The sequence below is a fragment of the Lampetra planeri genome, chromosome 2, assembly GCF_965212315.1.
Source record: "Lampetra planeri chromosome 2, kcLamPlan1.2.h2, whole genome shotgun sequence".
NCBI lineage: Eukaryota > Metazoa > Chordata > Hyperoartia > Petromyzontiformes > Petromyzontidae > Lampetra > Lampetra planeri.
In genome coordinates, this window is record NC_136108.1 from 22,947,865 (window position 1) to 23,198,247 (window position 250,383).

At 48.0% G+C, this 250,383-nt stretch overlaps 6 protein-coding genes across 14 annotated transcripts; 4 read left to right on the top strand and 2 right to left on the bottom strand.

Annotated features, from left to right (window-relative positions):
- The first annotated feature begins 2,284 nt into the window (after positions 1–2,284).
- Positions 2,285–21,007, top strand: LOC144730126 (toll-like receptor 2). 2 transcript variants are annotated; one of them, XM_078610716.1, is made up of 3 exons: positions 2,285–13,429; positions 13,813–13,910; positions 16,607–21,007. In XM_078610716.1, exon 3 carries the CDS (start codon positions 16,607–16,609, stop codon positions 19,049–19,051), a length of 2,445 nt encoding a protein of 814 aa, XP_078466842.1. In that variant the 5' UTR covers positions 2,285–13,429; positions 13,813–13,910; the 3' UTR covers positions 19,052–21,007. The 2 variants fall into 2 exon arrangements, with proteins under 2 accessions (XP_078466842.1, XP_078466834.1); XM_078610708.1 differs by having other exon boundaries at positions 2,285–13,910.
- A 12,253-nt stretch (positions 21,008–33,260) lies between these two features.
- On the bottom strand, positions 33,261–93,537 carry LOC144730113 (nucleolar pre-ribosomal-associated protein 1-like). Its single transcript, XM_078610683.1, has 42 exons — positions 93,270–93,537; positions 92,733–92,902; positions 92,071–92,210; positions 90,804–90,955; positions 89,795–89,927; positions 88,463–88,559; positions 87,249–87,334; positions 86,691–86,807; positions 85,862–85,989; positions 85,246–85,444; positions 84,123–84,260; positions 82,964–83,170; positions 82,159–82,273; positions 80,574–80,696; positions 79,545–79,642; positions 76,803–76,934; positions 74,999–75,115; positions 70,643–70,757; positions 67,783–67,938; positions 66,617–66,840; positions 65,573–65,794; positions 64,979–65,257; positions 63,478–64,269; positions 62,408–62,588; positions 60,551–60,791; positions 55,719–55,878; positions 54,483–54,541; positions 53,715–53,866; positions 53,293–53,403; positions 51,449–51,512; positions 49,904–50,072; positions 45,550–45,646; positions 44,893–45,053; positions 41,431–41,542; positions 40,159–40,265; positions 39,671–39,805; positions 39,165–39,274; positions 38,352–38,558; positions 37,161–37,366; positions 35,698–36,251; positions 35,234–35,327; positions 33,261–34,305 (listed from the first exon to the last, which is right to left on the bottom strand). The coding sequence occupies exons 1-42, from the start codon at positions 93,473–93,475 to the stop codon at positions 34,097–34,099; spliced, it is 7,275 nt and encodes a 2,424-aa protein (XP_078466809.1). The 5' UTR covers positions 93,476–93,537; the 3' UTR covers positions 33,261–34,096.
- Positions 93,538–95,784: 2,247 nt separating this feature from the next.
- C2H2orf49 (chromosome 2 C2orf49 homolog) lies at positions 95,785–104,860 on the top strand. Its single transcript, XM_078610749.1, has 5 exons — positions 95,785–95,912; positions 96,058–96,217; positions 97,034–97,212; positions 99,329–99,647; positions 103,639–104,860. The coding sequence occupies exons 2-5, from the start codon at positions 96,068–96,070 to the stop codon at positions 103,696–103,698; spliced, it is 708 nt and encodes a 235-aa protein (XP_078466875.1). The 5' UTR covers positions 95,785–95,912; positions 96,058–96,067; the 3' UTR covers positions 103,699–104,860.
- A 702-nt stretch (positions 104,861–105,562) lies between these two features.
- LOC144730142 (catenin beta-1-like) lies at positions 105,563–174,623 on the bottom strand. Of its 2 annotated transcripts, none has more exons than XM_078610728.1 (17): positions 174,404–174,623; positions 167,784–167,871; positions 155,468–155,689; positions 148,635–148,888; positions 147,987–148,225; positions 146,782–146,983; positions 137,362–137,506; positions 134,585–134,688; positions 131,564–131,698; positions 129,574–129,777; positions 127,650–127,808; positions 122,225–122,344; positions 121,021–121,171; positions 119,242–119,363; positions 114,008–114,125; positions 107,432–107,637; positions 105,563–106,393 (listed from the first exon to the last, which is right to left on the bottom strand). In XM_078610728.1, the coding sequence occupies exons 2-16, from the start codon at positions 167,794–167,796 to the stop codon at positions 107,447–107,449; spliced, it is 2,379 nt and encodes a 792-aa protein (XP_078466854.1). In that variant the 5' UTR covers positions 167,797–167,871; positions 174,404–174,623; the 3' UTR covers positions 105,563–106,393; positions 107,432–107,446. The 2 variants fall into 2 exon arrangements, with proteins under 2 accessions (XP_078466854.1, XP_078466861.1); XM_078610735.1 differs by lacking the exon at positions 174,404–174,623 and adding an exon at positions 172,843–172,861.
- A 43,072-nt stretch (positions 174,624–217,695) lies between these two features.
- Positions 217,696–222,847, top strand: YBEY (ybeY metalloendoribonuclease). Its single transcript, XM_078610819.1, has 4 exons — positions 217,696–218,493; positions 219,345–219,488; positions 220,552–220,620; positions 222,071–222,847. The coding sequence occupies exons 1-4, from the start codon at positions 217,981–217,983 to the stop codon at positions 222,155–222,157; spliced, it is 813 nt and encodes a 270-aa protein (XP_078466945.1). The 5' UTR covers positions 217,696–217,980; the 3' UTR covers positions 222,158–222,847.
- Positions 222,848–223,314: 467 nt separating this feature from the next.
- On the top strand, positions 223,315–237,965 carry LOC144730158 (uncharacterized). Of its 7 annotated transcripts, none has more exons than XM_078610799.1 (5): positions 223,315–224,179; positions 226,249–226,286; positions 228,409–228,525; positions 229,646–229,807; positions 232,219–235,933. In XM_078610799.1, exons 2-5 carry the CDS (start codon positions 226,259–226,261, stop codon positions 233,325–233,327), a joined length of 1,416 nt encoding a protein of 471 aa, XP_078466925.1. In that variant the 5' UTR covers positions 223,315–224,179; positions 226,249–226,258; the 3' UTR covers positions 233,328–235,933. The 7 variants fall into 7 exon arrangements, with proteins under 7 accessions (XP_078466925.1, XP_078466934.1, XP_078466887.1 ...); XM_078610808.1 differs by having other exon boundaries at positions 223,315–224,166; XM_078610761.1 differs by lacking the exon at positions 223,315–224,179 and adding an exon at positions 226,869–226,962 and having other exon boundaries at positions 224,189–226,286; positions 232,219–237,965.
- The last annotated feature ends 12,418 nt before the right edge of the window (positions 237,966–250,383 follow it).

Consider the following 250,383-nt stretch of genomic DNA (forward strand, 5'->3'; position numbering starts at 1 on the left):
GGTAGTCTGAGGTCAAGTAGTCTGAGGTCAATGAAGTCTCTGTCCTATTTCCACGATGCAGCCATGTTACTAAACATAACGGCATCTTGTGTTTAGTTGTGTCGTGTGGGAAAGACCAGCTCACGCACAGTAGCTGCACTTTGTGCTGGATGACAGCTGCGTATGTATTACTGGATGGCCAAAACCAAATTAAACAATCTGTATTCGCTTTCCAAAATCGCCAGGCCAGATATCTAGATGGCAGCCGTAAGTAAAACTCATGAATGACCAAGACAGGTGGAAGACATGATACATCTGCTACAGGGCCACACTGTGGCTGTAAGCCGCCTGAAATTTTGGAAAAGCTTCCTCGCTGCATTGTAGGTGTAGTGTGGGTTGTTTACGAGAGTGGAGACGAACGGTTGGAGGCAACACGTTTATTAACAATGGCTACGATACAGCACGTAGCGAACCCTTAATACTTGAAGGGGTTACGGCCCCTTCACCCGCTGCCTAAGGAGGTACCACCTCCGGATTGACGTGCCCTACTACTGGGGCTACAGTCTCTGGGTCCTCTGGCTAGGGGTGACCTAGAGGAGGCTGTTCTGACCTGACGCAGCCAAGGTACAGGTCCCGACCACTGGCCCGCTTGGTCCCAGCCCTTTCAAGGATGTCGGGCCCCGAGGGTTCTAGGGTCGCACCACTGGCCGACTCAGACCCGGCCCTTACAAGGATGGCGGGTCAGATGAGTCCCAGGGTCCTAGCTAGCTGCGCTTCAGTCTTCAACTGGCTAGCTGGTCTTCAGTCTTCCACTGGCTCCCGAGCCGTCCAGAGGTCCGGCTTTATACAGCTCTGAAGGCGTGCCCGCCCCCGGCCACGCCACCCTTCCAGAGAGTTCCGAGGGGGGTTCTGGCGGATCCCAGCAGACCCTGCAGTCCCCCTTTGTCTCGGAGCTGGGGAATATAGCGGCCCCTATGCCGGTCCAAGGATATACCCCTGGACGACCTCGTTCGCAACTGCAGGTAAGTAGCACGACCCATTAGTACACATGTAGCCCTATTTACAGCGCTACATATGCACACGACTCTGCTCACTGAGCAAGGATGTTAAAAACACATCAATGTTGACAAACATCTCACTGCAGACACAAACAAAACGACTGGTCGACCTGGAGGTGCGCCTCTAAATGGGTGTTGGCAGATTAAAGGTCAACACGTGGAAGTGGGACTACACGGTCAAACAAAGACCGTGCAACACTGATCACTCTGCAGGTTCCTAAGAGTCATGCATTCTGGAGAACCTCGTCAGGGTAACGTACCAGGCGACATCATGAGCCATGGTCTATTCGCCGTTCGAAACGTGGAAAAACCACATGGCTGTTGGCAGGACACGAGAAACATTCATATTAATTATTGTTCTTGGAAATGCAGACTTCCTCATTTCTAACACAGTGGTGGCAGATAAAATGTTGGGAACAGCAGCTGCTTCTAGGAGACAGTGACATCAAGACTGATTTCTGAGCCTATTTTAATTGTTTCTGCCCATCACAGGCTTCCACAACATAAAGGTTATTTACTTTATACATCGTATAAGTACGGGATGAATATAGCAAACGGATGATGTACTGTATGTACATTTCATCTGTTATCCCAATTGCCCGTTCCACAGCTTATAGAGAGAGTTGATGTCGTTGGCTGCTAGGTGGCTGTAATCACAGGAGCCGGATTAATGTCGACTCAAGTGCATTGCCATGAGTTATGTTGACTTGACTGCTTCGTCAAAATGTCCATCACCATTGCATGTCAAATTAAGCTTCCTCTCCTGAGACGTGGAGATTGTGTTTGTGAAGTCAAGTCAAATTAAAAAAGCACATGATGATGATTTCCTTTGTCTAAGTGAATTTAACATTTGATTGCTTTGTCTGAGAGTTGGTGAATTTCAGATATACTGCTTTCAAATTTATATTTGGGAAAGTGCGAAGTTACTTGCTCCATAGGGGTCGTCCATAAATGACGTCACGCGATTTTGGACGATTTTTGACCACCCCCCATCGTCACACGGTGTCACAAAAAGTCAGACCCCCCCCCCTCAAATATAACGTCACAAAGATCTTCCCCCCAAAAATAAAATTAAACATGCTTCAAATCGCTTTAATTTATTACCATTGAAGTGCGTATTTAATGTGGCGCTGCACTTTGATGTTGTAGGAGAAAACATTTATTAAAAGTCTATTTAATTAAGTAGAACGTGTTGTCTATATTTATTTAAAGTTGCGCATTTTGATGTGACGTCACATTTCTCAAACCCCCCCCCCTCATCACACATCGTCACAAATGTCTGACCCCTCCCCCCCCCCAGGTGCGTGGCGTCATTTATGGACGGCCCTTTAATACATAGGCTTTCGCGACCAATATCATCCATAATTGAGTTTTTTGGGGTTAGATCGCGTAAATATGCGTAAATTTGCGATCTAACCTAAAAAAACTATTATGGATGATTTATTTACCTTTCCTATACTTTGAACTAATATCGTGTTTTTGTATTTGTTGTTGTTCTGCCTTGCCCCGACTGGACGTCTGTGGAAAAGAGCTTTATAGCTCATCGGATCGGATTCCTCCCCCCCTAGGTGCGTGACGTCATTTATGGACGGCCCCATCGTTTGGTGTCCCTAGCTGCAGTCACAAACAGGTGAGTCCTTTATTCGCCACCTTTGCAATCGGTGTCCATATCTTCCGTGGTCTGTGTGGTTGGGGTTAAGCACTGCTCATTATTTGCGTGGAAGATGAAAGCCGGGCAGTCTGCTGGTTCACTGATCATTTGTATGGTGGGCACCTTGCTTGGTTGAAGGCGGGGACATAGACGTGATAGCATAGTACTGTACAACGGTTTTTCTGCACCGTATTCTGCAACCCATAATGTAGCCCTATATCAGCCGATAACACCTGTTTCATGCATGGTGGTTGTCAATTCAAGGACTATGCAGGCTCAAACCAGTTTTTATGAGTTATATCACGAACATTTTATATAGTGCAGTATTTTCATTTTTTCAGTTATTGTATGTAGTGTATAATGTGCTGTATATGTTTGACACTGAAATCAAGCATAGGTCCTTTTTTGGTGTGCTTTTTTCGGTTTCGCCGAATAGGCACGGGACCGCCGGATAATCGTGGAAGCCGGATAATCGATGATCAACTGTATTAAGTATTGTACTCACGAGGGCATTCTACTGCAACTCTTACGAAGCAGCAGTAGGAGACGAGTTTGGAGGGCTACGCTCCCAACCCGGGTCTTAGTGAGTCATATCTGTCTAGCGCACATTTTACACATGGCCAATCGTCATCAAGCCGGGTGGTATATGGCAACAGACTCTGAAGCTTCGTATTCAGCTGCTTATAACATTCATCTAACAACTGCTTTAACATCACAAGAACTGATTATGATGCACTCCGCAATAAAATAAATACAATTGCGATATATATTCTTTACTTTTACCGCGCACTGATGTCCTGCCAATACGTTTGTATTGAGGGTATCTCTATCCCCGGATCGCGTACGTATTAACACTACATCACCACCCCCCCCCCCCCCCAAAAAAAGGAAAAGTCGTCCTCGACTCAACACAACCCGTGAGAATCCAAAGGATGCAGTGTAACTCTGATGGCAGGGGAGTATGAAGGAGTGAAGGAAAAAATAAAAAAAAGCTTAACGAGAAATCCTAAAACGAGACAGTGCACAGAAGGCTCAACCGGACCTTCCAACCGCAACAAGCGAACAATCGACGACAACGTCTGGCACGTAGGAATGACAATGTAATTTTCCTCCGCGGTCCTGTGGTCTTGCATGCGGTGATTGTTCATCACTGTGGGATCATCGCCTGAGCCCGTGCCCGGGTAACCGGGCCATGTAGCTGCAGCTCGGTCGGGTGCTGCCGCGCCTCCTTGGTCACGGGCGGTCCTGGGGAAGGAAGGCAACCTTCTTGAGGATGGTTCGTCGCGGCAAGCAGCTTCCTCGACCTCGGCAGTTATGATGAAGGTAAGTGAACAGGTGAAGGTGTAGGTGTTCGCGATGACCCGGTTTTTGGTGAGTTTAATGAGTGATTCTCCGAGTCTAGCGGTACATCCGTGGTGGGCTTTGACTGGTCAGGCTTTAGACACGCGGGATGTACATACCATCGCTGACGTTCCAATTGGACACGTACACATTGAGGCCTAAGGATCTCTACAACTTTTATAGGGCCCTGCCACGAACGGTGCAGTTTGGGTGAGGTCCGTAAAGGTACCTGTGGGCAGTGTAGCCACACACTATGCGTTTTCATTCGGTAAACGCCTATCTGAATGCAGTCACACCCCCCCCCCCCCCCACACAGAAATCTGCTCTTATCAAGACACTCATTCATCGAGCTAAGAAAGTGTCAGATGGTGACAGTCTGAGAAGTTAAATTCAACATGTTAAAGAAGCTCTGCAAATTAACGGTTACAATGATGCATTGAATGCCAAAACCAAATCAAATAATATGAGCATTAAAACTGCCCAAGTAATTAAAATGATCAAAATACCGTACATTACGGGAGTAACTGATAAACTAGCCAGATGTTTGGAAAAAAAACCATCCGAGTCAGATTTGGAACGGTACATAAAATACAGAAATTAATATCTGGTACAAAAGATGTATTATCGAAGCTATCAATAGAAGGTGTGTACAGGATTAACTGCACTTGTGGCAAATGTTATGTTGGGCAAACACGACGAATGATCAGCATAAGACAAAAGAACATCAGATAAATATTAAATACTCCCAAATACAACTGTCAGCAGTAGCAGAACACGCATTCTAACAAGGACACTCATTGATTTTGATCATGTTGAAGTTCTGTGCCAAACTAGCTACTACTGGCCAAGACTAATTAGATAATCTGTCAAAATTGAAAGAACTAAAAATTATTTTAACCGTTTGGATAGCTACCGACTTAGTGCTGCGTGGAAGCGAATCATCAAATAATACATTGTTTAAATGCATGCCTTATACAGGGCACCATACTTCAATAGGGCTTACCATTGGTACGGCTATTTTAATACACACAATGGACAGAAACGACAAGCTCAAAGGGCTTGCATAATGCGCATGCATAATGTACGTTGGCTCATTACTCCCCCCCCCCCCCCACTTTGCACAAGAGCGCAGAGGTGTGGTCACCACATCTACGCCTCTATATAAGGAACAAAACAGGTGGACTTCTCCACAAATCTGGCTGTCGCCTGATGAAGCTAGTTCTAATTACTGGTGAAATGTCATACTCAGATTGTAAATGCTGTGGCTTGGCTCTCCAACACACTGGTGTGCTATACTAGTGACGAATTGGCATGTTCTGTTTACGTGACAACCCTTATTAGTTGGCTGTGTCGGGTGGTGGCGGGTTTAAACGACACATTTATATATTTACACAGATTTTATGTACTGTGTTGAATCGTATATAGTAGGGTGTAGACTCGTGTGATGTAAGAGAATAAAGTTTAGATGGAAGCATATTATATATATTTTTTACGACATAGAATTGTAATGTATTACTTACTGTTAGTAACTCAGCTTATTGTAGAGTATATTTAGTATACTGATGATAATATGTAGTTTATACTTTAGTTTTTTTTGGTAAAGTCACCCTCTTAAGCCTCACCTTACCATATTAATAAAAAGTGTGCTGTATTTGGCCCTTACCCCCCCCCCCTTCTCCAATCAGCTCCTGCAATCTCTCATTTACTTGATACAGCTGTCGTGGCTGTGACGGTTCCACCTGAAGACGGAAGCTTGTGTTGCCTCCGAAACGTCGTGATTTTTATTTTATTTTACTTTTATTCATTTTAATGTTTTACCTACGTGACTTTACCGAAAAAACCTAAGAATATGAATCCTTGCAGTCACGAAAGCTTAAAATCTAGAATTATACTTTAGTTGTTTACGTGGTGGTTTTAGTTACTGCAGCTACATACTATTAACACTCCTTCCCTTCATTAATGCTACCCTTATCCCCTCCCTTTGATGCTGCTAATCCTGCATAATGCACGGGCATAAATAGTACTATTCACATACCTGCATTTCCCATATCACATACCTGCATTTCCCATATCCCCTCCCTTTGATGCTGCTAATCCTGCATAATGCACGGGCATATGCAGTACTAATCACATACCTGCATTTCCCATAAATATGCTAAATTCCTCTTGATATGCATATTCTTTTGTCAAGGCTCCCCCTTTCTTCCCCCCTTCCAACCCAGCTTATATACATGCTCTAAGCATGTGTGTTGTTTCATTCAGACGCTGTCGCCTCGACAGACCTGGTTTTCACCTGAGGACGGCTACTTGCGTAGTGGCCGAAACGTCGTGAGAATTATTTTATTATGTTTTATTTGTATTATTTTATTACTTCCCTTCTACGTGACTTTACCGAAAGAACCAAGAAGAAGCTTGCCGCTAACACTGCCACTTGAACGTTAAAGATTTGCCATCTTGGTGGCTGTCTTAATATCCTCAATGACTGGACAGCTAGATGCATGCAGCAATGTGTGAACATTTGCATTGTGCTGTTGTGTCATTGTCCATAACGCTGAACCCTGCATGTTATTTACCGATGTGGGCAGGGCAGGAGCCCCAGGGGGGTGCAGCTGTAGCATATTAACATCAGTGCCTACCCATAGTTGCTATCGCTGCCATACAAATGGGTACACGAGAGCAACAGGGGGACAAAGGAACCTCAGCCGAGAATCACTTGTGTTGGCGATAGAGGGGTAAGCGTATTGTGGGAGACATGTTTGTGGGTCGCTCTCACTCTCTGTTAATGCTAGGAACGCCATTCCCCACACCTCGGATAAAGGTTTTTTGGAGGCCTATGTGTTTTCCCAATGTATGAGGTTCAATGTGATCAAATACGTGGCAGTCCCCAGCAGGAGTATGTAAATGGCTGCGCCCAAGACTGTGGGAATGACCACTTCTCGCTGGGAGTAATTCAAAAGTTGATTGACAAAGGGAGGTTGAGAGAGGTAGGGAGGGGTGGAATGGGAGAGCCGGGGTCACGCGATTAGCGCTGGCGAATCCTGTACGACACCTCCCCTATCGGTAGTGAATCAGGGAGCTAGGGCCCAAAGTGGACATAGACCAGGAAGGGCTAAGGACAGGGCATGTGCAGCACACTCTGGTGGAGCGCGCGCTGCGGAGTGGATGTGTGTGGACGAACGGGAAGGCGTAGAGTTCCGCGGGAACTCTTTCCTGGGTTCTCATGCCACTGCGCCGTGCACACTAGGTCGAGTCACCTCAGAAAGTTCCTCTATGCTAAGCCACATTCGAAGTGAGAGATTAAATGTTTGACAGTTTGTGTCATCTTGGTCTTTTTATTGTTGGTGGTGTGTTGTGAGTGTGCAAGTGACTGCTGTTGTCCGGCAACCTCCTCGTTGGTGCCGGAAGGCAACGCTTTGGTGGGCAGTGCCATGGGGGGAGGGCCTATTTAGATTGGCCATTCCCCTCATGGCGTCTGTAACCACCACAGCAGCCAAATGGGGGCTCTGGATGGGTGCCAGGGGCTGGTAACCCCTCCATCTTCAATTAATACCACAAAACCACGACTGAATTTTTTTATTAATAAGCTTGTGCCGGAGGCCCCGGGGGGAAAGGCGTTCATGACGTCTCCTGGCCAAACCCCATTTGGCGGAGCCAGGAGACTGAATCCTTACTCTCGGGGCTCATCCTGAAACAACAAAAAAACACTACGGGTGGCCACGTGGAATGTTCGAATGCTCAATGCAGAGGGGATGCTGCCACTCTTCTGTCGGGAGCTGGACCAGTACCGCCTGGATCTCTGTGGAATTCAGGAGCTCCAATGGACCGGCTCTGGCTCCTGCCGCCATGAGGGGTGGACAGTCCTCTACTTGGGGTAGGAGACTGCCAAACAACAGAGAGTGGCTCTTCTTCTGAACAAAAGAATGAAAGGGGCGTGGGAGCATGGCGGTGAGGTGTGGGAAGCTGTAAGCCCCAGGCTACTTTGGGCTCGCCTTCTCATCAACCAGAGGCGAGGAGTGGTGGTCGTGGTTACTTATGCCCCCACCGAAGACGAACATCCGTGGAGGGATGCGGCAAGACCAATGAGTCAGATGCCTTCTATGACATCCTGTCACAGGTGCTAGCTACAGTGGCCCCTCAGGATAGAGTCATCTTGTTGGGTGACTTCAATGCCCGAGTTAGTCAAGATGCTGGCACCATGGTCTGGAGTGATTGGAAGGCATGGACCAGATCAGCTCAATAACAATGGCAGGAGACTGCTAGATTTTTGTGCAGCCCATGGGCTTGTAATTACCAACACGCTGTTCCAGCATCGGCGCATCCACACAACATCATGGATGCATGCCAGGTCTAAGCAAGAACATCTGCTGGACTACATAGTGATGGAACAGTGGATGCGGGCCCATGTCCTTGATACTAGGACCTACCATGGAGCTGATCTGCCCACTTACCATCGACTTGTCATCTGTAAGATGCGCCTGCCATTCTTCCACTCTGGTGGTGGGTGTACACCCAGGACCCCATTCAAATCAATAGTGGCATGGTCTCAGCTAGCTGATGAAAGTTGCAAGCGAGAATTTCATTATCGCTTGCGGCTGGGGTTGGCATCGTCCCCCACTCCTGATCTTGAGGGGAAAAGGACGAGATTTAGGACTGTGGCTCATGCAGCTGCAATGGCTGCTTTGGGTATACGATCCAGACCTCCCCAGAGACCCTGACTGACAGAGGTGTTCAGGCTGGCTGAGAAAAAGCGACAGGCCCACTCTCATCGGCTACAGCATCCCACATCGGAGAATGAGGAGGCTTACCGCAGCCTTTGCTCGGAGGTTCGGAGAGCGATGAGGCGCTGCAAGGATAGGTGGTGGTCACGGGTTGCTGAGGAGATGGAGATTGCCTCAATGGCCTGCGATCAAAAATCACTCTTTAACTCCATCAAAAAAGTAACCTGCAGCGCCATACATATTACCATCATTAGGGAAAAGAACGGTGATCCAATCTCTGACCCCAAGGAACAGGTTTTCAGATGTGCTGAGCATTTCTGTGAGGTCCTGGGGGAGGGGAAATCCCTCAGCCTGGAAAACAACATGGGACAAAGTGGGGATGATCCTGCTGAGGTTGCGGTGCCTCAAATATTGGAAGAAGAAGTCACCCCATGTGAGTGGCTGGCTGAGGTGCCATCTGTTGAGGAAGTACTGAAGGTGATCCGGAGTCTGAGACCAGGAAAGGCACTGGGCAGAGATGATCTCCCAAGCGAAATGCTGAGGGAGGGTGGCGTTTGTGCACAGACTGCCCTACATGACATCATAACAGCAGTCTGGACCACTGGACAGGTTCCGCAGGATTGGAATGATGCCCTGGTGGTTCCCCTCTTTAAGAAGGGGGACCGCACAGACTGTAACAACTACAGGGGCATCTCACTCCTCAGTGTGCCGGGAAAGGTCCTGGCAAGGATTATTCAACATCGCCTTGCTAGGCACGCTGAGGTTGAGGATTTCAGAGCCCCAATGCGGTTTCAGCAAAGGGCGGTCCTGCACAGATGCCATATTTTTTGTCCGTCTGCTACAGCAGAGGTGTAGGGAATTCCAACAAGATGTACATCTCTGCTTTATTGACCTGGTCAAGGCCTATGATAGCATCAGTAGGTCTGGGCTCTGGGTTGTTCTTTGTGCTTTCGGAGTCCCTGACCCTCTGCTCATAATCATTAAGGGCCTTCATGATAGTCAGCGGGCCCAGGTAAAACTACGTGGCTGGGAGTGGGAGCCATTCTCTGTGTAGTGTCCAGCTCACAGACCTTCGGAGATAGCGTGGAGGCAACACGTTTATTACAACTTTCCCTAATACACACGAAAGGGTATAGCTGCCCCTTTGTCAGCTACCCAAGACCCTGGCTTGGGTCCGGGTCTCGTCTATCGGCAGGTCTTCTCCTGGCATGACGGCTTTCCGGCTTCTCCTCGTCGACAGCCCCCCCTAACCTGTTTGGTGGTCCAGTTTATATTCCAGGCCCAGGGAGCTCTGTCTGCCCCTTTCCACGCCTCCCTTCTCGGGCTTTTTAGAGGGGTCTCGTCTCAGCCCCAGGGCCCCCTACCCTTCAGAGGTTGGCACTGCACGCAGAGCGCAGTGCTCTCCATCATCTTCAGACGATCTCTTCCGGCCCTTGCTAGACCCGGTACTGCGCTCCTCCTGCACCGCTGTTGGCAGTGTGAGCGGCGCGTGTCTTGCCTCACACAGGCCTGCTTAACGTATCCTGCAGTGGTATCCACCGATGCTTTGGGGTACGACAGGGATGTCCTCTGGCTCCCACATTATTTTACATCTATTTCGACCACGTAGTTCGTGAAGCCTTCAATAGTTGTACCGGAGGAATTTCCATCTGGTACAGATACAATGGGAAGCTGATCGATGCCCGGGTGCGGTCAAGGGATGGCTCTCTATTGCTCAACCATGTTATGTATGTCGATGATCTGGTAATTGCTGCTCACTCAGAATATGAGTTGGAGGCGCTGCTACTGAACCTGGAGCTTGTCACTAAGAGGTGGGGCCTTACCATCAGCCCCACCAAAATTAAGCACCTGCTTGGGTATTTTGTACCATCGGACACTCCACCCCCACAACTCCCAATTGGTGATAGGGCAGTTGTGAAGAGAGTGGAGAGTTTCCCATACCTGGGCAGTGTGCTCATGACCGGCTCCGGTTTGACAGCAGAGGTCTCACTCCAAATCAGTCGAGCGGCATTATCTTTCATCGCTTGCGAAACGCTTTGTGGAAGCTACCTGGTCTGTCGCTCCACACAAAGCTTCAGATCTTCTCGGCCACAGTCATTCCCTCCCTTCTCTACACTTGCGAAACGTGGTCCCCCCTAATTGAACATCTTCGCCGGTTAGAAACATTTAGGCTGGCCTGCCTACAATCCATCCTGGGTTTAACCAGGCTGGATTGTGTGAGGAGCTCACAAATCCTTGAAGGATCTGGACAATGTCCCATCGGTGAGCTCCTACGGCAGGCAAGGCTGGGTCATGTAGCCCGCATGCCCAGCCACCGCATAACTTAACAGCTTTTGTTCAGTCGGATAGAGGGGGCTAAACCAGCGCGGCATGGGCTAGAGAATCGATGGAGTAATGTGGTACACGAGGATGTGGAGCTGAGTGGACTTGCCGATGACTGGTACCAGCAGTGTCAAGATTGGCCTCTGTGGAGGAAGCTCATGAAGGATGCTACTGGGCAGTTGGAGGCAGTCGCCCTCCAACAACAACAGAGGGCGGAGGAGCGATGCTCACAACAACGAGTAGAGCGCCGGGTGGCTAAAGCACAGCAAGTTGGCACAGTAGGGGGCACAGGAGGTGCATCAGCAAGCCATCCCAGTCAGTCGACCCTTGGCATCTGGGTCTGCCCCATGACCTCGTGCCAGCGGGTGTTCGACACTTCACGTGGCTTCAACGTGCACATAGCCTGGCACAAGCGTCGTGGTGACGTCACCGCCACTTAGTGGCGAATGGCGGTTGTTGTTGTTGTTCGGCAAGTAGCTAATTCTATAAGAGGGCTCGACCGGAACAGGACACCCATCATTTATAAAACCCTCCCTGCAACCGGCGAGGTGTGCACAGAGACTTCACCCCGAGGAACCGTCTCCGTGAGCCATGGGAAGGCCGCATAACCTCAGGGGGAAGGGGTATTGGGCGTGTGTGCATGGGGCAAGGGGACAATTTTAAGCCATGCTCACACTACGTGCAGAGGGGCCACCGACGAGTAATTTGCACCCTGAACAAAGCGGTTCCCCCTCTAATAGACCAGACCAGGCCATGCCCGTGCCGTCAGAGGTCGCAAATTCGTGGCGCACACCGGTGCACTCGGATGAGGGGGGGAAGTACCCTCCAGGAGGGCGTTGCTCGGAGGAAGTACTGTCCTATACTGGGGACGAGGACACTGAGGAAGAGATGGAAACCCACCAGAGGTGGGGCCATTGAGTTCCCCGCCAGGCCCAGCAGCATGGTAGAGTGTCACGCAATGTGCCCTCGAAAGAGTTGCTAGCAGAGACTAGAGATGATGGCGCACGAGGGCCTGGCAGAGGCAGGAGCTGCCCTGGGCAAGCACCCGCCGTGGCAGCAAGGCAAACCAATTTCCCCTCCCTGCTGATGTAGACTTCGTGTGGCAAATGCAGACACAAATAAAATGACTCAGAGACATGGAGATCTTTAAATCGCCTCTAAGTAGGAGTCGGCAGGTTAAAGGTCAACACGAGTGTGTATCTGGGGTTAAACAAAGACCGTGTAACACTGATCGGTCTGCAGGTTCCTAACGGAGTCATGCAGTCTGGAGAACCTCATCAGAGTTACGGACCAGGCCACATCATGAGCCATGGTCTATCCACCGTTTGAAATGGAGAAAAAAACCCATGGGCGGAGTTTTGGGAAGGGCATCTTTATTCATTTATTTTCAGTAATTACAATTAAGATTAAAAATGATGAAATTATATGCAACCACGATTTCTGATGTGAGGGACAAAGCGAACCAGAACCCAACTGCTCTTCCTTTCCGTGGTATTTGCATACAGTGATTCAAAATGTGCAACCACATTATTTTTCAAGTTTGACAACAGCCTACATGATGAGAGTGGACGCTAACGTGTAAGTGATAATCCACAATGAGCCGTGCGGTTGTAGGAAAATAAACCAAGACGGGAGGACATGATGCTGCTCGGTTTAGTTTACTTAAGAATTTGTTGTTTTGCGAATGTTGGTAAGTGGTAGCTGTTAAAAAAAGTCTAATAATTAGGTTAACACAAAAAACAATTAAGGGTGATGAAATAATAGGTCCTATTTGCAACGTGATTTTAGAACAGGAGTCTTAAAATCACCTTTTTAATAGGACCCGTTATATCATCACCCTGAGTTATTTTTTTTTTAACGTAAACTATATTTGTGATTTCAGATACACTCTAACAATGTAAGTGTAGCTAGTAACAAGTTGTAAATTCCGAAGATAGATCGACCCATTAATAAAAGTATTGAGTATTTCTCTATCATTCTCCTGGCCACGCAGTGCGCTGGGACAACTGAAAATAAAAATGAAAAGGTGCTTGTGTACGGTTTTAAAATTCTGTTTTATGATCGCAGAGACAATGAAGTGTTACACAATGCAGAAATTAACATGCTATGAAGTCCCCTGCCAATCCAAATATATAAGTCAAACTCCGCCTATGAAAAAACCACACGGCTGTTGGCAGGACACGAGAGTGATTAATATTAATTCTGGTTCTTGGAAATGCACAGACTTCCTCATTTCTAGCAACGTGGTTGCAGATAAAAGGTTGGGAGCAGTAGCTTCTTCCAGGAGACTGTGACATCAAGGCTATCTTCTAGCCCTATTTTCATTTTCTCTAACCATCACAAACTTCCTCAACATAAAGGTAATTTACTTTATGCATTGTATCATTTCGGGATGAATATAGCAAACGTACTGTACATGTACTGTACATTTAATCTGTTAACCCAAATGTCTGTTCCACAGCTAATAGAGTTGATGTAGTTGGCTGCTAGAAGGCTGCAATCACAGGAGCCAGATTCATGTCGACTCAAGTGCATTGCCATGAGTTGTTGACTTGAATTCAACGTGAAAATGTTCCATCACCATTGCATTTCAAATTAAGCTTACTCCCCTAAGTCGTGGAGATTGTGTTTGTTAAGTCAATTTAAATTTTAAAAAGCACATATTATTTCCTTTGGCCAACGAAAAAGTATCAGAGATTCAGTTGTCTAAGTGAATAAAAAATGTATTTGCTTTGTCTGAGAGTTGGTGAATTTCAGATATCCTGCCTTCAAATTTATATTTGGGGAAGTGCGAAGTTACTTGCTCTATAGTTTGGTGTCCCTAGCCGCTGTCACACAAAGGTGAGTCCTTTATTCGCCACGTGTGCATTCGGTTTCGGTATCTTCCGTGATCTGTGTGGTTGCGGTTATGTACTGCTCATTATTTGCATGGAAGATGAAAGCCGGGCAGTCTGCTCGTAGGTTCACATATCAGTTGTTTGGTAGGCACATTGCTTGGTTGAAGGTGGGGGACATAGACGTGATAGCATAGTACTGTACAACGGTGTTTTTCTGCGTTGCATTCTGCTGACCATAATGTAGCGCTACAGCAGCCTCTAATACTTGTTTCATGCATGGTGGCTGTCACTCCGAGGACTACGCAGGCTCAAATCTGTTTTATGAGGTACGAGCTGGAAGTACCCGGCGTTGCCCGGGCGAAAAAACTTCTCTTAAAAACATACACAGATAATAAGCAATTGTGAAAGCCCGGTGGGCCATTTGTCCATTTCTCCACCAACACAATTCTAAGAGGCTTGCATGAGTCCAAAAAGTTAAAGAAAGTGGGGGGTAAATGGTTCATCTAAAAGGTTAGCGAAAATAGTCGACCCCCCCCTCAAAATATATATATTTACCCCCACGTAGGTATATATACCTACATACCCTACCTACAATAGAGACTCTGTAGTTGTATCTATTGAATGCACAGCAGTATCTACTGAGCCAGTAGTAGCTACTGACTGTACAGTAGTATTTACTGATTGTAGCAGTATTTACTGACCGTAGTGGTATATACTGACTGTTTTAGTATCTACTAACTCTATATAGCAGTATCTACCAACTCGATAGCAGTATCTACTATCACTACAGCAGTGCATACCGATTGTGGTGGTACTTGCTATCACTACAGCAGTATATACCGACTGTGGTGGTACCTGCTATCACTACAGCAGTGCATACTGACTGTGGTGGTACCTGCTATCACTACAGCAGTGCATACCGACTGTGGTGGTACCTGCTATTACAGCAGTGCATACTGACTGTGGTGGTACCTGCTATGATTACAGCAGCACATACTGACTGTGGTGGTACCTGCTATGATTACAGCAGTGCATATCGACTTTGGTGGGACCAGCTTTCACTACAGCAGTGCATACTGACTGTGATGGTATCCTGATATTGCTACAGCAGTGCATACTGACTGTGGTGGTACCTGCTTTCACTATAGCATTGCATACTGACTATGGTGGTACCTGCTATGATTACAGCAGTGCATACTGTGGTGGTACCTGCTATGATTACAGCAGCGCAAACTGACTGTGGTAGTACCTGCTATTATTACAGCAGTGCATACTAACTGTGGTGTAACCTGCTGTAACTACAGCAGTGAATACTGACTGTGGTGGTACCTGCTATTATTACAGCAGTGCATACTGTGGGGGTACCTGCTTTAACTACAGCAGTGCATACTGACTGTGGTGGTACCTGCTATGACGACAGTAGTACATGCTGACTCTATAGCAGTATATATCGACTCTATAGCACAAACTACTAACCTGACAGAATGCCGTGGTGAGGCCTAGTCCCAGCTGGCTGAGGCTGCGGGCTGGGCCGCTAACCCCCCACCACCATCTCCCCACCCCGCACTACAATAATACTATCTAAGCGCTATAATATAAGTATCTACCGACCCTATAGTAGTAAGTGCACACATTGGGGCGCGGGGGGGGAGAAGAGGACATGACATTTTGATGAATTTACCTCAGCGTTTGCATTCTGAACGTGAATGAGAAATCTCCCAACCGTCCACCGATGACGTGTGTGCGTTGCCAGGGGCAACACCCGGGCAGCTTGAGGAGCACGTGGAAATAATTAAATAACGAAAAATCGCACAGAAAATGCTTTTTTAACTAATTGAAAGGTGACGGATGTGAAAAAAATATAGCGCTTGCCCACAACGGGGCTTAGGGCGTGCTGCTTTGCAATTTTTTTCTACATAAACCCCACGGTTTGAGGGCCAAATACTTCGCAAGCGCGCGTGCGCAGACAGACAGATGGACAGACGGACGGACAGACAAAAAATTACTTTTATAGGTTAGATTAGTTATGAAAAATGTATATAGTGCAGTATTTTCATTGTTTAAGTTGTTGCATGTAGTGTACAATGCACTGCATATGTTTGAGACAAATCAAGCATAGCTACTTCTTTTTTTGTTACGCACGTGGTGCCGATCACCGGACTCGTACAGCCTTTGGAGTGGTTTTGCCTGTTGCCTCGAATCAGGCCGGGGGCCGCTGGATAATGTTGGAAGCCGGATAATCGCATCCTGGATAATCGATGATCATCTGTATTATATACTGTACTCACGAGGGCATTCTACTGTAACTCTTACGAGGCAGCGGTGGGAGACGAGGTTGGAGCTGCTACGCTCCCAACCCGGGTCTTAGTGATGCCCCCATTATAAATGTCTGTGGTGAGGTTTCTTTTAGGTTGAGACTGATACTCTATCCTGGTCTCATGGGTGCTCATCTGCCTAAAAGCACTGTAATTTCATTGAAAAAAATCGATAATTTTCAAAAAAATGTATTCGTCATTATCGAATCATTGAAGGTGGAATCTGGTTGGCTCACAGCGTTCGTCACTCTTATTGGGTGAGCGAATGATGGAGGCGGGTACGTTTCCTCGGCCTGTGCTGTTGTGTCTTCTCACTTAGAAACGCTGTTTAGATGTATTTAGATTTAAAACCTAAGCAAGGTCTGCCTGCATTTTTCTCTTACAGATGGCTTTTAAAGTCAAGATAGCCAGAAGAATGCTGATGTGCACTCCTGTAATCCTCTGTGTAATGGGGTTTATAGAAGCGTCATTGAGAGAGATGAATGATCCTGATCCGCACTGCCACTTCCAAGACGAGGGTCGAATCGCAGACTGTTCAGACCGTAGGCTGACACACGTGCCTCGGGGTCTCTCAGCTGATATAACTCACCTCGGCCTGTCCTACAACAACATAGAGGCTCTTGAAGTCGGGGATTTCTCCAGTACTCCGAACCTGCAGGTTCTCTCCGTGTCCTATAACCACATTCAGAAGATACATCCCCAAGCAATGTCCACTTTGAAACGTTTATATTATCTGGATCTCTGCCAGAACAACCTCCCAAAGAAGCCTGGAGAGGCTCTTGCAAGCCTCCAAAACCTGCGAGTTCTCAATATCTCTATGAACAACTACACCTCATTTGCTTTGGGAGAGGACTTCTCCAGAATGTCGAACCTACGAGACCTCACCATCGGAACGTCAAAAACCACAGCACTAAATGCGTCTGACTTCCAAGCACTGGAAAGCGTCCCCCTAAAATACTTGACCTTGAACACTGGTTCACCTCTTTGGGTTTACGAGATTGGGGCTCTTGTCCACTTGGGTTCTCTGGAAAAACTGACCACGAACGTCTCTGTTGACAAGGACCCACTCGTTTTATCAAAAATTTTGACAGACCACAACAAAAACAAAATTAGTGAACTTGAAATACGCAACATGTTGATTTCCCCTCTTCAAAACAGCTCTATCGATTTATTCAGAGGCCTGGACCCCTGTAAATCACTAAAATATTTCAAGCTCCTCAGAACAAACTTTACAGATAAAGAAGTAAGCAATGTTGTTAAAAACCTCTACTTGTCCGAAGTAACCACTGCGGTGTTTCAAAACTGTACATACACTGAAACGGGAATGGTGCATTTTCTAGGAATTAAAAATGTAAGCAGGTTCGCGCCGATCAAGAGAATAGTGATAGACAAGGTATTTCACACAAAAATGGAATATCCAAAGATTGTTATTAATAACACATTGTTTCCAAACATTTCCCAATTAAAGATATCAAACACGGGCATGAACAAAGTACCCTGCTTTCTATTGAAGATCAAGGCTATTCAGCAGCTAGATTTCTCCAGAAACCTTCTCACTGAAAATGGCCTCTGGTGGGACCCTTGCAACTACACGGTGATCCTTCCGGAAGCCACTGAATTGATCATAAGTCATAATTATTTCAAAGATCTCAAAACAATAGCCCAAATGGTATCCCTGATGCCCCGCATCAATTCACTGGACGTGAGTTACAATGGCATTAATTACATCTATGAGTGCAAGTGGCCACCTTCTCTGGAGAGGTTGATCCTCCGTAACAATGAAATCAGTAAAGAGTCTGTAATCTGCACTTCTGCCAGCCTCAAGTTTTTGGACCTCTCCTACTCAAGATTGGAGACATTTCCCAATTACATCTTGACCGATGCAATATCTCTAGAGGAGCTCCATCTCACTGGGAATCTTATTCAGTATATTTCTTCTGATGTACAATCCCGATCTCTACAGGTTCTATATGTGGACTATAATGCTGTGGGCATCATTGGCGAAGGCACTTTCCAGGACCTCCAGCAAATTAAATCAATCACTCTGGGAAACAATCCGTTTTACTGCATATGTGACCTTTACTGGTTCCGACAACATTTTAATAAGACACTTCTAAATGGCTGGCCACACGATTACACATGCAGCTACCCAAAATATCTTGCTGGCAAGAAAATTGATTATTTCAACCCTAATATTTTCAACTGCGACAAAAGAATCGTAATTTCTTTCAGTGTTGTTGTTACAGTGGTCGTCATAGCCCTTGTCATCGGCATTGGTCATTATTTTGATGCCATATGGTACATACGCATGGGTTTCATTTGGGTGTCTGCAAAGAGAAGGAGATACACAATCATTTCAGGAGAAGAGGATCTTCCTTTCCAGTATCACGCATTCATCTCTTACAGCCACCTGGACTCCGAGTGGGTGCAGAACATGTTGGTGCCGACACTTGAGCATTCGAATCCTGACCTGCGGCTCTGCATCCACGAGCGAGACTTCACCCCTGGACATTGGATCGTAGACAACATCATTCAGTGCATCGAGAAGTCGTCCAAGACCCTGTTCGTCCTCTCCAAGAACTTTGTGAACAGTGAGTGGTGTCACTACGAGCTGTACTTTGCGCAGCACCACATGGTGGAGGAGAAGCAAGACTCGCTTGTTCTGCTGCTGCTCGAGCCGCTGCCCAAGAACTCGTTGCCAAGCAAATTCTGCAAACTCCGCCGCCTCCTCAACAACAAGACCTACCTAGAATGGCCGGCAGAGGAGAGCAAGCACACCGTATTCTGGGCCAGCCTCAATGCAGTGCTGCAGTCGAGCCCATACCTGTGACACAATGCAGTGTCATGGGTAACCAGTGGGGTTGATCAAGAGATGTCAAAACCAACAAAACGAAAGCTTATATTTACTGCACATAATAAATAACGTAAATAATAACATGCTTCGTGCGTATTTTCCAATTGCCGACGTTAACACGAGCTGCCACCAACTCCCTACCACCCCCAGCAGCATCACACCCCTTACGGACGACCTTTGTCCGGGAAGGGGCTACACCACCGAAGAGCGGCTCTACACCATTAGAGCGAGACCAGCTGCGCTTGGCCCGCGACTGGAAAATGCTAGCTGACATTGGCCGGAAACTTGTGTTTCCTCCGGAGATCGCAACCACCACCCTAAGACCTGACATGGTGCTCTGGTCCTGTTCGCTCAAGAAGGTCTTCATCATTGAGCTCACAGTACCCTGGGAGGACTCAGTAGATGAGGCTTATGAGCGAAAACATCTGCGCTATGCCGATCTAGCTGCCAAAGCACGGCATCATGGCTGGAACACAGAAGTCCGACCAGTGGAGGTGGGCTGCAGAGGTTTTGTGGCAACATCTACAACCAGACTGCTTAGAGACCTGGGAATTAAGGGCCAGAGCCAGCGTTCGGCAATCAGAGTTGTATCGGAGGCGGCAGAAGGCAGCAGTCAGTGGCTCTGGATGAAGAGGAAAGACCCCAGCTGGGCCCCGACGTGAGAGGGCCAGGAGGTATGCGGTCAACAATGCTTGACTCAGGGAGGAGGACGCCCCTGCCATGCATAGTCCCATGGGTTGTTGGCTATCAACAACAAGACAACTCCTATGACTATTTGGGAATGGGACGCAAGCGTAGGATTGATCACCCTGTCGCTGGCCGCCTTTGGGGAGGGTGTATAGTGTGAAAGGCCGAAACACCCTAGGAACCAAAGGTACACTACTGACGATGCGCTCCCCAAATTTCACCAGGCTCACTGTTCATGAACTCTTGGAAGTGCTTGCACAAAGGATAGTAACATCTCATCCTGTGTTCTTGGAATCTTATCACGTTTTATTGAAGGGCCTTAATAGCATCAGATCTCAATGAAATTATCAGCCTTGGTCAATACAAAGGCCTCCCCAAGCTTACGCCACTTCACACAGCCCTGCGATGTGACAATCCGCCCAGTGCCTGCGTGCTGATCTAATCGCTCCATGTAATCGGTGGTCATCCTTCCGGTGTGTTCCACATTCCTTGGCTACCACTCTGTTATTATTCTTGACGTGTCCTACAAAAGCCCACTTAATTTGTGTTAACATTTGGGATGTAATTAACCTGCATAGATGCTGTAATCCATGCGTTTACTCTCCATGTAATTCTAAGCACAATTATATCCACGCTTTTTTGCACAAATTTAATATTTCGTGAATGACTGTTTCAGAATCATATCATAGAAGGTAGCACACTCATTAAACATTGAATCTAGTACGTAAATTTGTTTAAGAGTTTCTAATCAATTTACTGCTGAGTTGAAACTAATATTTGGCGGATTAAACGTGTGGACCTTGCTCGTTGGATGTCCTCTATGTTATTCATGATTTTGTTTCTAATAATCTTTTTTTACAATTTATATCTGAGGCTAATATGTCTGTAGCTCTTCCAATCGGTTAATCAATCACGCTGAATAAGGGAAAGATTCAGTAATTATTTCTGATTGCAGTTGTGAATTTTGATAACTTTGTTTCAGAATTTGGTCCTGCTTTTCTGATGTTCACAGATAAACCATCTAGCCCAGAATCTTTCCCTTTTTCATCCTTGAAGGCCTGACTTGATTTCTTTAAAAAAAAGGTGTAACATTGGAACATCCTCCTCTTCTTCTGAGAACCGGTCTGATTTCTGGGATCTACTTTTTTAAAGCCAGGTTGATTGGATAACAAAATCTCAAGATAATGCATATAAGTTGCCGTGTAACGATTCACCAATTAATAAAATGTAATTCTCATATCACGATACATGCGTTGAATCATGCTTGTGTGAATCAATGATTTTCGATTCGTATATGCTGCATGTGTAGTGCCATGTCTCACCCACAATTTCTGCAGAAGTAACATGGCCTGGGGTATGTGACCATTCCCATGCCAAGATTGGAGCCTTGAATGATAGTGGAGATAGCTGGAACAAGGATGTGGGGACGAGCAAGCGAGGTGATGGGGACTCATAAGATGCTAGCATGCACGTCAACACAGTCACATTCCTCGACTTGGCTTGACCTTACGCTCTGCACCATTTCTGTGGTTTCTTCCCAGGCCAGACTTAGATACTATTAACCACAATCTCCTCACATGGTAATTTAGTTGGCATTAACATAGAATATGCAGAGAGACCTTCAGAAGTCTGTAAATAGGAGCCTGCAACTCTTCACTAGTTGAGCGCTTAGGGCTTGGAAATGCAAGTATCTCAAGAGGTACGAGAATTATGCCGTACCCTAATCGCTGTGGATCAGGTTGACCTTGTGAAAAGCAGCAGACATGTCAAGTAGACCAAGTAGTGTTATGTCTCCACGATCAGCTAAGAAAGCATCTGAAACGAACTTTAGTAATGTAGTATTTAAATATTGACTTAAAGCTTTCGTGACTGCAGGAATTCATATTATTTGGTTCTTTCGGTAAAATCACGTAGATAGAAAATAATAAAAAGGTAAAAAAACCACGACGTTTCGATCGCAACACAAGCGATCGTCCTCAGGTGAACAAATACAGCTGGCGGACCGTTGCAGAGCCACTGCAATCTTTGGATCAGCATTTGCCTTCTTTAATAAGGTATAACAATGGTGTGCCGCTGACTCAATTGAGAGAATCTGTGAAGAAGTGGCGCGTTACAAATGTTAGAATCTCGGGGAGAAACTTCACAAGTACGTTGGTTGGTAATAGATCGTGCACATTACTTCAAAGGGGCACCTATGATTACACCGATCATTTGTGATGACCTGCGCGCTGACGGATACGTGTCTGCCGGTACACCCACCCACACGTGTGTGCCGGTACACTCCATTGTCAATTGTCGCCATCTTGGTTCAGCAGCTCATGGTGACAATCATTCTGCGCACTCGAACAGCGATATTTGGACCGCGCAGCTTCATGCTCAGCGGTCGATAGGCCTGTTGCATGTTCGAGACTTTTTATAGACATTTAACCAGTTCAGTAGAAAATGCAAGTTAGAAATGTTCAATGAAGATACAAAGTATGGATATAAATATTACCACAGGAGGAATAAAATATTTGGGGTGTGCAACTTGGACACACCCGCAAAGCGAGCTTGGTAAAGGTTAAATGCAGCATAAGGATGCCATTTAGATTTTTTTGCAAAAAAACAAGAGCCCCTTATAAGGCGCATACCACAACAAGTGGGGGGGGGGGTGTTGGGTACAAATACTCCACGGACTAAGGCTCGATTCTCCATACTCCTGGGTCCATAGATTGGGATGAAATTGGGGTTACTGTCCCACACACGTGAGGACTACGAGCAGAAGCATCTGTTATCATATAGGGAGGGAGAAATAAGGTATGAGGGACAAAAGTAGGGGGAAGCCTACACGTACCAAGTAGACTTGCCCTCCTCAGAAGTCCCGCGGGGCGGTGACTGAATCCCGTCTATCCTCAGATGGGGGGAAGGAGGGCAATACCCCAAGAACTCGTCTCCTCCCCCCTCGACCTCCCTGGATCCACATCCCACAAACTCCGCGGGGGTGGAAACCATCCGGCTCCGAACTCTCATTCCTCACCCTCGAGCTTATGGCGAAATATTCCGATCAGCCGAGGGCTAAAAATATTATCATGCCAGACTTTCAATGAAGGCCCATGATCCCTCCAGTTTGCCCGAGTGGCCTACGCAGATATAATGTCAAGGGTTTACAGTAATGCAGGCTAGAATTTTTAAACACCGTGAAGTTTCAGGCCCCCCAGGGCTGTTTCAATTGAGGGGCTGGGCTCTATACCGCAGACATATTTAAGACGGTCCACTGTATCAGACCAAACCCTCCGGGAGGTTTGCTGCTATTCACGGAGGTCAGGTGAGTAGTCTCGAGCCCATCATATCAGGCATTCTTATCGGTGAAGGATAAAGGCATCTAGACATTTCTGCACTATCCCAACTGGGACGCAATGACCAAAGCACAACGGGACGGAAATGGGAAACCGCACAAAGCCAACCTTGGGCTCAACTACGAGCCCAGCGAGAAAAACAACCCTCCTTGGATTCATACTCTTAGGTCTTTTCGGTAAAGTCACGTAGGTAAAAAGGTAAATAATAATAAATTATATTATAATAAATAATAGAAATAAAATAATTGATATGAAATATATAAATGTTCCCCTATTATTTCTTATATAATTTTTATTATTAATTTTTTACCTACGTGACTTTACCAAAAAGACCTAAGAGTATGAATCCTTGCAGTCACGAAAGCTTCAAATCTAGAACCTCCTTGGATTCCCGGCGAGTCCAACAGCCCTCAAGGCCGCACCTGGTTCACTTTCCACAACAACCATCAAAAGGAGGGGGGGGGGCGTAAAACAGAACTGAATTACTGCCAGAACTAAATTACTACCATCCATGCTCAAACGACTGGACAGGCGTTAGACATCATAAAAAGAATGGGTGGTGGGGGGGGGGAAGGATGAAGAAAATAAGGGGAAAAAAGGGAGAGATGGAAAAGAGAAATGGAAAGATGCAGCAAAACAATAGCAAGGGAAGTCCATGGAACTCCTAGTTAAAAGGATACCATTTTTAAATGATGGGAGGAACTGTGGCATTGCTAGCCTTGTGTGATATTGCCAGGGTGGGAGATGTTTGCCTTCACGCAGACCACTTACTAAGTGTGTCATCGCACGACTAACGCTATTTCGGCCTTTTTGGAAATCTTTATAGATGTATATCCCGTTTATATTTTCGATTTCAAGCACGTAAACATCCCATCTGAAAAATGGTCTTTTAAGGGCTGCAAGACCAGTTCAAGAAGAGTGGAACATGCATTCCCGAGTGTATCAACTAAATGTGGAAGGCCTCATGTGCAAAGTGTGGTGTACTTGCCGAGCGTTTACATCAAAGAAACATCGCCATTGTTGCGCTCCAAGAAACCCATGCCGAAAACAACCGACTCGCAAACTATAAAATCAGACACTAAATTTCCACGATCAACCATGCGAAATACAGCCTTGCCACGGTCGATCCATAATGGTCCCCACATCAGCATTCCCTACCCCCTACACGCCGGCGTAAATCCCTGCACCTACTTGACTGGGAGTAACCCTGCGATAGCACGATCTGATTGGTGGCGGGAGATGAGACGTGTTCCCGAGATGTGACGATAGGGGATTGGTGGCTGGGAATGAGGTAACAGGAATGAGGGGATGGGAGAGGGGACCGTGGGGATAGGTGGGGACATCAGAGTGATATGATTGACAGGAGATAGCAGTATATGAAGGGAGCTGTGTGTGACCGAGGTGGATTAAACGAATTGGAACCCATACCTGTCTGTGTGTTGATGGGGAGTGTCTGCAATATCACTTACATCAAGCAAGGTGTTACAGACTACACAAGGTGACAGGAGTAATCACCAACAAAACATCGACCATCACCATCAGAATAGGCCAAGTGTCAGTTGCCAACTTGGAAAAAACACTGAAGAGTCCTTGACCAACTACAATGATCCCTAGTGCAGCCCAGCAATCGGAATGTGGGTGACTTTAACAACAGCTGTAAACCTGCTGTGAGGACATTTAAACAGTGGACCAGTGAGGCTATAGAGGATTTGCGGGCGTGCTTGGAATGTACTGACTGGGATATGTTCACGACTGCTACCAATAGTCTGGATGAACTCACAGAGGCTGTGACGTCGTACATCAGCTTCTGTGAGGACTGCTGTATTCCAACACGCACCAGGGTGAACTTCAACAACAACAAGCCCTGGTTCTCAGCAAAGCTCAGAAGGTTGAGGTTGGAGAAGGAGGAAACGTTTAGGAGTGGGGATCAGAGGCGGAGCTAGGATATTTTGCGCCCGGGGACGAACTATAAAATTGGCGCCCCCCCCCCGTTTAATCACATTTTCCTATTACATCGAATAAGGACTAACAATTTAAATTTTAATGAAACATTGTATTTAAAGAAGCAAATTTATAGAAATTATATTACATGGCCCACTCAGTCACTGTCGTAGACTGGTTGACAGTCTACAAAAGAATACATTTTTTGATTTCACTGTCGCAAACTGGTCAATCACGTAATCAACATCTGTTTTTTCCAATGTTTCTCTTTCAACGCTAAGAAGAGCAAGATCGCTGAGACGATCTTGTCCCATTGAAGCATGCAAATACGACTAAATAAGTTTCAATTTGCTGAACGACCGCTCACAGCTTGCAATTGAAACGGCTATTGTTAATAACATTTGCAGTGAAATTCGCAAATTCGGAAATATGTCGTCTACATGAAACACAATAAAACCAAGAAGATCCAAAGGAGCTTCTGGTAGAACTTCATTCCGGTTACTGAGCAACATTTTGCAATCTCCAATTTCTGTGAAAAGTTCGTGGCCATTGATGTCGGTGTCATAGAAATTTCCAAAATCTGTGCAATTTCGACGAATTGCATCGACATCTGTGTTGGATATAAGAGTTTTGACGTCCAGCAGAAATCAAAATTTAGTGTTCATGTCTTTTAGTCCTAAAAACCGTGTTGACATCTCCTGTTGAAGTCGATAAAATATGCTCTTCATAACGCGCACAATTTCTTCTTCTGCTGAAAGTCCTGCATCTCTTGCCAGTTCTCCTGGCATCTTCCGACGTCGCCTAATTCTTCTGTCCACATCGATCCGCCAGGCTGTGCATCTTGTTTTGGCGTTTTCTACGGCAACTTGGCTCAAATCATCACGAATCTTGACAAATTCATGCTCCAAAGATTCAAGATCAGTTGCTGCTTCCTTGAAATTCATAGTAGGATCCTGTAAGCGCTTCTGAACACGATACATTTTTCCAAGAATGACATTCCCGAAATGTAATAAAACTATGAAGTTAAAATGTAATACGCATGCCTGTAACTGTTCTGCATCACTTCTGGTTTCAGGCGTCATAGTTACGTCCTCCGATAATTTGTCGAGCAGCCCTACTAGTACATCCAGTCCTTCATAGATAGCTTTAACAGCTTCTGATCGTGTACTCCAGCGTGTTTCAGACTCCAGCTTTGCTGTGATGGGCACAGCTTTTTTTAACTCTTCCCAACTAATTGTTGAACGAGAGAAAAACAAATATATACTTTCAACTGTTCCAAAAAATGTGACGACAAGTGGATCCTGTTTAGCTGAGTGTACTCCTGCTAAGTTTAAGCTGTGGTTGTCACAGTTGACAAACAATGCTCTGTGATTTTTGTCACATATTCGTTGTTGAAGGCCGGATATATGCCCAATCATCACAGCAGCATTGTCATAACATTGTGCCCGACAGTCGGCTAGAGGTATGTTGTCAGATTTCAGTCTCTCGACGATGACTCTTTCTAGGCTTGCTGCATCTTTTGCATGTATCTCGATATAACCTAAAAATGATTATTTGATAGTTACTTTTTTAGTTTGAAAATCCACATCCACAAATCTTATGACCTGAGAAAGCTGTTCCCGATGTCCTAGATCAGGAGTTGAGTCAAGTAAGATACCGCAGTACTTGTTTTTCCTGATATCACTCAACAATTGGTTCTTTACAGTCGACGCAAGTATGTGGATAAATTCATTCTGGATTTCCGGTGACAAATAAGAAACTGATGCCAGATTTTCTTCTGCGTGCTGTACGTGTTTTGCTAACAATGGGTCATACTGCGCAACGAGTTTGATCAGTGCGAGAAAGTTTCCAACATTTTCTTTCATCCGCATTGAAATTTTCCTCATGGCCATGTCGTGCTAAATTTTGTGAAACCAGAAACTTAATACAGGTGAGTATTCTTTGCAATATATCTCGCCAACGTTGTTTTTCCAAATGAATCTGAGCTTGAACCACTGCGTCAATTCCAGTACCATCAATTATCCTTCGTTCGGCTTCCTTCCATGTAGTAAAAGCTGTGCGGTAGCTAGGATTGTTTTCATGAGAATTTAGTTTTTCTCGTTGTCTCCACTTGTTGAAATCGTTTGTTAACTCAAACGAAGCTCGTGAGTTTGAACTCGATGATGTAAATAATAGACAACAGAAACAGTAAACAGCTTTATTGATTGGTGAATATAATAGCCACGAACGAGTCACTTCCTCTCCGTTCGCTCGTCGGCGTTTAAACCATGATGATGTAATTGAACGTGCGTGGGCTGCTGCGGCTGCTGCAGCCGCCTGGAGCGTGGTGCCACTAATAAGAACTAAAAATAGGCCGTTGTAGTTTCCGCCACCAAAACACAGGCCAGTGACTAAGGCTGAAAGACTGCGCCTGTCTGTTGTTTGGGACGTTCTTCCATGTAAGTTCTTAATAGGCGCGCGTACCAAAATGTAATTACATGAAATGTAGGCTGTGTGTGGCGGGATATATCAACTTTTAGGTTGAGGTGTAGATTTGCGCAGTAGTTTCAGGCTGCCGCGTTGTAAGCCTCATTTTGGCGCCCCTTTACCTTGGCGCCCGGGGACATATGTACCCCCCTGCCCCCCCCTAGCTACGCCTCTGGTGGGATAGAGACAGATTCAAGGAGTCGAAGAACAGGTTTAGCAAGGCGGTGAGAGAGGCTAAACGACTGTACTCAGAGAGACTAAAACACCAGTTCTCTGTTAACGATTCTGCTTCTGTCTGGAGAGGGCTCAGGCAGATCACCAACTACAAGCCCAGAGCCCCCCACACCACTAACGACTCCCGCCTGGCCAACGACCTGAACGAGTTTTACTGCAGATTTGAAAGACAATTGGACTGTCCTGACTTATCCCTTCCCACCAAAGAGGCCCCCATCCCGCCCCCCACTACAGAGACGACCATCTCCATTCAGGAGGGAGAAGTTAACAGACTTTTCAAGAGGCAGAACCCACGGAAAGCAGCTGGGCCGGACTCTGTCTCTCCAGCCACCCTCAGGCACTGCGCGGACCAGCTGTCTCCGGTGTTCACCAACATCTTTAACACCTCCATGGAGACATGCCATGTACCAGCCTGTCTCAAGTCCTCCATCATCATCATCATCATCATCCCTGTGCCCAAAAAGCCAAGGCCAACAGGACTAAATGACTACAGACCCATCGCCCTTACCTCCGTGGTAATGAAGTCTTTTGAGCACCTGGTCCTGGCACACCTCATAGCCATCACAGTCCCTCACCTGGACCCCCTTCAGTTTGCCTACAGAGCCAACAGGTGTGTGGATGACGCAGTTAACATCGCCCTCCACTTCACCCTACAGCATCTGGACTCGACAGCATCCTACGCCAGGATCCTGTTTGTGGACTTCAGCTCGGCTTTTAGCACCATCATCCCTTCCCTGCTTCAGGACAAGCTCTCCCTGCTGAACGTGCCAGACTCCACCTGCAGGTGGATCACAGACTTCCTGTCTGACAGGAAGCAGTGCGTTAAGCTGGGAACACAAGTTTCTGCCTCCAGGTCCATCAGCACCAGATCTCCTCAGGGCTGCGTCCTTTCCCCTCTGCTCTTCTCCCTGTACACCAACAGCTGCACCTCCAGTCACCCGTCCGTCAAACTCTTGAAGTTTGCGGACGACACCACCCTCATTGGGCTCATCTCTGATGGGGATGAGTGACTATAGGTGGGAAGCTGACAACCTGGTGACCTGGTGTAGCCAGAACAACCTGGAGCTTAATGCTCTTAAGATCTTCCTTACCCCTTTTCTCTCTCTCTCTGGGTTTTTTGTTCTCTCTCTCTGCCTGTATATTTAGTGTAATTTTTTCTGTCTATACTCGTTTTTTGTCGTTCTTAGGTTCTGCTCTGTCTGTGTGTCTCCGTTCCTCTTGTTTTTATGTTTTGTCTTTCTTTGGAATTTTCACACTTAAATTCTAACTTAGCAATCTTTGAAATACGTAATCGACCAGGCTATGCGTTAATTGTGTGTTGACCGACTCTCTGTGTCGTTTTACATAACATTTCGATACTTTGCTAGGTTATTTAATTTTAGTGTTTCTTTCTCCCTCTAAGCCTGCGTACTTCTCTACGCATCTCGTACTCATTGACATGTAAATTTTGTCTCTAACCCCTCCCTCTCGCTGCCTCCGCCCCCCTCTGTCTATTTAAGGCAGGGGTCCTCAAACTACGGCCCGCGGGCCACATGCGGCCCACCGAGGGCATTTATCCGGCCCATGGTCACTAATTGGGCTGCGCTTGTGAGCACTAATTGGGCTGCGCTGGTGAGCACTAATTGGGCTGCGCTGGTGAGCACTCATTGGGCTGCGATCTGTGAACAAAACTGCAGGTGTAATTAACTTTTTAATGGCACCCGCACCAGTGTGAGCCTGGGGTAAAAGTGGAGTTCCCCCAATCAGACTGCATTGATGGGCAGTGCAGTCTGTATGTCTCTGTGTGGGCAAAGTTATTGCTGGTATATTGTTTTTGTAGCGCTGTATATATATTGGTATTTTACTAATATCAATTTTGACTCCCTAGGAAACAATGATGTCAAGAAAGAGAAAAATTTACTCGGAGTGTAGGATATTCAAAAAACAGTGGACTTATGATTACTTTTTCATGCAGTACAAGGAAAGAGATGTGTGTCTGATATGCCAGAATATAGTGTCTGTATTCAGAGAATACAATTTACGTCGACACTATGAAACTCAACATAAAGATAAATATGATTGTTTGGTCGGAGAAGTGAGAAAAGATAAAATATAAAAACTGAAAAATACATTAACAACTCAGCAAAATACTTTTGTGAAGCAGAAGTAGCTAAATATTTCATCACTGCGAGCAAGTTTTCAAGTTGCCAAGCTAATAGTGTGCACTGGCAGACCATTCGTTGAGGGAGAATTTGTTAAAGAATGCCTTCTTTCTGTTGCCAAAGAGATGTGTCCAGAGAAGGCCGATTTATTTAGTACAGTGAGTCTTTCAGGACCTACAATTACACGGAGGATTGAAGAAATGGGAGACAATTTCCATCAGCATTTGCAAAACTCCACAAAAAAACTTTCCTATTTTTCCTTGGCACTCGACGAAAGCAATGATGTTCGTGATTCTGCACAACTTCAAATTTTTATTCGTGGGATGAATGACTATTTCAAAGTCACAGAAGAGCTTGCTGCACTGCAAAGCATCAAAGGAACAACTACAGGAGAGGATATCTATGAAAAGGTTTGCCAAACTGTGAATGGTTTGGAGCTGAACTGGGCTAAACTAGCCAGTGTGACAACTGATGGTGCTCCTAGCATGGTGGGGTCTAAGAAAGGAGTAATTGCTCGCATTAACCAAGAGATGGACAAACATAACCATTCTCATCCAATAGCCATACACTGCCTCATCCACCAACAAGCGCTGTGTAGTAAATCACTGAAGTGGGACTCTGTTAACTTCATTAGAGCTCATGCACTAAACCACAGACAATTTCAGGAATTTCTGTCTGAGCTAAATGTTGACTATGAAGATGTTCTGTACCACACAGAAGTCCGTTGGCTGAGTCGAGGGAGAGTTTTGAAACGTTTCTATGACTTACTTCCACAGATTACAGCTTTTCTGTTTTCAAAAAACAAAGAAGTAACAGAGCTCAATGATGCAGAATGGAAATGGCACCTTGCCTTTCTGACAAATGTAACAGAGCTACTCAACAATTTCAATGTGCAACTTCAAGGAAAGGGGAAGCTCATCTGTGATGTGCAATCACATGTCAAAGCATTTGAAGTAAAATTAGGCCTCCTCATCAAACAAGTGAAGGAGGAAAACTTATGCCATCTCCCCACAACTCAAAATCTGTTAGCGGAAAAACCATTGGTTGCATTCCCAAACAAAACATGTGTGGATTCACTGGAAAAATTGCAAAAGGAGTTCCAATTTAGATTTAAAGAGCTTCATCTCCATGAACAGGACATACAGCTTTTCCGTAACCCATTTTCTATTGACATTGAAAATGTGGATACAATTTACCAAATGTAACTGGCTGAACTGCAGAATTGTGACTCTGAAAGACGCATTCAAGTCAAGCAGCCTTCATAATTTCTATGCATTTCTCCCCTCTGAGACATATCCTCATCTCAGGAACCATGCACTCAAAATGGCAACCATCTTTGGCAGCGCTTATGTCTGTGAACAAACTTTTTCCAGAATGAAACATTTGAAATCTCCAACCAGATCTAGACTAACGGATGCACACTTGCATCACTTGTTACGACTAGCAGTGACAAATATGGAACCGGACATTGACCATCTCATTAGCCAAAAGCAGGCCCATAGTTCCCATTGAAATACTGGCAAGTTTGTTGATTTAACTTTACTTGTTCTTCATTTTAAATATTGTATTTGTTCCCGTTTTGTTTCTTCACTTCAAAATAAGATATATGCAGTGTGCATAGGAATTTGTTCATAGTTTTTTTTAACTATAGTCCGGCCCTCCAACGGTCTGAGGGACAGTGAACTGGCCCCCTGTTTAAAAAGTTTGAGGACCCCTGATTTAAGGCCACCCCACAGAGACGATCACCCCTCTCTGTACCTGTGTTCCTCTCTCTCTATGTATCTTGGTGATATCTGTCTGCTTATATGTCTGTCTATAGTTTTCTGGTTAGATTTTGTCGCTATTTCATTATACCTGATGATTATTGCTTGTGTTGCAATCGAAACGTCGTATGCTATTATTAAATTTATTATTTTATCTTTATACGTGACTTTACCGAAAGAACCAAAGAATAATTCCTGCAGTCACGAAAGCTCCAAAATTAAGATTGAGCTCTTAAGACCGTGGAGATGGTTGTGGACTTACTTCAGGAAGAATACAGCTCCACTCACCCCCATCACCCTGTGCGACTCCCCAGTCAACACTGTGGAGTCCTTCCGCTTCCTGGGCACTATTCTTTCCCAGGACCTCAAGTGGGAACTGAACATCAGCTCCCTTCCCAAGAGAGCTCATCAGAGGATGTACTTCATACGGCAGCTGAAGAAATTTAACCTGCCAAAGACAATGATGGTGCGCTTCTATACAGCCATCATTGAGTCCATCCTCACCTCCTCCATCACCATCTGGTACGCTGCTGCCACTGCCAAGGACAAGAGCAGACTGCAGCATATCATCCGCACTGCTGAGAAGGTGATTGGCTGCAATCTGCCTACCCTCGAGGACCTGTACACCTCGAGGATCCTGAGGCGAGCGAGGAAGATTGTGGCTGATTCCTCTCACCCTGGACACTCTCTGTTCCAGCTACTCCCCTCCGGCAGAAGGCTGCGGTCCATCAGGACCAAAACCTCACGTCATAAAAACAGTTTTTTCCCATCCGCTGTTGGCCTCTTCAGCAAGGCCAAGGGCTTAAAATGACTTTTACACTTACTTTAACATTTTATCTACAAAATTGCACCTTGTCATATTTACAACATGTTACCCGATTTGTATTTTTGTATTTGAAGATTGTATATTACGGCTAATTTACATTTTATATTGTATACTTATTCAAAACTTTACATACTTTAGCCCCTTAGTATTAGTTAGACTTTGTAACTTTAGTATAGTTAGACTGTATACCACTTATTTAAGTTTTAAGATTCCTACATGTTGAATGTATGCACCTTCCTGCCATAGTAAATTCCTTGTCTGTGCGAACTTTCATGGCGAATAACCCCCCCCCCCCTTTTTTTTCTACACATAATGGCGCTACGCCACAAAGATGCAGGAGATCCACTCATGGACTTGTCATTGCTAAACGATCCGCATCTGCCTTTCAACCCTTGAGTGAAGGCGCTCTCCATAAATATAAAATAAGACCCTAAACAAGGAGGCAGTTTCCATTCCGCTCAATGGAAACAGGAGTACAACCCAGAGCTCTGCTTTGTGTCCAAAAATCACCATGGTCTCCTGCTCTGCGCAATGAGAAAAATGCAAGGACGATTCTACAGAAGCTAACACCAAAGAGCAGTCATCCACATTGAGATTCAAATTCGGATGATCACATCCAAGCCAAATGACCGCTGGAACTTGCGGTTGGCCTTCCAGGCCGAAACAGAAATTATCCTACAGCCAACTTTCACTTGCCTTTCAAGAGCTTCATCATCAGGCAAATATGAGAATGCTTTATAGCAGTTTTCCTTCATCCATCACTGAATAAGAATACTCATTGTGACTTGTAGGTGACATGTTTCTTGCTTTATTAAGACCTGACAGTGTTGTGCACAATGATGTTGCGCACAGTATAACGTTACAAGCACAAATAATAAAAAAGAGGCGAATTACAAGTCTGGTAACCGAAGACATGAATTAAAATGTAAAAACAGCACATTTAAGGCACATTGTAGGGGGTATTTTTTTAAATACCCATCGACATGCAAGCGAGCGTTGCTGTGTTGGAAAAAATCACTTAGGATACCCAACTAAGGCACTGAGTTGTCGGCGTTAACTTGCATTGCCATTTGCATGCCACATCTGCATGTCATTGTATGCGCCACTTGCCCGAATGTGAGTGGAGCAATGCCAGTAATCCAGCACCGTGGGTGCGGTGAGGGCCAGTGGATCTCAACCGTGAAACCTCAAACTCGCTGGGCTGCGAGGTCACCATCTCCTGGCTTGTCAGGGTGTGATTGCAGCAGGATAATCTCCATCTGTATTCCATATGTATGGGCATTGGGTGATACCCCCCCCACCACCACTCGCATGTGTGGGTTTTCTCCAGGTACTCCAGTCACCTCTCACGTGTATAAACAATCATGAATGGAGTTGGCTCAATATAGGACAGCAGACGTTGGGCAATTGTTGGCGCCGATTCTGGCTGCCTTCCTAATTGTCTGTGGCTTTCCAGTGCCTCTAAAACCAACGAAAACTGTGCAGCGTGTTACAAATTTGCGTCTTTATTTATGTTAATCTATTTTAAAAACCCAGTGCCTTTCAATGTGAGCCTGTCATCAAGTAATGATTTCCTCGCTCCTTAAAAAAATCTTTTAAAATAATAAAACACCGTAGGGCAGCGAAAGCTACTCTTGCTTCAGTGCCTCGCGCATCTCACTAAGCAGCAGCGACAGGGAGCGCGAATGCTTCTTCACGCTCGGCTCCTCGCTCGTGAAGGGAGGCGTGTTCCTCTCGAGCTGCAGGAAGCTGTCGATGTGCGATTGGAGGTGAGGGCTGCCGCCCATCCCAAGCCAGGACTCGCGCACACACAGGGAGATCAGGTACCACACCGCCTCTGAAGCAGAATGCGGAACCAATTAGCAAAATGTGACGCCCAAGATTCGTGAGTCGGACAACATTTAAAACACTCATAAGTAAAGAAAAATTAATTTCAAACATGTTCAGGCATTCACCCTCACAACCGCCATTCACACCTTCGCTCAAAATGCAGCGATTATTTTCAGTTACATATAAAGTGATAAAAAAACACTGTAAACATAACGTGACTCTCACCCACTCGCATGCACACGTGTCATCGCTTGTGAAGGTGCCAGATTTGCCATGGGCCGGTAGTGCGATGGCCCGACCGGCGGTGCATTTACCACTTGTTGCGGAAGTTTCCTAATTAAATCCGGCAGGCCGCCCCGGTTAATACTTGGGGCGAATAAACCACAAATAGGCACCTGTCTGCTTCCCAGTGGACGTTGAAGATCCCTTAATGCCATCGAAATTAAGTTGGCCATAGTGTGTGGTGGCATCGTGATCAATATTTTTAAAATAACTTGAAAATCACTCATTTAAACTATTCAAAACTAAGTTTTAGTTTACCAGCTAAGGCTCATTGAGCTATGTAGCTCTTTTTCAGAAGCGACCTGGCCACAAATGAAAGCGCAACGAAGTGGTTTATCATGTGGAACAGTTAAAGCAGCTAAATACTCTACTCAATTGCGAGATATATATATATAAATCATCGCCACAACCATCCCCCTCTCCTACTGCGAAAAACTTGGCAGGACCCTCCTAAAAAAGGAGTCCTGAGACTTGGTGAGGCTTTCCCGAGTGAACAAGCAGAAGAAATCAAATCTAATCGATCGATCTATGAAGGGTTCTTATCTACCCAAACCTTCCCCTCAGTGAAGGAGAACAATGTTTAGCCAGAGAGAAGTACCAGCAGCAGCGAGCTCTTCAGGAGTTGAACCGATGGAAAGGGTTGCACGGCTTACCTTTGTCCGCCACAGCGTTGGCAAGCTTGGACAGTGAGCGGGTGCACAGTGACGGAATGCTGCCCGCGGGGGATGGAGGCTTCTCTCTGCCAGTCTGCCAAGACAGTTATGGACTGAAATCAGCTGTGAATAATGAATGCATGAGTATACATGAGGGACTGTGTGATGTCTTGTTGTGGTCTGGGACTGTTGTTGTTGTTTAGCTGCATTGCCCCTGGATTGCATTTTGTTTTTACAAATCGGCAGGGATTTCTGTACTTGTGCAATTTGTAGAAATAAACTTTATTTATTTTTAGCATCTGCTTACCTTTTCTCTATTTTGCACTCCTATCGTGAATTTTTATTTTTTGTTGATGTAACTCACTGGACATCTGTGAAAAAGAGCTTCATAGCTCCTCCTCAGCCTAAAAAACAATTATTCTGATTCTGCCAGAATTCAAAACGAAATAGGCATTCCATTTTACCTCAACAGACCGATCCAAGAAGCTCAAGAACAGCTCCGCAAACGCTTGCATGATTTGCAGGCGACTTCCGCACATCTCTTGACAAAAGTGACCCTCAGCCAGACCGTGGTAGAGCTGCAACAATCTGCGCAAAACCAAACTCTCCGACAATACGGCGTCGAGCAAAGTCACTTGGGACGTGACGCCTCCCGTCAGCCATCTCATAATGCAGAGCGCCGACCCCGGCTTTTCGGAGATCATTGTGGACAGAAAGGTTTCGTCGGAAAACAGCCAGTACAGTGCGAGGCTCAGAGTCTCCGCGGTGCCACCCGGGGGTTTGCGCTCCGAGCCGAGGGGAGGCGACCCGGGACGTTCAGGCACAGGGCTCCAGAACGTGATGCAGCACGCCAGGGCCGGGCGGCTTGTCGACAGCAGCGCTGCGCAGGCGACGCTGTCTCGGCCTCCGCCCTCCGCCCCCTCTACCCCCTCCTCCTCCTCCCGCTGGAGCTGCTGCTCTGCTCCACGCAAGGCAGACTTTGGTGCTCGCTTCCTCATCCCCATTTCGAGGCCAACGTCTGTGGAGATAAAAACAGGTTACAGTTTTAAAATAGGCAACAACAACCAACAGGTGTCTATTTGGTGTTTGAACTTCTTAACACCTCCTGTATTAGTGCCTGAAAGAGTTATGCAATTTTTTATCTTGATATCGACAAAAAGGATCCCACCGATGTAATTGCTCAACATGAGCTATCAATGCTTTGATATTTGAATTGCCTTTGTGCTGTTCATCGTTGTTCCTTGGTCTAACACCAGTGACACAAGGCCATAATTATCACGATGATAATGGATCAAATGAACGCTACAATATCCATTTTTGTGCACACTTAAACGTTCATGTTCTTTGTTTTCTTCAGAGTACCACAAATTACTTATGTACCCAGGAAAGCCACACAGAGTCAGAATACTATTATTCAGGAGGGCACTGCATCGGGATGTTTGGCCAATACACCACTTATCGTGTGTTTTTTTTCACGCCTATGTTTTTTAATGTTTGTTATTGTAATCCGCCCCTACTGGACATCTGTGAAAAAGACCTTCATACCTCATCGGATTCCTCCTAGAGTCTAAAGAAAGATTCTGATTCTGGAATAACAGTTAACAACACACAAAGGTGTGCAGAACTGCACATACAAAAGCTTTCAGCCTTATCCAGACCAGCAGCTTAAAAGAGCAGAATTTATGGACATTTTATCGTTTAGAACTACCAATTCATCCAGTTCTTTGAGCTGCTGCATACCTACAAGTATATATTTTTAGCTATGGGAGAAAACAGGAGAATCCGGAGGAAACCCATGCAGAACAGGGGGAGAGAATACAAACTCCACGCAGAAAGACACCCGAGTCAGGAATCGAAGCCAGGCGCCTCTCGCTGAAAGGTGCAAGCATCACCACTGCTCCAACATTGGCAGGAGACCGCAACTGACCCCTGGCTGCCGCTTGCTCGAAGGCGATGGTGGGCAGGTGATGTGGAAGTTTTGCGCTGCTTGAAACTCGTGCCCACGCGAATAGCAGCAGCTGGATGTCACGCGAGGTCAAGGGTGAAGGGTCGTGGGTGAAGCGAGACCTGGCGACCAGCAGCGACTCCAGCGTGCATACGCAACGGGAGAACGCGAGGCAGTGGAGGTGCGAGCTGGCAGGGAGACACCAGAGGACTCACACTCAATATCGTGTTCTTTCATCAAGACAAAAACTACAAGGAATATAATTAATTCCTTCTTGTTAATCGACGCGTACTCCACGCTTTGGCACGCGCTTCACAAACACCGTAGTAATTAAACAAAATCTATGGAAAAAAAAGTGAACAGTGTGCAAAGAAGAATGGGGAGAATTACATTGAGAGACACTGAGAGACAGAAGGAGGAACACATGATTTAGAGAACACTCATGCAGGTTGATGACATCAGCCAAACTATTGAGAGAAGTGAGTGAACAAGGGTAGTACGCGTCGTAGTTAGAAGTGATCGAGGGAGATGGAGTGATGTGAGATCAGTTCATGGTGCTGGGTGGATCGTCGCATTACATGACTGTGAGTGGTGGTGGCTGCTTGGGGAGGGAGACCTTCATCCAGCAGTGGATTGATCAATGCTGACGACGATGATGTTGAAATGAGAATTGGTTCAAATATAGGGGCACAAATGACAAGAATGGCAACTCTCTACGGCGAGTCCTCGCTTTGCATGTAGCGTTCACACAACGCGTTTTCACTATAACGTGGCTCTTCCATGAGGGAACAATTTTCACACAACGCGAAACTCACCATTATAACGCAGAACGTGCACCATTATAATGTGGAATGCGCACTGTTATAATGTGGACGCACACCGTTATACCGCGGTTTCTGAGCGGTCGACGATGAACTACTTTCTTGAGCTGCGCAGCTGAGTGGTACAGTGATACAGTACGTGGAATGATACATTAACGTGGTGGCGTACCCTCAGTTATTTGTCCCGCCAACTCAGTGGTGTGTGTAGTGCATCGTATCTTACCAAACTTCATCATTACATAAATTTTTTTCGTTTTTGCTTAAATCAGTACTTTTGAGGATACGCGCGTCAACCAACGCCACGTTAAACGAGGACTCACTATTAAACACAGTGCCGCCTCTCCAGCTGTACCTGTTGTGTTGCAAAAGTGTCAGCAAGACGTGCAAGAACTCGTCGATGATTTCCAGTGAGATGGCGTGTTTGGTTTTGCCGGCGCCGCTTCGTCCCCCAGTCTCACTGCCGCCACCCTGCTGCTCCTCCTCTGCTGCTGCTCCGACGCTGAGCCACAGTTGGTGCAGCAGCTCCACCAGGGAACCCAACGTCCGGCTGCTCACGGCGCTGCCACGCCAGCGAGAACGCGTCGTTAGAGATACCGCCGGCATTCGACAATCAACTACCGAGGCGAGGTGGCCAGGTGGCAGTACAGCAAGTGGGTTCGTGAACCTATCTGTGTGGAGTGATATCCCTCCTCGTTTGTGTGGGGATTCTTTTCTCTTCGGGCATTTGGTTTCATCCAACACTGAACGTAAAATTCACTGATGAGAATGAGCCAAATATCCCCAATGCAGGAGCCTTTGAAAATTTGTTTTAAGACTCTGCGACGCTTTCCGAGGTAAATAAAATGCATTGTCACTGTTTTTTACATTTACCCATGAAAACCTCACCGAGTCTCAAGACTTTTTCAGGAGGGTCCTGCACGGTTTTCGCAGTTGGGAGAAATTTTGCTGCTGCGTGTGATCCCTTTTGAGTAATTTTCGGATAATTTTTCTACATCGGAATGTTTGGCCAATGCCAGTGACATTGTATGGGAGGAAATCGGAGAACCCAGAGCAAACCTGCATACAACAGGGGGGAAAAACATACAAACACCACTCTTAAAGGGGCCCGAGGGAGAGGATGGTAGAGGCTGTGCGGTGGAGAGGAGGTGCTGGGGGTGAGACTCACGGGCGTGACACAAGGACAGCGAGCCACGCCAGCAGGCCGCCCTCGTGGACGAGGCTGGACGCCGCTCGCGGGACAGCAGCCGCCCGGGACAGCACTCTCACCACGTGCTCCTGGGGTTGACACACACAAAGTTTACAAAACACAGTGCGGTCACAACTCCCACGTGTACACAACATACACACAGCATGTACAAAACACACATTATATTCACAACACACACACACTGTAGACACAACACACATATGCATTCACAACACATACGCAATACTACGCATTCACAACACGCATACGCGTTCATAACACACACGCGCGTTCATAACACACACGCGCGCGCGTTCATAACATACACACGGACGCGTTCATAACACACATGCGTTTATAACACACACGCAATACTACGCATTCAAAACACACACAAGCGTTCACAATGCACACACAATAGTATGCATTCACAACATACCCTGTGGGAGAGCAACTGGGAAGTGGGTGTTCTCGTGGGAGAGTACCTGGGTGGTGAGGGAGCTCAGGGGGCTGGAGTGATGAGCCATAAGAATGCTGAGTACTCGGTGCTGAGCACAGACCATGAGGCTGGCCCGGTCACGCAGCCCTTTGGCGAGCAGGCCCAATGACCACTCACGCTCCTGTGGGTTAAGCGGCAACACAGAACACAACACTTTGGGAGGAAAACGGAGAACCCGGAGGCAACCCGTGCAGAACAGGGGGAGAACGTACAGACTCTACACAGAAAGGCACCTGAGTTGGTAGTTGAATCCAGGCCCTGTTTGCTGCTGTGAGGAGCTAGCGTCACTACCGCCCCCACTTGAGCGAAGGCGCCGCGTGTTTGTGTAAACAACGGATGATGGGTATCAAGCGGCAGCAGCGACTGCGTTTTGGGCGGTTGCGATCCCACACCGCAAAATCTCCCGAGACAAGGCAACGCGGTGGTGGCGGCGGTTGTGTGCTGCAGGCCTGGCGGTCGCGTGCATTTACCTACCTCCACATCTTGGCTGAAGAAGAACTTGTAAAACGCTGGAATCTTCTTCGAGTCCAGATATTGATGCGAGAGCAAGAAAATGTTGATTCGCGAGTACATGTGGTGTTCTGGAAAAGCGAGAGCCGATATGGTGTCAGTCCTTGCTCACGTCACATCGACTCATGGCGAACAGCGCACACGGCCGTGCGGTGACCGCGATTAACGCGGGGGTTTTGCGTTCCTGAGAATTGCCGCGTGAAGTGATTCACGTTAAGCGAGGGGAGTGATTTTCCCGTAAGGAATAACGGTGAAGGTTTGGGTGTCGTTCCAGCACGTTGTTTTATTATACTACAGTACCGGTACTACAGTGCCAGAGTACAAGCACTACAGTGCAAGTACTACAGCACAAGTATCCCTGTACCACAGTACTACAGTGTCAGTACTAGAGTACTGCAGTGCTAGTGCCACAGTACCAGCACTGCAGCACCAGTACTACAGTACTATAGGACCAGTACTACAGTACCAGTATTACAGTACTAGAGTACCTGCTCCTAGCATCACCTCACAGCGCTGTCAACACCCACGGCGCGCTGAAGAGTAGTCCGTCATGCGCTAGACTCGTGTTATATCGAGTAATCCGTCACGCGCTAGACTCACGTTATAGTGAGTAGTCCGTCAAGCACTTGACTCACGTTATAGCAAGTAGTCCGTCAAGCGCTAGACTCACGTTATAGCGAGGTAGTCCACCACGCGCTGTGACTGCTGTCCATGCAATCCGGATAAGGTTGAGCCACGAGCATAGGAGCGGCCTCCGCTCTTGGATTTCACCAAACGTGGAGGAGATTTACTGTTCACATTTTCTCCCCCCACATTTCCGAGATATCTTTACTATCATGCTTCTTTACACCATTGAAAGTTTCACAGAGTCCCAAGATTATTTAATGGAGGGTCCTGCAAAGTTCTCACGGGAGGGGGTCATGTTGCTGCTGCTGTGTAATCCCAATTGAGTAACGTGGACGCAAACTTCTCAATATTGGGTTGTTTGGCCAATGCCAGTGACGGTGTGTGTTTTTTTAGCTATGGCAGAAAACTCGAGAACCTGGAGGAAACCCACGCAGAACAGGGGGAAAGCTTACAGGCTACTGCGCCAGGGCTGTTGAGCTTAGAAACAAGCACATAGGGCATTCTAAACAACACCACCAAAAGCGCTTTCAAAACGCAAACCCAAACCCGTTCGACTATCCATCTCCCGACTCCAAACGAATGAGAACCACCGTGCAGTGCGCGCTGTACCTGGCTTGAGCAACAGAGCGGCCGTGTCGGCCAGGAATGCAGTCGCGATGCAGCTCAGCCGCATGTTAGGCTGCGTCACGCCGTTCCGCACAAACTCAAGCAGATAGAGGAGCTGTGGGGGCAGACAAGGGGCAGAGAGGGGACACATTCACGGCTCACTCACGTCCGCGCGGCTCACTCATGTGTGCCTCACTCGCACTCACGCACTGTCCTCCACTCCAGGGCCCTCGCCACATTCAACACGAAACACGTGGAGCCCACGCCATGAGCCAAGGGTGCGATGCCAATGCGACTCGGTGATGCGGGATTGCGGGTGGAGTGACGCGCATCGTGTTAGATGCTGTACGTAATGCTTTCCACTCTCACCATTGGAACCTCATTTGCCAGAAGAAAAATATGACAATTGTTTTTTTACCCTTTTATCTGGCAACAAAACTGACACCTTTTTTACAAGGAGTCATGTTTGCATGGACCACAATACCTGCAGTCATAATGCAAACAAAAATATATCTCTGATAATGTATGCACTGTCCTTGAAGTTGATTGGTCCACATCCGAGACAGCTTTCCTTAGCGTCTAGTCTCACATGGTGTTGGACCAGATGACGCCAAAAGGCGCACAACTCAAAGACAATGCACCATCAGAGTATGAGAGCTCGGGGTAAGCATTTACACCATTGGAACCTCATTTGACAAAATAAAAAATATGATAATTGTTTTTTACCCTTTTATCTGGCAACAAAACTGACACCTTTTTTACAAGGAGTCATGTTTGAATAGACCACAATACCTGCAGTCATAATGCAAACAAAAAACATAACTCTGATAATGTATGCACTGTCCTTGAAGTTGATACTTTCCTTAGAGCCTAGTCTCACATGGTGCATTGTCTTTGAGTTGTGCGCCTTTTGGCGTCATCTGGTCCAACACCATGTGAGACTAGGCTCTAAGGAAAGCTGTCTCTTGTAAAAAAGGTGTCAGTTTTGTTGGCAGATAAAAGGGTAAAAAACCAATTAGCTTACCACTCTGTTATTATTATCATCAGTATTGTGCTTGTTTACTCACGAAAGTCTAAAGACTCGTTATGAGGAAGGTCCCGTCAAGTTTTCGCGGCAGTTATGGGAAGAAACTAGAGACCCCAGAGCAAATCCATGCAGAACAGGTAGAGAACATACAGACTCCACAAAGAACTGCGCCTGAGTTTGGAATCGAACCCAGGAATTTCTTGCTGTTAGGCGTATGCATCACCAATGTGCCACCGCCCTACTGTGTACGGATAATAATGCGTAAAGTTCAAAGAAATTTAATAACAATTTTGGTACCTCTGCTAACAAAATGGATTACACGTGAAGTTACAGGTGGCACTGGGGCTACAGAGCAAAGACCTGGTAAAAACAAGTCACGAAGCCTCGTGATTTCAGAGTGAGTCCGATCACTCAACTTGAAAAGGGGAAGAGGAACTGAGCACAGAGGGAGAAGGGCAGGCATGGGGCAATGGCGCACAGAGGGTTCGGGAACTACGCACTCCTGTGTGCCAGTGAGTTTGCTACAAAATAAGGACTTCCACACGGGTAAAATGTATGTATGTCTATTGAACTTATTTTGCACCGTACGCAGCCATCTGTGCTTAATCGGAGGAGAGGGGGTTCGGCAAAAAAATAAATGCAAAAAGCAGTATGAAAGAAATTAGTTGTCCAAGTAGATTATTTAAAAGTGCATAGCTCCAGTGGCTTCCTACCATCGGAAGTGCATTCCAGACGACTGGATAAGCGCAGATGAAAGCACGAAATGCGGTGACCGTTGATGTTCGATGGAAAGCCAAAAGCCACTGCGAGGATGACCGAAGTTTGCGTGATGGTTTATGCTCCTTGTTTGAGAGCAACAAGGTGTTGTGGTTCATAAACGGTCACACGACCTAAATCTCGTGACCAGATCACTCCGATTCTTTCCTCCCTGCACTGGCTCCCTGTAAAGTACAGAATCGACTTTAAAATTCGTATACTCCTCACGTTTAAGAACCTGAATGAGTTGGCTCCTAATTATTTCACCACCGATCTGCTTAGGTTTCATATTCTACTGCGAAAACTTCGATCTGCCGATCTGCAGCCAAGCTCTGCAACTGTGGAATTCCTGTTACACTTTTTAAAATCGCATATTCAAACTCACCTGTTTTTACTGCAAGCTTTCTCCAGAACTTAAGCTGCATGTAAAGCGTCTTGAGGCCTTGTGAGAATTGCGCTTTTAGAGAAAACCAAGGTTACTATTATTGTTGCACAATGGTTAGTGTTGCACTGTGGTTAAAACCGGGTGACCCGAGTTCGATTCAGGTTCATGTCTATTAAAGTGGCGAATATTTGAACCTGTCCTGGGCCTCCCCTAAGTCGACTCAGCCATCATGAGTACCTGGTGCTGTGTTTAAATATCAGCACTGGGGAGACAACGGTGGCTGGGATTGATGTTGGCCACTCACCCCTTTGTGTACCATGTCGGCCGTTGTATGCGCTCGCATGTAATTATAATTTATGCAGGAAAGCCCACAATGAGTCGTAGGACGATTTGCAGTAGGGTCCTGCATTGGACCTTATTTTAAGATGTCTTCAGCCGATTAATTATGAGTGCTTATACGTGTGGGATGAACTCAGAGCAACCGGAGAAAACCCACATGCGTGAGGGGGTAACACTCGATCCCTGTACAGATGGAAAGGGATGGCGATTAGTCAACTTTCTGTACCGCCTTCTCCTTTCGAACCAAGGTATGGCACATCCTCGATGCCCACCCACAAGAAAGGAGTTTCACAACAACCCTAGCTATGTGTGCGGTGATCCACCAAACATCGCTGCTTCCCCCAGTGCTGGATTACAGGCATGTGCAGAGCCACCACACCACCCAAATCGGACTTGCCCGAAGGCTACACGAGGGGACGCGTGCACATGTCTCGTGCTCAGTGCCGCTGTCTTTCTGTGTGCCTACGTGTGTGTCTCTCTCTGTTTGTCTCTGTGTGAGTCTCTCTCTGCTTGTGTGTCTGTCTGTGTGTCTCCGTGTCTATGTTTTGTCTCTCTCTCAAATGTAACAATCTTTGCAAGAACGTAATCAACCAGGTGGGGTGTTGACTGTTTTGTTGGCCGACTCTCTGTGTTGTATTGCATTATATTTCCAAGTTAACTATGTTTGTTTTCTCATTCATTTGTACCTGATGATGGTTGCTTGCGTTGCAATCGAAACGTCGTATTCTTTTATTATTTAATTTCTTTCTACGTGACTTTACCGAAAGAACCAAAGAGTAAATCCTGCAGTCACGAAAGCTTCGAATCTAGTTTTATCACTAGACCTCTCAGGCATGCAGCTCAAGACACTTGTTTGTCATCGACCGCTCAAAAGCTGCGTTATAACCGTGCACGTTCCGCGTTATAATGGTGCCCGGTCATTATAATGGTGCACGCACGGTCCACGTTGTAACAGCACCTGAGGCTTCTCAGGGAAGTGGGAGCCCTCCAGCTGGCTGTGGAAGAGTGTGAGGACGTGGTAGCAGGCGCCGCGCAGGGCGGGGTGCAGGCTCGCCAGCCCTGCAAACACGAGGCCGAGCCCGTGCACCTCCACGAAGCGCCGACAATCGACGGCGCACTCTGTGGGGGAGTGCGCGCACACAAACGCATGCGGCATAGACTTTGCAGGTCGGCTCGTTGCGGCGCAACGGTAAAGCTGGTGCGTTTAATCCGAAAGTGGAAATGACGCTCAAAAAATTCCATCGCGACAGCAAAGTTAACGCAGCTAGAAACAAATAACTTGCTTACTCGTCCCTACTGGAAAAAAGAGCTTTAGAGCTCATTGGATTGCTCCAGTCTAAATATAGATTCTGATTCTGGAATAAGAGTTAACACACACAGGTGTGCAGCACTTCACATACAAAAGCTTTCAGTCTTACCTAGACTACCAGTTCAAAAAAGATGAATGTGTGGGTATTTTATCGTTTAGAACCAACAATTCATTCAGTTATTTTGAGCTGCCGCACACTTGCATGCCTTGTTAAATCTACACAGCTAGGAACACCTACGTGTGACAGCGTGTCAGGCTACCCAGCCAGGAACACCTGCGCGTGACGGCGTGAGAGTGAGGCTGTACCGGGAACCAGGATAGCACTGAAGAGAGGCAGCAGGAACGCGGGGTCATACAGGTGGCTGCCTCCTGCCGCGCAGAACTCCTCTTCCTCCTGTAGGGTCTACGACGGCATGCAGCGTCTCTCATTCACCCTCCCGACCATATCCGTCCAGCACTCGCCGAGCTGCATTGGCTTCCGGTTACGGAACGAATACATTATAAGGTCACACTCATTGCACACAAGATACCTGCCACAAATTAACCACAATACCTTGCTGATCTCAAGGATCATACATCATCACGCGAACTCCGGTCATGCTCACAGGAGCGACTTTTGGCGAGTGATCGAACAAAGGCGGTCACCGCATCACGCACATTCAGATGCGCTTTTGCGGCTGTCTGGAACGCCCTTCCTTCTGAAATTAAGAAGCCACTAGAGCTTTGCACTTTTAAATCTACATCGAAAACCAATTTATTTAGAAATGCTTTCTGCGTTTATTTTTTTATCCTTCCCCGCACCTCCGAATAGCACGGTTAACTACGTACGGGGCGAAAGAAGTTCAAAATAGACAAATACATACACCCACCCAGCGGGGATGGACGATCTCGAAACTGTCAAAATCGCCATCAACACCTCCGAACCACCGCTCGACCGACTGCGAGGTGGCGTTACGGCCCAGCGGTAGCAACAAGCGAGTCGATAAGGGAGGTCACGTGCAGTGGGGTAAATTTAGTATGGTACTCCCATCTATTCCAACGATGTTTGCCCAGCATGGAGGAATAGACCAAAGACTCTATATAAGGGCTCTTTAGAGCTCCCTCTCATTGGGCGCCTTCTACCAGCAATGGCAGCGTGATCAAGAAATTTTAAAGGCCGCAACTTTACCTTCCAAACTGCAATGTTACACAACCGTTAAGCCACATCACAGTTGGATTACCCAGCAGTGATTGCCTCCGACTGGCAGACTAATGCCCATGGGGGCAGGCCAGGTGATGGGTCACCGCTTGCCTACAGGGATAGCTGCCAATTGGGGTGCCCCTTTTCAAATGTGTTGAGATGAGATGTGATGGAAGTAAAGGAGGGCGGCTCTCTTATCAAAAACAAATAATTATTATTGTAGTGACAATAGAGCCTGCATGCGGTGTGAGTGGACTAGTGGCCACGGGAGGTAATGACAGGGGAGTCAGCCTGCATGTGGTGTGAGTGGACTAGTGGCCACGGGAGGTAATGACAGGGGAGTCAGCCTACAGTGCGAATGCACTAGTGGCCACGGGAGGTAATGACAGGGGTATCAGTTGTCAGTGCGAAGGGACTGGTGGCTACGGGAATGAGCGAGAAGGGAGCGTGGTCAGGTGACAGAAGAGGACGGTCGAGTCTGCCGGTGGAGTGTCCAGAGTCAGCGAGAATGATCGAGAAAGGGGGCGTGGCCTCGGTTGGTACATAAGGGAGATGCGCGGGAGACTCGGGGCTGTTGCAGTGGGGTCTCTGCTTGATATCAATTGAACGTGTCTTCAATAACGTGCCATCTCAAGAGAAGTGTGTCAAGTCGTCATTACATTATTATTACGGTAAGTCTTCGCTACAACGCGGTTCTTCCATTCGGGAAATCTTTTCGCATAACGCGGAACGCGCACCTTTATAACGCGGTTTTTGAGCGGTCAAAGACGAACTACTTTCTTGAGCTGCATGGCTGAGAGGTACAATGAGACAGTACACGGAATGATACAGTAACACGGTGCTGTATCCTCAATTATTAGTCCCACTATCTCACCGCGTGTCCGTACATTGTTTCTCGACAAACATTATCATTACTAGATTACTTATGGGAAAATTGTTTTCGCTTAACACAGGAACGCATCGACCGAGTTAAACGAGGAGTTCCAGTACAGCCGATTGCTAAAAGCTCAACTACATGGTGCTGTTCATAATCAACGTTTTTGGGTTTAGATCGCGTTATTCATAAATGTGTCGTAACCCTCCACCACCCGACACGGCCAATCAGTAAAAAAGTGTCACGTTGACAAAAGACAAATTAGTTCACTGCTTTAGCCCACCGGTGTGTTGAAGCGCAAAACCACAACATTTACAATTTGAGTACGACGTTTCGCTGGTAATTGCATCCAGCATCATCGGGCAATTCGCCAGAATGGTGAGGCTCTGCTTTGTCTCCCGTTCTTATAGAGAGCAGCAGCAGGGTGACGTCATCATTAACTCATCAGGTGCAAAGATTTGAGGGGGGAGTTATTGTAATTATATACTAGATTAGTAATCAGGCTATTGTTACGATGCGAGTTGGAGATTAGTAATCATTTGGAATGTGTTTTATTGTGATTATGCTACATTAGTAATCAGTTAGTGTTTGTTTCCCTTATAAGGAATTGTAATGTATCTTATTTAATAATACGCTTCCAGGCCGCACTAAGCCTGTAGCTGTCTGAGCGATTAAAGTTATTTCTGTTTCTCTCAATTTCAATCGATTCTCTAATTAGTCTTTGCCAGTAGTAACTAGTTTTACACAAAGATATTAAACTTAACCCTAATGATATTTTGGTGAGTTTTGATGTGATTTCACTATTCACTAAGGTTCCAGTGAGCGAGTCGCTTAAATTACTTGATACACTGGTAAAGAATACAGGTTTACCAAAAGATATTTCGAAACTCGCAGACCATTGTTTAAATAACACTTACTTCTTATGGAGAGGCGAATTCTTTAAACAAAGGGAGGGAGCAGCAATGGGCTCTCCTTTATCTCCTGCTATAGCAAATTTGTACATGGAAAACTTTGAAACCAGAGTACTTGCCTCGAGCACATTAAAACCATCCTTTTGGTTTAGATATGTGGATGACACTTTGGTTGTCTGGCCACATGGTAAAGACACACTTAACGAATTTCTAAATCATCTCAATGCACAAAACCCGGCCATTCAGTTCACCATGGAAATGGAGGTGAATAACACACTCCCGTTCCTGGATATTTTACTTGGGCATGGCCTAAATGGTAACATAACACACAGCGTTTACAGAAAGCAAACGCACACTGATGCCTATCTGAATGCAGATTCGCATCATCACCCAGCTCAGAAATCCTCTCTTATCAAGACGCTCATACATCGGGCTAAAACAGTGTCAGATGGTGAAAGTCTAGTGAGAGAGATTAAACATGTTAAAGAAGCACTAAGACAGAATGGCTACAATAATGCTCAAATTAACAGAGCACTAAATGCCAAATCACGATCGCAAAGCAACACTGCTGAAAGCGATCAGATTATTAAAACAATAAAAATACCATTTACCTCAGGAGTAACTGACAAATTAGCCCGTGTTTTGCAAAAGCAAAACATTACAGTAAGATTTGGTACAGTACACAAAATTCAACAACTAGTAACGTGCACTAAAGACGAATTACCTAAATTATCAACAGAAGGTGTATATCGGATTAATTGTGTATGTGGCAGATGCTATATTGGACAGACAGGGCGTAACGTTAGTGTAAGACTAAAAGAACACCAGAGAAATATTAAATTATCACAAACACAACTGTCGGCAGTGGCAGAACATGCATGCCAACAGGGACACTCAATTGATTTTGACAACGTTGAAGTGCTGTGTATCAATTGGTTACTACTGGCAAAGACTAATTAGAGAATCGATTGAAATTGAGAGAAACAGAAATAACTTTAATCGCTCAGACAGCTACAGGCTTAGTGCGGCCTGGAAGCGTATTATTAAATAAGATACATTACAATTCCTTATAAGGGAAACAAACACTAACTGATTACTAATAAAGCATAATCACAATAAAACACATTCCAAATGATTACTAATCTACAACTCGCATCGTAACAATAGCCTGATTACTAATCTAGTATATAATTACAATAACTCCGCCCTCAAATCTTTGCACCTGATGAGTTAATGAGTTAATGATGACGTCACCCTGCTGCTGCTCTATATAAGAACGGGAGACACAGCAGAGCCTCACCATTCTGGCGAATTGCCCGATGATGCTGGATGCAATTACCAGCGAAACGTCGTACTCAAATTGTAAATGTTGTGGTTTTGCGCTTCAACACACCGGTGGGCTAAAGCAGTGAACTAATTTGTCTTTTGTCAACGTGACACTTTTTTACTGATTGGCCGTGTCGGGTGGTGGAGGGTTACGACACATTTATAAATAACGCGATCTAAACCCAAAAACGTTGATTATGAATAATATTGGTCGCGAAAGCTTACGTGTTAAACTACATGGTGCTGCACTCTCATCGTAAATGGAGAAAAGTCATTGAATAAAATGTTGCGTCAAAGCACCACCGTTCGCTTACTCGTCTAACTGCGGCGCGCTGGTGCAGGCGCGCTGGTGCAGGTGCAAGCACTTACGTCAGGCAGCAGAGTGCGGTGCAGTGGGAAGTTGACGGCCGTCTCGTACATGCGCCCTGCATCCAGTAAGCCCAGGATGCGGTCTGGGCTCGGCAGCTGCCACAGCGAGCGGCCGAGAGTGCGCCGCGTCGCGTGCAGGCTCACAGCCTCCGGGCCCCACATCAGCAGCCTTCGCACACGCACACACAAAGGTCCCCAGGAGTAGCACCTATGAAGGCCAGCACAGTACACGAGGGGGTGGGTGGCCAGCACCACACCCAGCTGCTTTGTATTCCCAGTGGCGATATTTACGCACTGCACCAGGTACTCATTTCAGGCTGAGTCGACCTAGGGGAGGCCCATGACCAGTTCAAACAATCGTCACTGGTATTGGCCGTGAGTAGGATTCGAACTCGGGTCGCCAGGTTTGTAGCGTAATGCACAAACCGCTGCAACACCAGCCACACACACAGCCACACACACAGTGAGGTATACAGAGAGATTATAGACATAGGTACAACAAATACAGACACATAACAGCCGCCCTTCACAACTAAGTGGTGATGACGTAAACAAGGCGCTTATGCCATGCTACGTGCACTTTAAGGCCACGTGAAGTGTAAAAAGTTCCCTAGCAGGAGGTCATGGGACAGACCCAGGTGCCATGGGTTAACTGACTCAGATGACTGGCAGATGCACCACCTGTGGCACCCTACTTTGCCAACTGGCTGTGTTTGAACTGCCTGGCACTCCGCTAAGTGGTGATGACATCACCCTCGAGCTACAGTGCTTGACGATTGAACGGGGCAGTTATTTTCATGTCCAAAGTCACTCTCACAAGTGTGACTATCCTCATCCCAAAAGGTGTTTTTATTAATTTATTATTACTACTACACCTGCTCGCTCAGAAAAGCCTCACAGAGTCTCTAGAATATGAATATATAGTCTCTAGACACTTTTCAGCAGGGTTCTGCAAAGTTTTTGCAGTACGAGGTGTTGTTGCTGCTGTGTAATTTTAAGGAAATATTCAGCATCTTGATGCATGGCCAATACCAGTTACATTTTATGGGGGGTGTTTTTTCAGCTATGGGAAGAAATCGGAGAACTCGGAGGAAACCCATGCCAAACAGGGGGAGAGAGCACACAAACTCTACACAGAAAGGCATACGAGAGTCAGGAATCGAACCCAGGGACTTCTTGCTGTGAGACACAACAAGTGTTACCACTGCCCCACCAGCCCTGCCTCCTAGGATCACAATTCAATTCGAAAACAGTGTTTTTTTACAATCTCGCTTCCAGTCTCACCTGAACATAACAGCACATTTGCGAATGTATTACATAATCGGATGCTGCCGTGGGGTCAAGGTGAGCCCGCTGGACTCACAATCCAGAGGTCATCATTTCAACCTTTGGGCGAGGCAGTTGAGACAATGGCAAAACACGTCTCTTAAATTCCTACCCCCCCCCCCCTCTTGTGCCCACCCTGCGGTGTCGAGGGGTTCAAAGTGAGTCGCTTGGCATGTTGCGTGCGGTGCGGTAAAGTGTTGGGTGTGTGGCGGCAATCACCTGAAATCCAGCAGACTCAGGTTGTTATTTTCGTAGATTCGCATGAGCAGCAGCAAACACTGGTCTGAAAAAAACAAGGCAATACAAGTGTTATGTAGGCATAATCGTTACTGCATTACGCGTTTAGTACAGCAAACCCTTGCCCATCACGTATCTGTGTACAGTACTGTACACTATAGGAATAAAAATCGTGGGTGGCTGAACCTCACTGCCTCCTCACTGGAGTCGGAGAACACCATGTGACCTGAGACCCACGATGGGCCGCTTGAGAGACAACATGGAGAGAAGACGGCACCGTGTATTCTTCCGTGGCAGCATCATAGCAAGCAGTGCAGTTATTTTATGTTATACCTACGTGACTTTACCGAAAGAACCAAAGAGTACAGTTATAACGCGTAAATGAATTTTGCGGTCAACTGCGAATGGGTGAGCCATAGGGGCCCGACTGGTGAATTGTACCTCAATTATATCTATGGAACCTTTTTGCGAGTATTAAATATGATAAAGCTGCTCAAACTCGAGATATTCATGCTTTGATACTGGCATTGCCTTTGTAATGTTCGCCTTGTGGCATTCTCTGGTCTAACACAGGTGAGACAAGGCCATAAAGAAGGCGCTGTCTGGTGTAGGCAAATCAGTTATTTTGTTATTTTCTTTGAACCTATCTACGTGACTTTACCGAAAGACCCAAAGAATATGATTAGGCCAATCAGTTTCAAAGAAAATGCATATATCATCAGAGAATTTCGATTTACAGCTTTCGTGACTGCAGGGATTCATCAGAGAATGTTTGTTTGCATGTTTTGCCACACAAAAGGTATCTATTTGGCATTTGACCACCTTAATACCTCCTGTTTTATTGCCAGAAAGGGTTAAACCTATTCTCATCTGTAGCTCAATTAATTTGGTGACAAACCGCAAAACTGCAATAGCTAAACCCGCGAGAGGGAAAGGTTTGCTGTACTGTGGCACTCCATTGGGCCGAAGCACGCAAATCCTCTTGAGTACGGATGGATATCAGTGGGACAGGATTACGCGAAGCATTTTTTTTTCTTTTCTCAATTTGATTGGAACTCTCGAGTCGGGGCACCATCCTTGGCCAAGTTCTCCAAGTGCCATTACAATCCACGGAAATTTGAAACTACGCAGGTGAGTCTGTGTGTTAAAGGGTTTACATCAACTCCACATCGATGCCGCTAAATAGCGCACAGCGATGTAGCTGTGACAGACGCGGAGGCAAAGGGCATTGCTGGGATTAGTATTGTCAACGCAACAGAATCAGAATATGTATTTATACTGGAGGAATCTGATGAGCTATAAAGTTATTTTCACAGATGTCCAGTAAGGGCGGGTCAGAACGTTACAACAAACAATACAAAAACACGATAGCAGTGCAGAGTATAGGAAAGGTAAATATTTTTATTTTACCAGGTTAAATCCACTGAGCTAATAGCTTAATTTTCAGAAGCAACCTGGTCACAAATGATATTTCAACAAAGTGGCTTAACAGGTTTAAATCTCTATAGCACGGGTCAGGGGCTCCTGAGTAACCGCTACCACCGGAGTCAAGATGTGCGAAGGGGACTCCGTGCGATGATGAACCATCGTAAAATGCGTTCGTTATCATTATTTTTAGCTCGCCAGTGAGTGAGCAGAAGCAATGGCCAGTTCAGCGCTTGCTAGCGTGACCATGTCGTTCGTTTGGCCTTTGTCGGGTAGCGGAGGGCTCTTACTTGCAAAAGTTAGACTAAATCGTTAGGCGGCCTCGCCCAAGTCAATTCTGAGTTACTGTATTGGCTGCGAAAACCTACACTACGTTTCGAGTGAAATAACGGAGCCTCTACCTGTCTCGCTGAGAGTCGCAGTGTAGGCTCCAAGCAGCAGGGCGAAGTGATGGATGTCACAGATGTTTGGACACTTCTGGACCAAAGTAAATAGCAACTTGACCAGTGCACCTGTGAAGCAACGATGATGACCGACGTTTATTATTATCACAATACTTTAGCGCAGTTGGTACAGTTGGTATTTGTGCCGTTCTTAATTGCGATATGGACATCACCGCCACTAAGTGGTGAATAGCGATATCTGCTGTTGTTGTTGATGTGGGTGGGTGAAAGGGAAGAGGGAAGCAGGGAGGCAGGGAGGCAGCGAAGCAGAGAGGCATGGAGGGAGGAGGCATGGAGGGAGGAGGCATGGAGGAGGCAGGGAGGGAGGCTGGGAGGGAGGCAGGGAGGAAGGGAGGGATGCAGGGAGGGCCCCATGCTACCTCTGGCCGGCTGCTCCCCGCTCAGCAGGCTGGGCAGGAAGAGCGAGTGGCCCGTCACCATGGTGTGCAGCACGCCGGGAGCGAGCACCGTGGAGCAAGATTCTATCACCTTGGTAACAGTTGCCAGGGTTACAGGATCATCATAGCGATGCCTGCACACACACGCACAAAAAAAGATCCCCCTATAGCAAGTGTTTTTAGCGATTACCTATGAAGACTGGCACAGCACATGAGAGGGTGGGTGGCCAGCACAACACCTGGCAGTCTTTGTTTCCCCAGTGCTGATGTTAATGCACCGCACCAGGTACTCATTTGAGGTCATGTTGAACTAGGAAAGGCCCAGGACCAGTTCAGATAATCATCACTGGTGTTAGCCGTGAACAGGAATCAAACTCGGGCTGCCGGGTTCATAGTGAAGCACACTAACCACTGTACTACCACTCCTCACACACACATGTGCAGTACACACACACGGCGCAGCACATACAACACAAAGATCCTCGTTGAACCTTTGATGACCATAGAGTCAAGCTTTGTTCATGAAAGCCAATTACGGCTAATATGGCAAATGGGAGGGTAAAGTGGCTAGCACCGCACCTGGTCACCCTCATCTTCTGAGTACTGGGGCTAACACGCTGCGTCGGGAACCCATTTTGTCCTCAGCCAACCCAGGAGAGGCCCAAGCCTGATTCAGACACCACGTCTCACTCATGGCTGGGAATAACAATAATAAATTAGGCATTAAGAACAGCATTCACTCTGTCTTACTTCAGGGATGTCTTCATAAATATGTTCCACAGCTTTGCTGGAAGTTCCACGTCTGAGGCCTAGGGTAGGAAAACGCTTGAATGTGAGGAGGGTAGTGGGTAGCGTGTGGGAAGCAGGTATCGCGGGTACTGTGGGCGCGGGTGCCAAAAATGATCTCACAACGTCCATAAAGGCTACACATAGTAGTAGGCTCTTGTGACCAATATTATTTATTCAAACATTTTTTTGGGTTAACTGAAATAAACACAAAAACACAAGCCAAACGTGCTCTGCACACAACACAAAACCACACCAGCGTTCACACTACTGCTTCTGCACACAACACAAACACCGTTAATTGCACGTCTATTGATGTCACTATTGATTAACTGTGACAAACCCAACCAGTAACATGTGTAGTGAGTCCAACTGAGTCGCAGACGTTGTCTTGGGAACAACACTATTTATTTCACCAACTCAACATAACATAACACAACCTACACTTGGGTGTTGAATGCCCATCTATCCACGCTACGGCAGAACTAGTCACGGTTCGCTAGGGCTGGTACTATGCCCAGTAAGTGGGCTACACATAATGCCAACACATTATCTGCCGTGGCTTCGTAAGCCCGGCACCACACAGTGACATTCAGTCACTACACATGTACTGCATAATTTCATAATAACACAATCAAGTACAGTTTATATGAATATAACCCCCCTGGGATCTTTACACTTGGTAAGGTGCACAGTGAGAACATCACCTTCCTCTATTTAAGACCAGAAAGAGGAAGAATTCTTCACATGTCTGGAAATCGCCTGCCGATGCTGTTGTTATAGTCACCGGTGAAACATCGTTAACTCTAAACGAAACTAAAAACGAAACTATATTATTTTACTAGGTCAAGCGCACTGAGCTATATAGCTCTTTGTCAGAAGCGATCTGGCTACAAATGATATCCCAACGAAGTGGTTTATCACGTGAAAATTTATAGCAGTCAAATACTATAAACGCATTTTTCTAAATTTGGAGGGTAAAACCTGGGGGACCCGGAAAAAAAATCCACACGACCTTGGGGAGAGAGAGACACACAAACTCCAAATATACAGGCATCAGGGTTGTGATAGAACCCACAACCTCCTGTATACCAGGCGAGGTAGTTAACATCTCGATACATTAAAGAAAAAACGCATTAAAGAGAAAACATGCTATGTGAAAACCGCACGTAAAATGGGGATTCACTGTCCAGTACCCACCAGGAGTTTCTGAAGGCGGTTGAGAACGTGCGTTTCAAAACATTTGTCGCGCTCTTGTTTGCCGCTGAACGTGGTGATTAAACAGCGGACACAGGCCTCGGCCACGCGATCTTCGACACCGCGGAAAGGGCCGGGCAGCAGGACGTCCACCACCTCCCACCTGCACGCATGCAGCCACGCAGGGAGGAACGCACGCGTCCATCGCACGGAACGTGGTGCTTCAAGCTCGCCGCAACGTGGGCACATTTCACCTGCCAGACAATAACACGATGAAAACAAGAATAGGCTTCTTTACCTTTTCTGGAAATAATACACGAGGTATTAAGATGTTCAAACACCAAATATCCACCTATCGCAAGGCATCGAGTCTGCATTAACCACGCACAATTATTCTGGTAAACATGTAAACACACATGCTTTGATAATGTAACAACATATTTAATTCTAACATTTATCAGTGAATGCAGAGAAGCTACAGATACATAATAATGATCATAAAAGTTGTCCTGTACTCGGAAAATCCCCATCGAAATTCAAGCCTCTATTGAGGGAGGTTGCGATTTGGGGCATTTGTTCCAATTCCTCACACGCTGGAGGAGACTCGCACACCCACAGAACACCCACAGGTACGTGGGGACATCACTCGAAATCCTAACAATGCCTCCTCCTGTTCACACCGTAGCCCAGAAGCTGGGGAGTGTCACGTAGGGCCTGAAGTCACAGGCCTGTAGGCGAGTGGTTTCGAAGATGATCCTGTTGATTGCCTTGGGATAAGACCATCTCCGTTCTCTGAAGCCACTAGGATGTAAGTTAGTAGTAGATGGAAGGATACAAAACTTGAGGTTCATCACCAGATCTGGAAACATCACCAATGTATTTATATGGATGCATTCTATCAGGCCAGATGAATATTTTATTCAAAACTCATTAATAAAGGAGTTGGTAACTCTAGAACTCTCTTCTCTACCCTTGAGCAAATGCTGAAACCATCAACTGGTGTTAACCACAATGTTTGCAGTGCTCAATATAATGTTTTTTCTGGAGTCCTTTGATTTAATTGAGAGTAATATTGTTTGCCCTGTTATCACTGAGCTTCAGCTGACCTCATCGTGTGTTCACAGGCTCGTTTGAAGTACGTTTACCCCACCAATCCCTTCTTCTTTTGTTGTCTCGATATTCCATATTATGTGTCCATTAGTTTTGTTCCTTAGTAGACACCTCTCTTATCACTGGAGTAATGCCAGTGTCACTTGAACTGGCTTCTATTTCACCATTATCAAAGCCAGGTCGTGACTCCAATGATATGTTAAACTACAGGTCGATTTTACACCTCCCATTTCTGTAAAAAAATCTTAAAATGTGTGGTAGCTCAGCAATTACAGGATCATCTTACAAACCACTACATATGTGAGCCATTTCAGTCTTCGTTCAGGCCACTGCACAGTACTGAGACAGCACTTGTTAAGTCAGTGATATTTTCATGACCACTAATTCGGGCTTATTTTCCATCCTGGTGCTGTTGGATCGTAGTGCAGTGCTCAATACTGTTGAGCATCATGTTATGCTCAAGCGCTGCGAGACCCTGGTTGGCATCAGTGGTGCAACTCTTGACTGGCTTAGCTCTTATCTGCCTCATCAGAAACAGTTTGTTACGTTGGGAATCCATACATCTGAAACTCGCCCAGTTGTCACTGGTGTCCCCCAGGGGTCGATTTTAGGGCCTTTGTTATTTTCCATCTATATGTTGCCACTGGGAAGCATTTTCCATCGTCATGGTTTCAATTATATTTTTTATACTAACGACATCCAAATATGTCTGCAGACTAAGCCTGGTAATGATGGGCAGGGTGTGGATGAATCAACATTTCCTGAAGCTTAACCGTGATAAGGCTAAGGTCATGGAGTTGGGTTCTCCTAACCTGCTTCATCAAGTAAATTGTTTCATTATGATGACTGATGATCATCTAAGGTACGGTACCTCGGAGTAATTTTTGATTCCGCCTTGAATTTTGAGTGTCATGCAAGGAATCTAACGTCTCCTTTCACCTGCAAAATATTTTACGCATTCGATCAATTCTCTAAATGCCAGATGCTGAGAGACTGCTACGTGTTTTTATTTAATCAAGACTTGATTACTGTAATGTCCTACTCTTTGGCTCTTTCGGTAAAGTCACATAGGTAGAAAAATAATAGATCACGACGTTTCAATCGCAACACAAGCAATCGTTATCAGGTGGGACAACCACAGCAAGAAAAGACTGCTGAAGTAGCCTCCTTCAGCAGTTTATTTGTATTTTTCTACCAATGTGACTTTACTGAAAGAACCAAAGAGTATGAATTCCTGCAGTCACGAAAGCTTCAAATCAAGATTGTAATGCCCTGTTTAGTGGTGCAACACGGAATGTTTTAAATCAGTTGCAGCTTGTCCAAAATTCTGCTGCCCGGGTTTTGTGTGGCGTGAGGAAATATGAGCGCACATCACGCATATTCTTCGGTCCCTGCATTGGCTTCCAGTAAAATACAGGATCGAATTTAAAGTTCTTGTATTGGCCTTCAAGGCCCTGAAAGGGTTAGATTCATGAAATCTCGGAGATATGCTGAAACTGCATGCCCCTGTTCGGCAACTTCAATCCTCCAAATCTGGGCACCTGAGTTGACCAAGGATAAATCTGTGTTCAATGGGTGATCGAGCTTTCAGTAGTCAGATGCTTCGTTTGTGGAATGTCTTGCCTCAGTCTGTGAAGTTTTTAAGTCTCGTCTTAAAACACAGTTATTTTCTATTTTGTATCTGTCTATGTAGGGTTGTTTTCCCTGTTAGTTTTATTGTTAAGGGTTTTTACTGCCATTATGTTGTCAAGCATTGAGAGGCCTTGTGTGAATGGCGCTATATAAGTTTTACTACCACCACGCCTGGCGCTACCCAGAGAGCACCCTGACACTTATTATTGTGCTTTTAAACTAAAAATATTTTATTTTACCGGGTAAGGTCCACTGAGCTATATAGCTCTTTTTCAGAAGCGACATGGCCATTACAAATGATAGTTCAATGAAGTGGATTATAAGTGGAAATTTATATCAGCAGCCAAATACTCTAAACGCATGTTGATTATAAATGTGGAGGAAAAAACCGGAGGACCTGGATAAAAATCCACGCGACCACGGGGAGAGAGACATGCAAACTCCAAATATACAGGTGTCAGGGTCGGGGGATCGAACCCACGACCTCCTGTATACCAGGCAAGGTAGTTTACATTTCACCACTGTGGCACCCCCAATTTATTGCATTAACTCTGGAAAACCCCACCGAGTCTCAAAATCTTTATTTAGCTCAAGGCCCACTTAGTTCCTCTTAATTTCTTCCCGTATCCTCACAAGTGCTCCATTCGTTATTTCGATTATAATTATTTTGATAAAATTACGTTTGATAAAACATTGTTTAGTTTAAAAAAATAAGTATTTCTGCGTTGCTGCTCCATTTTCCGGAATACTCTAACCTCCAGCTTGGTTCCCTCCCTTTCACTCCCCCACTTTATTTCACTACTAGGCCAAAACACGGAGCTTACTTGCACCTGCACCTAGAATGTTTTCTGGCGCCTCTTGCTCCCACATGTTCGCGCTGTGTTTTTCGATTCACGCGTGTTTGTGTCACTGTTCGACTAAAACATAGAGCACCTGTTCCTAACTTTTTTCTGAGTCACGTGTGTTTTGTTCATGACCGTTATTCATTTGTTTGCTGTGCAATATTCCTCAAGGACCCTTCTGTACTCGTTCTCTGCGAAGTCAATGTTTGTATCTCCTGTTTTGTTGCTGCTGCTGTAGCACACAGCAGCACAGAGCTCCCGTGTAAAATAGCTGGGCAACTGGTGAAACAGAACCATCATCCATGTAACAAATCAAATAAACTACATTTCTGGGGGGTCCTGCCAAGTTATCGCAGAAAGAGGTGATGTGCTGCTGCTGTGTGCAAATGTAATTGAGTTGTTTGCAGGCAATTTTGCAGTATTGGGATGTTTGGCCGAAACCGGTTACAATGTATGGTGGGGTTTTTGTTTTCGCTTTGGGAGAAAACCAGAGAAAACTCATACAGAAAGGCACTTAAGTCGGGAATCGAACCCAGGTCCTACTTCCTGTGAGGCACAGGTGTCACCACTGTACCAAAACCCTGCTGTCTAAACCCCGAAGCACGCCGTTCATTAATTAAAGTTTGTTGAGCCGGTTGGCCAGGATTGGTCACAAATCTAGCCCACTTGTCCTTCCCCCCACCCCTGATTAGTACGGTTGGCTACGTATGGTGCAAAATAAGTTAAACGTTACAACTATTATTATAACTACATTTTTTTTACAAGGTAAGGCCCACTGAGTTATGTAGTTATTTTTCAGAAGCAACCTGGCCACAAATGAATGCTCAATGAAGTGGCTCATCATGTGGAAATTAATAGCAGCCAAATACTCTAAATGTATGTGGATTCTGAATGTGGAGGGAAAAATTGAAAAACCTGAAGAAAAATCCACACGATCACGGGGAGAACATGCAAGACTCCAAATATACAAGCGTCAGGGTCAGGACTGGACCTACGACCTGCTGTATACCAGGCGAGGAGGTAGTTAACATCTCGCCACCGTGTTGCCTACAAACATACACCCAGGCAAATAAATGGAGAGCAGCACGGCTGAAGTGTTAAGAACCTAACTTTAACAATAACATATGTAATAATAATTAAGAGACAAAAATGAATCCAAGTACCGGGTGAAGCTGGGTAGTACAGCTAGTACTGTTATAAAAAATGAAAATGTAAAAAATGTAAACTTGTGGGCGCTGCGCGGGCATTTACCAGTCCACGTGCTCGCCGCCCTGCAGCCGTGCCAGGAGCGCAGAGAGGAACGACTCCCAGCCTCCTGCGCACGACGCCACGATGGCACGCCGGGCCGCACCGCCACAATCACGCTCCGGCAGCAGCAGCAGGCGTGCCAGCAGCGCCGGTGAGCCAGGCGCGTCGTCGTCGCTGTCGCCCCCCCATAGCACCGGCCACGCCAGCGGCAGCAGCGCCCTCAGCGCCGCCTCGCCCACGTGCGCTGGACACACGACACGGCCACCGCATTTGTTGGCATGGTCCGTCATCATCGTGCGTTCATCAAGCCACTTTCCTTGCAGATACTTTACATATCTGTGTGTGTTACGTTGTGTATACGGGCAGTCCTCGACTTATTGGTTATGTTCCTGAGAGCCATTCGTAAGTCAGTTTGTTCTTATCTCAGAACTCACTATTTAGTTGTATATACGGTCAGCGTCATACAATGTGTTATGGTTCAACCAAAACGGGAAGCATTCTTTAAACACATAAATACGATTAAACGTTGTAAATTTACACGAAATATTGTAATAAAATGTGGATGTTCTTAAGTCTGACGTTCATATCTCGGGGACTGGCTGTACACAGCCAACCCTTGTCCATCGCGTGAGTTACGGTCTCGAAAATAGCCGCAATGGGCAAATCCGTGATCCGCAAACTCGAAGGGAAATGGGTAACATAGGGTTTGGTTTACGGTCCATAATACGACACCCACTCCTTTTGTTTTATGTTCCCTATGTCAACCCTAACATTAAAGAGGAAGTGTTTTGAATGTAATTTTCTAGTGTTAAATATAACTTGTACGGTAAATGTATAGAATTAGTGTACAATACTGCACAAGTATCGATGTAAAGCACTGTACACTTCAGGAATAAATATCGTGCGGATGAACCTCACAGTCTCCTCACTGGAGGCTGGGAACACCGCGTGGCCTGGGACCTACAATGGGCCGCTTGGGAGACAGGAAGGAGACAAGATGGCGCCGCGTGTTCTTCCGCGGCAGCATCATCGCGAGCAGTGTAGTTACGACGCGTACAGGAATCTCGTGGTCAACTGAGAATGGAGGCCAGAAGTGTAACTTGCACGAGTGACCTGGGGTATTAGTCTGCCAAGAGGCAGCGGATATTGATACTGCTGTATGTAATCTCAATTGAGTAATTAGCAGGGTAATTTTAGAATTTAGAAAATTTGGACTGTGACACCGGCACACAAATAGCCTACTTTTGCGATTTATGTCATGGGATCTTTAATGTCCATTGTGAGGCAGACGGCGCATCGTGTTACTACAGTTACTAGACCCGCAAAATTAATCAGGGCGGCCACTAAATTCCAACCGTGAACCTCTCCAATGAACAGCAATCATGCTACTGCTCGGCCATGTCAACCGCCTTATCAATTAGCCAAGCTCTGTGGTCCTCCATATATATACATGTATAAATGCATTCCGCCAATTAATACATCGTCAATCCATTGCTTGGTCAAGGACTCCCTACAGCTGACACGGAACAAGGAGGCCCCCACCATACTTCACCGCACTCGTCGGCGAAAGGAGCCGCCACGTCACACACGTGCACCAATGGAACAACAATAAATTCCATTCGCCACTAAGTAGCGTGACGTCACCACGGCGCTTGTGCCGGGCTATTTGCACTTTAAGGCCATGTGAAGTGTCGAATGCCCGTTGGCAGGAGGTCATGGGACAGACCTAGGTGCTGTGGGTTGACTGAGATTCCTGGCCGATGCACCACCTGTGCCTCCTACTGGCATAGTGCACACATGCGCGAGTGCAGACGAAGCGCGGGGAGCGAATCCGGTGGAAGGTGCCATTTATCGTCTCACCGGGGCGGCAGGGGTCTGCGAGCTCCACGTGGGTCAGGTATGCCTCCAGCAGCTCCCAGAGGTTCGCGCGGTGCTGGCGCAGAGCCTCGACGCCGCCGCCCCGCAGCGCCCACAGCTCAAAAGCCGCTCGGTGAGAGCGCGAGCACGCCACTAGTCCCGCTGCCAGGTGGACCGCTTCGGTCTGACGCACGCGAACAAGCAGACGGCATGCACGGAACACTCAGCTCAGCAGCGGCTTCCGGCGGGCGACGCGAGACACAAGCGACGCAAGTTACGCGAGTGATACGAGCGACTGACACAAGGGCTTCCCTTGTGTCAGTCGTGGCGATGCTGGTGGTGGTGCTGGTGGTACTCGTACTCAGGAAACTGTTTAAGAATTTTTGTTTTACCTGCGGAGTTGTTAAGAGTCCAGAAAATAGCAGTACACCAAGTGGATTCCTGATGTATTTTGTTCGTTGAGAACCATCTCCTCTCGTACGTGAGATTTCTCTGGGTACGCGGTTTATTGCCACTTGCAAACACAACACTTCGAGAGGGGCATTGAGTCTACTCTTCCAGTGTGGTAACAATTTACATCACAACAGCGGCCTTCATTTCTACTTATTTTGCATTATTTTTTCACGCGGTTATCAGCAACTCGTTAGAGAACTTCGGAAAGTTCTAGCCTTGAGCGCGGCCTTCAAATAACGCATTTTTGCTATAACAAGGTTTTTCCAAATAGGGAAAATTTTTTTCACTACGTGGAAAGCGAACAGTCAAGACGCAGAACCAACACCGTCATAATTCGGTTTCTGAGCGGTTGATGATGAGCTACTTTTTTTAGCTGTGCGGCTGAACGATAGAGTGATAGAGTACGCAGTATGATCCAGTAACGCGGCAAGTGTACCCTCAGTATTTTTTCAGTGTGTACATTGTATCTCGGCAAACTTTATCGGTACATAATTTATGATTAAATGTTTTCGCTTCACGCGTTTTCGATTAACGCGGCACTTTTCAGGAACACATCTACGAGTTGTGCATTTAACGAGTACCCGCGTGACAACACCAATAAAACAACAGCAGCAACGTACTGGCTGTGCCAGCAGGGAGCCCGGCGTGAGAAGGCCACCCATGGTGTGGGTGGGGACCGAGGCGACCGCCACGGCGACGCTGCCGCCGCCGCGGCTCAGCAGGGAGGATGCGAGGGGCGCCAGCAGCTCGCTGCGCCTTGACCTCACAGCCAGCGCCAGCACGAGGCGCACGTGTGCCGCGTGCAGCACGGAGAGGTCCTCGGTCCCGAGGCGCTCCAGCAGCGCCGCCAGGGTCTCCCCGAACACAGTGAGCCCCACTGCGGCGGAATCCGTGCCGTCGCTTTTCAGAGACCGCCGCCGCCGCTGTTTCCCCTTCTTCCCTGTCGCTCCTCGGACTTCAGCGGCATCGCGCCCTCCGTCCGGCGTTCGTTCAGCGCGATCTCCCACGGCGTCGGCGTCATTGTTGTCATCCCCGCCGATCCACAGCGAGCGCGCGGGCAACCGCAGCAGCAGCTCGACGAGATTGTTGACGTCGCTCGTGGGCAGAAGGTGGCGCAAGCCACGGAAGTTCGCGAGGACGGCGGCCGCCGCCACAGAGGAGGAGGCTGCGCTCGAAGAGACGACGGCGGCGGCCCCGGCCACAAGGCGCCGCAGGAAGGGGCCACACAGCTCGCCGTGCTTGCCCACGGCTGGGGCATCGAGCAGCGTGCACATGAGGGAGACCACCGCGTTGGTGAGACACTCCGCAGGGCACGCAGAGCCAGTGCCAAGGGCGAGGCTGCCGCTGCCAACGGCGAAGAGATTGTGCAGCGTGGGGTGCTTGAGAACAGTGGCCACAACGTCGCGCAAAATCTGGAAAAGGATTTCCAAAAGCAAAAACGCTGTGAACGTAAATCCACGCTTAATGAGCGACGTTCTCGCTACATATTTTACTTCAATGCAGTTTTTCTGTTACGGAACGTTTTTCGCTAAATGTACACTACGCCCACTATAATGCTAGTCTGGCGCGCGATGGACTACTCGCTATAACGCGAGTCCAGCATGTGACAGACTTATTCACTATAACATGAGTCAAGTGTGTCACAGACTTCTTGCAATAATGCGTACGTAGCGCATGAGGGACTGCTTTTCTGAGCAGCATTGTTCGGTGATGCTGGCAGCTGGTGTTATAGTACTGTAGTACTGGCACTGTAGTACTTCAGTACTTGCACAGTAGTATTGTAGTACCGGCACTGTAGTACTGATACTGAAGTATTAGTATTGTAGTGCAGTCTGTATTCTGGTATCTTTGTGTGTGTAGCATCATCTCCCTTATCTATTTCACTCTCCATATCTCTCTTACACACTTTATATTTAAATAAATGACTGCCACACATATTTATAAACATAGAAATACTAGATAAACACAACACATTTATATTTTTTGTAAAGCTCCTTGGAATAAGGCGCTATATAAAACTATATAAGATAAAACAAATTCCATCAACTGCAGATTCTTCTTCATATAACAAACATGTTATGAAATAACAAGCAACTTCGTGACCTTAAAAAAACAAACCACCTCAGAATTGTCCAAATCTTTCTGTAGATTCAGTTTGGAGAAGACGTCCTCCACCAGCAGGTCCTGTTCACTCTTCTGTTCACTCTTCTGTTCAGAGGTCCTCTCAGCCTTGGAGGTCGAGGACTGCGGTGGGACCTCGTCCTCTCCCTGTGTCTCCCGCTCGCTGCGCTCCTCCACTCTCTCAGCTTCACCCTGTTCCAGGACCTCGGCCCGAGAAATAATGCCCAGTAGCAACTGCCCGTACGCAGCGATAACCTGTGGCCCTGTGTCCTGGTCATACTGACAGCAGAGGGGGCAAGGCAAACATGTAACAAACACAACCATATTAAACAAATCCCGGCAGTGTGAGAGCATATAGGTGCAGTATTAAGGCAGGTGACAGTGTGTGTACGGGTACAGCAAGTAAGAGTGCGTGTACGGTATGGCAGGTGAGAGTGTACAGGTACAGTAGGTGAGAGTGTACGGTACGGCATGTGAGAGTGTGTATACGGTACAGCAGGTGTGTTTATGGTACAGCAGGTGAGTGTATAGGTACAGCAGGTGACAGTGTGTTTACGGTGCGGCATGTGAGTATGTGTACGGTACGGCAGGTACCTCTAAGAAGCGCTGAGTGACGTGCTGCAGGTACAGCAGCGTGTGTTTGGTGGCTGAAGTGAGACGCGACGCCGGGATGTGGGTGGCGGCACGCAGTAAGGCATCGTGGGAAGAGGGCAGCAGCAAGTGCTCATGCCGTCCCCAGCAGAGGCGCTCCAGCAGCTCGCCATAAGCCTCCTCCTCCGTCGGTGCGTCCGCCTCGCGTGTCTTCACGCCGACAAACTGGGCGGGTGGCGCACGCACAGCCGGGGTTAATGCAGCGTGCACGCACAAAGAAAAAGATCCCCAATATAGCCTTAACAGACCGTTGGGGCAAGTGTTGTCAGCAAGTAGCACATATGAATGTTGGCACGGCACACGAGAGGGTGGGTGGCCAACACCACGCCCGGCCACCTTTGTCTCCCCCAGTGGCGATGTTTACATATCGTACCAGGTACTAATTTGAGGCTGAGTCAACCTAGGTGAGGCCCAGAACCTGTTCAGCTAATCGTCACTGGTGTTGGCCATGAGCGGAAATCGCACTCGGGCTGCCGGGTTCATAGCGCAGCATGCTCCCCACACACCTACACACGGCGACGGGCCCAGCGGTTGCGTGATCGCTGATCGTTGCTGCAGAGCTTCACAGTTGGAATCCAGAAGGCTATCCTGGTTAATACTGCGGTGGTGCGCTATTAACTGTAAATTACTATGTGCCATCCATTCCACAGTGGACATTAAATATCCCGTGACGTCGTTCGGAATGAGTAGGCCATTGTGTGCCAGCGTCGTGGTTCAGGATATGGGACTGACATTTCAAGGAATGTGACAGGTCTACAACTCTTACGAGGAGCAAGAGGCGGAGGCTATGCAAATGGAAGTGGGAGAATGGTGGAAAATTTTGCTAAAATATTTTCCAGTGTGAAGTTGATGGGGTATAACCAGGTGAGCGAGAGTCTTGTTTGCAAAAGTGACCCGGGTCACCAAAATGACAAAAGCAATAACATGACAAATGGGGAAGACGGTGAGCGAGATGTTTTTTGCGCATGCGCAATTGTGAGGCCGTACCAGCTCTTCCCTGGCGCTCGCCGGCACGAAGGGCGTGTAGTAGCGGTGGAATTCTGCCATGGCGGATAGCGCGGCACGCGGCAGGCACCTGTCCCCCTCGCTCCGAGCATCGCTCAGCGGTCGCTGCAGCGCCTGCAGCGCGAGCACCAGCGTGAGGGGCTCCGTCTGAGAATGCAGCACCTCCTTGAGCGTCTTCGCCAGGTACCCGCACACCGCGCCTGCACCTGTGCGTGGTGGTGCCACGACATGGGTGACCGCCAGTTAAACGGGCACAGGGCAACTCAGATATAATTGCAGCTGCTGCTGTTGTGCAAAAGGGCAGGCGTGCATGTGTGTGTGACTGCTTGCTAACAGCACTTAATGCCATATGGGGGGATCTTTGTCTCCGTGTTCCTGTTAATGTGTGTGCGTGGTGCTGGGGAGCGGTAGTGTAGCAGTTAGCGCGCAGCACTACGAACCTGGCGACCCCAGTTCGATTCCCGCTCATGGTCAACACCATTGACAATTGTAATCGTCACTGAACCAATCCTGGGCCTCCACGAGATCGACTCAGCCTCAAATGAGCACCTGGTGCGGTGCGAGACGAAGGTGGCCGGGCGTGGTTGCTGGCCACCCACCCCCTCGTGTGCCGTGCCGGCCTTCATAGGTGCTACTTACCAACAGCACTTGCTCCAACATTCTCAAAAGGCTATATGGGGGATTTTGTCTTTGTGCGACATGCCACTCAGTGGGAATCTGCATAACGTACGTGGAGGCTATCGGCCTCCGCGTATTTTGTGCGGATCCCAGTGGTGAGATGTTAACTACCCCACCCTGACGCCTGCTGTATATTTGGAATTTGCGTATCTCTCCCCGTAGTCGCATGGATTTTTATTTGAGTCCTCTGATTTTTCCCTCTACATTTAGAATCAACATGTGTTTTTGGTTGCTATAAATTTCCACATAAGCCACTTCGTTGAGCTCTCATTTGTGGCCAGGTCACTTCTGAAAAAGAGCTACAACAAAAATTGTTCAATGGAGTTGGCGCAACGTTCCCGATATAGGACCACAGAGCTTGGGGAATGGTTTATGCATTCCCACAGCTCAGAATCTCAGAAAAACTATACGCGCCGTCACAAATGTTAACTTGACGACAAAGCGCAGAACGTGAGCAGGCAGCTGCAAACCTCGCTTCTGCAGAGGCAGCAGCGGCAGTAACAGCTGCAGACTGCAGGGAACGAGGGCGCTGTAAGGGAAGCTGGCGGCGATCGCGTCCTGGGGGAGAGGCTGTTCCACGCCCTCACCGCCCAGCTCTGCGAGAATGCCGGCATCAACGTCGCTGCCTGCGGGAGGACATGTCGCTCATTCGCGTTATTGCGGTGACGATGACGCTCGTTCAGCCCAGGGAAGCCTCAGATCAGAGCTCGCTGATCACCGACGCAGAGCAATCGAGTTTGAAGTCCTTGTAACGAACGAGCGATCGGACAATTGAGAGTTGTGCATGCACCGCAAGCAACTCCACACGAAGCATAGCACAGTAAATTCCCGTTCAATGCGTGGCATTCATGCTGCGCTTTTTCACTTTCACGTGTTTTTTTTACATTTGTGGAGCGTATGACAGATTCTAGATTTGAAGCTTTCGTGACTGCAAGGAATCATATTCTTAGGTTTTTTCGGTAAAGTCACGTAGGTAAAACATCAAAATTAATGAAAATAAAATAAAATAAAAACAAAAATCACGACGTTTCGGAGGCAACACAAGTCTCCGTCGTCAGGTGGGACCGTCACAGCCGAATTAGCTGCATCAAGTGAGGCAATGATTCAAGAAGTAATCCCTTATAAGCAAGTTGAAGGGGGGGAGGAGAGGGGGGGGGAGCTCATCAGAATGTGGTAGCCAATGAATGGAACGTATCGGGAGGGAGGGGGGCGGGGCTCAAAGACAGCACGGAGTGCTAAGTACAACGCATCGGGAGGGGGAGGGAGCGGGGCCAAAACAATGGACGACGGCTTGGACGCGGTTGCTGCTGCACACGTCAACACAATGGGCAGAGAGGGGGGAGGGGAGGTCTGATACACATGATAGACAAAAGAACGAAAATGCCCATGTTTATACCAATGCTGGCTGAACAATGAAGAGAGCACTGCCAAAAAATAACTGGGGATGTTAACACTCGGTCCAAAAAAGTGTAATTAAGTCTTTTTTGCGTGGTTGATAACATCTTTCCAATGATTACTAAGTTTGTACCGATCATCACGGCAGAAGATTCTTCTGCCGTTGCCGATCATTGCTACAACTCGGTGGGCTCTCATGAAATTGTCTTTTCCGAGACCAAGGTTTTCTGCAAACCTCCCGGCTACCATCAAAGGTTTGTACACGAAGCCATACAAATATACAAACACAGACATAATTTCAACCGTGATGATGGGTACAAACTTAGTAATCATTGGAAAGATGTTATCAACCACGCAAAAAAGACTTAATTACACTTTTTTGGACCATCTTATCTGACAGGCACTATTTTACTTTACTTTACCGAGTGTTAACATCCCCAGTTATTTTTTGGCAGTGCTCTCTTCATTGTTCAGCCAGCATTGGTATAAACATGGGCATTTTCGTTCTTTTGTCTATCATGTGTATCAGACCTCCCCTCCCCCCTCTCTGCCCATTGTGTTGGCGTGTGCAGCAGCAACCGCGTCCAAGCCGTCGTCCATTGTTTTGGCCCCGCTCCCTCCCCCTCCCGATGCGTTGTACTTAGCACTCCGTGCTGTCTTTGAGCCCCGCCCCCCTCCCTCCCGATACGTTCCATTCATTGGCTACCACATTCTGATGAGCTCCCCCCCCCTCTCCTCCCCCCCTTCAACTTGCTTATAAGGGATTACTTCTTGAATCATTGCCTCACTTGATGCAGCTAATTCGGCTGTGACGGTCCCACCTGACGACGGAGACTTGTGTTGCCTCCGAAACGTCGTGATTTTTGTTTTTATTTTATTTTCATTAATTTTGATGTTTTACCTACGTGACTTTACCGAAAAAACCTAAGAATACGTATGACAGATGACTCGCTATAACACGAGTCTAGCATGTGAGGGACTACTCGTCATAACGTGAGTCTAGCACGTTACAGACTACTCGCTACAAAGTGAGTCTAGCATGTGACGGTTTACTCGCTATAACACGAGTCCTGCTCGTGACAGACTACTCTTCTGAGTGGCATGAGTGTTGTTCGGTGATGCTGGGAGCTGGTACTGTAGTACTGCAACTGTAGCACTGCTACTGTAGTACCGGCACCGTAGTAATGGAACTTTGGTACTTTATCACTGCAGTACGAGTACTGTAGTACTGGCACTGTAGTAGTGTATTGGTACTGTAGTACAGTCTGTCTTCTGGCAGCATCTTTGTGTGCTTAGCGTCATCTCACTCAATCATCTCGTTTAGTCGCCATCTTTCTCTCACTGACTTTACACTGAGAGAAATGACCGTCACACATCGCGTATTTATAGAAATACTCTATAAACAAACCACAGCTAAAAAGAAACATGTAAAACAAAGTACTGTCAAATAAATCCAACAATAAAACTACGAGCGAGAATGGCACCCCCACCTTCACCGCTATTCCTTACTGGAAAATTACCCTATCTCAGGAAAATTCTATTTACGCAGCAATTCCTAGGAACACAACCCCCGCGTTAAGCGGGAACTTGCTGTAAACAAGTTACAGTGGTGCCACGGTGGCGAGATGTTACGTATCTCGCCTGATATACGGGAGGTCGTGGGTTTGATCCCAACCCTGACACCTGCTGTATATCTGGAGTTTTGCATGTTCTCCCCGTGGTTGCGTGGATTTTTATTTACGTCCTCTGGTTTCTCCCTCCACAATTAGAATCAACATCACGTGTTCAGAGTATTTGGATGTCATAAATTTCCACGTGATAATAAGCCACTTAGTTGAGCTATAATTTGTGATAGCCAGGTCGCTTCTGAAAAAGAGCTATACAGCTAAGTGGGCATCACCTGCTAAAATAAAAACAGTTTATAGTTTAGTTTACATGCGTCTGCATTTGGCGTGTGGGAGTCGAGGTTTTGGAGCGTCGCCGCCTCTTGAACGAACTCCGACACCTTGTCCAGGTAGACATAGGGGCTTGCCAGCACCTTGCACACCACCTGCACGTACAACAGCCGTGGCGTGAACCATCGAAGACGCGACTCCGCGACTCCAAGACAACACGACTCTTTGACTCAGTGACTCCATGACAACGTCACTCTGTGACAACATGACTCTGACTCCGTGATTCCGTGCAAACAGTGCTAATTTCTGCATGTGCACAAGCGTGTTTATTAATGTTATAAAGCACGTTTGCTCAGGAAAACTTTACCGAGTCTCAAGGCTCTTTTTTAGGAGGGTCCTGCCAAGTTTTTCAAGTAGGGGGCAATGTTGCTGCTATTTGTGTGCGATCCCCAATGAGCGATTTTTTTTATGTATGTTCAACTTCTTTCGCACTGTATGTAGCCAACCGTGCTTATCAGAGGTGATGTGTTGGCCATATCCAGTTCCACTGTGTGCGGGTTTTTTATGCTATGGGAGAGAACTGGAGAACGCGGAGGAAACCCATGCAGAACAGGTGGAGAGAATACATCCTAAATAAACTACAAACTCCACACAGTGAGGTGGATTTGGGAATGAAACCAAGGGAGTTCATACTGTGAGGCACGAGAGTTACAACTGCACCACCACCCTGCAGCACTTGGTCACTACCGACAGAAGTCCTCTCTGGCTCTCTACCGGGATGCGCAAAGGACACTGTGACACAGCCACCTGCTATATCGGTGGCATTGCTGTATTGTTTGTATTTGTTTGTATCACTATTTAACAAGGAGATAATGATAAGTAATAATTTACATTTGTAACATCCTGGAAAACAGGAACAGGGTAAAAGGCAAGAGCAGGGAGGTGAAAGCCAGTTTAGAAGAAGTGAGTTTTCAAGAGACTTAAAATAAATCTAACGACTCTGATTGCCCATAATAGAGGTTTTTGCGTTAGATCGCGTCAATATATAAATTCTATGGGAACCTCATTTGCCAGTAAAAATATGATAATTGGTTTTTTACCCTTCTATCTGGCAACAAAACTGACACCTTTTTACAAGGAGTCATGTTTGCATAGACCGCAATACCTGCAGTCATAATACAAACAAAAGACATAACTCTGATAATGTGCACTGTCCTTGAAGTTGATTGGTCCACACCCGAGACAGCTTTCCTTAGAGCCTAGTCTCACATGGGTTGGACCAGATGACGCCAAAAGGCGCACAACTCAAAGACAATGCACCATCAGAGTATAAGAGCTCGGGGCAAGCATCTACACTATGGGAACCTCATTTGCCAGTAAAAATATAATTGGTTTTTTTACCCTTCTATCTGGCAACAAAACTGACACCTTTTTACAAGGAGTAATGTTTGCATAGACCGCAATACCTGCAGTCATAATACAAACAAAAGACATAACTCTGATAATGTGCACTGTCCTTGAAGTTGATTGGTCCACACCCGAGACAGCTTTCCTTAGAGCCTAGTCTCACATGGGTTGGACCAGATGACGCCAAAAGGCGCACAACTCAAAGACAATGCACCATCAGAGTATGAGAGCTCGGGGCAAGCATCTACACTATGGGAACCTCATTTGCCAGTAAAAATATGATAATTGGTTTTTTACCCTTCTATCTGGCAACAAAACTGACACCTTTTTACAAGGAGTAATGTTTGCATAGACCGCAATACCTGCAGTCATAATACAAACAAAAGACATAACTCTGATAATGTGCACTGTCCTTGAAGTTGATTGGTCCACACCCGAGACAGCTTTCCTTAGAGCCTAGTCTCACATGGGTTGGACCAGATGACGCCAAAAGGCGCACAACTCAAAGACAATGCACCATCAGAGTATGAGAGCTCGGGGCAAGCATCTACACTATGGGAACCTCATTTGCCAGTAAAAATATGATAATTGGTTTTTTACCCTTCTATCTGGCAACAAAACTGACACCTTTTTACAAGGAGTCATGTTTGCATAGACCGCAATACCTGCAGTCATAATACAAACAAAAGACATAACTCTGATAATGTGCACTGTCCTTGAAGTTGATTGGTCCACACCCGAGACAGCTTTCCTTAGAGCCTAGTCTCACATGGGTTGGACCAGATGACGCCAAAAGGCGCACAACTCAAAGACAATGCACCATCAGAGTATGAGAGCTCGGGGCAAGCATCTACACTATGGGAACCTCATTTGCCAGTAAAAATATGATAATTGGTTTTTTACCCTTCTATCTGGCAACAAAACTGACACCTTTTTACAATTAGTCATGTTTGCATAAACCGCAATACCTGCAGTCATAATACAAACAAAATACATAACTCTGATAATGTGCACTGTCCTTGAAGTTGATTGGTCCACACCCGAGACAGCTTTCCTTAGAGCCTAGTCTCACATGGGTTGGACCAGATGACGCCAAAAGGCGCACAACTCAAAGACAATGCACCATCAGAGTATGAGAGCTCGGGGCAAGCATCTACACTATGGGAACCTCATTTGCCAGTAAAAATATGATAATTGTTTTTTTACCCTTCTATCTGGCAACAAAACTGACACCTTTTTACAAGGAGTCATGTTTGCATAGACCGCAATACCTGCAGTCATAATACAAACAAAAGACATAACTCTGATAATGTGCACTGTCCTTGAAGTTGATTGGTCCACACCCGAGACAGCTTTCCTTAGAGCCTAGTCTCACATGGGTTGGACCAGATGACGCCAAAAGGCGCACAACTCAAAGACAATGCACCATCAGAGTATGAGAGCTCGGGGCAAGCATCTACACTATGGGAACCTCATTTGCCAGTAAAAATATGATAATTGGTTTTTTACCCTTCTATCTGGCAACAAAACTGACACCTTTTTACAAGGAGTCATGTTTGCATAGACCGCAATACCTGCAGTCATAATACAAACAAAAGACATAACTCTGATAATGTGCACTGTCCTTGAAGTTGATTGGTCCACACCCGAGACAGCTTTCCTTAGAGCCTAGTCTCACATGGGTTGGACCAGATGACGCCAAAAGGCGTAAAAAACCAATTATCATATTTTTACTGGCAAATGAGGTTCCCATAGTGTAGATGCTTGCCCCAAGCTCTCATACTCTGATGGTGCATTGTCTTTGAGTTGTGCGCCTTTTGGCGTTATCTGGTCCAACCCATGCCTCAGCAATCCTTCCCCCACCCCCAAATTATGCAAGAGCACAGGAGGGTGGTCAACACATCTACACCTCTATATAAGGAATGAAACAGTAAGACTTCTCCACAAATCTGGCTGTCACCTGATTAAGCTAGTTGTAATTACTGGCGAAACGTTGTACTCAGATTGTAAATGTTGTGACTAGGCTCTCCAACACACCGGTGTGCTGTACTAGTGACGAATTGGCATGTTCTGTTTACGTGACAACCCTGACTAGTTGGCTGTGTCGGGTGGTGGCGGGTTTTAATGACACATTTATATATTTACGTGATATAACCCAAAAACTTCTATTATGGATGATATTGGTCGCGAAAGCCTACGTGTTAAACTGACTCTGTCTTGTTAGCAAAGGCAAAACGTCGTTTCAAAACTTGGGAGCTGCACTGGCAAAAGCCCAATTCCTCCAGTAATAAAAGCCTTGACCTTGAAGTCCTTAGAAGAAGATGATCTGAAGAACCCAGGGACCTCGTTTTAGAATATAAACATGGATCAGTTCCTGGAAACATTGCGGGGCCAACCCACTGAGTACCTTGTAGGTCAGCAGCAGGGTCTTATAGTCTACTCGATACTGGACAGATATCCAGTGTGAAGACGAGAGAGAAGGTGTGTGATGTGCTCACAGAACACTGAGCGTGTAAAGAATCTAGCAGCTGCATTCTGAACGAGCTGGAGTCTACCCAGCACCTCACTCGGAATCTCGAACAGTAATGCGTTGCAGTAATCAAGTCGGGCGAACACAAAAGCATGAACCAGTCTAATCTAGATTTGAAGTTTTCCACTTCAGCAATTGTTTCTTGCTGTGGTTGTCCCATCTGATGACGGACGCTTGTGTTGCACCCGAAACGTCGTGATTTATTTTATTTCATATCTACGTGACTTTACCGAAAAAACCAAAGAGTATGAACCGGTCTCTCGACGTCATTAGGTGACAGGAACCAACACAGCCAGGCAATATTGCTCAGATGAAATAAAACCACTAAGAAAAGTAAAACAGCATTGCCTCTTTTGCAACAGGACCCAGGCCTGCGTGAAGTTCCATACGGTAGAGCAGCGTTTGCCACTCTGCGGTGTGTAAATGTGTGTAGACGTGTGTAGGCGTGTGTGGACGTACCTTTTCAAGAAAAGTAAGAATTGGTTCCTGCTGCTCTCTTGAGAAGTCCAGAAGTCCTTTAAGCCAAATGTCGAGTTCTCTCCACGTGAACTCAAACACTCCGCTGTCTCGCAAAATCTGTAATGCAAAAGCGAGAAATAACATTCATCAGAGTCAAGGCGTCAGGTGCCCGATTTGTGCATTTTATGGGCAGGAATTTCCTTCAACGTTGAACATAAACACGGTCAAGTCTTCAGAGGGCAGATCGGTCAGTCACGAGCGGTGAGACACGGACGGTGAGTCACGATCGGTGAGACACAAGCGGTGAGACACGGACGGTGAGTCACGGGTGGTGGGACTCGAGCGGTGAGACACGGGCGGTGAGACACGGGCGGTGGGACACGAGCGGTGAGACACGGGCGGTGAGACACGGGCGGTGAGTCACGAGTGGTGAGTCACGAGTGGTGAGTCACGAGCAGTGAGACACGGGCGGTGAGTCACGAGCGGTGAGAAACGGGCGGTGAGTCACGGGCGGTGAGACACGAGTGGTGGGACTCGAGCGGTGAGACATGGGCGGTGAGACACGAGCGGTGAGACTCGAGCGGTGAGACACGGGCGGTGAGACACGAGCGGTGAGACACGAGCGGTGAGTCACGAGTGGTGAGACACGGGCGGTGAGACACGGGCAGTGAGACACGAGCGGTGAGACTCGAGCGGTGAGACACGGGCGGTGAGACACGGGCGGTGAGACACGAGCGGTGAGTCACAGAGTGTACCCACTGAGCCATTCTGCTACTCATGGTCTCTGTGGGTTCAGAATAGTTTATCTCTCTCTTTTAAACCTTCATCCTCCACTTTCACATGAAAACAGGACGTCTATGGGACGGCGACACGGCCCAGCGGTCGTGTGTTTGCTGGTCGCTGCAGAGCTTCACGTTGAAATCCGACAGGCCGTCCTGGTTAATACTCATTCAGCCTCAAGTTAAATGCAAGATGGTTGGAGGGAGCTCTATCTAAGAATCTGTAGCTCCCACGGAGTGGAATTCACTCCCGCTCCGTTTTCACCAAATTAAGTCCCTTCCACGACTTAAGACCCATTAAAAAACCTTTTTGTTTATTATAGCCTTTAATTGAGTTGACCTTGGTTTGGGCATGCTATGTACAACGTCGAGAGATGCAGTTTTGCATGACCGATGCTATATAGAAATGAATTACTGTACAGTTCTTCATCGATTATCCTGTGCTGGATTATCCAGCTCCAAAATGTATCCAGTGGTTCTGGGCTGATCAAGTGAAATTGGCAAAACTGCTCCAAAGGCTGTACCAGTTCAGCAATCGCCACCATGCATGTGACAAAAAGTATATATGCTTGATTTCAGTGTCAAATATTATATACATTACATTATACACGACAAACTAAAAAAACTAAAATACTGCACGGATATACGTTCTTCAAGGCTAATAACTACAGTAATGAAAACAGAAAATATACTGTGCGATCCAGAGAAAAGTACGTGTAATTCGGCATTCACCGGAGCACCAGTCTAGAGGCTGTACCAGTCTGGTGATCGTCAAACACAAGTTGTTGAACCAAGAGCGTAGTACGTACATCACCCCATGCAGAGTCTTCGAGATTGGAGTGGTAAGTATGGTAAAGTAAACAGAGTAACGTTTTACAGCAGGATATTTATTTTTGTCTTTGTATATATATTTATGCCAGCCTTTCATAGGTGCTCGCAAACAGCACTTGCCTCAACAGTCTGTTAAGGCTATACGGGGGATCTTTGTATTTGTGCATGTGTCCATGTGCGCATGGGGGAGACACCTTGACCAGCAGCTGCTGCGTAGCGCTCTGCAGTTGGGGGTGGTCGCTGCACACGAACATGCGCAGGAGGAGGTAGAAGGTCGACTTGTCGGAGCCGTCGCCCGTGCCGTCCGCCGCCCCCTCCACCAGCTCCTGAACAAGAGAGACGCGAACATGGCACATGTGTCATCTCACGTCATCTCACGTTCAGTTCGTGTAACCGGGGTGAGAACTCAAGAGAGCAGGAGAGAAAAGAGTCTCATTTGTAAGTACAACCTGCATCACAAAGAGAACAAAAGCAAAACATTGAGGTGAATAAATCTTGACTTAAAGCTTTCGTGACTGCAGGAATTCATATTCTTTGGGTCTTTCGGTAAAGCCTCGTAGATAGAAAAATACAAATATCACAACGTTTCGATCGCAACACAAGCCATCGTCATCAGGTGAAATATATATATAGCGGGAGTGCTGCTGAAGCAGGATGTTATATAAGTGGAGCTAGAGATGGAATTTGCATGTAAATGTAAGATCAGAGAGCTGATAAACCTCCACGAACCAACCAATCGGCTTTCCTTAAAACCCTCTGCTGCTAGACCACCCAGATTGTATGGCTTACCAAAAATCCATAAAGAAGGTATACCACTCCGGCCTATCGTCTCCACCATTGACTCACCCACCTACAAACTGGCCCGATTTCTGTCTGAAACCATACAACCATTCACTGGTAAGACCACCTCAGGTGTACTTAACTCAGCTCACTTGGTATCGCTAATTAAGGGCATCTCACTATCTCCAGGTGATTTGCATGTCAGTTTCGATGTAGTATCTTTGTTTACCAAAGTCCCTGTGCCTGACACCATTGCAATCATTGAAGATTTGGTCCAACAAGGACTGAATGCTGATGTACTGGCCCTGGTTAGACACTGCCTCACCAACACTTACTTTACGTGGAATGGAACATTCTACAAACAAGTTGAAGGTACCCCAATGGGTTCGGCCTTATCTCCAGTTGTAGCCAATGTTTTTATGGAAAAATTTGAGACACATGCCATCCAGGCATCCACCCGACGTCCTTCCTTGAGGAAGAGATACTTAGATGACACGTTCACCATCTGGCCACATGGCCTACCAGCACTGGGCCAATTCTTGAACCACATCAATTCCATACACCCAGCCATTAAATTCACCATGGAGGTGGAAAAGGATGGCAAGTTACCATTCTGGGATGTGTTCATCGAAACACACACTCTGTCTACAGGATAGCCACCAATACAGATGCCTACATAAAACCTGACTCCCACCACCATCCATCCCAGAAGAATTCCCTCATCAAAACTCTACACCATAGAGCTCATTGTATTTCCAACCATCACCACCTAGCCAATGAACTGGAGCACATACACCAAGCCCTCAAGATGAATAGATATTCCGACTACACAATCGATAAAGCCCAACCGTTGGGAAAGAACAATCTGAGGACCCAATCAAAACCATTACCTTGCCATACATAGCAGGGGTTACCAAAAATATTTCCAAAATCATGAGCAAACACAAGATCCAGGTTCGAATCAACACAGTACATAACATTCTAGCGGGGCTTGGTGAGCGCTGATAGCGTGGGCTCCCACGAGGGGGAGCGGGAGAGAGTGTCAGCCCAAGGGCAGGGTTGCCCCGGGCCATGGCACTCTGGTTGACCCTGCAGACACGTGATCGAGAGTGTCCATAGAGAGGCCCCCAGGTGGGGGGACGAGGGGGTGATCACGTGTCCAGGGAGAGCTCTCGAGAGGGAGCTAGAAGGCTCCAGAAGGTGGGCAGGGCCAAGGGCAGAGCGGCGTAGGGGGACATAAGGCGGGTCCCTGAGAGGGACCGGGGTTGCTGCATTCTACAAGCTGAAGCTGCACGTCCACCAGCTGAAGCCTACATCTCAAGCTGGAAGCTCTACGTCTTCGAGGCAAACACGTGGTCGCGGAGCCGAGTAGGGATCCGACCCTTCGCAGCAGTAACTCCTCTGTATAGAGTAGGTAAAAGCTGGGTGGTCACCACCCTAGGCTGTATCTGCTGAAGGGGCAGTTACCCCTTGTGTTACGTGTCACAAATAAACGTGTTGTCTTTAAAAGGAACAATGTCTGCGACTCAGTTGGACTCACGACACTTACATTGACATGCAAATCTCTCACAATACAATGGCCACCTCCACAGCTGCGTCGTCGAGGTATATCAGCTCTGGATCTTACATTTACATGCAAATTCCATCTCTAGCCCCACCCACTTACCCTTGGGCTAAAACCCATCTCAAACCTATGTAACATTCTGCTTCAACAGCTCTCCTGGTATATATATATTTTTCACCTGATGACGATTGCTTGTGTTGCGATCGAAACGTCGTGATATTTTCATTATTTTTCTATCTACGTGGCTTTACCGAAAGACCCCAAAAAATGAGGTGAATAGCTTGAGCGCAGGACACAAATGCCCGATGCAATTAACGATCCATCTTCTGTAAACGCACGAACCAACGCGCCACCATTTAGCGAAGCAATCCAGAGCTTTAATTGGATTATTTGTTTTACTTGACATGAGCGCATTTCAACCACATTTAGCGCCAACTCTGATTAGCACAGTTAGCTACGTATGGTGCGAAAGAACTTCAATATACAAACATACATAGACCCTGCTGCCCATTTCAGTGTTGCGATTATTGACACGATTCAGAAAGTTTCTGTTGAAGGGCATTGGCTTCCGGCACTGAGTAAGTGTGCATACCCGGCATTTAAACCACGCGTAGCGAGACACGGGCAGAGCCAGCATCAGCTGCAGGGTCCGGTACTGCAGGATGGGTGGGGTGCCCTCGCTTGTGACTCCTGCAGCAAAGACACAGACACACATATCATTTGTGTAGCCTCTACCAGACTGCCCGGGCAAGTGCTGTTCGCGAGTAGCACGTATTAAGGCCGGCCCAGCTCACGAGGGGGTGGGTGGCCAGTACCACGCATGGCCACGTTTGTCTCCTGAGTGTCGATGTTTACTACATATCTCATAAAAGGTATTAATTTGAGGCTGAGTCAACCTAAGACAGTCCCAGGACCGGTTCAGATAATCGTCACCGGTGTTGGCGGGAAGCTCGATTCAAACTCGGGTCACCGGGTTGATGGCACAGCATGCTAACTACTGTGCTACTGCCCCAAAGACAGAGACACACACAGAAACACACTCGCACACGTACAGCCACATGAAGAAAAACAGACGACAGTAGCACGCACACAAACGGACCTGGACAATATGTGATTATGCAAGTTTACTCAGGGTTATGGATAGGCCTCACTGAGTCACGTTAAGTTTATCACAGTAGGGGGGGCAATGTTGCTGTTGCCATGTGCGATCCCAGTTGAGTAATTTGCAGGAAATCATTCAGCATTGGGATGCTTGGCCAATAACCGTTACACTGTGTGTGATTTTTAGCAATGGGAGGGAAACTGGAGACCCTGGGAGAAACCTACGCAGAACAGGGGGAGAGAGAGAACACAAACTCCTCATGGAATGTGCCCTCGTCATTAAATGAACCCAGACTCTACTGGCCGTGAGGCGCGAACATCGGCGCCGCGACACCGCCACCATGCCGCCGCCCACCGGTTGCGCGGGAAGTTTCTGTCCGTGTGGTGAACTGGTTAATTGGATTTTTATGTTTTTGTTCTTTTTTTTCTTCACGTGGTTACTGATAATATGACACAATCGCTTTCGACAACCCCCCCCCCCCACGAGTCTCAACACGCCACGCCAAATCGCTCCACGCACCGACGAGCAGCTTGCTGAAGTCGAAGGAGCTCTGCGCCAGTAGGTGCGGGGCCACCTGCTGATACAAGCGCAGCACGTGCAGCAGCTCCGCCTTCAGCAGCATCTCCTGCACCTCTCCCAGCTCTGCACACCCACAGAGGTGGGACAAATTGGAGCAATCGGCGACCGGTCCGCAACGACCACAGACATACAACCGGTGCGCCACTTCCAAACGTTGAGATTTCCGCAGGACCAGCTGAGGTCCCCTGCCAACCCCTCTGAGCTCACGGCGGAGATGCTATGGACTGCCGGGAAGAACGCCAATGATCGGTGGGCACCTATGAATGGGCCGGCACGGCACACGAGGTCGCCTTGTTCTCCCCGATGCTGATATTTACACACCGCACCGGGTACTTGTGTAATAAACGACTTCCACCACTTTTTGTGAATTGCGTCTTTCTTTATTAGTTGCGACTGCTCGGCTTCACACTCTCTTTCCAGATGGTCCCTCTCTCTCTCTCTTCCACACCGCGGCACGCGCTCACTGCTTCTCCGCTCCGCGCGCGGCTTCCCTCGCCCTCGCGTTCACCGCACCCCGCTGGTTGACAGCGTCGGAGATCGCGAGAGCGCTGCCCTCGAGGCTGCCACGTGGTCGATGGCTGACGAGGTGGAGAAGATGCAGTCCGGACCCAGGCTTCCACACCGACTCCCTCTCCAGCCTCCCCTTATATCCGCCTCGGCGGAGCCAAGCCCCGCCTCTAACCACGCCCCCCTCAGAACCTTCCCGATGGTTCCCGCATACCCCCTGTGAGCTCCGCCCGTGAACTTCGGCCCAGATGGAACCCATAGCCCTGATTGGCTATCACCGATGAGGCAATGCCTATGCAGCCCTCCGTCACCTGTCGGTGTGCTCTCTCATTACACTCGTTAAGGCTGAGTCCACCTGTGGGAGGCCCAGGACCAGATCAGATATTCACCGCTGCTATTGTGAGCGGGATTCGAACTCGGGTCGTCGAATTCGTAAAGCGGTGCACTAACCGCTACACTACCGCTCCAAAGACAAAGATCCCCCGTATAGCAGAGGTCGCAATCGGGTACCCGATACCCGTACCCTACCCGATACCCGGCTACCCGTACCCAGCCGGGTACGGGTACCCATTTGCGACCCTGGTGTGGCCGGGTACGGGTAAGGAATCAAAACCCGTTTGCGACCTCTGCCGTATAGCCTTTAACAGACTGTCGGGGCAAGTTCTGTTAACGAGCACCTATGAAGGCCGGCACACAAGGGCGTGGGGTGGTCAGCACCACACCCGGCCACTTGTTGTCTCCCCAGTGACGATGCTTAAACACCACACCGGGTACTCATTTGAGGCCGAGTTGACCTAGGGGAGGCCCAGTTCACACAATCGTTACTGGTGTTGACCATGAGCGGGAATCGAACTCAGGTCGCTGGGTTTGGAGAGCAGCGTGCTAACTGCTTCACTACCGCTCCCCACCCACACACACACATACACACGCCCGCCCTCTTGCAAAACAGCAGCAACCGGCGCTGTGCGCCACTCTGCTCCGTCTCCTTGGGGCCTGTGTGCTGTGTTCCGTCTCTCACCCTTCCCTTCGTCCTTCTCACAAGCCGGCTCCTGGGCAGGCACAGCCTCTGAAGCCTTCACCGGGCCAGAGATTTGATTCCAGGCAGAAATGAGGGATGTCACATCCGGCAGCACCTGGAGCAAATAAAACACAGAGTAAACAATCCACAGAGTAAACAAGAGGAAACAACACAGATGAAACAACAAAATAACGAATACATGGAGTAAACAACAGAGTAAAAAATAGAGTAAACAGAATAAGCAACAGTAAACAATTCACAGGGCAAAGACACTGTAAATAACACACAGAGTAAATAAAACATGGAGTAATCAACAGGTAGTAACCAACACATGGACTAAACAACACACACGGTAAACAGTCAACAACACATGGAGTAAAAACATAAAGTATACAACAGAATAAACAATGCACGCAGTAATCAACATACGTAGTAAAACACAGAGTAAACAACACAGTAAAACAACACGAAGAGTAAAACAACACAGAGTAAACAACACACAGAGTGAATATGGAGTGATCCACACACCATCACAAAATGACTGCTGAGTGAGATCTCCCGGCTCAGATGAGGAAGTGCATCTCCATTGCTAATCCAGAGCAAAGTGTAAACAAAATCCACATGCCTTTGGCAGGGACGAGACCACTAGAGGGATAAATGCTCACGATCTTCCGCTCAGCAGCAACGACTTGCAGGGGGTTTTGTTTAACCCCGTCGGCGAAGCGGATGGCGCGTGGCATCTCAGAGATGCCACACCGGCGAAAAATTAACGAGGCTCGTCGCATTCCAACCACGTGGACCGCACCTTGCCGATGGCCTCGGACAACGCGGTGCGCAGCTCCTGCAGCTCCCGCTGAGAGTAGGGGCCACCTCCTCCACCGGCGGTGCCACCGGCGGCATCACATGCGTCACCACCGCCCCCAGCACCGCAGCGCTCCATGCTGCCGAGCATCCGCGTCAGCATGAGCGAGATGAGCGAAAGGGTGGTGTGCCTCACCACGCTGTGCGGGACCTGCAGGGCGCAGGGCGCGGGGACACCACGATCGGGCGCATGGCCGCCAACGGACGGGTCAGGGCGCGAGAGTCACAGACGCATCCCAGCTGTTGCCGCTGTGATCAATGGGTTTTATTATTATCATTATTGTCACTACTATTACAACTATGCTGGTTTACCCAGGAAAGCCTCACTCAGTGCCAAGAATCTAAAACCCATCTCTTCTCCCCTAGCCCATCATCATCATCCTGCTACTCCTTGCGCCCCATGCTACGACCAGGCCTACCCCAACCCCTATCACTACCCCTATCACCATCCCAAACTCTATCACTACCCCAACCGCAGTTTTTCTTCCATTCCAATGCTGTATGTGTACATCATCAAAACAAAACTAGAAGAAAAACTACAAATAAAATTAGTTTATCGGTACCGAGGCTCCCACAAGGCAATGCGGGAGGCACAGTTTGGCGCCAACTATCATCGAGTGCAGTCGTTTTGCTATGGTTTTCTGGGGCAAGTACTGTCTTTAAAAACAATGGCGCTTGGCCTCTCCAAATAAAATTTACGCCGAGCCGCTTGCGTGTTCCAAGATTCAGAGATGAACGGGACCCCACCCTGCAACTTGCAGACGTCTCGGAATGGTAAAGGGTTAGGAGGCCCCATCGAGGAATTTCTGTATATTTTCTCATATCGGAATGAAAATAAACATTTAATTTTTCAACTAAGTAAAACGTATAACTTCTAAATAAAAAATTTCGGCGGATTTAAAGGCCTCTCATAATGTGAGGCCCTAAGCTGTAGCTAACTTATCTTGTGCCTAAATCTAGGCCTGTTGATGCACGACTGCCATCTAGAGCCAAAATCTCACTTTAACTGTTCTGTTGCGAGCGTTTAATCGCGGCCAATAAACGTCACAGCCCAAAGTTAGTGGTGGACGCTGTCACGCGAGCGTGCACCGCGCAAGGCTCACGTTGAGGCCCTGCGTGAGCATCGCCCGGGTGGCCACCGGGGGGGTGGTCGTCACCATGACCACGGCGACAGCACGAGGCAGGGCCAAGCGCTCCGGCAAATCGAACAGCGGCGAGACGAGCGGCTGGACATCGTAGACCTGAAAGGAGGGGGGGGGGGGGGATGGAGGCGCCGGTTAGCACGCTATGACATGCCGCTCAGTGGGGATCGGCATAATGTACGCGGAGGCTGTTGGCCTCCGTTGGGCGCTGCAGTGGCGAGATGTTAACTCCCTTGCCTGGCATGCAGAAAGTCGTGGCTTTGATCCCGATCCTGACACCCGAATATTTTGGAGTTTGCATGTCTCTCTGGGTCCTTCCGTTTTTCCCTCCATATTCAGAAACATGTGTTTTAGAGTATTTTGCTTCTGCTATAAATTTCCATGTGATAAGACACTTTGTTGAACTTTCATGTGTGGCCAAGTCGCTTCTGAAAAATAGCTACGTAGCTCAGTAGGCTATATCTGGTAAAATAAAAAATAGTTAATAGTTATCGGGATACCCGGTCGACGAGTTTCCGCAGTAAACAGATTTGCTGCACAAATGCTGGCGACGGACATGACCATTATAACCAAGATGTGAAGGCGGCCAATGCAGCGGTGGAATGGTTGGACGCCAGACTCACAACCCCCCCGAGGTCGCTGGTTCAATCCCCGGAGTGCCTCTGTCTATTCAGTGGTGTACAGAAAGTCCTCGCTTAATGCGTGGTGTTCACACTAAAACGTATTTTCACAAGAATTCAGTGCTTCCATTAGAGTACACTTTTGCAGAAAGCGGAAGGCGCACCGTTATAACTCGGTACAAGGCTGTTAAAACTGGGAACTCACGCCGTAATAATGCAAAATGTGCCTGTTATAACGCTAAACGCGCGCTTTTAAAATGTGAAACACATGCACACAACAGTCATTACCCAAAATACACACACAACACTCACTTTGCACTCAAACTGCACGAGCGCCCGTAAAGAGAACGTAGAGAATCGATTCCATTCCGACGTAGTGACGCACGCCGTCACACGGTGTCACACGGCGTCACATACGACGTCACACATGGCGCAGGGGAGCGGGGGGTGAGCGGCGCCATCACCTGCCGCAGGAAGCGCACGTTGCGCAGCCAAGCGGAGCGCGCGCGCGGCATGAAACTAATGTCGGTCTGCTGGAGGTAGCGGCCTAGCAGGTCGGGGCAGGCCCGTAGCAGCTCCACAGCGAGGCGTCCCGTCCAGGGCTCCTCGCACACAGAGGAGCGGAGGTCCAGCAGCAACTGCAGCAGTATCAGGTTGCCACTCCTGATGGGAGAATGGAAGAAGCGCGCGGGGAGTCACGCGATGCTACGCACGGCAATGCTGGAGAACGCACACGACCCTGTGACGGATTCTTTGATACCGCGTTGTTAGTGGTGCACAACCACGAAAAAAACTCAACGTATATTCGGCATCAACACTGTGTGGCCTTAAATGGAAAAAATATATAAAATAGGTGGCGTTTCTAACAGAGGAGTTCCTGTACTCTCAAAACAGGATGTGAGCGAGCCTGTCTGATGAGATAAGGAATGTCAAAACTGGTCCAGAGTTTGCTTGAATATTAAACCAATGCCACGAATAATAGTTTCACCTTTGTGAGCGATGCACTCGAGCGATGATAAGGTGTGCATATATCCCCCCCCCCCCCCTGCGGCCCCTTCTCCTCCTCCTCGTCCTCCTCACCTGGAGGAGGTCCCCAGGCTGGGGTCCCGAAAGGCGATTCCGGTCTTCACCGAGCAGCAGAGATGCAGCAAGAAGTCGTAGGCCAAGTCGCACACTAGCGCTCTCCCCGCCTCGCTCCCATCCGTCGTCTTGAGCAGATGCACAGCGCCAAGTACACATGCCAAGTCCTCGCTTAACGTGCGGTGTGCACACCACAACGTGTTTTTGCCATAACGTAGTTTTTCCGTTAGGCAACACATTTTGCAGAAGGCGGACTGCGCAACGTTATAATGCCGAACGTGCGTCGTTATAATGCAGAACGCGCTCCGGTACTGGAGTACAGTCTGTGTTCCGGCATCATCTTTATGTGTGCGTAGCATCATCTCACTCCCTCATCTCCTGAACTCGACATCTCTCTCTCTCACTTTACATTCAAATAAATGGCTGTCACACATAGCGTATCTATAGAAAAACTATGTAAACACAACACATTTAAAAAGAAACCTGTAAAACTGTCTACTGTCAAATGAAAACAATAATAAAACGAGCTGGAACGTCACCCCCACCGTCACCGTTATTCCTTACAGGAAAATCACTCCCCCCCCACTTAACGCAAATTTACTTCACGTGGCAATTCTCAGGTACGCAGCCCCCCGCGTTAAGCGGGGGACTCGCTGTACTGCAGGCCATGTCTGTGAAACACACCAGCGGCTTCCATTGCCACAGCCTTGCGCCACGAGAATGGCTGGCGCACACATACACTCAACGTGTTGGATTGTGAACCTGCTCTCGGTGCAAGGGGCTGGCATCGCCTCGCTGTACGAAGACGACGCGCCGCGGAGTCTCTCACCTCGTCGCTCACGTCATCCACGCCGTCCCATTTGAACACGCCGGCGATCTGGTTGAGGATGGCTGCCGTGAAGAACCTCACTTTCTGAGTCTTGCTCACGCACGGGTTTTCAACGACCTGAGGGCACGGAGCATTCGTGACGCGAGGAGAGGAGAGACTACACCCACACGTACACGAAACACTCCCACACCGTGCAGAGACTACACCCGCGTGTACGCGAAACACTCGCACACCACGCAGAGACTACACCCGCGTGTACACGAAACACTCGCACACCACGTGGACAGCAGAGACTACACCCACACGTACACGAAACACTCCCACACCGTGCAGAGACTACACCCGCGTGTATGCGAAACACTCGCACACCACGTGGACAGCAGAGACTACACCCACACGTACACGAAACACTCCCACACCGTGCAGAGACTACACCCGCGTGTACGCGAAACACTCCCACACCACGCAGAGACTACACCCGCGTGTACGCGAAACACTCACACACCACACAGAGACTACACCTGGTGTACGTTAGAGAGGGAGAGCGTGCTGGGTCACCTTCTGTCGCAGCGTGCACAGCAGGAGGTTCACGGTGGACACTCGGTCCTCCTTTAGCCCGGCGCGGAACACATCAATCAGGAAATCTGAAACAAAAATACGGAGGTTAAACTGCCTGCCTACACAGACACCGTGACGGACACACACGTAGAGGTCAAACAGTCACACGCAGGCATGCAGCACGGAAAATCCTCGCTTAGCGCGTGGTGTTGACACTATAACGCGTTTCGCTATAATGCGGTTCTTCCATTAGGGAACACTTGTATACAACGCGGAATACGCCGATTACAATGTGGAACACGCACCGTTATAACGCAGAATCAGCACTGTTATAACGCGTTTACTGAGTGATCGATGAAGAAATACTTTCTTGAGCTGTACGGCTGAGCGGTACAGTGATACGCGGATTGATACAATAAAATAAATTAAATAATAGCATACGACATTTCGATTGCAACACAAGCAATCATCATTATTTTATCTTTATACGTGACTTTACCGAAAGAACCAAAGAAAAACAGAGCACTGTCAAGAGAAAAAGATATGACTATGGACTGAAAGGGTATCCCTACATTCACCATTATTCCTTACAGGAAAAATCACTCTAGCTTAACGCAAATTCACTTTATGTGGAAATTCTCAGGAACGCAAATCCCCCATGTTAAGCGAGGACTTACTGTAGTTACAGGCAGATACCTCAGTGACATTTATTCATGAGCAGGCCAGAGCTCGTTGAGATTCCCCGAAGTTAAACAGCTCGGCAAGTTAAACGTTTTTATTATTTTACCAGGTAAGGCACACTGGGCTATGTAGTTATTATACTGAAGCGACCTGGCACCACATGATAGCTCAACGAAGTGGCTTATCATGTGGAAACTTAGAGCAGCCAAACGATCAGAACGCATGTTGATTCTAAATGTGGAGAGAAAACCGGAGGACCCGAAGAAAAACCCACGTGACCACGGAAAGAGAGACATGCGAACTCCGAATATACAAGTGTCAGTGTCGGGGAATCGAACCCACGACCTCCTGTATACCAAGTGAGGCAGTTAACATCTCGCCACCACAGTGCCATCACCCCTCCTCCAAAGTTCCCTCAGAGTGCTCGGCACGGGACTCAGGCTGCTCGCGAGCTCCTCGGCTCTTCGGATTTTCATTCCGTGCAGCTGCGTGCCTTTTCGGATGTGCGCCAGCATAACGCAGGCCAGGCTCACCTTTAAGCTCCAGGACTTGGCGGACGGTGTTGGCATCGCCACTGATGAGAAACGAGAGGGCGAAACGCACGTACGCCATGCGGATGTCTTCTTTGCGCTGGGGAACACGCATGCACACAAACGAGAACGGGAGTCGTGAACTTAATTATTCATTGCTACGTTGGTTCACTCAAAAAAGTCTCACCGAGTCTCAAGGCTTGTTTTTATTGTTTCAGGAAGGTCTTGCCAGGCTTTTGCAATTGGGGGTCGGTGTTGCTGTGTTCTATTCCCATGGAGTTATTTGTGGTGCGATTTTTCGAATGTTTAACCATCAGAATAATAAAAATCTTGATTTATCCCGGAGGAGGAATCCGACGAGCTATTATGAAGCTCTTTTTCAGATGTCCAGTCAGGACGGGTGAGCAAATTTATAGCATTTGGCTGCTAATCAAATTCCATATTATAAGCCACTTCATTGGATTATAATTTGTGACCAGGTCGCTTCTAAAAAATAACTTTTTACCTGGTAAAATGTAATATTTTTAGTTTGGTTTACAACAAAACCAAAAACTATAGGAGTGCAACATTGGAGGAAAGGTAAGCAAGTCACTAAAAGTAAGTAATGAAAAGTATACAAGTATAGAGTAGTGTGAGCAACCATGAGGGGGCGAACAGAGGGAGGTGTGAGCGAGTTGACAGTTAAGGATCACGTCATGCCACGGGTGGTGTAAGAGGTACCTTCGGAAACAAAGGTGGGTCCGAGCTAGGGGGAGGAGCTGCCAAAGGGGTAGTTAAGGGGGACCCCGTGACGAAGGCAAGGTCGTTGTGGGGAGCCAGGGCAAGGACCAGCTGGAAGAAGCGAGCTAAGGGGATAGCCGAGAGTAGGGTCCGGAGTATTCAGTAGGGATCGGCTGAGAAAGGGTTTCTCTCTTCTCGTCGCCGGACGGTGTTGGATGAGCCCCTGTTCCGGGCAGACGAGTGAGAGAGCCCTTAAGGATAGCCAAAGGCAGGACCAGGTACTGTTCAGAGTCCAGGGTAAGGACCTAGATAGGGAGCACCTACCTCTGGTGTGAGTTAGAGTGTTGAGTTCAACAGTGTTTAATAAACAGCAACAGCCCTAGTCTCAGAGTGGTTCTACTGTACAACACAAGTACAAATTGCATAAGTACTTCAATTCCTGCCAGGACACGATGGCCTACTCTTGAATGAAGTCATGGCATCTTTGACATCTGCTGTGCAGCAAACAGCATCTATATATCTGTACACAGAAGACCCGTAGGATCATTGATGACGATCATTGGATTCAAACCGCAAAACTTTGCGAAGAGCGGCGAATGTGCGCCGGGCACGTACCTTGGCGTCGCGACGCCTCGCAAGGTACGGGAGAGACTTGTGGCTGAAATCAAAGTGTCCGAACAAATCTCGTGCAGCGTCAGCACCCTGCATCACCACAGCACACAGCAGCTTCAAGGCGGCGAGCACGCACCTGGGGCAGCACGCCACGCACACATATAAAGACAAAGACACACCACACACACAAAGACATACATACAGCAGAGCGTAAACAATACGTACCCTCCACACCAGAGGCTCACAATATAATGCAGTCATCAGAACCATCAGGCATTAGTCTGCCTGTAGAGGTTGCTACCGTAATTACAATTGGGTAATTGTCGAATTTGGAGACATACAGTAGCCACACATACAAAAAGAATGGCACGTTTCATAATCAACAATGGTCTATCCACTGCTGGACTGGATTAAGATACCATCGCCATTCCTCACGTCTGGGCAATGCCACAACCCGTCTGACACCCGCACCACGAGCTGACCGCATCGTTCCATCTGCTCGGCGGTCAAACGCTTGTACGCAAGACTACTCAATGTGTTCGGCTGTGTCGGGAGGTGGAGGGTTTCACGATCATCCCACGGCCTAGGCCAAACATCATTTACGAATCCTCCCATGGACTGTGAAACACTATGTTCTTACGTTAAACTAAACCATGTTATTTAAACTAAACTATTTTTTATTTTACCAGGTAATGCCCACTGAGCTACATAGCTCTTTTTCAGAAGTGACCTGGCCACAAATGATAGCTCAACGAATTGGATTATCTAGTGGAAATGTATAGTATAAAAAACCAGAGGACTCTGAAAAAATCCATGCAACCACAGGGAGACAGAGGCACGCAAACTCCAAATATACAGCAGGCATCAGGGTCGGGATCGAACCTACGACCTCCTGTATACCAGACGAGGCAGTTAACATCTCCTAGCCACCGTGGCACCGATGTCTCCCCTCTGGAGCATGGCAGCTGATTTGGTGTGAGCGGTGGTGAGGCCAGTGAGGGGTCAGCCGCACCGGGCATCAGCCGACGACAAGCAGCTGTACATGAGCCTCATGTGGCCCTGCAGGAGCTTGCGCACCACCTCGGCCCCCACGCTCCAGTATCGAGCAAGGTCGCCCGCCGTGCGCAGCAGAATGGCCTCCAGCGCCTCCCACACCTTCGAGAGCTGCAACGACCACAACGCATGGTGCTGGTCACACCACATGATCCAGACACAACAAAGTATTCTGCCACAACACAGGGTCCCACTGTAATGCAGGAAACGAACACAACACAGCTGCAGCCTCAACACAGGGTCACCACAACGTAGGGTCCGACGATAACACAGAACACGACTACAACGCATAGTTTGACCACAACACAGGGTACCACCACAACACAGGGTACCACCACAGCACAGGGTACCACTACAACACAGGGTACCATCACAACACAGGGTACCGCCACAGCACAGGGTACCACCACAACACAGGGTACCACCACAGCACAGGGTACCACCACAGCAAAGGGTACCACCACAGCACAGGGTACCACTACAACACAGGGTACCACCACAGCACAGGGTACCACCACAACACATGGTACCATCACAACACAGGGTACCACCACAACACAGGGTACCACCACAACACAGGGTACCACCACAACACAGGGTACCACCACAGCACAGGGTACCACCACAACACAGGGTACCACCACAACACAGGGTACCATCACAGCACAGGGTACCACCACAACACAGGGTACCACCACAACACAGGGTACCACCACAACACAGGGTACCACCACAGCACAGGGTACCACCACAACACAGGGTACCACCACAACACAGGGTACCACCACAACACAGGGTACCACCACAGCACAGGGTACCACCACAACACAGGGTACCACCACAACACAGGGTACCATCACAACACAGGGTACCGCCACAGCACAGGGTACCACTACAACACAGGGTACCACCACAGCACAGGGTACCACCACAGAAAAGGGTACCACCACAGCAAAGGGTACCACCACAGCACAGGGTACCACCACAACACAGGGTACCACCACAGCACAGGGTACCACCACAACACAGGATACCACCACAACACAGGGTACCACCACCACAACACAGGTTACCACCACAACACAGGGTTTGTCCACACCGTGGGTCACGTCAGGGACGGGTCTCCCTCCAGGATTCGGCTACAACCATATTAGAAACAAACCTTAATACACAAAGCGCTACGGCACGGAAGCGGGGGAAGGAGATGAGATGGCAACACTACCAACCTCGCGGTCACGGAGCCGCTCCCCGTCGAGCAGCTTGAAGATCTCAGCGCACTCGCCCGAGATTTTCACGAAGCCCTCCACCACGTCGTGCAGCCCCTCCGCGGGCAGCTGCTTGCTCAGCGAGACGAACGTCTCCAGCGCTAAGCACCACGCAGTGGACAGGACGGGCAGTCATGCTCACGGCACTGGCACAGCACATCCACAGCACTGGCACAGAGACAGCACAGACACAGCACTGGCACAGAGACAGCACAGACATAGTACAAGGACAGAGACAGACACAGCACTGACAGAGACAGCACAGACACAGCACTGACAGAAACAGCACTGACAGAGACAGCCCAGACACAGCACTGACAGAGTCCAGGGCGAGCACATCCACAGCACTGGCACAGACACAGCACAGACAGCACAAAGACAGCAGAGCCACAACTGGCACAGACACAGCACAGACACAGCACAAGGATCGCAGAACCACACAACTGGCACAGTCACCGCACAGGGACAGTACAGATACAGCACTGGCCACGTCACCCTCCACAAAGCACGGGGGGGGGGGGGCTCAGCTACAAACGGTGGGGGGCACGGGCTGGACCTGCTGAGAGCGGGGGGACGTGAGGGATATGGGGGGGGGGGGGGTTCGGCCACGTGCTGCGTCTCACCCCGCAGCGCGGTATCCGTGTGCTGCAGCAGCTGCTTGAAGCGCGTGGCCGTGAATTCCTCCTCCTCCTGCTCCCCGTGCTTCTCTTGTTTTTCGTCGGCGCGTGCCACCTTGGGGGGCCTGGCCCCCTCCCCCGCGTCTCCGTTCCCCCGCTTGGCCCCCATGGTGTCTCTGGCGCACACACCGCACACACACGTCTCTCACGTGCCCCCCCCCCCACACACAAATGTCTCTCACGTGCCCCCCACCACCACCACGTGCCCCCCACCACCACCACATGCCCCCCACACACACGCGTCTCTCACGTGCCCACCACCACATGCCCCCCTCACACACACACGTCTCTCACGTGCCCCCCACCACCACCACGTACCCCCCCACACATACACGCGTTTCACGTGCCCCCCACCACCACCACGTGCCCCCCCACACACGTCTCTCACGTGCCCCCCACCACCACCACGTGCCCCCCACACACACGTCTCTCACGTGCCCCCCCACCACCACCACGTGCCCCCCACACACACGCGTCTCTCACTTGCTCCCCACGCGTTCCCCACCACCACGTGCCGGTACGCGCTGAGTGCCGTAAAGCAAAACCTTCGTGTCGTAAAGGTCGTCTGCCGTAAGGGCGGCGCTACTGTACCACGGTGTTTGCGACTTGTCGTAAATGTGAGTCTCGTACAGCATAGGTGCTGTAAGGTTAAATTTCGATTTAAAGCTTTCGTGACTGCAGGGATTCATCTTCTTGGTTCTTTCGGTAAAGTCACGTAGAAGGGAAGTAATAAAATAATAAAAATAAAACATAATAAAACAATTCTCACGACGTTTCGGCCACAACGCAAGCAGCCATCCTCAGGCGAAGAATGAAACACCCCAAGCTTGGAGCGTATATTTAAGCTGGGTTAGAGGGGGGGGAGGTGGGAAGAAGAGCGCCTAAACAAAATAATTTGCATATCAAGAGGAATTCAGCATATGGAAAATGCGTAGGAGGTGGGCGGGGGGGGTTCCAAATCAATACTATGCCCGTGCATTATGCAGGATTAGCAGCATCAAAGGGGGGGGGGGGAAGGGGGGGAGCATTAACAAAGGAAAGGAATGTTAATAGTATGTAGCTGTAGTTACTAAACAACCACGTAAAAAACTACAGTATAAACTGCATGACAAACTAAAGTATAAACTACATAGCATCATCAGTAAACTTACTATACTCTACAATAAGCTGAGTTACTAACAGTAAGTAATACATGAAAAATTCTACGTTGTAAAAAAAAAAAATTATATAATATGCTTCCATCTAAACTTTATTCTCTTACATCACACGCGTCTATACCGTACTATATACTTCCATAGGCAAAACCAACATTAAATTACATACTGTATTGCTATAAACCACCCTATACCTTATACATTTTTAATATAACACTATGTATTATTCTACCCACCCTAATGTGTATCAAAATGGTTTATTACGTCCTTCCAGTGATTGCTAAGCCAGAATCCATCCTCTCGGTTAAAATTGTCTCTGTGTTTGTAAATGTGGATCGCCTCATGTACGAATCTCTCATGATAGCCAGATGGCTTGCAGAGAACCTCTGTCTTGGAGAAGTCAATGTCATGTGAGCCCACTGAGTTGTAACAGTGATCTGCCACGGCTGAGGTGTTTGTCCTACAGTGTTTCAGGTCAGCTTTATGTTCACGGATGCGGTCCGAGACATGTCGTTTGGTTTCCCCAATGTAACTGCTACCACAGAGGCAACTTAGTTTGTAGACACCAGGGTACTGTATGTCTGGAACCACATCTCCAAAATCCTGATTAAACACAAGATCCAGGTCCGATTCAACACAGTACATAAAATCCGTGATCTGGTACCGTCTGTAAAAGATGTGGTTCCAGACATACAGTACCCTGGTGTCTACAAACTAAGTTGCCTCTGTGGTAGCAGTTACATTGGGGAAACCAAACGACATGTCTCGGACCGCATCCGTGAACATAAAGCTGACCTGAAACACTGTAGGACAAACACCTCAGCCGTGGCAGATCACTGTTACAACTCAGTGGGCTCACATGACATTGACTTCTCCAAGACAGAGGTTCTCTGCAAGCCATCTGGCTATCATGAGAGATTCGTACATGAGGCGATCCACATTTACAAACACAGAGACAATTTTAACCGAGAGGATGGATTCTGGCTTAGCAATCACTGGAAGGACGTAATAAACCATTTTGATACACATTAGGGTGGGTAGAATAATACATAGTGTTATATTAAAAATGTATAAGGTATAGGGTGGTTTATAGCAATACAGTATGTAATTTAATGTTGGTTTTGCCTATGGAAGTATATAGTACGGTATAGACGCGTGTGATGTAAGAGAATAAAGTTTAGATGGAAGCATATTATATAATTTTTTTTTTTACAACGTAGAATTTTTCATGTATTACTTACTGTTAGTAACTCAGCTTATTGTAGAGTATAGTAAGTTTACTGATGATGCTATGTAGTTTATACTTTAGTTTGTCATGCAGTTTATACTGTAGTTTTTTACGTGGTTGTTTAGTAACTACAGCTACATACTATTAACATTCCTTTCCTTTGTTAATGCTCCCCCCCTTCCCCCCCCCCCCTTTGATGCTGCTAATCCTGCATAATGCACGGGCATAGTATTGATTTGGAACCCCCCCCGCCCACCTCCTACGCATTTTCCATATGCTGAATTCCTCTTGATATGCAAATTATTTTGTTTAGGCGCTCTTCTTCCCACCTCCCCCCCCTCTAACCCAGCTTAAATATACGCTCCAAGCTTGGGGTGTTTCATTCTTCGCCTGAGGATGGCTGCTTGCGTTGTGGCCGAAACGTCGTGAGAATTGTTTTATTATGTTTTATTTTTATTATTTTATTACTTCCCTTCTACGTGACTTTACCGAAAGAACCAAGAAGATGCTGTAAGGTTGTGAGGATGGGACTGTACGGGTGTTTACGACTGTATCTACCGTAAAGGTCTGTTTATTTACGACTGTCGTGAACACTGATGTCGTGAAACATTCCAAAAAGCCCGCAGACGATTCCGTGAAGCTCGCAACGTCAGAATCTTTGTTTACACCGGAGGAGGAACCCGACGAGCTATGAAGCTCTGTTCCACAGAATTATATCAACAAACAGTACAAAACAGAGAAAAGGTAAGCATGCCAATAACAAAATATCTACCAAGTACACATTGCACACATAACATACATTGCGCAAAGCGTGTTCACCTACCGTAAAGCAGGTATGTAAATTACGACTGTCGTAAAGTGTCGTGAATGTGTGTCACGTGGTGGGCAGGCGCGGGAAGATGGCGCGAGGTGGCGAGGCCGCGGAGTCGCGGGGGGAGCCGCCGTCACTGTCGCCGCTCCACGAGCCGCCGCCGCCGCTCGTGGAGCTGCTGCTCGGGCCGCCCGCAGAGCAGCAGCGCGCCGAGAGGCTCTGCAGCGCCATCGCGCAGGTGACCAAGCCGCAGCAGCAGCAAGAGGCTTGGAGACGCGCGCCTGCGACAGCAGCGGTGGTGGTAGCGACCCCGTGGCCGCTGCTGTCGCTGCGGCTGCTGCGTTTTCATGGACGGGGAGAGAGCAGAGGAGCCATGGGCGTCCTCACGTCGTCGTTGTTGTCGTCGTTGTTGCGTTTAGTCACACAGGAGAACCTGTCTCGCCGAGTGGCAAGACTATTATCTCAGGAGGGTCATGCCAAGTTTGGCGCAGCATGGGGAACGATGTTGCTTTGTATCGGGGTTGCTTTTGTGTCGCTATGGGAGTAAAGCGGAGAGCCCGCAGGGAACCCATGCAGGGCAGAGGGAGAGAGAGATACAGACTCTCACACACTCGAGGAGGGCACTCGCTAGGGAGTCCTGCTAAGTTCTCGTAGTCCTGTAGTTTTCCATGCTACTTGCGCGTGTGTAGTGGTTAGGTCGACTCCACCTCAAGTGAGTACCTGGTGCGGCGTGTGGTAAACATCGCCACGAGGGAGACAAAGGCAGCGCCGTGCCTGTTTCCTTAGCTGCTCCCTAACAGCACTTGCCCCAACAGTCTGTTAAAGGCTACGCGGGGCTTGGTATTAGCTGCCGACTGTGGTGTGTCCAGCACAGCTGGTGCATCTGCCAGTCATCTCAATTGACCCATGGCACCTGGGTCTGACCCGTGACATCCCGTGTCAGCGAACCTTCGACACGTGGCCTCAAAGTGCACCTAGCCTGGCACAAGCGCCGTGGTGACGTCACCGCCACTTCGCGATGAACGACTGTTGTTGCTGTCCGCGTGCGTTGTAGAGGGGAGTGGCGGCTCTTGGGAGTCTGAGCGGCATGGACCACGCGCAGCTGGTGGCGCTGTACCGAGCCCACGTGCTGCCGCTGCCCCAGAGGGAGCTGAGAGGAGACTCGCACTGGGCCCGGCGAGTGACCCAGAGGGGCGGCACGCGCGCGGCTCAGCCAGCGGGGTCACCAGCAGGGTACGTTTTGTGGGCACACCCCGAGTGTCACTCCTTGCATCCCACTGGGATTTTTGCACACAGCATTGATATACGGGGCTTTTTCTGGAAGACTTTGCTATTTTTTCCTGGATTTTTCTGTTTTGCACGAAGTCACTTTAAGATGTTTCTTGTTCATGTTTTTGTTTGTTGCAGTTGCACCCGATTCAAGAGCCGAATGGCTCACAGGGCTATACCAAATAAATGAAACTGAAAACTGAAACATTACAGTATCACTAATGCTAACTACTAAGGGCGTCACGGTGGCTAGATGCCAACTCCCTCGCCTGGTATGTAGGAAGTCGTGGGTTCGATCTCGAACCTGATGCCTGTTGTATATTTGAGTTTGATTGTTCCCCCCGTGGTCGCGTCGATTTTTCTCCGGGTCCTCAGTTTTCTGGCCACATTTAGAATAAACAACACGTTTAGAGTACAGTAAAACCTTGGATTGCGAGCATAATTTGTTTCGGAAACGTGTTTGTAATCCAAAGCACTCGTATATCAAAGCGAATTTCCCCATAAAAAATAATGCAAACTCAGATGATTCGTTCCACAACCCAAAAATATTCATGTAAAATTATTAATACAAAATACCTTTTAATATTTTTATTATTTAAATTTAATGTAAAGTAGTCAAATTTATCGTGGCTGGTGTGAGGGAGACGAGAGAGGAGAGGAGGAGGGGGCCATTGTTGCAGTACAGTTACTAAAGAACAGTCCCTACACTTGGACACAAAATTAAAAAAATGCTTTACACACACGTGGTCACAACACTATAGTAAACAATATACGCTCGCACAGATGTTGACTATACGAGTGAGGCACGCCGACTGAGACCGAGCATGGGAGACGATTACCCACAATCCCGCAGCGAGAGAGAGAGAAGAACCATCGGCTCAGTTGTGATCACGTGACGCTCGGCAGACAAAGCGTATACTGTAGGTACTACTCGTATTGCAAGACCTCGCTCGTTTATCAAGTTAAAATTTATCAAAAAAATTTGCTCGTCTTGCAAAACACTCGCAGACCAAGTTACACGCAATCCAAGGTTTTACTGTATTTGGCCGCAATACATTTCCAGATGATAAGCCACTTCGCTGGGCTATCATCTGTGGCCAGGTTGCTTCTGAAAAAGAGCTATATGGCTCAGTGGGCTTTGCTTGGTAAAATAAAACATTTAGTTTAGTTTTACTAACTACACTCGTTTATCCAGGGAAGCCTCACTTAAGATTTTTCAGGAGGGTACTGCCAAGTTTTCGCAGACGGGAGTGATGCTACTGTTATGTGTTTATCCCAATTGAGTAATTTGCTGAAGTTAATTTTGAGCATTGGGATGTTGTGGTCTTTTTAGCTATGGGAGGAAATTGGAGCAGCTGGAGGAAACTCGTGCAGAATAGGAGAAAATACAAACTCTCTCACACACACACCCGCTTACACGCATTCTCACTCACGTATACACTCTGCAGAACAGGGAGTTGAACATACAAAGGCCACACAAAAAGGCCACGCAGAAAGGCACCCCGGTTGGGAACCTAACCAAGGCCCTTCTTGTTGTGAGGCATGAGCGTTACCACTGAGCCACCCAGGCACGCTGGGCTGCAGCAATAACGCAGACCCCGTGACCCGTATGGAAATGTGAGTTATTCAGTAATTGTGCAGTGCAGATATCACAGGTGATATTGTGAGAAGGGAATGGGTTCGATTTACAACTCTTTCTGTGTGGAGTCTGTATGTTCTCCCCCTGTTCTGCATAGGTTTCCTCCCATAAATAAAACAGCAGTATAACTGGTATTGGCCAAACATCCCCATGTTGAAACATTCCCTGCACATTATTCATCGCCCCTGCACTAATTACTGCAGACTGCCAAAAATAGCACATTTCGTGATAAGAATGGCGCAAATACCTAATGCACTCAATTCTAAATATTTACGCCTGTGTTGGTATTCTCACGTGTGGTATAAAACGAATCGTACACGATGTGATCCGTTTTAACCGGTTTTTTTCACTTTTCATTTGTATTTCGTGTAAATAGAACCTTGGATTATAATTTTTTGACTCGTAAAATAACCAGTGCCAAAATGCTGCTCTCCTTCCCAGATTGAAACATTGGAATGAAAACCGCAAGCGGCCTCTGATAGTTTTCGACGGAGCGTCGACAAAAACAGTGATTAAAGTGCGGCGCGTCTCGGCAGAGGGAGGAGGAGGCACCAATCCTCCAGCCACAGAAGGAAAAGTCGCCATCAAAAGCCCAGTGCCCAGCCTGGCCCAAGTCTCTCCCAGACTCCCGGAGCCCTCGAATGGGGCAGCGCCCACCTCCCCGAGCTGCGTACTCTCGAAGGGTGCAACTGCACCCGGCGGCGACGCCGTGGGCTCGGTCAAGGTGAAGAGAGTGCCGAGCGTGGACCCCAAACGCGAGGTGGGTACGAGTGGTGAGGGAGATAGGGTCACACTCACTGTCAATCCGCAGGCTCTACGAGCACTGAAATGACACCATTCATAGTCCATGCGCTAGAGCAGAAATTAGTACAACCTCAGGTCCCATCCCATCCCTCTCTGCGCCTCCCTTGCTCTGCGCCCAGTCTCACTCTCTCGCTCCTATTCCCTTCTCGCTCCCCTTCCCTGGAACCAACTCCACCAGCAGCAAATAGAGCAACCATCACCATTATCACCTACTAAGGAAAGCTGTTTCGGGTGTGGACCAATCAACTTCAAGGACAGTGCATACATTATCAGAGTTATGTTTTTTGTTTGCATTACGACTGCAGGTATTGTGGTCTATGCAAACATGACTCCTTGTAAAAAAGGTGTCAGTTTTGTTGCCCGATAAAAGGGTAAAACACCAATTATCATATTTTTTTACTGGCAAATGAGGTTCCAATGGTGTAAATGCTTACCCCGAGCTCTCATACTCTGATGATGCATTGTCTTTGAGTTGTGCGCCTTTTGACATCATCTGGTCCAACACCATGTGAGACTAGGCTCTAAGGAAAGCTGTCTCGGGTGTGGACCAATCAACTTCAAGGAAATTGCATACATTATCAGAGTTATGATGATTGGTTTTTTACCCTTTTGTCTAGCAACAAAACTGACACCTTTTTTTACGAGGAGTCATGCTTCCATAGACCACAATACCTGCAGTCATAATGCAAACAAAAACATAACTCTGATAATGTATGCACTGTCCTTGAAGTTGATTGGTCCACACCCGACTCCTTGTAAAAAAGGTGTCAGTTTTGTTGCCAGATAAAAGGGTAAAAAAACAATTATCATATATTTTTTTTACTGGCAAATGAGGTTCCAATGGTGTAAATGCTTACTACCACGAGCTCTCATACTCTGATGATGTATTGTCTTTGAGTTGTGCGCCTTTTGGCGTCATCTGGTCCAACACCATGTGAGACTAGGCTCTAAGGAAAGCTGTCTCGGGTGTGGACCAATCAACTTCAAGGACAGTGCATCCATTATCAGAGTTATGTTTTTTGTTTGCATTATGACTGCAGGTATTGTAGTCTATGCAAACATGACTCCTTGTAAAAAAGGTGTCAGTTTTGTTGCCAGATAAAAGGGTTAAAAAACAATTATCATATTTTTCTACTGGCAAATGAGGTTCCAATGGTGTAAACCTAAATCTCATAATCAACGTTTTTGGGTGAGATCGCATTATTTATAAATGTGTCGTAACCCTCCACCACCCGACACGGCCAATCAGCAAAAAAAGTGTCACGTTGATAAAAGACAAATAGTTCACTGCTTTAGCCCACCGTTGTGTTGAAGTGTGAAACCACAACATTTACAATTTTTTGAGTACGACGTTTCGCTGGTAATTGCATCCAGCATTATCGGGCAATTCGCCAGAATGGTGAGGCTCTGCTCTTGCTCCCGGTCTTAAATAGAGCAGCAGTAGGGTGACGTCATCATTTAACTCATCAGGTGCAACGATTTGAGGTGGAGTAATCAGGCAATTGTTACGATGTTAGTTGTAGATTAGTTGTAATGTGTTATTGGAATTATATGCTACGTTAGTAATCAGTTAATTAGTGTTTGTTTCCCATATAAGGAATTGTAATGTGTATTATTTAATAATACGCTTCCAGGCCGCACTAAGCCTGTAGCTGTCTGAGCGGTTAAAGTTATTTCTGTTTCTCTCAATTTCAATGGATTCTCTAATTAGTCTTTGCCAGTAGTAACTAGTTTTACACAACACTTCAACGTTATCAAAATCAATTGAGTATCCCTGTTGGCAAGCATGTTCTGCCACTGCCGACAGTTGTGTTTGAGATAGTTTAATATTTCTCTGGTGTTCTTTTAGTCTTATACTAATGTTACGCCCCATCTGTCCAATATAGCATCTGCCACATAAACAATCCGATATACACCTTCTGTTGATAATTTAGGCAATTCGTCTTTAGTGCAAGTTACTAGTTTTTTAATTGTGTGTACTGTACCAAATCTTACTGTAATGTTTTGCTTTTGCAAAACACGGGCTAATTTGTCAGTTACTCCTGAGATATATGGTATTTTAATTGTTTTAACAATCTGATCGCTTTCAGCAGTGTTGCTTTGCGATCGTGATTTGGCATTTAGTGCTCTATTAATTTGAGCATTATTGTAGCCATTCTGTATTAGTGCTTCTTTAACATGTTTAATCTCTCACTAGACTTTCACCATCTGACACTGTTTTAGCCCGATGTATGAGCATCTTGAGAAGAGAGGATTTCTGAGCTGGGTGATTATGCGAATCTGCATTCAGATAGGCATCAGTGTGCGTTTGCTTTCTGTAAACGCTGTGTGTTATTTTACCATTTAGGTCATGTCCAAGTAAAATATCCAGGAACGGGAGTGTGTTATTCACCTCCATTTCCATGGTGAACTGGATGGCCGGGTTTTGTGCATTGAGATGATTTAGAAAATCGTTAAGTGTATCTTTACCATGTGGCCAGACAACCAAAGTGTCATCCACATATCTAAACCAAAAGGATGGTTTTAATGTGCTCGAGGCAAGTGCTCTTGTTTAAAAGTTTTCCATGTACAAATTTTCTATAGCAGGAGATAAAGGAGAGCCCATTGCTGCTCCTTCCCTTTGTTTAAAGAAATTGCCTCTCCATAAGAAGTAAGTGTTATTTAAACAATGGTCAGCGAGTTTCAGAATATCTTTTGGTAAACCTGCAGGGATTCATATTCTTGGTTCTTTCGGCAAAGTCACGCGACTTTACCGAAAGAACCAAGAATATATAACCGGAAACGAGTGAACTTTAAACAGTAAATAAGTAACAAAAGTAAATATCCAAGAAACAAGTAACACATAACTGGTAGATAAGTAAGTACAGTTTTAGCACTGGTAGATTGCGCACTGCAGGAGATAATAGCGGCATTACGGTAATGCCGTCGCCTCGCCCCCAACCCCCCACCTCTCTCCCCCCCAGCTGCCCCACCCCCAACCCCCACCTCTCTTCTCCCAGCTATCCCGTCGCCGGTAAACAGTGCGCGCACTTCAAACATTGTCGTTTAAATGTGCAAACAATTTATTCAAAACGTGATAACGTGCAATTTGAGTGCGAGAGGTTTATTCAGCAGTGCTTTAGTCAAAGGTAAGTGCTGCTTAGTGGATAGTCTAACCATGAAAACATTTAACGAGTTATGACATGTCACACGTGTAAAATATTTTTGGGATAACCCGCACCTCCATATACCCCGCAGGGTCTTGTTTTGTTTGTAAAAAGTGGTATACCAAGCGGGTTATATGCTGGAAAATACGGTAATTATCAAATAAACGAGGTTGTTGGGGGGCGCCTATGGCGTAATGGACACAGCACGGCTCTCCCTCAGGGCAGCAGTGGAGAGAGCGCGGCTCTCCCTCGAGCCAGCAGTGGAGAGCACGGGGGTCCCTCAGAGCAGCAGTGGACGGAGCACGGCTCTGCCTCACTCACTCACCCGTCTCCTCTGAGCTGCATGCGATTGTGTGTGAGTGAGCCGTGTGTGAGTGGATCGACCGTCAGCTTTCCGTGGCTGCGTCTCCGGCGCTGTGGCCGTGATGTTGCTGCTTCTCGGGCCTCCGAGGTGTGGGGTGCACCACAACATAAAGTGGGCAGCTCCCGGTCACGTGACGCACTTCAACCAATCCGGGGGCGCGCGGTCACGTGACGCACTTCAATCCGTGGCGCATTAATCACAGTCACAGAATGACAGAGGGACAGATCTGGGCTATTATCAAATAAATTAGCCATTGTTGGGCTACAGAAAACGGAAGCACTAAACTTCCGCCACCTTAGGTGGTGACGACAAGTGAAGGACATTTGCTCTGGGCTCACGGAGCAATCGGACCCAGGCGGTTGGTCTCGCGACTATGGGTCACACCGTGGAGCTTTCTGCGGTCTTTCAACCGTGGCTGTGTCTTTTGTTTCCTGCAGGAGAAGTCGGTCGGGAGCCCTGAAGTGAAGTCAAAAATCCAGCGCATCAAGTGGCCCTGATCCCCAGGGCCTGTGCCGCTCTCACACACCCCCCAGTAGTTTTGCGCGCTGCCGCCGCCGTGCGTACAAACCGCAAGTTTTTATTTTCAGGCGTTTTGTCGGGTTGTTTTTACGCAAGGCTCACACAGAGGTCACGTCCTTTATGTTATTTTGTGTTCCTTTAAGAGTCCCTCGTATGTTTTTAGCATGCAAAGGCATTGTTATGACAGTGGTGTTGTACATATGTAAGGTGGGAGGGGGGGGTACGTCATGTTTTTGAAGACAAATGCCATCCTTAAAACTCGGCCTAGCATCGAGGCTTGTTGTTAAGCTCCACCTTGTGTGCCGACCTTCGTGATGTTGGGATTAGTTAACATTAAGCGCAAAACTGAAGGTTGTGTACTTTTCTAATCCTGTTTGGGAGATTTATTTCCGTGAAACATGGACGAATGAACGTGTGGCTTCGACAATGTTCACCTTGCTCCGTTTAATGCATACGGCGAGTCCTCGCTTAGCGCGCAACATTCACACGCAACGCGCTTTCACTTACACGGTTCTTCGATTAGGGAACACTTCTCGCACAACGCGGAATGCATCCCTTAACGCGGATTGCTCATCGTTAAAATGCGGAACGCACACCGTTATTACGCGTTCCGCAGTCGACGATGAATTACTTTCTTGAGCTGCGCGGCCGAGCAGTGATACAGTATTCAGTAGCGCTGTGGTGCGCCCTCGGTTATTAGTCCTGCCATCTCACCGCTTGTACGTGGGTACATCGTATCTCGCCAAACTTATTACGGGGAAGTTTTTTTAAAAGCGTGTTTTGCTTAATGCGCCACTTTTCAGGAACGCATCTACCACTACCGTGTTAAACGAGGACTTGCTGTATAAATGCTGGCCATGAGCGACGGAAGAATTGCATTCAGCTGCAAGCACATGAGCGTTGCGACCATGCAGGTGGACTGGTTTTAAATCGCAGCGTGGTATGTACGTTACATATCCAATGTAATAATGCATGGGTGATACATGTACTTTGCTGTTTGTTTTCAGTGCAATTACTTGATTAAATTAATAAGCTTAACAGTTTAGTCTCATCTCACGCTGGTTTGCTTCCAAGTTCTACGTTCTACTTGTGTTATTTGATCTGTCCGCAGTGACTGAACATTAAACCTTTACATCTTTGGATGTCTTTTCATATACATCTTTGGGCGTCACAGTGGTGGCAAAGTAGTGACACGCGCATCTAGGTTCGATTTCCAACTCGGGTACCGTGCGGAGCTTGTATGTCCTCTCTCCTCCTGTTCTGCATGGGTTTCCTCTGGTTCTGCAGTTTCATCCCATAGCTAACACAACACGCAGTGTAACTGGTATTGACTAAATATCCCAATCGTGAAAAATGACTCAATTGGGATTGCACACAACAGCAACTTTGCATAACCCCCAAATATTTTTATGAACCCATTGGCTTTTACCCAAAAAAATCCCGAAAATGACCCATTTACAGGATGCTTTGAATTTGTGGTGCAACTTGTATAAATACTTAAATGTTTGTAACCATAGGCAGTCTTTAAAGTTTATCTCCGTAAGTAAAGCAGTTGCTGGGTTGTGGGTAAACGTTGAAATCATACGAGGTCAACATTTATCTTTAACTTAAGTTGCTCTTTAAGGGCTTACACGGTGACAAATGCACACGTGTTGAATTTAATAACACGAAGGAAATGGGCCAGAGCATAGCTGTCCAGTATTCTGTATGTGGACTGAATTTTTTTTTTGCAATGTTAATGCTGCCATTAAACCTAGATCTGCACTTGTGAACATGACTTTTCTCCTGAACTCCGCACTGTTAATGTTTTCCGTGGTCATCAACAACGAGATGGTTGAAATCGATGATTAAAAACCATTTTATTTGGGGGGGGGAAAGCATTTAAAGCCATGCACAAACACAGTGAATACATCCCTGACGACCACCAATGGGGAAGCTTAGAGCATTAGCCAGCCTCACCAACGCCAATCCAACACTGCATGCAACTTTTGAAGCCAACACTGCTTGGCGCGCAATTAAAAACCTTCAAGAATAGATTTTTACCATCGTGTTAAAACAGACGTTCAACTTCAGTAGGTTCCTGCACCAAATACTAGGTACCGTTAAATGGACCACAAATTAACGTGAATTTCCTAAAACCGTTTGTTACCATCACCACAATACACTGCCTCATCACACGTGGAATATGTAATGCTAAAACTACGCGTGTTGCGACACCACTATGGCCTACTGTACATGTACCCGAGCGCTGCTGATGCATCACCACGCTACTCACTACGTGCACAGACGTCAAGAACGAGCAGACCGCAAACACTGACCCCAAGCGCATCAGTCCGAGTGTGATGGCATTTCATTAACCGTTTAAAGATTACCCCAAATACACTCACCGAGATCCAAGCTACGCTTGCCATGATTATCACTGCACGGGAATAATAAACTTGATTTGTGCTCAAAAACCTAAGAGCCGGGCGTGCTGCTCCCGGACAAACTGATGTCCTGGCCAGGAGAATTAGATGTTTCCGATTAATTTCCTGCACACCATGAAGAGAATAACTTTGCCAATACGCTTGATTTTACAAATATGTAGGAAATGGGTTAAAAGTAGGACGCATCAGGCACTTTCTTTGAATCCATCTGCCTGGCTGGTCCCTCAGCCTTCAGCCACTGGTACACCTGCAGAAGGACAGCACAAGCAGCGGACCGTCAGGCCAAGCAGGAAGGTCAAACGCCCAAAGGTGACATTTTCATGATGCTTGTTTACCCAGGAAAGCCTCAATGAGTCAAGACTTTTTTCAGGAGTGTCCTGCCAAACGTTCACAATCTATGGCTATGTTGCTGTGTGTGTAATCCCAATGGAGTAAATTTGCAGTGTAATTTTTCAAGTTTAGCAATTTGGACCAAGACAGCATACAACTACTCGTTTAGAATTACAGCATGGGATCTTCAATGTCCGCTCTGAAGCAGTTGGCACGTACTTTATGGTTAATAGACTGATCCCTTGCCCATCGCGGCAGTTATGGACTTGATAAAAGCCACAATTGGCAAATCCGCAATCCGCACACTCAAATCAAATGGGTAACAGGGTTTGATTCACGGTTTGTAATATGACACCCACCCCTCCTTTTGTTTTACGTTACTCAACATCAACCCAAACATTAAACAGTAAGTATTTTGAATGTAAAATTTGATTAATATTTTCTATGGTAAATGTATAGAAAAAAATTACGTAGAGTATTGTAAATTACAGGAAGAAAAATTGCGTGTGGCTGATCCTCACTGGAGTCTGGGAACACCGCGTGTGACCTGGGACCCCGCCGCTTGGAAGACAAGATGGAGACAAGACGGCACTGCGTGTTCTTCCGTGGCAGCATCATCAAGAGTAGCGCAGTTACGACGCGAACAGAAATCTCGCTGTCAACCGCGAATGGTGGAACCACGGGCATGATCAGCGAACTGTACCTCCATTAATTTGGCGCGAAAGCAAAAAACCGCGATAGCTAAACTGGCGAGAGGGAAGCATTTGCTCTACACATCACGGTATTAACCAGGATGGCCTGCTAGATGTAAACCGCGAACCTCTGCAACAAGCGGTGAATGTGCACTACAACTCAGCCACTCACCGCCCCCACACACATTAGGCCTCATCATAACGGTCCCCGTATGTAATCTGACTCAGCCACAACCTCGACTGAGCCGCCTCACGGTGCGCACCTGTCGGGGGGGAGCCTAGAGGTCGGAGTCAAACCAGGCCATGTGGCCGTTCTCGCCGGGGTGCGGCGGCAGCCCGTTCATATCCTGGCGGGGCAGGTCCTGGTGGGATAGGTCTCCCATCCCGTCCGGGAAGTCCTGGCTTCTGTGAGGCCCTTCCAGCTCATGATCCAGCATGGGCTCCATGCCCATTGGCTCTCCAGGGTAGCCTGCATGTGCAGAGCGCCATAGGCAACAGTCCACACTGAACACCTGCACAGGAATTGTATTCAATATTGCAATCCACAAGTTTAATTAATTAATTAATCCAATTATAGAATTCGAATAATTTATCCTGGAATAATCTGATTAGCTATAAAGCTCTTTTTCAGATATCCGGTAGTTCACAGATGTCCAAAGTGTGTGATGCATCCCACTTTTAACATTCCATTTAGCCTGTTTAAACAAGAAAGCCTCACTGAGTGTCAAGACTCATATCTCAGGAGGGTCCCGCCAACTTTTTACAGCATGGGATGATGTTGCTTTATGTGTTTTTTTAGCTATGGGTGTAAAGTGGAGAACATGGGAAAACCCCATGCAGAATAGGGGGAGAGACAACATACAAACTCTCACACAAAACAAAGATTCCCCCATATATCCTTAACAGACTGTTGGGGCAAGTGCTGTTAGCAAGCACCTATAAAGGCCACCACGGCACACGGGGCGACTGGGTGGCCACCACCATACCTGGCCGCCTTTGTCTCCCGAGTGGCGATGTTTACACACCGCACCAGGTACTCATTTTGGGGGGGGGGGGGGGTGTGTCGACCTAAGGGAGGCCCAGAACCAGTACAGATAACACTATTTAACACAATTTTTGTTCCTGGGTAGTAAGTGTTATTTCGGAATTGTTTATGCTTAATAAGTATTTGTGTCTTTTCGTTCACATAAAGTCAGAAAAAAACAACATTAATCAAAATTAACATGCATTTATCAAGTAATACAAAGATGGCTACTAAAGATTTAGAAGTAGTTTTTCGAGATTTATGATTATACTGTAAATCACTTTCACGAATCAGCCCCCAAATGTAGTCTCGCATCATGTTCTCGTTATACTGTCCATGGTAGCGGCGTTTAAAGTCCAGTATATCCTGGTGGAAGCGCTCGCCTTGCTCCTCCGAGTACGCTCCCATGTTCTCCTGGAATTTAACAAGATGAGCAAGGATATGGATTTTGAGGAACATCCAACAGCCCATTGTGCCGTAGTTCTTCACCAGTCTCAACTAGTTCCACCTTGTGATTTCCCAGGAAGCCACAAACCACTGCGACAAAGCTGTTCCAAGCTGCTTTATCCTTACTAGTGAGCTTCTTGGGGAATTCATTGCACTCCAGGATCTTCTTTATCTGTGGTCCGACGAAGACACCAGCTTTGATATTTGCCTCAGACAGCTTAGGGAAGAAGTCTTGAAGGTACTTGACGGCTGCCGACTCCTTATCTACAGCTCTGACAAATTGTTTCACAAGGCCCAATTTGATGTGCAGTGGTGGCATCAGCACCTTCCGGGGGTCCACCAGTGGCTCCCACTTGACGTTGTTCCTTCCCACAGAGAACTCGGTCTGCTGTGGCCAGTCCCGCCTGTGGTAGTGCGCCTTGGTGTCCCTGCTGTCCCAAAGGCAAAGATAGCAAGGAAACTTGGTAAAACCGCCTTGGAGACCATCAGGAATGCCACCATTTTGAAGTCTCCGATGACCTCCGAGCCGTACTCATCATACTTCAAGGCGTCCATCAAGGTCTTGATGCTGTTGTAATCCTCTGAGGTGCAACAAGTGAGCCAGGGGAGGAGACGGGTACTTGTTACCATTATGGAGCAGCACGGCTTTGAGGCTCCTGGATGAACTGTCAAGAGGTGCCACTCATTCTAGTTACAGGCGATTCCGATTGCCTCGAATCGACTGGTCACATTGTGGCAGAAGCAGAGCCCATCTTGACGGGTGAAGAAGCTGCAAAAAGGTTGGTGACGCTTCCTCTGATCTGTGACTTGCACACTTTCATCCAACAAGTTCCACTGCTTGAGCCAAGACGTCAAAAGCTCAGCATTGGACTTGGTGAGACCAAGTCACTCCGATCAAGTCGTTGACTTGGGTAGTATGGGTTTCTCTCCTCAGCTCCACCTCTGAAATTGTCATCTGGATCTACATCTTCCTTGCTCTCTGACTTGCTGCTCTCTTCGCAAGACGGCTGCTCTCTTCTCTCTCTCCGGAGGAGTGGATACGGGGAGCTCATGGCAGTGTGGCACCTGGGCGATGAAGGAAGGTCCGGATACGTGATAGCAGGTGCATTCTTGCAAGTCTGACGTTTGGAAGGGTCCACCATGCAGAAGCAGCAGTTGCTTGAGTGGTCAGTGGGTTCCCGCCAAATTATTGGGATAGCGAACTTCATGGCTCTCTTTTCCCCTCTGTGCCATCCGACAAAAATACATTTATTTCACCCATCACTAATGTGTAAGAGATTCTCACAACATTTTTTAATGATATATTTCTTCAATAACATTGAAAATTGTAAAACATTTTAAAATTATAAACTTTTACTATTTAAAAATTTTTAACAAATTTTATAACATAAAATTCCGAGAAACAATTGTCCATCTTGTTGTGTATACGCCCCCTTTTTATTTTTTTTAAATATTATTTGTTAATATTTTTTTTTTTGAATTATTCTGCCAACATATAAAATATCGTTTTTAATAGACACGGGGCAACGTGAGAACGGACACGCCCCCACACTCCCACAGATGTGCGCACACCTCATTTCAAAGGAAAGAGGGCATGAAAGAAGGGTAATCAAGATCATAAAAACTCCCCGAATTTCACACAGGAGGTACAAGGGAGGGGGGAATGGCAGGCGGGGGGTTGGAATGACACCCTCTCGAAAAAAAAGCCGTGCAGGGCCGGGCACCACGGAGGAATATATAATTATATTCTTAACAAAGGAAACAACATTGACGATAAAAAAAGCACATATGGGTCTTTGAACCATGTTAGATGCACAAGTACCAACTTAGCCATGAATATTAAGCAAACAGTATCCATCCTCACTCCAATTGAAAACCAGAGTCGCGATTCATCAATTGTTAATTAAATACGGACATTATTTACCTTAAATAATTCCTACGCGGCCGGGCCGAAGCACCAAAGAATAATTATGACTTGGGGGTCCAAAACAAAATTCCTAGCCGGGATAGCAGATTAAATAATCACAAGAAGTCAAATAATAAGTACGGAATTAAAGAAGAAGAGGAATCAAGGGCGGATAAGGCTCTCAAAATTAACCAAACACAACACCCATGGGAAGCGAGCAACACGACCGTCTTTGTCTTTCCGAGAGGATCTCCACACGCAGGCACAAAAGCGAGGAAATTAACACGCTCTCGGAAATAAATAAATAAGCGCATGCACCGGGTGCTTCCACCGTGGAAACAACCGTCTTTGTCTTCCCACAACACGGACAGCAAAAATTGCACACGCAAGGAAATAACATTTCCATGAGAGATCGGGTCACGATGAAACATCGGGAACACGGTTTCGGCATAACTGGGGCATAATGGAAATAAGTCGCATTTCAACTTCCAAACCAAAACAACTTAAGCTGTGTGAGACAAAAGATATGATCCCGAGCAAGGGAGGGAATAATTAAGCTCGCTTAACGCGTAGGTTTTCGCGACAAATATTATTCAGTAACAAAACATGGATTCGAATATTTCTTTTATATATATAACTCGACGCGAATCATCGGTCTGACTAATGGATAACTCCGGTGGCGCCGTCACGAGGCCCCCACCCCCCCCCCTTCCAGAACGACACACAGCTGTGTCTTCAAAGCTAATAAACACACGGACGGACACGCACACGACACACACACACACGGATGCAGATGGTCCCACCCACAGGAAGGTTTTATGACAGACTTTGAACAACTCGGGAAACGGAGTGGATTTTCTCAATATAAACCGAAGGAAAATCCATTCAAGACAGATCGTCAGGGCCTCTGGCCCCATCACAGATCTCCAGGGCTTCGGCTCCAACTCTTCTCGTCGCCGCCAACGAAGAAGCTTTTCGTCATCCAGAAGGACGAGGTTCGCGGGGTGCCGAGGCGCATCGCCTGACCCAAACGAGTACACGAGACTCAACCCCCTTGCCGTGTCACCACGCCGAGGTGCATCGCCTGCCGCACACGAGTGTACGAGCCCAGCTCCCTTGCCGTGTCACCACGCCGAGGTGCATCGCCTGCCGCACACGAGTGTACGAGCCCAGCTCCCGTGCCGTGTCGCCACGCCGAGGTGCATCGCCTGACCACGCAAACGAGCGCGGCCGCGCCGACAATCATCGTACGGGGTCAGCCGAGGGCGGAGTCTGCAGCAGCTGATCACCGCAACCGCGACAAGGAGGGCCCTTCTCCGAAAGTCGTTCGTACCCACAACTTCCCCCACCAATAGACCCACACACACGCACGCATCGACGCCCCACTCACCTGTGAGACTATCCTATCTAGTTCACCCTTACCATCGTATCAACCCTAGTCAATTATCAGAAGACTGATTATCAACCACATGAACCATTAGCTGGCCATGAGGAATCGTGGCCCATCGAGTGATTAAGAGTCCGTCGGTTATAAGAGTGAGGTTGTTTTCCGTGCCTTTCCCTCATTCCGCTCATCACATAGGCGATCAATAGACTCGTCGAGGCAAACTCAACCTCACGAAATCCTCATTACGAATCGACCGTGCACAAAGAGAGAAAATCTTGTCAAACCAGTTTTCTTTGTCAGAGAATCTCGCCGAAGAATTAATTAAAACAGAGCCAGATCCGCTCGCCACACACACACACGCCCTCCCCCACCATTATATCAAACATTCCGTTTTAAAGGATCTTATACTTGCCGACGAATCTATTGACATATACTTTCGCCTCTGGGATACAATAAGTGCTTTTTATTACCGCAAAATGAAGTGTGTCATGCTTGGTTTCAAACTCGGCCAGTCGCCGATTGTGATCGATACCAAAACGAACTAATGAGATGCCTGGTTGTTAGGAGGGTTTTAGTCATTCAGTTCGTTAAATGCATAAGAGTTTTGAGTTGTTCTCGCAAATGCATAAGTGTTTATTCATTCATTTTAGTCAAATGCATAGTCTCGTAATTGCATAAGGATTTTAGTTATTCATATTAATCGAATGCATAGTATCGCAAATGCATAAGAGTTTGGTTATTCATGAATTATTGACGCATGTTTGACCTGCATGATAGAATGTCACATGCTTGTTAGAATAAAATTGCTTAACACCAACTGTTCGAGTGCTTCTTTCCAAGTCCATGCAGAACTATCTTATTCTTGATAACTGTATCCTGTGATGAGATATGAAAATGGAGACCTAAATATCATAACACACACTAGGATAATCGGTAAACGTTTAATCAATGATCATCGTGTTATCCTGATTGACATAACTCTGGATAAACGAAGCTGAGCCTAATTATCACAACTGCTCACATTAACATCATCGCAAGCATCCGCATAAATTACTACGATTATCTCAGCGATTATCATAATTTATGCATATCATTACACGCATTATCATAATTTATGCATACAATTACTCACACCATCATAATTTATGCATGTTAATACACACATTAACATAATTAATGCGATTTGCGCGTTTTTCGGAAAATTATTAATTTTTATTATTTTCATCAAAATTTCATAACCCGACACATACAACAATCTTACCTTCCAGAGTTTTTTGCATTGCTCGCAGGTGAAATGAGGTGCCCAGGGTTTGTCTTGATCCCCGACCGGCATGCCGAAATATGTCTTGTAGGCCTCACACATTTTAGCAGATGCTTCCACAGTACTTTTTCACTCTTGATTTGATATATTTAACGCAGACATAGAAAAATGCATCTGCCGGATGCTTGCAGCCTCTTGATGCCATCTCAGAAAAATGCAGATATGGATCCACTTAGGCAGCTGGAACTAAACTGAACTCGTGAGCTTAAGGTCCCTGTATTTATACTACTATTTATATTACGGGAAAGTTCTAGAATGTTCTAGAAGTTACTCTAAGTTTACTCAGCACAATCTATCTGGAATGAATGAAAATCGGTACATTTCAAAATATCACTATCGTCATAAAAGCAAAGTGTGTTCGGGGAATAATAGCCAGTTTCTTTATTTTGGAGGCATAATAAATTAGGAAATAACACTTATTACCCAGGAACAAAAATAAATTGTTACACAGTGTAATCATCACCGGTGTTTACTGTGAGCGGGAATCAATTTTGCATCGCTGGGTTCATAGCGCAGCACGCTAACCACTCCACTATGGCTTCCCCTACCCACCCCACTCACATGCACTCTCTTTCACATGCACTCTGCATAACTGGGCGAGAACATACGCATTTGTGCCCGAAATGGGAATTAAGCCCAGGCCATTCTTGCTGCGAGGCAAGAAAGCGTTACCACCATGCGGCGCTGCCGCAACCCTGCCACCACCCTCCCGCCCCCGTGCTGTAGTGGCCGAGTGGTTTTGGGGTCCAGGCACCTGAATGCTGCATGGGGCCGCCCGGTTGCAGCAGGCTGCCGTGGCTCCCATACATGTCACTCTGGTGGTACCCGCCGGCATCCACCGGGTGCATCACGTCTCCTCCCATCACACCACCCTGCGGCACCACGGTCACCACCCACACACACCAGTCAGCCGTCACCATCCTCTCATCATCATGATTATCATAATTTAGTACGTTTAGTGTTAAAGATGTTCAAACACCAAATAGACACCTATTGCAAGGCATCAGGTCTGCATGCTTTGATTAAAATATACGCATTGTCCTTGAAACTTAACCAGAGCACCATCCTCCATTATGGTCTTGCCTCGCTAGTGTTAGACCAGAGAAAGTAAAAAAGGAAAACCATACAAGGACAATGCAAACAAATATGCTTTGATATTGTATGCATTGTCCTTAAAACAGATTAGCCTACACCAGACAGCCTTCTTTATGGCATTGTCTTACTGGTGTAGTGACATAGAATGGTCACTACTGTGTCGGCCTGTACGAAGGCTGGGGGCCCCAAGGGGGTGCCTGGGGGGTCACGTGGTGGAGGGATCCGGACCTTCCCAGAGGTGGGGGAAGTGAGGCGTGTCCTGGGAAGGGAGGCGTGGCCTGAAGAGAGCCAGCCACGCCGGGGCGGAGCCAGCCACGCCAAACCAGATATAAGCGTGGTGTGAACGCAGAGCGAGGCTGTTGTACTGTACTCCGAAGTGAAGACATCATCGGTCGTCAAGTCCCGAGTCGTCGTCCTGGGCCAGGCAGGCCGTTGCCTGCCTGGTCCAGTCTGTGTCGCGTTCCAGAGTGTTAGTGAGTTGAGGAAGGTGGTCACCACCTCATGTACAGCGTTATATTATTTACCGTTTAATAAATAGTGTTGCCTCCAAGCTGCGTGTGTGTGCACCTAATTCGGTCTTACTACATTTGGTGTAGAAGTGGTCATCGAACTTTCGCTGATTAATTTGAAGAAGCTGTACCCTTCGCTGCCATGGTGTAAAAGCTGGCAGCGAAGTGCAAGACCCAACCGGAGGTGCGGATGGACGGTGTGGGTTGCACCTGGCCTCTCCCTGCGACGACCCCGGAGTCCGGGGCCCCGGTGATGTGCCCCGGGGGATGGGCAACTGCAGCCTGCATGGGAGGAGGCTGCGGGCCCGGGCTGGTCGCCATCGACGGCGAGTTGGAGCGACGTCGCTCGTCAACTCGACCAGCTGCTGGTGGCAAGGGAGTGGCCGGGTGTTGGTGAGTGATGGCGAAATTGCAAGATGACGCAGCTGTGGCGTTCGCGCCGTTTCGGCGGTGCCGGCGTTCCTGCCATTTCACTGCGGCGGCGTTCCCGCCAGTTTCACAGCGCCGGCGTTCCCGCCATTTGCAACGTGCCGGCGTTCCCGCCATTTCAACGTGCCGCCGTTCCCGCCATTTTTTTTACGTGCCAGCGTTCCCGCGGCGGCGGCGTTCCCGCCATTTCAACGTGTTGGCGTTCCCGCACTTCCCACAGCCGCGTTCCCGCCATTTTCACCGCGGCAGTGGTTTCGCGGTGGCGGCGTTCCCGCCTTTTGCGCTTTGGGTGCTGCGCCGGCCTGGCGGCGCGCCGCTGCAGCCCTGTGATTACGGGCCTCCCTCCCCACATTGAAGTAAGAAGAGCGGGGGAGGGCATCGGTGGTGAGAGCGAGAGGGGCCCGTGATTGAAGAGAGGGTTTCAACGTTGGAGACACTGCTGGGAGGGACTTTTTCAGTTTGACTCTCCGGTTTTGTGTTCCTCGCGGACGGTTTTTCCCTCTGTTCTTTTTGCATTTTGGCTTTGCGAGTGTTATTTGGTGTTATATTGTTGTTGTGATGTTGTGGCCAGGAAGAGGTTGGCTTAGGGCTTTTGGTTTGCTATTCATAGGGATGTTAGTTGGGTGCTTGGTGTTGTGGTGTGTTGCTGTGTGGCGTTTTTGATGCTTGGCGTAGGGGTTTAGGATTGGTTTGTTGTTGCGGTTGTCTAGGATTGTTGTTGTTTATATGTGGGGACTGGATGGAGCATTGCGCCAAATGATTGACTGTAAGAACTTCGTATACTGCATATACTGTATTAATCAATTCGGCGATTTTGGACGTTTGTGTCTAGTTTTTTTTTGCTCTCAATATTCGAATGCCCTGAGTCCCATGGTTAATGTTGAAGGGGATTTTGAAATGACAGGTTCGGTTTGTTTCAAACTCACTGGTTGGTTCCTGTCCGTTGTTGCACAGATGATGTCTTTTGTGCGGGAATGCTCCTTGTGTTCTACGTGGATTGGGGGTGCGTTTCCGTTAATTGCCGTCAAATTGCGTTGCTCTCTCCACTCGGTTGGTACAGCTGCATGCTGCAATGCGAGTCTCGGAGATGATGTGTACGGATACGGGATGTGAGGTGTATTGTTGTGACCATTGAATATTCGGGATCGTCACAAATTGTGCGTACCTGTTCGGCATTGGATCAGTTCTGTGGGGGATCATAATTCAAATTGTATGTGTTGTGATGGTGTTAAATTGCGATGGTGACATGCTGCCAGGGATTTGGAATTGTGCTGCTGGCTGTCACCTATCTTGGGGCGCAGGTCCTGACCAGGATGGCCCAGTGAGTGTTGCGTGTCTAACATGAACGTTGTGGTCCCGTCATGCTATGGCTGACGGCTTGACCTGACAGCCCGGAGATTGAAACACTCCGTGGTATGTCTAGCCTAGCGGGCTGTGCGCTCACAGGGCTCGGAGAGTGTGGTCCCGTCATGCAATGGCTGACGGCTTGACCTGACAGCCCGGAGATTGAAACGCTCCGTGGCATGTCTAGCCTAGTGGGCTGTGCGCTCACATGGCTCGGAGAGTGTGGTCCCGTCATGCTATGGCTGACGGCTTGACCTGACAGCCCGGAGATTGAAACACTCCGTGGTATGACTAGCCTAGTGGGCTGTGCGCTCACAGGGCTCGGAGAGTGTGGTCCCGTCATGCAATGGCTGACGGCTTGACCTGACAGCCCGGAGATTGAAACACTCCGTGGCATGTCTAGCCTAGTGGGCTGTGCGCTCACATGGCTTGGAGAGTGTGGTCCCGTCATGCAATGGCTGACGGCTTGACCTGACAGCCCGGAGATCGAGACACTCCGTGGCTTGTCTAGCCTAGTGGGCTGTGCGCTCACATGGCTCGGGGAGTGTGGTCCCGTCATGCTGTGTCTGATGGCTTGACCTGACAGCCCGGAGATCGAGACACTCTGTGGCTTGTCTAGCCTTGTGGGCTGTGCGCTCACATGGCTCGGGGAGTGTGGTCCCGTCATGCTATGGCTGACAGCTTGACCTGACGGCTCGGAGGTTGAGACCCTCCGAGGCGCGTTGAAACAGTGGGCTGGAGATTTGTAAGGTTCAGGTGGAGTTGTCCTGTTACGTTGAGACTGTATCCCTCAGTTGTTAGGGTGCATGTTGTGCAGTGAGTGAGAGACTGGGTCGTCTCAGCTCGGTCGGTACAGCTATATGCTGCGATGCGAGTCTTGGAGAGAGACTGGGTTAAAATCCCACCGATATGGCCGACGCGTGCTGCTGGTTGTGACGCCGCGTCGGAAAGGCGGTGGGGTGGTAACATGGAAATTCCCCCCCCCGATATGGCCGACGTGTGCTACTGGTTGTGACGCCGCGTCGGAAAGGCGGTGGGGTGGTAACATGGAAATTCCCCCCCCGATATGGCCGACGCGTGCTACTGGTTGTGACGCCACGTCGGAAAGGCGGGGGGGTGCTAACGGGTGACTGTCATTGCATGCGTGATTCTAACGGGGGGGGGGGGCTGTGCTGGAGCGTAAGTGGGTTAGCCAGTTTTCATGTATATTTGTTGTTTATTCCCCGTTTTCTATGCGGTTCCCTTTTACCCTCGTCGATTCTGTATATATTACGTGATTGTATTTCTTATCGGTCGCCGGTCATTTATTCATGTTGCTGGTTCGGAGGCACACCTTTTCGATTTTTCACAGTTGTGTTACAGCCGGGGACGGCTGTGTGTTTATACAGGGGGGGGTGATGTAGTGACATAGAATGGTCACTACTGTGTCGGCCTGTACGAAGGCTGGGGGCCCCAAGGGGGTGCCTGGGGGGTCACGTGGTGGAGGGATCCGGACCTTCCCAGAGGTGGGGGAAGTGAGGCGTGTCCTGGGAAGGGAGGCGTGGCCTGAAGAGAGCCAGCCACGCCGGGGCGGAGCCAGCCACGCCAAACCAGATATAAGCGTGGTGTGAACGCAGAGCGAGGCTGTTGTACTGTACTCCGAAGTGAAGACATCATCGGTCGTCAAGTCCCGAGTCGTCGTCCTGGGCCAGGCAGGCCGTTGCCTGCCTGGTCCAGTCTGTGTCGCGTTCCAGAGTGTTAGTGAGTTGAGGAAGGTGGTCACCACCTCATGTACAGCGTTATATTATTTACCGTTTAATAAATAGTGTTGCCTCCAAGCTGCGTGTGTGTGCACCTAATTCGGTCTTACTACACTGGTGCTAGACCAGAGAACACCAAAAGACAAACAGCACAAAGGCAATGCAAGTATTAAAACATTAATAGCTCAGATTGAGCAGTTAAGGGTAAAGGAATTGAAAACTCATTTTAGATTGAAAACTCTTTTCTTTAGAACTGCTTTTTGTGTTTAGTTGTCCTTCCCCTACACCTCCAATTAGCATGGTTGGCTACGTACGGTGTGAAAGAAATTCAACATATGTATATACAAAGAAAAGGATAAAGCTGATCGTTTTTTCAAAATTTTGATACCGGAAAAAGGGTCCCGTATATACAGTACACGCATGGTATTCGAGCCATTTTTACATTGCCAGACTATCGTGACGGGTGTTTTTTTCGAAAGGTAATCAGGAGCTTCACAGTGGGGGGTAACGATTGCCGCGAGTAATCCCAATAAAGTAATTTGCGGTGTCGCTTTTCAAATTTTGACGGCAACTCCGGCACACGATGGCCTACTCGCTTTGAATCACGTCACGAGATCTTTACCATCCACCGAGGATCAGACGGTGCGTAGTATGTTACGGTTAAGCCACAGACACCGCAGTGATAACTGGGGCAACCTTGCAGGATTCGAACCGCGAACCTCTGCAACACCGAGCAGCAAACGCACCACCGCCGAGATGCATCAGTCCCAAAAATATCTTAACTGATGAACATACGTGACTTATTGACATATGGCTTGTCGGCACGCGACCAATCCACTAGAGACCCATCAACACGCGACCCATCGACCTACCTCATTCCAAGCAGCTGGGTCGTCTCTGAAGAGCGAGTGGGTGAGCTCCACCGACAGCCGCTTCTTGAAGTCCTGGGGCTTGTCCTCCGACATGCGGAACAGCACGGCCGCTGCGTACGTTGCTGTGAATGCACGCAGACAAACAACCGGTGTACCCACGGCCAATTGCCTGACTCCTCCCATTCAGCCCATTCATCTGTCTGCTTGTCCCAGCAATCTCATTGGATTTTGAAAAAAAAAGAAAAGTTGAAGGCTGCACTTGACATCATCGCGTAGACCATGGGGCCCTGATAATAAAATAGTATTTAAATATCTTTCCAGGTTTAACGTTTTTTTAAAACATTTTTTGGCATATTGCATCGATGGTAACCATGTTGTAGAATGGTCTGTTTAACACGTAGGCTTTCGCGACCAATATCATCCATCAGAGGTTTTTGTGTTAGATCGCGTAATTATATAAATGTGTCGTTAAAACCCGCCACCACTCGACACAGCCAACTAGTAAGGGTTGTCACGTAAACAGAACATGCCAATTCATCACAAGTACAGCACCACAGGTGTGTTGGAGAGCCAAGCCACAACATTTACAAACCGATTACGATGTTTCGCCAGTAATTACAACAAGCTTCATCAGGCGACAGCCAGGTTTGTGGAGAATTCTTACTATTTAGTTCCTTATATAGAGGCGTGATGAAGCTATCATTAATAGCTCGTTTTTTTCATATTTTACCACAAGCTTGTGTGGTTATAATGCAGACTTCATGCCTTGCAATAGGTGTCGATTTGGTGTTTGGTCATCTGAACACCTCCAGTATTATTGCCAGCAAGGGAAAAACTATTATTGTTCATCTTCTTGATACCAGCAAAAAAGGTCCCATAGATATAACTGCTCAACTAATTAGATCAGTCATGGGATGACAGTGACCAAATGAGTCACTGAGTAGACAGTGGATCTCTCTTAAATAAAGATACCACACTGCAACATGGTTACCATCGATGCAATATGCCAAAAACATTTCAGAAAAACGTTAAAACTGGAAGGATATTTAAATACTATTTTCTATTATCAAGGTCCCATGGTCTACACAATGGTGTCAAGTGCAGCCTCCAACTGTCAGCCACTCCTAGCTCTCTGAGCCATGTCCCATGAAGAAGAGGCATTGCCCAAAACGTCACTTATTGTATACGGCAAGTCCTCGCTAACCGTGTAGTGTTCACACTGTAGCGCGTTTTCGTGGTCATGCAGTTCTTGCATTCGGGAACACTTTTCGCACAATGCGGAACGCGTACCTTTCGAACGCGGAACACGCACACCGTTCTAACGGTCGACGACGTACTACTTTCTTGAGCTAAGTGGTATAGTGATACAGTACGTGGAATGATACAGTAACGTGGCAGTGTACCCTCATTTATTTGTCCCGCCATCTCACTGCCTGTCTGTAGTAGTACATCATATCTCGCTAAACTTCATCGTTACTACATTATTTATGGGGAAATAATTTTCATTGAAAGCGTTTTTCGCTGAACACGTGTGAACACTGGCGCACTAAGCGAGGACTTACTACAGGTTTTTTTTTTGCAATGGGATAAATTTACAGACTCCAATGGGATAAATGCAGACTCCACACTCCACACAGCCAGAGAGGGAGAGAAGCACCCGGGGTAGAAATGAAACCCGAGCGCTCCTTGCCACGATGCCTGAAGAGCTTTGACACTGTCCCTCCCTGACGGTGCCAACGCTCGTCAAGGAGGGGCCATGCGGACCGCCGGCTGGCTCACCCACTCCTTCGTTGCGCGAGTGCAGCAGCTCGGTGAGAGGCGCCGTGGCGCCCTCCGCTTCAACAGCCTCGGCCGCCTCCTTCTCCTGCGCCAGCTCACAAAGTACGCCAGCCGCCACGCGCTGCACGTTCTCGATGTTGGAGTAGAGAAGCTGCCGAGCCAGAGCCGTGGGGGGCAGGGGTCAGGGCACAGCCTTGACAAAGCACTTACCTCGCCAGTGCAATGGTGGTAGACACAAAGATCCCCCGTGTAGCCTATAACAGGCTTTTGGGGCTAGTTCTGTTAAGCGAGTAGCACCTATGAAGGCCGGCACGGCAGAGAGGGTGGGTGGCCAGCACCACGCCCGGCCACCTTTATCTCCCTTGTGGTGATGTTTACACATCGACCTAACGGAGGCTGAGTCGATCTAGCGGAATCCCAGGACCGGTTCAGATAATTGTCACTGGTGTTGATCGTGAGCCGGGTTCATAGCGCAGCACGCCAACCGCTGCCCTACTGCTCCACATATGCAATGGTGATACTATTGTTAGAACAAACACATTGATGAATTTATTTTGTATTATTTTTACGATTATGCTTGTTATGGCTGGAAAAGCTGCTCCTTTTCAACATTGCTTTGCATAATTGCAATTGAGTAATTTGCAGTGTATTTTTTTTTTAAACGTAGACCGTCTGTGACACCAGCACACAGAGGCCTAACCATTGCAAATAACTTCACAGAATCGTTAACGTACACTCGGAAGCAGATGGCACATTAGTTAGAATAACTGTTATCAGTAATTTTACCGTTTGAAATATAAAAAACGTTTCTCTTTTATTCTATTTTACCTTCATATGTTTAACAATAATTGGACTGGAATCTCTGTGTTTCAAGTTACAACACAGTTTCACGTCATATAGAGGCAGACCTCGCTTAGCGCGACCCCGCAGAACGCTGATCCGTTCTAGTGCTCTTTGTCCTGAGGAACATTTTTTACAAATATCTCAACAGTGCTTCCGAGTGAGAACAAAAAGCAATGCTAGCTGAGGAAACGTACCCGCCCCCCATCATTCACTCAGGGATGAACGCTGTGTGGCGAGACCTGCAATGTGAATTGTGCTGCCGTCATAAGTGAAGGCGCTCTCAATATACATATGAATAAAAAATAGATTAACGTATGACAACACGAGGGCGATACGCGTCATGTGTAAATGCTGCTTCAACCTGCACGAAGAGGGGGATGGTGTTCAGTCCGCGGATGACGGTGCGATTGTGGGCATCGCGTGCCAGGATGTGAAGGGCGCCTGTGCAGCCCTCCACGATCTCCTCCATGCGGATGCCATCCTGTAGAGCACCAGGGTAGTCACGCTCCCTTAACATCTCACCATCACATTCATCGTTCACACTGCCTTCAAGCAGACAAATATGTATTCCCGCACCGATTAACACGATTGGCTACATACGGTACAAAAGAAGTTCAACAGACATACAGTGGATATTTTTGGATATGGCCCTGCTTCTGAGCAGAAGAGCCGAAGTACAGTTCTTAAAGAACACCAATTATATTTTTATACTGTGTAATTTTACGTAAAAAAAATACAACTGAAATAACTTATTATTATTATTATTATAATGTAGTACATTTGGCATTGGTGCCATTATTATCACGCACGGATATCACAAAGGAAAGCGCTATGTTTCAGAAACATAGTCTGCAATAGTTTCACAGTAGGGGTAATGTTGCGATGTGTAATCCCAATTGAGTAAATTGCAGATAATCTTTTTCCAACTAGATATTGGGCCAATCCCAGGTACACTGTAAGTCTATGGGACTATTTTTTTTCATACATGGTATGTTTTTAGCCTTTTTCAGATAGGAGACAGAACCAGAGAACCCAGGGCAAACCCATGCAGAACAGGGGGAGAGAATACAATCTCCACATAAAAAGTGCACGAAGTCGGGATTTGGAACTTCTTGCTGCCACGCATAAATTATGCCACTGTGCCACCCTGCTGCCCAGTTAGTTATCAGTCGATAAAATGCCATCAGCCTCAAGGTGGCTAGGTGGTTCAGTGGCTAATGCCGCATCAGAGCAAAGAACTATTACAGATTCTGGGTTTGAATCCAGGCTACCACATATCAAAAACCCGGGCTCTCAAGCTCGGAAGTGTAGCCAGTTGATCAATAATTGCAGAAAAACAACAAAAATTAACTTCTTGTCACTTTATGAGTCTTATTTCCAGCTATGACGACTTAAATCGTTTTTTTTTTGTATATTGCGGACACGGTTACAGAAGGGCATGTTATCTCCCTCACCTGATATGCAGGAGGTAGTGGGTTCAATCCTGACCCTGACGTCTGTATATTTGGCGTTTGCATGTTCTCGCCGTGGTCGCGTGGATTTTTTTCTAGGTTCTCCGGTTTATCCCTCCATATTTAAAAACATGCGTTTATAATATTTGGCTGCTATAAATTTCCACATAAGCCACTTCATTGAGCTATCATATGTGGCCAGGTCGCTCCTGAAAAATAGCTAATAGCTCAGTGGGTTTTACCTGGTAAAATAAAAGATAGTTTAGTTTCATCTATAGTTTAGGTCAACCGCCCCGTGTGTGAATTTTTGTAGCATGGCCTTCCAGAAGCCATCCTCTAAGACAGGGTGATGCACGGCTCTGCTAGAGTTCTGAGTGGAAACGTCTTCGTCTCACAAGTTGACAATGATAAGATGCCAAATGCAGGCCCCAGCATAACCCAAGCAATTATTTAGCTCATAATTGCTATATAAGTACAAATTTTGCCAAAGTTGAAATCCTGCTGTCATTTCTGCAGTGGAGTACCCAGTTCCGAGCTCACTGCACTTGATGGAATTAAATGTAGTGAAGTCAGATTGACTGATGATCTATTACTCACTGCTTCATACCAGCCACTTACCCACCGGCAGTCATCTCATAACTTTTCTATTGGTACCACCATGATTACTGTTGTTGTGAACTTCAGTCATCAATTCCTCCACCTATGTTGAGGACTCAAGTCTACCAGACTGTTTCATTTCATCTGCATGGTGTTCAACCACCACGCTGCATATGTGAACAACAACAAACTCACCTTCTTAGGTTTTTTCGGTAAAGTCACGTAGAAAGTAAAATAAAATAAAAACAAAAATCACGACGTTTCGGAGGCAACACAAGTCTCCGTCATCAGGTGGGACCGTCACAGCCAGATTAGCTGTATCAAGTGAGGCAATGATTCAAGATGTAATCCCTTAAAAGCGAGTTGAGGGGGGAGGGAGAGGGAGGGGGGAGCTCATCAGACTATGGTAGCCAATGAAAGGAACGTATCGGGAGGGAGGGGGGGCGAGGCCAAAAGGGTGGGCGATGGACGTGGAAGCGCTTGTGCGCAAGCGGCCAATTACTGCACACGCCAACACAATGGAGCGATTGTGCGCAAGCGGCCAGCCACTGCACCCGCCAACACAATGGGCAGAGAGGAGGAGGGGAGGTCTAATACACATGATAGACAAAAGAACGAAAATGATGATGGGTACAAACTTAGGGGGAGCTCATCAGACTATGGTGGCCAATGAATGGAACGTATCGGGAGGGAGGGGGGGGCCGGGGGGGGGCGAGGCCAAAAGGGTGGGCGACGGACGTGGAAGCGCTTGTGCGCAAGCGGCCAATTACTGCACACGCCAACACAATGGAGAGAGAGGGGGAGGGGTCTGATACACATGATAGACAAAAGAACGAAAATGCCCATGTTTATACCAATGCTGGCTGAACAATGAAGAGAGTACTGTTAAAATAACTGGGGATGTTAACACTCGGTAAAGTACAGTAAAATAGTGCCTGTCAGATAAGATGGTCCAAAAAATTTGTGATTAAGTCTTTTTTTTTTGCGTGGTTGATAACATCTTTCCAATGATTACTAAGTTTGTACCCATCATCACGGTTGAAATTATGTCTGTGTTTGTATATTTGTATGGCTTCGTGTACAAACAAAATCCTGGACCTTCTTAATGATGGGAGTTACTCCAAAATTAAAAACGATCCCACTAAAAGGCTAACGACGAAAACCAACAGTATCATCACGAGTTCGACTTCCCTAATCGAACCAAGCAAACGTCCCTCTCTAAAACCATCGGCGGCAAGACCTCCCAGACTCTATGGTCTTCCCAATATCCATAAGGAAGGCACCCCGCTACGACCCATTGTGTCGACGATAAACTCTCCTACGTACAAACTAGCCCGTTTTCTATCAGATACTCTGCTCCCTTTCACAGGCAAGACCTCTTCAGCAGTACTCAACTCAACCCAATTAGTCTCTATGGTTAAGGACATAGTACTATCTCCTGATGACATCCTCGTCAGCTTTGATGTAGTATCTTTGTTTACCAAAGTCCCAGTACCGGACACCCTAACAATAATTGAGGACTTAGTCCAACATGGATTGAATTCTGATGCACCTGCGCTGGTTAGGCATTGCCTCACCAACACCTATTTTACCTGGAATGGCACCTTCTACAAACAGAATGAGGGTACCCCTATGGGCTCCCCTTTGTCACCAGTTATAGCCAACATTCATGGAAAAGTTTGAATCAGACGCCATCCAGACATCCACCCTGCGTCCTTCCCTGTGGAAGAGATATGTGGATGACACTTTCGTCATCTGGCCACATGCCATCCCAGCATTGAACCACTTCTTGGACCACATCAATTCTAGACACCCATCCATCAGATTCACCATGGAAGTGGAGAAAGACGGTAAACTACCATTCTTGGATATTCTGTTTGAGAGGAGTCCTGACGGTTCCTTGGGACATTCTGTCTACAGAAAAGCCACCCACACAGACTCCTACTTGAAACCGGATTCCCACCACCACCCATCTCAAAAGAACTCTCTCATCAAAACGCTATACCACAGAGCACATGGCATTTCTGACAAACACCACCTGACCGGTGAATTAAGACATGTACATCAGGCCCTCAGGATGAACGGATACTCTGACCGTACTATCCGCCAAGCTGTCTCTCCCACCACACAGAAACAGCCACATGAAACTCCGACCAAAACCATTACGTTACCATACATAGCTGGCGTGACCAAAAAGATCTCCAAAATTCTAAGCAAACATAAGATCCAAGTCCGATTCAGTACAGTGCATAAAATCCGTGATCTGATTCCATCTGTGAAGGATGTCGTTCCTGACTTACAGTATCCTGGAGTCTACAAATTGAGTTGCATTTGTGGTGATTGCTACATTGGAGAAACGAAACGTCATGTTTCTGATCGTGTCCGCGAGCACAAGTCAGATCTGAAACACGGCAGAACTGATTCTTCTGCCGTGGCCGATCATTGTTACAACTCGGTGGGCTCTCATGAAATTGTCTTTTCCGAGACCAAGGTTCTCTGCAAACCTCCCGGCTACCATCAAAGGTTTGTACACGAAGCCATACAAATATACAAACACAGACATAATTTCAACCGTGATGATGGGTACAAACTTAGTAATCATTGGAAAGATGTTATCAACCACGCAAAAAAGACTTAATCACAAAAATTTTTGGACCATCTTATCTGACAGGCACTATTTTACTGTACTTTACCGAGTGTTAACATCCCCAGTTATTTTAACAGTACTCTCTTCATTGTTCAGCCAGCATTGGTATAAACATGGGCATTTTCGTTCTTTTGTCTATCATGTGTATCAGACCCCCCCCTCCCCCTCTCTCTCCATTGTGTTGGCGTGTGCAGTAATTGGCCGCTTGCGCACAAGCGCTTCCACGTCCGTCGCCCACCCTTTTGGCCTCGCCCCCCCCCCGGCCCCCCCCCTCCCTCCCGATACGTTCCATTCATTGGCCACCATAGTCTGATGAGCTCCCCCTAAGTTTGTACCCATCATCATTTTCGTTCTTTTGTCTATCATGTGTATTAGACCTCCCCTCCTCCTCTCTGCCCATTGTGTTGGCGGGTGCAGTGGCTGGCCGCTTGCGCACAATCGCTCCATTGTGTTGGCGTGTGCAGTAATTGGCCGCTTGCGCACAAGCGCTTCCACGTCCATCGCCCACCCTTTTGGCCTCGCCCCCCCTCCCTCCCGATACGTTCCTTCCATTGGCTACCATAGTCTGATGAGCTCCCCCCTCCCTCTCCCTCCCCCCTCAACTCGCTTTTAAGGGATTACATCTTGAATCATTACCTCACTTGATACAGCTAATCTGGCTGTGATGGTCCCACCTGATGACGGAGACTTGTGTTGCCTCCGAAACGTCGTGATTTTTGTTTTTATTTTACTTTCTACGTGACTTTACCGAAAAAAACCTAAGAAGATGATTCCTTGCAGTCACGAAAGCTTCAAATCTAGAACAAACTCACCCACCCACTCACCACAGTGCAGGTCTCAACAAACACCGAATATGCTGGTGTCAGGGTCGGGATCTAACCCACGACTTCCTGTATAGCGCAGAAAACAAATATCTCAACCACACATCATCTGCTTCACCACCAGCATGTTTGGGGGCGATGACGTAGCCTAACCGTGGCACATTTGCCGCTTGTTTTCAGAGGTTGACAGTTTGAATCTGGCTGGCCGTCCTGGTTATTCCTGCAGGCGTATTAACCTACAATGATGACGGGGCGGTGCAGGGCACTGACCACATACTGTGGCTGTCCCCCGGAGGCCGCGGTTTGGCGCTGCGTGTCCTGGTGAGCGCGAACCAGCAGTTGCACAAGTTGGGGGATGGCACCGTGCTCGCGCAGCGGCGCATGGTTGTCTGGCAAGAGCGCCAGGTTACGGATGAGCCCCACCACAGCCTGCATGACACAAACAAAGATTGTCCGTGTACAGGCCAGACCTCGGTTAGCGCGACCCTGTAGAATGCCAATTCATTAGAGCCCTTTGTCCTGGAGATTTTTTTTTACAAAAAATGTAAAATAATAAACATTTCAACGGCGCTAAGAGCGAGAACACGCAGCAGCGCCAGCCGAGGAAATGTACCTGCCCCATCATTCACTCAGCCAATGAGTGTGACAATTCGATTGTCACGATTCCTGCTCAGGATCACATTTAAAGATACATAAATAAATCTATTAAATTTTCCAATGTTAATAAGAGTATGTTTAGCCAGGTGAGAACTCATGAGACTAGGCTAGTCTCAGGCTCCACCCAAAAGAAATCTCACCACAGACATTTTAGCTGAGGGCATCACTAAGACCTGGAGCGCAGCAGCTCTAACCTCGTCTCTCCCACCACTGCCTTGTAGGAGTACAATAGAATGCACTCGTGAGTACTGGACATAACACTTATTGATGTTATAATAAATGATTATTTTTATTCACGAAAGGTTTATGATCTGTATTTTTATTATTATTAGCGCTATTATCGATACCTGATGGAAGCCCTCATATATTGCTCATACGTAAGAAATAATGCTGTCAAGAACGCATACCCACATATAGAATGGTATAACGACCCCTCTTTTAGCGCCGATTGATTAGTCCTCACTTCTCCAGGAGCGCTAAGTGAAATCTGCCTGTACCCGGAAAAGACTCGCCGAGTCTGAAGGCCCTATTTCAGGAGTGTCCTCCCAAGTTTTCATAGTCAGGGGCAATGTTTCTACGAGTTTTCCCCCATTAAGTCATTTTGTAAGCATTGAGATGTTTGGCCATTTATATCCGGAGTAAAGTCATGCCGAGTAGGGGAAGAACACACAAACTCTGCAAAGGCAGGAATCAAACCCAGGTGGGTGGCCCTTCTTGCCTGACAGCAAGCAGGGCCACCCACCCACTGCACCATCCTGCCTTGTAATCCTACACATGTTAGGGCAAGTGCTGTTCGCGAGTAGCACCTATGAAGACCTGCACGGCACACGTGGGGATGGGTGGCTACACCCGGCTGCCTTTGTCTCTCCAGTGGTGAAGTTTACACACCACACCACGTAGTCATTTAAGGCTGAGTCGACCTAGGAGAAGCCAGGACCAATTAAAATATTCACCGCTGTTATTGGTCATCAGTAAGAATTGAACTCGAATTGCCAGGTTCATAGCGCAGTGCGCTAATCATTGCAGCACCACTTTCCACAAATATATAACAACCGTCATTCACTACTAAGTGGTGGTGATGTCACTATGGCACTTGAACCAGGTTAAGTGCACTTTGAGGCCACGTGAACTTTCGAAGGCCGGCTGGCAGGAGGTCACGGAACAGACCCAGGTGCCATGGGTTGATTTGACTGAGATGACTGGCCGTTGCACCAACTGTGCTCTTCACTGTGACAACTTTCTGAAATATAGCTGCCTGGCACTCCGCTCATTGTGAGCGCCAGTCCTCTGCCTTCCACTGTTGTTGGAGGGCAACTGCCTCCAACTCCTCAGTAGCATCTTTCACGGACCTCATCCACAGAGGCCAAACTTGACACTGCTGGTACCAGTCGTCAGCAAGTCCACTCGGCTCCACTTATTTCTGTATCACATCAGTCCACATTTTCTCCAGCCCGTGCCGCACCCATTTAGCTGTTTTATATTTACGCACACAAACACAACTGTAAACACTGTGCACTGTGCGTGAAAGCATTGGAACCTTGATGAGGGGCCAGCGTGACGGGGGCTGCAGCAGCTTCACAGTGATGGGCAGGCCGTAGTGCAGGCGTACAGCTTTTTGCGCCAGCTCGGCATCAGGGTGGCGGCTGGTGAGGTGGCGCAGTGCGCACACAGCCGGCTCGGTGATGTCCTCTCGGTCTCCGGCCTGCAGCACCGTCTGCACCAGAGCCTCGATCCCACCGACCTGCGCCGCGCCCATGCGACCGCCACGCGGAGGGGAAGCGGCAAACAAGCCGGTGAACAGCGGGCGAGTGCATGGTGTGCAAACGCGATGCCACGGCTACGGGCATCTCAGGAGGTGACTAAAGATTTATGTGCCTTAAAAAAACTAGTTTCAGATGATGGGTGTCACCACCCACTGACTGGGATAGTATTAATTTTTTTACATTAGCGATTTTCTCGTGAGTGCTGACATTAATAATAAGAGTCCAGTGGACGGAGCCACCGACAGTCAGAAAGTGAAGATGCCGGAGAAGTGCTGTGGATTGCAGCTGCAAAAACGTAAGGTAAGTCCTCGTTTAATGCGTTCCTGAAAAGTGCCGTGTTAAGCGCAAACATTTTCCCATAAATAATGTAAAGATAAAGTTTGGTCAGATACAAAGTAAGCACACGCAGTGAGATGGCAGGACAAAAAACTGAGGGTATGCCACCGCGTTACTGTATCATTCCGCGTATCGTACCGCTCAACCGCGCAACTCAAGAAAGTAGTTAATCATGTCAACACCACGTGTTCAGGGAGAACTTGCCGCACATGTTATTAAAGAAACTTGTTGGACTACATTTTCAAAATCGAGCAGCATCACAAATAAACATGTGCTTCATGGTCATACATGACTTTTTAAGACTATACTGACTTACAACATATTGTACCGATGATACTTTGACACAGTTTTAAACAAAACACCACATTTACTTGATGTATCTGGTCGTGAAAATTGTACTTCCAATTTAATGGCGAGTGAACTTAAACAATAACTGGCGTGTTATTAAACGCTTGTACATCATGTGAGCATTTAATTTGTTTGGCTGTGTTGGGTGGTGGAGGGCCTGCCAAGGCAGGCGCGCCGTCACCACCATCACACGGCCAAACAAATTCATTGCCAGGTGTAGAAGCATTTTATGCACCAATTGTTATGTTAAAGCTTACTCAATGGCGAGCCGAAAATCAATTCTCACAAGCACATTTATAAATCCGATAACGCGATGTTTAATTTGAAACTGTGTGAAGCAAAATCCGGGAGGAAGTCAGATGAACAATTATTCTAACTTTTGAGATTTTTATTATTTTACTTTCACTTCCTGTATCTTGTCCTGATGATGCTTGTACACTTGACAATTTACTTTGTTTGGCTGCATCAGATTGTGGAGACTCTTAATGACACAGATTTGGTCAAATCATTACGTAGTGGCCCAACCCAAAATATCAATTAGGAATCATAATTATTGGCTGTTGGTACAGTCAGTCCTTGCTTAACGCGTGGTGTTCACACAACATGTTTTCGCTATCATGCAGTTCTCCCATTTGGGAACACTTTTCTAAAAACGGGGTCGAGCACTGTTATAACGTTGGAACGCGCACCATTATAACGCAGAACGTGCCCGTTATAACGCAGAACGTGCCCGATATAACGCGGAACACGCACCATTACTTTCTTGAGTTGCACAGCTGAGTGGTAGAGTAAAATAGTACGCAGAATGATACAGTAACGCAGCGGCGTACCCTCAGTCCTGCCATCTGTGTGCATAGTAGTACATTGTATCTCGCCAAACTTAATTGTTACTTTATTTACAGCGAAACTGTTATCAGTTAGCGCGGTTTTTTCTCTTGACAAGGCACTTGTTAGGAATGCATCCACCACCGCGTTAAATGATAGACGCCTGTATTTTGTATATTTCCTGGTTATAAAAAAAGGTCCTAGATCTATACGTAACCTAAATAAAAATCTACATTGACCAGACGCTGAACCTACCTGGCATACAACCATCTTGTTGCGGTAGTTGTTGCAGGTGAGGTTGGACAGGATGCCGGCTCCGCAGGTCACGACGTTCACGTCATTAGATCCCAGCAACTGCACCAGCGACTGCAGCAACCCCTCCATGTTCTCCTGCACCACACAGCAACACCACATCCACGGGTCAACAACATCTCCTGAACAACAATTGGTCACGTCTAAGGGCACGTGCGCAATCGGCAAAAAAATCACAATAGCGATAGTGATATCAAAAGCAATGCTTCAATAGAATTACCTCTTTAATTTGGACCTGTTTCGAATATTAGGTCTCATCAGCAGGGCATGGGCTGTGAAATAAATTCTGCTGGATTGTCTGGTATGACAGGCAAAGGCCACCAGTCGGTTTTGTACCCAATCAACTTTACTCATTGAGTCTGTCACTCACGTTGAGGACTGGGTCAATCACAATGATTGTATTAGTCTCGTCAAGACTGTGTTCAACCACCGCAGGTCGCAAAAAGTCACTTACTCATTCAGCCTCTCATTCACCCTCTCTTGACTCACCCAGTCAACCACTTACTCACTCAAGAGCCACTCACCCACCCACTCACTACACTGCTTCTTCTGTTGCACTATGCGCAACTTTGGAATTTCCTCCCACAGTTTATTTCCCCCAAGCTCTTGCTTAATTCTAGAATCGTATCAACTCTTATCGAGTACAACTTTGATCATGCTGTTTGTACTTGTGTAATGTAAGTGCCGTCTGTTGTCCAGCAACGGCAACTGCGGTGGACGAGCAGTACACACAGCGGTGAGCATAAACGCGGGTGTGTCGGCAGGGTGGAGGAACTGGGGCAAGGGTCATGGAAGACCCCATCTGGAAGCCCCTGGAACCCGCTAGTGGGTTCGAGAAGGGAGGCGCGGCCAGGGCGGAGCCAGGTCGCGCCGGGTAGCATAAAAGCAGCTGAGAGTGGGAGCTTGTGACTGCCGGTTCTGGGAAGTGGACTCGTCTCATCGTCACTGTCGTCTTCGCCGGCTTCGTCGCTGCAGTCTTCGCTAGATATTGCGCGGCCGGATAGTTGTTGTCCGTCTTGGTCGGCGCCGTTGGTGTTACACGGCCAGGGTTGTGTTAAGGCTAGGCTAGACGACTACAGAGAAGGCGAGGGCGAACCTGTGAACCTGAAGGTGTTAATAAAGGTACTCCTGTAAAACCTTGTCTCCCGCTCCGATGACACTACACTTGTATACTTTATACAGGTATACCTCTTTTAGCGCTGCCTCTTATAACGCTGTTTCGTAATAACACTCTTTGTCCTGGAGGAAAATTCCTGGGCGGGTCAGCCCATATATGGATGAAAGGAGACATGGCATTGTCTGTGGGGGTGTGTCTTTGCCCATATCTGGACTTGTGGAACCTCAATCAAGCTGTTTATTGTATCCATTCTGCTCATAGTTGAACCGACAGCCATATTAGAGTATCGATTTATCGAGGGTTAATCACTGCATCGATTCATTTGTGATCCATGGATCGAGTAGTGTCATTCGTTAGTATAACTGCCTTCGGAACGTGTGTTCACGGCAAACGGTCGTTAATCATACGCAAGCTCCGACTGAAAACACTGGTGAGTACATAACTTATTGGGCCTTTTTTAATTACCATTAAAAATTACTATTTTTATTTATAAAATGCTTTAAAACATTAATCATGTGTACAGTATTATTATTAAGGCTATTACCGATACCCAAACTGAAGCCCTCATATGATCCTTATGGCGGTACCCCGGGGTACCATATAAAACAAAATGGCCGAGGCAATTAAATATTTTATTTCTGGGACACTTTTTTGCTGGGGTGTGGCTTAACTCCGCGACTGGGGTACCAATCAATCTGAAATCAGTGCTACTCCGCGATGTCGAAATGCCAAACATTCGCATTAAACATCCGTTATCGAAAAATTCAACTTTGAAAAGTGCATCGTGTACGGCTCGTCAAGATGAGTAGATTGCCGTATCGCCGACCATCAACAGACTAAAAATTACTGCATCACGGATATTATGCGAGAGCCGGGGAACTATGGGGTACCGCCATAAGGTTAATATATCGCTCGTAGGTTAAAAAAATATATCGCTGTCTGTACGCATATCCATTGGAACCATGTTGTCATGACCTCCTATAGCGCTGTTTCGCAAAGCACTCCGTTTACCAAGAACGCATCCTGAGTTCTATAAGAGGTATGCCTGTATACTATATGTATATTTATTAAGATTGGCTTGCTTACCTTTTCTCTATTTTGCACTCCTATCGTTTTTGTATTGTTTGTTGTGAAAAAGAGCTTCATAGCTCATCGGATTCCTCCTCCTCCAGTCTAAATAAAGATTTTGATTCTTGTTGCTGGCCACTTGACTTTTGGGCAAATAAAAGTATTAGCGTTTCACTGGTGTGCAGTATAAAAAAAGCACACTTTTTGCAATAATTGTTTATTTTCCTGTGATTCGCATCCCCGGTCAGAAAATCTTGCGAGGTGCGTCAAAATCAGTTCTCATGGTGTTAAAGCAGTCAGAAGACGATTGTTATGAGCGGCTGAACACGAAGCGTCACGGTCTGTTGCCGTATAGCACCCAGCCTGATAACGACTGGCTCTGTGTTCCAAAGGCAGATTCGACTCATGGCCCAGATAGTTCCCCGATTCATTTCCAGAATCATTTCTTGGCGGACGGTGGCATCAATAGATTATAACTCATGTTACACATTCGAATGGGGAAGCAGCTGCTGAATCTAAGGAAACTTCTGATGGGGAGTCTGCAGCTCACTCAAGGGCAACAGCGACGTGGTCAGACTGTTTTAGGAGGACCGGTGTGTTATGCTGCACAGGTGTACCGCCAATGTCAAAATGTGCTTACGAAAAAAAGTTATTATGCAGGAAGCAAATAACTAAACAACTAGAAAAATACACACAAGGATCCTTCATCTGTTTTTACCCAAACATTCGCCGGCCAAAGGATCAGCACCATGGGCACTTAGCAAGCTGGCCGCACTGACCTGCTTAGTGGCAGCATCGGAGAGATTGCGAAGGGTCCACAGGCAGTTCTGCATGAGCCTCTGGCTAGGGCTGTTCAGGTGAAGACCCAGGGCTTGCATGCCACCTGACGCCAAGAAACACATGACATTATGGTGCTGTTATGGAACATGTATGTAGATATCAGTGGCGGCTCCTGCAAAAATCTCTCAGGGGGGGCAAATGTCTGGATGATTGATGAGGATAAGGTCCACCCATGCAATGGATAAATTAACAGCTTAAGCATGTAAAGGCAACTTCACTTCTTTAATATTAATGAAAAATAAAGTGACTCTTACAATACATCTTGTTTGTTTCTATACTCACTATTAAAACAAACCACTCAAGTTTATTTTATTAAAGATTCCACTAGGTGGCGACAAATTATATTGTTGGATGAAACGTGCTAACGTATGATGACGTAAGCACGTATGATGACGTAAGCACGTTAGGGCGAGCCCTCCCGGAAGCCATAGAGAATGCATTGCAGCGCCCCCGTTCAAAAAAAAACATCTTTGAATGTAAGTCTATGGGACCACTCGGGGCGATTCTCAGCTGGAGGGAAATCGCCCAATAAGAGGCGGTACTCCACAGAACGTAGCATGACGCTGATTGGACTATATCCAGAGGCACAGTGACGGCTAGCGTGACTCTGTGGTTGAATGACATTGGTGGTGCGTCGCCCAATCGCCCTAATGAAGAAACCGCCCCTGGTAGATATATATGTACGTCACCTATATTTAAACACTAGCTTTACTGCCCGGCTTCGCCCGGCCGCCTTTGTCCCCCCAGTCGCGATGTTCACACACCACATCAGTTACTCGTTTGAGGCTGAGTCGACTTAGGGGAGGCCCAGGACTAGTTCAAATAATCGTCACCGGTGGTGGTTGTGAGCGGGAATCAAACTCGGGTCGCCGGGTTCGTAGCGCAGCGCGCGAATCGCTACAATCACTACGCAGTCGCTGCCCCCCCCCCCACACACACACAGGATAAAGACAAAGATCCCCTGTGTAGCCTGTGAGACTGTAGGGGGCAAGTGCTGTTAGCGAGCACCTATGAAGGCCGGCACGGCACACGAGAAGGTAGGTGGCCAGCACCACGCCCGGCCGCCTTTGTCTCCCCAGTGGCCATGTTCACACAGCACACCAGTTACTCGTTTGAGGTTGAGTCGACCTAGGGGAGGCCCAGGACCGGTTCAAATAATCGTCACCAGTGGTGGCCGTGAGCGGGAATCGAACTCGGGTCGCCGGGTTCGTAGCGCAGCGGGTCACATGACAGATGTGACATCACAGCTCACTTGCCGTGTAAAAAAATATGCATTATTGAGCCGCCCCCCCCCCCCCCCCCCAAAATACAAAAGTCTATTTTTATAATTTTTGGTGTAGTCTGGAAAGTACCCACATGGCAAATTTCAAGTTTGTTGCATGTCGGGAAGTACGCTAAACATTTTGAACACACACATAATCACAAATATCCCATTAATATATAGAGATTACCAACAAAACCACCACAGGTTGTATTAAAAATGTATGGTAAGCTCTCGCTTAACACGCTTTGTTCACACAACACGTTTTCACGAGAACACGGTTGTTCCATGAGGGAATACTTTTCGCAAGATGTGGAACACCCCCTTAACGCAGAATGCGCACCATTATAACGCGGTTTCTGAGCGGTCAACAATTAACTACTTGCTTGAGCTGCGTGCCTGAGCGGTAGTGATACAGTATATAGATACAGTCAAGCGGCGACGTAACCTCAGGTATTTGTCCCACCATCTCACTGTGTTTGCATACATTGTATCTTGCCAAACTTTTTTGTTACATTATTTACGGGGAATAGGTTGTCGCTTAACACATTTTACGCTTAACGTGACACTTTGCAGAAACGCATCCACCATGTTAAGATTCCAAAAGACTTACTGTATTATGAACATTCAGAACGTATTATAAACATTATTCTACTGTTCGCGCTTCAACTACCACACACAATTCTCAACACTATCCTGGATTAATAACAGAAAAACAATCCAGACAAGTGTAGTGACACAGCGTTGACTGTTGTACAGTAGCTGCAACTGCAGGTGGACACTTAGCGCACACGCTATTGAGCATATACACGGGTGTGCCGGCCGGGTGGAGGAACTGGGGCAAGGGTCACGGCAGACCTCGTGGGGAGGTCCCTGGAACCCTCTGGTGGGTTGGAGAAGGGAGGCACGGCTAGGGTGGAGCCAAGCCGCGCCAAGGGGAATATAAGCAGTGGAGAGCGAGAGCTCCGGGCTTCCGGTTCTGGGAGTGGACTCGTCTCGTCGTCGCTGTCGTCGTCGCCGCCGCCTTCGCCTGATCATTGCGCGGCCGAACAGTAGTTGGCTGTCTCGGTCGACGCCGTCGGTGCAACGCGGACGTGGTCGTGTCTGGACCGGGATGTACGGCAGCGTGGTCGTGAGAGAGGGAGCCGGAGTTGGTGGTGTGAACATAATAAAGGAAAGACGGTGCCTCCTGCGACAACCTCGTCTCCGACTGAGGGTGTGTGTGACGCACGCCACACGCACACACACACAAGCCTCGAGAAGAAGGAAGAAGAGACCTGCGAGACTACACAAGTAGAGTTGGGTGTAGTTGGGAGTGTAGTTGGGAGTGTGGTTGGGAGTGTGGTTGGGAGTGTGGTTGGGAGTGTGGTTGGGTTGTCGTCAGAGCATAGTTTGTGTGTAGTTGGGAGTGTAGTCGGGGGTGTTGTTGGGGTGTGGCTGGGGATGCTGGCGTACCGGCCTCGACGATGGCGGGCTTGTTGCTGGGGCACACGGACAGCACCTTGAGTACACGACTCGTGGTCCATAGCAGCTTCTCGTAGGTGTACGTCCTCATGATGTGCACCAGCCCAGCCGGACCCCCACTTGCCAGGATTATCAACTGAGAGCCAAAGCCAAAAACACAGCTTTGTCACGAATATTTATTTATTACAGGCAGAGCTCGCTCAGCGTTAATCAAATCGGCGATGCGTTCCCGACAGCGTTATTTATTTCATATGAGCAGTATATGAGGGCTTCATTGGGGTAACGGTAATAGTGCTAATAATACAGATGGTAAACATTCTATCGTAAGTAAAAATGTCTTACGATAACATCACTAAGTATTATGTACTGTACTCGCAAGTGCATTCTACTGTAATGGGATCAAAGTTGGAGCTGCTGCGCTCCCAATCCGGGTCTTCGTGATGCCCTCAGGCTAAATGTCTGTGGATAGGTTTCTTTTAGGTGGTGCCTGAGACTATCCTGGTCTCTTTTCTTTCTTTTCCCAATGTGGCTACATAGCAAAACAATCGTGAGCACAAATCGTAATAATTATATTGCGGAGGGGTACGTTTCTTTGGTCGGCGCTGCCGTGTGTTCTCACGCGGAAGTGCTGTGTAGATATTTTCATTTCAGTTTTTTTTGTAAAAATTTTGCCAGGAGAAAGAGCACTATAACAAATCAGCGTTCTACGGGGTCGTGCTAAACGAGGTCTGCTTGTACTATGTTCGTTTACCCGGGAAAGCCTCTCTGACTCTCACGAGTTAATTTAAGGAGGATCCTGCCAAGTAAAAAATATATTTTTATTTGATCAGATAAAGACCACTAATCTACATAGCTGTTTTTCATACGTCACCTGGCCACACATGATAGCTTAACAAAGTGGCTTATCTTGACTGAAAGCTTTTGTAACTGCAGGAATTGATATTCTTTGGGTCTTTCGGTAAAATCACGTAGATAGGTTCAAAGAAAATAACAAAAAACTATGACGTTTCGATCACAACACAAGCGATCGTCATCAGGAGTAAAAAAGAGGAAAGCTGCTGAGGCAGACTGTTTTAAAGGTTTAAAATGGGTGTAGAGCCCAAGGGTCATAAACGAAGTGGGCGGGGCTAGTGATGTTAATGTGAGAAATTAGCATGTTAATGTAAGATCGGAGGGCAACATCCACGATGAGGGCGCGGAGGTGGCTATGTTAATGTGAGAGATTAGCATGTGAATGTAAGATCGCAGAGCTGCTGCCACGTCGGCGCGAGAGGTGACTGTGTTAGTGTGAGAAATTTAACCTGTTAATGTAAAATCAGAGAGCCGAAAATAACAAGTAACATCGGAAGCTAGGATGGAAACATCACAGCCAGTTATGACTTAAACTGGTTAATAACGTCCTTCCAATGATTGCTCAGTTTGTACCCATCTTCTCGGTTGAAATTGTGTCTGTGTCCATATATATATGGATGGCTTCATGAACGAATCTTTGTTGATAGTCAGTGGGTTTGCCAAGTACCTTCGTCTTGGAGAAATCAATTTCGTGTGAGCCCAAAGCATTAAAACAATGATCAGCGACGGCCGAGGTATTGGTCCTACCGTGTTACAGATCTGCCTTATGTTCAGGAACACGGTCCGAGACATGTCGCTTAGTTTCCGCAATGTAACTACTCCCGCAGACACAGCTTAGTTTGTAGACGCCGGGGTATTGCATGTCAGGGATCACATCCTTCACAGATGGGATCAGAACCTGGATCTTGTGTTTGCTCATGATTTTGGAAATCTTTTTGGTGACCCCTGCTATGTATGGCGAGGTGATGGTTTTGATAGGGTCCTCAGATGGTTCTTTCACGACGGTTGGAGTGATAAAATCGGTTCTAGCTAAAGGGTTGAATTTCCCAGTCACCCCTAAACACATCCCAGTTGATGATATCATTGCCCAGGTCGACGTAGCCCTTAAGGGTTTGGGACACATTACTGCAGATGTGGCAAGATCGGAAATCGCTGCAATCCTCAAAAATGCTAAGACACCTATTAGCAACATCAGTAAGGATGAGCGCTTTGAGCTTTCTCAATTGTTAAAGAGAGAGAACATCGTCATCCTCTCAGCCGACAAGGGCAATGCAACAGTCATCATGGACAAACCCGCATACAATAACGAAATTCAGGACCTACTTCATGATGGTAGCTCTACCAAAATTAAAAGAGATCCCACCATCCGCCTCGTTATGAAAAACAACAAAATCATCATTTATTTGACATCTTTAATTGAACCAACCAAGCGGTTTTCCTTAAAACCCTCTGCTGCTAGACCCACCAGATTGTATGGCTTACCAAAAATCCATAAAGAAGGTACACCCCTTTGTCCTATCGTCTCCACAATTGACTCACCTACCTACAAACTGGCCTGATTTCTGTCCGAGATCTTACAACCATTCACTGGTAAGACCACCTCAGCTGTACTTAACGCAGCTCACTTGATATCGTTAATTAAGGACATCTCACTATCTCCAGGTGATTTGCTCGTTAGTTTTGATGTAGTCTCTTTGTTTACCAAAGTTCCTGTGCCTGACACCATTGCAATCATTGAAAATTTGGTCCAACAATGGAATGAATGCTGATGTCCCGGCCCTAGTGAGACACTGCCTCACCAACACGTACTTCACCTAGAATGGAACATTTTACAAACAAGTTGAAGGTACCCCAATGGGTTCTCCTTTATCTCCAGTTGTAGCCAATGTTTTCATGGAAAATTATGAGACAGATGCTATCCAGGCATCTACTCTATGTCCGTCTTTGTGAAAGAGGTACGTAGATGACACGTTTGTCATCTGGCCACATGGCCGACCAGCTCAGAATTCCTCATTCACATCAATATCATACACCCGGCCATCAAATTCAACATGGAGGTGGAAAAGGATGGCAAGTTACCATTCTTGGATGTTTTAATCGAAAAGAGACCAGATGGCTCAATGGGACACCGTCTACAGGAAAGCCACCCATACGGATGCCTACCTAAAACCTGACTCCCACCACCATCCATCCCAGAAGAATTCCCTCATCAAAACTCTACACCATAGAGCTCCTTTCCAGTGTTGCCGCTTGTTCGAAGTGGACAGACCAAGTACTACGAAAGCACTTGCAAATGGCAACATCACCCCTCGCACTTTTCCTCTTTTTCGCCAGCCAGCCCAGGCCTCCCAGCATACTGGAGCTGGCTTCTCATTATTGCTGGGGACGTCGAATTGAATCCAGGCCCGTTTTTCCCTTGTGGCAGTTGCGGCAAGAATGTCACTGAAAATTATATCCAATGCAACGGTTGTAAAGCTTGGTACCACAAATACTGCACTACTTTAGCCCGCATCCCCAGTTCAAATTCCGGCTGGTTCTGCAAATATTGTACATCATACACTCCAACAACTCCACCTTGCACAACCACACTAACACCACCATCTCATCCATCGCAACCACCGTTTCAACCACAACAAAACATCCACAACAAAAACGACCTAAAAATCCTTCAACTAAACATCAACAACAAATCTTTTGAACTAAGCACCTTTCTACAACAAAACACCATTAATATATCTTCTTGGTTCTTTCGGTAAAGTCACGTAGAAAGTCACATAGAAGGGAAGTAATAAAAAATAAAAATAAAACATATACAAACACAGAGACAATTTCAACCGAGAAGATGGATTCTGGCTTAGCAATCAATGGAAGGACGTAATAAACCATTTCGGATCTTAACTGATTGTGTTCACGTTTACGGTGACTTTCAGACCGCGTGCCACTCACTGGCATTGTACTCTCCGCAGGGAATGGATTCTTTGCTCCGCTGCAAGTTTCCTTACCACTACTCTCCCATTGACATATTTCGTTGCTTCCTCTTAGTATCTTTCACACGACGGTCAATGGTACAGTGTATAATAACAAATAGTATAAAATTGATATGCTTAATATAATGTACATAGTAATATATAGTATCGTAATTGTATAGTGAATATACAGCTGTGTGATATACATTAGGGTGGGTAGAATAATACATAGTGTAATATTACAATGTATAAGGTATAGGGTGGTTTATAGCAACACAGTATATAATTTAATGTTGGGTTTGTCTATGGCAGTATATAGTACGGTGTAGACTCGTGTGATGTAAGAGAATAAAGTTTAGATGGAAGCATATTATATTTTTTACGACGTAGAATTGTAATGTATTACTTACTGTTAGTAACTCAGCTTATTGTAAAGTATATTTAGTATACTAATGATACTATGTAGTTTATACTTTAGTTGTTTACGTGGTGGTTTTAGTTACTGCAGCTACATACTATTAACACTCCTTCCCTTTATTAATGCTACCCCTATCCCCTCCCTTTGATGCTGCTAATCCTGCATAATGCACAGGCATAAGTAGTACAAATCACATACCTGCTTTTCCCAAATCCCCTCCCTTTGATGCTGCTAATCCTGCATAATGCACGGGCATAAGTAGTACAAATCACATACCTGCATTTCCCATAAATATGCTAAATTCCTCTTGATATGCAAATTCTTTTGTCAAGGCGCCCTTTCCCCCCCTTCCAACCCAGCTTAAATATATGCTCCAAGCATGGTGCTGTTTCATTCAGACGCTGTCGCCTCGACAGACCTGGTTTTCACCTGAAGACGGCTGCTTGCGTTGTGGCCGAAACGTCGTGAGAATTATTTTATTATGTTTTATTTTAATTATTTTATTACTTCCCTTCTAAGTGACTTTACCGAAAGAACCAAGAAGATGAATCCCTGCAGTCATGAAAGCTTTAAATCGAAATTTAACCATTAATATAGCCGCCATACAAGTAACAAAATTAAAATCAACTTCTCGACCGCCCAACTATCAAAATTTAACTTTGCTCCGTCGAGACCGACCAACAGCTGGTGGCGGTTTAGCTTTTCTCATCCATAAAAGCATTCAATTTGAAGAAATTAAAATCCCATTGCCTCCTTCTGATATCACCACAGAAGCCTTAAGCGTCCGTATCAAATCCCATCTAGGCCCACTCACTATAATCAATGTCTACATCCCACCGACCAGTTCATGCCCTCGCAACTATCAGTTCAATATAAATCAACTTTTACCAAACAACGACTCAATTGTTATTGGAGATTTCAACACCCACAACAAACTTTGGCACTTTTCCCTTTCAGATGCACGTGGCAACCTCATTGCCGATATCTTGAATGGCTCCCCCTATGGGGTACTTAATGAAAAGATGCAAACCAGAGTTCCGTCATCTGGCCCTTCATCCTCACCAGATATCTCAATAGCGTCAAGAAACCTGCTTTCATCAATCGACTGGCAAGTCTTTACGGCCCTTGGATCCGACCACCTACCAATTGTGTTGACCCTCAATGCCGCCAAGCCTCCACAAACTCCTAAACCGCTTGTATTACAACTTTAAAAAAGCTAACTGGACACTTTTTACTTCAGAATCAGAAGCATTATTCGCCGACAACATCAACCATATCCACACACCTGCACATAACTCTGAAAAGATTTTCAGAAACATCATCGCAACTACCACCAAGCACACCATCCCAGCAGGTTGCTACAAGCAACACCTTCCCTGCCTCCCTAAAGAAGCCTCAATGCTAATGAACCTACTCTGAGGACTGAAAATCCTACATCGCCACAAATCCCAGCCTTCAATATTGAAATCACAAAACGAATCAATCAAGCAAAAACAGAACGCTGGCACGAGCTTGTTGAATATTTTGACCATCGCCAAAACTCATCAAAACTTTGGAAGACCATCAAAGCTTTAGACAGACACTCCAAACCGCCTCCCAATTATGCAATCAATTTCAACAACAAATCTGTCAAACAACAATAACATCGCCAACCACTTCAACAAACGTCTCATCAGTCATCCCACACTCTTCTAATAAATCCGCCCGTCAAATAATCCGTCAAATCAAGGAACTACCTCTAAACGGCGCCCCCCAAGTTACCATTGAAGAGGTGAAACTAGCTATAAAAAAGCCAAAAATTATTCCACAATTGGCCCGGATGGCAGCGCTATGCCCCTTCTCAAACACCTCGCCCCCTTGGCATAAAGTTTCTCACCTCCACCATTAATGCCTCACTACAGTGCAACCGGCACTCCGGCCATCTGGAAATCATGGACAATCATCCCACTTCCAAAACCCGGCAAATACCTAAATCAAGCAACATCCTACAGGCTCCCTACTTTGCTCATCAATCAAAATTTTAGAGGCCCTCATCCTTCCAATCATCACCACCGAATTAACTCCATCGTCTCACCAACATAGCTTTCGCCCTGCACACTCAACAACAACAGCTCTTCTCAACCCAACCACCCAAATTGCAAACGGTTTCAATGGGAAAAAGCCCCCATCTCACACTATCGTCGCCTACCTTGATCTTGTTGTGCGCCTTTTGGCGTCATCTGGTCCAACCCATGTGAGACTAGGCTCTAAGGAAAGCCGTCTCGGGTGTGGACCAATCAACTTCAAGGACAGTGCATACATTATCAGAGTTGTGTTTTTTGTTTGCATTATGACTGCAGGTATTGTGGTATATGCAAACATGACTCCTCGTAAAAAAGGTGTCAGTTTTGTTGCCAGATAAAAGGGTAAAAAACCAATTATCATATTTTTTACTGGCAAATGAGGTACCAATGGTGCTTTCGACACCGTTAACCACCTCACGCTCATCAACATCATCCAGGGTTCTACGCTACCATCAGGCCTTGTTTGCTGGCTTATAAATTACCTAAGGGGCCGCCAATCACGCACTCCCTTTCGTAATATTCAATCCTCCTCACGAAACATTCATGCAGGAGTACCCAAGGTTCCATATAATCCCCAGCGCTGTTCAACGCCTACCTCCACTATCTACCAACCCCTCCAAACGGAGTAGAAGTAGTCAGCTATGCCGACGACATCACAGTTTACATTTCTAATAAAATATACCCAAAATGGAAAACTCCATCAACTCGTATCTAAAACGGCTTAGCACTTTTCAAGCCAATAGATCGCTTCAACTCTCAACATCCAAATCAAGTCACCCTTTTCACACCTGATCCTCATAAATCCAACTTACTCCCAACGTCATAATAATCAATCAACGCCTCCCACTAACAAAAACCCCCAAAATTCTAGGTGTAACCTTTGACACCATGTTTAGCTTCGCTCAACACGGCAGAAACGTGCATGCAAAAGTTACCAAACGAAATAACATCTTACAAGCTTTAGCCGGCACATCTTGGGGTCAACAAAAGGAGACTTTACTCCTAACCTACAAAGCCATTGGACATCCCATCATTAATTATGCCAGTCCCATTTGGTACCCAAACCTCTCCTCTACAGGTTACCAAAAGCTCCAAACCTCTGACAACCAGGCACTTCGCCTAACTACAGGATGCCACCTTATGGCGCCCATTGACCATCTCCACCAAGAAACCAAAGTTCTTCCGATTCAAGAACACTGCAAGCTTCTCACCGATCAATATCTGGCTTCATGCCACTCGACAACGCATCCTTGCACAAAGCTACTCAAAGCCCCAGCTCTGCCAACGTGCAATCTACTTTAAATGCTCTTCCACCAAATAGCACCACCAAATAAATTTTGAACCACTTGCACACCACTGCCACCATGCACTGCCTGAACGCCTACAAGCCCAATGTCGTGCTAGGGGGTTGGCCCCCACCCATAGCAGACGACGAGAAATCCCTGACCCGGGCAATTCGCATAAAAATAGCTCAACTCCGTTCAGGTTACTGCTCCATGCTAGCCGATTACCAAAATGGAATCCACCCAAGCAATGCCAGAAGACGTCTCCCATTTTCTCAGTTGCCCAAAACGCGGACCAAAAATTAAATCGATTGATCTCTGGTTAAACCCTTCCAAAGTGGCGACACAACGCCACCTATAAACAGAAAGTGCGAGGAAAACAACAACAACAACCATAGAGCTCGCTGTATTTCCGACCATCATCACCTAGCCAGTGAACTGGAACACGTACTCCAAGCTCTCAAGACGAATGGATATTCAGACTACACAATCCGTAAAGCTATCACCCCAACTCGTTGGAAACATCTGAGGACCCAATCAAAAAAATCACCTTGCCATACACAACAGGGGTCACGAAAAATATTTCCTAAATCATAAGCAAACACAAGATCCAGGTTCGATTTAACACAGTACATAAAATTTGTGTTCTGATCCGATCTGTGAAGGATGTGATCCCTGACATGTAATACCCCGGCGTCTACAAACTAAGCTGTGTCTGCGGCAGTAGTTACATTAGGGAAACTAAGCGACATGTCTCGGACCATATTCGTGAACATAAGGCAGATCTGAAATACGGTAGGACCAATACCTTGACCGTGGCTGATCATTGTTTTAATGCGTTGGGCTCACACGAAATTGATTTCTCCAAGACGAAGGTACTTGGCAAACCCACTGGCTATCAACAAAGATGAGTACAAACTGAGCAATCATTGGAAGGACGTTATTAACCAGTCTAAGTCATAACTGGCTGTGATGTTTCCATCCTACCTTCCAATGTTAGTTGTTATTTTCGGCTCTCTGATTTTACATTAACAGGTTAAATTTCTTACACTAACACAGCTACCTCGCGCGCCGATGTGGCGGCAGCTCTGCGATCTTACATTAACATGCTAATCTCTCACATTAACATAGCCACCTCCACGCCCTCACCGTGAATGTCGCCCTCCGATCTTACATTAACATGCTAATCTTTCACATTAACATCACTAGCCCCGCCCACTTCGTTACTGAACCTTGGGCTACACCCATTTTAAACCTTTAAAACAGTCTGCCTCAGCAGCTTTCATCTTTTTTCCTCCCGATGACGATCGCTTGTGTTGTGATCGAAACGTCGTAGTTTTTTATTTTCTTTGAACCTATCTACGTAACTTTACCGAAAGACCCAAAGAATATGAAGTGGCTTATCATGTGGAAATGTATATCAGCCAAATACTCTAAATGCATACTGATTCTAAATATGGAGGGAAAATACAGAAGACCTGGAGAAAAATCCATGTGACCACGGGGAGAACATGCAATCTCTAAATATACAGGCGTCAAGGTCGGAATTCAACCCACGACGTCCCGTATACCAAGCGAGAGAGATAACATCTCGCCGCCGTGGCGTTTTCATTAAAATCTGTCAAATTTTAGACCATGACGCCAGAACACATCACGGGATCTTTAACGTCGGTTCGCTGTGAAGCAGACGGCGCACAGTAGTAGTAGTAATGTTACGCTCAATATGTGCCGCAGTGACCTGCAACGGACGGCGATCACACTCCCGCTGGGCCACGTCATCTCCACGGCACCGGCTTCGACACGATGCTTCACAAGCCCGGCTCGCTCACCTTGCTCTCCTGGTTGCCGTAAGCCAGCAGCTGCAGGCAGTCGGTGGTGATGGCGAGGAACTTGACGTTGTTCTTGTTCAGCAGGGCCACCATCTTCTGCAGGCCACCTGCCAGGCGCACGGCCATCTTGCTGCCCTCCTGATGTAACAGCAGGTTGTGCAGCGTGGTGATGGCGTAGAAAAGCACTGACTCCACAGGGCAGCTACCATCGCACGGGAAAAATCACATTCACTTTAGCCGGGGCGGTGGCGGTAGTGGCAGCTACTCAAGTGACCTGTATTTCAGCACTGTGGAGGCAAGCGTTGGTGGATCACAAGGGTGTCGTGAAACTCCCTTCCCGTGGGCGTAAATGTTGCCATACCCTGACTCACCAGGAGATGGCAGAACAGTAAATGGATTAATCTTCATCTGTTTCCATCCATATGAGGACACAGCATAGCCACCCTTGCATGCGAGGGTTTTCTATGGATACCCCGGTTTCCTCCCACAAGCATAACACCCACGAAAGGAGTAGGGCAAACAATGCAATGTAGGGTCATAGAGCTTGGGCAATTGTTGGCACTGGTACAAGCTGCCTTCGCACTTGTGTGTGGTTTCCCTTGCTGAACTAATGAACTGTCCATGGCATTAACATTTGTAACTCAACCATACCAAATCCTTTATTCGATTTATCATGAAACCATAATTTTTTATATTATTATTACTACTACGCTTGTTTACCCACAAAAGCCTCACAGTCTTAACTCTTTTTCAGGACGGTCCTTCCAAGTTTTCACAGTAGGGGACGATGTTACTACTTTGTATTGCCAATTGAGTAATTTGCAGATAATTTTTCACACTCACCCACATAATGGGGGGAGAACATATAAAATCCACACTCACACACACTCTGCAGAACGGAGAGAGCACATACAAACTCCACGCTCACACGCACACTTACACTGCAGAACGAAAGGAGAACATGCAAATTCCAACACAGAAAGTCACTCGACTTGGGAATCGAACGCAGGCCCTTCTTGCTGGGAGGCACAAGTGTTACCGATGTACCACCACCCTGCTTAACTGGAAGACCATCTCGACTTCAGAAGACACTTGAACTGTGGACCTAAACTTCTCCATCAATCTCCCGTTCGTCAGAGGCTGCACGACGCTGTTTGTTAAATCGGCTGCCCCTTGCGCGTTTTGCGTTCGCCGCCGGGCTGCACCTGAGCAGCTTCACGAGGGCTGGGATGCCTCCTGACTTGAAGATGGCCAGCAGTCCCTGGCGGTGGTGCGACAGGTTGTGGAGGGCCCCGGCAGCACAGCGAGCCGTCTCCATGTCGTTGGTGTTCTGGGCAGCGCGCACCAATGCCGCCACCATCTGGGGGGAATCCATGATGGCGTGGCGAGCCGCCTCCTTCTTCGACAGCTGATGCACCATCATGGCGGCGTTACCCATCACGACCTGCGGCGCGCACACGCACCCGCGGCAGATGAGCACAGCTCGGTTGGGACACAGAGTTATAATGTTCAAAATTGAGTATATATAGTATTTGCACCATTCCAACAGTGAAAGGCTATCACGAAGGAAGGCGCTATGTTTCAGATAGAGTCTGTAGTAGTTTCACAGGAGGAATGATGTTCCTGGGTGTCATTACAATTTAGTCACGGTGTATGTAAGAAGCCTGTGTGAGTGTATGGACCCTGTTTAAGTGTATGGAGCCTGTGTGAGTATATGGAGCCTGTGCGTGTAGTCTATGTGTGTAGGAATTATATGTCTGTAGGGAGTCTACGTGTGTGTAGTCTGTGTGTGTGTGCGTGTAATGAGTCTGTGCACGTGTGGAGGTTGCCACATTGCCTAGTCACCCACGCACCGGGTCATCATCATTGAGCAGCTTAGTAAGCTCGGGGATGGCGCGCGTCGCCACCTCGGCGTCGTCCTGGTAGTTGATGAGGTTCACCACGGCCTGCTTCAGCATCTGCGACGGCTCAGCCAGGCGCTGCACATTGGTCGGCTGCTCGGCATCGAACTGCGTGGCCGGCACCTGCGCGCCCTCCTCCAGCGTCTCTGGGAACATGGCCGCTCGGATGCGCTGGGCGCGCGTCGACGCAAAGTGGCTCTCGGCGTCTGTGGGCACGGATAAGTCGGCGGCATAAGGACCGTCATGCCACCACTCACCCACCCGTTGTGGGGATGAGTTTTATCCTTGCGGCAACCGGTTAGCAGTTGGCTACGTACGGTGCGAAAGAAGTTAAACTAAAACTAAAGTATCTTCTTGGTTTCGATTTAAAGCTTTCGTGACTGCAGGGATTCATCTTCTTGGTTCTTTCGGTAAAGTCACGTAGAAGGGAAGTAATAAAATAATAAAAATAAAACATAATAAAATGAAATAATTCTCACGACGTTTCGGCTACAACGCAAGCAGCCGTCTTCAGGTGAAGAATGAGACACTACCAAGCTAGGAGTTTATATATAAACTGGGTTGGAGGTGGAAGAGCGCCTTAACACAAAGAATGTGCATATGAAGAGGAATTTAGCATATTTATGGTCATGGAAAATGCGTAGGAGGTGGGCGGGGGGGTTTCAAAGTCATATTATGCCCATGCATTATGCAGGATCAGCAGCACCAAGGGGGGGGTGCAGGGAGTAGCATTAACAAAGGAAAGGAATGTTAATGATATGTAGCTGCAGTTACTAAACAACCACGTAGAAAACTAAAGTATAAACTACATAAAAAACTAAAGTATAAACTGCATAGCACCATCAGTATACTTACTATACTCTACAATAAGCTGAGTTACTAACAGCAAGTAATACATTACAATTCTACGTCGTAAAAATTATATAATATGCTTCCATCTAAACTTCATTCTCTTACATCAGACGAGCATATACCGTACTATATACTGCCATAGATAAACCCAACATTAAATTATATACTGTATTGCTATAAACCACCCTATACCCTATACATTTCAACATAACACTATGTATTATTCTACCCACCCTAATGTGTATCGAAATGGTTTATTACGTCCTTCCAATGATTGCTAAGCCAGAATCCATCTTCTCGGTTAAAATTGTCTCTGTGTTTGTATATGTGGATCGCCTCATGAACGAATCTCTCATGATAGCCAGATGGCTTGCAGAGAACCTCTGTCTTGGAGAAGTCAATGTCATGTGAGCCCACTGAGTTGTAACAATGATCTGCCACGGCTGAGGTGTTTGTCCTACCGTGTTTCAGGTCAGCTTTATGTTCACGGATGCGGTCCGAGACATGTCGTTTGGTTTCCCCAATGTAACTGCTACCACAGAGGCAACTTAGTTTGTAGACACCAGGGTACTGTATGTCTGGAACCACATCTTTTACAGACGGTACCAGATCACGGATTTTATGTACTGTGTTGAATCGGACCTGGATCTTGTGTTTAATCAGGATTTTGGAGATCTTTTTTGTGACCCCAGCAATGTAGGGTAAGGTGATGGTCTTGAAAGGCTCCTCAACAGGATCCTTCTTGATGGTTGGAGTGATGGCTTTGCGGATTGTGTAGTCGGAGTAACCATTAGCCTTAAGAGCTTGGCGTACGTGTTTGAGTTCACTGGAAATGTGTTCATGGTCGGAGATGCATTGGGCTCTATGATATAGAGTCTTGATGAGGGAATTCTTCTGGGATGGATGGTGGTGGGAATCCGGTTTTAGGTATGCATCCGTATGGGTAGCTTACCTGTAGACAGAGTGGCTCATTGAACCATCAGGTCTCCTTTTGATTAGGACATCCAAAAAGGGTAGCTTGCCATCTTTTTCGACTTCCATGGTGAATCTGATGGCTGGGTGTATGGAATTGATGTGGTCGAGAAATTGGTCTAGAGCAGGCCGGCCATGTGGCCAGATGACAAAAGTGTCGTCTACGTACCTCTTCCATAAGGTCGGGCGTAGAGTGGCAGTCTGGATGGCGTCCGTCTCAAATTTCTCCATGAAGATGTTGGCTACAACCGGAGATAGGGGGGAGCCCATTAGGGTGCCCTCAATTTGCTTGTAGAAAGTTTCATTCCAGGTGAAGTATGTATTGGTTAAGCAGTGTCCCACCAGGGGGGGTACCCCAGCATTCAGTCCTTGATGAACCAAGTCTTCAATGATTGCGATGGTGTCAGGTACAGGAACCTTGGTGAATAAGGAAACCACATCAAAACTGACAAGCAGGTCATCTGGGGACAGGGCAATCCCCTTGATTGTCGATACCAGGTCAGTAGAGTTTAGTACCGCAGAGGTGGTTTTTCCAGTGAAAGGCCGTAGGATTTCAGACAAAAAACGAGCCAATTTATAGGTGGGGGAGTTGATAGTAGAGACAATGGGACGAAGAGGTGTATCTTCTTTATGTATCTTTGGTAAGCCGTATAATCTTGGTGGCCTGGCTGCAGAAGGTTTCAACGAGAACTGTTTGGTCTGATCAAATAATGCGGTTGAATCAGAAATGATTTTGTTGGTTTTAGTGACGAGGCTGTTGGTGGGGTCTCTTTTTATTTTTGTATAGCTGCCATCGTTGAGTAGTTCTTATATTTTGTTGTTGTATTCTATTTTGTCCATGATGACAGTGGCATTGCCTTTGTCGGCTGAGAGGATGACAATGTCATCCCTCTTTTTTATTTGAGCTAATTCAAAACGCTCATCTTTGCTGATTAAAACGCTAAGATGCCAGCTAGCAACATCAGCAAAGATGAGCGTTTTGAATTAGCTCAAGCAAATTGAGGGCACCCCAATGGGCTCCCCCCTATCTCCGGTTGTAGCCAACATCTTCATGGAGAAATTTGAGACGGACGCCATCCAGACTGCCACTCTACGCCCGACCTTATGGAAGAGGTACGTAGACGACACTTTTGTCATCTGGCCACATGGCCGGCCTGCTCTAGACCAATTTCTCGACCACATCAATTCCATACACCCAGCCATCAGATTCACCATGGAAGTCGAAAAAGATGGCAAGCTACCCTTTTTGGATGTCCTAATCAAAAGGAGACCTGATGGTTCAATGAGCCACTCTGTCTACAGGAAAGCTACCCATATGGTTGCATACCTAAAACCGGATTCCCACCACCATCCATCCCAGAAGAATTCCCTCATCAAGACTCTATATCATAGAGCCCAATGCATCTCCGACCATGAACACATTTTCAGTGAACTCAAACAAGTACGCCAAGCTCTTAAGGCTAATGGTTACTCCGACTACACAATCCGCAAAGCCATCACTCCAACCATCAAGAAGGATCCTGTTGAGGAGCCTTTCAAGACCATCACCTTACCCTACATTGCTGGGGTCACAAAAAAGATCTCCAAAATCCTGATTAAACACAAGATCCAGGTCCGATTCAACACAGTACATAAAATCCGTGATCTGGTACCGTCTGTAAAAGATGTGGTGTCTACAAACTAAGTTGCCTCTGTGGTAGCAGTTACATTGGGGAAACCAAACGACATGTCACGGACCGCATCCGTGAACATAAAGCTGACCTGAAACACGGTAGGACAAACACCTCAGCCGTGGCAGATCATTGTTACAACTCAGTGGGCTCACATGACATTGACTTCTCCAAGACAGAGGTTCTCTGCAAGCCATCTGGCTATCATGAGAGATTCGTTCATGAGGCGATCCACATATACAAACACAGAGACAATTTTAACCGAGAAGATGGATTCTGGCTTAGCAATCATTGGAAGGACGTAATAAACCATTTCGATACACATTAGGGTGGGTAGAATAATACATAGTGTTATGTTGAAATGTATAGGGTATAGGGTGGTTTATAGCAATACAGTATATCATTTAATGTTGGGTTTATCTATGGCAGTATATAGTACGGTATATGCTCGTCTGATGTAAGAGAATGAAGTTTAGATAGAAGCATATTATATAATTTTTACGACGTAGAATTGTAATGTATTACTTGCTGTTAGTAACTCAGCTTATTGTAGAGTATAGTAAGTATACTGATGGTGCTATGCAGTTTATACTTTAGTTTTTTATGTAGTTTATACTTTAGTTTTCTACGTGGTTGTTTAGTAACTGCAGCTACATATCATTAACATTCCTTTCCTTTGTTAATGCTACTCCCTGCACCCCCCCTTGGTGCTGCTGATCCTGCATAATGCATGGGCATAATATGACTTTGAAACCCCCCCGCCCACCTCCTACGCATTTTCCATGACCATAAATATGCTAAATTCCTCTTCATATGCACATTCTTTTTGTTAAGGCGCTCTTCCACCTCCAACCCAGTTTATATATAAACTCCTAGCTTGGTAGTGTCTCATTCTTCACCTGAAGACGGCTGCTTGCGTTGTAGCCGAAACGTCGTGAGAATTATTTCATTTTATTATGTTTTATTTTTATTATTTTATTACTTCCCTTCTACGTGACTTTACCGAAAGAACCAAGAAGATATATTCTTGGTTCTTTCGGTAAAGTCACGTAGAAGGGAAATAATAAAATAATACTAATATAAAACAATAACAATTCTCACGTTTCGATTGCACACAAGAAATCATCAAATTTTATTGCTGTGGATTTCACACCTGATGATGATTGCTTGTGTTGCAGTCGAAACGTCGTGATAATTTTTATTGTTTTATATTTCTATTATTTTATTATTTCCCTTCTACGTGACTTTACTGAAAGAACCAAGAATATGAATCCCTGCAGTCACGGAAGCTTAAAATCAAAATAAAACTCAACTATTTTTATTTTACCAAGGCCCACTGAGCTATATAGCTCAACGAAGTGGCTCATGTGGAAATGTATAGCAGCCAAATTCTCTAAACGCAAGCCAATTCTACGTGTGGAGGTAAAAACCAGAGAACTCAGAAAAAAATATCCACGCAACCATGGGGAGAGAGACACGCAAACTCCAAATATAATGACGTCAGGGTCGGGATTGAACCCACAGTCGCGTGCATACCAGGCGAGGGAGATAACATCTTAGCCTGGTCACTCAACGACCGTACAATGAATAACATCGTTATAGTTTGGCTATACATTTTATTTGGCTAAATTCCAGCTCTGAGAATTACAAAAGAAAACAAATATTTAGGTTTGGGATATCCATGCCAAGATTATTGCTCTGAGTGGTACAACAGGCAGATTGGTGCTGACATCTGTTGTGAATAGCAAAAATCACTATGGAAACATCTCACCACCGTGGCACTCCACGGTGTGCATGGACAAAAGTTCAACTTACATACATACCAAGTCCCCGCTTAATGCGCGGTGCGCATATCACGCGTTTTTGCTGTAACACGGTTGGTTCGTCCGTCCGGGGAACACTTTTCGCGCAACGCAGAACGCGTCACTGCGATAACCCGGAACGTGCACCGTTATCTAATCTTACCTATATGTATATAGCGCCTTCGTCCAAGGCGCTTTACAACAATTAAAAAATTGTGCATAAGATGATTTCAAGTTCAAGTTCATTTATTAGGTATAACCCTGTGAGCCATTCGGCTCTTGAATCGGGTGCAACCGCAACAAACAAAAAACATGAACAAAAAAACATCTTAAAGTGATAGTGGTTAAAATAAAGAATATGAGTTATTCAAAGTGGTTGAATAGTTATGGTGACAGGATGGGCGGGAGAGGTGAAAGAGGGGCTGGGGTAGTGACAGGGTAATGATAGGGGTAGTGATAGGGGTGATAGCTGTAGTATTAGGGGTTGGAGTCAGCCTGGTTTTAGATGGGGGAAGGATTGTTCCAATTTTGCCAATTTTTAACAGTAGGGGGCGATGTTCCTCAAGTAAACTTTTTTTTTTTCACCAGCAAAGGCCCACTGAGCTATACAGTTATTTCTCAGAAGTGACCTAGCCACAAATGATAGCTCAATGAAGTGGCTCATCATGTGGACATTTATAGCAGCCAAATACTCTAAACACATGTCGATTATAAATGTGGAAGAAAAAACCAAAGGACTTGGAGAAAAAGCCATGTGACCACGGAGTGAACATGCAAACTCCCAATAAACAGGCATCAGGGTCGGGATCGAACCCACGAACTCCTGCATACCAGTCGAGGGAGTTAACATTGCCACCACGGTGCTGTGTGTCATTTTGCTGCTGTGTCATGTCAAATGAATGCAAATTTTGAGCAAGTGGATCCCATCATGAACACTGTAATCCTATAGTCTCTGTGGGCCTGTAGCAACCGTGTGAGCCTATGGGGCCTGCGTGAGCCTACGGGCTTCTTCTGTGTGGGCCTATGGGCTTCTTCTGTGTGGGCCTATTGGCTTCTTCTGTGTGGGCCTACGGGACTTTGTGCGAGCCTAAGGGCCTTTGAACCTTTTGGCGGGACCCCAGGGTCCCGAATAAACGGAAGTCAAAATCGTAATTACTTAATGTATTTTTGGCAACTACGTCCCACCGCGCACATAAACACCGTGACCCACCTGACACGGATAATTCTGTCATGTCGTCCAAGTGCAGCGAGGATGAATGCGCAGAAAAAGCTAAACTATTAAACTTTTCTTAGCGCATCGTGTAGAGCTTTTCGAGATGAATAGATTGCCGTATCGTTCGCCTTCAACAGAAATAAAATAACGTCGCAACGCAGTTTATGTGAGAGTCGGGGGCTTATGGGACCCCGGGGTCCTGCCATAAGGTTCCTTTGTGCACTCAATTCATATATCCAAATGAAACAAGAAAGCCAAGTCGAAAGTGGCGCATACCCGGGGTGTGGTCTCGCGACAGGTTCGCGTTGAAGGTCCGTTCCCACTCATAGACGACGCGCGTTTCCTCTCCATCCTCGGGGTTGCCCTTGCCGCTGAGCGATGGCGCCGTGGTGTTCACCCCGGACTGGATGCCCGAGTCCAGATAGGACTGCTGCTGCCACTGGGTGACCTGCACCTTGCGGTCAGGTTCCAGCTGCATGTCCAGCTCCATGAAGTCAGCTGCAAGTGACAATACCAAGCCCTCACCTCTCCCGCTTAGATTTTCAAAAGTCAGCTTTTATTTTCTTCAAGAAGAAAATAAATAGAACAAAAGTTGGAAATCGTGCAAAATCAGCACGGAGAATTACACATTGAGAATTACACAGAGAAACGGGAAGAGCAACGCGTGGATTAAGTATCACACAGGCAGGTTACGGGCACCGCATGGATTGTTAAGAAAACGTGGGCTTGGGGCATGACACTCACACAGAATGAACGACACCTGCGCATCGAGACTGGCATCGGAATCGTAGCTAAAGGATGGAATGCACTCATGGGGAAACAGGGCCACGTGCAAGAGCTAAATTGATTCATCACGAGACTGAGGGATGGCATTGCCTTGGGGCAGCCTTCATCTGGCAGTTGATATAGCACAACCAACAATGAATGGAAACTTAAATTGCGTCCGGCTGTATACACGTACAGCCCACTGTTGTGTATACGCCCCCTTTTTATTTTTTTTAAATATTATTTGTTAATTTTTTTTTAGAATTATTCTGCCAACATATAAAATATCGTTTTTTTAATAGACACGGGGCAACGTGAGAACGGACACGCCCCCACACTCCCACAGATGTGCGCACACCTCATTTCAAAGGAAAGAGGGCATGAAAGAAGGGTAATCAAGATCATAAAAACTCCCCGAATTTCACACAGGAGGAACAAGGGAGGGGGGAATGGCAGGCGAGGGGTTGGAATGACACCCTCTCGGAAACAGCCTTGCAGGGCCGGGCACCACGGAGGAATATATAATTATATTCTTAACAAAGGAAATTAACACGCTCTCGGAAATAAATAAATGAGCGCATGCGCCGGGTGCTTCCACCGTGGAAACAACCGTCTTTGTCTTCCCACAACACGGACAGCAAAAATTGCACACGCAAGGAAATAACATTTCCATGAGAGATCGGGTCACGATGAAACATCGGGAACACGGTTTCGGCATAACTGGGGCATAATGGAAATAAGTCGCATTTCAACTTCCAAACCAAAACAACTTAAGCTGTGTGAGACAAAAGATATGATCCCACAAGGGAGGGAATAATTAAGCTCGCTTAACGCGTAGGTTTTCGCGACAAATATTATTCAGTAACAAAAACATGGATTCGAATATTTCTTTTATATATATATAACTCGACGCGAATCATCGGTCTGATGGATAACTTCGGTGGCGCCGTCACGAGGCCCCACCCCCCCCCCTTCCAGAACGACACACAGCTGTGTCTTCAAAGCTAATAAACACACAGACAAACACGCACGCGAAGCACACGGACGGACACGCACACGACACACACACACACGGATGCAGATGGTCCCACCCACAGGAAGGTTTATTGACAGACTTTGAACAACTCTGGAAACTGAGGGGATTTTCTCAATATAAACCGAAGGAAAATCCATCCAAAAAATATCGCCAGGGCTCTGAGCCCCATCTCGTCGCCAGGGCAGATCATCCGGGCCACGGGCCCCAACTCAGATCGTCAGGGCCTCTGGCCCCACCACATCGTCCGGGCCACGGGCCCCATCTCATCTCAACGCCGACAACGAAGAAGTTTTCGTCATCCAGCAGGACAAGGTTCGCGAGGTAGCGACGCGCCGCTACAAGCCGAGGTCTGCACCAACTGAGAAGAATCGCTACCCTGAGTCGCAGAGCTGCGAGTGAAGCCAACAAAGACGCCAACGTCCACCCTGCCACGAACGAAGCATCGCTCCTCGTCAGAGTGACGACCAGCGAACAACCCGCAGGAAAGGCGGAGATCGCTGAACGAGCGCCACCTTGCGCCACCTTGCGCCACCTTGCGCCAAGCGAGCGCCAAGCGAGCGCCACCGCGCGCCACCGAACGACAACGAGCGACACCCAGATCGACCCGCATCAACCAAAACCGACTCGTCATCCCGCCGTGGAGGAAAAGAGTCAAAGCCTTCTGGACGAGCGCCGCCGCTCACCTCACAGCGGAGAAAGTGTCAGCTGACGCTCGCACAGACAGCAGAGAGGTCGTATCGCTTCCCACACACAGACTCAAGGAAACACAGAGGAAATCTTGTCAAACCAGTTTCCTTTATCTTAGAGTCTCGCGGAAGAATTAATTAAAACCGAGCCAAATTCGCTCTCCCGCAACACGCCTCACCCACCATTGACTCCAACCTTCCGTTAAAAGGATTTCACACTTGCTGATGAATCTATTGACATATACTTTCGCCTCTTGGGTATAATAAGTGATTTTTATTACCGCAAAATGAAGTGTGTCATGCTTGTTTTCAAACTCGGCCAGTCGCCGATTGTGATCGATACAAAAATGAACTAATGAGATGCCTGGTTGTTAGGAGGGTTTTTTAGTCATTCAGTTCGTTAAATGCATAAGAGTTTTGAGTTATTCATTCATTTTAGTCAAACGCATAGTCTCGTAATTGCATAAGAATTTTAGTTATTCATATTAATCGAACGCATGATATCGCAAATGCATAGGGGTTTGGTTATTCATGAATTATTGACGCATGTTTGACCTGCATGATAGAATGTCACATGCTTGTTAGAATAAAATTGCTTCACACCAACTGTTCGAGTGCTTCTTTCCAAGTCCATGCAAAACTCTCTTATCCATAAGAGCTGTACCTGTGATGAGATCTGAAACTGTGACCTTAAATATCATAACACACGCTAGGATAATCGGTAAATATTTAATCGATGATAATCGTGTTATCCTGATTGACAACTCTGGATAGACGAAGCTGAGCCAAATTATCATAACTGCACACACTAACATCATCGCAAGCATCCGCATAAAATATCTCCGTGATTATCATAATGTATGCATATAATCACATGCATTATCATAAGTTATGCATATTAATACACACATTAACATAATTAATGTGATTTGCGCATTTTTCGGAAAATTATTAATTTTCATTAATTTTCATCAAAATTTCATAACTCCGACACACACAACATAATGGGTGGCGTCGTCCGGGATCTCTCACAGACAGTGTTTTTGCATGGATGATGGAATGAATCACTTCGTGTTAACCAGAATATCGTGACCAAACATTGCATTGTGATTGTAAACGGGCGTAAAAAAAAAAACGCCCTCTAAGGTTAAAACCCAGAATAGCAGGTTGAAACAGAGACAGTGGAATTAAGATAATATCGTATCAAACCGATTGCATCCTGTGATAAATGGTGTTAGAGGTACGCACTCTGAATCGGAAAATAACAATAGCTCGAGTCAAACTGACTACACTCTGTGAGATAATTGTTTTATATGCACTCTAAAAGGAATTGTCAAAGTAACTCTTGCCATACCTAAGATGCTAGGATTAAGAATAATTTTTGAATGGGTTACGGGATACGGGGAGCTCGTATTAAAACGTACCGACCAATCTGTTACAAAGCAGTACAGTCAGAGAGACATATGGGAAGGGAGCTGTATCGATAACACGAACACACCTCGGGGGAAACTAATTGACTGGATAAAATGTAACGAAGGCGAACACGATGCAAAAACTACAGGAAAGGCAGGACAGGACTCATTCCTTTTCACACAGGCATACAGACAGGGATTGTGGAATGAAGGAAAATTCGGAAAGGAAACAGGAGAGAAATCGTCTCTAATAAACGAGGAAAAATGTCCTCACACCATCGTAAGGGAGGAGAAATCAGTGCTCGCGACAACAGCGAAACTCACAGACGTTGATCCACAGAATAAATATGGAAGTAACAGTAAATCACACTCTTGGGTACGTGGACAGAGTCCAGGGACTGATCGGGAAAAAATAATGGATATCGAACAAAAAATCCTTGACAAAGGGAAACCCTCACAATTCGAGAGAAGGGAGGGAGAGATACATATGCAAACATAAACATGTGAGACTGACTTCACAGATAGAGGGAGGCAAAATGTTAAAGTAAAGTCGACTGGACATGCTCCACTAAGGGCAGAGGCAAAAACTGAAGGGAAATGGCAACACGAGCGACACAGCATTGGGCGCGCACACAAAAAATACACGCCACTTAAACACAAGCGACACAGCACAGATAAAAGTGACAGATTGCCTGATGATAACTTGTTTGATGATGACGCTGTCGGCGATCAACTTTTGGAATACTTATTCAACAGTAAAACCCTTAAATTGATGGACAAGGCTCTAGTCAGAATTCCCGATTTTGACCCACACAATCAGACTATGGATATACACACACATATCGCAACAGTAGAAGAGGAGGCAATGATTAGAGGGCTGAGAAGACGGGATGAAAAAGCGAGTTTGTTGAAACGGAGCTTACAGAAAGAATCTATTCCATGGGTAAAGTCACTACCACACAAGGTTAGAAATGATTTTAAACAACTGAGCCTGGCAGTGATTCGGAAGTTTGGAGAATATTCGACTCACTGAGGGGTTTTATGCTGTAAAATCGATGACCCAGGGCATGGACCAAGATCCACGTGACTACCTCGTACAATTTAAAAGAGCGTATTACGCAGGCGATGTGAATCAATACCACGAAGGAGATAAAATGTTCAAAATTATGTTTTTCGAATCCTTGAGCCCAGAGATTACAGAAAGGGTGAGAATGGTTTTGAATCCAGAAACCGCATCCTTACGCCGCATAGAGAGCAAGGCGTACATGGCATGGTTATACAGAGCTAAGAATCGTAATTCGGATCCAGAACACAGGGAGAGGGATAAGGAACCCAGCCTCTCAGAGAGGAATAAAAATCACCGAGCAGTCCCACAATGCAGGACGGAGCAAGGGCGCACGCACACATGGCAAAATAACCCAGAGAGAGGTTGGCACGAGAATGAGAGCGGCACAAAGCCGAACATTCAGAGGAATCGCAGGAGGGGGAGGTTCAAAACAGAACCATACCAACACCCCATGCCACGACACACACGAGGCCAAAGTTGCACACTAAGATGGCGAGATAACCACCTAGCGGGAAGGTGTTACACAGACCGCGGAGGTATGGATGCGAACATTCAGGAGAATCGCAGGATGGGAGGTCAAACACAATCGATCCAATTCCGACCAATTCCTCCACCGGCTATACCAGGAGGGAATAGAGGAATAACACAGAATGCGGTCCAAATACAGGATGAACCACTCGCCGAGGTTTTGTTAAACCCCGAGCTCAATGGGAAATACAAGCAGGCTGCAAGTGACAGGGCGGGCAAAAACACGAGCAGTGCTCTTGTAAATGACGCGTGGATCGAATACAGGGACAGGGTTGCATTGAGGCGTGATCGGACAGTAGATAACAGACAGCAGAGACAAAGAGAGCACACAGAGACACGCCCTGAGGAGCGCAGGCGTGAGCCTTTGAATGAAAAATATTCAAGGGAAACCAAAATTTATGTGGATCGGAGTGCTAAAATGGAGACGAATGTTCATGACATATCGGGAATGGTGTTGGAATCTAACACACTCGTAAAAACAAAAAGGGCAACATTACGAGGCACAGGAGTAAATCGACACACTGACTCGGCAAATGTGCATGTAATCGCAGAGAGAGAGAACGCCACGAACCAAGTGTCAAAGTGGGTCGTGTGCGCGAATTCTGGGTATGTGCAGCACAATTTTTCACCACACACTATCACGACGCGAGAGAGTGAGAAAGGAAACTACAAAGACGAACCCGAAAACCGTAATCGAATTATCAAAGTGATAAGTGGTAAACCAGGCAACATGAGGAAGGTGACGCATAAATGCGTTCGAAACCGCTACCTAGCGTTTCCCAGGATTTAACAAAAACAAAAATGAATATTCGTCGGAGTTATGATGTATGAGAACCGATGTAACGCAATATCGATGTTTAACGTGTTGTAATTTTCTTTGCTTAATTCAAATGTAACCCTGTTGAGCAAAAACAAAAAAGGAAATTCGTCGGAGTTATGATGTATGAGAACCGATGTAACGCAATATCGATGTTTAACGTGTTGTAATTTGCTTTGCTTAATTCAAATGTAACCCTGTTGAGCAAAAACAAAAAAGGAAATTCGTCGGAGTTATGATGTATGAGAACCGATGTAACGCAATATCGATGTTTAACGTGTTGTTTATTTTCTTTGCTTATTTCAGATGTAACCAGGTTAAGATTGTAATACGTGCACGCGCGTCATAAGAAATAACCGCCGAGAGTAAGGGCGGCTGATGGGATGTATGACATAAAAAGGGGGCATTACTTTGTTTGAAAATTCGCCACTGGCCAAATCGACCCCTGATAATTTTCAAACGGGCGGACTGTTGTGTATACGCCCCCTTTTTATTTTTTTTAAATATTATTTGTTAAATTTTTTTTAGAATTATTCTGCCAACATATAAAATATCGTTTTTTTAATAGACACGGGCAACGTGAGAACGGACACGCCCCCACACTCCCACAGATGTGCGCACACCTCATTTCAAAGGAAAGAGGGCATGAAAGAAGGGTAATCAAGATCATAAAAACTCCCCGAATTTCACACAGGAGGAACAAGGGAGGGGGGAATGGCAGGCGGGGGGTTGGAATGACACCCTCTCAGAAACAGCCTTGCAGGGCCGGGCACCACGGAGGAATATATAATTATATTCTTAACAAAGGAAATTAACACGCTCTCGGAAATAAATAAATGAGCGCATGCGCCGGGTGCTTCCACCGTGGAAACAACCGTCTTTGTCTTCCCACAACACGGACAGCAAAAATTGCACACGCAAGGAAATAACATTTCCATGAGAGATCGGGTCACGATGAAACATCGGGAACACGGTTTCGGCATAACTGGGGCATAATGGAAATAAGTCGCATTTCAACTTCCAAACCAAAACAACTTAAGCTGTGTGAGACAAAAGATATGATCCCACAAGGGAGGGAATAATTAAGCTCGCTTAACGCGTAGGTTTTCGCGACAAATATTATTCAGTAACAAAAACATGGATTCGAATATTTCTTTTATATATATATAACTCGACGCGAATCATCGGTCTGATGGATAACTTCGGTGGCGCCGTCACGAGGCCCCACCCCCCCCCCCTTCCAGAACGACACACAGCTGTGTCTTCAAAGCTAATAAACACACGGACAAACACGCACGCGAAGCACACGGACGGACACGCACACGACACACACGGATGCAGATGGTCCCACCCACAGGAAGGTTTTATGACAGACTTTGAACAACTCGGGAAACTGAGGGGATTTTCTCAATATAAACCGAAGGAAAATCCATCCAAAAAATATCGCCAGGGCTCTGAGCCCCATCTCGTCGCCAGGGCAGATCATCCGGGCCACGGGCCCCAACTCAGATCGTCAGGGCCTCTGGCCCCACCACATCGTCCGGGCCACGGGCCCCATCTCATCTCAACGCCGACAACGAAGAAGTTTTCGTCATCCAGCAGGACGAGGTTCGCGAGGTAGCGACGCGCCGCTACAAGCCGAGGTCTGCACCAACTGAGAAGAATCGCTACCCTGAGTCGCAGAGCTGCGAGTGAAGCCAACAAAGACGCCAACGTCCACCCTGCCACGAACGAAGCATCGCTCCTCGTCAGAGTGACGACCAGCGAACAACCCGCAGGAAAGGCGGAGATCGCTGAACGAGCGCCACCTTGCGCCACCTTGCGCCACCTTGCGCCACCTTGCGCCACCTTGCGCCACCTTGCGCCAAGCGAGCGCCAAGCGAGCGCCACCGAGCGACACCCAGATCGACCCGCATCAACCAAAACCGACTCGTCATCCCGCCGTGGAGGAAAAGAGTCAAAGCCTTCTGGACGAGCGCCGCCGCTCACCTCACAGCGGAGAAAGTGTCAGCTGACGCTCGCACAGACAGCAGAGAGGTCGTATCGCTTCCCACACACAGACTCAAGGAAACACAGAGGAAATCTTGTCAAACCAGTTTCCTTTGTCTTAGAGTCTCGCGGAAGAATTAATTAAAACCGAGCCAAATTCGCTCTCCCGCAACACGCCTCACCAACCATTGACTCCAACCTTCCGTTAAAAGGATTTCACACTTGCCGATGAATCTATTGACATATACTTTCGCCTCTTGGGTATAATAAGTGATTTTTATTACCGCAAAATGAAGTGTGTCATGCTTGTTTTCAAACTCGACCAGTCGCCGATTGTGATCGATACAAAAATGAACTAATGAGATGCCTGGTTGTTAGGAGGGTTTTTTAGTCATTCAGTTCGTTAAATGCATAAGAGTTTTGAGTTATTCATTCATTTTAGTCAAACACATAGTCTCCTAATTGCATAACAATTTTAGTTATTCATATTAATCGAACGCATGATATCGCAAATGCATAGGGGTTTGGTTATTCATGAATTATTGACGCATGTTTGACCTGCATGATAGAATGTCACATGCTTGTTAGAATAAAATTGCTTCACACCAACTGTTCGAGTGCTTCTTTCCAAGTCCATGCAAAACTCTCTTATCCATAAGAGCTGTACCTGTGATGAGATCTGAAACTGTGACCTTAAATATCATAACACACGCTAGGACAATCGGTAAATATTTAATCGATGATAATCGTGTTATCCTGATTGACAACTCTGGATAGACGAAGCTGAGCCAAATTATCATAACTGCACACACTAACATCATCGCAAGCATCCGCATAAAATATCTCCGTGATTATCATAATGTATGCATATAATCACATGCATTATCATAATTTATGCATATTAATACACACATTAACATAATTAATGCGATTTGCGCATTTTTCGGAAAATTATTAATTTTCATTAATTTTCATCAAAATTTCATAACTCCGACACACACAACACCACGTGTCAGTCCACTGCTGGCTGAGGGCCTCATACTTCACCATGCTGGTCAGTGCAAGTTGGCGATGGTGGGGAACATATATGTTGGAGCAAAGTGTAGCAAAACAAAGGATTTTGCTGCACTGTGCTCTGCTGACAATGTAGCCCCACAAGCAGCATATAACACCTGTTTCATTCATGCATGGCGATCACCTAGCTGGAATAGAACTTCCTTTCCAAATCTGATGAGACTGGGTGCAATTCGGGTGTTTTGGTCAAAGATGCATTCATCTAAACCGATAATGAATTGGACATCCTGACCTCCCCTGCATTTTTAGTCCGACTTTATGAACCCTATTCTGAAGATGTGTGACGCAGTTTAAAATGACACGTCCCATATCTAAATGCAGACATTTGTAGATAGAATCGTTCTTTAACTTACCGGTGAGCTAAAACAATAATTTGAACGTTGTTAAATGCTTGTACACAACAGGTGGTGGAGGGTCTTAACGATACATATTTGGTCAGATCATCATGAACCGTATAACTTGTCTGTGCAGTTAGAGACTAAGGGGATTTAGGTAAGTGCCATTTGAAATAAAAAAAATACAAGCAAAATGCCCTTTGATCAAATGGACAGAGAACTTTAAAGATCTAAAGGTGTCTATTTCACTTATTTTTTGCTATTATTAAATAATGATTAGCCTTGTTTACTCAGGAATGCCTTGCCGAGTCTCAAGACTTTTTCTACTATTAACTATTTTTATTACCAATTTTTATTTCACCAGGTAAGACCCAATGAGCTATATAGGTATTTTTCAGAAGTGACCTGGCCACAAATATTAGCTCAATGAAGTGGCTTATCATATGGAAATTAATAGCAGCCAAATAATCTAAACGCATGTTTATAATAGTGGAGGGAAAAACTTGAGAACCCGCAGAATAATCATAGCGACGACAGAGAGAACATGCAAATTCCAAATACACAGGCATCAGGGTCGGGATCCGGATGTTCTGGTCATACCAGTTACATTGTGTGCAGTGTTAGCTATGGGAGGAAACCGGAAAACTCAGAGGAAACCCATGCAGAACAAAACTCCACACAGAAATCCACCCGAGTCGGAATTCTAACCCAGAATTTCTTACTTTGAGGCATGAGTGTTGACACTGCGCCACCCTGCCGCCCACAGTTATTTCACCTGATTGTTAAGCCACTTCACCCTTTTGCAAACAAGGAAATGCTGAGAAAAAAGATGTTGTTTCTGCTTCAGCAAACACTTTTATGGCATCAAAGTCCAGTAACGGCCAGACTAAAACCAGTGCAATCTCCGAGTCCATACACGTCAAATGGCTTGTGTTGGATTCTAAGACATCTGACATTGCCATGCGATGGCGGCACACACCTGTAATCCAGCACTGAGAGCATTGGCAGTGAAACTCCCTTCCTGTGGGCATCATAATACCATACCCTGGCTTTCAAGAGATGGTGGTAGAAGAAAATGTGGAGCAACCTCCATCTGTTGCATCTGCATGGAAAGCATTGCCCCTTCGCACGCGTGGGTTTTCTGCAGGTGCTCCGGTTTCCTCCCATATATATATAAACACTAATTAATTAGCTGATAATATATAGAGGACGGCAGAGCTTGGGCAATTGTTTGCACCGGCTCACCTCCTGGCCGCTGCCTTCCCGCTCGTCTGTGGTTCCTCGCACCTCAAGAGTTGTTTCCCTCTCATAGAGAGCGAGCGAGCAAGCGAGAACTGTGCTCGTCATGAACCTAAATCCCAGTTCTATACGTCTCCTACTGATCAGGACTGTGGGAAACTGACTTATTTGCATTAAAATCTCTTTTGAAAAAAAAAGTTATTTTTAAATTGATGCCATGGGAAAAGTTTCACACCAAGAAATTTAAGCTCTCCGCAAAACAGCTGCAAACATTCTGCATTGTGATGCGTTCTTTAGTCTGCTGTGCAGCGTCAAATTCCTGCCGCCGATTTCTATCCCGATCACATTCCCCAGTTGTGAATTTTCCTAGGGTGGCGACAGAGCCCAATGAGGTTGCGCTCACCGCTTGTTGTAGTGGTTCGTGGTTCGAAACTCGCAGGCCACCCTGCTTAAAATTGCAGGTGTATTGACCGTGAAATACACGTTGTGTGGTTGGAAAAGTGTAGGCCATTGTGTGCCAGCGTCATGGTCAAATCTGAAAAATTACACTGCAAATTACTAAAGTGGCACTACACCCCCCCGACTGTTAAACTACGATGATAGCCTTGCACTGTAGGAATGGCGTAAACACTAAATGGTATATATTCATGGTTGATATTTCAAGCCTTGAGATTCTGGCATTACATATTTTTACATCTCCTTTTTTGTCACTCTTTTAGCACAATAAACATTTTCCGCCATTTCAGACTACGTCAATTATCCAGATATAAATAGCCAGCAGCAAGCATCAAACGACAACTCGCTGCAATTGATAACCTCGTTAACGTGCGGACAGCTACCCAGATTCAAACACAGCATATACGTGGTGCCAGCCAAGCGCTCTGAAGACAGTACAATTACTACAATTTTTATTTTACCAAATAAGGCCCACTGAGCGACATAACTATTTTTTAGAAGCGACCTGGCCACAAATGATAAGTCAATCAAGCGGCTTATCATGTGGAAATGTATAGCAGCTAAATCTTCTAAACGCATGTTTTTAAATGGAGGGAAAAACCGGAGAAAAACGGAGGACCCGGAGAAAAATTCACGCGACCAAGGGGAGAGAGGGATTGAAACCACGACCTCCTGCATAACAGCGAGGTATATAAAATCTTGCCACCGTGTCACCCCTAAGCCTCCTATTATTATTATTGTTGTGCTTGAATACCAAGGAAAGACTCATTGAGCATTGGGAATCTTCTTCAGGGGGGATCGTGCCAGTTTTCAAGTAGGAGACGAGGTTGCTTTTGTGTGTAATACCAAGTGAGTAACATGCAGATGATTTTGCAGCATTGGGATTTTCAGCCAATACCAGTAAACATTGTACGTTTGTTTTTAGCTATGGGAGGAAATCAGAAAACCCATAGGAAAACTCATGCAGAGCAGGGAGATAGCGAACATACAAACTCCAAAGAGATAGGCACCCAAGTCAGGAATAGAACCCAGATGATTCTTGCTGTGATGGAAGTATTACCATTGCATCACCCTGATGGCCAAATAATAAAAAACTTACTCTTAAGTATACACACTTACAACGCACGCATGAGAGGATGAACATTAAACCTTTGCTTTAATTCAAGAGGGAAATTAATGTACACGTTACCTTGGCTAGCCATGGTCTCTTAGGCGTTGTGGTCGGTACTGCTCAGAACCAACGTATACTTTTCTCTTGGCGCAAAAGTGAAGTCCACCTGAAAGTTCAGATACACAAAATCACGTGAAATTATGTACATGTATGAAAGCACGGACATCTACACACTGCACCAGGTACTCTAAAGACATCGGGAAAGCTCGGGACAGGTTTAGATATAATTAGCCACTCATGTTGGCTGTGACCAGGAATCAAACTCAAGTCACCGGGTTCATAGTGAATTGCATTTACCACTATGCCACTGTGAATTTGTGTTGGACCAAAAACAGAGATCCCCCATTTAGCCTTCACAGACTGTTGGGGCAAGTGCTGTTTGCGAGTTGCACCTATAAAGGCCAGAACAGCACACAAGGGGGTTGGTGGACAGCATCACGCCTTTGTCTCCGCACCAAGTACTCAAATGAGGCTAAATTGACCGAGGGGAGGACTGGGACTGGTTCAAATAATCGCCAGTGGTGTGGACCGTGAGCGGAAACAGAACTTGTGTTGCCGGATTCATAGTGAAGTGTGCTAGCCGCTGCACGACCGCTTCAAAAAAACACACACACACTGCAAAACCATATTTTGGGTAGCAGGGTGGCACAATGATAATACTTGTGCCTTACAGCAAGAAGGGGCTGTATTCGATTCCTAACTCGGGCACCTTTCTACGTGAGGTTTGTATGTTCTCTCTCTGTTCTGCATGGGGTTCCTCTGGGTCCTTCAGTATCCTCCCAAAGATTAAATAAACCTCTACAATTTGGACCTAGTATTGGCCAAATATCCTAATGTTGAAATATTACCTGCAAATTACTTCATTGGGATTACATACACCAGCAATATTGGCCCCTACTGTGAAAACCAGACACGACCCTGCTCCTGAAAATGTCCTTGCTTTTTTGGGTAAGCCAGCGTAAATAACAAAATAAACGTGTCACCAGACAAAGACAGTCTGCAGTGGAGGTTGACCAGTACAGGCAGACAATCATTAAATGTAGTCCAATGTTCCACTCGTCATTTAATGAATGGGGAATTACTAATCACATCTTCAGAATATTGTGACTTCTCCATCATACAGTCATACACGTGCCAGTCTGTGCAGCCTAGGTGCTGAAAAACAGAGACAAATGACAGCCCATTTGGGACTTACACAATGGAATATCAAAAGCTTAAATTATGGATGATTATTATTATGCTTGTTTACCCAGAAAAGAATAACTTAGTGTCAAGACTTTTTCAGGAGGATTTTGCCAAGTTTTTGCAGTGGGATGTTTGGCCAATACCAGTTTCATTTTTTTAAATCTTATATTGTAAGCTATGGGAGGAAACTGAAAAACCTAGAGAAAACCCATGCAGATCAGGGGGAGTACATACAAACCCCACGCAGAAAGGCACCTGAGTTGGGAGTTGAATATAAGCCCTTCTTGAAGCTATTTAAACTATGAACTATTTTTTATTCTACCAGGTAAGGCCCAATGAGCTACATAGCTCTTTTTCAGAAGCGACCTAGCCAAAAATGATAATGCAACTAAGTTTCTTATAGTGTGAAAATTTATAGCAACCAAATACTCTAAACGCATGTTTGTAAATGTGGAGGAAAAACCCAGAGGACCCGGAGAAAAATCCATGCGACCACAGGGAGAACATGCAAACTACAAATATACAGGCGTCAGGGTAAGAATCGAACCCACAACCTCCTGTATGCCAGGCGAGGGAGTTAACATTCACCATCACGGCGGGTGACCTCCCTTCTACCATAATAACATGGTGTTGCAGACGTGTATAGAGGACCCACGCCACACAGATCTCGAGCATCCAGTTAATTATAATTATCAGCGCCCCACAGCACAACGCCTAACTCACTGCCGCCATCTCTATGTGAATATTCCCCATGCTCACCCTGCAAGTGCTTCTCAGGTTACTTAACCCATACCAGTCTCCACCATTATATATTGGTCATAACAAGTCTGTGCTCTTTACTACAGGCTTATGGGCGGCCGGGTGGCTCAGTGGTAACACTTGTGCCTCTTGATAAAAATGGAGTGGGTTCACTTTCCAACTTAGGCACCTTTCTGTGCAGAGTTTGTATGTTCTCCTCCTATTCTGCATTAGTTTCCTCTGTGATCCCCACACACTGTAAGTGGTATTGGCCAAACATTCCAAATCAAATGCTGAAAAATTACCCACACATTACTAAATTGGGAATAGACATAGCAACGTTTCCCCACTCCTGCAAAATACTTGGTAGGACCCTTCTGGAAAAGGGTCTTGAGGCTTTCCTGGGTTAACAAGCAAAAATATAATGAAGATGAAATCTATCCTGAACAGCTGACTTGGTTCTTACATCCAAAGCAATAGCAATCCCTATCATGGTGCAATGCACAAGGGGATATTGTAAAGTTAAAATCATCTTGCATCTCTTCATGCGATACCCTACATTATGTACCTTTCTTCATGTACAATGCTATTATTGTCCAACAATGTGCCAGACTGCTGAATCTGATATTGTGTAGGCAGCAGGGTGTGGTGCAGGGTGTAAGTGTAGGTGTAATGCATGGAATGTCGTGCAGGGCACTGTACGTTTTTTTCTGAGGGTAATGTTGCTCAAGAGAGGCTGCTCCGTCTACTTTACGTAAAGTGTTGTATATTTTACAGGCCAACAACATCACACGCAGACCCACGCACATGCAACTGTGCATCATACATCTCACTCTGTGCTGGTCAGTATGCTCTGATTTGGAATTACCTTTGTATTTGACGCTCCATGAAACATGTAATCAATACGGTATTGTGTACGATAGTTCCAAGCCTTGGCCATTAAATGATGACCCCAATAAATCTGACAGGTGCTCAAGTGTTATTGTTTGTCAGAGCCTTTAACATTAACATCGATTTCTCTCAATCCTGGGGGATGTCACGGGCTGGCTCTATGCATTATGATCCTCGATTATGATTGCTATGATCCTCCCACACCAGGATGGCTGGTGCATTGGTAACGCTTGTGCCTCACATCAAGAAGTCCCTGGGTTCAACTCCCAACCCAGCCGCCATTGTGCATGGCGTTTTGATGTGCTCCTCCTGTTCTGCATGGGTTTCCTCAATATTCGCCAGTTTCCTTCCATAGCTAAATAATACCATGCGATGTAACTCGTGCCTCAGGTGAGCTTTACTGGTTATAATTTGATAAATACATTGCTAAGTATAAATTATATCTCTGTAAACGTGACAATCTTGTCGGGTGGTGGAAGGTTGATGATAAACATTTTGGCATAAAACTAATACGTGGACTGACCCATAAACAAATACGGCTCATTGTATTGGCTACGAAAATCTATGTATTAAGTTAATTTAACTTTCATTGGGCAAATCATCCCAATGATGAAAATATTTGCTAATTAGTCGACAGAGATTACACACAGCAGCGAAATTGCCCCCCTCAGTAAAAACTTTACATAACCCTCCTGAAAGTCTTGAGACCAAATAAGGCTTTTCTGGGTAAACACGCATAAATAACATTAATTTAAAACTAAAATTGCTCTAGCTTCCTGTCTTTCTTCTTGTGCATGGCTCAAGACAGACAAGAGGCCACATAAATAATCCTAATCAAGTAACTTTGCCTCCTGTGAATTAGTACAGTGTGTTTCCCACAAATTAACTAAATTAAAACATGTTTTTATTTTACCAGGTAAGGCCAACTGAGCTATACAGCTATTTTTCAGAAGAAACCTGGCTACAAATGATAGCTCAACGAAGTGGTGTATGTGGAAATGTATAGCAGCCACATAATCTAAATAATCTAAATGCATGTTTCTAAATGTGGTGCGAAGAACCCAGAGAAAATCCACACGAAAATCCAACTCCACTACTTGGATCTGAGCTGGGTCTTTGCCAGAGCCAACCTTCACTCACAACTGTACCCAGCTACATTCCCATGGACTGCAGAGCCCATCCCAGCCCATTCATTCGCTCCCTGCTGGCCCACCCTCCCCATACTGCCACCCACACTGCACCGCCTATGCCCTAAGGCCTAGCGACCAAGCCAGGGAAGGTGGACCTTTGCTGGGCAGGAATCTAGGTGAGCTCAAGAGGGCGTTAGACAGGAAGTGGGTAAAAGCGGAGTTTCTACGCTGAATGTATGTTGTCAGATTGTTTATAATTAATCAATGTAACGTGTGTTTTTTTGTTATTAATTTGTCTCCATGTTGTTTACAAACATGGCTTGGTGATTGATTGAATGAATGCACGAGTGTGTACTGACAAGCAAATAATCCTGAGTCTCAGGAATGTGTTGAACCTGAAGAAGAATAATCTTGCAGTTGCCTTAGACTGAATATTTAAAGCAAAAAAATTAAGATATAAATTCAAAGAGAAGACGAATCTAATTAACATCAACAATATAGATCAAGATGTGCAGAGATTTAGACTGGTTACAAGCAACGGCTTCAAATCCCCATGGAAGCAACATGATTGAATGGAAATCATTATTTAAATAGAGTACAGTACTAACATTGTAATGGGCAGTCCATTGCAATCGGGGGGTGGGGGGGGCAAGGTGAAGAGACATCAACTAAAACCACATGGTGAGCAGGAGGAGAAAATATGGAAGGAGATGAAAATGGCAATTGAAATATTCAGGATGCAGCACCCCCAAATTATACCTCACTGCGCTCTACTGTATAAAGTTCAATGTAAAGCAGTCAAGGTGATGGATGATCCAGCACTGATGAGCTCCTGTCACTCACCGGCAGTCAGTTGCCTCCTTATCACTCTTCTATTGCTACTACCACCACGGTTACTCTTCCTGTGAACTTCACGCATTAATTTCTCCACCCATTTTGAGAAATCGGTCTCCCACAAAACTTACCGTTTTGTCTCAGCAATAGTCTACAATCACCACAATGCAGGTCAAAACAACAGACTCGCCCACTCATCACAATTCAGCTCACAATACACTCACCCACCACACTTCAGCTCACAACAACACACTCACACGCTTACCACACTTCAGCTCACAACACACCGACCCACTCACCACTACACTGCAGGTCACCTCATCTTCTTTCTGCTCTTTCTTCGCACTGATCCACTTCAGAATTCCTTTTCATCATCCCTTCAAGCGACGTATCCTCACCTAGGTCCCCCCCCCTCATTGTATGAATTATGTCATTAAACTGCGTGTGTGTTTTCTCATCCACGAGTTCCTCGTTCTGTCTCTCAATGTAATTCCAAGGTGTGCATCCATCTCCCCATGCTTCTTTGCGCACGTTTAAGTTGTTGGTCTGCCTTTTGTTAACGCCCATGGTGTTTCTAAACCATGTGTCAGAGCGGGGAGTGCACACGGTGTAAAACATGAGCTCATGCAAAACAGCGATGACTGTATTACGGTGCCTGTGTGCAGCAATCGAGGCTATATAACTCCGCAATGTTACCTCATCAGCACACATGTTATTATAGTATTGCGACATGCGCAGTATTATACGTATGCAATTATGATTTTATTCGGTGGATTATTGTGACATGAGGCATATCCATTGTACTACATCCATTTTACTGTACATCTGTGAAAGAGCTTCATAATCCATCGGATTTCTCGAGTCTAAATATTCTGATTCTGACATGACCACAGCCCCATGAACCCCACAGGGACGTCCTCATATGAGTGCTGTCTCTCCACTGCTGGATGATACCCACAACTATCTCCACTGCTGGATGATGACATCACAATTATATCTCCACGATCATCTCTTCTGAATCTCCTCTGATGGATGACACACATCGTTACCTCTCTGACATTTCCACTGCTGGATAACCATTATCTCTATTCCTCATCTCTTACCTGTCTAGTCATTACAAGTTTAACACTGTAATAGATATATTCTGGTAACATTATGGTTAAAGTGTCCTCATGATTACGTGGGGCATATGTATTGTCATCCATAACCACGGCCGCATGTGCTCCCACACGGCTGTCTCTCTTTATCCTTCGCTGTTACTGCTGTCCTGTATCCATGCTATTATAGCGTGCTGACAACATATTACAATCTTCACTAGATTAGTGACACGATGGATTATAAATCATTACTATCATGACAGGCGCGAATATGTAATGCATTATGGTCATCAATACCATATGTTGACGAACAGGTGATTATACTCCAGCAGTGGAGATTCTGTAAAAGATCGATATGGTGGCTATAATCCAGCAGTGGATATCAGAATGACAGTAATAATACAGCAGTGGAGATATATTGAAGATGATGGCTATGAATCCAGTGGAGAAACGAGAGATGGCCATGGTTGTAATCCAGCAAGAGATGTAATATATGACTACGAACAGAGATAAATACCTGCATTATAATCCAATAGTGGAGATGGTTATATTTCAACATTGTACTGTAGATGCAATTGAGATGATGGTGGTGATCACGATGGATAATGGTGGTTTATGGTGGTGATAATGGTAATACTGTAGCTATAATCCAGCTGTGGAGACACCATCGAGGAGGTGACTGTGAAGGAGTAATAGTAGTCGTTGTCGTAGTCACGATAACACCGTGAACCATCCAGCAGTGGAGTGTCCAGGAGGCCCTCACCTGCAGCAGGAAGCCCGCGCCACCACCTCACTCAGCCCGTGTCGCTCCGCGCGCGGCCCACGCCTCGTTCCTCGCCTCTACCTTCACCAATGGGACCCTGTAGGCTGTGTGTAACTGTTGATTATAATTGGTATTATTGTTATAATTCTTGGTACCGTCGCGAAAGATCGCTGCTGCTGTTGTTGTTTAAGGCGGAACGAGCGCCTGGGATGGGTGGGGGGCGGGTCACTCAGCTCCGCGAGAAACCCCTCCGCAAGCCGCCTCACCGCCCCTTCCAGCAGTAGCAGCACGCCGATCCCTCCGCGGACGCGCCCTCACTTCGACCCCTAACCCCTCACGCGAAGTAGTGCGTGACATTACTACCCCTCCCTATCCCCTTTACCCCCGTGCTGCTGTTCCTTGCCTCTAGGAACAGCAGCAGTCAGAGCGACAGCGATGTCCCGCTCAAATGAGCATCAAAGAGTTCGTTGCTCATCATCTCCTGTGTACAGCCTTGCAGAGAGCCAGTGGTGGAAATTCCACGTTCCCGATCGCGGACCGGGGCGGGTCCATCCGTAGGGGACAACCACCGGCTGACTTCCAACCCGAATTGGTAGTGGACTGCAATGTATTCATTTTATCGACCCCGGAGGGGGTGATGGGCTGAGTCAACCCTCGAACCCCGCCATCAGGATTTGAACTCGCGACCTTGCGCATATTTAACACTGACGGCCTCTTGACTCACCGCCGTCCTAGTGGGCCATTTGCGGGGGACGCGAGACGCAAAAAAGGTTTCGCTCGCTCGAACGTTGAACTTCCTTCCCACCGTACATAAACAACCACGCTAATCGGACGCCTGTGGGGGAGGACAACCAAACTAAACAAAACAATACTAAATAAATTAGTTTTCAATCTGAATGACTTAAAAGTGCATTGCTCTAGTGGCTTTCTAATATCGAAAGGAAGAGCGTTCCAGACAGCCGCGGAAGCACAACCGAAAGCACGCGACGCGGTGACTGTCTACGTCCGATGGCTATGTACTGTATGTTGAACTTCTTTCACACCGTACACAGCTAACGGTGCTAATCAGAGGTGCAAAATCACTCAAAACAGGACACAGGTCCGGCGCGATGCAGCAATCCACCCAGCACACGAGCTGATTTCAGAATCAGAATCTTTATGATTTAGACTGGAGGAATCCGATGAGCTTCGAAGCTCTTTTTCACAGATGCCCAGTAGGGGCACGGGGGTCAGAAAGTTAGAACAAACCACGATAGGAGTGTAAAATGGAGAAGAGGTAAACAATTTACAATAAGTAAATATAATGAAGCATATACTGGAAGTACAAATTACGTACATTCCTGCCGATTTGTCAACACTACATGCAAGCTTATGAAAATGCAGCAAAAACAGAAATCTCAGACCACAACAAGACAACTAACATTCCCTTAATAAAATAGCATATTAAAATGTAACTATCGGTTGTACACGGGTAAGAGTCAAAATTAGAAATCATATTTTGCAAAAGCAGTTGTATCCATCACCTTTCTTCTGCATCAGGATATGTTTTGGAAGGAAGATGTACAATGCTAAAGGGAGGAAACGAGGTTCCAAAACGTTGGTACAATGGCAAAGGCTTTGTCACCTATTCCTATTCTCAGAGCCGTCCCTAGGCGTACATTTGCCCCGGGCCCCATGTTTTGGGGGGAGGGGGGCACGCTTTGACGTCACACTGTCAGATGTAATACTTCCGGTTTGGTTTGGGGGCCCACACACCGGAGTTTCCCCCGGGTCCTGCACCCCACCCCATAGACGGCCCTGCCAATTCTTGTTCTAGAGAGGATTAAGAGGCAACTAGATGGACATCTTAGGTTAATTGGGTTTGACAATGAGCTGATTTAATCGCTCCATCACCTGGTGGACACGTTCCGTTTCGTTGCTTGGCTGCCACTCCCGGATGGCGTGCCCTGTCCAAACCCACTTCTCTTAATAGTTTAAATCAGTGTTCTACATTGCAAGGGCCGTGGGCCACTGTTGGCCCCTGGTGGCATTTAGTGCGTCCCCTGATGTGTGGCCCCCGATATTACACAAATGTGAAAATATCCCTTGCAGGCGGTGTGGCAGCCCTCAAAATGATGTCTTATCGGCAAATGTGGCCTCCTATGAAAACTAATGAAGAACATTCTTTTGGTCTTTCGGTAAAGTCACGTAAATAGTAGAGGCCGACCGAAATTCGGTTTTGGTTTGGCAAATGGCCTCTTTTGGCATATTTTCGGTTTCGGCCGAAAGTACATTTTTACTTTCGGTTTACTTTAGGTTTCGGCCGAAAGTCAATTTTTTACTATCGGTCTGGTTTCGGATGAAACTGATATTGACTTTCGGTCGTCAACCGAAGATCTATGTTTAGAATATAACGCTAGTGCTACCAGGGACGGTTTCTTCATTAGGGCGATTGGGCGACGCACCACCAATGTCATTCAACCACAGAGTCACGCTAGCCGTCACTGTGCCTCTGGATTTAGTCCAATCAGCATCATGTCACGTTCTGTGGAGTACCGCCTCTTTTTGGGCGATTTCACTCCGGCTGAGAATCGCCCCGAGTGGCCCCATAGACTTACATTCAAAGATGTTTTTTTTCGAACGGGGAGCGCTGCAATGCATTCTCTATGGCTTCCGGGAGGGCTCGCACTAACGTGCTTACGTCATCATACGTAAGCACGTTTCATCCAACAATATAATTTGTCGCCACCTTGTGGAATCTTTAATAAAATAAACTTGAGTGGATTGTATTAATAGTGAGTATAGAAACAAACAAGATGTATTGTAAGAGTCACTTTATTTTTCATTAATATTAAAGAAGTGAAGTTGCCTTTACATGCTTAAGCTGTTAATTTATCCATTGCATGGGTGGACCTTATCCTTATCAATCATCCAGACATTTGCCCCCCCTGAGAGATTTTGCAGGAGCCGCCACTGAGTGCTACGTCTTTCACTCTGCCTATCGGCCGGTCAGTCGGCGCTCGGCATAGGCTGCAAACACACACACACGTCAGCAGCAGCAGCTTGGGAGCGAGGTTACAGCCGCAACCATGGTCTGCTAATATATATACGACCGGTCAACAGACGGCAGCCTGCATCTCCATCCGTGGGTGGAGTCTCTTTGGCGGGACGACAACAAAGTGCCTCTGTTGTCTGTTCTCAGCTGCCTGCCCACCTTGGCTTATGTGTTGCGTTCGCTTCAGTCTACACGCGTGTTGATACCTAGATTCGAAGTATGACAATATTGATATTCAGTTATTTAATAGTTCCGTAGCGAATTAGTGATAACGAAATTACGAATCTGAGTGAAGTAGAAAATTAAATTTAATAAACAGAGCAGTTAATCACCGTGAAGAATGTCAAAACATGCAGTGAGAATGTGGAAAAGCTGTTGTTTTTTAACTACAACATTCGTTTGTTTGGATATAATTACTAAGTAAGTAACACCTAAAGATTTGATATTTACCGACTCTTACTGCAGGCTCTGAATGATTAGTTCTAGATTTCTTTTATATTAAAGTAGCATTGCATCATGACATATTTCATAAATCTTGGTGTTCGGTAACTTCGGTTATATATCTTTCTGTTTCGGTCGAAAGTGTAGTTAAACTTTCGGTTTCGGCCGAAAGTGTAGTTAAACTTTCGGTTTTGGCTTCGGTTTCGGCCCAAAGTCAATGTTTTACTTTCGGTCTGGTTTCGGTTTTGGACGAAACAAGAAATTCAGTTTCGGTCGGCCTTTAGTAGATAGGTTCAAAGAAAAAAAAGAGCTATTTTTTCCCTATTCTGATGACGACCGCTTGTGTTGCGATCGAAATGTCGTAGTTTTTTGTTATTTTCTTTAAACCTATCTACGTGACTTTACCGAAAGGCCCAAAGAATATTAATTCCTGCAGTCACGAAAGCTTTAAGTCAAGATTTAATGAAGAACACTTCTTTAAATCATGCATTGCACTGTATTGAACCCGTGCACGTTCTCTGATCATTGTGTAATGACCGAGGCAATAGACCTACCTGACATAAACACACGTGTAACCAGGCATTTAGGAAGTCAATCAAGGCCTCTGATTGGTGCAGGGCGACCTGAAAATCGATTGGTCAGGAGATGAGATTCCAAGGGATTGGAGGAGAGATTCAAACATAAAAGGTGGGAAACGAGGGTTAACTGTAAGGGTGACTGTTGACAACCGTTGGAAGAGGACGAGGATTACCTGAATGACATGAGGTGGGCAAAGCTTCCAGAAAGGTTGCTCGGGGGATATAGAAGGGGATAGCACAAGTGGAGGGGGCGGTTGAACGAAGTTCAAGCACCAAGAATGAAGCCCGGGCCTAGATATATTGTTGTGTCTGAATGAAGGCTCTGAGTAGAGTGTGAACGTGTCGGGGTCACTACACTTATATTCCTCTTTTTATCTACCTCTCTCAATGTAATTGCAAGGATTCATAGTGCATGCGTTTTTTTTTATTAAAAATAAAATGTGTTATGAATGGGAGAGAGAGCATGTGTGGACAGCTAAATTTGCTAATGTGATTTGTAACTTTCATCTTAACCAGTGTATCGATAGTTACATTTTAATTTGAGGGACTGTCTTGGGACTGTTGTTGTTTTGCTGCCTTGCCCAAGCTTGCATTTAGTGTTGACAAATTTCCATGAATTAATATACTTGTGTAATTTTTACTCATATTTATTACAGTGACTTGATTCCCATTTGTCTATTTTGCATTCCTATCTTTGTGTGTATTGTTTGTTGTTGTAACTTTCTGACACCCAGCCCTAGTGGACATCTGTGAAAAATAGCCTCAACGCTCACCAGGTTTCTTCTCCAATCTCAAAAAAGATTCTGATTTTGTCCAAGAGCATGGGTTCTGGACTCCATACAACAGATAAGCGTAGAGCGTTAGAATTCCCACACTAATCGGGTAGCCCCCACCATGTCTGGACGTGGACCCCACTCACTCTCCCAGGTAGGAGTCTCTTGTCAGGAGGGTCCTGCCAGGTTTTCGCAGTACTGTAGGGGGCGATGTTGCTGCTGCTGTGTAATCCCCAATTGAGTAATTTGCAGGTAACCTTTCAGTAATGGGATGTTTTAGCCAATACCAGTTATATTGTGAGATGTTGTTTTAGCTATATGATGAAACTGGAAAAACCAGAGGAAACACATGCAGAACAGGGGGAGAGAATGGCAACTTCACACCAAACGGCGTCCGAGTTGGGAATAAAACTTCATGTTGTGAGGCGCGAGTTTTACCACTTGGGCTATGTTTTTGGGCTGTGTTATTGAGTTGTGTTATTGGGCTGTGTCATTGGACTCCAATGCCTGGAGAAACTGAATACAAAAAGCATGAAAACCAGATGTATCCCAAAAGCCTGGCAGGAGGTGATAACAATGCCATATCCAAACCAGGCAAGCCAACCGATGACCCGGGAAGTTATAAGCCGATATCACTCCTTTGCATTACCTATAAACTCCTGGAATGCATCATCCTCCTGAGAATAGCTCCCCTCATCGAGTCCGTAAGCAGGATTCCAGCCTGGACGCAGCTGCTGTGACCAAGTTTTGGCCCTTGCGGCATACATTTGAGGCCGGGTTCCAGAAGAAATCCAAGACCAGCGCAGCTTTTTTAGACTTGTCATCGGCCTATGACACAGTCTTGATTAGGGGCTTGATGTTGAAGGTCGCAAGGACCATTTTCTGCCTCCAAACAATGTCTGATATGGACGATACTGAGCAATAGGTGACTGTGTGTCTATATGTGTGACAAACCCAGCTCACCCCGTTTCATCAATGGATTGCCACAAGGTTCAGTACTTGTGCAAATGCTCTTCAATGTCTACAGTGACATGCCGCAAACCAGGTTACGCAAATGTTTATATGTAGATGACCTTGCCCTGGAAATGCAAGCAGCCACTTTCAACGATATCGAATGCACTCTGAACAAAGACCTAAACACCATGCGGGAATATTTCTGGAAACGGAGGCTCAAGCCAAATCTCCACAAAACAACAGTCACTGCATCTTGTCTCGTGTTGGCGAGGAGAGCTTTCCCTCGCCTGGCTGAAGAAGCGCTCGAGGACCTCGTGGTCGAGCACCTCATCGCCTACGCTTGCCGCGCCGGCGTTGTAATGCCCATGGTGACGCCGGAGGAACGCACCTCGCTGTGGGCTGCCCGGACCATCCAAGCCCACGAGCAGGTCATGGGCCGGGCGCCACCCGTGGGCCCGGTGGCTGGCGCGGCGGGGGGGAACAGCCGAGCCGTTGCCGCGGCGCTACTGGGTCCAGCGACACCAACCGCCGAACCTGCACCATCGCCACAGGCTGCCTGTGGGGCAGCTGGGAACGGACCGCCGACGTCTGAGACGGAGCCATCGCTGCGGGAGGTGTACGCGGCGATCCGGGGACTGGCGGAGCAGAGGGACCAGCAGAGCGACCAGCCGCCGCGTCGCTGGCAGCCGCCTCTACAACATCGCGCCGAGCCCCCCCGACGGAACGCCCCGTGGGTCTGCCACCATTGTGGTCGAGAGGGGCATGTGGCGAGGGGGTGCCGCACGGAGCCGGAGGCCGCCAACGTCACCTGGAACCCGCCGGGGCCGAACGCCGACAGGATCCAGGCGAGTGACGCCGTCCCGCCCGGCCTCTCGGTCGGGCCGAGCAATTACAATTCCGACGCCGCGAACTTACCGGGAGTCTACTCGGGGTGGGCGCCGGTGGTGTCGTTTCCCGGTCCCCACTGTCCTGGTTGGGGGAAGGGGATCGCGCCGGGGATAGCGCCGGGGCCTGTGGTCGCGTCGCGACCAGAAGTGGCATCGCGACCCGGAGTGGCGTCGCGAACGGACGTGACGTTGCATCCGGAAGTGACGTCGCGGCCGAAAGTGGTGTCGCGGATCGCGCCGGGAATTGCGCCGGGGCCGTGGATCGCGCTGGGAATTGCGCCGGGGCCGGGGACCGCGTCGGGGATCGTGCCGAGGCCGGGGACCGCGCCGGGAGTCGCGCCGAGGCCGGGAGGGACGTCGCGGGCGGAGGTGACGTCGCGGGCGGAGGTGACGTCGCGGGCGGAGGTGACGTCGCGGGCGGATGTGACGTCGCGGGCGGAGGTGACGTCGCGGGCGGAAGTGACGTCGCGGCCGGCAGTAACGTCGATGCCGGGCGTGGCGTCGTGGGCGGGCGTGACGTCGCGGGCGGGCGGGGTTTCGCGGGCGGGCGTGACGTCGCGGGCGGGCGTGGTTTCGCGGGCGGGCGTGACGTCGCCGGCGGGTGTGACGTCGCCGGCGGGCGTGACGTCGCCGGCGGGCGTGACATCGCCAGTTACCTGCGACGCCGGCGAGTTGCCAGGGGCAACGGCCTGGGGGCGGAGGCAGCCCACACGATTGACATTGCGCCCTGGAGCAGTTCCACGGCCCGCCTCGCCACCGCTTTGCGGCAGAGCGAGACGGAACCAGGGGGACCACGCCCCGGTGACAAAGGAAAGGGAGGGGAGAAGGGAGGGGCTCACGGGAAGGCCCACCCTCCAGTCCCCACCGCCCCCTACAAGGGGGGGGCCCCCCCAGGGGGCCCCCCCACACCACAAGGGGGGCCCATCCTACGTCACCAAGGGGGGGCAATTTGCACCACATAGAGAGCCCAGCCCGCAACCCAGGGGTAAGCCCACACTATGTAACAAGGGTGCGCTCACCGTGCTGCAACGCACTCCAAAGGGAGGAACCCCATCTTCGGTCCATTCACATCCCCCATCATTTCACCATGCACCACAGGATAACGAGACGCCGCCTGGTCAGTGGCCGGACTCAGCCACACAATGGAGGAAGCTGGCAAGGCGGGTGGTAGCGGCCACGTCAGGAACCTCGGTCCTGGTCGGTGAAATCGCGGGAGTGTCGGCACGTATCTTGGTGGATATGGGGGCATCAGCCACGATCATCTCGAGCACCATGCACGAGATGCTGCCGGATAAAATCCGACCTTTAGTCCCCGTCAAGACAACGTTCATTGCAGCAAATGGAGGCAGCATGGGCTTCCTGGGCCAGGTTGAAGCCCCGATACAGATTGGGCAGCTTTCGGTAGCAGGACCCATCCTTGTCTCCGCAACGTTGCCCGTACCCTGCCTGTTGGGGACGGACTTTCTGAGGCGGATGCCAATGAAAATCGATCTGGCCAATGGGCGGGTGGAAGTCCAGGGAACGCATCTCCATTTCCTAAAGGCGGAGGGGGCCAGCTGGGGTGTACCCTACGTGCAGGCTCTGGTCAGTAAGTCTGTCTCCATTCCCCCGGCAGCCCAGATGCTGGTTCCGCTGCAATATCGGTCCCCCCTCGTGACAGCCCGACCAGACTCACCCATCCTGGTGTCTCCGGCGTCAGCTGCCATGGATCGCCATGCGCTGGTGGGAGCCGAAACTATTGTACAGAGGAACCAGCATCTGTTCATTCAGGTGCTGAACACCTCCGATAAAACAGCGACGGTGCAGGAGGGAACAGTTCTGGCCCACGTTAGTCCCTTGTCACTAGGAGCCCCAGGGACAGAGCCCGAGCTTGTAGGCAGCATCAGCCAGTCCGAGGACAGAGGGGCCGAATCGTGGATGGACCAGCTGGCGGGGCCTGAGCCGGGATTGCCGCCCGACCAGAAACAGCAGCTGCACTCGTTATTGCAGGAGTTCTCGGACGTGTTCAGCCGGGGACCGTTCGACCTAGGGCGCACAAATCTGTCTCAGCACCACATCAACACGGGAGATGCCGCACCCCTGCGCCAAAACACATATAGAATGAGCCCAATGGAAAAAGGGCACATTCAACAAGCGGTGCAGAAGATGCTGCGGGCCGACATAATTTCTCCATCCTCGAGTCCCTGGGGGGCACCGGTGGTCCTAGTCAAGAAGTCAGATGGGTCACTGAGATTCTGTGTGGACTTCCGACGCCTCAATGCCGTCACGCTGGCCAACGCATATCCCCTACCACGTATCGACGACTCATTGGATGCACTGGCGGGAGCAAAATTTTTCAGTACGCTGGATTTATTGTCCGGGTTCTGGCAGGTCCCACTAGACGCGGACTCCCGGCCTAAAACAGCGTTCCGGACACCACAGGGCCTGTTCGAGTTCAACTGCCTGCCTATGGGCCTCCAGACTGCGCCGGCAACGTTCCAACGCATAATGGAGTTGGCCTTAGCAGGCCTCCAATGGGAAACGTGCCTCATCTACCTGGATGACGTCATTGTTTTCAGCCGATCATTCGAGTAACACATTGACCGATTATGTCAGGTATTCCTGCGGTTCCGGAACGCGAACTTGAAGCTCAAGCCGTCGAAGTGCCACCTTATGCAGTCGTCGATACGCTACTTGGGCCACGTCGTCAGTGAGTCTGGCTACAGACCCAGAAAAGACGGCCTGCGTGAGGGCCTGGGCTGTTCCCACAACGGTTCCGGAGGTACGCCGGTTTGTGGGTTTCGTTTCTTACTACCGCCGGTTTGTGCCCAACTTCGCAACCATTGCCAAGCCCTTGCACGTGTTGACGGCGAAGAACCAGAGGTTTTATTGGGGCCCTCTGGAGGAAGAGGTATTCCAGCAGCTGCGCTCACGTCTGACAGATGCACCACCATTGGCCTTTCCGGATTTTGGCCTCTCCTTTATCCTGGACACGGACGCCAGCGATGTGGGCATCGGCAGTGTTTTGTCGCAAGTCCAGCAAGGTCGGGAGGTGGTTATCGCCTATGGTAGTCGCGTGCTTTCAGCAGCAGAGCAGCGCTACTGCGTCACACGTAGGGAACTCCTGGCAGTCGTTCACTTCGTGCAGCAATTCCGACCCTACCTGTATGGTCGCAAATTTACGGTCCGCACTGACCACGCGGCCTTGCAGTATTCGCTCCGCATCGACCAGCCTTCGGGCCAGCTGGCCAGATGGATAGAGCGCCTGCAGGAGTACAGGTACCAAGTAGTGCATCGCAAAGGGACCAGACATGCCAACGCAGACGCATTGTCCCGACTGGCACCCCAGGGCCCTTGTGCATGCACCACAGGCGGGGCACGCTGCAAGGAGGCGAGGCCGGAGGGGACGTTCATCGCTCCCGTACGCACGGCGGAGGGCGCACAGGGTGAGGTCCAGCTGACCGACCACGACCTGGGGCTGACCTTGGACGATTAGAGACGGCTACAGCTGGAGGAAGCCCCACTGCGAACACTACGCGCCTCAGCAGAGGCAGGGGGGGAGGAATACATCGTATGGGAGGATCTCCTCATGCGATGGGACCCGACAGGGCGCCGGCGATGCCTGGTAGTTCCGGAGTCGCTGCGTCAACAATTGGTTATGGACGTACACGGCCGCCAGCTGCTGCACCTGGCGGGGCGGAAGACACTGTACACATTACAGGGTCGGTACTTTTGGCCAGGTATGACCGCTGACGTGCATCGATGGGTCGCTACCTGCGTCGAATGTGCGCGGCGAAAGCCGCCACCCCCGGGTAAGCCGGGCGCCCCTACAGCCCATCACGGTGACCAGGGTCAACGAATTGGTTGCGTTGGACATCCTGGGACCACTGCCGGTCACGCCACGGGGAAATAAACACCTGTTGGTCGGAGTGGAGTACTTCACGAGGTGGCCGATGGCGTGGGCCCTCCCGGACCAAACGGCACAGACCATCGCCAATGCCTTCGTGGGAGGCTATGTCCTTGATAAGGGGGCACCAGAGCGGTTGCTCACGGATCAGGGCAGGAATTTCTCCTCACAGCTTTTGAAGGACGTCTGCTCTATCCTGGGCACTAAAAAGGTCCGAACATCTCCGTATCATTCCCAGACCGATGGGATGGTAGAGCGGCTTAACCGCACCATAGCGGCCATGCTGTCCCAAGTGGTGGACGAAAACCATTCCGACTGGGACCTCCACATTCCATCGGTCTTAGCGGCGTACAGGGTGGCCCCGCACGCGGCGACGGGGTTCTCGCCGTTTTTCCTGATGTACGGACGGGATCCCGTTCCGCCTATTGAGGTGCAGCTGACGGACATTCCCGCAAGAGCTGACACATGGCCGAAGGCACTAAAGACCTCCCTCATTTATTTGAGAGAGGCCCGCCAAGCAGCCGAGGCCGCATCGGCCACGAGCCAAGAGAGTAATGTATGGATACGGGAGAGGACAGTGACAGCCAATCCCTTTAAAGTCGGGGACCAGGCATGGCTACACTGTCCTCAGGTGCCGGTTGGCCTCTCACCAAAGCTGCACTGACCCTGGAAAGGGCCGGTCAAGGTCATTAAAGCACTCCGACCGCAGTGCGTCCAAATCCAACTGGGTAAGCAACGATGGTTTGTACACCCCACCCGCCTTAAGCCATACATCTCTCCACCGTCATCTTCACCAACATCACCACCAACATCACTGCCAACATCATCATCATCCCTACCCAGGCCAAGGTCGCCGACCACCACGCGCCGACCGGCAGGGGGTTCGGTGCCCTGTGTTCCCTTGTCACCTACAGCACCCCATGTGAGGCCTGACGGAGCGGCGGCACGAGCGGGGGCCGGAGAGACAGCGGCGCCAGGCAAGGCGACACCGGCACCACCGAACCAGGGACCGCGACGAGAGGGCCTTCGAAGGAGGGGGCCGCCACGGTCATCTGCTGCCTGTGGATGTCCGGGCTGTTACGGGATGCTGGCTGGAGACCTGGGCAGGCCGCGCAATTGATTTTGTTGTGTTATATTGCATTGTATGGTTGTGGGGGGGTTAAGGGCTGTCGTCACTGTCAGTGGTGGGAGGCATGGGGAGACTTAAATGGTCCATGGGGGAGGCAGAACCGAGGACGGTTATTTTTTCTCCGGGGGGGGGGGGGGGGGGGGGGGGTGATGTAGGGGTGTCAGGGGAAGGATTCCCACCAATAGGTGGGTTAGTGGGAGGGGTGATCAAGGAGATATAAGGAGGGAACGGGCGGGAAAAGGGGGCCTTTGGCGGGAACGAGATTGGGACGGCTGGGGACAGGTGTGAATGGAAGAAAAGGAATAAAGGACGAGACCCCTGCAATCTCGTGTCGGCTCCCCTTTACACTAAAATAGGGGCTTGTGAACACGCCCACACCCGCGGGCAATTATCTCCTAATGCGCACTCACACCACCGCTAACGCTCATACAGCGCCACGCTCGCGCCCACACCTGCGAGCGATTACCGCAACGCGCGCCCGTGCCGTGGCTCCGCGTTCACTCTCGCAGAGCATTTCTCCACGCAGTTGCTCCACATATAAATCGCAGATACCACACCAATGCTCTGTGCTAACTTCTATTTTATACACACTACCTGCGGGAATATCTTGCAAGAAGAGCCTAGCCTACTGCAGCCTAAGTTCCCAGTCACTCAAACGTCCTACCACGTACCTCGAAGCTGTACTCACGGCATCCCACGGACGCTGTAAGAGTCGGAGGGAGAAGGATGAGAGAAAACTTTACCTGCCTCCTAGCAGCACTCGCTGGCATCACACGGATGTTGCGAGCGGCTCGAGGAGGCAGGATGGCAGGGAGTGGGTCTTAGCGGCCCAAAGGTTGAAGACAAGAGAAAGTGAATGGTCCCAGGTTCCCCTTTTTATCCCCCCTAACTTCAAAAAGCCCGGGTTCGCATTGTACCGCCCGGCCAATCGTGCGCCTACCCTGGGTAATCTCAAAGACGTCCGCCCGGCCAACCATGCGCTTACCCTGGGTAACCTCAAGGACAGCCGCCAGGCTGATGAATCACACACCTGCGAGTGTGTATTCGGTATGGGGGTCGGGGGGGGGGGGGGTCGTGGTGCTGCGATCTCCCGACATCGTTGCAATGTGACCTCTCCTGCGAGGCTCGGTCAATCTCTCGGCACCGGGAAACCGTGGGACATTCCTCCTAGGGACCCTTCAGATGAAATCCCCCGCCAAGACACTACGTGTGTGTGTTGTGGGTGTGTGCTCAGTGTGGGGGCCAGGGGGGAGTTGTGGCGCTTGCGGAGTTGCTCCATGGCCGTGGCACCACATAGCCCCCCGAAGTGCCCATCCCTGTCCCGGGCTGACTGGAGCACCTCGCCTGGGTCGCTCCAACCAGGTAGTGCCGCAGAGTCCGTGGGACCCACCCGGCTCTCGTTATTGGTTTCGTGGGTGGTGGCACAGCTTTCCGAGGCCCCTGCGGTGGTCTCCGTCTCCACTCCAGAGGATCCTCCTGCCCTCCGGCGTCCACTGGCTGCGGAACCAACTCAGGGGTAGAGGGGTTTAGGTGCCGCCGCGCTCGTTGCCTCTTTGCCGTGCCGGGGTCCGCTGGGAACTCGGGCTCAGCGGGGCCCATGTATGGCGTGAAGCCATCAGGTATGGGGGGCATGGGGGGTGTGGGAGTTTTGGGATTTGGGGGCACCCGGGAGGCGGGCTCCTCTCCCGTCGGGGCCGCCCTCCAGGGTTTTAATCGGTGGACGTTAACCACCGTCTCTCGACCCCTCTCCCTGCCTTGGATCAGCACGATTCAGGGGGAGAACTGCCGCACCATGGTCCAGGGTCCACGCCAGTAGGTGGTTATGTTCCCCACCTGTCCGGCCCGTATGCGCGGAGTATGCAGCCATATTTTAGAGCCCGCCGAGTAGAAGGGACGCTCCACACGGGGACGGGCTCCCTGCTATTGCCGCTGATGGGCGGCCTCCCCCTGCTGGTAGGCCCAGCCATGGGCCGCTCGCAGGGTCCCCATTAGGTGCTCCACGGTCTGGCTCCCTTCTTCCGGTTGTGGAGGGGGAACGCCGAACAACAGGTGTGCCGATAAGCGAGACTCACGACCAACCATCATTAGGAATGGGGTCTGTCCAGTAGATGTGTGTGCCGTGGTGGTGTAGTCGAACAGGGCGTATGGGAGGTGTTCTTCCCAATCCTGCTGATTGGTGGCCGCCATACATTTGAGCTTTCTGGCCAAGGTATGGTTCATGCACTCCACCATACCATTTGCTTGGGGGTGGTATGACGTGGTTCGGTCCTTCTGGATTCTGAACTCCCGGTACAGCACCTGAAATAGCTCTGCCTCGAACTCACTACTCTGGTCGGTAATGACTCGTTCGATGATCCCATGTTTGAGCACGTAATGCTCCACAAATATCCGGACGACCACACGGGCCGTCTTATCGGGGATGGTCACTGCCACTGGATAGCACGTAAAATACTCCACTGCTACAAGAATGTACCGGTTGCCTTGGTGGGATTGCGGGAATGGCCCCTAAAGGTCGACCCCAACCAACTGGATCGTTCAGCTGACGTGGAACAGCCTCAGAGGCACCTGATATCATGCCGGCTTCTACCCACACTGTTGACACATGCGGCAGCCCTGTACCCAGGCAGCTACGTCTTGCATCAGTTTGGGCGAGAGATACTGGCGACGCAGGGTCTTCCGGATGTGCCGTTCCCCATCATGGCCTCCAAGTGGGTGGTTGTGCACCAGCCGTAGCAGCTGGGGCCGCACCTGGGCAAGAACACAGATGCACCCCGGCTGCCCGGCTTCGGCTAGTTCCCGCACCACCCCATCCGTCACACACAACCAGGAGTACAGCCCGCTCCAGGTCCCTGTACGGCGACCTTTTCCTCCCGCAGGGCCGCGTCCACCGCCGCCAGGTCCGGGTCCCGCTGCTGGGCCTGTCGCAGCTGTTCGTTGTCCAGGCCAGGGAATGCACAGCCGACATCCTCTTGGATCCGACCGGGTTGGTCAGAGCATCCCGTCAGGCCCCTGGGTGTGGGCTCCGTGCCCGCCGTGCGGCCTCCCAGGCCCCCGGCCCCTTCAGCAGAGACCTCTGTGACACACGGCACTCTTTCTTAACAGAGGGGGGTTAGACTCAGGGCGTGTCGGCAGCGCCGCCCCGTGAAACACAGGCAGACCTCCTCAGCCCGTGTCTCAGAGCACACCACGGATCACTTTGACAACACGTCCGCGTTTGCGTGCGTCCGTCCAGCCCTGTACTCGATCTGCAGGTTATATTCCTGCAGCTGCGTCAGCCACCGGGCCATCTGCCCCCGTGGTTCCATAAAAGTGAGGTGGAACTGCAGAGCATAATGGTCAGTGTGCACGCGACATATCACGTCATCCAGGTAAATCAGGCACTGTTCCCACTGCAAGCCCCGCATCACCAACTCCATCAACCGCTGGAACGTCGCAGGCATGTTAGTGAGTCCGAACGGAAGCACTCGGAACTCGAACAGTCCCATCGAGGTGGTAAATGCGGTCTTCGGCCGATCCTCCTCTGCCATCTCCACCTGCCAGTACCCGGATGCTAGATCTAGGGTGGAGAAATACCATGCCCCCGCGAGGTTGTCAAAGGTGTTATCGATGCAGGGGATGGGGAAGGCATTGTCGAGGGTAACCGCGTTCAGCTTCCAATAATTAACACAGAACCGAGTTGACCCATCTTGTTTCGTCACCAGCACAACAGGGGCAGATCAGGGGCTCACTGAGGGCTGGATTATGTTATCGCGGAGCATATCTGCAACCACCTCTTTAATCTGGGCCCATTAAGGTGTGCCCACTCGGTATGCAGGGAGTTTAATGGGTCGGGCTGCACCTGTGGCAATTTGGTGCTTCACGAGGTCTGTCCGGCCAACATCCGAATCGTGCTCAGTAAACACATCTGCTTACTCCCGTAGTAACCCCCGCAGCTGATTGGCTTTCACCTCGATTCAATCTGCCCAGGGTAATCATAGCAGGTCAAGGAGGGGGACGACCTCAGCTCGGGGGGTCGGGCCGATCCGCCACGCCAGGTGTTGGTTGTCCTCGGGGCAGCAGCGGTCCTCAGGCCAGAGGGCACACACCGAGCTGCTAGAGTGGCGCGTGTGCAGGGGGTACATGGTGGCCACTGTGGTGCGCCGTCGCAGCATCGCAGCGTTGCTGGGGTACTGTGGGGGTTAAAAACTCGCAGAAACAGCCAGCCCTCGTCAGCGTTTACCAACGTGGCCAACCCTACAACCCCGTACTGAGCCGCCAACACCAGTTAAGGAGTCAACATTACCTCACCCGATGGTCGGTGAGAGGGGTCGGTGGGGGGCGTTGCTACCGGCAACAGCATCTCCGTGAGGGGGCCGACGGTGATGGCCGACGCCAGGAAAGTGGCCACGGGCTCAAAGCGGAGGCGATCCGGCTCCTGTCCCAAGAACAGAATCCGCTCCCCGCTGCCCTCCACGGTGGAGCATCGCTGACGGGGCTGCACGTTGAGCCCCAACTTTTCCAGGAGGTCGGTTCCTGCAATACACACGTGGCATAACACGCTAGACATATAGAACTCCTGGTTACACACCTGGTGTCTGAGGCAGACCTCAAGGGTGACCCTCCCCAGCAGTCCCATCCCAGCTCCACTTGCAGTGTGCAGCGCGCAATCCGGGCAGTGTGTTGCGCTCACGAGTGAGGCTACCGCGCCCGTGTCCAGCAGAATCCGGGTACGCCGCCCGTTCACCTGCCTTTCCACCAGTGACGTGGCCCCCATGATTCCTGCCACTAGCTCCCGCAGCCAGTCGCCTGCAGTCGCCGCGTTCTTGGGTGTTGTTGTCGGCATCTGCGTGGGGGTCACTCACTCACCATTATCATTATCATCTATTTGTGTTGGGACCACGTCGATTGCACTCATTGTTGTTTAACCCTGGCGCTTGTCTAGCGCGGGCGATCTGGGAACAGTCTCTCACGAGATGCCTCCATTGGTCGCATAGATAGCACGCACGGGGAAGGGCGGTGGCTCCATAAGAGGCCCCTTGCTCACTCTCCCTTCCCCTCTCAGTGCGCATTTGTTTGAGCTCTGCCTCTAATTGAGACACTCGCCCGGTTAGCCCCCCTACCGTGGAGCGTAGCCCTCCCACCTCAGACTAGATTACCTCCACTGTGGACTGCAGCTTGTTCACCTCACCGCGTACTTGGGTCACCTCCCCATGTAAATGGCTCACATTGCCCGCAATATCTCCTATGCCAGTCTGTATCCCTGCCACCCATCCTGGGGTGGCCTCACTGGTCCCAGAGGCTCCCTCGTCCCCCTCCTCCCCATCCTGGCGAGTTCCCCCTCTTTTGGAAGGAGGCTTGCGATGGTGCACACCCTGTCCCAGCCCTCGGAACTGCGCGCGCTCGTGAGCAAATCTCTCACACACACGTGCGCGCTCGACAAGGGTGTTCAATGGGGGATACGGGCAGTTCACATCTGGCTGACACCACGCCGTGCTAATCAGATACTGCTGAACTTTCTCGGCGGCAAGGTCATCAATGATCTTGGCATCGAACCCCGGGCGTGCGCTCTGCTTTAGCAAGCACACGCTCACGGGGCATCACAACAGTTGATCGGCCGTTATCACCAGCAAAAATTTGGATATCTTTATTTGCTTTCAATTCTCTTAAGGCTTTTGTTTCACTGAAGCATCATTGTGCATCATTGTAACCGTTCATTTGCAACACTTCTTTAACATGTTTAATTTCACCTTCGAACAACGGCAATCATTGCCAAGACATCAATTCCCAAGGAAGAGCAATACCTGATCAAACCAAGGGCATCAAAACCACCAAGACTTTATGAGCTACCAAAAATTCACAAACCTGATGTCCCATGAAGACCCATAGTTAGTACAATAGACTCTGCCACATACAAATTAGCAAAATACGTAACGAAACAAATACAGCCCTACATTGGTAGGACCACTTCGTTCATCAAAAACTCTGAACATGTCGTAAATATAATTAAATATATTAAGCTTAACCCGAATGATGTTGATGTGACTACTCTGTTCACAGCGTTTACTGAAAGAAAAGGGGGCATAGTCCTGGTGACGGCCTGAGAGAGGACAAGTGAGAATGGGGTAGTCTGGGTGAACCCGAGAGGGTACGTGACCGGGACAGGGTAGCGAAGGGGGCTTGAGGGACACGGGATGTTCAGTCGGGATCCTTCGGGAAAGATACCGAAGGGGGCGTGGCCGAGGGTGGAGCGAGGCCCCATTCAGGAGCATAAAGGGGCAGTCCCGGGAGCGTTCGTGGCTGTTCTCTGAAATCAACCCTCGGCGCTACGTCTCTTGGATCTTCGGTCTTCGCTCTGCATCATGGGTCAGTCAGGATGTTACTGACTGACCCGGTTATGTGATTACCCTGTTGGGGTCTAGTTAGTGTGTGTACATTTACGTAGTAGCCCTGCTGGGGCTGTGTTATAAACGTGTTGCCTCCAAGTCAAAGTGTGTGCCTCTGTGAAGAATCTCTCTCTTGTTCGTCCATCAAGTTGATGATGACCATAGCACGTTTGTCATCTTGTTGGGTTTTGATGAGTGCGCGGATGGCTGAACAGGCCAATCCGAGCCCGGAATTCTCTGTGGCACACTGGACAGGTTAGGGAGGATGTAGAGCTCTGAGGTGCAGCCACAAGTCCTTCCTTGGTAGATTTGCGCTGCTGCCTCTTCAAGATAGCACAGGAGCTTCTCCTACTCTCACAGAGGACTGCACCATCCTGTACTTTTCTTCTACAGGCAGGTCGGTCCTGAGCTAGTGGTTCCCAGCTTTTCAGGTCGAATCCAAAGCTCTTCAAGGAAGCTTTAAGGGTGTCCTTGTGTAATGCGAGCATATGTTGGGTTTTGCCGCCCCAGCCCCTAAGCCAACCAGGCGCCACAAACTATCGGGGACAGGGTTTAAGGGCGGAGCCCGTGGCCGTTAGGGGGTGGTATTATCTGGAAAGTTCTTAAGGGGTGTGGCGAAGGGCAGAGTCTGGGTGACGTGGGAAGAGGATATGAGGGGGAGCCAGAAGGGGCTCGGGGTCAGTTGGTGGAAGCTGGAAGCTGGGCTATGTCGAGGGTCTTGCGAGCCTTCGGCCACGTGGCGACGCGGAGCGCGGGAGCGGGGAAGCAAGAGAGCGGCGCGAGAGCGGGACGTCAGCTCCCGCGACGTGCCGCGAAACGACCGGGAGAGCGGAACGCGAGCTGTCCAAATAACGAAGAAATAAAGAGATGGAGACACAGTCGCTTGTCGTCGACCTGTTTTATTACACTTGTAGCGTTTTTTGGGGCCACCTTGCGCTCGCTTGTCATTCTTCAGCTCGCCAAAGAAGACTTGTTTTGGCAGTCTCGCGTAGGGCATTCTGGTCACGTGGCCAGTCCATCTAAGCTGTTCCTTCGCAAGCAAGGTGTGGATGCTGGGGATATTGGCCTTGCTGAGGACTTCCGTGTCAGGGATTCGGTCTTGCCACTTGATCCTCAGCAGTTTCCTCAGACAGCTCAAGTGGAGATGATTCAATTTCTTGGCATGGCACTGGTACTGTCCAGGCCTTGCACCCATACAGAAGAGTTGGTAAGACAACAACCTGGTAGACCTTCAGTTTTGTCTCCTGCTTGATGCCAGTCCTTTCCCATACCGAGTTATGTAGACGTCCAAAGGCTGCACTGGCCTTGACAAACCTGATGTTAACTTCATCATCTATGTGCACAGCGCGAGTCAGAGTACTACCAAGGTAAGTAAACTTGTCAACGGCTGAAAGCTTTTGCCCATTCACAAAGATGGTGGGCTCAGTGTAGGGTTTCCCAGGAGCAGGTTGGTATAGGACTTCAATCTTCTTTGTGCTGATTGTTAGGCCGAAGTTGTTACAAGCTGAGGAGAAGTGGTCCATACTGTCCTGTAGATTTTTATTTGAGCCAGCAGCCAGAGCACAGTCATCAGCAAACAAAAGTTCTCGAACAGTGACTTCCTCCACTCTAGTTTTGGCTTGCATCCTCCGCAGATTGAATAGCCCACCATAAAAATGGTAGATGAAGCTAATCCCAGTATTGTGGTTCTGGATTGAGTCTTGCAGCATGGCACAAAACACCATGCTGAAGAGAATTGGCGCTAAAACGCAGCCTTGCTTCACCCCGTTTGTGATTGGGAACGGATCAGAGAGTTCTTGCTGGTCTCTGACGCTGGCCATCATGCCATCATGGAGTTTGCGCACGATGCCAATGAACTTGCCTGGACACCCATACTTGGCCATGAACTTCTATAGGCTCTCCCGGCTGACTGTGCCGAAGGCTTTTGTTAGATCAACGAAAGCCATATATAAATCAACATTTTGTTCTTGGCATTTCTCCTGTACCTGCCGGGCAGTAAATATTATGTCAGTGGTTCCGCAGTCTTTTCTGAAACCACACTGACCATCAGGTAGCAGACCCTGGTCTAGGTGGACAATTAGGCAGTTCAGACGGATTCTTGACAAGACTTTGCCAGCGATTGATAGTATGAAGATGCCTCTATGGTTGTCGCAGGCCTGCCGATTGCTTTCCCTCCTATAGAGATGGCTTATAGAGGCACCCTTGAACTCCTGTGGAACGGCTTCTAATTTCCACAGAGACTGGAAGAGGTCGGTCAGTTTTTCGACGAAGCGAGGCCCTCCAGCCTTGTATATTTCCGCTGGAATGGCATCTGACCCTGGAGCTTTGCCTGATGAGAGGGGGCTTATGGCTCTGGTAGTTTCCTCAATGGATGGTAGAACAGCAAGGGACTGGTTTATTTCAACTTGAGGCAGTCTCGCAATTGCCTCCTCATGTATGCATGATGGCTGGTTGAGGACTGCGCTGAAGTGTTCAGCCCACCTTGCAAGTATTTTGTCCTCTGTTAGGAGTGTTGTTCCATCTGCATTCAAGAGAGGTGAAGTTCCTGAGTGTTGCGGACCATAGACCTGCTTGAGTGCATCATAGAGGCACTTGGTGTTGTTACTGTCAGCGTATGGCTGAATCTCCTCAGCTCTTGCGCACAGCCAGGTGTCTTGCATGACTCTGAGTCTCCGCTGAACAACCCTGCGAATGTTGAGGAAGGCAGTTTTCTTTAAGCTTGAGCTGCTCTCATTCAGATATGCTTTATGCAGGCGATGTTTTTCGTCAAGGAGTGCTCGGATTTCTGCATCGTTCTCAGCAAACCAATCTTGATGTGTACATATGGGGACACCAAGTGATTCAAGGGCTGTAGAATGCAACACGGTCTTGAGAGCAGTCCAGTCTGCCTCAGCGTCTGTATGCTCGAAGCTTAGAGACTCCAGGTGATGGTCTAGAGCAGTGGTTCTTAACCTGGGTTCGATGGAACCGCAGGGGTTCGGTGAGTCAGTCTCAGGGGTTCGGCGGAGGTTAAGACACACACCCGACTCATATGATTCGTGATGACACGTCCGGCTTGGCCATCATTGGCTGCAAGTGATCACGCTACATCGCTTGGCCTATCTGTGCTGCAGGGAATTTGGTGCGCTCGGTAGTCGACTTGTGACTGTCGTGATGGCACGTCGTGTGATTTCTTTCTTAATATTTGAATCCCTTCATACTAACTTTGTCGAGCAAAAAAAGAAAGTGGTCGGACGAATATGTACAATATGGATTCACATGTATAACGGAACGTGATGGGAGTCAGCGTCCTAACTGCATTATTTTCAATGCCAAGTTGAGCAATTTGAGTCTAGCACTGGCAAAACTAAGGGAACACTTCCTTAAGCTGCATGGAGATGGGGAATACAAGAACACAACGCTCGCTGAATTCAAGGTGAAGAGAGCCAGATTCGATGAAAAGGCTACTCTGCCTGTTCTCGGCTTTGTACCCATCAACAAACCGATCCTCACAGCATCGTACGAAGTTGCTTACCTGATCGCAAAGCAGGGTAAACCACACACCATTGGTGAAACACTCATAAAACCAGCTGTGTTGAAGATGGCGAATATCATGCTGGGAAAAGCGGCTGAAGTTAAGTTATCCCAAATTCCTCTTTCAAATGACACCATCAGCGACAGAATAGAGGACATGAGTAAAGACATCTTGGCTCAAGTAGTTGCAGATCTGATTTCAAGCCCGGCAAAATTCAGCCTGCAACTCGACGAGACCACAGAAGTTTCCAATCTAAGCCAGCTTGCTGTATTCGTGCGCTATGTGAAAGACGACGTGATAAAGGAAGATTTATTTTTATTTTGTAAGCCTCTTAAAACAACTAAGGCAGCCGATGTGAAGAAACTTGTGGATGACTTCTTCAAAGACAACAATCTTTAGTGGGATATGGTTTCTGCAGTTTGTTCGGACGGAGCTCCAGTCATGCTGGGAAGAAAGTCTGGTTTTGGTGCGCTAGTGAAAGCCGATGCACCACACATCATTGTTACACATTGTATTCTGCACAGGCATGCGTTGGCAACATAAACCTTGCCTCCAAAACTGACAGAAGTATTAAAAATTGTAGTGGAATGCGTGAACTATGTGCGAAATAGTGCTCTGAGGCACCGCATCTTCAGTGAGCCGTGTAAAGAAATGGGCTCTGAATTCGAAGTACTTCTGTACAGGTGCTGAATCGTGTTTTTGCCATAAGTGTGGAATTAGCCCTGTTTTTGCAAGAGCACCAATATTGTCATGCAAATTGCTTCAAAAATTCTGAGTTCATTCTCATTTTAGCGTACATGGCTGATATCTTCGCAGCTCTCAATCATCTCAATCAGCAGATGCAGGGCGGTGGAGTCAACATCATTGAAGCGGAAGAAAACCTGAAGGCTTTTCAAAAAAAGCTACCGTTGTGGAAACGACGAACAGAGAACGATAACTTTCCCCTGCTGGACGACTATGTAAGTAAGATCGAAGATGTATCTGAAATCAGAGACATTTCTGTACCCGCGGAACTGAAGCAAGCAATTGCCACGCACTTAGATGAGCTTGCAAAGTCTCTCGACGGATACTTCCCTACAAGAGAGTCATATCCAGCATGGGTGAGACAGCCGTTCACGTTTAGTGTTGAGACAGCAGATGTCAATGATGAATACCTCGACGAAATCATTGAAATTCAGCAGAGCCAGGTTCAACAGCAACTCTTCAGAACAACAACGCTCTCAACGTTTTGGTGTCAACAACTGGTAACGTACTCTGTTATTGCTAAGAAAGCCCTGAAGATTTTCATACCGTTTGTTACAACATATCTTTGCGAGCAATCATTTTCGAGGATGCTGGACATAAAAACGAAGAAAAGGAACAGACTTTGTTGCGAGGATGACATCAGAGTGGCACTTGCCAAGGTGAAGCCGCGCATTTCTAAACTGGTCTCTGAAAGGCAACAGCAGAAGTCACACTGATTTGCAGTAAGTATTCATTATTATGTTTTTGTTTTTGTGTGAAAATCATGTTTTACTGGTTTTGTTCTTTGAACACAGTGATGTTGATGCACGATTCATTTTGTGCACCAGTTAAACATATACCTATGTTTTGAATTTGAAAAAATCATATTTTATTTTTCCAATAAAGAAGGGTTCGGTGAATGCGCATTATGAAACTGGTGGGGTTCAGTACCTCCAACAAGGTTAAGAACCACTGGTCTAGAGCCTCAACAAAGGCCAGTCTGGTGTGTTCCTGTTGTAGACGAGTGATGTTAAGACGCTTGACACGTCTTTTTCCTTGTGGGCGTCTGGGAGGCTTAATCCGGATGTTAAGTTTGGAGATGATGAGACGATGGTCAGTCAAACATTCAGCACCACACATTTCCTTGGTCACCCTGACATCGTGCTGGTCGCTCCTCCTCATGATGACGTAGTCAATCAAGTGCCAGTGGTGTGAACGAGGATGCATCCATGAAGTTTCTTGCGCTTTGGTAGTTGGAATATCATGTTGATGAGCAGGTCCAATTCAGAGCATGTTTTCAGCAGCAGAAGACCGTTGCTGTTACATTTTCCAATGCCATGTGCACCTATGACTCCATTCCATGATTGATGGTCACTTCCAACTCTGGCATTGAAGTCACCAAGTATCAGGAGTTTGTCAGAGCTGGCTGTGGCAGCAATAATGACTTCCAGGTCATTATAAAACCTGGTTTTCATCTCGTCAGAGTTGGTCATGGTAGGGGCATAGGCACTGATGATGATGGTCTCCTTTTAACCCAATAGGTGGAGCTTTAAGGTCATTAAACGGTCGTTTATACCCTTGGGTTGGCTTGCCAGTTGGTTGACCAGGTGTTTTTTTACTGCAAAACCAACACCAGCATCAGGTCTCTCCTCCTGGCCTCGTCCACTCCAGAAGAATGTGTAACCTGCACCCACTTCAGTCACCTGTCCAGTATTGGCTAGTCGGGTCTCACTAAGGGCAGTAACATCCACATTATATCTGGCTAGCTCTCTGCCCACGAGGGCGGTGCGTCTCTCAGGACTTGTTGATCCAGATGTGTCCATCAAAGTGCGCATATTTCAGGCGTCAACAGTGAGTGGTATCACTTTGGTCTTTTTCATTTTATTTTTTTTCGACCGCAAGTATGGGTTCCCACCAGCTGCGGTAGGCTGGACAGGATGTTTTTAATCAGGCAATGTTTAGGGTACCTTTTCTAACCCTTTCCTCACTATGTGGGTGAGCAGTGTGATCCTGAATATGGCTGCTCAGTCACTCAGGGTGCTGCCGGACTTCACTGCTGCTTCGGTCCAGTGAGGGAACGACCAATATCCTGAGCCGCCTGCGTGCAGGTTTGCGGCTACAGCTTCTAGCATATCTGTGCCTGCTGCTTCGTCGCTCACCCATCGCCACAGGACTTGGATAATGACGATGGTAAAAGTGCCATGACTTGCGCAGAGAACTTGGATTTAAGTGAGGGTGATTTGCGCAGCGTCAACCTCACTCTCTCGACCAGCCCCATCTGTACCCAGTGGCAAGACGTAGACAAGACGACTGGAGATGGTCCTGGTTGCAGTGGAAGGTCCAAAGACCCTTTTGGTGGAATTTTCTCCACCAGTGGTTCCACATGCCCAGGCTCAGATAAGCTGAGTTTTCCGGGTTAGTTAACCGCCGCCCAGGGTTCGGCGTTGGCAGCTGCTGACTGTACCGACTCACCAGGGATTTGACCCTGGTGTGTTGTCAGCTGCTGACTGTACCGACTCACCAGGGATGTTGAGCCTGGTGTGCGCCTACGGTAGCAGCTAGAGGGTCGGCCCAGATGGAACAAGGCTGAGGCACAACTAGCTGGTCAGACCACAAAGAATACCACACACAATAGACAGAAAGGAAAAGCCTACGTGTTAAACTATATAATATTCCCTATGTATCCTGACTTTTGGTCCACCATGTATAATAACCCAATGTGTCCTGACTTTCGAGCAACCCTGTATAACAACCCAATGTGTCATGAATTTTGGGCCACCCTGTATAATAATGATAACCCTATGTGTCCTGACTGTTGGGTCACCCTATATAACAACCCAATGTTTGCTGACTTTTATGCCGCCCTGTATAATAATAACCATGAGTGTTATAACTGTTGGGCCACACTGTATAATAATCCTATGTGTCATGACTTTTGGGCGACCCTGTATAATAATTATGTGTCCTAACTTTTGGGTCACCCTGTATAACTATAACCCTATGGATTTTGACTTTTGGGTCACCTTGCATAATAACCCTATGTATCGTGACATTTGGGTGACCCTGTATAATAACCATGTGTCCTGATTTTTGGGGCCAACCTGTATAATAATAACCCTAAGTGTTATAACTTTCAGACCACCCTGCATAATAACGCTATGTGTCCTGACATTTGACCACCCTATATAATATTCCCTATGTGTCCTGAATTTGGTTCATCCTGTGTAATGCGAGCGTAAATGGGGTTGTTGCTGGGCTCTGGTCCAATCACACGGCCCGGGGTATTGGGGGGCGGAGCCTGGTCTGCGGGGCGTGTGGAAGGAGCCACCGTTCACCTCGGCTCCAATGGGAGGCGAGGTGAATGGGGGCGGAGCCAGCGGGGTAGTATGGGAAGGCCGGATCTGATGATCCGGAAGGGGAGGAGTCAGGGTCACGTGGGGGAAATGGATATAAGTGGGAGCCCGGAAGATATCGGGGCAGTCGGGGAAGTTAAGAGTCTGAGCCACGTTGGGTGGTGAGAGAGAGATCCGCGCCATCGGCCACGTGGCCGAAGGACCTCAGCACGCCGTCGGCCAGCGGGGTGCGGAGTGCGGGAGTAGAGGAGCTAACGGAGGAGCGTGCGTGGCACGCGAGAGGCAGCGTGCACAGGGCGCGCGCGAGACGACGCTGGTCCGTGGAGGAGACCAGCGGGGTGCGGAGAAGAACCTGAATAAAAGACAAGCGGAGACCAGCAGTGCCTGACGGAGTCTTTTATTACACCTGTATCATAACCCAGTGTGTCCTGACTTTTGGGCCACCCTTTATAATTCACGTATGTGTCGTGACTGTTTGGCAACCCTGTATAACAACCCAATGTTTTCTGACTTTTAGGCTGCCCTGTATAATAATAACCATGTGTTATTACTTTTGGGCTACCCTGTATAATAATAACCCTATGTGTTGTAACTTTTGGGCCATCCTGTGCAATATCACTTTGTATCTTGACTTTGCGGCACCCATAAAAATAACCCTATACAGTATGTCCTGACTTTTGGGCTACCCTGTATAACAGCAACCCATTGTGTTTTGACTTTTGTGCCACCCTGTATAATAATAATAATCCTATGTGTCCTGACTTTTCGGCCAATCTTAATCACAACAACCCTATGAGTCCTAACTTTTGGGCCACCTTTCATAACAACCCTATCTGCCCTGACCTTTGGGTTACCTTGTATTATAATAATCATCTGTGTCGTAACTTTTGGGCCACCCTGTATAATAACAACTCTTTGTGTCCTTGCTTTTGGGCCACCTTCAATAATAATAACAATCCTTTGTGTTCTGACTTTTTGGCCACTTTGTATAATAATAATCCTCTGCGTTCTGACAACCCGATGTGTTCTCCAATTTCATATTCACAACAGATATCAATAATAATATTATAATAATGCAATTTATAACGCGTGCAAATTTGCGGACGTAACGGCCGCAACTCAGAGGCGTGGAGCCAAGCTCAGAGTCGCTCTAAAGCATGGTTATAGAGGTGAGTTTTTAAGTGTCTCTTGAAGGAGGCGATTGAGGTAATGCTGCGAATATGTAGAGGGATAGCGTTCCAGACTGTTGGGGCTGCCACCGAGAAGTGGTGCATAGACATGACCATCCTGGATCTTGGTATCAAGAGGAGGTCGTGAGTCGCACTGCGCAGGCATCTGCCGTGTGCTGAGCTGCAAGTTGTCAATAATGAAGAAAGGTACGGCGGGCAGGCGGATGTGAAGGCGTGGTAGCAGAGGCAGACGATCTTGTATATGACCTTACTGGTGATGGGTAGCCAGTTGAGGGCACGGAGACAGGCAAGTGAGTCGAGACGGGTATGAGTGTGGCCAATGACGATGCATGCTAGGTTGTTTTGTACTCTTTGAAGTTTTTTTTAGGTTGCCAGTGGAGGTCCGGACTAGGACGGAGTTGCAATAGTCAAGGCGAGGCCCAACTATGCAACATGCCAATGTGTTGGCAATTTCAGTGAAGATGAGAGGACGTAGGTGTCTGAGAGCCTTCAGGTGAAAGTTACATGAACTGATGATATGATCGGTTTGACGATCGAAGGATAAAGTTTAATCTAGGATGACACCGAGGTAGTTGAAGCGATGAAGTGATTGGTAAACCTGATGCTGTGACCAAAGATGTGTATGTGTGTTGGGAGTATAATGGTAGGTTTTTACCCTTTTAACTGGTACAAAACTGACACCTTTATTCAAGGCATCATGTTTGCAATGACCACAACACAAGTAGTCAATAAAGCAAACAAAAAGAAGCAACTCTGATAAGGATAATAATATGCACTGTACTTGAAGTTGATTGGCCCAGAGTTGCTTCTTTTTGTTTGCTTTATTGACTACTTGTGTTGTGGTCATTGCAAACATGATGCCTTGAATAAAGGTGTCAGTTTTGTACCAGTTAAAAGGGTAAAAACCTACCATTATATTTTGCCACTGGTAAAAGAGATCTCATGTGTTGGGAGTGCTGATGAGTTGAGACGTTGCTTGGTACCTAACATGATGGCCACTGACTTTTTCGGATTAAGGGCTAGGTTGTGTGCAGTGAACCACTGTTGCAAGGCGGTGGTACATTCCGAGAGCCTCTCGAATCCAGATGCATTGCTAGAATCGATGGCGGTGAATAGTGTCATCCGCGTATGAGTGGTGCTTATCATCCAAGCTTGCGATGAGCCGGCCGATCAGGGAAGTGTAGGCTGTGAACTTGCAGGGACCTAGGATGGAGCTCTGGGGAACCCCGCATAATGCTTTTGTTTCAGGCGATGTGGACGTGCCCACCCTGACTGAAGATTTCCGGTCAGAAAGGTACGAAACTACCCATTTGAGTACTGAGCCACATATACCGAAGTCAGATTTCAGGAGGGAAGTAAGGAGCTAGTGGTTGATGGTGTCAAAAGCTGACGAAATGTCCAGACTTACAAGTGCAACAATGGAGCCGGAATCAATGATCGTTAAAATGTCATCGAGCACTCTAGTGAGTGCTGTTTCTGTGGAGTAGTTTTGATGGTAAGTCGACTGGAAGCAGCAGTAGTTTGCGGAGGAGGTGATGTGTGGTTTTAGTTTGGTGAGGGCTAATCGTTCAAGGAGTTTAGAGAGGTTCGAGAGATTAGTGATGGGACGATAACTAGATGGGTCATCCGGGTCGAGACTTTTAACAAGGGAGAAACCAGGCCAAATTTGAGGTTGGATGGAAAACACCCCATAGAGAATGAGGCATTTGTGATGTTCCTGATCATGATGGCGAGTTCCGGAGCACATTGCTTGAACAAGGAACCTGGTAGCACGTCGAGTAGAGATGACTTCAATTGAAGTGATTCAAATAAAGAGAAAACGTCTTTTGTAGACACCGGTTTGAGCGTAGTTAGAAAGGTGTCTGGTTGAGTGCTTACAATTGCAGGTAACTTGAGCGGGATACAATGGTGCGATGTGGGTAGACGTGCAAGAGTTTGCGATGGTGATCAGCATGTTGGTGAAGTAAGTATTAAAAGAAGTGGCAAGTGTCAGTGAGGCCAGGGGATTGCTAAGGTGAGGGACCATGGTGCTACCAGGATGTAGAAGATCTTTAAGGGTTTTCCATAGAATGCGCGGTTTTCCGCTCTAGTGGGTCTTACCTGGTAAAATAAAATAGCATATGCACACACTTTTATTTGCACTCGAGAGTAGAAAATTACTTATTTTCACCCCAGAAATTAATACAATTTGATGTACTGAATAAAAGTGGATGGCTTCCTTTCGATATGTTTTATTTTTTTTATGCAAGCCACCCTCTTTTATTCAGCACATCAAATTGTATTGATTTCAGGGGTGAAAATAATAGATTTTCTACATTCGGATGTAAATAAAAGTGTGTGCATAGAAACACTTGTTTTTTACCAAATGTTTCTTCTTTTTCTTCTATTCGACACGAGCCCGGTAAAAGACATGAACAGACGGCAACAAGGAAATAGGGGTACAGAAAATCCGCGTACCGAAGTCCACACCCTGGGTTTCGGAAGGGTGGAAAATTAAGGTACCTCTGGACCATACCTGGGGGACACCTGGAGCAGTCTGGAGAGACGTCCATGAATTTGGCTCGCTTCTGATTGGTCATTAGACGCCATGCATACATTGTAATTGAATGAGCTTTAGTGATAGAGATCTTGGGCCAGACAAAGGGGCCTGTCAGATCTGGGTCCATTTATGTGGGGGATATCTTGGCCCAAATGTTTATTCCAGTCTGCTAGTGGTCAGCCTGGTTCAAAATCCCTCACCTTTTACAAGGCGGTATGCCTCTGCTAGACTCTATTTAACTTTCATTATTATTGAGTTTACTGAATGGTCCCTGATCTGTAAGTGTGCAGGTGGTCACCAACTATTTCCAGTCCTGCCTCTCTCCAACTGGTCCATTTGATCTCCTTGCCCCCAATTTTAAACGAGGGGTTACCTCAGAGTGGGGAACTTATGTAGTGGGTTCGAATTAGGTGCACACACACACAACTTGGAGGCAACACTATTTATTAAACGGTAAGTAATATAACACTGTACATGATGTGGTGACCACCTTCCTCAACTCACTAACACTCTGGAACACGACACAGAGTGGACCAGGCAGGCGACGGCCTGCCTGGTCCAGGACGACGACCCGGGACTTGAGGACCGATGATGTCGTCTTCACTTCGGAGTTCAACAGCCCCCGCTCTGCATCCACACTCCGCTTATATTCGCTCCGGCGTGGCCGGCTCCGCCCAGGCCACGCCTCCCTTCCCAGGCCACGCCTCCCTTCCCCCACCTCAAGGGAATGTCTGCGTCTCTCCACCACGTGACCCCCCAGGCACCCCCTTGGGGCCCTCGTACGGGCCGACACAATAGTGACGTCCTATGTCACTACATCACCTCCCCTCCTGTATAAACACACAGCCATCCCCGGCTGTAATACAACTGTGAACATCGAAAAGGTGTGCCTCCGAACCAGCAACATCAATAAATGACCGGCGACCGATAAGAAATACAATCACGTAATGTACACAGAATCGACGAGGGTAAAAGGAAGGGAACCGCATAAAAAACGGAGAATTAACAACAACAAATATACATGAAAACTGGCTAACCCACTTACGCTCCAGCACAGCCTCCCCGTGAGAATCACGCATGCATCGACATGTGAGTGTGGCCATTGGAACGATGGCGTAGGCAATGAGCAAGGCGTCTGAGAGCCATGTAGAGCAGCCAGTCTTCCACGAGTCCATGTGGCCGGGCCCCCCAGAGGAGGTGCACACACCCCCAAAGGGCACGGCCCCTCCCCAGGAGTCAAGAACAGGAGGAGCAGGAGTAGCTGACGCATGCTCCACTCCCTCCCCCCCCAGTCCATAGCCGGTCGGCATAACTGGCGACTCCAAGGTGCCAGGTAGATACTGCCTCCTGTGACGAGAAACAAACCCTCCTGAGGCATCACTCAACGAACACTCGCCTCCGCTCTTCGGACATGACAGTCACCCGTTAGCACCCCCCGCCTTTCCGACGTGGCGTCTCCATCCTAAAACCGTGCACGTCGGCCATATCGGGGGGGAATTTCCATGTTACCACCCCACCGCCTTTCCGACACAGCGTCACAACCAGTAGCACGCGTCGGCCATATCGGGGGGGAATTTCCATGTTACCACCCCACCACCTTTCCGACGCGGCGTCACAACCAGTAGCACGCGTCGGCCATATCGGGGGGGATTTTAACCCAGTCTCTCTCCAAGACTCGCACCGCAGCATATAGCTTTACCGACCGAGCTGAGATGACCCATCGTTCACTCACTGCACAACATGTACCCTAACAACTGAGGGATAAAGTCCCAATGTAACGGGACAACTCCACCTGAACACTACGAATCTCCAGCCCACTGTTTCAACGCGCCTCGGAATGTCTCACTCTCCGGGCCGTTAGGTCAAGCAGTCAGCCATAGCATGACGGGACCACACCCTCTGAGCCATGTGAGCGCACAGCCCACTAGGCTAGACATGCCACGGAGTGTCTCGATGTCCGGGCTGTCAGATCAAGCCGTCAGACACAGCATGACGGGACCACAACGTTCGTGTTAGACACGCAACTCTCACTGGGCCATCCTGGTCAGGATCTGCGCCCCAAGATAGGTGACAGCCAGCACCACAATTCAAAATCCCTGGCAGCATGTCACCATCGCAATTGAAATGCTCCATACCAATGACGATAGAGCCACAAACCAAGGCAGTCATCCCCCACACAATCGCAATTTAACACCATCACAACACATAAAATTTTAATTAGGATCCCCCACTGAACTGATCCAATGCCGAACAGGTACGCACAATTTGTGACGATCCCGAATATTCAATGGTCACAACAATACACTGTGGGGGCCGTTGGCCCCGGGGTCTCCCCCGCCTGCATCCCCTATTTCGTTTACGTTACCCCACCACCCTAATACCCGCTAGGGTTTCGCCGGCATTTGAATGCGACGCCCCTACTCATACGGCCTCACGCAGCGCTCCCACGCTGCAAGCATACGTACGCACAGCATCATCAATCAAACGCCATACTCCCCCTTTTTACACCGCTACGTACAGCTCTCGCACATTGCGAGCGTGTGCCCGTCTACAGCCCTGTGCAGCACTCGCCTCCACGTCGAATAACCACGTTACCAATGCGCACCTGTATCCGACACGTAGCGAACGTACACACACCCACACACACACGCAGCTCCGTGCACTCCAAACGCGACACCCTCTCTTGTGCCGCTCTGCACAGCGCTCCCACGAGGCGAGCCGCTATATACACAGCACCACACGCGTTCACACTTCTTAACGAGATCACACGAGGCCACGATCAGCTATTAATGATTTATTGTCTGCTACCTGGGACTTGTTGTTAAGTCAGTATGATTCGACGAGGCTGGTCTACGCTGATACCTTTATGCCTATTTCCGATTTATCTGCTTACGATACTATTTCACCTTGCTACTCACGGTTCGAAGTATTCGGCCCATACTGGATGCGAACACTTTGGGGATTGCGGATTTTTATTAGTTTAACGGGCACTTGCCAAGGCCTGTGCAGTTTAGGGGCTGTACCCACAGGCACCTGAAGGCAATGGAGCCACGCCGCGTCGCCCACCGCCCAAGGCATGTCAGGTCGCGACCGATGCGTGTATCTCTCGTTCCGGGCCTGTGTCCGGGCTGTTGCACATCTGGCAGTTTCTCGCGCCTCCGTAACACGCCGAAGCGAATCACGGACGTGTTCAGGCAAGGAAGGGGAGGGTTCCTTCACGGCCGTACCCAGTTGCACATCAATCAGAGGCGCGTTCTTCCGCCCATACATAAGAAAAAATGGCGAATACCCCGTGGACGCGTGCGGGACCATGCGGTAAGCAGACAAAACGCCAGGCATGTGCAAGTCCCAGTCGGTCTGCTTTTCACTCACCGTGTGACAAAGCATGGCCGAAAGGGTACGGTTAAATCGTTCCACCATTCCATCCGTCTGTGGGTGGTAAGGGGAAGTGCAGATTTTTTTCGTACCCAAAGCAGCGCATACATCCCGGAGTAATTTAGAGGAGAAGTTAAGGCCTTGATCCGTAAGTAACTTCTCCGGAGCCCCCTTGTCCATCACGTACCCATTCAAGAAAGCGTCGGTGATGGACGAAGCAGATTGGTCGGGTAGGGGCCAGGCCATAGGCCAGCGAGAAAAATATTCCACCCCGACCAAGAGGTACTTATTACCCCTAGCCGATGGGGGAAACGGGCCGAGGATATCCAGAGCAACCAGCTCATTAATACGATATACCTCGATCGATTTCAAGGGCGGAACGTAATTTTGACGTGGCGGTTTCCGCTTCGCACAATCCTGGCATGCCCGGATAGTCCTGATGATATCCGCCGTCATACCCGGCCAAAAGAAATCCTGCTGCATCGTGAGCAAGGTCTTCTGCACGCCGAGATGCATCAACTTGTCGGCGTGTAGCGCGCGAATAAGATCATGACGAAAGGGATGTTGGCACAACAAGGCGTGAACGATCAGACAAGCTGTCTGTGCACATGAGCAACCCTTCCCAGTCGGTAAATGGCTGCGACTTCCCGCCCGACAAGTGAGAACTCGGCCTTCTGACCTGATTTTGCAGTGGAGCCAACGAGTCATCAGTCATTTGCTCACGCAGCCACACCGAGTGCGGCAAGTGCAGCGTGCCATCGGCCCCAACAGACATACGCCGCCTGTCATCTTTCGGCACCGCGCCCGTAACAGGACAGGGCGGGGGGGGGGTGGCGATGCACAGCGATGTGTACCCATCAAACAGGCACAAGGAGGGTTCAGGGGCAATCTGAAGAGAGCGTCTGCATTGCCATGGTGGGTACCCTTATGGTATGTTATGTCAAAAGAAAATTCCTGCAACAATTCCAACCATCGAGCCAATTGTCCAGACGGTTGTTCCAATTTCAGTGAGTATTGCAGGGCCACATGGTCAGTGCGCACGAGGATTTTCTACCATACAGGTACGGCCGGTACTGGCGAACAAAATGGACGATCGCCAGTAACTCCCGACGAGTGACACAATAGCGAGTTTCGGCGGGAGACAAAACCCTGCTGCCATATGCCACAACTCGTTCAACACTGTCCTTCCGTTGAGACAAAACAGCACCGATGCTGATGTCGCTAGCATCCGTGTCCAGGATGAACGGTTGCGAAAAATCCGGGTAATCGAGTGTCGGCGAGGTGGCCAATCGATCTCGGAGAGATTGGAAAGCTAGTTCCTCCTCCGGACCCCATTTGAATCTCTGATTCTTTCCCGTCAGGACATGCAGAGGCTTTGCCAACGTGGCGAAATTCTTAACGAACCGGCGATAATAGTGTAATGCGAGCAAGGAATGAGGGGGCAGAGTCTGGGTCACGTGAGGAGAAGGAGGAGTCAGGGTCACGTGAGAGAGAGGATTTAGGAGGAGAACCGGAAGGGATCTGGGAGTTGAGAAGGAGTGGAAACAGGAGGAGGCCACGCTGGACAGTGGCGAAAGGGTGGCGCGATTGCCACGTGGTGGAAGGCCACGGCACCGTCGGCCAGCGGTGTACGTGGGGCACAGCAGAGCTAGTGGAGTGTGGGAAACTAGCCGGGCGTGAAGAGCTAGCAGAGTGTGCGGGGCACACAGAGCAGCAGTGTGGCTGCAGAGCGGAGCAGCGGTGTGGCTGCAGACGGAGCAGCGGTGTAGCTGCGGAGCGGAGCAGTGGTGTGGCTGCAGGGTGCACGGTGGAGGAGGTGCGGGTCTGAGCGAGGACGCCGTAGGGGGCGAGAGAGAGACAAGAACCCGAATAAAGGACAACGGAGATCTACACTGTTTGAAGAGTCCCTTATTACATTGGTGTCGGAAGTGAAACGGGATGTCAAAACAGCTCAGAAGAAAGAACAGCCCTGCACCATCTTCTGCACCATCTTCTGAAGACGATCTTCCTCCGGCGGTGGCGCTACCGACGATGGAGGGAGGAGGCGACGCAGGGACGAGCGACGCGCCGGGGGTGCAGGACGTTGCCGGCTCAGCAGGTCCGTCCGCGTTGGTGGACGCTGATGGAGGATGGCGACACGTGGCGGCCCAACTTGAGTCGCTGAAGGCTGTTTTAACGCAGCTATGCACCCTTGTGACGCCCATGACGAGTTCGGGGAGGCCAAGCGGGGACCATCCGACTGGGGCCTTGCCGACGCAGTAAGCCCTCTCCGACACGCGGCACAAAACCGCCATCTTGGGCGTGGCTGGGGAGGAACGGCGGGAAGCCGCCATCTTGCGCCCTCCACCGCGGGGCGCCGCCATTTTGAACACGTTGCGGAGTGACGCCATCTTGTCGCTGCCGCACGAATCACCATCAACGGAAGACGGCGGAACAGGGACCCGCAGCCATCGTCTAACAACTGTGAAAGAGTTCTCCATCGGCGGAGATTGGAGCGCATTCGCCTGCCGTTTTCAAGCGGCTGTACGATCCGCGAAATGGACGGACGCGGAAGCATTGGAGGTTCTGCCAACACTTCTTGACGACGAGTCCGTCAGGTTCTTCCGCTCCATCAAGGCCGAAAAGAAGAGGACGCTACAGGGGTGTTTGAAGAAATGGCGGAGGCGTATGAACCCCCGGACGATGCTCATCGTAGGTTCGTGCAGCGACAACGGGCACCTGAAGAATCGCCGGTGGCATTCCGGGGAGCCGTGATGGAGCTAGCTATGGCCGCGTATCCGGAGACGGAGCCCGATTTGTTGGAACCCCTGATATTGGGAAAGATGTTGGAGTTATCCAGGGACCTGGGCATCCCCATGCCGGTGTGCGGGCACGATAAGTTAACGTCCCGTGCAGCGGCTAAGTGCCTGGATGCCCAATTTAACCTTCGACGGTAGAAACAGGTGTCGGCTTGGACGGGGGGCCCCACGGTCGAAGGCGGTGCGACAGGGTGGGACCCGAAGAAGGCTGTCTACGTTCGAGATGACAGGGGTCCTGAGGAGTTGACGGCGGCATCCACCCAGTGGCCTGCTCGAGTGGGAACGGGGTTGCGCTCCGGGCCGCCGGCGCGGGAGCGCCAAGACAGAGGGGGTGCTGCACGGCGAACCGACTTGGCGTGTTTCCGCTGCGGCCGTAAAGGCCACTTCGCCAGAAATTGTTGGGCTCGCATTCCGCGGCCGCTCCAGCAGGAGGCCTCGACCACGGACGCGACACGGCAGGACCATCCAGGACAGGCAAGTCGGTACGAATCAGACATCCGACAAGGCCTGTCATCTCATGCATCACCATCGCCGCGCGGTCCGTGTGCCATTAATAACGGGGGGGCGGTGATTGACCCGTGTCGCTCGCTGATGCAGTGGCGGAAATTGGCACGGAGGGTGGTGGCGGCCGCTACTGGGTCGTCCACTGTGCCTGGTTCGATCCAAGGGGTCGATGTGCGCATTTTGGTGGACTCAGGTGCGTCCGCGACTATTATCTCTGACGTGATTTTCCATCTCCTAGCCATTCCGCCGGGGAGGGTGCGACCGGTTTATGACTCTTGCATTGCGGCGAACAGGGGAAGTATGGGCATTGTGGGCCAGGTGGACGCCAGCATATCAATTGGTGGGGTGTCGGCTTCAGGGACCGTGTTGATTTGAAGGTCCCTCGTGGTGCCCTGTTTGTTGGGGACCGATTTCCTGGCAAAAATGCCCATTCAAATAAGGGTGAATCATAATTGTATTGAATTACCGGGGGGTTGGAAAATTTCATTCTTGCCGTCGCCCTGGGGCCAGTCTGCTCCTGTCTGCCAGGTACAGGCGCTGTCCGAGGTATCTGTTGATATTCCACCTGGTTCGCAGATGCTTATTCCGTTGAGGTATCGGAAACCTGTGCCTGGCATTGAGGGAGCGGCGGGTGTGTTGTTATCGCCGTCCACGGCTATAACGGGTGGCTCGACGCTGGTCGGGGCACAGACTATTGTCCGGCCGGGTCAGCCTCCGTTTTTACAAGTATTGAATGGAAGTGCGGATAGTGTTAGTGTACCGGCCGGAACGGTTTTGGCTCACGCTACGACGGCTTTCACGGCCCATGACGACCGGCACTGCCGGGGCCTTGTAGGGGGGGTCTCGGCCTCCACGGCGCAGGATGATCGGTGGATTGCCGAGTTGTGCCAGGAAAACGCGTCTTTGACTGGGGACCAACAGTCCGCGCTTTGCGCGCTGTTGGAAAGGTATTCCGACGTTTTTAGTTCGGACGATTTAGACTTGGGACGCACCTCCTTGCTCTCCCACCATATTGATACGGGGGATGCCGCTCCGATTCGGATGAACCCGCATCGTTTGAGTCCGACGGAGCGGGATCATATTCGCGGCGCAGTGGAGGATATGCTGGTTGCTGACATTATTTCCCCGTCCAACAATGCGTGGGGCGCGCCGGTGGTCCTTGTGAAGAAAAAGGATGGGAAATTGCGATTTTGTGTAGATTTTCGCAAATTGAATAAAGTGTCGGTGGCAGACGCGTACCACCTGCCGCATATGGATGATTCCCTCGATGCCTTGTCTGGGGCGAAGTTTTTTTCTACGCTTGACCTCTCGTCGGGATTCTGGCAGCTTCCCCTGGAGGAGTCCTCGAGGGAAAAGACGTCTTTCCGTACGCCGCAGGGCTTATTTCAGTTTAATTGTCTTCGAATGGGCTTGAATGCTTCCCCTGCCACTTTTCAGCGGCTGATGGAGCTTGTGTTAATGGGTCTGCAGTGGGAGACATGTTTGATATATTTAGATGATGTTATCGTCTTCAGCCGCACGTTTGAGGAACATCTGCAGAGATTGAACGCGGCGTTTGCTAGGATGCGCTCCGCCAATTTGAAATTTAAACCCAAGAAGTGTCACCTACTGCAGCGATCCGTGCGTTATTTGGGCCACATAGTCAGTGCGGACGGGGTGGCCACGGACCCAGAGAAGACGGCGTGCGTTCGTAACTGGCTGACTCCGGCCACAGTGGGGGACATACGTCGGTTCGTTGGGTTCGCTTCATATTATCGCAGGTTCGTTCCGAACTTTGCTACGATCGCTAGGCCGTTGCACCTCCTTACGGCCAAGGGCCGGAGGTTTAGCTGGGGGCCGACGGAGGAAGCGGCGTTTGAGGGCCTACGCGATCGTTTGGCGACGGCACCGACGTTGGACTATCCGGATTTTGATCAGCCTTTTATTCTGGATACTGACGCTAGTGACACCGGGATTGGGGCCGTTCTGTCACAGTCCAAGGGCGGCGTTGAACGCGTAGTAGCTTAGGGTAGCCGCGTGCTGTGTCCGGCAGAGACCCACTACTGCGTTACTCGCCGCGAACTATTGGCTATTGTGCATTTTCTCCACCAATATCGGCCGTATCTATACGGCCGTACGTTTATTGTTCGGACGGACCATGCGGCTTTGCAATATGCCCTGAGAGTTGACCAACCATCTGGCTAATTGGCACGATGGTTGGAAACCCTGCAGGAATTTTCGTTCGAAATTCAGTATCAGAAGGGGTCACGTCACGCGAACGCGGACGCACTCTCCAGATTGCCGCAGGGATCCCCTTGCGCTTGCGCTCCAGGTACGAATAGGTGTACGCGGGTTCCGCAACCCCCTCGGCCTGTCGTGTCAGTTGTCGAGGTGCCCGATGCTCCTGTATGCCCAGGACCGGCTGATGGGGTTTTGAACCTGCCGCGCTCGGTATGGATTCGCGAGCAATTGCTTGATGAGTCGCTGGGGGCCTTGCGGGGTCGGGCTGCGAAGGGGATGGGGGGACCGCTGTCCGGTGGGACGCCGGGAGCCGCTCTCCGGGATGGCTTGCTGATGTGGAGGGAAGGGTTGCATGATCGCTGGCGTCTGGTGGTGCCGTCGTCGTTACGGTACGAGTTGGTTCGCACTCCGAGACTTTGTTACATCTCGGGGTGCAGAAAACCTTGTTGACGTTGCAGCGGGACTACTTCTGGCACGGCATGACGACTGATGTCGTCGGGCACATTCGGGCGTGTCCCGAATGTGCCCGGTGGAAGCCGCCTAAACACCCATATGTGCCGCCAGTGCAGTCCATACAGGTGTCTCGGATTAATGAGTTGGTGGCGTTGGATATTTTGGGGCCCTTCCCGCCATCCTCTAGGGGGAATACATTTTTGCTGGTCGGGGTGGAATATCTTTCCCGCTGGCCGATGTCTTGGCCCTTACCCGACCAGTCGGCGGCGTCTATCACGGACGCGTTCCTGTTCGGATATGTAATGGACAAAGGGGCGCCGGAAAGGTTGCTCACGGACCAAGGGCGGAATTTTTCTTCTAAATTGTTGGCTGAGGTGTGTGCTGCACTGGGAACCAAGAAGGTTCGGACGTCTCCCTACTACCCGCAAACGGATGGCATGGTGGAACGGCTAAATCGGACCCTGTCGGCCATGCTGTGTCACACGGTTAGCAAAAAAAACAGGCTGATTGGGATTTGCATATCCCTGGGGTACTCTCCGCATACCGGATGACGCCTCATGCGTCGACGGGGTATTCACCTTTCTTTTTTATGTACGGCCGCGAGAATGTGCCGCCGGTGGACGTGCAGCTGGGTACGGGGATGAAGGGTCCTGTTAAGCCTCTCCCCGAGTACATTCAGGACGCTGTTCGTCGCGTGGCAGAGGTACGGGAGGGGGCCCGATTGGCTACGGCCAAGACCCAGGCCCGGAATGAATGTTGCGCTCGGCGCTCGGATGGGAAATCCCTCTGGCGAGTGGGGGACATGGCCTGCCTGCACTGCCCGCAGGTGCGGGCGGGGACCTCCCCTAAGTTGCACAAGCCATGGCAGGGGCCGGTTAAGCTTATTGAGGTTCCTAACCCGCAGTCCGCATGTGTTCGGTTCGGATCACGGCGCTGGTACGTCCATACATCTTGGTTGAAACCCTACGTGGCCCCGCAGACGGATGCGTCATCTCCTAATGTTGCCTTGCCGGTGTCTGTTGCATCCGACGCGCCTCTGACTTTGCCTGTTCAACCTGCAAGCGCGCCTGTCGTGCCTTCTACAGACGAACCGGCCGTGACACAGGCGGATGCAGCCAATCCTGCTCCGGGTGGGCCTACCACGGCGACGGGGACACTTGACCCCGCTGCCCCTCCAACCCCACCACGGACGCGACTGCGGGAGACCCCGGCAATGGGTCTCTCTGGGGAACGGGACTTTGGTGTTGACGGGCCTCCAACAGCGGCGGGCGGTTCCGATCCCGCCGCTTTTGAAACCCTGTCGCGGTCACGGTCTGTGGGGGGGCCGCCTCTCGTTTGGGACGGGCCGGCGACCCGCACGCGTTCCAAGTCCCTTTCCTTTCGTTAATTGTTGTTCTTGTTGTTGTTTCGTTAATTGTTGTTCTTGTTGTTGTTGTGTTGTTATAATCTCCGTTGTCTGGTGATGCCCGATGGTTGTAATTTGCTCGCATTATTTTGTTCTGTTGCAGCCGGGGACGGCTGGGTTTTTCATCAGGGGGGGGGGGGGTCATGTAATGCAAGCAAGGAATGAGGGGGCGGAGTCTGGGTCACGTGAGGAGAAGGAGGAGTCAGGGTCACGTGAGAGAGAGGATTTAGGGGGAGAACCGGAAGGGATCTGGGAGTTGAGGAGGAGTGGAAACAGGAGGAGGCCACGCTGGGCAGTGGCGAGAGGGTGGCGCGATTGCCACGTGGTGGAAGGCCACGGCACCGTCGGCCAGTGGTGTACGTGGGGCACAGCAGAGCTAGTGGAGTGTGGGAAGCTAGCCGGGCGTGAAGAGCTAGCAGAGTGTGCGGGGCACACAGAGCAGCAATGTGGCTGCAGAGCGGAGCAGCGGTGTGGCTGCAGGGTGCACGGTGGAGGAGGTGCGGGTCTGAGCGAGAACGCCGTAGGGGCGAGAGAGAGACAAGAACCCGAATAAAGGACAACGGAGATCTACACTGTTTGAAGAGTCCCTTATTACAATAGGATGCAAAGCCTATGAACCATCGCACGTCGCCTACGGAAGTGGGCGTCAGCCACTCACGGACACATGAAGTCTTGTGAGGGTCAGTGGAGACACCACTAGAGCTGACAATGTGTCCGAGGTAACGGACGGAATGCTGCAATAAATGACACTTTTTTGGTTTAAATTTGAGATCGGCAGACCACATTCTTTGAAAAACATCCTCCAGGCGTTGAAGGTGAAAGTGCGACTGAAAACAATAATGTCGTCCAAATATATGAGACACGTCTCCCACTGTTGTCCTGCCAGTACCAACTCCATCAGGCGCTGGAACGTCACAGGCGCGGCATTCAAGCCCATGGGAAGGTGGTTAAATTCAAACAAACCTTGCGGCGTGCGAAACGACGTTTTTGGCTTCGACGCATCATCGAGGGGAAGTTGCCAAAAACCTGACGAGAGGTCCAGGGTAGAGAAAAAAATAGCCCCCGACAAGGCGTCTAACGAATCGTCCATCCGTGGCAGGGGGTACGCATCCGCCACGGATATTTTATTTAGCCGGCGAAAATCAACACAGAACCTCAATCCGCCGTCCTTCTTTTTAACCAACACCACTGGTGCGCCCCAAGGACTGTTGGACGGCGAAATTATGTCGGCCGCCAACATGTCGTCCACCGCGCCACGCACGTGCTCCCTTTCAGCAGGACTCATGCGGTGTGGGTTCATACATATCGGTCCTGCCGCACCGGTGTCAATATGGTGTGACAAGAGCGAGGTACGACCCAAATCAAAGTAATCTTTGCTGAAGACGTCAGCGTATTTCGACAGTAGTGAACGCAATGCGTTTCGCTGCGTGGAGGACAAAGACGAATTCTCATGGCACAATTTGGCGATCCATCGATCGTCTGAATTAGTGGCCCGAGACACGCCAGCAGCCAGTACCCTCGGCCGGTCCCCATCAAGGCTAGTGAAGTCGGTAGTGGCATGGGCCAATACTGCACCCCCCGGAATGACTACTTGTTCCCGGCCCCCATTCAACACTTGCAAGAACGGGGCTTGTCCAGCCCGAACGATAGTTTGAGCCGCGACAAGAAAGAAAGCCTTAGCCAAGGAGTTTGACGGGGACAGCAACACACCCGCCTCCCTGTCAGCGACCTCCACCCGCTTTCGATAACGCAATGGGATGAGCATCTGTGTACCAGGGGGGATCTCCACAGTGATATCGGCAAGTGCGTGAACGGCGTGTCCCGGAGGTGGGCGGCCCCACAAGGACGGCAGGAAAGACATCCTACAGCCCCCTGGCATTTCTAAACAGCCCTGATCGACAAGGATTTTAACAGGCATCCGACGAAGAAAATCGGTGCCCAACAGACAGGGAACTGCCAACGATCGGGAGATAAGAACCGGTCCGACGCGGCAACATTCCCTATGGCAACGTGGACATCTACCCGTCCTATGATACCCATGCCACCCCATTAGCGGGAATGCATGCGTCGATAGCCAGCTTGACCCGCGACGCAGGGATGGATAACAGGTGAAAAATTATGCCCGAAATGATGGTTGCCGACGCACCGGTGTCCACCAAAATACGCACGTCTACCCCTTGAATGGTGCCCGGCACCGTAGAAGACCCCGACGCGGCCGCAACCACCCTCCGAGCTAATTTCTTCCACTGAGTAATAGTGTGCGGTACCGAATCAGCATGCCGACAATTAACATCCGATAAACCTACGGGGGTGCGAGCGGATGCATGAGGTGTTGGGACCTGCCGGGTACTCGATGCATGCTGACTTGCCCAAGAAAGATGGCGATCCGCGTCCGGTGGAGAAGATGGAGGAAGGGCCGACGGAAGCTGCGGAGGTCGGAACCGGCGCCGACAATCACGGGCGAAGTGGCCCAGTCGGCCACACTTGAAGCATGTGGCGGCCGCCCAACGGTCGGCCGCCTCTGCCCCCGCTCGCGACCATCCGGCCCTGTCGCGCTGCGTGTCCTGCCGGCGTTGCGGGGTCCAGCGAGGAGCAGCAGCCACCAAGCCATCGTCGCTTTTTGGGGCCGTTGTGTAAAACAAGCGCCTGCAGGGGCGCGCGCGTGCACGCCACCGCGTTCGTTCTTTGTGGTGGTGTACGTGGGCGTGTGGGAGATAACCCCGGGCGGTGGTGAGCCAGCCAATTAGCGATGTCCCTCAGAGAGGGCGCTGGCGCTGGGGGGGGATCACCCAATTTGCGGGGGCCCGGCGAGAGGCGGCCGACGAGGAGGAGGAGGGGGGAGTGGAGGGGGTGGACGTCAGCGCGGGTGTTCGTGCACACACATGGCAAAGATCCCCCGTTTAGTCTTAACAGACTGTTGGGGCAAGTGCTGTTAGCGAGTAGCACCTGGGTCGACTGAGCATCAATTGAGTACCCGGTGTGATGTGTAAAATTTAAACCACGAGGGAGACAAAGGCGGCCGGGCGTGGTCTTCATAGATGCTCGCTATAACAGCACTTGCCCCAAAAGTGTGTTAAAATTATACGGGGGATGTTTGTCTTTGATCAATTTTGAGTACATCATCTGCGAGTATATTTTCGGCATTGTGATACTACGATGGTACACGGCGTGTGTTTGCTATGGGATCGAACAGGAGGGGTCGCTCACGCACTTGCGCCTCCTGCTCGCTCGCGGCTTTAGCGTCTCACTGCCGAGACGCTCCCTCGCTGCCCAGAACCTAGCGTTTGTGTACCACCCTGCCGCCTGTAATAACACCTGCGGGATGAGATAGTGCTGAAGGTTGCTGGCCGCTGCTCCACTTGTTAAGGGTTAAGGTGCCTGGGCCGTCAACTCCCGAAGCTTGCCGGGCCCGCACCGTGCGCCGCAGCGCCGGGCCTGGGAGTGGAGGCTGCGGTGCTCATGGTACAAGTTAGCGGTGGTGGTGGTGCTGAGTTTGTTAAAGAAACGCCGGTCTGTCTGTCCCCTCGCCTGAATCTGCCAGTCAAACCACGGCACCTGCACGGTCTGTTCCGTGAAATTCCTGCCAGCAGCGAGCCTCCGGACACCTCAAGTGGCTTCGAAGTGCACCTAGCCTGGCACAAGCGCCGTGGTTGGGCGGCGGTAGTTGGTGGTGATAGTTGTGATCGTGTAGTTAGTTTAGTTATGGTGGTGGTTAGTGGTGGTATGAGTGTGCTAATTCGTAACGCGCAGGCCCTGGTGCCCGTGTCCCGCTCGCGTTTGCGGCGCGACGCGGAGCTGCTGCTGCGCGTGCTGCTTGTGACTGGCCGCTCGGCGCCTCCTCCACCACCTCCTCCTCCTAGTCGCCTCCTCCTCTCCGCACTCTGCGTCTCCTCGCCTCGCATCCGCAACCTCAACCTCCACTACCGCGGGGAAGACCGCGCCACTGATGTGCTGGCGTTCCCCTACGCGCAGGTGCCGCGCCGGGGAATCGTTCGTTCATGTTTGGTATTCTCGCCACATTGCCCGGGGTGGCGTCATATGTTGTGTACAATCAGGGTGTGATGTAATTCATTCATTCAAACCCCGCGTCTTGACGTTAACTTAACACTGGCTGAAAGAACGTCGCTCTCATTGGCCGTCAAAAGTGATTTCTGCTCAAATGAGTAAAGCTCATCTTCAGTAGACTCTCGATTATCCGCGTGCTGTTTCTCCGATTTGCGGATTAACCGCGCATTTGAGATTTTGACATGAATTAATAACTCATGGATTTTCCCTTAAGCCCAAATTAATAATAAAGTTATACATTGCTATTCTTGGAAATGTGTATTACAAGTCACGTGCTTAAACGAAACAAATATGAGCTCCGGTTATTACAAAATCCACGTGATCGCCTCCAGGAAAGTAGTTGCAGATCTTTACATCAGTAGGTGGAGTCTGATGTTGATTGGCGTGGCTCTGCGATCCACTTAGTGGGTGGACTCTTCTGCGGGGAAGCAGGAAAGTGTTATCACTGAGCACGCACATTGATCAGTCGATCGTTCGTTTTTGCACAGAGATCCGCAAAATTTTTTTATTTTTGAATTATCCGCGATTTTGAATTATCCGTGGCCGTCTTCCCTGTCAGCGCGGATTATCGATAGTCTACTGTATTTAACAGTCCTTCAGTGGCAGCCGTGGAATTACACGTTCACGTGGCAGGGGCGAGTCTGTAGCACAGCTGGCAGTTGACTCACCGCAAAAAGTGGAACTTATTTTTTATGACCCTCAACCCCCAGAGGGCTGATGGGCTGTCAACTTTGCAAACCATTCGGGTATGCCCGTAGGTCGTGGCTCCAGGGGTGCTGCTGGAAGCCGAGGACGGCACGGGCGACTCTCTGGGGGACGTGAACCTGGGGGATGTGTACCTGGGGGTGAGCTACATCCAGCAGAGCCTGCGTGCAGGAGAACGTTTTCATGACGCGCTCACGGTGAGCGAGGCTCCGGCCAGGCAGATTCCCCAAGCACGCCGAGCACCAGCTATGCGTGCTCACCACGTGGGCTCACGACAAGGACTCATCACACGCACTCACCATGACTCACGACGTGCACTCACAACCAGGACTCACAACGCGTGCTCACCACGAAGACTACCGTTAAGATTCATAGTTAGCTGTGGGTTAGTACGTTAAAGCCAATATTCAGCTATGGCTTCCGCCAACCAACAGAGTCAATCATATCAAGTACTGTAAGTACTTGAAGTGGTAGATGTATCCCTGAAAAGTGCCGTGTTATGCAAAAAACGCATTAAGAAAAAAAATTCCGATAAATAAAGTAACGATAAAGTTTGGCAAGATACAATACGATGTACAACGCACACCACGTATTTTCCCGGAGTTTCCTGCCAAGTTTTTGCAGTAAGGGGCAATGTTGCTGTTGTGTAATTCCAAATTTGGTAATTTGCAGTTAATTTCTCAGCATTTTGATGTTTAGCCAATACCAATGGAATGTTTGTCTTTTTAGCTATAGGGGAAAAAATGGAAAATGCATGCATAACAGGGGCAGAACATACAAACTCCACACAGAAGGCACCAGAGTCGAAAGTCAAATCCAGACGCTTCTTACTTTGAGGCGTGAGCGTCACCACTGGTGGAGGGGTAGCGCGTTCGTCACTTGTTGCAGAGTTTGTTGTTGAAGGATGGCGGTCACCCTGGTTAATACTGCAGTGTGGATTAACAAAAAAAACACCATGCACCGACCGTCTCCTGCACAGTGGAAGTCAAAGATCCCGTGATGTCATTCTAAAAACGCAGGTCATTGTCTGCCGGTGTCATCCAAAATTTGGCAAATAAGAAATAATGCATTACAAATTTCTCAAAGAAGATTAAAGAAAGTCACATCACCCCCATACTGTGAACACTTAGCAGGACGCTCCTGAAAGAGTTTGAGACTCAGTGAAGCTTTCCTGGCTTAACAAGCATTACACTAATATGTAGTAATCGTTAACTATTTGCGTGTGTAACGATGATTAGTATGTGTCGTGTTCCCTCGCAGGTGACTTTATTACATGGCATGTGCCATTTACTGGGCTACACCCATGATACCATGGCCGATTGGAAGCAGGTGAGGTACTGTGCATGTACATGAGACCAGGCTGGTGCTGCGTGTGCTCGCTGAGAGAACGTTAGTGGACGTTCTGTGCTACGCTGCCACTCAAGATCACGATGGCATAATAGCCAGAGTCACCAATGCCTCCAACACTCTCTAGCCTCCACCAGATCCCTCAGGTGAGGTCTGCTCTGACAGTATCTCACCATCTAGCCGTAGACTCAAAGAGACCCACATTCTCACATTGACCCACACAGCTGGCCTGACAGTCTCCCACCAACTGCTCTGCCTGTCTCGGCAATTGGCACTCCCCCATCCTGCGTTATCGTAACTACAACACTCAACTGCTATGTTCTCTTCCCGAATTGTGCAATTCTTCTCCTGGCTTCCTAGCATCTGGCTCAGTCACCTGGGATCCAATGCATGACAACTTTTTTCCTAGCTACCGAGGGTCCAGCTCTCTGATCCCTACCATAATGCAGATAGCCTTCCTGCCTCAAATACACTCAACCTTACCTTCTGTTCCAAAGTGGTTTTATAGCTAGCGCTTGCTACTCGTGGTGGACTCATGCCCATTGGCAGGCTAGGCCCCCCGAGTCACCTTGTGCCCCTACACTGCCACTGGGGGTGCCCTTTCACTTGTTTGAGATCACATGCACAACCCTCTGAAATGCCCTGGAGTAAAGTGAGGTTGCTACATCAATAACACATCGTGGTCAGTAATTGTTTTATTCACAGTAAGTGGCTTTTCGGTGATCTTGGAAAACGTGAAAGATGTCGATTCAGTCTCCTGGAATGGCAGTTGGGTGTGCACCACAGTTATTTGATCGGCAGGTCAGGTGCGGTGGGGTTATGTGTAGTTACTCGCAGAGCCGTCCCTCGGGTACGGCGAATCGGGACGATCGCCCAATGCGCCGCACTTTGGGGGGACACCCGCTTCGATGTCACGCTGTCAGATATAATACCTCCCGTTTAGTTTTAAGGCATCCGCTGGCCCAACACAGTGGGGTTTGCCCCGGGTCCCGTATCTCCCTATAGACGGCCCTGGTTACCTCCTATCTCTTCCAAAACGCCAGAACGTCCCAGAAGAACAGAGAAATACCCTCCAAATCGGTCTCTCGTGGAGGCCCTGCCGCCAGCAGTGACTGAGCAAGCAATTCTGTATCCGTCCTATCAACCATGGGCGGCAGGACTCGGGCACCTCGTGGAGATTGCATGTGTCCTTGTTTTGCATGGTTTTCCTCCGGGTCCTCTGCTTTCCTACCATATCTACAAAAAAAAGCACAATTTAATCGGTATTTGCTAAAAAAAATCCAATGCTGAAAATGTTCCTGAAAATTATTGAATTGGAATTATATGTTGCAACATGACTCCCTACAGTGGAAACTCAGCAGGACCCCCTGAAAAAGTCTTGAGATGAGCTGTGTAATAATAAAGCGGCAAATGTTGGCCATTGTGCTTGCAGATGTACGAGAAGGAGAGCGAGGTGCTGTTGGAATACGGCCGCATCACGGGCGTCACGCTCGCGCCTCTCACAGCTGGGACGTTCTGACTCCCACCGTCGAAACCTGCTCGAGCTGCGGGTGGCACAACATTGTACAGAGATGCCTCAAGAACCTTACCACGCTCTGCTATGTCAGCCTCACCACCTCTCCACGCTCTACCATGCCAGCCTCCGGACAATGACTTTGGCAACTACCTCGTTACCCTGGAAGCCCCTCTCGAACTTTTGGGATGGTGACGTGGCTCAGAGTTAGCAAGTTTGCCGCTTATTACAGAGGCTCGTAGTTACAATCCGGCAGGCCATCATTAATACTGCGGTGTGTGTATGAACCGTAAAATACCACTCCTCATCTGCTTCAGAGTGGACGGAAAAGATACCCTGTCGTAATTTGAGACGGGGAGGCCATTGTGTGCTGGCGTTTTGGTCCAAATTCGAAAAAATAACATACACACAGCAGCAACATCGCTCCCTACTATGAAGTGACCGCAGACTGAAACAGCAGCGCCTTCCCTTGTGATAGCCTTGCGCTGTAACAATGACAGCTTGAATACCAAATTGACGGTATGAATTTTTTTAAAATCAATTGCTGAGGACTGGCACAAATATCTATAATGGCAAGTGGCCAGCAACAAGCAGCACTATTGAAGGTCTAACAATTTGCATTCACGTTTGGAAGTCAATTGTAAATACTGAATACATTATGGACGATGCTGAACACATAAAACAAAGTAATCATGATTGTTCTGGGTTATGTTTTATTATTTTGTGTCGAACTCGATCCAAATCCATTGGAGGAGAGGGTCCTCGTGTATAAATATCTGGCAGTTCACCAGGAAACCTGATTCTGCTGATGTCAAAACTGGTATAAAACCGGTCCAGAGTTTATAATTTGCACTCCTGTAGTTTTCTGTAATTGTTGTTTTACTTGTTTACCTGCCCCTACTGGACCTCTGTGAAAAGAGCGTCATAGCTCATTGGATTCGTCCTGCGGAATCAATACAGATTATGATTCGTGCTTGTGTTGAACAAATGCTGCTGAAATAATGCACTCCCTGAAGGAGGCTGTGCCGCTGATGGGATGCGTCAAAGAATGCGTTTATTTTGTATGGAGGGAAGGATGTGTGTGGAGGCAGTGAGCTGTCTGCAGTTATTTTGTAATTGTCTACAACAACGCCAATGTATGTTTCAATGTTGCATTCCTTGGAATTTAGGAGCGTATCACAAACGCCTCCTGCTGCTAATCATCATCAGCCATGATTGATCCACTGCTGGATGAAGGCCTCCCCAAGTCGCCACCCAGGTGTTGACATGGGTGTGCGCCATGGTGGCGAGATGTGAACTCCCTCGCCTGGTGTGTAGGAGGTCGTTGGTTCAATCCCGACCCTGACGCGCCAGCTGTATATATTTGGAGTTTGCATGCCTCTCCCCGTGGTCGTGTGGATTTTTCGGTCCTCCGGTTTTCCCCTCCACATTTAGAATCAACATTCGTTTTCGTATTTGGCTACTATACATTTCCAAATGATCAGCCACTTCATTGAACTATCATTTTGGCCAGGTCACTTCTGAATAAGAGCAGCGCAGTGGGCCTTAAAAATCGTCCAAAATCGCGTGACGTCATTTATGGACAGCCCCTTTGTTTAATTTGCTTATATTTTTCAGTGTTGTTTACAATTCCTATACGTCGCACTCCTTTTGTGTTTTTGTATTGTTTGTTGTTCTAACGTTCTGACCTGCCCCCATACTGGACACCTGTTACGAAAAAAAGAGCTTTAGAGCTCATCGGATTCCTCCTGCGGTCTCAATACAAATTCCGATTCTTTACGTCTCAGTCGTTCGCGGCAAGCGGGTAAATGACCGCGGACCCTCAGGGGACTTTTCCGCGGTCAAACGAATCGCTGGAGTCGATTCACCGCCCCCCACCTCTCGTGCGTGGAGCCCCGGCCAACAGCGAACAACGCGTATCGAAGTCGCCGTGTAACGGAGAGACAGCGCCGCACGTGTTGTACTGAGCAAGAGTGTGGGGTGGGGGGGAGAGAAGCAGAAAGGTGACCTGCAGTGTAAGTGTACGAGGTGAGTGAGCGAGTGTAGTGGATGGGGTGAGCCAGTGTGCGTGGGTGGGTGAGTGGTTGGGTGAGCCATTGTGTGGGTGAGTGGCTGGGTGAGCCAGTGTGTGGGTGAGTGGCTGGGTGAGCCAGTGTGTGGGTGAGTGGCTGCGTGAGCCAGTGTGTGGGTGAGTGGCTGCGTGAGCCAGTGTGTGGGTGAGTGGTAGGGTGAGCCAGTGTGTGGGTGAGTGGTAGGGTGAGCCAATGTGTGTGTGGGTGAGTGGTAGGGTGAGCCAGTGTGTGGGTGAGTGGTAGGGTGAGCCAGTGTGTGGGTGAGTGGTAGGGTGAGCCAGTGTGTGGGTGAGTGGTAGGGTGAGCCAGTGTGTGGGTGAGTGGTAGGTTGAGCCAGTGTGTGGGTGAGTGGTAGGGTGAGCCAGTGTGTGGGTGAGTGGTAGGGTGAGCCAGTGTGTGGGTGAGTGGTAGGGTGAGCCAGTGTGTGGGTGAGTGGCTGGGTGAGCCAGTGTGTGGGTGAGTGGCTGGGTGAGCCAGTGTGTGGGTGAGTGGTAGGGTGAGCCAGTGTGTGGGTGAGTGGTAGGGTGAGCCAATGTGTGTGTGGGTGAGTGGTAGGGTGAGCCAGTGTGTGTGGGTGAGTGGTAGGGTGAGCCAGTGTGTGGGTGAGTGGTTGGGTGAGCCAGTGTGTGGGTGAGTGGTAGGGTGAGCCAGTGTGTGGGTGAGTGGTAGGGTGAGCCAGTGTGTGGGTGAGTGGTAGGGTGAGCCAGTGTGTGGGTGAGTGGTAGGGTGAGCCAGTGTGTGGGTGAGTGGTAGGGTGAGCCAGTGTGTGTGGGTGAGTGGTTTGGTGAGCCAGTATGTGGGTGAGTGGTAGGGTGAGGCAGTGTGTGGGTGAGTGGTAGGGTGAGGCAGTGTGTGGGTGAGTGGTATGGTGAGCCAGTGTGTGGGTGAGTGGTATGGTGAGCCAGTGTGTGGGTGAGTGGTAGGGTGAGCCAGTGTGTGGGTGAGTGGTTTGGTGAGCCAGTGGGTGGGTCGGTGAGTGGGTGTGGTGTTGTGACCTTCAGTGTGGTGCTTGAATAATTTGGTGAGTGAGCCGAGGCTGCGGTGGCCGGCCATGCGGGATACGTGACCCAGCCACAGCATGCTGCCTAAGCAGCTTCCGTTTGACCGGATCTAGGGGGGCTAAACGGGCTAGATAGAGAAGAGATGGAGTGATGTGGTACAGGAGGATATGGAGCTGAGTGGACTTGTCGATGACTGGTACCAGCGGTGTCAAGATCGGCCTTTGGAGGTGGAGGCTCGTGAAGGACGCTGCTACTGGGCAAGTTGGAGGCAGTCGCCCTCCAACAACAACGGAGGGCGGAGGAGCGACGCTCACAACGAGCGGAGCGCGTGGCAGCTAAAAAGCAGAAAGTTGGCACAGTAGGGGGCACGCGTGGTGCATCTGCCATTCATCAGTCAATCAACCCATGGCACCTGGCTCTGTTTCGTGACCTTCCTCAAAGTGCACCTAGCTTGGCACAAGCGCCGTTGTGGCGTTCACCGAGTGTGTTGTGACCTGCAGGGGTGAGTGGGAGAAATGCGTGGGAGAGTGCTGTTGTGACTTGCGAGTCCGTCTGGTGAACGCGAGTCCTCCAACCTCTTTGGCCACACTAAATCAGGGCAGTCGACCGAAACGTTGGCGGCTAGGCGAAACGTCGTATGCTAGTATTTAATTTATTATTTTATCTTTATACGTGACTTTACCGAAAGAACCAAAGAGTAATTCCTGCAGTCACGAAAGCTCCAAATTAAGATCGCTATTTTGATGTTTACATCCGAGAGAATCGATTCCAAAAACGCGCAACCACCGATTCGGAGACTCGGGAGAATCGATACGCGGAAACGCGAGAAGGTCAATAATCGCCGGTGTGAATGGGCGCGGACCCTGAGCGTGAGACTCAAGAGTGAGAGACTCAGGGATGTTGTGAGTGGGATGTTGTGAGTGAGATGTTTAGTTCAGGGTTTGGTTCTCGAACGCGTTGGTGAGATGAGCCGAGCACGAGTCCATGCCACCAATTCGCCTCCTCTCGCCGTTTTGCCTTTCAGAGAATGTGCGATGGAGCAATCCCTGGCACTCGCATCAGGTTTGGTGAACACCTCGCAGTATTTACACATTTGAGTTGATCGTTGTGTTTATTTTTACTGTTATCCCATTTTACCCAAGAAAGCCTCTCAGTCAGTGTTTTTCATTAGGGTCCTGCCAGGTTTTCGCGGAAGTAGGTGATGTTACTGCTGCTGCTGTGTAATCTTAATTAAGTAATGTGCAGCGTAATTTATTCAGCATTTGGATTTCTTTGGCCAATACCAGTTAGTCTTTGTTTTTGCTTTTGGAGGACACCCATGCAGAACAGGGGTAAAACATACAGACTCTAATTAGGTAGCAACCCTAATTGAAATATAAGTTCAAATGCCAGACTCAAGAACATCCTATGTGGGCAGAACAATGGCGTGTGACCTGCATTTGCAATTAATAGCTAGCGAAATTATTATCACTGCGTTGTTTGCCCAGGAATAAAGCCTGACTGAATCTCAAGAATCGTTTTAGGAGGGTCCTGCCAAGTGCTGCTGCTGTGTAATCCCGATTGAGTAATTTGCAGTGCAATTTTAAGTATTGGGTTATTTGGTTAATTATAGTTACATAGTGTGGTTTTTTTTTGCTATGGTAGGGAACCAGAGAATCCGGAGGAAACCCACTCAGAACAGGGGGGAGAACATACATATTCCACGCATACAGGCTCCCAAGTCGGGAATCGAACCCAGGTACTTCTTCCTGCGATGCGTGACGCGCCACCCAGAGCCGTCGATAGGGTACAGTGAATCAGGGTGACTTCCCCGGGCCCCGCGCTTTGGGGGCCCCCGCGCTTTGGGGGCCCCCGCGCTTTGACGTCACACTGCCAGATGTAATTCTTCCCGTTTAGTTTGAAGGCATCCGGGGGGCCCACACAGTGGGGTTTGCCACGGGCCCCGCACCCCACACCCCCCCTATAGACGGCCCTGGTTACCTCCCATCTCTTCCAAAATGCCTGAACGGCCCGGAAAAGCAGAGCAATACCCTCCAGAGCGGTCTCTCATGGAGTCCCTGGCGCCAGCAGTGACCATTAGCAAGCCGTTCCGTATCCGATCTATCAATGTGGGCGGCAGGGCGGCGGCGGTGGCGGAGTGGTAATGCTCGTGCCTCACAGCAAGAAGGTTTGAGTCCTGACTCGGGCGCCTCGTGGAGATTGCATGTGTCCTTGTGTTGCATGGCTTTTCTCCGGGTCCGCCACTTTCCTCCCATATCTACCACCCTGCCGCCCTTTGCGTTCCTCCTACCCCTTCCCGTCAGAGCATGCCGCTCGGTGAGCCACATGTGTAGAAGCATCAGAATCATGTGACCCGATGTTAATTCAGAGGGAATGAGAACCCTGGTGGTGATGCGGCTCAAGTGGCCTGCTTGTTGCAGGGAAGAAGTTCATGGATCTAACCCAGCAGACCGCCCAGACTATCACTGCGGTGTGTGTGGTGTTAACCGTAAACTACTACGCGCTGTTAATCGTAAACTACTACGCGCTGTCTCCTTCTCAGTGAACGTTGACATTCAAATCAAGTAAGGCCATCGTGTGCCAGCGTCGTGGTCAAAACTTGCCAAATTTGCTAATTCCTGTTCGTGGGATGTTGATTAACTGTGAATAACCCAAATAATAATAGATATCCATTGTAATTTATATAACAACATTAAACCCCCCTCTGGGCTTCGCATTTGATCGGCTCACAGTGAAGTTATCACATTTATCTCTATTTTTAAGACCGAAACAGGAGGATTTATCCACAATTCTGGCTATCACCTGATGAGCATTGTTGTAATTACCGGCGAAACGTCATACTCGAATTGTAAATGTTGTAGGTTTAATCTCTCCAACACACCAGTGTGCTGAACTAATAACTACTTGGCATATTTTGTTTACGTGCCAAATTTTACTAATTGGCTGTCGGGTGGTGGCGGGTTTAATGACACATTTATATTCACGCGATCTAACTGAAAAAAAAACCTCATGGATAACACACGGTAGTAATCATCACTTCCTTCTGTGAAACTACTACATACGTCGTGAAACGGAGCGCCTTTTGTCGTGATAGCCTCGTGCTCTAGGAATGGCGCCAGCCGTCGACTGTAGTAGGTTGTCAGAACCATGATTGTTGACGGTGATGAGTGGTCTTCACTTGCAGGCACGGAGCGGGAAGCGCGTGGGGCGGACTCATGTTTACCTGGAGCAGTGAGCGTCAAGCAGGAGTGCGAAGAGACGCCGAGCATTGGGACGTGGATGGGGAAAGGTGAGGAGGCGGGTGAGTCATGGCATTGTGGTGACAAAGGCATGGAAGGGGGCTCGCTCATTGTGGGGAGCGGTGGCGCAGTGGTAAGCGCTGCGTTCTGAACCTAACGACCCAAATTTGATTCCCCCTCACGGTCACCAACACCAGTGACGACTATCTGAACCAGTCCTGGGCCTCGCATAGGTTGACTCAGCCACAAATGAGTACCTGGTACGATGAGTAAACATCACCACTGGGGAGAAAAAGGCGGCTGGGCGTGGTGCTGACGACAAACCCCCTCGTGTACTATGCCGGCCTTCATGGGTGCTCGAAAACAGCACTTGCCAAAAAAGTCTGCTTAGGCTATATGGGGGATCTTTGTCTTTGGAGCCAGTTGAGCCTATCATAGGTCGATTCAGCCTTAAATTAGTATCTGGTTTGGTGTGGTGTGTACACATCCACATTTGGGGGACAAAGGCCTCAATAGGGGTGCCGCGGTGGCGAGATGTTAACTATCTACAGGTCATGAGTTTGATCTGACCATGACGTCTGTATATTTGAAAATTGCATGTTCTCCCCGTGGTTGCATATTTAGAAACATGCGTTTTAGGGTAGGTAGTTGGCTGCTATATATTTTCATTTAATGATAAGCCACTTCCTTGAGCTATCATTTGTGGCCAGGTCGCTTCTGAACAAGAGCTATATAACTGAGTAGGTCTTACCTGGTAAAATAAAACCTAGTTTTAATAGTTTAGGTGCTCATTCACAGCACTTTCCCTAATGGTCTGTTGAAGGCTATACGGTGGATCTTTGTCTTTGTGATGTCAGGTAAGGCAGGGGACCTCTAGAACATCGTTGTGTTTTGTGTGAAGCCTTGAATTTTTCATTTTTATTTGCAGAATATATGGTGTCTGTATCAGAAAAAAGTTGGTTCTTACATTCAAATTAATGATGAATAATATCGAGTCATGTTTGATCTAGAGTCGTGTTTGACACACAGTTGAGAATTCAAGATGCGATTGACAGATAGCCAAATAGGCGAATAGCAAATTCATGAATAACGAGGGAATACAAATTTTAGCACGGTTGGCTACGTATGATGCGAAAGAAGTTCAACATATAATGCCAGTAACATTGTGTGTTTTTGTTTCAGTTATGGGAGTAAACCGGAGGTCCCGGAGGAAACCCATGCAGAACAGGGGGAGAACTTACAGACTTCTCACAGAACGGCGCCCAAGTCGGGAATCGAACTCGGGGGATTCTTGCTGTGAGACACAACAAGCGCTGCCCCACCACCCTGCCGCTCCATGTGTTGGTGAGTTTCAAGTCAAGACACGCGATTTGATGCACAGTAATTCCTCGTTTAATGCAGTAATAGATGTGTTCCATGAAAAGTGCCGCGTTAAGCGAAAACAGTTTCCCCATAAAAAATGTGACGATAAAGTTCGACAAGATATGATGTACTACACGCATGCGGTGAGATGGTGCGAAAAATACTGGGGTATACTCTTTGGGTCTTTCGGTAAAGTCACATAGATAGAAAAATAAATAAAAATCACGACGTTTCGATCGCAACACGAGCAATCGTCTTCAGGTGAAAAAATACAGCAGGCGGACTGCTGAGGCAGGAAGAAATATATATAACTGGGGTATGTCGATGCGTTAATGTATAATTTCACATACTGTATCATGGTACCGCTCAGCCGCACTGCTCAAGAAAGTTCATCGTAAACCGCTCAGAAACCGCGGAATAACAGCGCGCATTGTGCATTATAACAGGTCGCCTTCCGCTTTATAACGGGGTGCGCGTTCCACGTTATAACTGGCGCGTTCCACGTTATGACGGGGAGTCTTCCACGTTCTAATGGAGTGCGTGTTCCGCGTTTTAATGGTGCGTGTTCTGCGTTGTGTGAAAAGTGTTCCCTGATGGAAGAACCGCGTTATAGCGACAATGCGTTGTGTAAACCCCACGAGCTAAGAGAGGACTTGGCGTAATCGCGTGAGCACTCCAGCTCTCTCCGTGTCTCTCAGGGACGCTTTCCTATGTAACGAGCGTCAATCACAATAAAGAATATTAACGAGATATGCACAGCATTGGCTAAATCCAGCTCCGCAAGCAAATGTGATTTGTAACTTTGAACATGACCCGTGTATCAATAGTTACATTTTGAGGGACTGTGTGTTGTCTTGATGTGGTCTAGGACTGTTGTTGTTTTGCTGCCTTGCCCAAGTTTACATTTTGTGTTGATGAATCGGAAGGAATGCATGTGCTTGTGCAATTTGTAAAAATATAGACAGTCCTCGCGATACGAACATCCGTCTTACAAACATTGGCACTTACAAACGAACCGCCATACGATGTTATGATTTTTAACCATCCGACTTGCGAATGTTCGGTTATACTTTGAACTGATCCGTAAAACTATTTTGTTCGGTGGAGTGATCCTCCAGGACTCAAGGTAAGTGAAAATAAAACAGATATATAATTTTTTATGTTACTGCATTTTATTTTATTTACAATATTTAAAAACCCTTGAATATCGGTGGAGTTACGTTCTTGTAAAGTGCCGTAAACGCCCAAACCGCTTTATTCAATACTTAAGCCTTACCTAAATAATAGGGTTAGGTACACGGCAACCAAAAATAGACATCACAATTGATATAAGTACTGTAATGCAAATGAAATAAAAACGATATAATTGTAATAAACATGTAATAGTATAAATACTAAATATATGCTGTACTTGCCGATGATGATCCAACATGGGTGTGTGTGTTTGTCCGTGAGTGGGGAACGGTAGCGAAGCAGTTAGCGCGAACCCGGCGATCCGAGTTTGATTCCAGCTTAAGCCCAACACCAGTGATGATTATCTGAATCGGGGAGGCCCAGGACCCATTATTATCTGAATCGGTCCTGGACTTCCGCTAGGTCGACTCGGCTTCAAATGGTTACCTGGTGCAATGTGTAAACATCGCCAATGAGGAGACAAAGGCGGCCGGGCGTGGTGCTGGCTACCCACCCGCTTGTGCCATGCCGGCCTTCATAGGTGCTCACTAACAGCACTTGTCCCAACAGTTTGTTAATAGGTTATTCAGGGGATGTTTACCTCTGTCCGCGAATGCTTGCACGGCAAAGGTTGAGGTGTCACTGAGTGCCTCGCGTCCCTCGCCTGCCCTACACCACAGTATCAGTCACACAACACCATCACTCGAGAAGCGTCTCGAGTAATACTTCCGTGTACAGTATATCCGCGAAAGGCTAAAACGAACCACCGAAATAGCTAAATTTGGTTTCCATAGAGGTTGCCCGCGATAGGTTGAAATTGTAAACGATAAGCCCACGATATTAAGTATTGTATATAAATGTACAAAATACATTTTTATTTATGAGTTTTACAATGCTTCCCTTTCCTATTTAACCATAACACATTTTATAACACTGACCTTGTATACAATTCAATATTTAGTTCAAAGATACAAAAACATCGACTTATGAATGGGTTCCAGGAACGTAACCCATCCATAAGTCGATGACTGCCTGTATAATGGATTTTTATTTAGTTATAATAACTTCTTTACGTTTTCTCTACTTTGTGCTCATATCGATTTTCGTATTTGTTGTTGTAACTCAATTGACACCCCAGCTCCTACTGGACGGCTGGAATAGAGCTTCATATCTCGTTGGATTTTCTGAATAAAGATTCTGATCCTGATTCTTCCCCGCAGCAGAGACGGCGGACGGCACCGGACAACGGCAGAAGCCATTCCAGTGCTTCCTGTGCCCCTACAACACCGACCACCGGAGCAACCTGCAGCGCCACCTGAAGACGCACACGGGCGAGCGGCCATACGTCTGCCGCGAGTGCGGCAAGGCCTTCACACAGTCGAGCAACCTGCGCAAGCACCGGCGCACGCACTCGGGAGAGAGGCCCTATGCGTGCATCGAGTGCGGGAAGGCCTTTGCGTACCGGCACACGCTGCGGGGCCACGCGCGCACCCACTCAGGCGAGCGGCCGCACGCCTGCAGCGAGTGCGGAAAGACATTCGCCGACGTCACGAACCTCAAGAGGCACGAGCGGACTCACACGACAGGGGCAGCGAGTGCTGAGGCGCCGCGCGGTCGCGACCGAGGGCTTCTCGAGCCATGCCGGTGGACGAAGCGACGAGAAGTCATGGCAGAGACCACCCGGACGGCGGAGGAGAAGCCGCACGCTTGCTTTTCCTGCGGCGAAGGGTTCTGCCGCCCAGCCGAGTTTACGCGACATGCCGAGCGTCGCCTACCGGAGGGGCCCGGCGAGGAGGGCTGTGCCGCGGACGCCTCGGACAACGACGTTGACGGCTCGACGGGCGAGGTCGGGGCCTCGGCGGGCCCGTCTGTTGCTCCGCGGGCTGGGGCCAAGCCGCATGTTTGCTGTGAGTGCACCAAGTCGTTCGCCGACGCGTTGGGCCTGCGCCGGCACGGGCGGACGCACGCAGGCCACAGGCTGCACGTTTGCGCAGCCTGCGGGAAGTCGTTCTCCCAGTCGGGCAACTTGCGGGCGCATGAGCGCACGCACACCGGTGGCAGACCGCACGCGTGCCGGGAGTGCGGCCGTGCGTTCTCCTACATGCACGCGCTGCGGCGTCACGCGCGCTCAGCGCACGCCACCGAGCGACCGCACCGTTGCACCGAGTGTGGAAAGGCCTTCTCTGACTTCTCCTACCTCAAGACACACCGGCGCTACCATGCTGGCGAGAAGCCGCACCGCTGCACACTGTGCGGCAAGTCCTTCGTGCAGCTGGGCGATCTGCGCAGGCATGAGAAGATCCATGCGAGGACGGAGACGTGCAAGTGACAGGGGCGCTGTAAGATGATACAATCAGATACCCCACGAAATAACCCATCAGCCCATACATGGAAGAAAGTAGGTGTGGTGTTGCCCATAAGGGTGTCTTCCAATATATGAGAGAAAGTAGGCGTGGCGTTGCCTGTTGGGATATGTATCTGCCATATATGGGAGAAAGTAGATGTGGCATTGCCTGTTGGGACATATCTGTCCATCATGGGAGAAAGTAGGTGTGGCGTTGCTTGTAGGGGTGTCTCTTCACATATTTGGGAGACGGTCGGCATGGTATTGCCCGTAGGGTCGTGTTTCCCCTCATATATGGGAGAAAGTAGTCATGGCGTTGCCTGTTGGGACCTGCCTCTGTCCATATATGGGAGAAAGTAGGCGTGGTGTTCCCCGTAAGGGCATGTCTATTACCACATATGGGAGAAAGTAGGAGTGACGTTGCCCGTAGGGACGTGTCTTTTCCCATATATGGACTTGTGGAATCTGAATCAAGGTGTCTTTTGTATTTATTCTGTTTACAGTAGATCCAAGAGCCATGTGAGAGTATCAATTCATCCAGGGTTAATCACTGTCGATTAATTGGCATGTGATTTATGGATCGAGTATTCCCATGAGTTAGTATGTGAAAGGCCCCCTTTTTTTGATTGGTTAATATCTGCACGATGAGTGATTGGTTCGCAGTCAGTTTTTATTGGATTGTGGCGGAGGCTGGGTGTCCATGCGTGGGATGAGAGCGAGCACGTTATGAGTGTGCGCATGGATTTTTGCAAAGTGTGTCTGATTGAGTTTATTCCTTTTGTAACAAGTAAAGGTTTTAAATGTAGCTTTGTTGTGGAATCGTATCTCGTGACACTTTATTATTTTAACATTAGAATCCGAATATGTATCCTGGAAAATGAATCAGATGAGCTATGAAGCTCTTTTTCAAAGATACCCAGTAGGGGCTGGCAGGTCAGCGAGTTACAACATTAATTAATTCATCATGCATAGTCAGCGAAGGACCGTTGCGCCAAACATGTGACCTCTTGTGACAGTATTCACATAAACTGCTTTGGCTGCCATAAACCGGTGTCTCAATTAATTTGTTTAATCCATGGATCACGGGAAGCGACCACGGGGGTGGTGCCATTCCTTTGAGAGTCGCAGTCTACTTCGAAAGTCAACCGCCAACTTAAGTGCATGATTTGCTGAAGTTTGCACATCCAGATGGGCAACGTGTTCAAAAAGTGACAGCCGTGTCACTATATGCATGTGGAAGGACTGCAGCCAATCCAAATCAGCTTGAATTTCCAGGCCTCCGCACGATACAACGAAACTGATTAAACAGCACTGCCCAGATTTAAACATTTCTGGGACCAAATGCGGTTCAGACCATTATTCCTGAGGCCAAACCTATCCGGCACATGACATCAGGTCTACATTATCCATCAGTTGTCTGTACAGATCCCAGGTAGAGAAATGCATCCACTGCTTCGACAGCGTTGCCTTTGATTATGCAGAGTGCTGGAGGTCTGCAGCCTAAGTTCTGGACTTTTGTTTTCTTCCACGAAACAGTGACATTTTTCATGGATGGTTGTGGAAATGGTGGAGGACTGGTGTAAATGTTTAGGGTTCTGCACAAACAAGGCTGCATTATTAGCATAGTCGAGGTCAATTAAGTGGTGCCGGCCAATCCTGACTCCAAGGTCATGGGTCATCTTTTCAACGATCCAGTCGATCGCCTGACAGAAGAACGCCGGTGCAAGAATGCATCCTTGACATACTCCAGATGTGGTCTCGAATTATAGTGAAAGTCCAGACCCGACACGAACATTTGCACATGTGCCTGCATGCAGATCCTTCACAAGGTCCAGGAGGATGCCAGGGACCCCAATTCCAATCAAGGCAGACCAGAGAGCCAATCAATACACTGAGTCAAAAGCTGCCTTCATATCAATGTAAATGACATGCCGTGGGTGGTCGAACTCACGGTGCAGTTCTGGGAAAAGGAGGAATCCACACAGCGTTCATCTTAGATTGACCAAGCTGTGAATACTGATTTCTGTGGGCGACGGTGTTTTGTTAGGAGTGTGGTTGCAGCTTTCCCAGAAGTACATGTGAAAAAACCCTTCCCGGTACTGAAAGTACGGATATAGGTCTATAATTGATGCATGTTGTACGGGATGCTTTCCCTTTGAACAGAGAAACAATTATACTGTCTCTCCCTTGCTGGACATCCAGACCTTGATTAAGAACCCTCTGCTGATAGGATGCAAATCACCTTTCAATAGTTATGGAGGAACAGTTGTGGAGAAATAAAATAACATCTAAATGTTTGGAGTGCAAAATAGAGTAAAGGTAAGCAAGTCACTCCAAATAAATACATTTAAAGTAAATAAGTACAAATGCATAACTACCCAGGAAAGCCTTGCTGAGGAGGGTCGTGCCTGGTTTTCACAGTAGGGGGCGATGCTGCTGCTGTAGGTAATCCCAGTCTATTACGTGCAGCTGCAATTATAGGCCGCTGTACGTGAGTTGTATCGTTCAGTTTCGTTCCGACAAACGGGGCACTACTTTTTCTTTTGCTCAATATGTTCAACGTTAATAAAAGGTATCCAAGCAAAAAGTTATCCACGCATTATCCTGCAGTTAATGAGAAAAGTGTAATTTATTGGCGCACTATATTGACTGCGTATTGAGACATATAAAACTGTTGAGCTAGATTTTCAACCAATCAGCATCGAAAATGTAAGTAGGTCAGAGCCAAAATCAAGCCAATATCACTACGCACATGTGCACATGGAGGAGGACTTAAGCAGCGCAGCTTCATCTGATAGCGGCGATCAAGCTCGATTAACACCCGTAAAGTTTATTCTTCATGTCGGAAAAGATGGTGGGAAAGGTCCGCAGCCCTTTACTGAAGTCCGATGGAAAAAAATCAAGCAATGTGCGAAGGAATGGCTCAAAACGTCGGACACTACGGAGCTAGCTATTGCTAATAAACATGTTGCCCTCCTGGACAAACCGGTCTCTGATGTCCCAACAAACTACGAGTTTCACCCGGCCTGCTATCGGCGTTTTAAAGACAAAAAACGCTTGACTTGTGCACTAAAGCGTCAAGATAAGACTGAACGGTTGAAAAGACTTGTAACCCCGGTTGAAAGCTCTGAAACAGTTTTGCCAAAGAGGCTGCGTTCCAAGTACAGCTTGATGAAGGTTACCCCTACCACAACAACCACTTCTTCAAAGCCATCAACAAGCCAGCACGTTCTGCCTAAATTGTGCATAATTTGCTAAATGTTTGATCGGTTTATTACAATCAACAGAAAGCGCCAGCTTGACAAGTTGGTGCAGTCTGAGACAGAAAATGCAGGTATGTTTACTCACTTGAATTGAATGTTATGCAAGCTAATATATTGCCAACTGGGTTTATAATTTATTCTTCATACCTTTAATATAGGACTTCTTCGTGAGGCAGCTCAAATGAAATCAGATGAGAGCATTCTGACACACATTCGTGGGAAAGACTGCATTGCAATCGAGGTCCGATACCACAAATCCTGCTATCGAGATTACACAAGATTTCTCAGCAAAACTGAAAAAACAGGTAGGTACAAAAAAATGTTTGTTCACAAATCTGTGGGGTCACTCCAATTACATTTACATATTGCGTGTGAATGCAATGTAATTCCATAATCAAATTATTTATCTATAGAAGGTAGGGCTTTAAATATACATGTCCTATCTAATGCTCTTGGTGACTTCACATTTTTCTATACATACAAAAGGACCAAGACTATTTCAAATAAAATTTCAGTGACATCTGATATTCAAATTTAATTAATTACTTGTTTATTTGGTCGTGACAATGCATGTTCATTAATCTCTTACCCCCTGCCTGAACCGAGTGCATTTTTTCCATTTTGGCTTTACCCAAATCTAAAATCTCAACTGGAGAGCAACAGTGTAATGCCTAAAAAAACATAGAAACCAAGGCACTCTCAGCGTAATGCCTCATTTGAAAGCTATGACCTACTAAAGTGATTGTAACTTTGTTGTCACATTGTTGCCGCGTTTTTGTCACATTTTTGTTGCGTTTTCGTCACGTTTTTGTCACTTTTTTGTGGCCTTTTGTCATGTTTTTGTCGTTTTTTTGTTGCTTTTTCATTGCTTATTTTCATTGCTTTTTTGTCATGTTTTGCCTTGTTTTTGTCACTTTTTTGCTGCGTTTTCATCCTGTTTTTCGTCGTTATTTTGATGCTTTTTTTTAAGCTTTTATGTTTTGGGTTGCCAAACTGGAGAAAATGTGCTCGGTTCAGGTGGGGGTTAAGAGGTTAACATACATCAGACTCATGCATGTAAACACGCCACACGGATTGTATTCATGGACTAATTTGCATCTGTTTACCCGCACTCAGACTCTAAAACACACAAACTCATTCATCCTGACATATTGTACATGTTTTCATTTGCCTATCAGAGAATAGTTGCTTTGCAGGTGACTCATTATGACTTTCTGTTTTCCTATATCAGAGCACGTTACTCAACTGTCCTGCAGTATCAGAGAGGCTACAGAGCATTCTGAAAAACAGTGATTGAGGATCGCCTTATCGAGAAGCAAGAAATTCTCCGGATGATGAGGCTTGTGCAGTTGTTTTGTAAGGCTATAAAAGAAGAAGAAGGATATGACGTTAGATCATACAGGTAATAATTATACAATTGTGAAGTTTGTGTTCCCACATAAATGTTGGCTATAAAAACCCAAGTTAGAACAGTGATTTGTTTTCTGTGAAATTATGAATTGTATTGTTTTCTTCTATGACAAATATCTCTTATACCTCGTATCTCGTGCTCCTGGTTAAATGTGAAATTGAAAAATATTTTATTCACCCACAATTAAGTCACTAAAAAGGTATCTCTATTTTACAGGTCCGATCTGCTGAAGCGTTTCCTACACTGAGATTATCCACAACTACTCTTCCATAAACCTGTGAGACGGAATCTCAGCGAGATGGTGTTTTGTGAAGGACTGTCAGCTACAGACTTTATGGAGCCAATGTCGACATCAAGTACTGAGACTGAAAAAGATAGTGACAGTGCAGAAGATATCGGTGAACTCTCTCGTGACCCTGCACCTTACACAACACATGAGGTCTACAGTTCAGACAGAAAGCATACTTTGTTCTCTGCTGGCATCATAGTGCAACAAGCTATGCGAGGTACGTCTGGTATGACAATGCCATGGCCACCACTGTCAACAGATCTGAATATTGATGCAGCAGATACCATGGTACCTGTGGAGCTGTACAATCTGATTGCCTGGTGTACTGGAGCATCAGATGAACCTATGTTTGATAAGAAAGTACAGTTGCCTGAGGATACCAACAGGAGATTACTGTCCATCTGCCAAGACATAGTATACCTGGCATCAAGTGGTAAAAAGCCTACACCTAAATCCCTTGCATTAGGACTGACCGTTAGGCACTTAACCGGCTCTTCCCAATTGTTAGATATTCTGAGCAGACTTGGACACTGCATATCAACATCAAGTACCATTGGTTTTGAGACAGCCTTAGCCGAATATCAGCTGGCTACCATAACAGATATACCAAAGTGTATGTCAAAGCAGCATCCAACCGTTTTGGTGTGGGATAACATTGACTTTGGGGAGGAGACCCTGTCTGGACGAGGTACTACCCACCACACCAATGGTATAATGGTTCAGAGTAAAATGAAAAGCGAAGACCATAGGAGGACTGTGCTCATCAGAAAAGGTGTAAGGACACTGCAACCACAAAAGAGTGTTCTGGACCTATACATTCATACCAAGAGACAGGGCCCTCAAGAGCTAAATGTTCCTCTGCTGGAGTATAATACTGTCCCATCTATGGAGCTGGCACAAAAAACTGATACAATCTATGTGCTGCTAAAATATAGCTGTCATGCAGTATCAGACACTTATCTTCCAGGATGGACTGGGTTTAATTGTTATACTCAGACTAGCTCACTGCCAAAATCTGCTCTCTACTATCTACCAGTTATAGAGGCTTCCCCTACAGCAATGACCACTGTAAACACCATACTAGAAGTGTGGAAATTGCTGATCGACTAGAGTTGGAGAGTATTGTCACTGTGTATGACCAGGCTATATACGCTAAAGCGCAGCAAATAAGGTGGAAAGACCAAAATCTGATGCAGCGTATCATCCCAAGACTAGGTGAGTTCCACACAGCCATGTCCTTTATGGCAGTGATAGGCAAACGTTTCAAAGAAGCAGGACTACAGAATATGCTGATTGAATCAAATGTGGTAGCTGTTGGTTCAATAAATGGAGTCATTAGTGGACATCAATACAACCGTAGCATTCGTGCACACAAACTCCTATTTGAGGCAATGCATATCTTGCGGTTGAGGTCATTTCTTCAGTCCCTTCCTGAGCAAAAGCACACTTGTTACATATCAGCCATGGAAGATCTAGTACGAGAGTACAAGTCTGAGGCAGGATTTTCATCTATCTCAGTGTCTGACATATCAGATATGCTGTCCTGCTATGATAGATATGTACATGAGATGAACTCTGTTAATCCCACCTTTGGACTTTGGAGCTCATACATTGAAATGGTTCAACTGTTACTGAGTTTCATTAGAGCAACCAGAGACTCTGACTGGAGCCTTCACTTAGCAACAGTGAGACGTATGCTGGCATGGTATTTTGCATATGACCGCCAAAATTATGCAAGGTACCTATCAGCATATTGGGTCGAGATGATCAATCTTCCAAAGACTCATCCACACTGCTATGAAGAAGTTACTGCAAAAGGAAACTGGACAGTACAGCGTAAGGATGCTAACAGGTTATCATCCATAGCTTGTGACCAAGCAATGGAACAAACCTGCAACCGTGATTCAAAGACCAAAGGCGGCATAACTGGGATAACATTGAACAGAGGTGCCGTCCAGCGATGGATACTGTCTCATCCTGAACGTTCTGCAATCACAAGGCAGTGTGAAATGATGGCTGGAATGCAACATGAAGAGAGGGGTCATAAAGAGTTGGATGCAACAAGAATTGCAAAAGACAATGCTGCTGTTATATCGTTGGTTTCAGCGGTTGAGTCTATGATCAATCCCTTCCTGCCTCGTGAATATCTTGTATGTATTAGCTCTGGTGTTGTTGCTACAAAGACTGTAAGAGATGACATACAAAGTGCTTGTGATAAAGGTGAAACAGCTCTGAAAATTTTCATCCAAGATCGAGTCCAGTCATCAAAAACAGACTTCTTCTCTCCAATAAAGTCCTTGAAGCTCACTACGTTTGGGGATCAAATGAAGAAATCATCCAAGACAAAAGATGGAAATCAAGTCATTCTAAAAAATGACAGGAGACTCTTTGCACGACTGTTAGTGATAAGTCAATCCCGGTCTGTAAACTTGAAAGAGATTCTGACATTCACTTGGCAATATCTCATCCCCGCTAGCAAGCACTGATGGTGCATTAGCCAAAACAAATAAGGCTGCTCTTCTAGCTTGTTTAGAATCAAAGAACAAGGACTGTCATGTGAACAAGACTGTTTGTGATAATGGTGCCCTACTGATAGATGGCATGGCATTGATCAGGAGTCTCAAGAATATACCAGACACATTCGGTGAGCTTGCTGATGATCTTCTTCAACTTATGATTAAGATGGGTAGAAAGTTCAGTTGTCCAAGGGTCGATTTTGTCATTGATCGCTACCCGGCAGTGAGCATCAAAAATGCTGAACGATCAAGACGTGCTGTTGCTGGACAACAATTACTGCAAATATACAGCATCAAGCAGAAGACTCCAAGTCAGTGGACCAAGTTTCTAGCCAGTGGTGAAAATAAAGAAGCCTTGACAGACTTTCTCTTTGAGACATGGAGAACTGTGCCTTTACAAGCAGCTGGAAAAGACATAGCTATCTTTGTGGCACACAGAAATGTATGTCATCAACTCACTCGTGAAGATGGCATTATGTCTGTCAAAGAGGTAGAATCTTTGACTTGTGACCATGAAGAAGCTGACACGAGGCTCCTACTTCATGCAAAACATGCCTGGAGTGAACTTTATAATAAGATAATCATCCAGAGTCCTGACACTGATGTTGCTATCATTTCATTTTCAATAATGGCCAAGCTTCCCTCAGCAAAGATGTACTTTCTGACAGGAACAAAATACAGGCAAAGAATGTTAGATCTCCAGGCTATTGGTTCTGCTTTGGGTCCTTCACTAACAGAGGCACTGATAGGACTACACACATTTACTGGCTGTGACTCAACTAGCTCCTTTTATGGGAAAGGAAAAGAGAAACCACTAAATATAGTGTCTGGAAATGCAGAGTACATCAGTGCATTTGTTGCTCTTGGGAGGCAATTTGAAATGGACAGCACCACATTTGTGACCATAGAACGTTTTTTTTATTATTAGGTCATATCCCGATTTTATGATCGAATCATCCCTCTGGGGTAATACAATTGTTAAGGTTGTGTGGGGAAGTCCTATGAATAGATCATAGCACCGTGGAATTTCCACCACTGGCTCTGTAGGGTTGTCAACAGGAGATAAGCCTACAATAAACCACAGATGTTGATGCTTGTATTATGAAATCCAAACCAACATAATATTCAGTCCTTTCACCTCTGATGAGCATGGGTGGCTGTGTAAGGTGCGAAATAAGTTCTACATCTGAAGGGCGTTTTCTTTCTAAGTAACGGCAGTTTCATGTGGTAATTTTGCTCAAGTTTCACTTGATACAAACGTGTACAGAGTTCATAATTTACTGGTTATAACGATGAAAAATAATAGACGTTACCCTTTCCGGCAATAATAAGTGTTAAGATGGTCAAACACCAAATATAAGGTTGCACTGTTTACACACAAAGTCCTTGCCACAAATGAACCACAATACCTTGCTGATCTCGTCAAGAAGCATAAACCATCACGCGAACTCTAAATCATCCTCGCAGAAGCTTTCAGCTGGACATCAAACAAAGACGATTACTGCATCGCACGCTTTCAGATGCGCTTCTACGGCCGTCTGGAACACTTCCGATATTAAGAAGCCACTGGAGCAATGCACTTTTAAATCTAGATTAAAAACGAATTTCTTTAGGACTGCTTTTTCTGTTTAGTTTGTTCTTCCCACCACTCCGATTAGCACTGTTGGCTAAGTACAGTGCGAAAAAAGTTATACATACATACAAATTGATACCTGTTACAATGCATCAAATCTGCGTAAACCACAAATGCTTCTGGTAAAACATGCAAACAAACTTGCTTAGGTAATTTACGCATTTATCTTTGAAACAGATTGGCCTACATCAGAGCCAGCCTCCTTTATGCATATATTATGAAATAATGTTTGTTTGCATGTTTTAGCACAAGCATGTGTGGTTAATGCAGACTTCATGCCTTGCAATTGGTGTCTATTTGGTGTTTGAACATCTTAACACTTCCTGTATTCTTGCCTTTTTTATTTTTCATTATTTTGATACGAACAAAAAGGGTCCCATATATTTAATGGTCATAGTTCAGCCTAAGTTATGATGGCCAATGTGTGTAATGCTCTGATGAATTAGTTGACCATAATGAGTGTATCATCACTGTCATTCACATTCCAATAGGGATTCTATAACATATTGTGCAGACGATTTCATTGTGCGGTGTTGTGTGGTGTTTAAAAATCCACCAATTATATTAACTTCCTGGATCTTGTTCTAATGATGTTCACACAACACGTTTTTGTAATAACGCGGTTCTTCCACCAGGGAACACTTCGCACAACGCGCCCATTATAATGCGCAACGCCCCACGGTTTTTGAGTGGTCGACGCATTACTTTCTTGAGCTGTGCAGCTGAGTGGAGTGATACGGTACGTGGAATGACAGTAACACGGTGGCGTACCCTCAGTTATTTGTCCCGTCATCTCACGTGTGTGCGTAGTACATCGTATCTCGCCAAACTTGATCATTACTACATTATTTATGGGGAAATTTTCACACGTTTTCTGCTTAAAGTGGCACTTTTCAGGAACGCATATATCGCATTAAACGTGTATTTACTGTCATTTGAAATGAAAAAGCGCATCTAACCCGAGGTGACGTGGTGGACAGTGGCGGTTCTTGACAACACAAATTTGGTCAGATCTTTGTGTGGTGGGCTAACCCCAAATATGACTCAGAAGCAATGCGATATGGGCCTAATGGCAGCTAGTGTTGTTTTTTGACCCGGAGATTAGTGCAGTTTTATCCACAATGAAGAGTTTGTCCCCAGAGATTTACTCAGAAGTACCATATTCCATATAATTCATCCGTGAATTTAACAACACATAGCTATATGCAGCATGACACGAGTTGAAAGCTCTAAGCGTTATCCAGACCACCAGCTCCAAAGAACTGAACGTGTAGCTATTTTGTCGTTTACACTGCCAACTCAAGGAGTCAAGGAAATGTGACCGTCCCAGCAGACAGCAGTGAAATAATGACTCAACTCTGGGCAGGTTTCATCCTAATTAGGTTTTATTAGTTCAGTCCAGTGGCCAGTGTCCACTGCTGCCAGCTCCCTCTGGAATGGCCGCAATTTATCTCAGGTGTGATTTGGCAAAATCGTAAAATTGGGGTGGGACGCATGTGCAAGATGGGTTGTGGGAGAATTCCCAACATCCTTCTCAGATGCTCGAAGTCCAACTTATTTTTTTAGTTGCTTAATTTGGGGTGGTGGGACGGCATAGCGGTTGCACAGTCTCCACTTGTTGTTGCAGAGGTTCACAGTTCAAATGCGGCAGGACACCCTGGTTAATGCTCCAGGTACATCGACGGTAAATACCACGTGCCATATATATGTAGTGAGTCCAACTGAGTCGCAGACGTTGTCTTGGGAGCAACACTTTATTCCACCCACTCAACATAACATAACACAACCTACACTTGGGTGTTGAATGCCCATCTAGCCACACTACGGCAGAACTAGTCACGGTTCGCTATCCCGGCCTGGCCCACAAGCTGGGTCCCGGACCGTGTGGCTAGAGGCTTCTTAACCCGACGTGGATCTTCTTCACCAGCAACCCGAAGAACCCCGAGCCCCTCACGGGGCCCCGTTTTATCGGCCTGGGCTGGGGCTGGCTCCGCCCCTCGCCCCACCCACCTTCTAGATCTCTCGAGCTCTTTCCCGAAGGCTCCCGAGAGTTCTTTTATACCACGTGACCGCCCAGCGGCCCCCGTCCAGCAGCCCCCGTCCACCGGTGGCCCCCCTCCAATATCATCCGGTCACGTGTCGGCAGGTCAACCAGTGTATCATGCCCCAATGTAACCCTGGCTGGCTGACACTTCCTCTCACTCCCTCACCGGGAGCCCGCACCACACACTGTACGTGGTGCCTCCGCGCTGACCAGTGCTCACCCAAGCCCCGCTAGGGCTGGTACTACACCCAGTAAGCGGGCTACACATAATGCCAACACATTATCTGCCGTGGCTTCGTAAGCCCGGGACCACACAGTAACATCCACAGTCACTCCATATACATCACTCCATGGTCTTTCCCCACCTCATCTCGCTTCTCTCATCTCTCACTACTCTGTCCCATCCCATCCTCTATGCTCCCAGTCTAGACTGCCCCTCTCTGTGCGTCCCTCGCCCTGCCCTCAGTCTCGCTCATTCTCCCTTTTCATTCCCCTCCACTGGAACCAACTCCCCCTGCAGCACACAGAGCAACCACCTTCACTATAAGCTGCTCCCGTTCCTCCCTTAACAGGTCCCTGCGGGGTGGGCTGGTAGGAACGAACAAATGAATGGCTATAATAAAATGAAATGGCGGGGGTACGATACGAAGGGAGAGTTTGAGGCCAAGTTCTAGGCTTTATGCCTAGCTGTAGGCTTTAGGTCGCTGTGAGTTAATTTTTAATTTAAATGTTTTAATTAAAAACTATCTCAGGGAATTATTTAAAAACTATCTCAGGGAATTATAAGGGAATGTTACACTTGTTTAGCCAGGAAAGCCTCACTGAGTCTAAAGGTTTTTGTATGGTCCTGCCAAGTGTTTGCAGTAGGGGGCGATGTTGCTACACCTAATCGGACATCGGACGGACGGACGATATAATCTATTGTAGGCTGGTTCACTTCGTTCCTACCAGTAAAACAACCCCCATCTCTTCTCCACTAGCTACTCCCTGCCCCCCAGCGACGACCAGGCCTACCCAAACTCCTACTACCGCCCCTATCACTAAACCTACCCCTCCTTAACTACTTCCGCCTGTAATCAGCTTAACCACCACTTTTATTAACAACCCCACTCTTTATTAACTTAACCACTATCTTATGTACAATTGTATAATTGTTGTAAAGCACCTTGGATTAAGGCGCTATATAAATCTATAAGACGCCAAATTTGAAAGGAAAAAAAACCCTCAAATTATTATATACTGTACACAACATCGCCACCCAACTCATGCAGTATACTGTATATGAAACAGCGCCTTCTTTCAAGCCTTATGCAATAGTAATGGCCGGAATAACAAACGTATTACATGATTATAATTACAGTAAGACCTCGTTTAACACTGTAGATGCATTCCTGAAAAGTGCAGAATGATGCGAAAACTTTAAATCATCACGCATAGTCAGTGAAGGACCGTTGCGCCAAACATGTGACCTCTCATGATAGCAATGACATAAATTGCTCTTTCTGCCATACACCGGTGTCTCGAGTAATTTGTTTGATCCATGGATCACAGGAGGCGACCACAGGGGTGGAGCCATTTCTTTGAGGGTTGCAGTCCACTTCGAACGTCAACCGCCAACTGAAGTGCACCATTTTTTGAAGTTTGCGCATCAAGACGGGGCGACGTGTCCAAAAAGTGTCAGCCGTCTCCCTCAAACTAAGCTTTCGATCGCGAGGAGACCAGTCGCAGAAGCAATGGTGATATTTCTGACGATTTCAAACCATTGGATGCCAAGGAGGCACCTTTAGCATCGCGTGTGGTAGGACTGCAGCTGATCCAAATCTGCTTGAAGCAATGTCCAGGCCTCCGCACCATACAAAACTGACGAAACGCAGAACTAGTAGAGTAAGTAGACCGTCAATTTGGTGCCCAGATTTAAACGTTTCCGGGGCCAAATGCTGTTCAGGCCAAAAGTGAAAACAATTGCCCCATAAATAATGTAACGATAAAGTTTGACGAGATATGATGACGAGTTACACGCAGTAAGATGGCGGGACAAATAATTGAAGGTACGCCGCTGCGTTACTGTATCATGCGTTTACTGTATCATTCCGCTCAGCTGTGCAGCTCAAGAGAGTAGTTAGTCGTCGACCGCTCAGAAACCACATTATATCAGGGCATGTTCTGCGTTATATCGGTGCGCGTTCTGTTGAGATGTTAACGACCTCGCCTGGTATACAGGAGGTCGTGGGTTCGATCATAACCCTGGATTTTTCTCTGGGCCCTTCACATTTAGAAACATGATTTTTTTGTATTTGGCTACTTAAAATTTCTACGTGATAAGCCACTTCGTTGAGCTACCATTCGTAGCCAGGTCACTTCTGAAAAATAGCTATATGGCTAAGTGGGCCTTACGTGGTAAAATAAAACATTTGTATTTCAGTTTAGTTTAGTTATAACGGACGCGTTCCACGTTGTGCATTTCCGAATATAAGAACCGCATTACAGCGAAAACGTGTTGTGTGAATACCACGCGTTAAGCGAGGACTCGCCATACTGAGTAGTTAGGATCCAGCTCTCCGGAACTGACAGCAGAGGGTGCTCTCGTCAGGGCTGGCTAGATGCTTCACTGCTTCACTGGTCATGGCTCGGTCCCTACCTAACACCGACGCTCGGCTCGGGCTTGAGTCGCTCAAATAGTTTAAAAGTTGCGTCAGTTGAGCGACTCAGCCACGGTCCGGCTGTGGCTCTGGCTCAGCCTCATGGGAATCCTGAGAGTAGCAGGCACTGTGCTTAGAGCAGGCACAAGTTAAGCTCATGGCTTTGAGCGTGGCTCTCTGGAGCCTGGCGTGGGTTAACAAAAGACACGTACGACGCATAATTAAACCTTATGGCGGTACCCTGGGGTACCATAGTACCCCGGCTTTAATTCTAGATTTGAAGCTTTCGTGACTGCAAGGACTCATCTTCTTAGGTTTTTTCGGTAAAGTCACGTAGAAAGTAAAATAAAAACAAAAATCACGACGTTTCGGAGGCAACACAAGTCTCCGTCATCAGGTGGGACCGTCACAGCCAGATTAGCTCTATCAAGTGAGGCAATGATTCAAGATGTAATCCCTTAAAAGCGAGTTGAGGGGGGAGGGAGAGGGAGGGGGGAGCTCATCAGACTATGGTAGCCAATGAAAGGAACGTATCGGGAGGGAGGGGGGGCGAGGCCAAAAGGGTGGGCGATGGACGTGGAAGCGCTTGTGCGCAAGCGGCCAATTACTGCACACGCCAACACAATGGAGCGATTGTGCGCAAGCGGCCAGCCACTGCACCCGCCAACACAATGGGCAGAGAGGAGGAGGGGAGGTCTAATACACATGATAGACAAAAGAACGAAAATGATGATGGGTACAAACTTAGGGGGAGCTCATCAGACTATGGTAGCCAATGAATGGAACGTATCGGGAGGGAGGGGGGGCGGGGGGGGGGGCGAGGCCAAAAGGGTGGGCGACGGACGTGGAAGCGCTTGTGCGCAAGCGGCCAATTACTGCACACGCCAACACAATGGAGAGAGAGGGGGAGGGGGGGTCTGGTACACATGATAGACAAAAGAACGAAAATGCCCATGTTTATACCAATGCTGGCTGAACAATGAAGAGAGTACTGTTAAAATAACTGGGGATGTTAACACTCGGTAAAGTACAGTAAAATAGTGCCTGTCAGATAAGATGGTCCAAAAAATTTGTGATTAAGTCTTTTTTTTGCGTGGTTGATAACATCTTTCCAATGATTACTAAGTTTGTACCCATCATCACGGTTGAAATTATGTCTGTGTTTGTATATTTGTATGGCTTCGTGTACAAACCTTTGATGGTAGCCGGGAGGTTTCCAGAGAACCTTGGTCTCGGAAAAGACAATTTCATGAGAGCCCACCGAGTTGTAGCAATGATCGGCCACGGCAGAAGAATCAGTTCTGCCGTGTTTCAGATCTGACTTGTGCTCGCGGACACGATCAGAAACATGACGTTTCGTTTCTCCAATGTAGCAATCACCACAAATGCAACTCAATTTGTAGACTCCAGGATACTGTAAGTCAGGAACGACATCCTTCACAGATGGAATCAGATCACGGATTTTATGCACTGTACTGAATCGGACTTGGATCTTATGTTTGTTTAGAATTTTGGAGATCTTTTTGGTCACGCCAGCTATGTATGGTAACGTGATGGTTTTGGTCGGAGTTTCATGTGGCTGTTTCTGTGTGGTGGGAGAGACAGCTTGGCGGATAGTACGGTCAGAGTATCCGTTCATCCTGAGGGCCCGATGTACATGTCTTAATTCACCGGTCAGGTGGTGTTTGTCAGAAATGCCATGTGCTCTGTGGTATAGCGTTTTGATGAGAGAGTTCTTTTGAGATGGGTGGTGGTGGGAATCCGGTTTCAAGTAGGAGTCTGTGTGGGTGGCTTTTCTGTAGACAGAATATTTTATTTTACTTTCTACGTGACTTTACCGAAAAAACCTAAGAAGATGAGTACCCCGGCTCTCGCATAATGTCCGTGATGCAGTAATTTTTAGTCTGTTGATGGTCGGCGATGCGGCAATCGACTCATCTCGACGAGCTGTACACGATGCACTATACAAAGTTGAATTTTTAGATGACGTTTGTTTTATGCTAATGTTTGGCGTTTCGACATCGCAGTGATTTCGGATTGATTGGTACCCCAGTCGCGGAGTTAAGTACATCCTCTGGAAGAAATAGTGTCCCAGAAATAAAATATTTAATTGCCTCGGCCATTGAATTATTTGGTACCCCAGGGTACCGCCATAAGGATCAATTATTGATCCATCCATGTACATGCTCACGTCTGTTTTGTTTAGCCAGGCGAGAACTCGAGAGAGCAGGATGGAATTACTGATAGGCAAATAGAACAAATCTGGTTTCAAACGGTTACCGGTTTGCGCTTATACAGAGCCGTATACAGAAGTATCTAGCAATGAACACGCGCTTGCATTTAGGTTCACGCTCTGCATGCTGTTTTCAGGGATTGCAGATTTGTCACCGAATATTTTTCCGGCTCCCTGTAAGATTGGCTAAGGCACGTGACTCGCATCTCCATCCATAGTGAGAGGTACACTTACTACGCTATTCCGGGTGCAGAAATATTTCAGGCTCACTGAGTAGCTGAATCAAGCACCGGTTATTGCAAGAAACAATTTCCAATGGTGAGATTCAATGTCCAATTACCACGATTATAATACTATTCGGTGAAAGTCTTTAAATGCATTTTCCTACTAAACTAAGGTTCAAGATGATGCCACCAGATCTTGGTACAAATAATGTGCTGCCAGCCAAACACAGATGCCGATTCCCGAACAGGTAGCAACCCTAATTGAAATCGAATTAGTTAAAATTCCAGATTCAAGAACCTCCTACGTGGGCCAAGTATGTCGGTGAGCAATGCCGCGTGACCTGTATTTGCATTTCTTAACGAGCAAAATTATTATCACCATTGCGCTGCTTAACCAGAAATAAAGCCTGACTGAATCTCAAGAACATATTATAAGAGGGTCCTGACAAGTACTGCTGCTGTGTAATCCCAATTGAGTAATTTACAGCGTAAATTTCAGAATGGGGTAATTGAGCTAATTACAGTTACAAAGTGGAAATGTTTTTGTAGCTATGGGCAGAAACTGCAGAACCCAGAGGAAACACGTGCAGAACAAACGCAGAGAATACAAACTCAGCACACTCACTCTCCATAACAGGGGGAGATATCATTCACACTCCAATTTACTGCAGAACAGAGGGAGAACACACAAACTACACTCACTCACTGTCACTCCATAGAACAGGGTGAGAACACGCAAACTCCACTCACTCTCTACAGAACAGGGAGAGAACACACAAATTCCACTCA

Bases quoted from the DNA above. Each gene is read 5' to 3' on its own strand.
- LOC144730142 (XM_078610728.1), bottom strand. The intron at 131,699-134,584 runs GTCAGTGCGGCC...TGTGTGGTGCAG, and splicing joins CCGATGCTGCCACTAAGCAG to GAGAACATGGAGGGGTTGCT. The intron at 114,126-119,241 runs GTAGGTCGATGG...GTGGTGCCGCAG, and splicing joins ACCCAGCTGCTTGGAATGAG to GGTGGTGTGATGGGAGGAGA.
- YBEY (XM_078610819.1), top strand. From the start codon at position 217,981: ATGGTACAAGTTAGCGGTGGTGGTGGTGCTGAGTTTGTTAAAGAAACG. The intron at 219,489-220,551 runs GTGAGCGAGGCT...GTTCCCTCGCAG, and splicing joins GTTTTCATGACGCGCTCACG to GTGACTTTATTACATGGCAT. The intron at 220,621-222,070 runs GTGAGGTACTGT...TTGTGCTTGCAG, and splicing joins CCATGGCCGATTGGAAGCAG to ATGTACGAGAAGGAGAGCGA.
- LOC144730126 (XM_078610708.1), top strand. From the start codon at position 16,607: ATGGCTTTTAAAGTCAAGATAGCCAGAAGAATGCTGATGTGCACTCCT.
- LOC144730113 (XM_078610683.1), bottom strand. From the start codon at position 93,475: ATGAATCCCTGCAGTCACGAAAGCTTTAAATCGAAATTTAACCTTACA. The intron at 80,697-82,158 runs GTGAGAGACGGA...GTGGGTGTGCAG, and splicing joins TGAGAAGGACGAAGGGAAGG to AGCTGGGAGAGGTGCAGGAG. The intron at 55,879-60,550 runs GTAAATGCCCGC...GCATGCGTGCAG, and splicing joins GGCGGCGAGCACGTGGACTG to GTGGGAGGTGGTGGACGTCC.
- C2H2orf49 (XM_078610749.1), top strand. From the start codon at position 96,068: ATGGCGCGAGGTGGCGAGGCCGCGGAGTCGCGGGGGGAGCCGCCGTCA. The intron at 96,218-97,033 runs GTGACCAAGCCG...CGTGCGTTGTAG, and splicing joins TCTGCAGCGCCATCGCGCAG to AGGGGAGTGGCGGCTCTTGG. The intron at 97,213-99,328 runs GTACGTTTTGTG...TCTCCTTCCCAG, and splicing joins CCAGCGGGGTCACCAGCAGG to ATTGAAACATTGGAATGAAA.
- LOC144730158 (XM_078610761.1), top strand. From the start codon at position 226,209: ATGCCACCAATTCGCCTCCTCTCGCCGTTTTGCCTTTCAGAGAATGTG. The intron at 226,963-228,408 runs GTACTTCTTCCT...CTTCACTTGCAG, and splicing joins AAGTCGGGAATCGAACCCAG to GCACGGAGCGGGAAGCGCGT. The intron at 229,808-232,218 runs GTGAGTTTCAAG...TCTTCCCCGCAG, and splicing joins CCCTGCCGCTCCATGTGTTG to CAGAGACGGCGGACGGCACC.